At 46.5% G+C, this 219,571-nt stretch overlaps 2 protein-coding genes and 1 pseudogene across 4 annotated transcripts; 1 reads left to right on the top strand and 2 right to left on the bottom strand.

Moving 5' to 3' along the window:
- Window positions 1-12,065: 12,065 nt before the first annotated feature.
- HAPLN4 (hyaluronan and proteoglycan link protein 4) lies at window positions 12,066-142,846 on the bottom strand. Of its 2 annotated transcripts, none has more exons than XM_069217417.1 (5): window positions 142,721-142,846; window positions 109,490-109,610; window positions 100,849-101,211; window positions 53,344-53,646; window positions 12,066-13,413 (listed from the first exon to the last, which is right to left on the bottom strand). In XM_069217417.1, exons 1-5 carry the CDS (start codon window positions 142,724-142,726, stop codon window positions 13,064-13,066), a joined length of 1,143 nt encoding a protein of 380 aa, XP_069073518.1. In that variant the 5' UTR covers window positions 142,727-142,846; the 3' UTR covers window positions 12,066-13,063. The 2 variants fall into 2 exon arrangements, with proteins under 2 accessions (XP_069073518.1, XP_069073519.1); XM_069217418.1 differs by lacking the exon at window positions 142,721-142,846 and adding an exon at window positions 134,785-134,910 and having other exon boundaries at window positions 12,068-13,413.
- LOC138267980 (trichohyalin-like) lies at window positions 14,885-53,004 on the top strand (annotated as a pseudogene).
- A 12,278-nt stretch (window positions 142,847-155,124) lies between the features above and the next one.
- TM6SF2 (transmembrane 6 superfamily member 2) lies at window positions 155,125-216,566 on the bottom strand. Of its 2 annotated transcripts, none has more exons than XM_069217380.1 (10): window positions 216,086-216,566; window positions 178,575-178,678; window positions 176,717-176,814; window positions 175,046-175,149; window positions 168,528-168,610; window positions 164,258-164,382; window positions 163,858-163,959; window positions 161,073-161,165; window positions 158,650-158,769; window positions 155,125-155,480 (listed from the first exon to the last, which is right to left on the bottom strand). In XM_069217380.1, exons 1-10 carry the CDS (start codon window positions 216,181-216,183, stop codon window positions 155,274-155,276), a joined length of 1,134 nt encoding a protein of 377 aa, XP_069073481.1. In that variant the 5' UTR covers window positions 216,184-216,566; the 3' UTR covers window positions 155,125-155,273. The 2 variants fall into 2 exon arrangements, with proteins under 2 accessions (XP_069073481.1, XP_069073482.1); XM_069217381.1 differs by lacking the exon at window positions 216,086-216,566 and adding an exon at window positions 189,235-189,277 and having other exon boundaries at window positions 155,126-155,480.
- Window positions 216,567-219,571: the final 3,005 nt, after the last annotated feature.

The raw sequence follows: 219,571 nt of genomic DNA, 5'->3' as shown, positions 1-219,571 counted from the left end.
ATTTTCTAACCTTTTCTATGCCTTTTTCTGATTACTAGTGTATATATTTAATGTATTACTTACCTCCTGGTCACCTGTCTAGTATTTTGTGGTGATTTGTTCCAAAAATAAGTGCCTTTATTTTTTTACAACTGAGTGTTTTCTTTCATGTGTGTGAGTGGTGTGTGACTACATTGGTATTGCATGAGCTTTGCATGTCTCCTAGATCAGCCTCGGCTGCTCATCCACAGCTACCTCTAGAGAGCCTGGCTTCTAGACACCGCCTACACCTCACTAAGAGGGGATACCTGGACCTGGTATTATGTGTAAGTACCATTGGAAGCCACCACACACCAGGCCAGCTCCCTACACCCGACAACTCAAGTATCTTACAAATAGGGAGCTTAGTTTGTGTTCATTTTATTGGTAGAAAGGGCTTTCTATTAGTAAATTGTAGGGGTTAGCTACCTCTGTAACAGGGGTGTAGGCTAATGCTATCATGTTTTATTTTGGAGGCAAATCAGCTGTTTGTGGCATATTCCACACTAAGGGGCTCATTATGTGTTTTCCGGTCCGACCGCCGGACCGCCATACTCGCGGGGAGGACACCACCACCATGGCATCCTCGGGTGACGTAGCCCCCGCCATGGAAAGGCTGGCGTAAAGCTGGGTTGTAAGCAGCCAGGCGATGCGGAGTTCAGTACTGCCCTTGCTGAGTACAACTCAGGCCGCTGTCACCACATCGGTAACGATGTTCCTGGTGGGGACAGCGGTCTTTAGGCAGGTCCGCCCGTCAGGGTTGTAATGTGGCATTCGGACCGTCTGGAGTGCAGCAGTCTGACCATCACCACATTTGTGGTGGTCCTCAGAATGTCACACTCGTAATGAGACCCTTAGTGCAGATTGCTGAAATCTCCAAATCCTTTGATTGAAATGGTAGTAACAGCCTTGGATGGCTGTGTGGGTAAACATTTAAAATGGTTTGCATTGACGTCCATGATAATTTTTTTGTGTGTAGAAGTTATTTGGATTATGTTTAATGTGGCTTAATGGTTCGTAGTTAGGTGCTATTTTCTTTATTTGGTAGAAGGGCATATATAAAAGGGATATTTGAGTTGTGATAGTTACTATGTATGGTGTATATCTGAGAGAATGATTTGGAGCACATTTTGAAGGTCTCATCCATCATCCGGGTTTGACAGTGGCTTAGTTTTATAGTAAGTTATCTGCTGTGGAAATGTGTAGACTTTGTCTATCATTGTTTAGGTTGTCATATAACAAGGAGGGTTTCTCATTATGTGTGATTTTTTAAAATTTTAGGTATCTTTATATCTTGGTATTTTTAGGGGTAGGAGGTGTATCACTGGTTGCTTTTTCACTCCGTGCAATTGAACATTTTCCTGTGATGTGTTCTGGGACTTTAGGGAGTATATCTTTTAGGATTTTTGTTGTGGGTCCTGGGAGCTATTCTTTGCCTCTCTTATATCTTGCAATCACTCCCTTGCTTCTATTTCTATCACATCTGGGGGGAGGTTGTGTTCTCTTACATTAATTACAACATCACCTTTTGTTGTGGCCGCTCTCCCATAGCTTACATTAGAGTAATATTTAGTACATTTTGAATTCACACTTTCCAACAATTTACTTTGTTGGTTGTAGGTGTATCCCACATAATTTGTAATTGCGTTCCTTTCTGTAATGTTATGTAACTTGCTCTTTCTGTCATGATGTCTGAAAATACTGTAATTTTATAAAGAATTACAATTTTTAAACGATTATACATTTGTTATTTAAATATAAAATTATGCCGCTAGTTTTCTTACTTATACTTGTATGTTCTTCTTAGATGTTTCATTGTTTTTTGCGTATTTTTCGTTGAGGGTGTTATGTGGAGCAGTTGCTTTCTTTTTGTTGGAGTATAAAAAAGAGCATCAGTTTCATGTTCAATATTTATTTGTTGGCAGCTTGTAGAAGTTGAGGTTGTTAGGGTTTATGTTTTCAGTTTTAAGATTAGTTTTCGTTTTAGAATTTACATACACTTACCTTTTCAAATTTTTTTTTCTGGATTATGATCGGTGTAGCTTTTCAGTAACTGAATACTTTATCGATGTAGCATTTTCTTTCAGTAACTACATATAAAGAAATAGAAGCTTCAGAGTGTTTCATTATTGGTTATTTTACTATTGAAATTTTTATTGAAAGTATTTTTTGGTTTAAATATATTTTTACTTTGCAAGGTAGTTGTTGATATATAATGTATTTGCTTTCAGGTACTGGTCAGAGAATCTGGCAGAGTTTCCCCTTCTTGCAGCTTTTGTCATTTTTAGAGCTTTAAGTTCATACAATTGTTGTGCCTCTTATATTGTTGATTATAGTTTTTGTGTGGTTTTGCGCAGCGGTTCCAGTTGGGTTCCGGAAACCCCAAATATTCAAAAGACTTTCCTCGAGTGCAAGGAAATGCCTGGACACTTTCGTGATGCTGTAATTCCTTATATTCAGGAAAAGATTTCCCCTCCAACGCATTTAGCTACTTTCTAAAAGTGGCATTTTCAAACACACAACCTAAAAACCAGCTTCACTAAAAAATGAGTTTTTAAACTGTGAGTTCAGAGATCCCATACTCCATATTTCTATCTGCCCTCAAAGGGAATCTGCGCTTAAAAGTTATTTAAAGGGAGCCCACATGTTAACCTATGAGGGAGATAGGCCTTGCAACAGTGAAACCTGAATTTGGCAGTATTTCACTGTTAGGACACGTAAAACACACCAGTACATGTCCTACCTTTGAAATACACTGCACCCTGCCCATGGTGCTACCTAGGGCCTATCTTAGGGGTGCCTTACAGGGACCAAAAGGGAAGGTTTGGGCCTCGCAAGTGGGTGCACTTGCCAGGTCGAATTGGCAGTTTAAAACTTCACTCACAGACACTGCGGTGGCAGGTCTGAGCCATGTTTACAGGGCTACTCATGTGGGTGGCACAACCAGTGCTGCAGGCCCACCAGTAGCATTTGATTTACAGGCTCGGGCACGTCTGGCGCACTTAACTAGTAAATCAAATATGCCAATCATGGATAAACCAATCAACAGTACAATTTCTATAGGGAGCACTTGCACTTTAGCACAGATCAGCAGTAGTAAACTGCGCAGAGACAATAAACCAGCAAAAACAGATCTGAAAAAATAGGAGGAAGAAGGCAAAAAGTTTGGGGATAACCCTGCAAAAAGGGCCATTTCCAACAGACACCAATACTCCAACACCTGCATGACAATCAATACTATTGGGCTGGTGGGGTAGATGGGGTGAGGGAGTGAAAGAGAGGTTTTTTTTTTTTTTTTTTTTACTTGGTGGCTCTAGCCACTGTGTAGTTATGTTTGATTTACGCTTTGCATTGGAAAGGCATGGTTTTTTTTGCCTATAACATTTGACCCTATCGACAAATTTGCTCAAACCTGGCAATAAGTGAGTTCAGTCAGCTAAGTTTTGGCATGACAAGTTTTGTGCTGACGCGTGCGTGGGACAAATGATACACAAGTGACAAAAATTAATGATTTCCCATTGTTGCTCCCTTAGTAAATTTTGCTGTCACTCACAGCTAGAACCGCTGAACAGATTCACATCAACCTGGCATGAAGGTAGAACTTTACCCAGTAAGAGTGCTTTTTTGTTTGGTGTGAATCCATTCAATAGTGTTTGATATTTTAGCGTTTAAAAAAGGAGCTGAGTATGATCTGAAGGGGTTAACACTTTTGGTCATCAGTGCGCATAAACTAGGAGGATGGGAGGAAAGGTCATTTTGCAAATGTTCCACCTGGAAAAATCAGGTATAATTTTCCATATATTCAAAAGAAAATTGGTGTGGAAGACCCTGCAACTTATAATTTAACTGAGACAACTTCAAAGGGTTATTTCTGCTGCACCTGACCTGTACGCAGGGCTTATGTACAATACCACTGCAGGATAGCCAATGGTTGCAACTTTTCATTTTAATTGTTATTTCAAGCATGTACCTGCCATGTTTTCAGGTGGCATTGTGTGTCTCATTATATCTTGCACCTGTTGTTAAGTTAGTTTTCTGTATTTTATTATGGTTTTGCTATTGGTGAATGCAAGAATGAGCAGAATAGAGGGATAAATTGATCCGTAAGTGCAAGGATGAGTGATTAACTGCACGTATGACGAGTTAATGAGTGCCTCAAACCATCAGATACTGAAGAAAATCTTCCGTTTACAAGCCAGACCTATTGCCTTTGCCTATGCTTGGTATTTCTTCAATCCATTCAGTGCAATAGAGAGGGTCCATGAGTTTGATTTTAGAGGAACAAAGTGAATGAAATATATAGCTATACATTCACCAGTTATAGTTAACTGAAGTAACTATAAATTGCTCACTTGCCGTGCACAGTGATCTCATTAATGATGTAATTTCAGATGTCATTGCTGATGTTATCAATGATATCATAGAACATGTTGTGAGTAATATGTTAGGTCACAAGCAGTGCATGGCAAGTGCACAAGTTATAGTCACTTCAGTTAACTATAACTGGTGGATTGCAGGGTTTTGTGAGTTCAAAATGGTATTGTTAATTTGACATTTTCACTTAGCTATAATGCCACTTTAACCTTTGTTTTTTCAGTGAATTTCTAAGGTTGGTTTTAATAAAAGGTTAGGATTTAGTATTACCATGCCTAACTATAACATCACTTTAATCTTTGTTTTTGTTCAGTGACTTTCTAGTTTTTTTTTAACATGAAGTAAGATTTTATTACCATACCTATCTATGCTGGCCCCACAAAACGCCCAGCCTTGGGCCTATGGCCAGACCCCGCGTCCCACCCTCCATGGGCACCCCCTCCGCAGCAGGTGACCAATTCCTGCTCTGCACGGCCTTCAGCCATGTGCGGTGTGAAGTTGGGCACAGAGCCTGGCCACGGGCAGCCAACCCCCTATTGCTGGCCAGCACCCGTTGTTGTCCAACATTTTTGGTTCCACAGTAATCTTGTGGTACTCTGGGATAATTTCATGGTTCTCTCGTGAATTTTCACTGGAGTACTGAGCATCTGCAGGGACACGAAAAATGTGTGTTTTTTCACTTTGACCCCAGGGTGTCTCTAGGGGACCCCTCAACAAAGCCCAGGCTAACCTGCCCCTCATATGTTATTTCATTTAAAATTTCAGCACATGAGGAGCCCCAAGTCCAAAAATAGTGCCCACAACGTTTCTCTTTATATTGCAGCCAGCCAATCACAGCCCTCAGTCCCGCAGGACCAGCCTCGGTCCTGCGAATTAATATGCTTAATTTTCCATTTAGTACCTCGGTACCCCGCCACACTCCCATTCCCCACCCTGCAGTACTGTGTTGCTAAATTTTAAAGCTTAATTTCTCTCAAAGAGCTGAACAAATTTACGCCAAATCACAAAAAGACCACTTTCTGGGTCAGAACTGGCTTTCTGCAAAATTTGGTATAATTCCATGAAGCGGTTTTGGCAGTAGCATTGTCTACAGTTCTTACGGGAAACTGCACAAGAAAATTGCCTTTTGGGACTCCTGCTTTTCTCAGGCCCCACTTGACGGATCACTCCAAAACATTTCAGGAGGATGAACCATTTTTTTGAAAGTTTTATGAAGTTTTGTCAAACTGCACCAAAGTAATTAGCAAACTAAAAAATCAATTTCCTATGTTGACTAGGTCCTAACTATAGTTACACAGTTGTTACTGCCACTGAGAGAGTGAGATAGATATTTTTAAATTCTATTACCACCGTCAAGTGTGTGTAGGTGCCACGACTCCTTAACATGGCCTTACTGATTATCAGAGCATTTGGTTTTTAGACGTGCTTGATTTTCACATTTACATGGCATTTTTAGGTGGAGCGCGCAAGCGCTGTGACGTGTTGTAATCTATCTGTGGGCTTTTACCCACGCGCACTGCACACCCATCACTATCACTTGTTCGTGGGCTTGACCTTCAAAAATCCTTTGTTATAATTGGTAAATGCTTTACATTTGTCCCTCCGTGGGGTGGTTTTGTTACCGACTTGACCATCGACCCTGTTACATGGATAATTCCATGATTGCAATACCTTTGACTGCGAGCGAATTTCCTTTTCCTTTTGTGTCTCTCCTTCACGCTCATGGCGGCCGCGGCGCTTTGAATCAGCTCGCTTATGTCAACTAATGTTTTACTTTTTAATTTCAGTTTGTGTGGCATTGGCAAGAAAAGTCCGGGTAGGAGTTTACAACGCTAATAGCTCTAATTCGAGCAAACGCGAGACCCTTTACGTTGCAAATGCTTGTTTTAGATTCTGGGGGGCCGTGATTTTAAAGCTAAAAATTCAGTTCGCGCCCTTCTCTGCTGGTGATTTAATTCATCTCAGACGCGCCGTATTTCTTGAAACCCCTTCCTCTCTCTTGGGTCCTAGGAGCGCTCTGTGGTAATCCGGCGGCCGGAGGACTCGAGGCGCTCGGAGACACTTGTCACTCGAGGGGTCCCCGCTGAGGCAGGACAGGTCTGGGGGGGGTGTAATCCTCTCTAAGCCCGGAGCATCAGCCCTCGACACGGCCGACTCTGAAATGAGTTTTCATAGACGGGTTTTAAGAATTCATTGAAATGATTACAGGGTAATTTAGTTGCAACTTCAATTTTGCCAGAACTCGAATATAATACATTTAAATGTGGTTTGCCATGTGTTCTTTTAAATGCAAACAAGTGTGCTCTGTGGTGCTCGTTTAATTTTTAACCCTTTTTACTTTTTAACCCTTTTTATGGATATTTGAGGAAGTCTGTCATGTTCCCGCAGAAGTGATGTCACAGCCTCAGACCGTGTCCCTGCAGTGATGGCAGTCTCAGGCCAGCTTCATGTAGTGACGTTATTGTCTGTGATCATGTTCCTGCAGTGGTGTCACAGTCTCAGATCGGGTTCCTGCAGTGATTTCACAGTCTCAGATCGGGTTCCTGCAGTGATGTCAATCTCAGGCCAGCTTCATGTAGTGACGTTATTGTCTGAGATCATGTTCCTGCACAAGTGATGTCACTGCCTCAGACCATGTTCCTGCAGTGATGTCAATCTCACGCCAGCTTCATGTATTGACGTTATTGTCTGAGATCATGTTCCTGCACAAGTGATGTCACAGTCTCAGACCGTGTCCCTGCAGTGATGTCACAGTCTCAGGTCAGCTTCATGTAGAGACGTTATTGCCTGAGATCATGTTCCTGCAGTGATGTCACAGTCTGAGATCAGGTACCTGCAGTGATGTCACAGTCTGAGATCATATATCTGCAGTAATGTCACAGTCTGAGACCGTGTCCCTGCAGTGATGTCACAGTCTGAGATCATATTCCTGCAGTGATGTCACAGTCTGAGACCGTGTCCCTGCAGTGATGGCAGTCTCAGGTCAACTTCATGTAGTGACGTTATTGTCTGAGATCATGTTCCTGCACAAGTGATGTCACTGCCTCAGACCATGTTCCTGCAGTGATGTCAATCTCACGCCAGCTTCATGTATTGACGTTATTGTCTGAGATCATGTTCCTGCACAAGTGATGTCACTGCCTCAGACCATGTTCCTGCAGTGATGTCAATCTCACGCCAGCTTCATGTATTGACGTTATTGTCTGAGATCATGTTCCTGCACTGATGTCAGAGTCTCAGATCGGGTTCCTGCAGTGAGGTCACAGTCTGAGATCATATTCCTGCAGTGATGTCACAGTCTGAGACCGTGTCCCTGCAGTGATGGCAGTCTCAGGTCAACTTCATGTAGTGACGTTATTGTCTGAGATCATGTTCCTGCACTGATGTCACAGTCTCAGATCGGGTTCCTGCAGTGATGTCACAGTCTGAGATCATATTCCTGCAGTGATGTCACAGTCTGAGACCGCGTCCCTGCAGTGATGACAGTCTCAGGTCAACTTCATGTAGATACGTTATTTCCTGAGATCATGTTCCTGCAGTGATGTCAAAATCTCAGACCGGGTTCCTTCAGTGACCAGTCTGAGATCATATTCCTTCAGTTATGTCACAGTCTTGGACCGTGTCCCTGCAGTGATGTCACAGTGTCAGGTCAGATTCATGTAGAGACGTTATTGTCTGAGATCATGTTCTTGCAGTGATGTCACAGTCTCTGACCGTGTCCCTGCAGTGAGATCATATTCCTGCAGTGATGTCACAGTCTCAGACCGTGTCCCTGCAGTGATGCCACAGTCTGAGATCATATTCCTGCAGTGATGTCACAGTCTCAGACCGTGTCCCTGCAGTGATGTCACAGTCTGAGATCATATTCCTGCAGTGATGTCACAGTCTGAGACCGTGTCCATGCAGTGATGACAGTCTCTTGTAAGCTTCATGTAGTGACGTTATTGTCCGAGATAATATTACTGCAGTGATGTCACAGACTCAGACCGTGTCCCTGCAGTGATGTCACAGTCTGAGATAATATTCCTGCAGTGATGACAGTCTCAGGTAAGCTTCATGTAGTGACGTTATTGTCTGAGATAATATTCCTGCAGTGATGTCACAGTCTCAGACCGTGTCCCTGCAGAGATGTCATAGTCTGAGATCATATTCCTGCAGTGATGTCACAGTCTCAGACCGTGTCCATGCAGTGATGACAGTCTCAGGTAAGCTTCATGTAGTGACGTTATTGTCTGAGATCATGTTCCTGCAGTGATGTCACAGTCTCAGACCGTGTCCCTGCAGTGATATCACAGTCTCAGGTCAGCTTCATGTAGAGACGTTATTGTCTGAGATCATGTTCCTGTAGTGATGTCACAGTCTCAGACCGTGTCACTGCAGTGCTGTCACAGTCTGAGATCATGTTCCTGCAGTGATGTCACAGTCTGAGACCGTGTCCCTGCAGTGATGTCGCAGTCTGAGATCATATTCCTGTAGTGATGTCACAGTCTCAGACCGCGTCCCTGCAGTGATGACAGTCTCAGGTCAGCTTCATGTAGTGACGTTATTGTCTGAGATCATGTTCCTGGGATCCTGTTACAGTTTTAGGTCAGGGTCCTCTGATGATGTCACAGTCTGAGTTCATTTTACCGAAGTAATTTCACAATGTCCAATCAGGTTCATATAGTGATGTCACAGGCTGTCGGGTTCCTGAAGTGGCCTAGCAGCAGGTTTATGTGTTCATGTCACACTGTGAGAGTGAAATCATGCATTGACATTATGGTGCGAGAACAGGTTCATGCAGTGATGTTACTGTTTCAGAGAAGGTAGCTAGGATGATGTCACAGTCTGAGGTCAGGGTCTTGTCCTGATGTCACAGGCAGAGGTCAGGGTCTTGTAGTGATGTCACAGTCTGAGGTCATGGTCTTATACTGATGGCGTAGTATGGCCTCTTTTTCCCGGAGCAATGTCACATTCTGGAATCGGGTTCCTGTAGTGACGTCACTGTCTGAGAGTGGGTTCATATAGTGATGTCATAGTCAGGTGTGAATTTCCAGAACTGATGTCACAGTCAGGAATCTTGTTCATGTACCGATATCACAGCCCAAACCGTGGTCGTGTACTGACGTCACAGTCTGAGATCAGTTTCAGGCAGTGATGCATGTTTGAGATTAGATCCCGAGATATGTCATAGGCTGAGAGCAGATTCCTGGAGTGATGTCACACTGAGGAATCATGGATATTTATATTGATGTCACAGCCTGACAGCATGTTCCTAGATTGGCGTCACTCTTTGAGGTCAGGGTATTGCAGTGATGTCACAATCTGATATAATGTGCATCTAGTGATGTCATAGTCTGAGATCATTTTCCAAGAGTGATGTCAACTTTGGAACCAGGTTTGCATATTGATATCATAGTTTTAAATCGGGCTCATATACCTATATCACAGCTTGAGATCAGGTTTTTTAGTAAAACTACAGCCTGGTTTGCATGGTGTTGTCACATAAAGTGAGGATGTTCATGCACTGATGTCATAGTCTAACGTCCGTTACCAAGATGATGTCCCCGCCTGACCTCAAGGTCATGCAGTAATGTCATTGTATAGTGGTTATTGTTATATCTAACTTCACACTTCTGGGATGTGCGTAACTTTCTAAGTATATTGTAGGTGGGGACTCTTGGCAGTGGGTGACCCGGCTGCAGATGCGCTTGGTGTGTATTATTGAGCTTCTGAAAAAAAAGTGAGTACTTCTTTATTTGTATTGAATTTTACGAGGGTATTTTTATACAACAGGCACTTACAGGGAGGAATTGGGAGTGCTGTGCACTTTATTGGTACAAATGGCCAATACATTTATAGACTGATTCCTAAAGGAGAAGTTATTGCTGACCTAATTGCATTCTTGTTACTAAATGTGTTTGTCAACTGGAAATGGGCAGCATGGTATCCGCAGATGAATATGGAACAGGCATGAGGACATTTTCTATACCTTTCTGATTTGGTAATTTGAATGAGTAATTTATTGGCAAACATATTGTGATGCGCACACATGAGCTCCACCTACAAAAGATATTAGATGAATGGGGAAGCCAGTTTGTGAGATAGTATAGCATTCGCCTGTACAGCAGAAATGTTAGGATAGTCGTCTAAACTTGGAAAATAGAGAATCAGGCCAAATGCGGAGAGGAGATGGAGAGCACAGAAACGAGTTGTCACGTGCGACTTTTCAGATAAGTTTCAGAAAACTTTAAAGACTGCTTTATGTCCATTTCTGAGCCCTAAAATGCCTGAGTGGATGAAAGCAGTAGATGTTCATTTTTCAATGTATTTCAGAGATAACAGTAAATATGTAACTGCTGTGACTGTTTTTTCTTCAAAATGGCCTGATCTAGAGGTCACTGATAGGTGTAGCAGTGAAAGGTTTAGAAAAAACATTTTACAAGAGAGTACCCCAGCTATATTATTGAGATAATGGACTGTTTGTTGGGTACAACGGATAACATTTTTCATGAATGGGGTAAAGAGCATAAACTCACTTCTTTGTATCATCCCAACGGCAATGGACTGGTTGAGAGATTCAACTGTGCCATGAAGAGTACCATTCCGTTAGATGTGAAGGAAACATGAGTTGGATGGGTCATTTAGGAAGAAGTGTTTGCTTGATTAGAGTCACTACTAATGACACAATTGGCATTAGTCCATGCAGTGTGATAAGAGGAAGAGTTAAGTCTCTGAAAGAGATGCCGGGATGGATTAAGAGGTAAAGCGCTGAAGTTTGGTCTTCAGGTGAAGTATGATCGAGGATCACAGAAGCCCGCGCTTTGTGTAAGAAACAGTATGATAAAAGGGTAAGTGCAAGTCAGGTTACATGATAGTAGGAGAGTTTGTTGTGAAAGGTGTAATGTAGAAGTTGTAGTGGATTGGACGTTGTTGAACGCGGAAGGGAGTGCAGAGGTTGCAAGAGAAAAGTTGTTGAAATGGGTTTCAATAGAGGTTTGAAGTCTGTAGCTAGGTGAAGCGATATTCCTGGATAGAGATGGTGGAGGAAATGTTGGAGAGGCAAGTGCATGCAAGGAAGGAGATGAAGCTGCAGGCTAGAGATTTACGGTAGGAAACACTCCATTAGTCTAGTGGTACGTGCTGCACCGTATCTATGTTTGGTAGAGCCTTTACCACCAGGAGGCCTTTTGGGTGGGGGTGCCATGTGATGAGGAGCCTCCTACACCTCTCAGCTAAAGGTAAGTGTTGATGCTGCATTAATTAATGTCATCTGTGGGCTGAGGGACCCCTGGTATCTCAGGGGCATTAAATCTGGTTAACTTGAGACTGAACAAAGGAGATAATTGGACTTAGAACAAACCAATACACAGCTAGCTCAGTAACACAGGTCCCAGAAAAGAGTAGAATTATCTTCTTAAACTAAATGTTTAAACTCCCTAGAAAGGAGTGAAAAGTACCACCTCAAAAAATGAATCCTGCCTAGCAACTTGAGCTTGATGGCCCTCCCCGATTCTCCGACTCTTGTCGGAATGGGCAGAGAGGTATTATATGAGGGGTGTGGATACCCAAAGCATGGTTGCTGAAAGAAGAATTACAATAAAACACTCTTTTGGCCACTGGAGGAATTTGCATTTGTTGTCAAAAAGCAGATGTAAAATTTTACAGTAAAGAGACAGAAATAGGACAAAAACCTGAGTTGCGTACCCCCACTAGGTACCATGCTTTATTATCCGGGTACAGGGCAGAGACATCCTCTGATTGTCGTCTGACCCTCCATTGGCACTTTACAAGACATCCGCCACTGTCTTTGACGCCCAGACGAGAGTGAAACCTAAGGCGTGTTGTGATGGTAGATCATGCAGGGGGGGCCACGTAACTCTCCATGCTTTGTGCTTCCGCTGGTACAAAAAGTCCCTGCATCAAAGACTGGTACTGTCCGGGATCCAGGAATCCCATGAGTTTTCCACCAGGTGGGAAGGAGGTTGCGTAAGACCATGCATCTCATGCGCATTAGTATGTAATCGTCGTGCATCAGAAAAGAGTTTTCCCTTTCACCTGGCCCCAAAGGTGAACTCTGCATGCAGCATCGACCCCACAGTCCCAAGCAACAGGATCTGCCCAGCATCATAAATTTACACTGCATTACAGAAAAGCTTTGTACACTTATTGCTGTTAGACACCTACCCTGAGGACTGATCTGCTTAATGCTCAATGCTACTGTGCTGTTTCTCAACAAAGTAACCGGTGCTTAAAGTATAAAAACCAGCACATGGACTCTTAAAATGAAAGCATAGGACTCATCAATGACGAGGAAAGGTTCAGGGGCTGACATCAAATATTAGTGCTTTACACAGAAGGTATGATCTGAGCGGTAGAGAAACTGTACATAGGAATCGTCAGCTGGCGGGTGGTCCGCAGCGGGATTGCCAGTAGAAAGTGGCACTCTGCTTGGTATTTGGATGGCAGCGATGTTTGTGTATGCCGGTAGCGCTGGCTTACCCTGGGGCAACTTTGAGGCGTATCCCAATAGCTGAGAAGGATCCACTTAATTCTCCTCAGCCCTACTCCTCTTTCAAAGTCAATGTCTTGTTGGAAAATGTCTTCATTTCGTCATAGGGCACCCCGCCTCTATAAACGGGCTGGGCGTGAATGGCTGCGTTTGTAGCGCAGTTCACCGTTTCACTCAGACCTAGACATGCGTAGCCTTCCATCGCTGGATCCCTTCCTGCATCCGGGCCGGCGGGCTCTGTGCTGTGCCGTTGCGGTAGCAGTAGACACCGAAGAGTTTGTACTTCTTGTCTGGGAAGCCCAGGCTGCGTACCCCTGGTTCCCGCCCTCCGCAGCGGGCCCGGGGGTTCACGATTGGGTAGCGGATGCTGCCGTCCTCTAGCCAGCCCGCCTCGCAGCGGTCTAGCAGCTGGATCTTCCAAGCAGCGTACAGTTGCCCCACCTTGGCCAGCACGGCGCCCTGTGCCTCGCAAGCTTTGGCGGCTTCGGCGTAGCTCAGCTTCCTGTACGTCTTAAGGAAGTAAACTCTCCCTAGAAGAGAAAAGCAGGTACATAAGCTGTATTAGATCTAGCTGTCAATTTTAATTTCCCAAATGCATTGGTGTCCCGCCATTCTGTGAAGAAACAGTGCGGCATGTTTGCTGCTATGGGCAAAATTACATTTTGCCTCTCTTCGTCCATCCCGCCACAGGGCCCAGTAAGTAGCACGTAATACAATACAGGGTAACGCCACCTTTAAATAATTTTCTCAAACAAGAAAATAAACTGGGTTATAAATGCATGCGTGGCCAGAGGGCCCTGAAAATGTTGGATTCACCCACGGTGGCAAACGTTTGGCACAGTACACTTAAAGTACCTTTATAAAGCGGAGTGCACTGTACAGAAACAACTGTCTAGAATCGGGCAGAGTACTCCTTCAAATGTGTTTTGCAACAAGAGTGAAAGTGTGTTTCAGGGCATTCCTTGAACAGTTTTTTTTTCCAGTGTTGACAGAGAATTTGCAGTGGGAGCTTGAGAGTACCAAAATCTCTCTGATGTGATATTACTAGTGCTTAATTGGTGCTGGTGTTTGCCAGAGCTCAGCACTTATTTGTAATCACCAGGCAGATATTTATGAGAATACATTACATGGTGGCGCTATTTATATGTTTGACAGCAAAACGAATTAGTGGCGCATTTAACTATTTAATATATTTAACTTATTTAACTTATTTAACTTATTTAGTATATCTTTAATATATCTTCATTTATCCAGCTGTAGTGGACTCATGTGAAATACCACGAGCCCTACCACTTCATGTCCTACAAATTAAACTGGATGGCACCACATGGGGGCTAGTATCCTAGGAGAGAATGAATGCTTGAATGAGCCACTATTTGCTTTTTGAATGATGGAATGGTCTTAGTAACTGCAGTCTGTTCCTCCAGTGACACACCTCTAGTGCCAAGAAGCCAGTTGTTAATGTGACACCTTCGTTTCTCCCTCCAGCGCCCTGTGATCCGCCCTTCTTAGCCCCAGTTTCTCCTTCTCTCCCTCCATCCCTCTCTCGCAGAGGGCCAGCTGCCCTGGTCCTCTCCCCTCTGTTCGGAAACCAACCGTTCTTCCACTCACACGCCTCACGTAGAGGCCTCGTATGATCTGCAAGGCTCCTGAACCGCCTTCTGTTTGCCGTAGCGCTTTGAAGCCCCCATTGAGCGGAAAAGGCACACAGAAGAGGTGATGGAACACAGGCTGTTTGCACAAGCACCGAGATCCTGTCGCAGCGCCTGACATGCGGCATGCGGCGCAGGCGCTAGAGAAGGGGTGTGGGGGGAAAGGAGGGGGGAGCAAGCGGGAGGGGAATTGAGAAGAAGAGGGCACGTAAAGATGAGGGAGAAACAGAAAAGGGGAGGGAGAAAGACGGGAGCGTCAGAGGGTGAGACCGAGATGGGAGAAGAGGCAGAGGGGGGGGGGAAGAGGGGCGAGAGAGGGGCACATTGAGGGTGTGGTAGTGAAACTAAGATGGGAAGAGCAGGAGAGACAGAAGAGGTGGGACAAGCAGGGAGACCGAGGGAGGAAGAGCAGATGGAGAGAGGAGAGCCGGGGAGGAGAGAGAAACAGAAGCTGGTGGGAGAGAAGTTACATCGCAGGTAGACACGTGTTTCAGCCTCCCAGGCCGATGAATGGCAGATCCGGAGAGGAGATGCTGTCAGATGCCACAGGAACCTCCGAAGGTCATCAGGTGCGTACACTACGTCACCGACCACATACTGTGTACATCAATGGCATGGCGGCCTACTGGTTTAGAGTGACCCATCTGGGATTCACTATAATGACATCACTGCTTCAAGCTGCGCCCAATGAGACCTCTGATTAACGTGAAATAAAGAAGTTTCATTGGATAATAAGTACCTGTACATACACGCAGGACCACTGGAATTATGCGGCAGTGGAGGAGCAAGTTATGTGGTAGGATTGATTAAACTATGGGGCAACAAAACGCTCATCATGGCGTGGAATAGTTTTTCCTTCATTATTTTGTTTTCTCGACCCACGTTTACACTGTTTGAGCAAAAGTTTCACCTCATTAGTTCCAGATTAACACCCAAGCACAGCAATACGCCACTTAAAAGTGACCAGTCGATATTTTTGAAGGGCTTTCCAATGCGCAGCAACACACGTGTCTCTGTTTTAAGTAACTATTGATCTATTTGAGCTAGAAACACGTTTTTTTTTAAATCTTAGTTTATGCAGCAGATAATGGATTATGTGGCAAATGCGGTGAATCCATAACTATGCGGAGACGCTTCAGGATTGCATAACTCCAGTGGCCTTACATATATAAACCCCAATAATCCCACCACCTCATACATCCCACCACCCCATACACCCCACCACCCCACTCCTCCCACCACCCCATACATCCCACCACCACCCCATACATCCTGCCATCCCACCACCTCACTCATCCCAACCACCCCACTCTCCGCCTCTTTGGCGCAGACGCCTTTACTCCACTCCGCATATTAATGCTTTCGCACACAGATGTGTTGGCACACCTTCTTTGCTTTTCGTAGCGCTTCTCGCATTTTCCCCCACACGAGGCCTCTGGGAGTGTGAACACTGCATTACAAAATTAATTTTCACCTTGCTTCCCTCCTCGTCTGCGCAAACCTAACTCCCAAATCTTCTCGGGGTGCCTGCACTTACTTCGGCTGTATTGATCTGTAATCTACCATTGTATGATTAATCGCTCTTGCGCAGCTCTGCCGAGTTTCCCAGGCCCATGCGTGATGTGCTGCTTCAATCCAGGTTTTTTCTTTAAATTCTGGGAATTGTAGTCTTGTTTATTCCATTAAAAAACAGGTCTTCATGTTCCAGAATTCAAAGGAGAACCCCTGGCCTGCAGCAGCACATCACGCATGGATGTGGGAAACTTGTCCGCTTGGCTTGCGGTGCCTAGGAAGATGTGCACATGCTAGGGCCAGAGAGCCCTGCCTGACATACATCCCACTGCCAGCCCAATAAACAACAAAGGTTGAAAGGACGGTCCCTGTCCCAACACGTGTTGTCTTATTGCGATTTGATGTTTGGGCCTCTAAGCACTGCACCAATCATTTCTCCAGTATCAGCAGCATTTAACTTTGGCAAGTGGTAGTCCGTCATTAGGAATGACTCAGCCTTTGGCACCTGCCTCCTGAAGAAGACCCTAAACTGACACGTTTCAGTCCTGTTTTGGTCCTGAGCATCCACTACTGTGTCTCCTTTTTCATATTTGAGTGAGATAATGTTTAGATATTCCCTTTGTGAGGATTTGGGTGTAATATATGGTATAGCAGTGGGACTTATCATGGAATACACTCACAAAAACTGTCTTGGGTCCTCCAGTCAGGCTTATTTGAACAACCTTAAGCTCAACCCTGGGTAGTTATGGCTTTCGAGCTGCTGCACAAAGGAACTATGGGCCATATGTACGAACACATTTTCCCATTGACACAGAATGGGAAAAACCCTTTGCTACATCTGGCCCTTAGTGTAAAGCGTTAAACAGTACCAAACAATGGAATAAAAGTCATGCAACACCAAAGAACCAGAACACCAATTTATAAAACTAGATTATATTTGTATGACTTTTTAGCGACCTTGATGAGAAAAATCTACTGGAGGGATCCTGGGATCCAGATTTGAAAGTTATTATCACTTTTTAGTGTGAGCACGCAAGCGCTTCCGACCTGTTGTCAGCTTTCTGTTAGGCTTTGACCACGCCCATCACTTTCATTTGTTCGCAAGCTTGCCTTTTAAAATTCCCTTCCAATAATTTGTGAAAGGCAAGCATACATCATGCCTTTTCTGATGTTTAGCCCTCTTCAAGAGCACTGGCCAACTAATGTTAACATATGCAGCATCCATGTTTTACGCAGGCATTCTGAACTACTTATTTTTATTTTTTAGGTTGAGCTTCTCTCTTGTTTAGTATTTGCAACACTGCCTACTTTTTAAAACTGTTTTGTGGTGTCTGTAGATTGGTGATTGTTTAATGCTCTGGTCAGTCCTTTTACTTCAGATTCATGAACAGAGTCGTTAGCTACAGCGTGTTAAAGTGCATGTGTATCCCTACCCCCAAAAGCTTGCACAACGGGTTTACTGCTCTATGGTGTTGCTTTTTTTTGCAAGATATAGGTTTGTTTCCATGTAAAAATGTGGCTGAACATACTCAGAGTATGTTCAGCCAAATTTTTACATGGAAACAAACCCCTGAACATCTTTCAAAGGACAATTATTTTCATGTTCATCGTGGCCGAGTTGGAAAGCGTTCTGCAATTGAAGCTTTATTTTTGTTGTGGATCTTATGACTAGTTAAATGTCTGGCTCACAGGATCTTTTAGGCAGAAGGTACATGGAAATGCTTTAGTTATATGCTGGGCCACAGGAATTATGTCGTAGAGAGGATCAAATTATGCAACAGGGTTCACCAATTTATGTGGCAAGAAAAGTCCAGTTATGCATTTACAACGCCAATAGCTGTAACTCAAGCAAATGCAAGAGCTATTGTATTGCAAATTCTTGGTAATCCAACTGCTTACAAACATTGATCAAAAAAAAGTTTGGAAACTTTTCAAAAGTTACTGTGGCTACTTGCCTGGTTTGGGCAACTAAATCCAACAAGATGAAGGTCTGTGGGACTAATAGGGTAGATTTGGACAGTTTCCTGGCCACCAGAGCATTTTCCAGCACAGTTCCAAACTTTACAACACAACAGCTTTAGACTATAATGGAGTGGTCCTGATGCTGGGGATGCAGGATGAAATAATGCTCAAGGATGCTCCGGTTGCTGTGTGTCAATGGGGGTGCCTTAGTGGTGGTTCCTCAGTCCACGGGTGATGTGGGGCAACTTTGGCCATGGAGGTCCTCTTCAAGGCAGTAGAAGGATAGCTGCTGCTGGTCTACCGGTCTCCGGACACAGCGCTTGATTAAATAACCTTGGTGGAGGCTGGTGTCCCCCTTGAGTGACCAATCTGGACTCTAGAGACAATTCCAGGTCCAGCTGACTTGGGTGCAATTTTTGCCCATCAAGGATCGGTCTCTTTGGGAGCCCAGTGACTCATAGCTGCAGAACGTCTGGAATGGCTATCAAACTGCCGGTTTTAACTTCTTCAACTCTTTTGTCCCTGGAGCTGGTTCCAGGAGATCAGCCATCTGATCCTTGGAGTCAATGCTTTGGGCTGGGGCATGACATTTCCCCATGCTAGGAGCCTCTGACACAGTCCCAACTTCGCTAGCCCAAATTGCAACAAATGCAGTCCAGCAGAGAGTGCAGCCACTCTTTGTGCAGGTCCAAAGGCAGGCCTTCTTCAGTCTTTGCTCCAGTTCCCGGGTGATTTCAGGTTTACGGTGGCAGGGGTCCCATATCTATCCCATGAAAGTGCCCAGAGGGGGCCGTGGGGTCACTAGCCAGTGGGCTACCTAGCCCCCTTTCTCTGGATGATAGACTTCCAGCAAATTGTTGCATTTGGCAATCACAGGGTGCACTATTATAGCCACTATCAAGATGGCTGAACTTTCCCTCAACTGTGAAGAGTTTGGTAGCCCACCCTAGAGATGTGGCTACCTGGGGGCTACACAGCCACAGAAAAACTGGTTTGTGCACTGGTCTTCCCTTTCTGGCCCGACTACAACCTGTCTACCTGAACAAAGGGCGCCTCTTCGGAGTGTTATCACCATTTTCCCACCAAAGGCAGCTTCCCCTGTGTAGCTCGCCTTTTGGGCTAACACCCAGACTGGCTTTCTGCTAAAGGGAGGTAACATCCCACCTTTCTACGGGCTACTTTTGTTCCTAAGCCTGGGAGGCATTCATACTACTCCCCAGGTGGCCAAAAAGCTGTGTGTTGGACAGTGCCCACCTGAGGCCACTGGACCCACTAGGACACAGAGTGGCAACTTTCTTAAAGTTGCATTTCTTTAATAGTAACATTAAATTTGACCTGGGCATTAGGTTGTGTTTCATGCCACGATTAATTTGAAATCTTACAGTACTTAGTTAGGTAGTCCCACTCAGGAGTAAACCAAGCTGGGATGCCAGCCGGTAACCTGGTGTTAGCCAATGGGGCTTTTAACTTCTCCACAGCAGAACGACAATTTTGAAGTGTTGCTGCAAAGACAAATGAAAAAGATATGTCTTACCTAATAATATACAGCTCCCTGCCGTAGCGCTCTATAGGCCTTCCTTAGGAGAGACGTACATATAGTGTTGAGGAAAGGGTGGCTTTGCTATTTGTTCGAATGGCAAAGTCGAACTAGCTGTTTAAACACTGCCCTTCCTGTCTACATTGGCAGCTGGGAGCTATTTTGTACCTTGTCACACACAGGGTGGCACAAACTGTGCCACAGTCCTGAGTGGACACTCTGCTTTACATGCTTTGATTACCCTATGTACCATATACTAGGGGCTTATAAGCAGTGCTTACTTAGTAAATAAAAACGTGCTTGTTAGAAATGGGGTCCTTGGTTGACAGTCAGGTTACCCCCTGTTCAAGCAAAGACCCTCACTCTAGTCAGGGTAAAAGAGAATCACCCTCAGCTAACCCCTGCTTACCCCCTTGGTAGCTTGGCAGAGCAGTAGGCTTAACCTCAGAGTGCTAGGCGTAAAGTATTTGTACCAACACACACAGTAACTCAATGAAAACACTACAAAATGACAACACAGGTTTAGAAAAATAGGAAATATTTATCTAAACAAAACAAGACCAAAACGACAAAAATCCACCATACACAAGTCAAGTTATTAATTAAAAATCAAAAAGAGTCTTTAAGTAGTTTTAAAAACACACTAGCGCTGCTAGAGTGAAAATGTACCTGGTGTGCGTCAAAAATAACCCCGCACTGGCGGGTGTGCGTCGAAAATAACTCCGCACGGCGGTACTCGAGTCAAAAATCCAGCCGCACGATGAGTTGACGATCCAGCCGCGCAGGTTGCGATCTCCCAGCCTCCGTCAGCGATGCTGCGCGTCGTTTCTCCTGCTCCGTGCGTCGATTCTTCGGTCGCGTTTCCTGCGAGCGTCGTTTCTCAGCCGCGGAGCTGGCGGCGCGTCGTTTTTCAGCCGCCGATCGGATTCGCGTCGATCTTTTCCCCGCACGGCGCTCTGTGCGTGGATTTTCTTGTCTTTAGGCTGCCAGCTTCTCCTTTCAGGGTCCCAGGATTGGATGGGCACCACAGGGCAGAGTAGGAGTCTCTCCAGAGGCTCCAGGTGCTGGCAGAGAGAAGTCTTTGCTGTCCCTGAGACTTCAAACAACAGGAGGCAAGCTCTAGATCAAGCCCTTGGAGATTTCTTCTCAAGATGGAAGGCACACAAAGTCCAGTCTTTGCCCTCTTACTCTGGCAGAAGCAGCACTGCAGGAAAGCTCCACAAAGCACAGTCACAGGCAGGGCAGCACTTCCTCCTCAGCTAACAGCTCTTCTCCAGGCAGAGGTTCCTCTTGATTCCAGAAGTGTTTCTGAAGTCTGTAGATTTGGGTGCCCTTCTTATACCCATTTTAGTCTTTGAAGTCACCTTTCTTCAAAGGGGACTCACACCTACTTGTGAAATCCTGCCTTGCCCAGGCAAGGCCTCAGACACACACCAGGGGGTTGGAGCCGGCATTGTTAGAGGCAGGCACAGTCCTTTCAGATGAGAGTGACCACTCCACCCCTCCCTCCTAGCAGAGATGGCTAATCAGGAAATACAGGTTACACCCCAGCTCCCTTTGTGTCACTGTCTGGTGTGAGGTGAAAAACAACCCAACTGTCAAACTGACCCAGACAGGGAATCCACAAACAAGGCAGAGTCACAGAATGGTTTAAGCAAGAAAATGCTCACTTTCTAAAAGTGGCATTTTCAAACGCACAATCTTAAAATCAACTTTACTAAAAGATGTATTTTTAAATTGTGAGTTCAGGGACCCCAAACTCCACATGTCCATCTACTCTCTAGGGGAATCTACGCTTTAATCATATTTAAAGGTAGCCCCCATATTATCATATGAGAGAGACAGTCCTTGCAACAGTGAAAAACGAATTTAGCAGTATTTCACTGTCAGGACATATAAACCACATTACTATATGTCCTACCTTATCCATACACTGCACCCTGCCCTTGGGGCTACCTAGGGCCTACCTTAGGGGTGTCTTACATGTAAGAAAGGGAAGGTTTAGGCCTGGCAAGTGGGTACACTTGCCAAGTCGAATTTACAGTGTAAAAATACACACACAGACACTGCAGTGGCAGGTCTGAGACATGATTACAGAGCTACTTATGTGGGTGGCACAACCAGTGCTGCAGGCCCACTAGTAGCATTTGATTTACAGGCCCTGGGCACCTCTAGTGCACTTTACTAGGGGCTTAACAGTAAAACAAATATGCCAATCATGGAGAACCAATTACGTATACATTTTAAACAGGAGCACTTGCACTTTAGCACTGGTTAGCAGTGGTAAAGTGCCCAGAGTAACAAACACAATAAAATCAGAGTCCAGCACACATCAACAACCTGGGGAACAGAGGCAAAAAGTTAAGGGAGACCACGCCAAGGATGAAAAGTCTAACAGTGCTGAAACACGCTTGTGCTGCAATTAAATGTGCGACCATGGAACACTGAGACAGAGTAATCCAAAAGCCATCTCAGGCCTCTTCAATCCATTTACAGCCACTCCCTGCCCCTTCAGCGCACTCTTGCAGCTTTCTCCCTCTGTGACACACTCATTTTACTCATCCTCCATCTTTCCCATATGTGTCTTTTGCTTGCAGAAAAATAAGTGCTGGCCCTCAAAAATGAGTGCCAGTGCCCCGCACCGGAAACCACCGGCTCAAATTAAGCACTGCTTATAAGTCAGTATTTGTTAATTGGGATAGCCAATTCGACCTACACTTTAGGGTCAGGGTACAGGGTTAGCAAGCCTTAGTGCATGCTCAGAGTTGACAAACCAGCAGCTAGTAGTCTAAATAGGGACAGAAAATGGGGACCTGCAAAAAGCCTGTTTCCCTACACCCCTGAAGGGCTGCATTCTGTAGCTGATTTTAGAAGGTGAATAGAACTATTTTTACTGAGATAAATGAGCGTACAGGTCTTCAGTGATCATTGGCATTTATTTTGGTCCAAAACACATTCTTTGGTGCAGTAAAACTGCACGGGCTGTTTCACTGACGCTTCTCACAGAACAAAGTCTCCATTTGTTTTCTAGGTTGCTTCCTTTTAAAAACCTTCCACCCAGCCGCCATATTTTTATTTTTCAGGAAGACGGCATGCGTGAGGATCAAGGTTCCTAGTACATATGAATGACTGCCCAGTGGCTCCTCATGCCTAAGAAAGGGTCACCTATCGGTTCCTAATTTGTCTCTTGTAGTGGTAGTGGTTGTGCATCAGAATACTGTGGACAAAAATATCTACCTGTCAAAATATCATGCCAAAATACTGTCTACCAGAATATTGTGAAAGTAACTGTATTAGTATAGATTTACTGTTCTTTACTCCACATCTATGTACCTTACAGAAATATATAGAGAGCAAACAGCTGCAGTTTTGTTTGGTGGACTGCTGGGGTGGGACTACACCCCTCAGCAGCCTCTAACCCCACAGCCAGGAGGCCGTGCCGGAGAACGTGTGTTCTTAAGCGCCTGGAGGTTCCCACAGTATGGGAGCAAGCACTTGCCGCTCTTGTTTGGTGGACTGCTGCGGTGGGACTACACTCCAACATCTAGTAATGCCCACAGCCAGGACGAGGGGGCTGAGAACTCACGCTCTAAGTGCCTGGAGAGTCCCTGGGATGTGCCCAGGCCAAGAGTGGGCCTGTCTTTGTCCATCATCGCCCAGAGGAGGCTGGGCTGGGCCACCCCCCTTTCATCACGCACCAGGTACTGTTGGCTTTTTCTTCATAAACATTTTTGTAATTACTTGTTATTCTAAAATGGGGAAGTGTAAGCCCTTCGAGCCCCCCCTGAAGTTGCTCCTGGTACTCTGAGTGGGCTTCTGCCAAGGGCAGTTGGAGCCATTAAGAAAGAGATTGGGCTAACCAAATGTCCTTTGTCTCTCGCCCCCTCCTTTGTATCCCAGAGTGTTCCATGGGCCTCCCCGGTTGCTCAGGTCCTTGACACAAGAACTGTGGCCAACATCCCAGTTGCAGGGCTCGGCACTGAAGACGTAGCAGCTAGTACAGCTCCTGCTGTCCAGCCCGGGGAGGCACAACCCAGTGGCGCTATAACCGGGGTCAAGTGGGCAAGAGGAAGAGAGCCGGAGTAGAAACAAAATCAAGGAGGAAGCTCTTCAACTCTGTCCCCAGAAGGATAACAGGCTACTAGAGAAGGACCACTTTACAGACTTTATGAAAGACCTTTGCAATAAATTTATGGAATCCTTGTTGGGCAAGCTTGAACCAATTCACACGTGTTTGGTTGCAACTGAACTGGAAACTAAGCCAGTTGAATTCACTTTCTGTTGCTCAGCAGCCGGTTGTGGTGCCACCTGATAAGGGGTTAGGGCTTTTATTTCCTTGCCTATTCCACCAGATGCCATTGTTGCAGCACTGGTTTGAGCTCCAGCACATTAGTTAAAGGGTGGATTCCAACCAAAGTAGGCACGGGGAGTAGGTACAACATCACTGAGCGAGTCAAGGGGTACGCTAACAAAGCCTTGGAAACTATGGAACTCACCCCTCTTCAGCTTACCCCGCAATGTACCCCGTATGTAATAGTTCTGAAGGAGGTCCCGACCCATCTATGAAGGACTATTACCCCGCCACGAAGGATGAAACCCACTGGCCAAGGAACAATTCTGCGTGGCCCCTTAATTTTTCATCCGACATACTAATAGTCAGAATAACCCCCCTGGAGTGGCCCCGGCAAACAGGAAGCAAATGGCGACTGTGCAACCATTAACTTCAGATCACCAAACATGGTAAAAACACTCCTCAATGGCCTCTGTAACCAGATTCAGTCTCAGGATCCATCCAGGCATTGCTCCTAAGCTTTCCATCCTCCAACCTGTAGTTAGAGTAAGTGCTACCTGTCGTGTGACTAGTAGGCCAGTCTACACTTTGGAACTCCAAAACTCAATAGAAGTGATAGCCTCTCTGGAGGATTTGGACTGACTTTGCTCTAAAGTGGACCTGGAAGCTTGGAATTGCACCATTTTTGATGTACCATGGAAGGGGGGCCCTACGCGTCAGGGCAGGAGCCGCCCCCTGAGAGTGGCTTTGTGACAGACTCCACTGCTTCTAGGGGTGTACCAAGGGGGGCCTTGGCTGACCTACCTGGCCTCGGGATTCTATCATGGAAGATTGCTGGCATTTATCCTAAGCTGTTAAATTCGGACTGGCTTTCAATTATTAATAATACTGTCATTGTTTTCTTGCAAGAAACTTGGTCTACTGGGGATTTTTGTGTAATTGGTTTCCACACTTTCTGCAGAGCAGCCACCCCATCTCATGCAGGAAGAGCGAAGGAGGGGGTTTACCCATCCTGCGGTCTGTAACACTAGGTGCTCTCCCCATTAGAACAATCCAGTTTACATCTAACTTCTAGCTCTCCCCGCACGCCCTCGCCTCACTGGACTACATCCTCCTAGGCGACCTCAACTTCCATCTGGAACAAAACAACGACCCCAACACCGCCACCCTGCTCGACAACCTTGACAACCTCGGACTCAAACAACTGGTGAACACCGCCACCCACATCGCCGGACACACACTCGACCCTATCTTCTCCGCCAGCAAACACGTCTTCTTCAGCCACACCTCCGCTCTACACTGGACCGACCACAGCTGCGTCCACTTCACATTCCGACGCGAGACCCGTCACCTCCGCACTCAACCCATCCCTCGTCGACAGTGGAACAAGATCCCCGAAGAGCGACTCTTCTCAGCACTCACCACCAACCAACCCACCCTCACCACCGACCCCAACGACGCAGCCCTCAACCTCACAAACTGGATCTCCAACTGCGCAGACAACCTTGCTCCCCTCAAACGCACGCATCGACAGACCAACACCAAAAAACCTCTCTGGTTCTCTGACACCCTCAAAGAATCAAAGAAAACTTGTCGCGCCCTTGAGAAGGCCTGGCGCAAGGACCACACCGCTGACAACATGACCGCCCTCAAGAACGCTACCCGCAAACACCACCGCCTGATCCGCGCTGCTAAAAAGACCTTTTTCACCGACAGACTGGACAAAAACAGCCACAACAGCAAAGAACTCTTCAGCATCGTCAAGGAGTTCTCCAACCCCAACGCCAACGCCGTCACGCCCTCACAGGATTTGTGCGAATCCCTCGCCACTTTCTTCCATCGCAAGATCAGCGACCTCCACAACAGCTTTGGACACCAGACCCAACATAACACCACCGAACCCGCACCCCCGGCCATTAACCTCAACAACTGGACCCACATCAACACTGAAGAAACCAAATCCATCATGAACTCTATCCACTCCGGCGCCCCTTCGGACCCCTGCCCTCACTTCATCTTTAACAAAGCCGACGACATCATCGCCCCGCACCTCCAGACCGTCATCAACTCTTCTTTTTCTTCTGCTACCTTCCCCGAATGCTGGAAACATGCCGAAGTCAACGCCCTACTAAAGAAACCTACGGCTGACCCGAGCTACCTGAAAAACATCCGCCCCATCTCTCTTCTGCCTTTCCCAGCCAAGGTAATAGAGAAGACCGTCAACAAACAGCTGACCACCTTCCTGGAAAACAACAACCTGCTCGACCCTTCACAAACCGGATTCCGAACCAACCACAGCACGGAAACCGCTCTCATCTCAGTCACTGACGACATCAGAACCCTGATGGACAACGGTGAAACAGTCGCCCTCATTCTCCTCGACCTCTCGGCTGCCTTTGACACCGTCTGTCACCGCACCCTAATCACCCGCCTCCGCTCCACCGGGATCCAAGGCCAGGCCCTGGACTGGATCGCCTCCTTCCTCTCAAACCGTTCCCAAAGAGTTTACCTCCCTCCGTTTCGCTCAGAACCCACCGAGATCATCTGCGGCGTACCTCAAGGCTCATCGCTCAGCCCGATACTCTTCAATGTCTACATGAGCCCCCTCGCCAACATCGTTCGCAAGCACAACATCATCATCACCTCCTACGCCGACGACACCCAACTTATACTCTCCCTCACCAAGGACCCCTCCAGCGCCAAGACCAAGCTACAAGAGGGTATGAAGGACGTCGCAGATTGGATGAGGCTCAGCCGCCTAAAGCTGAACTCTGAAAAAACGGAAGTCCTCATCCTCGGCAACACCCGATCCGCCTGGGACGACTCCTGGTGGCCCTCGGCACCGCACCGTCCCCCACAGACCACGCCCGCAACCTCGGCTTCATCTTGGACCCTCTTCTCACCATGACCAAGCAAGTCAACGCCGTGTCCTCCGCCTGCTTCCTCACCCTCCGCATGCTCCGCAAGATCTTCCGCTGGATCCCCGCCGACACTAGAAAAACCGTGACCCACGCCCTCATCACGAGCCGCCTGGACTACGGCAACACCATCTACGCCGGGACCACAGCCAAACTCCAAAATCGCCTGCAACGCATTCAAAACGCATCGGCACGCCTCATCCTCGACGTACCCCGCAACAGCCACATCTCCGCACACCTGAGACACCTGCATTGGCTCCCAGTCAGCAAAAGGATCACCATTCGACTTCTCACCCACGCACACAAAGCCCTCCACAACAAGGGACCGGAATACCTCAACCGACGCCTCAGCTTCTACGTCCCCACCCGCCTCCTCCGTTCCTCTGGTCTCGCACTCGCTGCCGTCCCTCGCATCCGCCGCTCCACGGCGGGTGGGAGATCTTTCTCCTTCCTGGCGGCCAAGACCTGGAACTCCCTCCCCACCAGCTTCAGGACCACCCAGGACCACTCCGCTTTCCGGAGACTCCTAAAAACCTGGCTATTCGAGCAGCAGTAACCCCCCCTTTCCCCTAGCGCCTTGAGACCCGCACGGGTGAGTAGCGCGCTTTATAAATGTTAATGATTTGATTTGATTTGCAGATTCCCTGCTCGTTCAATGTTGTTTTAGTACATTTTTACAACATTGTTGACACTCTGGTTACGGCCGTAAGTGATGGCTGTCTGATGAGTTTTCAAGGCAGCCTTGGGAAGGAGGCACTTACAGTTTGGGCAGGAGATTTTAACTTGAGGTTGTGTGAAGTCAGTGAATCATGTGTCTGTGGAATCAAAGAGTTGGGGGGGCAGGTGATTTATACTTCCAACGAGACCCTTTTGGGGAGGCTGTGAAAAGGGCCTTGAAACCTAATAACTTGGCTTTTGCCAAGGAATTTAGGGTTGATGAGGCACACTTCCTCTCTACCTATAATGGGCCTAGCACTGGCAGTGAGATTGACTGGAACTAACCGCATTGTTGCTGGAACACAATGTTACTGCGTATTGTATACACAACGATAACCCGCTTGTCCTGGTCCTTGATTTACCTCTTCCGGGGGATTAGGGGCAGAAGGCGATTTTGCCACTAACACACTTGGCAACAAGGGTATTAGGATTAGATGGAACAGCAGACATGAGGAGGCTTTTATGTGTAAGCTCATTAGAGATACCAGTCAAACAATCTCACTATTGACTTCTTCTGAGGAATCCCCGGAGAACATATTAGCGGCCATTGGTACCTTAAGTTCTTCATTGGCCAAGGGGCTGACTCTGAATGAACCCTTTAAAAAGCCCCCACCGCTAGGCTGATTCAACCAAGCTTGTACATCTGCCCACAAAGAGCTAAAATCATCCTTGTCTGAAACTCCGTGCTCCAAGAGGATATTTTGTGTGCAAGCAGGTTCTATAAAGACACCCTCAAGGCCAGGAAAGTCTAGCTTAAAAAGGCAGCATGGGAGATCTCAGCGACGGCAGCTAAGTTGAGAGGTAGCGCCACTTTTTAGAGGGGTGTTAATCCACCCTTTCTGTCCAGATATGGGAATCTCTTGTTGGTCACTGTCCTACCCATTGAAGCTTGGGTAGATCATTTTACAAATATTTTTAACCAAGACAACAGGGTCTCCAACATATTAAATAGTGAAGTATTCCGCTGCACCTCCGAGAGGTACTCCAATTTCAGTGAGACCATGGAAGTTAGGGTTGATACCAGCTATCAATCAAAGCCCCTCCGGTGAGGCCTTCAGACCTGATGGAGTGCCTCTGGATCTTTATAAAGACAACACTGTTTTTGGGCTGTAATTTAACTAATGTTTTCAAGGCTGCTATAAGAAGGAAACTTCTCCTGTCTTGGATGGAGGCGGTTGTTCTCCTTTTTGAAAAAGGAGACAGACATTTTCTGTCTTGCTATTGCTCAATCTCCCTACTGGATAGTTCTTTTAAAATATTGGGGGGCAGAGTTCTGGCAGTGAAGCTTGAGGCTTGGCCGGAGGAAAACCAGGCTCTGGCGAGAGTGCAGGTTGGGTTTCGTCCTGGGGTTGGCACTGTTGCTTAAACTTTCAGCTGATAATAGGCAAGTATGTCATGGCCAGGAGGTTATCCTTTCACTTTGCATTCATGGACCTCTCCTGTGCTTTGGGATATTATGGAAAGGATTAGAATAAACCAATCAAGGCCTGATCAATCCCTAAGGATGCACTGGGATACCATAGCTGGAATTAGATATGAAGCAGATGGTGAAAATTCCCCTATAATCAAATCCTCACTGGGGGTTCAGCAAGGATGTGTGATGACCCTTTACTGTTCCTTATTCATATTAATGGCCTAGAACATTACCTGGGTAAACAGGGACATATCTCCTCAAAATGAACTCTTGTGTTTTATTAGTTTTACTCTACGCAGATGACGCAGTTTAAATATCAAGGACCACAGACTCCTTCTAGATACTTTTTATAGTTTTATGGGGAGGGTGGACCTTAAAAGTAACCTCAGTAGGTCATTCTGAGGACTATAGGCTAAAAAAGTTCAAAAACGGGTCATTTCCAATTGGGAGGGATAGATATCCTCAAAGTTGAAACTTAGCAATGCCAAATTTTAAATTTGCTTGCCGACTTGGGCAAAAGCCTGTACAAGAGTGGGTTAATTTCTACAAAAGCAAGTGTATGTTATTGGCAGTTTATGGAGCTGGTGTGGGGGGGGGGGGGGTTAAGGGTGTTGGACAACTACTACAGATGTTTAGCGTTCCCCAAATCTTCACCATCCTTTGTGTTACTCTCAGGTTGGGCTGGTCCCAGTGCTGGATAGACTTATGCTGGAGCCCCTCTCTGGCTTAGAATTTGGAGAAACCCAGAAGCACAGTTCTCGAGGGACTTGTTGGCAGATTGTCTCTCCCTGGATAATTGCATGGCAATTCCCTGGATTAATTATGTTAAAAAATGGTTTTGTAGATTTAGGTCTTGTGGAGCTCTTCCATAATCCAGAAATTGCAGTGATGAGTTGAAGAATGCAGGTCAAAGGGCTGATTATGGCAAGGTAGACTCCATCAGGCGGATCTTGACTAAATGTGCTTTGTCACCAACTATAATTTAATCAAACTGTCCCCGGGCTGTAAATTTAATCTGATATCAGTTTTTAATGTGAATTCTAGGTTTTACCTCACATGGTTTCGTTTTAGTATGTTGCACTTTCTAGAGGCATTCCCCAGGAAGGCAGATGGTAGCTCAACAGTGCCACAATGTCCGTGTGATAACGTCTCTTCCCAATGCAGAGTCACACTTTATTATTTATTGTCATTTGAATTCTTATCCACGTAAACATTAAATGGTTCCAATTCTGTGTTTAGCATTGGGTTACATGACGAGGGTTCAGCCTTTTTGCAAGAGCTGAGTAGTCTAGAATTGTGTGTTGCTGTGCCGAATGTTATAGACTGTGCTATTGTGGAAACTGGCTAAAGAATCAATTTTATATTTCCCAGGCCTGACCTCATCCTGTGATACTCAATGATGAACAGGCCTGAAAAACATATGCAAAAGGTTGTATGACCTTTACTAAACTAACCCAGACAGGTAGCTTGTAACAAGGCTTGCTTAAAAGAGACACCTCACGCGCATTGCTTTATTCACCCAACAACAGACAGACATCTGGATGTCCACATAGGTCTGAGGGGAATTGTTTTCCTCTCTACAACGCAATAAAACAATATTTTGCAGCAATGTGCTTATGATCTGATAAAATCTTTGTGGGGAATCACCTTTTCATTTACCATAGGTCTGAGGGGTGTTTGTGAAGAAACTGGTTTGGTGACGCCTTGGAAAGTCCCAACCGTCTGAGTAATGTGAAGGTCATGCTTATGGTCATCTTGTATGACGCTGCCATCATGAAATGTTGTTCTGCTGTGATTGGATAAATGCACAATATATGTGTAACACCATGCATCTCCTGATCAACATCACACCATGTACTTGATGAAGAAATGACCTTTCTGTTGTTCTGATTGGATGGTGTAGTTTCACACCTTTGTGGTAAGTCGGACTCTTGAACTTGGCTCTGCAAGTCATAGTCTCCATGTCACATTAAAATACATTTTTCTTTTATCTTTCCTGATGAGTTCCTGCCTCTGATTTTTTGAAGTTTCTACACTATGAGGATTAGAAATAGATATGGGACCCTGTAAATTTTCACATGCTTTGATCATCAGGCCCTTTTTTTTTTTTTATAGAGATGCATATTTGATGAGACCTGTTTGCAATTATGGCATTCACAATGTTAGCAAATGTGTTAGATTTATGTCTGTGTAATGACGTTCTTATCATGTGCTCTTATGGTTTCTTAAGCCAAAAAAAGATTTGCGGACTAACTATATTTCATCAATGTGCATAAAGGTGAAAGTAAGAGCAGTAAATATATACTTATCTCTTTATACGTTCCATCATGATATTCTGCTGCTCTTGTTATAGCCACAGTATTTTGTCAGGTCTATAGTTCACTGTTGGTATTCTAGCATTGAAGCTCCTTTGACCTATTTAGACTGGGTAGTCAGTGGCTGCTAGAATATATGAACGGTCACCCAGGCCCATATTTACCAATGTTCGGCACAAAGCAACGCAGCAAGACAATTTTCTGTTGTGTGTCAAATGGCGCGAGCAGGAATGCATCCCTCTCTCTGCGTTGGCGCAGTAAGTGCTGCATAGCAGCAACGCAGATACCCTTGCCTCCTGGTGCAAGGGTGCCTGCTACCCAGGCAGGATTGTTTTTCTGCAAGAAGGGACACTTCCCTTCACAAAAGCAATCCTCAGGGGCATGTTTCTCTTTCTATGTGTGCTGCAGAATGCAGCATGCATGGGGAGTGGAAATAAACATATTTCTCCATGTTACAGCTCTGTTGGGTTGGTGTAGCGTTTTGGCGCGTTCCCGGGTTTACTACCCTTAGAATATCTGGAAATGTGCCAAGATCCACAGGTGGATGGATGCATGGGATTATACATACTCCACCATGGAAACTCCAATGCAGAGTAACGTAACGCAGCGATTTGCACTGCCTTGCATTACTCTGGATTTACTAAGCCGCACAAGCTTTGCATGGTTTAGTAAATATCACATAACCGCTATGTTGCCTTAAGTCGGTTTGTGTGCCACAGTGGCAATGCAAGGGCTTAGTAAATCTAGGCCTCAGTGTCTCCTAAAATAAAATAACTCCACCCAATGACTCTTACCCTAGCAACATGGACTCCTAACTTAGAGAAGTCTTAGTGGAATCAAATATATCAGAAATGCTGGCTACTGGCTGCCTAACATAACAAGCAGTGCCAAAGCCAATAGGTCTGGCTTTGGCCCCCACCTTTATCACAATTCTTGTACAGCAAACTCTAACCTCCAATGGCTGAAGTGGGATGGCACATTGCCCTTTCATACATTCTGGAGTGGGTGGAAGACAAAAGTGAACAACTGAACCACCAACTAATGGGTGAGGTCTGGCTGAAAACCCTATAGGTAAAATTAAAAGGTCTTGACTAACACCGACTTAATCGATCGGTCTGTCTCTGCTAAGAGAAAAGGAACGAAAAGATCAAATAAAAGAAAAGACAAAAAGGAAGAGCAAGAAAGAACAGGAAAGAAAAGAAGTAGAAGAAACACAAGAACAGAGCTTGGAAAGAAAGTAAAGAAGAAAAGGAGGAAAAAAAGACAGACAAAGAAGGCAAGAAAGAAAACAAGAAGGAATCAAGAAGGAAAGCAAAACAAAATTAATGAAAAAACTAAGAGAGAAGGAAAGTAAAAACAAAAAGAAGGAAGTAAGAAGGAATAAGGGAAAGAAGGCAAGAACAAATGAAAAGGAAAGCAAAAACAAAATAAAGATGGAAAAAAGAAAGGAAAAGGAGAAAAAATGCAATAAAAAGGAACACAAAATGGAAAGAAGGACGGAAAAACAAAGTAGAGAAAGAAAGACAAAGGAAGAAAGAAGGCAAAGAGTAAAGGAAAGACTGACAGAAGAAAATAAAGCAAGAAGGAAAGATTAAAGAAAAAGTGGAAGGAAATAAAACTGAAAACATGAAAAGAAAGAACTGAAAGGTGGACGGAAAGAATAGGAGGCCGAAGAAAAGAAGGATGGAAAAATGGAAACAAATGAGGAAAGAAAAAAGTGAATGAGAGGAGAGAAAGAAGGAAGTCAAGATAGAAAGGCAGGAAGGAAGGAAAGAAGACAAAAAAGAAGGGATACAGAAAAGGAAAGAAGGCAAGTAAGAATGATCAAAAAAGATGGAAGGAAGAAATGAAGGAAGGAAAAAGCAAGACTGGAACAATAAAAGAAAAGATGGAATGAAGGAAAGAAGGCAAGAAAGAAATGCGCAAATGAAGAAAGGAAGTGAAATAAAAGAAGAAAAAGGAAAGGGTATATGTAAGGATAGAAGGAATGAAAGCAGAAAAAGAAGAACAAAGGCGAAGTAGAAAGGCAAGAACAGGGAAAGATGGCAAGAAAGAAGAAATTAATGAAGGAAAAATGAAGAAAAAGAAAAGGAGAGGAAAGAATGCAAGAAAAGGAAAAAATGAAAGAAAATAGAAAGGGAAGAGAGCAAAAACAAAAGAAGACAGGAAAGAAAAGAATGAAGAAAAGGGAAAAGTAGAATAATGCAAGAAAAAAGGAAAGAAAGGAGGGAAAGCAAGAAGAAAAATAATTAAATAAAGGAAAGAACAAAGGAAGGAAAATAGAGCCAAAGAAGGGAAGAACCAAAGAAAGAAGTAAAAAAGGTAAGAAAGCAGGACAAAGAACAAAAGGAAATGAAAAAAGGAAATGAGGCACAAAGTAGAAGGGCAATCAAAAACAAAAGGAAAAAGAAGGCAAGGAAGGCAAGAAAGAAAGACAAAAAGGAAAGATGGAGAGAAGAAAGGAAACAAGAAAGTAAGAACAAAGGAAGGAAAGAAAGGACAAAAGAAAAGACAAGAAAAGTAGACAACTGAAACAAGAAAGGAAAGATTGTAGATGAAAGAAAGAACGAACGCAATGGAATGAAAGAGGGAAGGAACAAAGGAAAGAGAATGAAGAAAGGACTTCCATGAAGAAAATGAAAAAACTGAAGGGGAAAAAGGAGAAGGAAAGCAAGAAGGAAAGAAGGACGAAAAGAAACAAGGAAGGAAAGAAGGCGAGAATGTAGAAGAACAAGAGGTGTAAAAAAAGGACAAGAAAACAAAAAAAGACAGAAGAAAGAAGAATGAAAGGAAAAAAAGAAGAGAAAGGAAAAAATACAAAGTAAAAATGAATGAAAAGGGGAAGAAGTAAGGAAGGAAAGAAAGAAGGACAAAGTAGAGAGGTGAGAAGAAAGGAAAGAAAGAAAAAGAAAGTAAACACAGGAAATGGAAAAAAGGCAAGAAAGAAAAGAAAAAAGAATGAATGAAAGTGAAGAACAAATAAGAGTAAAGCAGAAAAGACAGAAGGAAAGCAGGAACGAAAAAAAGGAGGAAGCAAAGAAGGCAAGGAAGCAGTAAAGCAAGAATGAAAGAAATGAGGAAGGAAAGAGAACCAAGATGGGGAAAATGAATTAAGCAAGAAACAGGTAGAGAATGAAAGCAAAAAGAAGGAAAGAAGACAGGAAAAATGCAAGAAAGAGAAAAAGAAAAGGCAAGAAGATGAACAGATGGGAATGATGGCAAGAGGAAAAGGAAGACAGAATGAAAAAGAAAGGAAAGAAAATGGAGGAAAGAAAGCAAAAAGAAGGTAAGAAAATAAAAAGAGAAGAAAGCAAGAAAAAAGAAGGGAGGAAAGAAATAAATAATCTGAAAATGGAAAAGGTAGAAGAATGCAAAAACAAAAAGGAAAGAACAAAGGCAGGAAAGCAAGAAGAAACAAAAGAAAAGGGAACAAAGAAAAAAGAAGGGGGATAAGAAGGCAACAGAAAGAAAACAAGACAAGAAAGCAGGGAAGAAAAAAGGCAGGAGAGCAAAAACAAAAGAAACAGGAAAGAATAAAAGAAAGAGGGAAGGAAGGTGAGAACCAAAAAAAAATGAAACAATGAAAAAAGACAAAGCAGAAAAAAGGAACATAATGAATGAGGAAGGAGGTAGAAAGAAGGAAATATGAACAAAAAGGGGTGGAAAGAAGACGAAAGGAGGAAAAAAGCGGGAAAGAATGAAAAGGAAAGGAATGCAGGAAAGGAGGAATGACAAAAAGAAAAGATGGAGAGAAGGAAGGAAATAGCAGTAAATGAAGTAAGGGAGAAGTGGTGAGGAAGGAAAGAAAAAAGTTGAAAAGAGGGAAAGGGAAGAATGAAGAAAAGTATGGAAAGAAAAACGGAAAAGAACTAAAGGGAAGAAAGACAAAACAAAAGAAAGAAGGAAAGCAAGAATGAAAGAAAGGAAGGAAAATGAAGAAAAACTGAGCAAGACCAAAAGAGATGGAAAGAGGGAATAAAGGAAAGAAATCAAGAAAGAAGAAAAAGACGAAAGAAAAGAAAAATGGAGAGCAAGAAAACAGGAAAGTTGAAAGAAAAAAGGAAAGCATGTAAGAAGAATGAGAAGCGAATGAAAGGAAAAAATAGGAAGTAAAAAGGAGAAAAGAATGAAAAAGGGAAAGAAGGTAGCAAAGAAAGTAGAAAGAAGGACAGAATGAAAAGGCCATAAGGAAAGTAAGAAATCAAGAAAGAAAGTTAGGGAAGAAAGGGACAAGAAAAGAAAGACAGAAAATGGAAAGAAAGGCAAGATGCAAGATGAAAGAAGAAAGAAGAAAAGTTAAAAAATGAATTGGCAAAGTGAAAGAGGATGGAAAATGAAATGAGGAAAGACAAGAGAAGTAAAAGAGGAAGAAAAAGGAAAGAGGAAGGAAAAAGGAGGACAAAGAAGGAAAGCAAGAACAAGAGGTGGAAAGAAAGAGGAATGAAAATGTAAGGAGAGAAAAAATTTACAAAAATAGACAGAACAAAGGAAGAAAAGAAAAAAAGAAAAGCAAGATCGAAGGGAAAAAGAACAAAAGATGGATGAAAAAAGGAGAGAAAAGTAAAGAGAATAAAGAAAAAAGAACTAAAGAAGGGAAGTAAGAATGACAGAAAGAAGGAAATAAGCAAGAAATAGAATTAAAGGAAGAGTATGAAAAGAAAGAAAAGAAAGAAAAGAAAAAACAAAAGAAGGAAAATAGGAAAGAATGTAAGAAGGCAAGAATGAAAAGACAATGGAGGAAGAAAAGAAAGGAAAAAAAGAACCAAAGAAAGGAAAAAAGTAAGGAACTAAAAAAGGAAGAGGTAAAGAAAGTAGAAAGAAGGAGAGCAAGATTGAAAAAAACAGGAAAGAAAAGGCAAGAATTAAAGGACAGAAAGAATACTGACAATGTACAGAGATAGAAAGAAAGAGGGAAGGAAAGGAAAGAAGTAAAGAAAATGGGAAGAAAGAAGGTAAGAAATGAATGAATTAACGAAGAAAACAAAAGCAGGAAAGACAGAAGGAAAGCAAGAACAAAAAAGGATGAAGGAAAGATGGCAAGTAAGCAGGAAAGAAAGAAGGAAATATGGAACAAAAAGAAAGGAAGGAAAGGAAAAAAAGGAAAAGCAAGATAGGAAAGAACAAAGTAGGAAAGAAGGCAGAAAAAAACAAAGAAGAAGAGAAAGATAGCAAAGAGGGAAAGATGGCAAGAAGAAACTAAAGAAAGGAAAAAGAAGGAAAGAAAGGAAGGAAAATAAAAGGGAGGAAAAAGAAAAAGAACAAATGATGAAAAGATAAAAAGTTAAAGAACGCAAGAAAAAATAAAGGAAGGCTAATACGAAAGAAGAACGAAGGAAGGGAAGAAAAAAAGAAAGAAGCAAAACAATTGAAGAAAAAGGGAAAGCCAGAGGAAAAAAGTAGAAAGAAGTAAAACAAGAACAAAAGAAAGATAAGAGGAATGGATAAATGAAAAGGAAGGAAAGAAGGGAAGAACCAAAGAAGGAAAGAAAGAAGGAAAGAAAAAATAGTGAGGAAGGAAAAAAGGAAAGAATGAAAAAATACAAGAAAGCAGGGGAATAATAACAGAAGGAAAGAAATAATGAAAAAGAAAGGAGGATAGAAAGAAGGAAATAAAACCAAAAGGTGTTAAGCGGGAACGAAAGGCAGAAAGGAAGGAAAGACAAAGGAAAAAAGATGGAAAGCAAGAACAAAGGAAGGAAAGAAGGACAAAAGAAAAGGCAAGAAAGAAGATAAATAATGAAGTAGGGAAGGAAACAATGCGAGGCAGCAAAGAAAGATGGTGAGAAGGAGGGAAGGGATGAAGGATAGAAAGAAGAAAAGAAGCGCAGAAAGAAAGGAAAAAGAACTAAGGAACTGAAGCAACTATGAATACAACAGAAAGAAAAGAAAAATAAGTAGAAAGAAGGAAAACAAAAACAAACAGAAAATAGGAAAGAAGGAAGGAAAACATGAATGAAAGGAGAAAGAAACGCCCAGAAAGAAGAGAAGAATAAACAGCAAGGATGGAAACCAGAATGAAAGAAATAATTAAAAAAGGCAAGAAAGCAGGAAAAAAGAAAAAAGGAGGACAAAGAAGAAAAGCAAGAAGAGGTGGAAAGAGGGATGGAAAATGAAAGGAAAGACGGAAAAAAGGCAGGAAAGAGAATGACAAAGAAAGACTGAGAGGAAAGGAAAAAAGAAAAAAGAACAAAGGAATGGAAGAAAGGAAAGACGGATAAAAGAAAAGGCAAAAAAGAAAGAAGGAAAGAATCAAACTAAAGGAAGAAGGTGATAAAGGAAAGAAAGTAGACCATAGGAAAGAAAGAACAAAAAAGATGGAAAGAAAAAAGGAAAGAATGAAAAATGGAAAGAAAAAAGAAATAAAGACTGAGGAAAGGCAAGCAGTGAAAAGAATGAAGGAAAGCGAGAATGAAAGAACAACGGAAGGAAACAATGAAAGAAAGGAAGAAAAAGGATGAAAGGAACAAAAGAAAGTAGAAAAACAAAGCAAGATCAAAAGAGGTGGAAAAAGGAAAGGAAGGAAGGCAGGAAAGATGGGAAAAAAATCAAGAAGGTAAGACAACAGGAAAGAATGTAAGAAGAAAGCAAGAATGAAAAGAGTGGAAGAGGAAGAAAAAGGGAAAAAATAAAGAAGAAAAGAGAAGGAAAATGGTAAGTAAAAAAGATAAGAGGGAAAGAAGGAAGAAAAGAAAGAATGGAAGGACAGAAAGAAAGGTAGAAGGAAAAGAAGAAAACAGGAAGGACAAGAAAAGAGACAAAAAGGAAAGAAAGCAGGAAAGCAAGAAACCCAAGAATAGGAGAGAATGAAAGAAAAGAAAATAATAAATTGAAAAGAAGGAAAAGGGAAAAAGAAAAGGCAAGAAAGCAGGAAAGAAGGCGAGAAAGGAAAGAAAGATGGGAGGGAAAAGGACAAAGAAGGAAAATAAAGGTGGAAAGACAAAAAAGAAAATAGGCACGAAAGAGAATGCAAGAACAAAAAAAGAAGGCAAGAAGAAAGAAAAAACAGAGGAAAGACAAGAAATGAAGAAAAAAGAAAGAAAGGAAAGAATGAACAAAAGAAAGAAGAAATGAATCAATGAAAAATGAAGGAAGTAGAAGGGACGTAAATTGAAAGAATTAAGGAAAGTGAGAAGCAGGAAATAAAGGAAAGAAAGCAAGAAAAAATGAAAGGAAGGAAAGTATGAAAGAAGGACAAAGTAGAACGAAGGAAAGCAAGAACAAAATATGTGAATGGAAGAAAGGAAATAAAGCAATTAGAAGGTAAAAGGAAAAAAGGAATAAACTGAGAGGAAGTAAGAATGCACAAAAGGAAAGAAAAGGGAATGCAAGGACAAATTGAAGATGGAAGGAAGAAGGAAGGAAAGGTAAGTATGAAGGAAGACAAGAAAGAATGAATGAAATGTAAGGAGAAAAGGTGTCAAGAAACGAAAGCAAGAAGACACGAAAAGAAATAAACAAGAAAAGAAAAAGAACAAAAGAAGGCAAGAAAGGATAGAAAGGCGGTAGGAAAAAGAGCAAGGGGCAGGAAAGAAAGAAGAAACAAAAGAAAAAAGTGCCAGATAGGAAAGAAAGAACAAAAGAGTAAGGTAAGGAAAAAAGGAACAGGTAGAACAGGTAGAAAGAAGGAAAGCAAGAATAAAAGAGGTGAAAGAGTGAAAGAAATAGAGAAAAAAGGTGAAGAAAGCAAGAAGGAAAAATGGAAACAATGAAAGCAAGAAAGAAGGCAGGAAAGAAAGAATACATGAAAGAAAGGAAATAGAGCACAAAAAGAAAGCAAGAAGGAAAGAAAGTTGGGGAGAAAAGATGGAAGAAGGAAAGAAAGTAAGAACATATACAAAGGAAAGAAGGAAGAAAAGATTGAAGACAGAAGGATGGAAGAAAAGCAAACAAGAGAAAGCTAGATGGAAAGAAAAGCAAAACTGAAAGAATAAGGTAGCAAAGAAAGAATGAAAGAGGGAATGAATGAAAGGAAGCAAGAAGGAAACAAAGGGCAACAGAAAAGGAGAAAGGAAAGAAATAGCAAACTAAGGTAGGAAAGAAGATAAAGAGGAAAAAGGGCAAAGCAGGGAAGCAAGAACAAAAGAAAGTAGAAAAAGAAGACAAGAGAGAAGGAAAAATAAAAAAAGGAAAGATGGACAGCATTAAGGCAGGAAAAAAGAATGACATAAGAAAAAAGGTGGATTAAAAAAGGAAAGAAAATAGGATCGAAGGAAAAGAAAGGCGAGAGACTGAAGAACTAGAGGAAAGCAAGAAAAAAAGGAAAGGAAGCAAGAAAGAAGGCACAGCAAGAATGAAAGAAAAGGAAGAGAGAAAGAAGGCAGGAAACAGGAAAGAAAATAGAGTGAATGCAAGAACAAAAGAAAGATGAAACGAAGGAAATAAAAGCGAAAGGGAAAGAACAATTGAATCAAGAAAGAAGAAATTGATAAAGCAAGAAGAGGGAAGGAAACAAAATAAATAATAAGGTAGTAAAGAAGGCAAGAAAGAAGTCAAAGCAAAAAAGGAATGAAGAAAGGTAGAAAAGTAGAAAGGAAACAGGAAAAAAATGAGGAAGAAGGGAACATGGAAAGGAGGCAAAAAAGCATGAAAGAAAGCAAAAAGAGATGAAAGCAAGAAAGTATAAAAGCAAGATGGAAAGAAGGAAAAAAGTAGAGGTCGACAGGAGGAAAGAATGCAAGAAAGGAGGCAAGAAAGCAAGAAAAAGAAAGGCAAAAATAGAGACAGAAGGGAGGAAGGAAAAAGCAAGGAAAAGGCAAAAAAGAAAAAAGGAGGAAAGAATGCGGAGAAAAATAAAGGAAGAAAGGAATGAAAGTAAAAGGAAAGCAAGAAGAAAAGAGGTATGCAAGGTATGGAAAAGTCAAAGTCAAAGGGAACGAAAGAAAAACAACCTAGGACGGGAAAAAAGGCAAGAAAAAGTAGAAAGCAAAAATAAAAGATGGCAGGAAAGAAGGAAGGAATCAATGAAAGAAGGGAAGAAAGAATCAAAAGGAAAGAAAATAGTAAGTGAGGAAAAGGAAAAAGGGATGGAAGGCAAAACAAGGAAGAAGGCAAAAAAGCAGGAGAGAGAGCAAAAGAAAAAAGGAAAGAATAAAGGTGGTAGGAAACAAAGAAGGAAAGCAAGGATAAAAAAGATGACAGGGAAGGAAAAAGAAAAGTAAAGAATGAAAGAGGAAGGACAGGAAGTAGAAAGAAAGACAGCAATAACAAAAGTTGGAAAGGAAGAAAAGAAAGAAGACAAGAGGTAAAGGAAAGAAAGAAGAAAAGGCAGGAAAGTAAGAATGAAAGGTGGGAAGAAGAAAGGTAAGAGGGAGGGAAGGAAAAAGAAAAGAAAGAAGGAAGGAAAGGCAAGACAGCAAAGGCAAGAAAGAATACAAATAAAGGAAGGAAGGAAAGTAGACAGAAGGAAAGAAAGAAAAAGAATGAAGTAATGAAATACAGAAGCAAGGAAAACAAGAAATGAGGGAAGAAAAAAGGAAAAAGGAAGTAAAGAGTAAAAAGGAAAGAAAGATTGAAAGAAGGCAAGAAAACAAAAAAGTGAAGAATGAGGGAGAATGAAAGCAAGGAAGAAAAGCAATAATGAAAGATGGAAGGAAAGGGAATGAAAAAGAATGAAAGCAAGGAAAGAGACAAAGAAGAGGTGGAAAAGGGGAAAAAGAAAGAAGGAATGAAAACTAGAAAGGAAGGAAGGGAAAGGAAAAGATAAGAGGAAGTAAAAAAGGAAGGAAGGAAGGAAAGAAAGCTGGAAAGAGGCAATGAAAGAAGGAAAGTAATAAAAGAAAGAATAAAGGACAAAGTAGAAAGGTGGAAGGAAATTAAGAAAGTAAAGAAGTAAAAAAAGAAAGGGAAGGCCTAAAAGGGAAAGAGAACAAAAAGGCAAGAAAGGAAAGAGAAAAGAAAGGAAATTAAAAAGTGAAAGAGGAAGAAAGGATGGAAAAAGACTAGAAGAAATGAAAGAAAGAGAAAGGAAAGAAAAGAAAGAAGGAACAAATGAAGATTGGAGAAGGAACAAACGTAACAAGGAAACAAAAGAAAGATTGAAGACAAGCAAGGAAAGGGAGGAAACAAAACCAAGATCAAAAGAAACAACTGAAGAAAGGAAAGGACAGCTGAAAAAGAAGGTAGTAAAAAAAAAAATCAAGGGAAGAGAATAAATACAAGAAGAAAGGAAAAAGGAACAAATAAAGGGAGAAATGAAAAATGAGGAAAAAATGGTGAAAGAAAGTGGGAAAGCAAGAACAAAGGAAGGAAAGGGAAGACAAGAAAGGAAAAGAAGGCACGAAAAACGGAATAAAGGAAAGATCGGCAGTATTAAGGAAGGAAAAAAGAAGGAATGAAAGAAAAACAAAGAAAAAGAAGGAAGGAAAAAAGCTAGATGGAGAGAAAAGAAAGAGGGAACTGGGCTGAAGGAAAATATGAAAGAAAGATAGGAAGCAAGAAAGAAAGTAGGAATATGGAAAAAGAAAAGGGGGAAGGAAAGAAGGCAATTAAGTGGGGAAGAAAGTATTAAGAGGGGAACCAAGAACGAAAGAAATATGGAAGGAAAGAGGGAAAGAACGAATAAGAAGGAAAGAAATGCAAGATGGAAGGAAAGAATGCAATAAAGTGGGGAAGAAAGTAAAAATGAAGGAAATTAAAAAGAAGGACGGAAAGGGCAAAAGAAAAGTAGAAAGGAAAGAATGAATGAAGGAAATGAAGAGAAGAGGAAAAAGCAAAGCAGAAAAGAAAGGAATAAGGAAGTAGAGAAAGAAAGACAAAGGCAAGAAAGAAGGAAGGATTACAAGAAAGGAAAGAATGGCAAAATTAAGGAAGGTAAGCAAAAATGGACAGAAGAAAGAAGACAGAAGGAAAGAAAGGACCAAAGAAAGATCAAAGGAAAGAAGAAAGAAAAAGAGGCTGGAAGAAAAATAGGGAGAAAAGAAAGAATAAAAGCCAGAAGGAAAATAGGGAAGAAAAGGGAAAAGCAGGAAAGAAGGTAGAAGTTTAATGGAGGGAAAGAAGAAAAAAGAAAGAAAGGTTGGATGTAATAAGGTAGTAAAGAAACTATTCATGAAAGAAAAAGGAAAGAGAAAGAAAGCAAGAAAGACATGAAGATAGGAACAAAAGAAAAGAAGGCAGAAAATAAATTGAAAAAAGATGGAAAACAAACGAAAGGACAGAAGGGAAAGAAAGCAAGATGGAAAGAAATGAAGTAAAGAAAACCAAGATGGGAAGAAAGAAGGAAATAATTAACAAAATAGAAGGAAAAAAAGAAAAGAAGTAGAGAAAATAAAAGAAAGCAGGAAAGAATGCAAGCAAAAAGAGGGAAAGAAGGAAGAAAAAGGGAAAGGTAGAAAGCAAAAATAAGGAAGAAAAAAGCAAGAAAGGGCAAAGGAAGGAAAGAAGGAAAAAGGCAATGAAGAAAAGCAAGAGCAAAAAGATGAGCGGAAAGAAAAAAACTAAAGCAAGAAGGAAAGAAAAAATGAAAGAAATGAGAAGATGGAAAAAATAAAGAGAAACAGAAGGAAAGAATGCAAGCAAAAAGGAACAAATGAAACAAGAAGGACAGAAGTACAGAAAGGAAAGAAAAAATATGAAGGAAGAAGATGGAAGGAAAGAAAGGAAGAACAGATGAAAGGAAAAGGAAAGAATGGCAAAGAGGAAATGGTGAAAGAAAAAGGGAAAGAGAACTAAAGAAAGATGTAAGGAATCAGTGAAATAAGGGAAGAGAGGATGTAAGAAAAATATCAAGGAAGGAAAGAAAAGATGAAAGGAAAGAAATAATGAAAGAAGGCAAAAAAGCAAGAAAGAAAGCATAAAGGTAGGAGGGAAAGCAAAAAGGGAAGAAAGAACAAAAAGATATTAGGAAACAGGGAAAGAAAGAATGAATGAAAGGAAGGATGAATGAAGGACAGAAAAAAGAAAGAAGGAAAGCAGTACCAAGAAAAGAAAGGAAGCAGAAAAGAATGAAAGGCAATAAGGAAGGGAAAAAAAACAAGAAAGAATGACAGATGGAAAGAAATGTCAGAGAGAGAAAGAAAGAAGAAAGTAAAGATGGAAAAGAAAAAGCAGGAAAGAAGTGAAGAATGAATTAAAGGAAAGAAGAAAGAATGACTAGAAAAGACAGTTCAAAGAAAAAAAGAACAATGAAGTAAAGAAAGAAGGCAGAAAAAGGTGAGGAAGGAAAAAGTAGGTAGAAGGAAAGAAAAGAAAGGAAAGTACATAGGAAAAAAGAACTTAAGTAAGAAAGGAAAAAAGGAAAATGAGGAAGTAGGAAGGAAAAAGCAAAGAAGGCAAGAAAGCAGACAAATGGAAAGCAAGAATGAAGGGAAGATGGAAGAAAACAAAGAAATAAAGGAAATAAAGATGAAGTAGAAAATGGAAAGCAAGAACAAAAGAGGGAGAAAGAAAGAACGAGTGAAAATAAGCAAAGAAGAAACAACAAAAGAAAGAAAGAAATAAAGAAAGAAAGCAAAGACAGAAAATAGGAAAAAAAGCAAGAATGAAAGATGGCAAGAAGGCAGGAAAGGTGAAATAACAGAACAAATAAAGTGTAAAGAACATTTATAGTAAGAGGACATAGCAAAGGAAAAGGACAAAAGAACAAAAGAAAGGAGAAGAAAGAAAAATAGAAAGAGGTCAAAAAGGGCTGGAAAGAAAGAAGGAAAAAAGAATGCAAGGTGGGAAAGAATAGAAAGACAAAACAAGAACGAAAGAAAGAGAAGGAAACGGAGGAAAAAAGGTAAAGAAAGTAAAGAAAAAAGGAGAGAAAGTAGAGGTCGAAAAACATATTGGAAAGAAGGAAAAAAGAAAGCAGGAAATAGCAAGAATGCAAGAAAGTAGGGAGGAAAAAAGAATTAAAGACAGTAAAGAGTGAAAAAGGAAAAAAGAAAGGCAAAGAGAAGAAAATAAACAAGAAATAAGTAAGGAAAGAATAAAGGAAGGAAAGAAGGGGTGAACCAAGGAGGGAAGGAAAGAAATAAGAAAATAAATGAAAAAGGGGAAAGGAGGAAAACAAGACAAGAGAATGAAAAAATTAAAGAAATAAGAAAGACAGAAGACAGACAGAAGGAAAAAGAAGAAAACAACATAGAAAAATTGAAAGGCAAGAAGAATGAAAGAAAAATGGAAGCAAAGAAGGAAGGGAGGCAGGCAAGAACAAAATAAAGAAAAGGGAACTAAAGAAAGATGTATTAAAAGAAGGGAGGTATCAATGAAAGAAGAAAAGAATTTAAAAAAGAAAGACTGAAAGAAAATAGAAGTAAGGAAAACGGAAAGAAAGCAAGAAGCATGAATGAAAGAAAAAAGGTAAGAAAAACAGCAAGAGGAAGGAAGGCAGGAATAAAAGAAAGAAAGAAGGAAATAATGCACGAATAAAAGAAAAAGGAATGAAAGCAAGAAGGAAGGAAAGAATGAAAGGGAGGAAAGAGAACAAATGGTACAAAGAACAAAAGAGGTGGAAGAAAAGGGGAAAGGGAGGAAAGGAAATAAAGGAGGAAAAGTAAAAAGAAATAATGAAAGGAAAAAGAAGAAAAGAAAGGCAGGCAAGAAAGAAAGAACGACAGGGAAAGAAAAGAAAATTAAGACAAACAGTAAAGAATGAAAGAAAATAGAAAAAGTAAAGCAGGAATGAAAGACAGAAGAAGAAGGGAAAGGAAGGCTATGAATAAACAGGAAAGAAAAAGCAAAAACAAAATAATTAAAGGAAAGAAAAACAAGAAAGGAAAGATGAAAGAACAAAAAAGGAAGTAAAGATGGAGGGCAAAATTGAGAAAAATTAAGCTTGAAGTAAGGAAAGAAGGAAAGGAAAGAAAGAAAAATAATGAACGTGGAAAGAAAGCAAGAATTAGAGATAGTAAGAAATAAATAAGTACAGAAAGAAGGAAAGCAAGAACAAAAGAGGCAGAAGGAAAGAAAGGAGAAGAAAAAGCAAAGAACGAAGGAAAGGAAGGCAAGTAAGCAGGAAAGCAAGAATGAGAAGAAAAATAAGGAAAGCAAGAATGAAAGAAAGGAAAAAGGCAAGAAGGAATGGAAGCATATAGAAAAGAGAAGAAAGAAAGGAGGAAAAAAGAATGAAAGAAAGAAAATAAACAAGGCTAGAACGAAGGAAATCAAGAAAGAGGAAAGGAAGAAAGCAAGAAGGAAAGTAAGACTGAAGATAGGATAGAAAAAGAAAGAAGCAAAGAAAAAGTAGGAAAGAAGAGGATGTAAAGAAACAAGGCAAGAAAGAAGGCACGAAAGCAGGTAACTAAGAAGAAAAAGAACAAGAGAAGAAAGAATGAAAGAAACAAATGAAAAGAAACAAATGAAAAATGAAGTAAGAAAAGTGAAAAAATGTGATAAAGGAAAATAAGGAAGGAAAGAAAGAAAGGAGGAAATGAAAGAATGAACAAGGAAAATGAGGAAGGAAAGCAGAAAGAATGAAAGATGGAAGGGAACAAAGAAAAATATAGGAAGGAAAGAGATGGAAAGAAAGAAAGAAGAAAACAAAGAACAAAGGAAAGAAGGAAAACAAAAAGGAAAAGACAGAAGGAAAGAAGGCAACAACAAAAGATCTAACAAAGAATGAAGAAAGAAACAAAAGAAAGACTGAAGACAGAAGAAAGTAAAGAAGGAAAGATTAAGGTATTAAATAAAGTATCAATGAAAGGGAATTAAGGAATATAAGAAGAAATGACAGAAAGACCGAAAGACGGCACGAAAGAAGGAAAAGCGAAAGGAAAAAACAAAGAAGAAAGAACAATGGATAGATAGGAGAGCAAGAATAAAAGAAAAAAAGGAAAAATGAAGAATGAATTAAAGAGACGGGAAGAGGAAAAGAATAAAGCAAAGAAAAAATGAAAGAGGAAAGAAAATAATGAAAGAACAAAGGAAAAGACGAAAAGCAAGAATCTAAGAAGAAAGAAAAGCAAGAAGGAAGAAAAGAAAAATGGCAAAAGAAGGAAGGAAATAAAGAAAGCAGGAAAGACAGAAAGAAGGCAGGAAATCAAGAATAAAAGACGGAAAGAAATGAAAGAAGGAAAAACAAATGAAGAAAAAAAGAAGGCAGGAAAGCAAGAAAGAAGGAAAAGAAAAAATAACCTATAGTCAGTCTATCTGAAATTGAAAAAAAGGCCATTTGAGACAAAGGTATTTTCAATCCTTTATTCTTCCATCTTCTCTTCACAAATGTTCAACAAAGTTGTCAGCCCAGCCAACGTGTCTCACCTCCAACATGGGACTTCATCAGTTCACAGTTTATTATTTTTCCTTTGTAGCACTGATTTAAAAACCATATTGACTATCTTCAGGCATCATTCCTATATTCCAATTTGAACATTCATTTCTCCTCTAAAGTCTGGGTTTATTTACATTTTTTAAGCCTTCACATGAATAGAATGTGCTAGGATGCCAGAACCACTGAGTAAACTCCATAAGCATGAAGTAATAAAGGACTGAAAATACACTGAGGACCAGGGGCGCAGACGCTGAGGGCCTGGGACGCAGACGCTGGGGGCCTGGGGTGCAGACAGTCCTGAAGCAATGAGTGCAGAACCTGGTAGAGGAGCGAGAACAATGCTGATGGGATCAGAGCTGATACTGAGGGGATGAGTGCAGAGATTGAGGGCATGGGTGCATGACCGAGGGGATGAGTGCAGAGCCTGGGCGAGGAGTACTGACAACACTGAGGGGGGTGAGCACAAACCTCAGAGGATAAAGTATCTTCCTTTGCTCTACCTACTTCCATGTAGCAGTGGTTGACACGCATTAGCACCAGACTAGACAACACTCTTGGGTGATGCCTTCTCTCCTGTTGAAAACACACAGAACACCACTTCACTAGTTTCTAACATGCAAAAAATTTGGATGGTAGACCTTTGCAGTGCAGTCCTCTCTCTTATATATATATATATATATATATATATATATATATATATATATATATATATAAAATCCTCTTCCTGTGGCATTAAGCTGGGTTTCTAGACTTTGTTGAGAAGATATTCATGGCCTAGGTACAATTCCACCTGTAGTGCACATGCTGATAAATTAAAAACTATTAAAATGTTGCTTATGGGCCTAGGGGTCTTTCTTTAACAACCCAAGCACTACAGGTGAACTCATTCCTCCCCCCTCCATTTTGTAGAGTAAATAGTTGGCTTTGATGGACCGAAGCTGCTTGAAGGTCATTGTATGCATCCAATACCAATCCAAGATGGCGCTGGCTTACTGTGGACACTGTCCTAGTCGGGGGTTTTCTGTTACAAACCATTGTAAGCTGGATCCCTACACATGAAGGCTCAAGTATAACTATCTATGGCTGGTCATGATTACATCCCAAGTAAACATGGTCTGTCCATGGATCTACACATATACACATTGTTGTCCTCTTCTTTCTGATTAAAATGGTGGCATTACCCAATTGTCTTGTAGCACGCGGCAGCTTCCAAATCATTTATTTGTGGGTTTCTTTTTTGCTTTTGTGATAAAAAGGAAACAGTCGGAGTGTGTAATGTTATTCCTCTACGTGGTGGTGTTGTTTGCTTCTCCATCGCCAAGAAGCACTGCCTATACTATGATAAATACAATTAAGTTAACAGGAATGCCTTGAGCACCAAAGGGTACGGTCTCATCTGTAATTAAAGGACAGATATGGCTGCCAGTTCTCTCTGGCCCCATCCATCTCTTGTCCAGGCGTGAGCTGACCTTCCACCCCTGACCTGTGGCTATTGAAAGGTAAGTATTGGATGGAGTCCATGGAGGATAAAGAATGAGCCAGGAGGCTTTGTGTTTGCCATCTGACGTCCCAGGAGCCCTGACCTTTTCACAAAGACTTATTGATCCATTGATTCCTGAGAAATGAGCAGCAGAGTTGGGAAAAAGTGCCTCTGAGGCAGCAAGATTAGTATGGATCAAGTTTTAACCCTTTTCATGCCTGCCGAGTAGCAGGGAATCTGGAGGAAACTGAGCAGTGAAGCCGGCAACTCGTTTTGAGTAGCTTAGAGAACCTGATATAGGCCGTCCTCAAGTTCAAGTGGAGTCATACACCACCCCCTTTGGTAAGACGAGGAGCTGACTATTACTGGTGCACCAGGTCCTATGGACCCAATACAAGTAGGTGCAATCAAGTTTGTTAGTCCAAATGATGACAACCAAAACTACAACTCCCAGAATCCACTGGTTTGCTACAAGAAAGCCCGGAACTGGCAGCCTGGTGCCCTGTGACAAGGAGTTACCTGTTCATGCTTTCCTAGTTTGCAGGGGTTTCCCAAAGCACAGAGGCATTGAGTTGTAAGGGATGCCTCTTGGGTGTCCACCTATCGCAGCCCCTTCTGGCACGAAGCTTTACGCTGTCTTGAGGAACTTTAAATCATTGTGGGTACAATTGATTTAGTGGTGGAGGAGTAGTGTAAGGGGCTAGGGCTTGTAGAGTATCTGTTGCTGAGGGCAGTTAGATAGGGTTGTGGCATAGGGAAAACCTAGTGCTGGTTCAGTCATATCCCAATAGTTCATTTTAGTCCTTCGACAAGGGGATCTTGCATGTCGGAGTACTGGGCTGCCTGGTTGGGATTCAAAGTATTTTCCCCACCCGGCACTTCAAGTCATGAAAACTGAGGTGTCGGGTCTTTACTACAACCTCATGCCTGTTTGTTCTACCACCCAATGCTTCCAGTCTCTTTATCTCATGAAAACCTAGGCTGCCACTTCCTGTCTCTCTATCTCATGAATACAGAGGCTGCCTGGTCTTGATTCCATCTCATGCCTCCTTCACCCACCTCCCTACACTTCCTGTCTCTTTATCTCATGAATACAGAGGCTGCTTGGTCTTTAATCCACCTCTTGCCTCTTTCATCCACCACCCCATGCTTCCAGTCATTTTATCTCATGAATACCGAGGCTGCCTGGTCTTCATTCCATCTCATATCTCTTTCTTCTACCTCCCTACACTTCCTGTCTCTTTATCTCATGAATACTGAGGTTGCCTGGTCTTGTTTCCACCTCATGTCTCTTGCCCCTCCCTACACTTCATGTCTCTTTATCTCATGATTACTGAGGCTGCCTTGTCTTCATTCCATCTCATAGCTTTTTCTTCCACCCCCTACACTTCCTGTCTCTCTCATGAATACCAATGTTGCCTGGTCTTGATTCCACCTCATGCCTCGTTTCCGGGCCACCTACACTTCCTGTTTCTTTATCTCACTCCTGCGCGTTGTTTTCCATCCTGCGCTCTCCCTTTGTCGCTTTCTGGTCAGATACCCTGTTCTTTCCGTGGGTTCCGGCCCAAACCATGTCACAGGACTGGGCATGTGCTGTGAGCATGAGTGCTGGGGGCAGACGCTGACAGCACGCTGTCCAGGCGGTAAGGGCCTGCGGTTTGAAGCACAGCGAGAGGAAGCGCTTAGAATCACACGGCGAGTGAAGGGCGTCGCCGGTGCTAAGCCTAGCCGAGCAGACGCCTCCTTCACCCCGCAGCCGAGGTGGGGAAAGGTTTGACAAGATATTTGCGCCTAATGTGCTCATTAGAGCCCAGCTCACGGACGGGCCTAGGAGGGCGGGGTGGTGGGCAGGAGGTGGGGTGTTGGTGGGCAGGAGGTGGGGGTGTTGGTGGGCAGGAGGTGGGGGTGTTGGTGGGCAGGAGGTGGGGGTGTTGGTGGGCAGGAGGTGCTCGCCCATTTAATAGGTTTCGTGAGGGATGCCTCACCGCGAGGTGCGCGGCTCTGCGGCCAGCCAGCGTGAAATCACATCTGGGAAGACATTGTTCACATCGAAGCATGATGTGTCTGACAAGTGATGCTACCAAGGCCCCTCCCCGGGGTCAGGGCCCGTGACCGACTCTCTCTCATCTGAACATGGCCAACTGGCCACCGGGATCCGGTGCAACTCGAGCCCTGAGGCCGATGGGCCCCGGACCAACCCCAGCCCTCTGTGGCCCACTGGGACCCGGACCAACCCAACCCTCAGGGGCCACTGGGACCCGGACCAACCCAGCCCTCAGGGGCCACTGGGACCCGGACCAACTCAGCCCTCAGGGGCCACTGGGACCCGGACCAACCCCAGGCTCTGGGGCCATTGGCACCCCACCAACCCCAGCCCTCAGGGGCCACTGGGACCCGGACCAACACCAGCCTCTGGGACCCCACCAACCCAACCCTCAGGGTCCACTGGGACCCGGACCAACCCCAGGCTGTGGGGCCATTGGCACCCCACCAACCCCAGCCCTCAGGGGCCATTGGCACCCCACCAACCCAACCCTCAGGGGCCGCAGGGACCCGGACCAACCCCAGCCTCTGGGGCCACTGGGACCCCACCAACCCAGCCCTCAGGGGCCACTGGGACCCGGACCAACCCCAGGCTCTGGGGCCATTGGCACCCCACCAACCCAGCCCTCAGGGGCCATTGGCACCCCACCAACCCAGCCCTCAGGGGCCATTGGCACCCCACCAACCCAGCCCTCAGGGGCCACTGGGACCCGGACCAACCCAACCCTCAGGGGCCATTGGCACCCCACCAACCCAGCCCTCAGGGGCCACTGGGACCCGGACCAACCCAACCCTCAGGGGCCATTGGCACCCCACCAACCCAGCCCTCAGGGGCCACTGGGACCCGGACCAACCCCAGGCTGTGGGGCCACTGGGACGTGGACCAATTGTAACCTCTGTGGCTACTGGGATCCAGTTTAACTCAAGCCTTAGGGGTCAATAGGATCTGGTCCAATTCAAGCCACTGGGGTCAACGGGATCTGGTCCGACTCTACCGTCTGGGGCCACTGGAGCCCAGACCAACTTGAGCCCTGGGGCCCGGACCAACTTGAGCCCGGGGCCTGGACCAACTCTAGCCAATGGGCCCTGGACCAACTTGATCCCTGGGGCTACTAGGATCCAGACCAACCCCAACGTTTAGGGCCACTGGAATGCAGACCAACTCCAGCCTCTGTGGCTGCTGGGATCCCTTCTAACTCGAGCCTCTGGGGTCATTGGGACCTGGTCCAACTCTAGCCTCTGTGGCTGCTGGGATCCCTTCCAACTCAAGCCTCTGGGGTCATTGGGACCTGGTCCAACTCTAGCCTCTGTGGCTGCTGGGATCCCTTCTAACTCAAGCCTCTGGGGTCATTGAGACCTGGTCCAACTCTAGCCTCTGTGGCTGCTGGGATCCCTTCTAACTCAAGCCTCTGGGGTCATTGAGACCTGGTCCAACTCCAGCCTCTGTGGCTGCTGGGATTCCTTCCAACTCAAGCCTCTGGGGTCATTGGGACCTGGTCCAACTCTAGGCTCTGTGGCTGCTGGGATCCCTTCTAACTCAAGCCTCTGGGGTCATTGGGACCTGGTCCAACTCTAGCCTCTTGGGCTACTGGGTTCCAGGTCTAAGTCGAGCCTCTTGGGTCTATGGGATCCGGCTCACCTGTAGCCTCTAGGGCTACTAGAACACCGCCAAGTTGGTCCACTTGGTTACAGACCGGATCTAGCCTCTGTGACGACCGAGATAAGGATATAGTCAGGCCTCGGAGATCAGGATTGACTCCAGCCTGTGGAGCCAGTGGAAACCAGACCAACTCCAGCCTCTCGGCGCTGAATCAACTCCAGCCTCTTGGCGCTGAATCAACTCCAGCCTCGGGACCACTGAGGTTTGGACCAATCTTGGGCTCTGAGGCCACTGCACCAACTCCAGTCATTGGTAACCTGGATCTTCTAGTTACAATCATGGCCATCTATGACCTCTGAGACCCTGAATCCTGGAGCCACTGAGGCCCTACCTAACACCTGCTCCTGAGAGCTCCTACTCCAGCCTCCTGGCTTTGAGATTGTTACTGAAATGTGGACAACCCAGGTGCTTAGGATTCTCATGAAAAATATACAAGTGATCATCCGCGCACCACAGGCTCCTCCTGATTCTTCCCCGAGACACGGATAGTGCCCAGTAAGAAGCTGTGGTACAGGGCTAACCCCGATGTCAGGGGACACAGCCTATGCAACAGCGCCTCCTTCTCTGGAGTGCATACTCAGCCAGTCATCCTCACAGATGTCAATTTACCCAAGTCCCAGCTGGGATCTAGGTGACGTCACAAGGCCTTGGCCACCCTAGATGGCACCACAGAGCTGTACATTTGCCCCACAATTAGGCTCTGACAATTATCTGATTTGCTGCCAAGGAGCCCAGGAAAGGCAAGGACTACAAACTGCACAAAACAAATAGTGTAAGTATGAGGTCTGGCCTCAGCAAATGTGTATATATATTTTTTAATTGATTTGTTTAAAAGGCTATGCAATATAAATGAGCAGTTGGAACGTAAACAAGAAAAAAAAACGGAAATAAAATAAAAAGAAATGAAGAGATTGGCCAACCATTCCTGGAATTGAAGTGCTCTGTTTTTAAGGTGGATGTGCACCTGGAATGAGAAAATGCCCTCGCTCACTGTGCAAGAGAACCAATGGCCGGAGGGGGCTGACCCGTTGCCCCATGATGTAAAGTGACCACTGTACAATGTATATGACAATTAACAGACCAATGGATGAAGATAACTGACACAAATCCCATCTATGTATATCTATGTGTATGAATTGTTAGGAAGAGAGGTTTCTGTAATGGGTGCGTAATGTTTTTTCTTTTAAGCTGCAAACATTTGCAAAACTCCTGATTTTCACACTTGGCGAGGATTTAGAAGTTTCCTGGTCTGTCTTCTGCCAGGGAAATCTTTCACCACTGGGCGAGATAGTTTTCATTTTAATAGACAAAGTAAGAAAAACCTTTCTCTGCAACTTTAACTTTTCTATGCAGCATGGTACTACAAAGTAGACTACTGTCTTGTTCCTGTGAAGTACATCTATTTCAAAATCATATTGTTAGAGTAAAATAGGAATATAAGCAGCAATAATTGTATTCAAAGCCTTGGTTTGCGGCAAAACCTTCAACTTGAAAAATTTCTCATCCTCACTAAGTTGGGAAAATCTCCTAACATTTCATAAAGGTTGCAAGAAGTAATTTGCTGCTTCGCATATCACTAGTATGTCGTTGGGAAATGAAGGCCGCGTGCAGTGGAGGAGGAGCTAAAGTTTGACGCAGGCTAGAGAATGGACAGATTGACCCAGCTTCCAGAACCTTCTCTACTGACAAACTTTGTCCATGTGAAAGTCTCCCCACACCGCCCCCTGGTGGCGCCTCCCTTGCTGGGCATCCACAGCGAGACTTACCGTTGAGGTTGGAGGTGAAGCAGAAGGCGTCGTAGAGCTCGTCGTCCTTATGGCGGTAGCCATAATTCCGCACACCGACGGCGGAGTCCTTCTTGCCACATTGTTCGCGCGGGTTAGAGATGGGGTACTGTACGGAGCCATCATCCAACCACCCGGCATTGCACCAGTCCAGCCCTTCCACCCAGGCTTCGTGGAGCTGGTCGTAGGAGGCCAAGATGCCATCCTGCTCCAAGCAGGCCTTCTGAGCTTCGTGGAAGTTGAGCTTGTAGCGGCCAAGACGTGGATGGTAGGGGAACACCACACCTGTGCGGAAAAGAGGCAAAAAGGCAATAATTCTACAATTACCAAAGAAATGAGTAGGGTTTTTAAAAAACATCAACGTCTTCAGTGTCACTTCAAAGCAACACATCTGATTATTTTACTCTACAGCAGCTAGCTGCCAAGTGTGCCTGCAATTATTGTATTGTGAAGCATGCTCAATACCAGATATTAACTGATGCACAATCACCAATATTATCCTCCGACCAATATCCAATATTAACTTGTACGCAATTCCAGATTCTAACCAATGCACAATTTCAGATATTAACTGATGCACAATACCAGATATTAACTAATGCAGAATACTAGATGTTAATTGCTGACCAATGTCCGATAGTAACCGATGAGCAATTCCAGATAGCAACAAATGCACAATACCCTATATTAACTGATGCACAATAACAGATATTAACTGATGCACAATAACAAATTAACTAATGCACAATAACAGATATTAACTGGTTAACATCAGATATTGGTTGGCAATGCACAATTCCAGATACTAATCAATGCACAATACCAGATATTAACTGATGCACAATACCAGATATTAACCGATGTGCAATTCCAGATACTAACCAATGCACAATACCAGATATTAACTGATGCACAATACCAGATATTAACCGATGTGCAATTCCAGATACTAACCAATGCACAATACCAGATATTAACTGATGCACAATACCAGATATTAACCGATGCGCAATTCCAGATATTAACCGATGTGCAATTCCAGATATTAACCGATGTGCAATTCCAGATACTAACCAATGCACAATACCAGATATTAACTGATGCACAATACATACCAGATACTAACTGATGCATAATACCAGATATTAACCGCCAACCAATATCCAATGTTAACCGATGCGCAATTCCGGATACTAACCAGTGTACAATAGCAGACATTAACTGATGTACAATGCCAGATAGTAACTGATGCACAATAATAAATTAACTAATGCACAATAACAAATTAACTGATTCACAATAACAGATATTAACGGCCGACCAATATCCAATATTAACTGATGCGCAATTCCAGATACTACCTTATGCATAATACCAGACATTAACTAATGCCAATACCAGATATTACCCACCAACCAATATTAACTAATGCACAATTCCAGATACTACCTAATACCAGATATGAACTGCTGACCAATGTCCGATAGTAACCGATGAGCAATTCCAGATACTGACCAATGCACAATACCAGATATTAACTGATGCACAATAACAGATATTAACTGATGCACTATACATACCAGATACTAACTAATGCACAATATCAGATATTAACTGCCGACCAATATCGGATGTTAACCAATGCACAATTCCGTATACTAACCAATGTACAATACCAGATATTAACTGATGCACAATACCAGATAGTAACTGATGCACAATAACAAATTAACTGATGCACAATAACAGATATTAACCGCCGACCAGTATCCAATATTAACTGATGCGCAATTCCGGACACTACCTAATGCATAATACCAGATATTAACTGATGCACAATACTAGGTATTACCCGCCTACCAATATTAACTCATGCGCAATTCCAGATACTACCTAATGCCAGATATTAACTGATGCACAATACTAGATATTACCCACTGAATAATAACCAATATTAACTCATGCACAATTCCAGATACTACCTAATGCATAATACTAGATAATAACTGATGCACAACAACAGATATTAACCGCCTACCAATATTAACCGATGCGCAATTCCAGATAACAAATGCACAATACCCGATATTAACTGATGCACAATACCCGATATTAACTGATGCACAATACCAGATAATAACTGATGCACAATAACAGATATTAACCGCCAACCAATATCTGATACTAACCAATGTCCAATTCCAGATTCTAATCAATGCACAATACCAGATATTAACTGATGCACAATAACAGATATTATCAGCTGACCAATATTAACCAATGCGTAATTCCAGATACTAACCAATGCACAATACCAGATTTTAACTGATGCACAATAACAGATATTAACTGATGCTCAATGCATACCGGATACTAACCGATGCACAATTCCAGATACTAACCAATGTACAATACCAGATATTAACTGATGCACAATACCAGATAGTAACTGATGTACAATAACAGATATTAACCGCTGACCAATATCAACCGATGTGCAATTTATGATACTACCTATTGCACAATACCAGATATTACTCGCCGACTAATAACTAATATTAACTCATGCGCAATTCCAGATACTACCTAATGCATAATACTAGATAATAACTGGTGCACAATAACAGATATTAACAGCCAACCAATATTAACCAATGAGCAATTCCAGGTAACAAATGCACAATAACAGACATAAAGTGATGTACAATAACAGATATTAACCACTGACCAATATCCAATATTAACCGATATGCAATTCCAGATAATAACAAATGCACAATACCAGATATTAACTGATGCACAATAACAGATAATAACCGCCGACCAAAATCGGATATTAAGCGATGCGTAATTCTGGATACTATCAATGGACAATATCAGATATTAACCAATAGTTCAACATTTTGAAGCTGCCTCCAAGGAAGATCCAAATCTGCCTCAGCCATTCTTGGACACAAGATGCACTGATTGGGTGACGTCAGACTGAAGCCGCTAGAGTAAAAAACCTACGTCTGACCCCAGGAGATGACCCGGAAGATGATGCAAACTGTATGAGTATAGTGTAGATGCATGTCAAGAGAGAGCGCGTATAAGGGCAGTGTTATGTCAATACATTAATTTGTAAATATGTGAACTTTATGGGAATTATTTGAATGCTGTGAATATGTAAAAAGTATGAAAACATTTTTCATGTGGTAATATTCTTGATTTTATCCGCAGCCATAATCCCTACTTAATGGATTTACATTAAACTTCATGAGCAATAAAATACTTTTAAAACATTTGAAATCAATGGTGAGGCACTAAAAACAGACTGAAGGGAAGGTAAGACAGAAGGAATTCATCTTGAAGACCATCCAGAACTTTACACGACAAGGAGGTGGATGTTCCGGAAGCAAGGAGCGGCACCCGAGAGTTCCCAGCCTCCCAAAGGATGGTGTAAAATGACTGGGTGATGTAGACAAGAGGTATAGGAGGCTGGCTCAGTATATGGTGTACACCTATAGGTGAGGCACCCTGTACTGAGTCGAGGACACCTTTAGTGATAGTGTGGGAGATTCTAGATAACCAGAGCTCTCAAAAGGGTAGCTACGGAGAGCAGCTAAGGCTTATCTATGAGGGTGTAAAGCGGTTGCAAATACCACACAGGTCAATCAATGATGTACACAAAGGAAAGAATCACACCAGTGTTAGAAAATATGTCACATTTATTGGAACACATACTCTAGAACTAACTTTAGTATATCTCCTAACCGGTGATATGAACATACAAAAATATACTTAGCAACAGGTAAGTAAAGGCATACGATAACATGGGCCCCTATGGGGAGGGCAAACCATATACTAAAAAAAAGTAATGTGAAAATCACTCTCAACCCACACTAGCACCTAAGTATCCTTAGGACTGGGGAAGTTCTAAAACCCCAAAGGTAAGTAGGTAGGATTCCCAAGTCACCAGTGTGCAGAGTTGTAATCCCCTGTCAGTGTCTATAGGATAACATGGGGATGTCGTGGTGGGGGATTTCGCATTTTAGGACATTTCCCATTGGACCCAGAGAAAACCCATTGGGACGAGGGAGGTTGGATTGTGCCTCCACCTGTGGATATACAGAACAGTGGAGTACCTACACCAGGGAGCCCAGGTGCATAGGGTGAAGTTGTTTTGGAACCTCCTGCTAAAGTCAGTGGGGACCTGACTTGTCCAGCTGCTGTCGTGACCCGTGGATCAGGTCAGTGGAACCCAGGCATGGATTCTTTAAGAAGAGGACCTAAGGAAAGAGGGGGGCGGAGTCCAGACCACCCAGAGGTGCGCAGACGGTGCAGGAGGCAATGCCCACCTTTCTTGGAGATGCTTTCCTGTTGGATGGTGGACAAAGAAGTGCAGCTGTGGAGTCCTGGTGATGCATGAAGATCCCAGGAGTCATCCATGAGCTGTTCCATGCTGTTCGTCTAATTGCAGAGGGGTCAGTGATCAGCGGGACCATCAACAAGCCTTGGAAAATTCAGGGAAGTTTTGCACTGAATTTGCAGGATTTGTGGCGGCCAGCAAGGTCCAGGGCACCCAACCTTCGCAGGTACATCAGGGCCAGCCCTCAGCATGCAGAAGACCCAGTAGGAATCGATGGGGCCCCCAAGATGACCCGCTAGCAGCAGACACAAGGAGTCACAGGAAGGCCTCAACAGCACAACTGGCCTTGGCAACAACAAACAGACACAGTGCACAAGTGTTCCCTCCAAGCAGCTCCAGTGGGGGACCACAGACTTCCATACAAACCACCACCTGTGTTGTACAGCCCATGGAGTCCGTGGGACAGCAGGATCCACAAGCCAGTATTTGTCATTGAGGTGCCTGTGGATGCAAAGAAGTTATTCCTTCACTCCAAGGGAGATTCCTTCCTGCTTTCCTAAGTGCAGGCAGACTCCCTGTGACTTTGGAAGATGCACGGCCACAGGGTTGCAGAAGCCTTTGCAGAACTTGGAAACAAAGTTGCAGTAGGAGCCCTCCTACTGGTTACAGTCTTGCTGTTGGTTCCAGCGAAGAACAGCAGCGGTTCCGGTGTCCAGATTGCAGAAGTGTTTTGCAGATGGTTCCTGAAGTCTTGCAGATGAATCGAACGTCCCACCCTCAGGGGAGCCCTTTAGTACCCCAGGAAGGCTGATGGACTGCATGCAGTGACCGACCTAATATAGGGGGTTAGGGATGTCATGAAGCTGTACTGACCAGTCAGATGCTCCCAGGGGCATCTGCGCATCTTCTTTCCAAGATGGCTGAATCAAGTGGCCACCTGTCAGAGCTCTGTGCACCTCCCTGGGGAAGCAGCTGGACAGGGAGGTGGTCACTCCGCTGTCCTCTGTGAGGTTTCACATCAGAACAGGAACCAGGGGTTCCTGCACTGGTACGAACTGGTTTATGCATGGAGGGCACCAAGTATGCCCTCCAAAGCAGTCTGGTGGTGCTCAGAGGCACCCCCAACCCAGCTCAGTGACACCGATTTCTAAAGAAGAGGTGGTCAAACCTCTATCTTACAGGAAAATCTTTGTTCTGCCTTTCCCTGCCCGAGTTAGGCTCAGCAGCAGGAGGAGGAGGACAGAGCAGTGTCTCTAGGTCAGCAGCAGCATGGGCTGGCATGCAGACCCTGCAAGGCTGTACAGGCAGACTTTGGGGGATCCCCTAGGGAACCCCCAGAGTACATGGTATCCTGTAATAGCAATGGAATCTGTGTAGCTGCATGATTCCAATATGTTTAATAACAAACATGACTATGTTAAGTGAAGTCATTAGGTAGTTGGACAACTTGTGTTGACCAGTGTCCACTACATGCCTTATGATGGCTTCTCCGCACTTATAAAGCCCAGGAACTGGAGTCAGGGGGTTGTAGTACCACCTCTGTTCATGCAGGGGTGCCCTCACACTGAGAACCATGCACCCTGCCCATGGGCTGAAGGGCCTACCTCAGGGGTGACTTGTAGGGTCAGAGTGCATTCACCATGATATAAGGGAATCCTTATAACTGGAGTGAAAGGTGCATGCACCAATTCACACAGGCTGCAATGGCAGGCCTGTAGTCACAGTTTGCATTGGCCCCCATGGGTGGCACAATACATGCTGGAGCCCAAGGGGGACCCCTGGTGTATCAATGCACTGGGTACCTGAGTACCATATACTAGGGACTTACATGGGTGCACCAGTATGCCAATTGTGGGGTATTAAAGTTATTTTACAACTAAATTTAGGAGAGATAATACTGACATTGGGGACCTGGTTAGCAGGATCCCAGTGTACTACAGTCTAAACATACTGACACAAGGCAAAAAGTGAGGGCAACTATGTTAGAAAGATGCTACTTTCCTACAGGAGATAGAACACTTTAGGTCTTTTGTGACTAAAGAAAGGTTTAAGACAAGGCCTAGAGCCTCTCAGAAGTTTGTGAACTAACCTGCTCCCCTGGATTTGCCTCCGTAGGCCTCTCTGGCCTTCATGTGTGCTGAGAATAAGGACATGCATCTACAAATCTAAGTGGATTTTGGGGACCTGCAGAAAGTTGCAGACCCTCTTGCACATGTCCAGGCTGCAAGGACCCCACCCCCTCTAAAACAAGCTGTGCCCAAAGCACTGGTAAATGAGGTCCTGTTACTGGGCCGGGCATCTGTTGCTGGCATTTCCTCAATTTCTGTTTTCTTCAGCTGGTCAATAATTGGTCAAAGGCGGCACAAAACTTCTAGTGATCTTCAGCCCCAAATCATTGCAGTCACCAACAGCATGGTTCAGTGTCTATGGCATGTACCAAGTGGACCTATTCTACCTGACCATGGCCTAAAGTTTTGCGTGGAGTGCAGCAACACTAGGTACAAAAGCTTTGCTAAAAGTCACGCAGCCATCACTTTCTTTGGGCTAAAACTCATGGACCACAGTCCTCAGGGGGTTTGGAAAAGAGACAAGTTGAAGACACTACACTCAAGGCCCCTGGCTACCTCAAGGAGTTCTTCACACATCGCCAGCTGACCTCAACTGGTGGCAACCACCGACCTCAGTACAACCTTGTCTGTCAAGTGCAAATGGCTTTTCGCTCCAGCTCAATAAAGGCTTCCACCGATTCTCATTGGGTGCAGAAACCCCAAACCCACCTCTTCTCATCCGCATGCTGCACAGGTCTAATCCAGTAACGAGATCTGAGCTGAACCCCGCTCATCATTAAGATGATGAGATGCAGCTTTTCCACAGCCCCATCTCATTAAAGACCTCCAAAGCAGCCGCAAAGCCGAGTGAGCTCCTACACAGCCCCCCTTCCATTAAAACTCAATAAAATAAATTAGCACATTCATTTAAAAGCTGGGTGGGGCTGCTAATCTGAGCCCTCAGAATGCACCCCTCAAAGCTGATAAAACCCCTTTACAGCTCGACCAACAGAATCTAACTTATTAGAGGGACCATGAAAGAGGGTGTGGCAGGAGTTCGTGTACTAATAGCATTATTGATCATGAAGTCAATCAATAACTCTATCATCCCTTATCCTTCTTTTGTACCTCCAACAGGAACTTAGGCTGAAGCGTTGGAGGAGTGCCAGTAACCAGCGTTATTAACTGGCTCCAGTGTCAGCAAGGCAACAAAAATCTGCATCCAGAATGAGTGGATAGCACCGCGCAATAGAACCCGAACACATGGTTGTGTAGTGCTCAGGGAGACCCACGCCGCTGGACCTGGAATTTACACTAACAGGCCCACTACTCTGGCTCAGGTAGTGCAGGCTGTTCTGGTGCTAAATTAGTGGAGTAACAAAGGCCTCCGCAGCCTCCACAATGCAGGGGGCTCCCAGGAGGTCCAGGGGACCATCTCAGCACAGCACCTGGCCCGAGTGAGTCCGGGTGGGGCCCCTCCTGGTTCTTTATAGGGATGCCCCCTCCATTTTCGTTATGCCACTGTGTTAAAGGTGTACATTTTTAATCCTTGGCTTCCAGAGATACACAAGGAGCCTAATTTACGGACAAATGCATAAAGTGGGGTTGCTCCAGGGGACGTAGCCCTGTCTGTGGCTGGATGTACTCTGTGAGTATCTCTGATACATTGGAAAAAAAAATGCAAAAATATTTTTTTGGTCTCAAAACACATTGCCATAGTAGTCCCTGGAACTAAAGCGGAGTGCTTTGTATAAGAATGCGATTCTGTGAAAGAACAGTGCTGTCAATCACAGTGAAGTTAACCAATGGCTGAAGTGGGCTGACCCATTGCCCCACGCTATAGTGGGCAGAAGAAAAATGTGAATGACACAACAACAGACCAATGGCTAAAGAGAGCTCGATGAAAGTGTATATATATATATATATATATATATATATATATATATATATATATATATATATTTTTTTTTTTAAACTAACATCAAAAGTTCTTGAGTAACTGTAGGAGGCTGGCCTGGCTTGTAGTGGGTACCAGAGGTACTTACACCTTGTGCCAGGTCCAGTTATCCCTTATTAGTGTAGAAGAGGTGTTTCGAGCAGCTTAGGCTGATAGAAGGTAGCTATGGCAAAGCAGCTTAGGCTGAACTAGGAAACATGTAAAGCTCCTACTATACCACTGGTGTCATATGCACAATATCATAAGGAAACACAACACACAGAAGTACTAAAAATAAAAGGTACTTTATTTTTATGACAATATGCCAAAAGTATCTCAGTGAGTACCCTCAGTATGAGGATAAGATATATACACAAGATATATGTACACAAACCAAAATTATGCAGGTAATAGCAAGAAAAGTAATGCAAGCAGTTTAAAGTTACAATAGATTGCAATAGGAGCACATAGGTATAGAGGCAACACAAACCATATACTCCAAAAGTGGAATACGAACCACGAATGGACCCCAAACCTATGTGAGCTTGTAGAGGGTCGCTGGGACTGTATGAAAACAGTGAGGGTTAGAAAAATAGCCCACCCCAAGACCCTGTAAGTTAGGTGTAAAGTGCACCTACAACCCCCAGAGAACACAGAAGTCGTGATAGGGGGATTCTGCAAGGAAAACAACAACAGTGGATTTCCGGACCTGAGTACCTGTAAGACAAGGGGACCAAGTCCAAGAGTCGCGACAGTGTTGAGAGTGGGCAGGAGCCCAGGAAATGCCAGCTGAGGGTGCAAGGAAGCTGCCATTGGATGGAAGAAGCTTGGTGTTTTGCAAGAACAAAGAGGACTAGGAACTTCCCCTTTGGAGGATGGATGTCCCACGTCATGAAGAAGCTTGCAGAGGTGTTCCCATGCATAAAGACCGCAAACAAGCCTTGCTAGCTCCAAGGGTCGCAGTTAGGGTTTTTGGATGCTGCTGTGGCCCAGGAGGGACCAGGATGTCACCACTTGGATGAGGAGACAGAGGGTGCGCCCAGCAAGTCAGGGAGCCCTCACAGAAGCAGGCAGCACCCGCAGAAGTACTTGAACAGGCACTTAGAAGAAAAGTGAACCGGAGTCCACCCGAAGTCACAAAAGGGAGTCCCACGACGCCGGAGGACAACTCAGAAGGTTGTGCACTGCAGGTTAGAGTGCCGGGGACCCAGGCTTGGCTGTGCACAAAGGAAATCCTGGAAGAGTGCACAGGAGCCGGAGCAGCTGCAAATCATGCGGTACCCAGCAATGCAGTCTAGCGTGGGGAGGCAAGGACTTACCTCCACCAAACGTGGACTGAAGAGTCACTGGACTGTGGGAGTCACTTGGACAGAGTTGCTGAGTTCCAGGGACCACGCTCGTCGTGCTTAGAGGGGACCCAGAGGACCGGTGATGCAGTCTTTTGTTGCCTGCGGTTTCAGGGGGAAGATTCCGTCGACCCACAGGAGATTTCTTCAGAGCTCCTGGTGCAAGAAGGAGGCAGGCTACCCCCCAGAGCATGCACCACCCGGAAACAGTCGAGAAAGCCGGCAGGATGAAGCGATACAAGGTTGCTAGTAGTCGTCTGGCTACTTTGTTGCGGTTTTGCAGGCGTCCTGAGCAGTCAGCGGTCGATCCTTTGGCAGAAGGTGAAGAGGGAGATGCAGAGGAACTCTGGTGAGCTCTTGCATTCGTTATCTAAGGAATTCCCCAAAGCAGAGACCCTAAATAGCCAGAAAAGGAGGTTTGGCTACTTAGGAGAGAGGATAGGCTAGCAACACCTGAAGGAGCCTATCAGAAGGAGTCTCTGACGTCACCTGCTGGCCCTGGCCACTCAGAGCAGTCCAGTGTGCCAGCAGCACCTCTGTTTCCAAGATGGCAGAGGTCTGGAGCACACTGGAGGAGCTCTGGGCACCTCCCAGGGGAGGTGCAGGTCAGGGGAGTGGTCACTCCCCTTTCCTTTGTCCAGTTTCGCGCCAGAGCAGGGTTGAGGGATCCCTGAACCGGTGTAGACTGGCTTATGCAGAGATGGGCACCATGTGTGCCCATCAAAGCATTTCCAGAGGCTGGGGGAGGCTACTCCTCCCCAGCCCTAACACCTTATTCCAAAGGGAGAGGGTGTAACACCCTCTCTCTGAGGAAGTCCTTTGTTCTGCCTTCCTGGGCCAAGCCTGGCTGGACCCCAGGAGGGCAGAAACCTGTCTGAGGGGTTGGCAGCAGCTGCAGTGAAACCCTGGGAAAGGCAGTTTGGCAGTACCCAGGTCTGTGCTAGAGACCCGGGGAATCATGGGATTGTCTCCCCAATACCAGGATGGCATTGGTGGGGCAATTCCATGATCTTAGACATGTTACCTGGCCATATTCGGAGTTACCATTGTGAAGCTATACATAGGTAGTGACCTATGTATAGTGCACGCGTGTAATGGTATCCCCTCACTCACAAAGTCCGGGGAATTGGCTCTGAACAATGTGGGGGCACCTTGGCTAGTGCCAGGGTGCCCGCACACTAAGTAACTTAGCACCCAACCTTTACCAGGTAAAGGTTAGACATATAGGGGACTTATAAGTTACTTAAGTGCAGTGTAAAATGGCTGTGAAATAACGTGGACATTATTTCACTCAGGCTGCAGTGGCAGGCCTGTGTAAGAATTGTCAGAGCTCCCTATGGGTGGCAAAAGAAATGCTGCAGCCCATAGGGATCTCCTGGAACCCCAATACCCTGGGTACCTCAGTACCATATACTAGGGAATTATAAGAGTGTTCCAGTATGCCAATGTAAATTGGTAAAATTGGTCACTAGCCTGATAGTGACAATTTGGAAAGAAGTGAGAGAGCATAACCACTGAGGTTCTGATTAGCAGAGCCTCAGTGAGACAGTTAGTCATAACACAGGTAACACATACAGGGCACACTTATGAGCACTGGGGCCCTGGTTGGCAGGGTCCCAGTGACACATACAACTAAAACAACATATATACAGTGAAATATGGGGGTAACATGCCAGGCAAGATGGTACTTTCCTACACTACCAATGTCCGATAGTAACCGATGAGCAATTCCAGATAGCAACAAATGCACAATACCCTATATTAACTGATGCACAATAACAGATATTAACTGATGCACAATAACAAATTAACTAATGCACAATAACAGATATTAACTGGTTAACATCAGATATTGGTTGGCAATGCACAATTCCAGATACTAATCAATGCACAATACCAGATATTAACTGATGCACAATAACAGATATTAACCGATGTGCAATTCCAGATACTAACCAATGCACAATACCAGATATTAACTGATGCACAATACATACCAGATACTAACTGATGCACAATACCAGATATTAACCGCCAACCAATATCCGATGTTAACCGATGCGCAATTCCTGATACTAACCAGTGTACAATACCAGACATTAACTGATGTACAATGCCAGATAGTAAATGATGCACAATAACAAATTAACTGATGCACAATAACAAATTAACTGATGCACAATAACAAATTAACTGATGCACAATAACAAATATTAACGGCCGACCAATATCCAATATTAACTGATGCGCAATTCCAGATACTACCTAATGCATAATACCAGATATTAACTAATGCCAATACCAGATATTACCCACCAACCAATATTAACTAATGCGCAATTCCAGATACTACCTAATGCCAGATATTAACTAATGCACAATACCAGATATGAACCGCTGACCAATGTCCGATAGTAACCGATGAGCAATTCCAGATACCAACAAATGCACAATACTCTACATTAACTGATGCACAATAACAGATATTAACCGATGCACAATAACAGATATTAACTGCCAACCAATATCGGATATTAACTAATGCACAATTCCAGATACTAATCAATGCACAATACCAGATATTAACTGCTCCCCAATATTAAACGATGTGCAATTCCAGATACAGACCAATGCACAATACCGGATATTAACTGATGCACAATAACAGATATTAACTGATGCACTATACATACCAGATACTAACCAATGTACAATACCAGATATTAACTGCCGACCAATATCGGATGTTAACCAATGCACAATTCCGTATACTAACCAATGTACAATACCAGATATTAACTGATGCACAATACCAGATAGTAACTGATGCACAATACCAGATAGTAACTGATGCACAATAACAAATTAACTGATGCACAATAACAGATATTAACCGCCGACCAGTATCCAATATTAACTGATGCGCAATTCCGGATACTACCTAATGCATAATACCAGATATTAACTGATGCACAATACTTGGTATTACCCGCCAACCAATATTAACTCATGCGCAATTCCAGATACTACCGAATGCCAGATATTAACTGATGCACAATACTAGATATTACCCACTGAATAATAACCAATATTAACTCATGCACAATTCCAGATACTACCTAATGCATAATACTAGATAATAACTGATGCACAACAACAGATATTAACTGCCGACCAATATCCAATATTAACCGATGCGCAATTCCAGATAACAAATGCACAATACCAGATATTAACTGATGCACAATAACAGATATTATCAGCTCACCAATATTAACCAATGCGTAATTCCAGATAGTAACCAATGCACAATACCAGATTTTAACTGATGCACAATAACAGATATTAACTGATGCTCAATGCATACTGGATACTAACCGATGCACGATTCCAGATACTAACCAATGTACAATACCAGATATTAACTGATGCACAATACCAGATAGTAACTAATTTACAATAACCGATATTAACCGCTGACCAATATCAACCGATGTGCAATTTATGATACTACCTAATGGACAATACCAGATATTACTCGCTGACTAATAACTAATATTAACTCATGCGCAATTCCAGATTCTACCTAATGCATAATACTAGATAATAACTGGTGCACAATAACAGATATTAACCGCCAACCAATATTAACCGATGAGCAATTCCAGGTAACAAATGCACAATAACAGACATAAAGTGATGTACAATATCCAATATTAACCGATGTGCAATTCCAGATAATAACAAATGCACAATACCAGATATTAACTGATGCACAATAACAGATAATAACCGCCGACCAAAATCGGATATTAAGCGATGCGTAATTCTGGATACTATCAATGGACAATATCAGATATTAACCAATAGTTCAACATTTTGAAGCAGCCTCCAAGGAAGATCCAAATCTGCCTCAGCCATTCTTGGACACAAGATGCACTGATTGGGTGACGTCAGATTGAAGCCGCTAGAGTAAAAAACCTACCTCTGACCCCAGGAGATGACCCGGAAGATGATGCAAACTGTATGAGTATAGTGTAGATGCATGTCAAGAGAGAGCGCGTATAAGGGCAGTGTTATGTCAATACATTAATTTGTAAATATGTGAACTTTATGGGAATTATTTGAATGCTGTGAATATGTAAAAAGTATGAAAAAAAAATTCATGTGGTAATATTCGGGATTTTATCCGCAGCCATAATCCCTACTTAATGGATTTACATTAAACTTCATGAGCAATAAAATACTTTTAAAACATTTGAAATCAATGGTGAGGCACTAAAAACAGACTGAAGGGAAGGTAAGACAGAAGGAATTCATCTTGAAGACCATCCAGAACTTTACACGACAAGGAGGTGGATGTTCCGGAAGCAAGGAGCGGCACCCGAGAGTTCCCAGCCTCCCAAAGGATGGTGTAAAATTACTGGGTGATGTAGACAAGAGGTATAGAAGGCTGGCTCAGTATATGGTGTACACCTATAGGTGAGGCACCCTGTACTGAGTCGAGGACACCTTTAGTGATAGTGTGGGAGATTCTAGATAACCAGAGCTCTCAAAAGGGTAGCTACGGAGAGCAGCTAAGGCTTATCTATGAGGGTGTAAAGCGGTTGCAAATACCACACAGGTCAATCAGTGATGTACACAAAGGAAAGAATCACACCAGTGTTAGAAAATATGTTACATTTATTGGAACACATACTCTAGAACTAACTTTAGTATATCTCCTAACCGGTGATATGAACATACAAAAATATACTTAGCAACAGGTAAGTAAAGGCATTCGATAACATGGGCCCCTATGGGGAGGGCAAACCATATACTAAAAAAAAGTAATGTGAAAATCACTCTCAACCCACACTAGCACCTAAGTATCCTTAGGACTGGGGAAGTTCTAAAACCCCAAAGGTAAGTAGGTAGGATTCCCAAGTCACCAGTGTGCAGAGTTGTAATCCCCTGTCAGTGTCTATAGGATAACATGGGGATGTCGTGGTTGGGGATTTCGTATTTTAGGACATTTCCCATCGGACCTAGAGAAAACCCATTGGGACGAGGGAGGTTGGATTGTGCCTCCACCTGTGGATATACAGAACAGTGGAGTACCTACACCAGGGAGCCCAGGTGCATAGGGTGAAGTTGTTTTGGAACCTCCTGCTAAAGTCAGTGGGGACCGGACTTGTCCAGCTGCTGTCGTGACCCATGGATCAGGTCAGTGGAACCCAGGCATGGATTCTTTAAGAAGAGGACCTAAGGAAAGAGGGGGCGGAGTCCAGACCACCCAGAGGTGTGCAGACGGTGCAGGAGGCAATGCCCCCCTTTCTTGGAGATGCTTTCCTGTTGGATGGTGGACAAAGAAGTGCAGCTGTGGAGTCCTGGTGATGCATGAAGATCCCAGGAGTCATCCATGAGCTGTTCCATGCTGTTCGTCTAATTGCAGAGGGGTCAGTGATCAGCGGGACCATCAACAAGCCTTGGAAAATTCAGGGAAGTTTTGCACTGAATTTGCAGGATTTGTGGCGGCCAGCAAGGTCCAGGGCACCCAACCTTCGCAGGTACATCAGGGCCAGCCCTCAGCATGCAGAAGACCCAGTAGGAATCGATGGGGCCCCCCAAGATGACCCGCTAGCAGCAGACACAAGGAGTCACAGGAAGGCCTCAACAGCACAACTGGCCTTGGCAACAACAAACAGACACAGTGCACAAGTGTTCCCTCCAAGCAGCTCCAGTGGGGGACCACAGACTTCCATACAAACCACCACCTGTGTTGTACAGCCCATGGAGTCCGTGGGACAGCAGGATCCACAAGCCAGTAGTTGTCATTGAGCTGTCTGTGGATGCAAAGAAGTTATTCCTTCACTCCAAGGGAGATTCCTTCCTGCTTTCCTAAGTGCAGGCAGACTCCCTGTGACTTTGGAAGATGCACGGCCACAGGGTTGCAGAAGCCTTTGCAGAACTTGGAAACAAAGTTGCAGTAGGAGCCCTCCTACTGGTTACAGTCTTGCTCTTGGTTCCAGCGAAGAACAGCAGCGGTTCCAGTGTCCAGATTGCAGAAGTGTCTTGCAGCTGGTTCCTGAAGTCTTGCAGATGAATCGAAGGTCCCACCCTCAGGGGAGCCCTTTAGTACCCCAGGAAGGCTGATGGACTGCATGCAGTGACCGACCTAATATAGGGGGTTAGGGATGTCATGCAGCTGTACTGACCAGTCAGATGCTCCCAGGGGCATCTGCGCATCTTCTTTCCAAGATGGCAGAATCAAGTGACCACCTGTCAGAGCTCTGTGCACCTCCCTGGGGAAGCAGCTGGACAGGGAGGTGGTCACTCCGCTGTCCTCTGTGTGGTTTCACATCAGAACAGGAACCAGGGGTTCCTGCACTGGTACGAACTGGTTTATGCATGGAGGGCACCAAGTATGCCCTCCAAAGCAGTCTGGTGGTGCTCAGAGGCACCCCCAACCCAGCTCAGTGACACCGATTTCTAAAGAAGAGGTGGTGAAACCTCTATCTTACAGGAAAATCTTTGTTCTGCCTTTCCCTGCCCGAGTTAGGCTCAGCAGCAGGAGGAGGAGGACAGAGCAGTGTCTCTAGGTCAGCAGCAGCACGGGCTGGCATGCAGACCCTGCAAGGCTGTACAGGCAGACTTTGGGGGATCCCCTAGGGAACCCCCAGAGTACATGGTATCATGTAATAGCAATGGAATCTGTGTAGCTGCATGATTCCAATATGTTTAATAACAAACATGACTATGTTAAGTGAAGTCATTAGGTAGTTGGACAACTTGTGTTGACCAGTGTCCACTACATGCCTTATGATGGCTTCTCCGCACTTATAAGGCCCAGGAACTGGAGTCAGGGGTTTGTAGGACCACCTCTGTTCATGCAGGGTTGCCCTCACACTTAGAACCATGCACCCTGCCCATGGGCTGAAGGGCCTACCTCAGGGGTGACTTGTAGGGTCAGAGTGCATTCACCATGATATAAGGGAATCCTTATAACTGGAGCGAAAGGTGCATGCACCAATTCACACAGGCTGCAATGGCAGGCCTGTAGTCACAGTTTGCATTGGCCCCCATGGGTGGCACAATACATGCTGGAGCCCAAGGGGGACCCCTGGTGTATCAATGCACTGGGTACCTGAGTACCATATACTAGGGACTTACATGGGTGCACCAGTATGCCAATTGTGGGGTATTAAAGTTATTTTACAACTAAATTTAGGAGAGATAACACTGACATTGGTTACCTGGTTAGCAGGATCCCAGTGTACTACAGTCTAAACATACTGACACAAGGCAAAAAGTGAGGGCAACTATGTTAGAAAGATGCTACTTTCCTACAGGAGATAGAACACTTTAGGTCTTTTGTGACTAAAGAAAGGTTTAAGACAAGGCCCAGAGCCTCTCAGAAGTTTGTGAACTAATCTGCTCCCCTGGATTGGGCTCTGTAGGCCTCTCTGGCCTTCATGTGTGCTGAGAATAAGGAAATGCATCTACAAATCTGAGTGGATTTTGGGGACCTGCAGAAAGTTGCAGACCCTCTTGCACATGTCCAGGCAGCAAGGACCCCACCCCCTCTAAAACAAGCTGTGCCCAAAGCACTGGTAAATGAGGTCCTGTTACTGGGCCGGGCAGCTGCTGCTGGCATTTCCTCAATTTCCGTTTTCTTCAGCTGGTCAATAATTGGTCAAAGAAGGCACCCAACTTCTAGTGATCTTCAGCCCCAAATCATTGCAGTCACCAACAGCATGTTTCAGTGTCTATGGCATGTACCAAGTGAACCTATTCTACCTGACCATGGCCTAAAGTTTTGCGTGGAGTGTAGCAATGTAGGAGGCTGGACTGGCTTGTAGTGAGTACCAAGGGGTACTTGCACCTTGCACCAGGCCCAGTTATCCCTTATTAGTGTATAGGGTGTCTAGCAGCTTAGGCTGATAGATAATGGTAGCTTAGCAGAGCAGCTTAGGCTGAACTAGGAGACGTGTGAAGCTACTACAGTACCACTTAGTGTCATATGCACAATATCATAAGAAAACACAATACACAGTTATACTAAAAATAAAGGTACTTTATTTTTATGACAATATGCCAAAGTATCTTAGAGTGTACCCTCAGTGAGAGGATAGGAAATATACACAAGATATATATACACAATAGCAAAAATATGCAGTATAGTCTTAGAAAACAGTGCAAACAATGTATAGTTACAATAGGATGCAATGGGGAAACATAGGGATAGCGGCAACACAAACCATATACTCCAAAAGTGGAATGCGAACCACGAATGGACCCCGAACCTATGTGACCTTGTAGAGGGTCGCTGGGACTATTAGAAAATAGTGAGAGTTAGAAAAATAACCCTCCCCAAGACCCTGAAAAGTGAGTGCAAAGTGCACTAAAGTTCCCCTAAGGACAAAATAGTCGTGTTAGAGGAATAATGCAGGAAAGACACAAACCAGCAATGCAACAACTGTGGATTTCCAATCTAGGGTACCTGTGGAACAAGGGGACCAAGTCCAAAAGTCACAAGCAAGTCGGAGATGGGCAGATGCCCAGGAAATGCCAGCTGCGGGTGCAAAGAAGCTTCGACTGGACAGAAGAAGCGGAGGTTTCTGCAGGAACAAAAAGGGCTAGAGACTTCCCCTTTGGTGGACGGATCCCTCTCGCCTTGGAGAGTCGTGCAGAAGTGTTTTCCCGCCGAAAGGACGCCAACAAGCCTTGCTAGGCGTAAATCGTGCGTTTGGCGTTTTTGGACGCTGCTGGTGCCCAGGAGGGACCAGGAGGTCGCAAATTGGACCTGAAGAGAGAAGGGACGTCGAGCAAGATAAAGAGCCCTCACTGAAGCAGGTAGCACCCGGAGAAGTGCCAGAAACAGGCACTACGAGGATGCGTGAAACGGTGCTCGCCGAAGTTGCACAAAGGAGTCCCACGTCACCGGAGACCAACTTAGAAAGTCGTGCAATGCAGGTTAGAGTGCCGTGGACCCAGGCTTGGCTGTGCACAAAGGATTTCCGCCGGAAGTGCACAGGGGCCGGAGTAGCTGCAAAGTCGCGGTTCCCAGCAATGCAGCCCAGCGAGGTGAGGCAAGGACTTACCTCCACCAAACTTGGACTGAAGAGTCACTGGACTGTGGGGGTTACTTGGACAGAGTCGCTGGATTCGAGGGACCTCGCTCGTCGTGCTGAGAGGAGACCCAAGGGACCGGTAATGCAGCTTTTTGGTGCCTGCGGTTGCAGGGGGAAGATTCCGTCGACCCATGGGAGATTTCTTCGGAGCTTCTGGTGCAGAGAGGAGGCAGGCTACCCCCACAGCATGCACAAGCAGGAAAACAGTCGAGAAGGCGGCAGGATCAGCGTTACAGAGTTGCAGTAGTCGTCTTTGCTACTATGTTGCAGGTTTGCAGGCTTCCAGCGCGGTCAGCGGTCGTTTCCTTATCAGAAGGTGAAGAGGGAGATGCAGAGGAACTCGGCTGAGCTCATGCATTCGTTATCTAAAGTTTCCCCAGAGACAGAGACCCTAAATAGCCAGAAAAGAGGGTTTGGCTACCTAGGAGAGAGGATAGGCTACTAACACCTGAAGGAGCCTATCAGCAGGAGTCTCTGACGTCACCTGGTGGCACTGGCCACTCAGAGCAGTCCAGTGTGCCAGCAGCACCTCTGTTTCCAAGATGGCAGAGGTCTGGAGCACACTGGAGGAGCTCTGGACACCTCCCAGGGGAGGTGCAGGTCAGGGGAGTGGTCACTCCCCTTTCCTTTGTCCAGTTTCGCGCCAGAGCAGGGGCTAAGGGGTCCCTGAACCGGTCTAGACTGGCTTATGCAGAATTGGGCACCTCTGTGCCCAACAAAGCATTTCCAGAGGCTGGGGGAGGCTACTCCTCCCCTGCCTTCACACCATGTTCCAAAGGGAGAGGGTGTCACACCCTCTCTCAGAGGAAGTTCTTTGTTCTGCCATCCTGGGCCAGGCCTGGCTGGACCCCAGGAGGGCAGCTGCCTGTCTGAGGGGTTGGTAGCAGCAGCAGCTGCAGTGAAACCCCAGGAAGGGCAGTTTCGCAGTACCAGGGTCTGTGCTACAGACCACTGGGGTCATGGGATTGTGCCAACTATGCCAGGATGGCATAGAGGGGGCAATTCCATGATCATAGACATGTTACATGGCCATATTCGGAGTTACCATTGTGAAGCTACATATAGGTAGTGACCTATATGTAGTGCACGCGTGTAATGGTGTCCCCGCACTCACAAAGTTCAGGGAATTGGCTCTGAACAATGTGGGGGCACTTTGGCTAGTGCCAGGGTGCCCTCACACTAAGTAACTTTGCACCCAACCTTTACCAGGTAAAGGTTAGACATATAGGTGACTTATAAGTTACTTAAGTGCAGTGTAAAATGGCTGTGAAATAACGTGGACGTTATTTCACTCAGGCTGCAGTGGCAGGCCTGTGTAAGAATTGTCAGAGCTCCCTATGGGTGGCAAAAGAAATGCTGCAGCCCATAGGGATCTCCTGGAACCCCAATACCCTGGGTACCTCAGTACCATATACTAGGGAATTATAAGGGTGTTCCAGTAAGCCAATGTAAATTGGTAAAAATGGTCACTAGCCTGTCAGTGACAATTTGGAAAGAAATGAGAGAGCATAACCACTGAGGTTCTGATTAGCAGAGCCTCAGTGAGACAGTTAGTCACTACACAGGTATCACATTCAGGCACACTTATGAGCACTGGGGCCCTGGGTTACCAGGGTCCCAGTGACACATACAACTAAAACAACATATATACAGTGAAAATGGGGGTAACATGCCAGGCAAGATGGTACTTTCCTACAAGCAACACTAGGTACAAAAGCTTTGCTAAAAGTCACGCAGCCATCACTTTCTTTGGGCTAAAACTCATGGACCACAGTCCTCAGGGGGTTTGGAAAAGAGACAAGTTGAAGACACTACACTCAAAGCCCCTGGCTACCTCAAGGAGTTCTTCACACATCGCCAGCTGACCTCAACTGGTGGCAACCACCGACCTCAGTACAACCTTGTCTGTCAAGTACAAACGGCTTTTCGCTCCAGCTCAATAAAGACTTCCACCGATTCTTATTGGGTGCAGAAACCCCAAACCCACCTCTTCTCATCCGCATGCTGCACAGGTCTAATCCAGTAACGAGATCTGAGCTGAACCCCGCTCATCATTAAGATGATGAGATGCAGCTTTTCCGCAGCCCCATCTCATTAAAGACCTCCAAAGCAGCCGCAAAGCCGAGTGAGCTCCTACACAGCCCCCCCTCCATTAAAACTCAATAAAATAAATTAGCACATTCATTTAAAAGCTGGGTGGGGCTGCTAATCTGAGCCCTCAGAATGCACCCCTCAAAGCTGATAAAACCCCTTTACAGCTCGACCAACAGAATCTAACTTATTAGAGGGACCATGAAAGAGGGTGTGGCAGGAGTTCGTGTACTAATAGCATTATTGATCATGAAGTCAATCAATAACTCTATCATCCCTTATCCTTCTTGTGTACCTCCAACAGGAACTTAGGCTGAAGCGTCGGAGGAGTGCCAGTAACCAGCGTTATTAACTGGCTCCAGTGTCAGCAAGGCAACAAAAATCTGCATTCAGAATGAGTGGATAGCTCGACGCAATAGAACCCGAACACATGGTTGTGTAGTGCTCAGGGAGACCCACGCCGCTGGACCTGGAATTTACACTAACAGGCCCACTACTCTGGCTCAGGTAGTGCAGGCTGTTCTGGTGCTAAATTAGTGGAGTAACAAAGGCCTCCGCAGCCTTCACAATGCAGGGGGCTCCCAGGAGGTCCAGGGGACCATCTCAGCACAGCACCTGGCCCGAGTGAGTCCAGATGGGGCCCCTCCTGGTTCTTTATAGGGATGCCCCCTCCATTTTCATTATGCCACTGTGTTAAAGGTGTACATTTTTAATCCTTGGCTTCCAGAGATACACAAGGAGCCTAATTTACGGACAAATGCATAAAGTGGGGTTGCTCCAGGGGATGTAGCCCTGTCTGTGGCTGGATGTACTCTGTGAGTATCTCTGATACATTGGAAAAAAAGAAATGCAAAAATATTTTTTTGGTCTCAAAACACATTGCCATAGTAGTCCCTGGAACTAAAGCGGAGTGCTTTGTATAAGAATGCGATTCTGTGAAAGAACAGTGCTGTCAATCACAGTGAAGTTAACCAATGGCTGAAGTGGGCTGACCCATTGCCCCACGCTATAGTGGGCAGAAGAAAAATGTGAATGACACAACAACAGACCAATGGCTAAAGAGAGCTCGATGAAAGTATATATATATATATATTTTTTTAAACTAACATCAAAAGTTCTTGAGTAACTGTAGGAGGCTGGCCTGGCTTGTAGTGGGTACCAGAGGTACTTACACCTTGTGCCAGGTCCAGTTATCCCTTATTAGTGTAGAAGAGGTGTTTCTAGCAGCTTAGGCTGATAGAAGGTAGCTATGGCAAAGCAGCTTAGGCTGAACTAGGAAACATGTAAAGCTCCTACTATACCACTGGTGTCATATGCACAATATCATAAGGAAACACAATACACAGAAGTACTAAAAATAAAAGGTACTTTATTTTTATGACAATATGCCAAAAGTATCTCAGTGAGTACTCTCAGTATGAGGATAAGATATATGTACACAAACCAAAATTATGCAGGTAATAGCAAGAAAAGTAATGCAAGCAGTTTAAAGTTACAATAGATTGCAATAGGAGCACATAGGTATAGAGGCAACACAAACCATATACTCCAAAAGTGGAATACGAACCATGAATGGACCCCAAACCTATGTGAGCTTGTAGAGGGTCGCTGGGACTGTAAGAAAACAGTGAGGGTTAGAAAAATAGCCCACCCCAAGACCCTGTAAGTTAGGTGTAAAGTGCACCTACAACCCCCAGAGAACACAGAAGTCGTGATAGGGGGATTCTGCAAGGAAAACAACAACAGTGGATTTCCGGACCTGAGTACCTGTAAGACAAGGGGACCAAGTCCAAGAGTCGCGACAGTGTTGAGAGTGGGCAGGAGCCCAGGAAATGCCAACTGAGGGTGCAAGGAAGCTGCCATTGGATGGAAGAAGCTTGGTGTTTTGCAAGAACGAAGAGGACTAGGAACTTCCCCTTTGGAGGATGGATGTCCCACGTCATGAAGAAGCTTGCAGAGGTGTTCCCACTCATAAAGACCGCAAACAAGCCTTGCTAGCTGCAAGGGTCGCAGTTAGGGTTTTTGGATGCTGCTGTGGCCCATGAGGGACCAGGATGTCGTCACTTGGATGAGGAGACAGAGGGGGTGCCCAGCAAGTCAGGGAGCCTTCACAGAAGCAGGCAGCACCCGCAGAAGTACTTGAACAGGCACTTAGAAGAAAAGTGAACCGGAGTCCACCCGAAGTCACAAAAGGGAGTCCCACGACGCCGGAGGACAACTCAGAAGGTTGTGCACTGCAGGTTAGAGTGCCGGGGACCCAGGCTTGGCTGTGCACGAAGGAAATCCTGGAAGAGTGCACAGGAGCCGGAGCAGCTGCAAATCACGCGGTACCCAGCAATGCAGTCTAGCGTGGGGAGGCAAGGACTTACCTCCACCAAACTTGGACTGAAGAGTCACTGGTCTGTGGGAGTCACTTGGACAGAGTTGCTGAGTTCCAGGGACCACGCTCGTCGTGCTGAGAGGGGACCCAGAGGACCGGTGATGCAGTCTTTTGTTGCCTGCGGTTGCAGGGGGAAGATTCCGTCGACCCACAGGAGATTTCTTCAGAGCTCCTGGTGCAAGAAGGAGGCAGGCTACCCCCCAGAGCATGCACCACCCGGAAACAGTCGAGAAAGCCGGCAGGATGAAGCGATACAAGGTTGCTAGTAGTCGTCTGGCTACTTTGTTGCGGTTTTGCAGGCGTCCTGAGCAGTCAGCGGTCGATCCTTTGGCAGAAGGTGAAGAGGGAGATGCAGAGGAACTCTGGTGAGCTCTTGCATTCGTTATCTAAGGAATTCCCCAAAGCAGAGACCCTAAATAGCCAGAAAAGGAGGTTTGGCTACTTAGGAGAGAGGATAGGCTAGCAACACCTGAAGGAGCCTATCAGAAGGAGTCTCTGACGTCACCTGTTGGCCCTGGCCACTCAGAGCAGTCCAGTGTGCCAGCAGCACCTCTGTTTCCAAGATGGCAGAGGTCTGGAGCACACTGGAGGAGCTCTGGGCACCTCCCAGGGGAGGTGCAGGTCAGGGGAGTGGTCACTCCCCTGTCCTTTGTCCAGTTTCGCGCCAGAGCAGGGTTGAGGGATCCCTGAACCGGTGTAGACTGGCTTATGCAGAGATGGGCACCATGTGTGCCCATCAAAGCATTTCCAGAGGCTGGGGGAGGCTACTCCTCCCCAGCCCTAACACCTTATTCCAAAGGGAGAGGGTGTAACACCCTCTCTCTGAGGAAGTCCTTTGTTCTGCCTTCCTGGGCCAAGCCTGGCTGGACCCCAGGAGGGCAGAAACCTGTCTGAGGGGTTGGCAGCAGCTGCAGTGAAACCCCGGGAAAGGCAGTTTGGCAGTACCCAGGTCTGTGCTAGAGACCCGGGGAATCATGGGATTGTCTCCCCAATACCAGGATGGCATTGGTGGGGCAATTCCATGATCTTAGACATGTTACCTGGCCATATTCGGAGTTACCATTGTGAAGCTATACATAGGTAGTGACCTATGTATAGTGCACGCGTGTAATGGTATCCCCTCACTCACAAAGTCCGGGGAATTGGCTCTGAACAATGTGGGGGCACCTTGGCTAGTGCCAGGGTGCCCGCACACTAAGTAACTTAGCACCCAACCTTTACCAGGTAAAGGTTAGACATATAGGGGACTTATAAGTTACTTAAGTGCAGTGTAAAATGACTGTGAAATAACGTGGACATTATTTCACTCAGGCTGCAGTGGCAGGCCTGTGTAAGAATTGTCAGAGCTCCCTATGGGTGGCAAAAAAAAATGCTGCAGCCCATAGGGATCTCCTGGAACCCCAATACCCTGGGTACCTCAGTACCATATACTAGGGAATTATAAGAGTGTTCCAGTATGCCAATGTAAATTGGTAAAATTGGTCACTAGCCTGATAGTGACAATTTGGAAAGAAGTGAGAGAGCATAACCACTGAGGTTCTGATTAGCAGAGCCTTAGTGAGACAGTTAGTCATAACACAGGTAACACATACAGGGCACACTTATGAGCACTGGGGCCCTGGCTGGCCGGGTCCCAGTGACACATACAACTAAAACAACATATATACAGTGAAATATGGGGGTAACAGGCCAGGCAAGATGGTACTTTCCTACACTGACCAATGTCCGATAGTAACCGATGAGCAATTCCAGATAGCAACAAATGCACAATACCCTATATTAACTGATGCACAATAACAGATATTAACTGATGCACAATAACAAATTAACTAATGCACAATAACAGATATTAACTGGTTAACATCAGATATTGGTTGGCAATGCACAATTCCAGATACTAATCAATGCACAATACCAGATATTAACTGATGCACAATAACAGATATTAACCGATGTGTAATTCCAGATACTAACCAATGCACAATACCAGATATTAACTGATGCACAATACATACCAGATACTAACTGATGCACAATACCAGATATTAACCGCCAACCAATATCCGATGTTAACCGATGCGCAATTCCTGATACTAACCAGTGTACAATACCAGACATTAACTGATGTACAATGCCAGATAGTAAATGATGCACAATAATAAATTAACTGATGCACAATAACAAATTAACTGATGCACAATAACAAATTAACTGATGCACAATAACAAATATTAACGGCCGACCAATATCCAATATTAACTGATGCGCAATTCCAGATACTACCTAATGCATAATACCAGATATTAACTAATGCCAATACCAGATATTACCCACCAACCAATATTAACTAATGCGCAATTCCAGATACTACCTAATGCCAGATATTAACTAATGCACAATACCAGATATGAACTGCTGACCAATGTCCGATAGTAACCGATGAGCAATTCCAGATACCAACAAATGCACAATACCCTACATTAACTGATGCACAATAACAGATATTAACCGATGCACAATAACAGATATTAACTGCCAACCAATATCTGATATTAACTAATGCACAATTCCAGATATTAACTGATGCACAATACCAGATATTAACTGCTCACCAATATTAAACGATGTGCAATTCCAGATACAGACCAATGCACAATACCGGATATTAACTGATGCACAATAACAGATATTAACTGATGCACTATACATACCAGATACTAACCAATGTACAATACCAGATATTAACTGCCGACCAATATCGGATGTTAACCAATGCACAATTCCGTATACTAACCAATGTACAATACCAGATATTAACTGATGCACAATACCAGATGGTAACTGATGCACAATAACAAATTAACTGATGCACAATAACAGATATTAACCGCCGACCAGTATCCAATATTAACTGATGTGCAGTTCCGGATACTACCTAATGCATAATACCAGATATTAACTGATGCACAATACTAGGTATTACCCGCCAACCAATATTAACTCATGCGCAATTCCAGATACTACCTAATGCCAGATATTAACTGATGCACAATACTAGATATTACCCATCGAATAATAACCAATATTAACTCATGCACAATTCCAGATACTACCTAATGCATAATACTAGATAATAACTGATGCACAACAACAGATATTAACCGCCGACCAATATCCAATATTAACCGATGCGCAATTCCAGATAACAAATGCACAATACCCGATATTAACTGATGCACAATAACAGATTTTAACCGCCAACCAATATCTGATATTAACCAATGTGCAATTCCAGATTCTAATCAATGCACAATACCAGATATTAACTGATGCACAATAACAGATATTATCAGCTGACCAATATTAACCAATGCGTAATTCCAGATACTAACCAATGCACAATACCAGATTTTAACTGATGCACAATAACAGATATTAACTGATGCTCAATGCATACTGGATACTAACCGATGCACGATTCCAGATACTAACCAATGTACAATACCAGATATTAACTGATGCACAATACCAGATAGTAACTGATGTACAATAACAGATATTAACCGCTGACCAATATCAACCGATGTGCAATTTATGATACTACCTAATGCACAATACCAGATATTACTCGCTGACTAATAACTAATATTAACTCATGCGCAATTCCAGATACTACCTAATGCATAATACTAGATAATAACTGGTGCACAATAACAGATATTAACCGCCAACCAATATTAACCGATGAGCAATTCCAGGTAACAAATGCACAATAACAGACATAAAGTGATGTACAATAACAGATATTAACCACTGACCAATATCCAATATTAACCGATGTGCAATTCCAGATAATAACAAATGCACAATACCAGATATTAACTGATGCAAAATAACAGATAATAACCGCCGACCAAAATCGGATATTAAGCGATGCGTAATTCTGGATACTATCAATGGACAATATCCAATATTAACCAATAGTTCAACATTTTGAAGCAGCCTCCAAGGAAGATCCAAATCTGCCTCAGCCATTCTTGGACACAAGATGCACTGATTGGGTGACGTCAGACTGAAGCCGCTAGAGTAAAAAACCTACCTCTGACCCCAGGAGATGACCCGGAAGATGATGCAAACTGTATGAGTATAGTGTAGATGCATGTCAAGAGAGAGCGCGTATAAGGGCAGTGTTATGTCAGTACATTAATTTGTAAATATGTGAACTTTATGGGAATTATTTGAATGCTGTGAATATGTAAAAAGTATGAAAAAAAAATTCATGTGGTAATATTCTGGATTTTATCCGCAGCCATAATCCCTACTTAATGGATTTACATTAAACTTCATGAGCAATAAAATACTTTTAAAACATTTGAAATCAATGGTGAGGCACTAAAAACAGACTGAAGGGAAGGTAAGACAGAAGGAATTCATCTTGAAGACCATCCAGAACTTTACACGACAAGGAGGTGGATGTTCCGGAAGCAAGGAGCGGCACCCGAGAGTTCCCAGCCTCCCAAAGGATGGTGTAAAATTACTGGGTGATGTAGACAAGAGGTATAGGAGGTTGGCTCAGTATATGGTGTACACCTATAGGTGAGGCACCCTGTACTGAGTCGAGGACACCTTTAGTGATAGTGTGGGAGATTCTAGATAACCAGAGCTCTCAAAAGGGTAGCTACGGAGAGCAGCTAAGGCTTATCTATGAGGGTGTAAAGCGGTTGCAAATACCACACAGGTCAATCAATGATGTACACAAAGGAAAGAATCACACCAGTGTTAGAAAATATGTCACATTTATTGGAACACATACTCTAGAACTAACTTTAGTATATCTCCTAACCGGTGATATGAACATACAAAAATATACTTAGCAACAGGTAAGTAAAGGCATACGATAACATGGGCCCCTATGGGGAGGGCAAACCATATACTAAAAAAAACTAATGTGAAAATCACTCTCAACCCACACTAGCACCTAAGTATCCTTAGGACTGGGGAAGTTCTAAAACCCCAGAGGTAAGTAGGTAGGATTCCCAAGTCACCAGTGTGCAGAGTTGTAATCCCCTGTCAGTGTCTATAGGATAACATGGGGATGTCGTGGTTGGGGATTTCGCATTTTAGGACATTTCCCATTGGACCCAGAGAAAACCCATTGGGACGAGGGAGGTTGGATTGTGCCTCCACCTGTGGATATCCAGAACAGTGGAGTACCTACACCAGGGAGCCCAGGTGCATAGGGTGAAGTTGTTTTGGAACCTCCTGCTAAAGTCAATGGGGACCTGCCTTGTCCAGCTGCTGTCGTGACCCGTGGATCAGGTCAGTGGAACCCAGGCATGGATTCTTGAAGAAGAGGACCTAAGGAAAGAGGGGGCGGAGTCCAGACCACCCAGAGGTGCGCAGACGGTGCAGGAGGCAATGCCCACCTTTCTTGGAGATGCTTTCCTGTTGGATGGTGGACAAAGAAGTGCAGCTGTGGAGTCCTGGTGATGCAGGAAGATCCCAGGAGTCATCCATGAGCTGTTCCATGCTGTTCGTCTAATTGCAGAGGGGTCAGTGATCAGCGGGACCATCAACAAGCCTTGGAAAATTCAGGGAAGTTTTGCACTGAATTTGCAGGATTTGTGGCGGCCAGCAAGGTCCAGGGCACCCAACCTTCGCAGGTACATCAGGGCCAGCCCTCAGCATGCAGAAGACCCAGTAGGAATCGATGGGGCCCCCAAGATGACCCGCTAGCAGCAGACACAAGGAGTCACAGGAAGGCCTCAACAGCACAGCAAAGAGGGATGCCCACGTCGCAGGAGTTGCAGAGAGGACATCGTTCTTGGAGCTGGGGATTGCTGAAGGCTGTGGATTCGTGGAGCTAGGAGATCTTCAGATTGAAGAGCCAACAAGCCTTGGCAACAACAAACAGACACAGTGCACAAGTGTTCCCTCCAAGCAGCTCCAGTGGGGGACCACAGACTTCCATACAAACCACCACCTGTGTTGTACAGCCCATGGAGTCCGTGGGATAGCAGGATCCACAAGCCGGTAGTTGTCATTGAGGTGCCTGTGGATGCAAAGAAGTTACTCCTTCACTCCAAGGGAGATTCCTTCCTGATTTCCTAAGTGCACGCAGACTCCCTGTGACTTTGGAAGATGCACGGCCACAGGGTTGCAGACGCCTTTGCAGAACTTGGAAACAAAGTTGCAGTAGGAGCCCTCCTACTGGTTACAGTCTTGCTCTTGGTTCCAGCGAAGAACAGCAGCGGTTCCGCTCTCCAGATTGCAGAAGTGTCTTGCAGATGAATCGAAGGTCCCACCCTCAGGGGAGCCCTTTAGTACCCCAGGAAGGCTGATGGACTGCATGCAGTGACCGACCTAATATAGGGGGTTAGGGATGTCATGCAGCTGTACTGACCAGTCAGATGCTCCCAGGGGCATCTGCGCATCTTCTTTCCAAGCTGGCAGAATCAGGTGGCCCCCTGGAGGAGCTCTGGGCACCTCCCTGGGGAAGCAGCTGGACAGGGAGGTGGTCACTCCGCTGTCCTTTGTGTGGTTTCACATCAGAACAGGAACCAGGGGTTCCTGCACTGGTACGAACTGGTTTATGCATGGAGGGCACCAAGTATGCCCTCCAAAGCAGTCTGGTGGTGCTCAGAGGCACCCCCAACCCAGCTCAGTGACACCGATTTCTAAAGAAGAGGTGGTGAAACCTCTATCTTACAGGAAAATCTTTGTTCTGCCTTTCCCTGCCCGAGTTAGGCTCAGCAGCAGGAGGAGGAGGACAGAGCAGTGTCTCTAGGTCAGCAGCAGCACGGGCTGCCATGCAGACCCTGCAAGGCTGTACAGGCAGACTTTGGAGGATCCCCTAGGGAACCCCCAGAGTACATGGTATTATGTAATAGCAATGGAATCTGTGTAGCTGCATGATTCCAATATGTTTAATAACAAACATGACTATGTTAAGTGAAGTCATTAGGTAGTTGGACAACTTGTGTTGACCAGTGTCCACTACATGCCTTATGATGGCTTCTCCGCACTTATAAAGCCCAGGAACTGGAGTCCGGGGTTTGTAGGCCACCTCTGTTCATGCAGGGGTGCCCTCACACTTAGAACCATGCACCCTGCCCATGGGCTGAAGGGCCTACCTCAGGGGTGACTTCTAGGGTCAGAGTGCATTCACCATGATATAAGGGAATCCTTATAACTGGAGTGAAAGGTGCATGCACCAATTCACACAGGCTGCAATGGCAGGCCTGTAGTCACAGTTTGCATTGGCCCCCATGGGTGGCACAATACATGCTGGAGCCCAAGGGGGACCCCTGGTGTATCAATGCACTGGGTACCTGAGTACCATATACTAGGGACTTACATGGGTGCACCAGTATGCCAATTGTGGGGTATTAAAGTTATTTTACAACTAAATTTAGGAGAGATAATACTGACATTGGTGACCTGGTTAGCAGGATCCCAGTGTACTACAGTCTAAACATACTGACACAAGGCAAAAAGTGAGGGCAACTATGTTAGAAAGATGCTACTTTCCTACAGGAGATAGAACACTTTAGGTCTTTTGTGACTAAAGAAAGGTTTAAGACAAGGCCCAGAGCCTCTCAGAAGTTTGTGAACTAATCTGCTCCCCTGGATTGGGCTCTGTAGGCCTCTCTGGCCTTCATGTGTGCTGAGAATAAGGACATGCATCTACAAATCTGAGTGGATTTTGGGGACCTGCAGAAAGTTGCAGACCCTCTTGCACATGTCCAGGCAGCAAGGACCCCACCCCCTCTAAAACAAGCTGTGCCCAAAGCACTGGTAAATGAGGTCCTGTTACTGGGCCGGGCAGCTGCTGCTGGCATTTCCTCAATTTCCGTTTTCTTCAGCTGGTCAATAATTGGTCAAAGAAGGCACCCAACTTCTAGTGATCTTCAGCCCCAAATCATTGCAGTCACCAACAGCATGTTTCAGTGTCTATGGCATGTACCAAGTGGACCTATTCTACCTGACCGTGGCCTAAAGTTTTGCGTGGAGTGTAGCAACACTAGGTACAAAAGCTTTGCTAAAAGTCACGCAGCCATCACTTTCTTTGGGCTATAACTCATGGACCACAGTCCTCAGGGGGTTTGGAAAAGAGACAAGTTGAAGACACTACACTCAAAGCCCCTGGCTACCTCAAGGAGTTCTTCACACATCGCCAGCTGACCTCAACTGGTGGCAACCACCGACCTCAGTACAACCTTGTCTGTCAAGTGCAAACGGCTTTTCGCTCCAGCTCAATAAAGGTTTCCACCGATTCTCATTGGGTGCAGAAACCCCAAACCCACCTCTTCTCATCCGCATGCTGCATAGGTCTAATCCAGTAACGAGAACTGAGCTGAACCCCGCTCATCATTAAGATGATGAGATGCAGCTTTTCCGCAGCCCCATCTCATTAAAGACCTCCAAAGCAGCCACAAAGCCGAGTGAGCTCCTACACAGCCCCCCCTCCATTAAAACTCAATAAAATAAATTAGCACATTCATTTAAAAGCTGGGTGGGGCTGCTAATCTGAGCCCTCAGAATGCACCCCTCAAAGCTGATAAAACCCCTTTACAGCTCGACCAACAGAATCTAACTTATTAGAGGGACCATGAAAGAGGGTGTGGCAGGAGTTCGTGTACTAATAGCATTATTGATCATGAAGTCAATCAATAACTCTATCATCCCTTATCCTTCTTTTGTACCTCCAACAGGAACTTAGGCTGAAGCGTCGGAGGAGTGCCAGTAACCAGCGTTATTAACTGGCTCCAGTGTCAGCAAGGCAACAAAAATCTGCATTCAGAATGAGTGGATAGCTCCGCACAATAGAATCCGAACACATGGTTGTGTAGTGCTCAGGGAGACCCACGCCGCTGGACCTGGAATTTACACTAACAGGCCCACTACTCTGGCTCAGGTAGTGCAGGCTGTTCTGGTGCTAAATTAGTGGAGTAACAAAGGCCTCCGCAGCCTCCACAATGCAGGGGGCTCCCAGGAGGTCCAGGGGACCATCTCAGCACAGCACCTGGCCTGAGTGAGTCCAGATGGGGCCCCTCCTGGTTCTTTATAGGGATGCCCTCTCCATTTTCGTTATGCCACTGTGTTAAACGTGTACATTTTTAATCCTTGGCTTCCAGAGATACACAAGGAGCCTAATTTACGGACAAATGCATAAAGTGGGGTTGCTCCAGGGGACGTAGCCCTGTCTGTGGCTGGATGTACGCTGTGAGTATCTCGGATACATTGGAAAAAAAAATGCAAAAATATTTTTTGGTCTCAAAACACATTGCCATAGTAGTCCCTGGAACTAAAGCGGAGTGCTTTGTATAAGAATGCGATTCTGTGAAAGAACAGTGCTGTCAATCACAGTGAAGTTAACCAATGGCTGAAGTGGGCTGACCCATTGCCCCACGCTATAGTGGGCAGAAGAAAAATGTGAATGACACAACAACAGACCAATGGCTAAAGAGAGCTCGATGAAAGTGTATGTATGTATATATATATATATATTTTTTTATTTTTTATTTTTTAAACTAACATCAAAAGTTCTTGTGTAACTGTAGGAGGCTGGCCTGGCTTGTAGTGGGTACCAGAGGTACTTACACCTTGTGCCAGGTCCAGTTATCCCTTATTAGTGTACAGGAGGTGTCTAGCAGCTTAGGCTGATAGAAGAGGTAGCTAGCAGAGCAGCTTGGGTGATAGAAGGTAGCTATGGCAAAGCAGCTTAGGCTGAACTAGGAAACATGTAAAGCTCCTACTATACCACTGGTGTCATATGCACAATATCATAAGGAAACACAATACACAGAAGTACTAAAAATAAAAGGTACTTTATTTTTATGACAATATGCCAAAAGTATCTCAGTGAGTACCCTCAGTATGAGGATAAGATATATATACAAGATATATGTACACAAACCAAAATTATGCAGTCAATAGCAAGAAAAGTAATGCAAGAAGTTTAAAGTTACAATAGATTCCAATAGGAGCACATAGGTATAGGGGCAACACAAACCATATACTCCAAAAGTGGAATACGAACCACGAATGGACCCCAAACCTATGTGAGCTTGTAGAGGGTCGCTGGGACTGTAAGAAAACAGTGAGGGTTAGAAAAATAGCCCACCCCAAGACCCTGTAAGTTAGGTGTAAAGTGCACCTACAACCCCCAGAGAACAAAGAAGTCGTGATAGGGGGATTCTGCAAGGAAAACAACAACAGTGGATTTCCGGACCTGAGTACCTGTGAGACAAGGAGACCAAGTCCAAGAGTCGCGACAGTGTTGAGAGTGGGCAGGAGCCCAGGAAATGCCAGCTGAGGGTGCAAGGAAGCTGCCATTGGATGGAAGAAGCTTGTTTTTTTGCAAGAACGAAGAGGACTAGGAACTTCCCCTTTGGAGGATGGATGTCCCACGTCATGAAGAAGCTTGCAGAGGTGTTCCCACGCATAAAGACCGCAAACAAGCCTTGCTAGCTGCAAGGGTCGCGGTTAGGGTTTTTGGATGCTGCTGTGGCCAAGGAGGGACCAGGATGTCGCCACTTGGATGAGGAGACAGAGGGGGCGCCCAGCAAGTCAGGGAGCCCTCACAGAAGCAGGCAGCACCCGCAGAAGTACTTGAACAGGCACTTAGAAGAAAAGTGAACCGGAGTCCACCCGAAGTCACAAAAGGGAGTCCCACGACGCCGGAGGACAACTCAGAAGGTTGTGCACTGCAGGTTAGAGTGCCGGGGACCCAGGCTTGGCTGTGCACGAAGGAAATCCTGGAAGAGTGCACAGGAGCCGGAGCAGCTGCAAATCATGCGGTACCCAGCAATGCAGTCTAGCGTGGGGAGGCAAGGACTTACCTCCACCAAACTTGGACTGAAGAGTCACTGGACTGTGGGAGTCACTTGGACAGAGTTGCTGAGTTCCAGGGACCACGCTCGTCGTGCTGAGAGGGGACCCAGAGGACCGGTGATGCAGTCTTTTGTTGCCTGCGGTTGCAGGGGGAAGATTCCGTCGACCCACAGGAGATTTCTTCAGAGCTCCTGGTGCAAGAAGGAGGCAGGCTACACCCCAGAGCATGCACCACCCGGAAACAGTCGAGAAAGCCGGCAGGATGAAGCGATACAAGGTTGCTAGTAGTCGTCTGGCTACTTTGTTGCGGTTTTGCAGGCGTCCTGAGCAGTCAGCGGTCGATCCTTTGGCAGAAGGTGAAGAGGGAGATGCAGAGGAACTCTGGTGAGCTCTTGCATTCGTTATCTAAGGAATTCCCCAAAGCAGAGACCCTAAATAGCCAGAAAAGGAGGTTTGGCTACTTAGGAGAGAGGATAGGCTAGCAACACCTGAAGGAGCCTATCAGAAGGAGTCTCTGACGTCACCTGCTGGCCCTGGCCACTCAGAGCAGTCCAGTGTGCCACAGACACCTCTGTTTCCAAGATGGCAGAGGTCTGGGACACACTGGAGGAGCTCTGGGCACCTCCCCTGGGAGGTGCAGGTCAGGGTGTGGTCACTCCCCTTTCCTTTGTCCAGTTTCGCGCCAGAGCAGGGCTGGGGGATCCCTAAACCGGTGTAGACTGGCTTATGCAGAGATGGGCACCATCTGTGCCCATCAAAGCATTTCCAGAGGCTGGGGGAGGCTACTCTTCCCCAGCCTTCACACCTATTTCCAAAGGGAGAGGGTTTTACACCCTCTCTCAGAGGAAATCCTTTGTTCTGCCTTCCTGGGCCAGGGCTGCCTGGACCCCTGGAGGGCAGAAACCTGTCTGAGGGGTTGGCAGCAGCAGCTGCAGTGGAGACCCCTGAAAGGCAGTTTGGCAGTACCCGGGTTCTGTGCTAGAGACCTGGGGGATCATGGAATTGTCCACCCAATGCCAGAATGGCATTGGGGAGACAATTCCATGATCTTAGACATGTTACATGGCCATGTTCGGAGTTACCATTGTGACGCTGTACATAGGTAGGGACCTATGTACAGTGCACGCGTGTAATGGTGTCACCGCACTCACAAAGTCCGGGAAATTTGCCCTGAACGATGTGGTGGCACCTCTGCTAGTGCCAGGGTGCCCACACACTAAGTAACTTAGCACCCAACCTTTACCAGGTAAAGGTTAGACATATAGGTGACTTATAAGTTACTTAAGTGCAGTGGTAAATGGCTGTGAAATAACGTGGACGTTATTTCACTCAGGCTGCACTGGCAGGCCTGTGTAAGAATTGTCAGAGCTCCCTATGGGTGGCAAAAGAAATGCTGCAGCTCATAGGGATCTCCTGGAACCCCAATACCCTGGGTACCTCAGTACCATATACAAGGGAATTATATGGGTGTTACAGTATGCCAATGTGAATTGGTAATTTTAGTCACTAGCCTATTAGTGACAAATTTGGAAAGCAGAGAGAGCATAACCACCGAGGTTCTGGTTAGCAGAGCCTCAGTGAGACAGTTCGGCATCACACAGGGAACACATATAGGCCACAAACGTATGAGCACTGGGGTCCTGGGTTAGCAGGATCCCAGTGACACATAACAAACATACTAACAACATAGGGTTTTCACTATGAGCACTGGGCCCTGGCTGGCAGGATCCCAGTGAGACAGTGAAAACACCCTGACATATACTCACAAACAGGCCAAAAGTGGGGGTAACAACGCTAGAAAGAGGCTACTTTCTCACAGTAACCCCGACTTAAAAAGGGAGCAGCAGTAAAAGGGGCCTGGAGGCTTATAGACTAGGGCAGAGGAAAAGGAGGCTACGACCCGGAAACAGAAGATGAGTCGCGCCACAGCCGCAGGGGAGTACAGCCCTGTCCAGGGCTTCTAGCAGCATGTGCACGTCTGTGGCTATCGTACGTAAAACCCACTAGTCCATTTTTTATACCAAATTGACTGCACTCCCAGAATGGAATGAACCATTACATTTTATGAATGGGTGAAACCATTCAAATACAGCACACTGGGCCCATTGTGCAAAGCGCCGTGACAATCTTGGTAAATCAGGCGCATTATTCCACATCGCACACTGCAGGAAAACGCACATCAGGTAAGATTTGTTAACACAACAGAAACATGAATTTAGGGAGTTTTCAGAATCAATGGGGCCCCCGGGACGTTTGTGGTCACGAAGTAGCCATTTCCCGGTCGTAGATCCCGGGGCTGGGAGCTTCGCCCGCGTGTGATGTGTATTTGGGCCGAGAGCAAGGCTGCTGGCGCGGCAATAAAACCGGTAAATGGCGCCATAAAACACACAATAGGCAGACAAACAAAAACAGAGGCGTAAAAGGGGACGGGCCGCGGCTTCCCAGCCCCGTCCTGCCCCCCGCGGCTCGTAAAAGGTTACGAGGCCTCGTATTTCTCCTGATGGAAGAGATTGGCAGAGGGAGTTCTTCATATGCCGTCTTTTATACCCTCCTGCTGCCAGGCGGGCGTGCGCACCCCACCAAACCACACAGGGGAAGTTGTCCATCTGTTAACAACATTGTTTATTTGGCAAGACTTTCCCAACTGCAAAATCCGTTTATCTTTCAGCCAGCGAACACCTACTCTCTTAGCTGTCCAGCAGGAGGCTGGCAGGAGAGGTGGGCACCGCAGCAGTGCCTTGAATGGCACCACAGGCTGTAAGCCACAAGCCAACCCCCGTCAGACAGTGGCAAACTCGAAAGCTGGCAACATGGTGTCTGCCTCCCTTTAACAGACTGTTGGTCGATGCCACCCCGCCAACGCAATATATTAATCCTGGGGTGGAACAGCACATCATGCATGGACCTGGGAACCTTGGCAGCCATGAGGCCCTATTACATAAGTTGCACCAGGGTCACAGGAGACATGTGTGCCCTCTCTCTGCACCCCCTGGGCACCTTGGTATTACAGACGGGACCACAAACGCTTCTAACGGGGTGCAACCTCATTTGCATGGGTCTCCACGCTGAAGAGATAAACCCTTTGCCTCTGTGCCCGTGCCATATTTTTGACCACCAGGAGGCGCACTGACTGTGCGCCACAAACAGGTGGTGCACAGTAGATGCACCCCCCCCCCGACAACATCCCTTGAAATGGGAGCAATGGGGTATCTAGAATCTTCCCCAGTGCTTAATTTGTGCTTGTTGTTTCCGGTGCTGAGCACCGGCACTTATTTGTGAGGGCCTGGGCTTGTTCTTCTGCCTCAAGCATTTGCTGCGAGCAAAAGACACATATGGGAAAAACGGAAGAGGAGAAAAACGAAAGTGTATCACAATGGTAGAAAGCAGAAAGCTGCAAGAGTGAGTTTAAAGGGCCGGGAGTGGCTTTAAATGGATTGAAGAGGCCCGAGATGGCTTTGGGATTACGCTGCTTCAGTATTCTGTGTTCGCCCATTTAATTGCAGCAGCCACGTGTTTAAGAGGAGGGTTTTGAGCACCGGCACCTTTTTATTTACAAATTAAGCACTGATCTACCCCCCCAATGCCCCAGCAGCCAGGTTCAGTCAATAAGTCCACCTGTGTGCAGGGGGATCTCTGTTGCCCCTTCAAAAGCAGGCTGCATTGCCGCTTGCACTGTGAAAGGCAGACTGAGTGCTTCGAGGGGACCCAAGATCGTGGCTGCCCTGAGAGCAGCCCATCAGCACTCGCTCTTCTTGCTAGCACCTGGCACCTCTAGTGAATGTGTTGAACGGAGTCCTGCTTTCCAGTGCCCCGTAGACTCAGGCAGCTTTAGCTGTACCGCATAAAAAAAGTAAAATTGAAAAAAAGATGTAATGATGCAAGTCATGCATCATTTTGTAGGTGCATGCGCATAATGTCTGCAAGAATGTGTATCCAGGCATGAGTGCTTGATAAGTTATGCTAGTCCTTTTTGTTTTCTTTTGTCATATTTGCCCACCCAAAATGGATGTGTAAATAAGTAATAAAAAAAAAATAGGGTGAAAGTGCTTTTTCTTAAGTAATTAGAAAATAAAAAACTGGGGGCAACAAAGGAGCAGTTGGGGGCAGGAGAAGCAACGGGGAGTGGACAGAGGAGGGAAAGCAGCAGATGAGGAAGAAGCATGCAAGTGAGTGAGAGCAACGCAGAGCATGGGGCTGAGGGCAAGAAGCACACAGACAAAAGAGAGCAGCACAGAGTATTTCAGGAAGCAGAGGTATGGGTGAAAACAATATGGAGCATGGGAGACACAGACGTAAATGAGGGAGACAACTGGAAAACACATGCACGCTCATGGACTACTTCAGCAAAAAGAAAAGCAAAAAGAAAAAGTAGGTCCCTAAAAGTGAGCAGGGAAAAGACAAGTACAGAGGCTATGCTCCAGAGGAGGGACAAACACATGGTTGACAGGACAAGCCTACCAATGAGAAGTAAGCAAATAAGAGTGACAGTAAAACCACCCAATGGTAAACAATGAGGGGGCTGCAAGTTCCTATATGTTCTTGGTAAGCCCACAAAATTCATTTCTCACCCAAACAGCTTGTACTCTTTGGTAGGCTTGGCCTATAAAGAATAAAGCAAGCGCCTCATTAAGAGAAACCCTTCTAGTAGAGATAGGCTGCTATTACCAAAGGATGGGCGAGACTGGACCAAAGGCAGTCATATGTCAGGTGGCATCTGACTGACTCCACTATACATACCATTGAACTTTCAGAAACCCGGGGAATTCTTCTCTCTGCCCCCGTCACCCTGAAATTTCACTGCTTGCCGCATGAGACTTCAGAAAAGGACACGTGGCACCACTGCTGCCCCCTGTTAATCAGAATATCTCCCACCGGCCTCAACCAATCTTTCAGCCATTGACCAGCATCACATTATGAAAAACCCATTTTTCCAGGCCTGCTTGATCTTGGGCTAACCGTTGTCGTTGGGATCAATAAATGTCCTTGAGCCTGGATTATTAGCATTGAGTCAGAGCTGGCAGTTATGATGGGAATCCGATAACCGCAGATCACACTGGGCATTTGTTCCAGACGCTGCATACTCTGCGCGCTGCCTCGGTGCAAGAGATGCGGCGCCCCCTACAGCTCAGCTGTCTGATATTATATATATATATATATATATATATATATATATATATATATATATATATAGTGAGCCACAATTGCAGGTTTACAAGCACAATGAATAGGCAATTAATTGTGCGAAGCGAAAATATGAATCTGGAATAAAATAATAGACGTTTAAAGCTATTTGAGACAAAATGAAACAGAAAGGGCATCTGTTTGGGAGCCATCTTGGGAGAAGTCTCTGGTGCACTGTGGGTAACTAGTGACATCAGTTCTGCTAAAGTGCCGTGGCCCACTGAAAATATCATCATTTGCGCCTGTAGGTGGCAGCAGCAGCAACATAAAGGAAACCACCATGAGAGTATTGGTGGATGTACGGAACCATGGTGGTAACCTTTACTGCACACAACATCCTATTTGTTAGGTTGTTGGCACCTGCTGCGGGGTCTGCTTTGTTTAAAAAACAGGACAATAAGTGCTTTAAAAAGGCACTATTGCCAGTTTTGTAATGAAAATTATTTGGGGGATTTGGGGGATAAATCCCCACAGCTTCCAAACCACACTTCCCTGTATTTGGTGCTCTGTGTATTCCACTATCCCTCCAGGGTATGTCATTACAGCTTTAGATTTGCATGAATAAGTACTAATTAGATTCCTTGCTAACCTCACAGGAAGTGATATCATATGACACGTGATCCAATAACGTCACAGAAAGTGACCACTGGACATAACCTTGCAATCCATTCAACTTTTGTCATTTTTGTCTCATCCTAAGTGCGGTCAAGAGATAAGATGGGCCTAGATGGACATACTTATCCAGTGGCTTCATAGCACAATATGTATGTAAAAAAAAAAGCAGGGTTAAAAAAACTATTTCCGAACTGACTGAATTGTGTGATCCTACGCAAATCACTTTACCTCAATGTGCCTCATTTTAATTAAGCATGAAACCTGACACCGTCTTAAAGACATGCAGGTCAGGACCACTGTTTGTCTCGCTCTCAAAAAAAAATTATAAGCAAATCAACCAGTGCCTTTTCAGCTGACAAGATAAACAAAAAGTTTAACCCCTTGAAGCCCACCCAGCAGTTTTGTTTTAAAAAATGCCTATACCTCAAAGATTACTGAACAGTTTTACACCAAAACAATAAAAACGTGCTTTCTGAGCAAAGTTCTACATTCAGGCTAAGCTTGATGAAAATCCAATCTGTGATTTTGGCTGTAGGTGTGAACAATATTTCCTATGGGAATTGAAATGGGAAAACATTTTTTTTTTTTTTTTTTTTTTTAACTCCACCCATAACTTTTTGTCCCCCACACACAGACCGCATGGTATTTGACTATGCTAACTGAGTGCCAGAGTTGGTGCAGACCCGCATGGGGGTGGGGCAAAGTTACGAATGGAAAGTGCCCCTGTTCCATAACTGCACAGTGGTGACTGTGTTCTTATGCCACCCTCAGTGGTTGCATGACAGATCCGACCCCAGCTCTGCCCAGAAGGCAGGAGCCTGGCACTGCCCAGCACACGCCTGACCTTTTCAGGTACCCCAGCATGCGTGAACCCCGACGACTGCCCCTTCTCCAGCTCAGTGGGCAGCGCAGTCCTTGCCATTATTAGGAATAAAGAACTCCGAGGGCACGAAAAAGACACATTGATAGCGGCTGACTTTTGGAACAAAACATCGTGTTCTGATGCAAATGTATGCAAAGCAGTGGATAATAAGCTGTCTGACTTTCATTAGCAGCCACTGAGCTCTGTGCTTGTCTCTGTAGAGAAGAGTTCTCTCTGCCCTTTTTAAAGAAATCATTAAAAGAGGTAAAAGCAGACAAGCAAAACTGGTATTTAGACATTTCCTCTGAATCCCACATTTGTGCCCCGTTCGCTCTGGTTGAACTCGGTGCATTCATTTCTGAACTCCTGGGTCTTGGTGCTTTGTTTGCAGATGCAACAGAACAAGGATATCAGAGTATTTCACATTCCGGCAACTTCCCATGGTAGAAATAAATTGGTACTTTTACCAGGTGAGGAGAAGAGAAACTGAAGCCTCCTTTTCACTAAACCATTCTCTAAGACTGGCCACCAGGTGTCAAGGATGCCCCCCTGTAGCCACCCACTCCTTCAGTACCCTTAGCCACTGCCATACCCTGGTTGGCCACCAGGTGTCACTGATGCACTGGTGTCCACTGGCAGCTTTGATAATCATACCCGTCGTACCCTAATACACCAGTATCCGTCCATTGATTCCACCCCCTTAGGTGTTGCCATAACCTGGATGGCCACCGCATGTCACTGATACCCCGTATCCATCCGCTCTTTCAGTCCCTTTAGTCGTCGCCAAACCCTGGCTAGCACCGGTGTTCACTGGCAGCTTTCATAACCTTAACTTGTGGAACCGTAAGTGACCACTGATTTCACAGAAGCACCAGTATCCATCCACTGTCTCCATACCCTTAGCTGTTGCCAAATCGTGGCTGGCCACCAGGTGTCACTAATGCACCGGTGTCCACAGCTCCTTCCATAACTCTGTGTACTCCAACCAGTCACCAGGTGACGGCAATGCACCAGTGCCCACCGGCTCCTTCAATAACTCTGTGTACTCTAACCGGCCACCAGGTGTCACTGATGCACCAGTGTCCCCAGCTCCTTCCATATCTCTGTGTACTCCAACCGGCCACCAGGTGTCACTGATGCATCAGTGCCCACCAGCTCCTTCCATAACTCTGTGTACTCCAGCCGGTCACCAGGTGTCACTGATGCACCAGTGTCCACCGGCTCCTTCGATATCTCGGTGTACTCCAACCGGCCACCAGGTGACGGCAATGCACCAGTGTCCACCGGCTCCTTCCATAACTCTGTACTCCAACCGGTCACCAGGTGTCACTGATGCACCAGTGTCCACCGGCTCCTTCCATATCTCTGTGTACTCCAGCCGGTCACCAGGTGACAGCAATGCACCAGTGCCCACCAGCGCCTTCCATAGCTCTGTGTACTCCAACCGGTCACCAGGTGTCACTGATGCACCAGTGTCCACCAGCTCCTTCCATATCTCGGTGTACTCCAACCGGCCACCAGGTGTCACTGATGCACCAGTGTCCACCGGCTCCTTCCATAACTCTGTGTGCTCCAACCGGCCACCAGGTTACGGCAATGCACCAGTGTCCACCGGCTCCTTCCATAACTCTGTGTACTCCAGCCGGTCACGGCAATGCACCAGTGCCCACCGGCGCCTTCCATAGCTCTGTGTACTCCAACCGGTCACCAGGTGTCACTGATGCACCAGTGTCCACCAGCTCCTTCCATATCTCGGTGTACTCCAACCGGCCACCAGGTGTCACTGATGCACCAGTGTCCACCGGCTCCTTCCATAACTCTGTGTACTCCAACCGGTCACCAGATGACGGCAATGCACCAGTGTCCACCGGCGCCTTCCATAACTCTGTGTACTCCAACCGAACACCAGGTGTCACTGATGCATCAGTGCCCACCAGCTCCTTCCATATCTCTGTGTACTCCAACCGGCCACCAGGTTACGGCAATGCACCAGTGTCCACCGGCACCTTCCATAACTCTGTGTACTCCAACCGGTCACCAGATGACGGCAATGCACCAGTGTCCACCGGCGCCTTCCATAACTCTGTGTACTCCAACCGAACACCATGTGTCACTGATGCATCAGTGCCCACCAGCTCCTTCCATATCTCTGTGTACTCCAACCGGCCACCAGGTTACGGCAATGCACCAGTGTCCACCGGCGCCTTCCATAACTCTGTGTACTCCAACCGGCCACCAGGTGTCACTGATGCATCAGTGCCCACCAGCTCCTTCCATAACTCTGTGTACTCCAACCAGCCACCAGGTGTCACTGATGCATCAGTGTCCACCAGCTCCTTCCATATCTCTGTGTACTCCAGCCGGTCACCAGGTTACGGCAATGCACCAGTGCCCACCGGCGCCTTCCATAACTCTGTGTACTCCAACCGGCCACCAGGTGTCACTGATGCACCAGTGTCCACCGGCTCCTTCCATAACTCTGTGTACTGCAACAGAAGTTGGACAATGTCAGGGGAAGGTGCCTGTTGAGCACTGCAACACGGCAGACCAGGTCTTCCCAAGAAGCGCACAAGAGCACAGACTCAGGCTGCTAGACTATGGGGCTCATTTAGAGTTCGGTGAATGAGACCGCGGCCAGAAATTGGCCAAGCTCTTGCCCCACCAAACGGATGGCTTCTACACCACGGTTACATGGGGAACCACTGGATTCCAGATTACAGTCACAGTCTGCCACAGGGCCACCAGGCCACACTACTGACAGTCCCACCCTATTTATGGCCGCCTGGTGCCTCTAGCAAGACCATGCTGGACTTATGCAAAGAAAAATATTGTGCCCTCATGCAGAGGAAAACGCTGTACGTGTTGAATCTATGGATTGTTGGGGGGTTTTCCTCAAACAAGTTCCTGCTTTGACAGAAATAAGAAAAGATTACCAAGTGGGACACAAAAGTGTGACATCGCTCAGCTCTGCCTAGAGGGCCCCAGCCACAGCATTAGCTGCACTTCCAGGACACACCTGCCACCAGCCAGGGATCTCTAAATAGTCAAGTTAGTTTATTAGTTTACTTAATAAAAACCATAACAATATATAGCTGTACAATAATAAGATCCATACAAAAAAAATGAGCAGCCATGTTTAAATATCACATTAAAATTACTATTAAAAAAAAAAAAAAAATGATATGCTCTCTGCACTCCCTGCCCCTGTGTGTGCAAAGCGAACCTCTCAGGCTACAAGGTGTGGATGGAAAAGAGCAAAGAAAGGGAAGAGGTGGTTTAAAAAGCCAGAGACAACGAGCCGGGCCAAATCCATGTGTTTTAGGGGGAGCAAAGAAGATTACAGGGCACGGTTGGCGTGATGGGTTAACAGGACTATTGCCTTACGAAACTGGACCCGCAAGTCGTCGTAGTAATGCCCTGTTCCGAATACATGGCCCTCATCAGTCGGAGAGCCCCTTAACCGCACGGCTGATACGATCCAGGTTTTCTGTGTGCAGTAATCTATTCTCAGCTTTTGAGTACTCAGGACGTAAGGAGGCGCAGAAATTTGCGGTCGTAGCTGGGTCCTTAGTTCCTCGACGAATTTCCAGCACCTCGATAAGGCCCTTGAACCTGACTGAGTGAAACATCGCGATGATGCTTCAAGACAAGTGCAAACAGAAGAGTGGCTTCAGCACAGACACCCTCTAGAATAGTCTAGCTTGGGACAGCAACACAGAAGGTGCAGCCATGATTCCCACCTGTAACTGCATGGCCTACAGGCGTCTCCCTCGGCCTGATGGGTCAATGCCAGATTGAATACAGCCACTGGTAAGCCTAATATTGGCATTAAAAGATCTCGCTCCACGTCTGTCCATTAATGGCTTCTGATAAATATGGTTGTGGCTTTCCAACCAGGAGCAAGTTATTCAAGGGGAGTAGGATGGCAGAGTTCTTTAGGGAGGATATATCCTGGTAATTCGAAATGAGTTTCAGTTGCCTGTTGATTACCTTTTTCCAGGCCATATAGGAAACATCACCTAACTTCAACGTTGACTCTTCAGTTTGGAAGAACGTGATGGCTTTTTGCAGGTGCCGGTACAAGGCATTGCCCGGGTCTCAAATACACCTTTCCGGCAGGCTTTCAAAGCGTTGGCAGGCGCTATTGAGGACCCGGATATAGTATTTCAGTACATCCGACCTCACAGGCTAAGTTTGTTTCAGAAACCCAAGTTCTAATCTGAGTCTAGCCCTGCAGATGTAGCAGGGCTGTTAAACATCTCCTTATAGCCTGTGCACTGTATTTGATCTAGGCAGGAGGCGCAGGCCCCAGGAAAGGTCTGATGACCATATTGCATGCAGCGAGGAGAGTCGCCTTCATAACCCTAAGTATGTGGGCTGCAGAGGCACTTTTTAATTTTGTTTTCGGTTGCTTGATACTGTGTATAATTGCTGCGCGTTTCTTTTACAGGGAGTTTATGTGGGCAATAGGTTTAGAGGTCTCTGCAAACCCGACACCCAAGTAGTTAAACTTGCTGGCAGTTTTGATGATCTTGCTGCCAATGTGCCATTTGAGGTGTTTCTTATTTGTAGAGTGGCCAAAAAAAATCAAGACCTTGGTCTTCTTCTGATTAACATGAGATGGGATTTCCCCTTGTATAGGTGGATCTCTAAATATGGCAGGTAGAGATGAAGTTTTCCACTCATCTGACAAGCTGGCAGGTTGTCCGTCTAAGTCATAATGGCCATTTATGCCTCAGTATCCGCCATAATAAGATAGGAAATCATATTTAAATCCATCCATAGGCTCCCAGTAGGGAGAGAGAGAGAGGGGAGAGAGAGAGGAGAGAAGAGAGAGAGAGAAGAGAGAGAGAAGAGAGAGAACACACTGAGAATATCAGCAGCAGTTCTCACAAATGCAATCAGGGTATTGCAACCCTGCCAAGTGTCCTTGGTCCATACCTTATGTAGTACTCTAGTCCAGGTTTTTCCTTTAAATTCTGTGACTTTTAGTCTTCTTTATTCCATTATAAAATAGTAATACAAGTGCCAGGATTCAAAGGAAAAAAAAAACCTGGACTGGAGAAGCAGGTCATGCATGGACCTGGGAAACTTGGAAGCTGTTCTTGTAGCTGATAGTAGTTTCAGGTACTCACAAGTCGGTGTTCGCCCATCAGTGTCCGTGCAGCCAGGGCCTGCGTTCCTTGGCACGTGTGTCTCTTGGTCACTTTCTTTCATCAGCAATGCAGCTTTGGTGGTATTTAAATGGTGTTTATAACCGCTCATGTAAAGTACTGCTCCAGAGCAGGCTCATCCAATGACTGACTCCCAGAGGAGCCTAAGAATTACAAGGGGGAGGGGGCATACAACGGGCATATCCGCAACACTGCTCCCGGCCATTCAAAAATGTATGTATTGTGGCAACTTAGAAAAACGGTCTGCTCATTTTACATCAGCTAGAGACCTTCGATTCACTACCGCTAATCTGGATCTGCAAAGAGGGTTTAAATGGCTCAAACGTCGGCCCCGATTTATAAAATAGCAGTGTTGTGCCACTTCTAAAATACTGGGATTCGCCGTATTTACAGGAATACGGTGCACCCCTGCGCTTCCCCCTGCGCCAGCACTGAATTAAGCTGCCTGCACCAACACAGGCATCCTTGCACCATAGTACAAGGGTGTCTGCACTGAGGGGATAGATTGTTTATGTGCAGGTAGGGACACCTTCCTGCACAAACATTCTATAATGGCGATTTGGCACTTCTATGTGTGCTGCAGAATGCAGCACACATAGAAGTACCAAAGCGCCATTACTGAATGATTGTTTATATGCAGGAAGGGACACCGCCATGCACATAAATAATCATTCATGGCGTTTTGCTTCTTCTATGTGTGCTGCAGAATGCTGCACACATAGCATGACAAAATGAGGAGGAATGCTTCTATTCCTCCTCGTTTTTTGCTTTTTCTAACGCCACCCCTGGGGTGGCGTTAGCTTTTGGCGCTGCCTCAGGTTTACGATTTCTCATAAATCTGAGGTAGCGTCAAAAGCAATGGGTGTTGTGGTGGAACTCCCACTGCAAGACCCATTGCACGCCCCTCCGACGCAGAAAACTTCAGAGGGGCCCATATTTACACGGAGGTGTGACTCCACGAAAAGTGGGGTTACACCTCTTTGTGAATATGTGGCATTGGTTAGCACCACCGGGGTGCCGCGGAAAGTGACGCTCTGGTGGCGCGAGGGGCTCTTTAATCTGCCCCTTAGAGGAAGAGCCTTGGGGGTTTAAAGACCCAAACTCTGGAACAAACTCAGATCCCCTCTCAGGGCAAAACACAACCACAGCATTTTAGAAAACACCTGGTAAACAACTGTTGAGGTAAGGGGTTCACTAAGCACAGTCAAGAATGTAGTAGCTGACATGTACTGGGAGGGACCCTTTGAATCAAGTTAGGTTAGCGTCCGTACATTAGCAACTACTAACTAGACTCTTCTATTCGGCATCTGTGATGCTCCAGCATGCAGAAGTGACCGCAAGGCGACAATAAGTACCACTTAAACTCCGTAAATTAATAAAGAAATAACGCATCAAGCCAGTGACTTCAATCAATGTGTCCATCCACCCAAATCACTGATCCATACGTTACTTTGATAATTGCACGCTCTACATTCAACGGTCAGCTTACCCTCACAAGCTCCTGCATTCCCCAGACCACTGAACCATACCTTTGAAGTATAGCCACGGTTGTCTTACCTTCCAGGTCCAGTTTGACCATCCCCGTGTCGTCTTCCAGTTCATTGGTGACCTCACATTCATATCTCCCATAATCCTGCAGGGTAACGTTCTTGACAATGAGGGAGGCGTCGCCAGGCCCGTCTTCCTGCAACGCGCAGCGACCCTTGTAGATACCAAATGCTTTTTGCTCACCCCCCAGTGCCACAAACACGTCGCTGAAGGTCATGGGGTCAGTGATCTTGGTCCACTTGATGCGGATCTCATCTGGGTCGTGGAGGGACGTGTCATAGTGGTACCGGCATGGCAGGATGATGGTGCCACCACGGTGGGTCACGACCTTTCCTGGAGCAGTCTGGACCACAACATCACCTGTCTGGTCCGCTGTGAGAAAGGCAACACAAGAGGGGGAGCTCATGAGTGGTCACAGAGGGGGCACATAGGGGGGTACACATATGTGGGTCTGTGCTACGCGGTTGTGTCTCAGTATGAGGTCATGCAGATTTGTGAAATGGCACCAAAGTTATTAGGAAAACAAAAACATGCATTTCCTATGGAAACTTCAACCTTCAGGGAGAGGAAGAAAGATTCAAATTTGGGCATAGGAGACCTTTCACATCACCCTATTCCTATGCCCTGCAGCCAAAAGATCCAAGTGACACCTGGCTGAAGGGAATTGTTTTCACTGCAGGTACCGAAGGATGCCAGTTCTGGATGACAGAAGGAGCATAATATATGCCACCATCTGAGCTATAGATTTACCCTTCATCACTGCCAAAATGTTGCATTGGTGAAGTGGGCAAATGGTCAGAAACAGGACAAGCTAGGGCTCCAAAGAGGTGGGCGTACAGCTCTGCAACGGACCAAGGGCTTTTTTCTTGTAGCTAATGGCACCTTTCCCCAAAAAAACTTTGCAAGTTTTGCACTTTCTGTAACTGGCAACATTTAGAAAACTGAGCAAAGCGTTAAGCTTCCCAGCTGTGCACAGCCAATGCACTGCTCGTGACCTCACACATATGGACAAAAATATCACAAATAGTTTTATGTATAACGTCAACGATTACAGTGTTGCTGTGCCCAGTCCCTCTACCCCCAAGGCCGGCATGGTAAAGTCTTTAACTCTCCCCCGCATAGTAACAGCTTTGGTTATGCCCTGCACCCAGTCCCTTCAACCCAGAGCTCAAGGGGGATGCAGACCGCACTCTGGGCAAATGCCATGGCCGAGCCTTGCACCCAGTTCCTCTAACCCAGAGGTCTACTGTGATGCGGAGTGCACTCTTAGTAAAGGCCGTGGCCATGCCCGTCACCCAGTCCCTCCCACCTAGAGGTCAACCATACTGTGCTCTTGGTGAAGGCCGTGGCCACGCCCTGCACCCAGTCCCTTCAACCCAGAGCTCAAGGGGGATGCAGACCGCACTCTGGGCAAAGGCCATGGCCGAGCCTTGCACCCAGTCCCTCTAACCCAGAGGTCTACTGTGATGCGGAGTGCACTCTTAGTAAAGGCCGTGGCCATGCCCGTCACCCAGTCCCTCCCACCTAGAGGTCAAACATATTGTGCTCTTGGTGAAGCACGTGGCCATTCCCTGCAACCCATTCCCCTCACAGCAGAGCTCAAAGGCGATGCGGAGACAGCTCTTGTTGAAGGTCATGCACCCAATCCCTTCTACCTAGAGGTCACAGGTGATGCGCTTGTGGTAAAGGGCGTGGCCATTCCGTGCATCCAGTTCCTACACACAGGATCTCAAAGGCGATGCTGGGAGTGCTCTTGGTGAAGGTCATGGCCATGCCTAGCACCAGGCTCTTTGTACTGTATTGTAATAGTATTTATATAGCGCTTACTACCCCGGACGAGGCGTCGAAGCGCTTTTCGATGAGTAGCACGCTACTCTGGAACCCAACAAGAATTAGTGATGGATTAGTATCGTTAAATAATGATTACAGTTTTAGTATTATTATGAGTTAATTTGAGCCGCGGATATGGGAGTTTGTTAGTTAGATTGACTGGAGTAATGGCGGGGTGGAGGACGAAAGAAATCCAGAAGTGTTAATTGGGGAGTATATCCCTTGTTTACTCATTCCAAAGGCTTGGGATGAGTAGAAGGGGATGGAGGAGGGAAGAGTCTGTTGAAGGGTTAAGGAGATCATAGTAGCAGGGTGAGATAAATGCAGGAGAATTTAGTAGGGTTGTGTGGGAGGTCACGGTAGTAGGGTGAGGTTTGGTGAGTTAGATGTGGAGGTGGAGGGAAGAGCTTAGGCAGAGATATCTAGGAGATGAAAGTAGTAGAAAGGATTTGGGATGAGTCAGAGTGAGAATGGAGGATAGTTTGATAGAGACAGGACATATGATGATGGGTAGATAAGTGTGATAAGATGAGAGCAGGGATTCATAGATATCTAGTATAACAACCCACCCAGGAGCCATGCAATGATCCACGAACATGCCAAGCACAGAAACAACATATATATATATATATATATATATATATATATAAACATACACATACACCTATACACACACACACACACACGCACACATGAATACACACACACACGTACATACAATACATAATTAGAAGCCACAAACACTGGGCATGGCCTTCAGCACTGAAAACAAGGCTGAACTTTCACTTTCAGCAAACAGATGGTAGACAGTCATTCACAGTTTCAGTGGTGTTGTGTCATATGATGGTATCGAGAACCCCATTTGTGATTTTAACTTGCATTTTGATGCTAGACAATATATCCTGCTGCAGCAACACCAGTGCTTAATTTGAGCCAGTGGTTTCCGGTGCAGGGCACTGGCACTTATTTTTGAGGGCTTGCACTTATGTTTCTGCATCAGGTATTTACTGCACGCAAAAGTCACATATGGAAAAGACCGAGGAAGAAAAGACCGAAAAGCGTCACAAAGGAGAAAGCAGAAAGCTGCCAGAGTGAGCTGAAGGGGCAGGGAGTGGCAGTAAATGTATTAAAGAGGCCTGAGATGGTTTCAGTATTACGCTGCCTCAGTAATCAGTGCTCGCACATTTAATTGCAGCAGCTGCGTGTTTCAGGGGAGAGCTTTGGGCACCGGCACCTTTTTATTTACAAATTTAGCACTGAGGAACACTTTGCTTTCAGTCATTTGTTGCTAACAGAAAGTTGCAATATCAGTCTTTACATACAGATAAATGAATTTATAAACAAAACAATGCGGTATTTCCATTGTTATCCAGCGAACGGGAAAAGTTATTTTTGTGGCTAGCACCAGGGTCCCGTTTTTATATAGATGTTTATTTTAAGGTGATTTTCTTCGCCGCGCGCTTGCTCTCCCTTGTCCAACCTTCAAAACATTCCCCTGCATGAATCACAAGGATATGGGCGCATTTTTAATAGTGTTCCTGAAACAGGGATAACATTATTAGCTTTGAATGTTCCTACTCTCCCCCTTGCCTCAAAAGACTCCCCCCAACCTCTGTATCTCAAGACACCCCCTCTTCCTGGCTGTTCCTCATGTTGCCCTCCCCAGCTATTCACCTCTCCATGCTCGAGGAAACCCCCCCCCCCCCAAGGCAGGCTGGAACAAGATGCCGGTGAATGCACCCATCCATCAATCATGTCAGACTCCTGCCTGCTTCCAACCTACGTCATCCCCGGCCCAGCATCTGCCACCGCCACAGGAGGGCGCTGTCCGAGCCTTGCCTTAGCCGCGTCAGCACAGGCAGGAGATGGAAGAAGGGAAACCCCAGCCTCACGCACCTCTCGAGGGCAGAGCTCGGAAACACCCATGGCCTGATTACCAGCGCCTTGGGGGATGCGGTATTTAACGCACACAATACAATCAGATATCCCTAGGTGCGATAAATTCCACCGGGCACAGGAATTGCCTGTGATAACATGCCGATGCTGGGGCTTACCATACAAAACTCAGTCCCCCTAATTTTGAGAGGGTTTCTTACTCCCTCACCCACCCTCACCCCGAAGATGTCAGCAGACTGACCTGTCAAAATGTATCCAAACGCAGACTTTATGCCAGTAATGTCATGGGGTGATAAACTGCGCAACTTGTAATTCCCACTCAAACAGGAGTTTCTTCTGAATCGGGATTTTTTTCTAGAACACAAGTAATCGGGCCCGTAGAGGGTATGTTTCTCAAACTTCTGCAAAACTAGGCCCTCCTCAGCCAACCCCACCTGCCTCTGCATCTGCTCAGCATCCTTAGACGCAACCTCTTTAGAAGTTCAGCCAGGGGCGGCTGTTCCCCCACCCCCCTCGCCAGCAACAGAAGCTGCAAAACCTCTCTCAATGGAAGGATAATTATTATCCTTTCGCTGTGAAAGGGGCGGGGCATTGGGGGTGACGAGCAGTGAGTGGAGTCCACTGTGCACTCCCCTCAGAGCGCATGTGTGTTTGGCCGGCCGTCTCGGGTTGGCCAAAACACACATGCGCAGTGTGCTCTATCGAGCCCGGCACTGTGTTGGCGTGCTGGAGAGAGCAGGCCCAGGATCCCAGTCTGCCTGGGAGCGCGTAGCTGGGCGTATTTTTTGCATATTTTTGGTATTGTGTACATATATCTTGTGTATATTTGCTATCCTCATACTGAGGGTACTCACTGAGATACTTTTGGCATATTGTCATAAAAATAAAGTACCTTTATTTTCAGTATATCTGTGTATTGTGTTTTCTTATGATATTGTGCATATGACACTAGTGGTACTGTAGGAGCTTCACTCGTCTCCTAGTTCAGCCTAAGCTGCTCTGCTAAGCTACCATTATCTATCAGCCTAAGCTGCTAGACACCCTATACACTAATAAGGGATACCTGGGCCTGGTGCAAGGTGTAAGTACCCCTTGGTACTCACTACAAGCCAGTCCAGCCTCCTACATTGGCAACTGAGTTCAGCCATGTTAATTTTACACACAGCTTTTTATATCTGGGGTTACTCCTTTCTAAGCACTGAGTAGGATCGGTACCGGTTAATAAAGATGCACAGGGAGATAAATTGGCCATGGCGGGATCAAAATGTTTGGTCAAGTGAGGAAGCAACGTATGTGTCTGTACCACAGCAGCCAATATTTGCATTAAACCCAACGTTAGCAGATTATTCTACATCACCAGAAACGCCACGGTTCAGTCCAGTATTTCCTACTACAACCCACAGACACATTAAACGTATGTTCAATTTGGATAATTTAAAGTGCACTAGAACTACAAATCCCAGAATACACTGATTTGTTCAATGAAAGAGACTGGATTATGTTGCCCACGGTTGACCCTGCGCTCTGAGCCTCTTCTGTATTGGTTAAGAGGATCCGGACAGGCACAGTAACATTGGCTCAAGGTGTGTCTCCGAGTGATGTGCCAACTGGGTGCAGCATCAGAATGTTTCAAATGCTCCATGCGCTACCCTACAACCCCTTGTGGGCACCCCTGGAGTCTGAGGAAACAAGACTTGAAACTAGGCCTGAGAGTAACGTAAACCGCACCAGAGTAATCAGAGTATTTTCAGTAATTCTCTGTTACTCTTTGACGGAGGAACTACCAATAATAACGCGATCATGCTCGACTTGCATAACCAAGAGTAATTTGGAGGGGAAATCAATCCTTCCCGGAGGGCACATTTAGTGAGCACAAGCGGCTGCTTGCGCAGCTGTTCATGATCGGTTGCATTTTCTTAGCTCAAAATGCATCCTCGCATCTATTTTTGCCCGAAGAAAATAGAGCTGAATGCAGAAGTACTCTTCTTGCATAATTATGCAGAATCTTGCAGACGTTTCAGGTAATTCTGCATGATTACGCTACACAGAATTACAAGAGTTACCCCCCCACCTTTACTTAAAACCCAGAGGCTCTGTGCACCCCCACCCCATATGAACTATGCACAATTGTGTTTGGATGACCTGTCTTTTCCTTCAGCGAGACAGGGATGTAGTGATCAGTAGTGATCGAGACGGCCGGCCAAACACACATGCGCTCTGAGGGGAGTGCACAGTGCACTCCCCTCACTGCTCGTCACAGTCCGTGGCCCCGCCCCTTTTAGTACAAAACGATAATAAACATTGTTTATCGTTTTGTATTAAAGGCTTTGCAGCTGCTGCTGCTGGCGGGGGCGACGCTCCTCCGCCCTAGCGAAGGAGCTGCCCCTGGCAGCCACCTGCCTTGTATTTTGCCAGCCTGGCCTGTATTTTTATGCCCTTGCCAGATGCTTCTCATCTATTCTGTGTTGTACCAGATGCCCCCTGCATCCTGGGTGAAACTGCCATTTGGGGATGAAGGGACAGAATGGGAATTGGACTCTGCCTCTGAGCATGAGTGGGCAGAGACGGTGTCATTGTGCATCGATCAAGCGGTTATCGTGTACTCCATTGTGTTAATTTAGCAGAATGGCAGACATAAAAGGAACGATATCTAATAAAAACATGAATGTATGAGACTCAGTGAGAGGTAATTCAGTAATAAATGATAATTTAGTGCCTCCGCAGATAGTCGCCGGGGTCATTTATTTTGGAGTTCAGACAGTAAAGAATGTGCTGATTGAATTATGACTCTGCGCCGGTTTCCTTAATGGAGGGAGATTAATGTTATTGTTGTTTATAAAATATTTTTACAACTTGCGTCGGCTTTGGAGTCGGTTGTGTTTGCTAGGATGAGTTCTTGCTCGAGAGCTTTCAGTTGGAAGCTAGGATGGAACAGTCAGGTTGTTTGGAGATCTTTGACTGGCGGGAGTGGGCGGGTTCACAATGGGGGCGGCGGCCTGGTTCGACCAATCCGGTGGAATAAGGAAGACTGCATGGTTCTGAAGACTGGAGAACACAGATAACCTAGGTCTGGGTTCTTCAAGGAAATGTTTGATCATACATGCCAACATCTCAAAACTGGAAAGCGGGAGACGTTGAAAAAAATGCATTTTCCCCATTGATTTACCTTGAAGCAGAGGTAATTTTAGGCTGGAGGCAGCTAAGAAAAAGCTATTTTGGGCTTAAAAAAATTCAGTCTCTCACCTGAATCAGGTCTGTTAGCATGTATGGTTCGATGCTCATGGTTTAGAGAAGGGTGGTAGTGTGGCTTTAAAAGTCTCGCCCAAAGAATTGCACAAGAGTTTGGAGCCGAAGAGAAAGAGACTGTTGCCTTAGATAAAGGATGACAAGTTGATGAGGTCTGTGAACTGGCTGTTCGAGCAGTAGCAGCATCTCCCCCCCTTGTCCCCCCCCCCCCGCCTCAGCGCCTTGAGACCCTCATGGGGGAGTAGTGAGCTTTACAAATTCCTGATTGATTGATTGATTGTGATTGACCTCAATAAAGATTTTGCTGGGATCAAGTCTACAGACCAGTAAAGGGAATTAGAAAGAGGCTGCTTAAGGGTCACATGCTCCTGGCTGCTGAATTCTGTTCAGTCATCTTAACCTGTGGCTGCTACAGGGTCATAGGATCCTGGGTGCTGGATTTTACATGGACACCTCCTCATTTGGTTGCTTGAGGTCACAAGATCCTGGGTGCTAAATTCCATACAGTCATCTGAACCTGTGTTCTCTACAGGGTCTAAGGATTCTGGATGGTGAATTCTGTACATTCATCTGATCCTGTGGTCAAATGATCCTGAGTAATAGATTCTATACAGTGATTTGATCCTGAGGTTGCTTTAGGTCACATGATCCTGTGGGTCGACTTCTGTATAGTCATCCAAACCTGGGGTTGCCACACGACAAATGATTCTGGATGGTGAATTCTGTACAACCATCTGATCCTGTGGCTGCCACAGGACAAAAGGATTCTAGATGGTGAATTCTATACAGTATTCTGATTCTCTGGCTGTCACAGGACAAAGGATTCTGGATGGTGAATTCTATACAGTCATCTGATCCTGTGGCTGCCACAGGACAAAGGATTCTGGATGGTAAATTCTATACCATCATCCGATTATGTGGTTGCTACAGGGTCAGGAGACCCTCGGTGCTGGATTATGTACAGTTATCTAATCCTGTGGCTGCCACAGGGTAAAAGGATTCTGGATGGTGAATTCTATACAGTCATCTGATCCTGTGGCTTCCACAAGACAAAGGATTCTGGATGGTAAATTCTATACAATCATCCGATTATGTGGTTGCTACAGGGTCAGGAGATCCTGGGTGCTGGATTCTGTACAGTCACCTGATCCTGTGGCTGCCACAGGGTAAAAGGATTCTGGATGGTGAATTCTATACAGTCATCTGATTCTGTGTTTGCTACAGGGTCAGAAGATGCTGGATGTCCTACATTTGCCTGACTCTTTGTGTGTTACGGGATCTCTGGATTATGGGGTTGTTGAGACTGATAGAGCTCTATGAGGTCTGTAGGGTCACTTTGTGCCTGTGTTACCAGATTTGTTCCCAACTTTGAGACCGGTATAGAATTCCCCTAATATTGAGCATGCTGTAGAGTCACTGAATGGTGGGACCCTAAAGGGTGGACTATAGAATGATGTAGAAATGTGTACGGTGGATTCAGCCATCACCATCAAGGGAGAAGATGAACCTGAGGCCAGAAAATGGAGTCCCACTGTCGGACAGTACCAATGCAGAGACAGCCCTGCTCTCTGAGACAGACTCTCTCCGAGACAATGAAATTATGTTGAGGACCCGAGACAGGAGTCATTAGACTGCAGCAGGAATGCTGTGGGTGCCAGGCCTTACCAAATGTACTCACCCAGGACGTGCACAATCTTCCGCCTTCCTTTCTCGCTGACACCTGGGCTTCCTGACGCCAAGGCAAGGAGCATGGCCAAGGTGCAAGACAGCACCTGAAGAAGGCCCTTACATACAGGCATCTGGAGAGAAACAGAAAGACAAGATGTGATGTCCACCATCATTCAATGCGGAAGAAACACCACAACAACAGACAGTGAGGTGCAAACCATCAGCCCACCGGGAGTCAGTTTTGTTAGAGGAGTCTATCTGATGAAAAGGCTAGAATGGCCATGCCTCTGGTTGAGAGCAGGACTATTATGAACTGTTTTGTAGCAGTTGTTCCTACATTTACTCCAGTTCATAGGGTACATGTAAACGTCAGCGGTTACTGTTATCCAACAGTAATTCTTCTAGTGACCTTGGCAGGATGAAAGACTGAATCAGTCCTGCCTTAATATGAATCTGTCGCCTCCGGGTTAAACACAGATTTCACCACTAAGCATGCGGCTGATAGACTTGTCTTACCAGACCATACAATACCATAGACAAGGGCAGCTGCAGAATCTAATGCAATACACCTTTCCATACTCTCTATGTACCCACATACCCCATGTGCCCTGCTTCCAGAGACCCTGTTTCCACTGCTCTCTGATGGACTTGCAGCCAATCTTCTGAAGCTGCTTAAGCCATAGCACACTCCTGACTTATGTATCAGGGCCACTGCAATTACAAAACATACATTGGAGAAGCCAATAGGCCTGGGTTTAACATGCTAGCGAATGCTGCGTTGACACATTAGAGCGAGACACACTAGAGGGAGCCACCGGGAATGCTCAGAGAGGGCTATGGTTGTAAATTAGTCCCTGGTGTGCTTTAATGCAAGAACTAAAGAGGAGGTGGAATGATCAGTGCTTAATTTGAGCCAGTGGTTGTCGGGACTCTGCACCAGCACTTAATTGTCAATGCTGGCACTTATGAGAGTCCACCACATGGTGGTGCTATGTGTCTAACATTTGGACAGCACAGACACACAACAATAGAAGTTTTAATCATTCAATATACATGACATATTACTACTACCTGCCTCCTTGGGTGGCTTGGAATAGTCTGAACTGTTACACTTGTAGGAGTGACACGGTTAGTGTTAGTGCTGGCATTAGCATTACTGACAGGGGCAAAGGGAGGGGTGCAGCTGCAGTGGTCTCCTAAGAAAGGCCCTGGCACTTTATTTTGACACAAATAAAGCACTGGGAAGGATACACCGAAACAGCCAATAGCAATAGGTGAGAGATGAATACTCTGCTGGGCTGAGTCAAGACGTTATTGAAAATCTACCAAGCCGATGGCTAAACAGAGCAGACCCAAGTAGAGCCAATGGATAAAAACGACGTACTCAAAGCGCACTCTGCATATACTGTAAGCAATAGTTCAGCTTCACAGATGTGTATTCCAAAGCCAGACTTAAAAAGAGGTGATGGATAAGGGTACAGAGATGCATAAATAGAGACTATGACTAATAAAAAAAGAGAGCCCGCAGGCTGCAGCCACAAAAAACACAGGGTAGGAGCTACACCCTGGTGGTACCACCTTGTGTACGCCTGCTACCAGCCCGGGACAAGCCCAGGAGGCAGGCCCTCAAGAAGGCAGCAAAGCCGGGTAAGTGGGTAGTCGCCGGCAGTGGAGAGCTTGCCCTGTGCTTCTAGTTAGTATTTTTAGATACATCCAAGAACTTCATCTTTTAAAGGATATTAGTTTCGCTGAACCTTTGACAAAGTTTTTAGGGATGTAATGTTACTTAAGAGAGCATTGTCCATTTTTTAAATTGGATTCTCTGTTTTTACTGTATGCTTTTAAGTGTATGAAGTTGGTTTCATCTAATTCACTTTCCACCCACCAATAAACAAATACCAGTTTTGGTCTAAGATAAGGATCTTGTGTTTTACGCTCAGTAACTAGCCCACCTCTTTCCCTGTGTCCCACACATAGTTAGCTTATGCTCCATTTTGTTTACATGTAACATACTGTGGAAGTGTGATTTCAAGAACACACTTTGCTAACAAATCAAGAGATGAAGGGTTTGTCTCACTCTACAAGACATCTCTCTTCTCGTTGGATGCAAGCTTAAATCAATTAATGTTATATCTTGAGACATCTGTGCTTGTGTGTTTCTTCTTTTGTGGTTTTTGTCACTTTTTCATGGGTGGCTCCTCTATAGAGGCGGAGGAGCGTCATCCCCATCACCAGCAGAAGCTGCAACTCTTTCAAAGGGGTGGGGCATAGGGGATGACAGCCTCGGAGGGGAGTGCACAGAGCAGTCCCCTCAGATCGCATGTGTGTTTGGCTGGTGATCTCGGGCCGGCCAAACACACATGTGCAGTAGGCTCCCTGTGTTGCCGGGCTGGAGCGAGGCTCCCAGTCTGCCTGGGAGAACCCTGGCTGGGTGCTCCCAACCAATGCTGACACTGCTCTGAGGAGCGTCAGGATTGGCCGCAGGGCAGGCTGGGAGGGTGTGCCTGCAGTGCCAACGACGAGGGTCTGAGGAGTGGCAGCAATGGAGGAGATACGTTTTTTCTTTATTATTATTTTTTTATTATTAAATGTCCCGCTACACCCCCCCTCTACCCCACTCGCCACATCCGCCCACCCTTTTTATTAGGAGCAAGCCAGCACTGCACTTTTCCCCTTTTGTCAAGCAACTGTAAAATCCGGATGCTGCAATGCTAGAAGTGTGAGCGGTGCTTCCAATTTCATATCGGATATTTGTTACTGCCACGGTTAGATACACCACCCACTTGCCACTTTATGGATGACACACATGTTAAATTACATATTTTCTCAGATGCCACCTTCAGTTAGGTGTGCCACAAAATCAGTCGTCAAGGCAATCGCTGGGAAAAACAGATTAGTTTTCTCACCTTTCAATCGTCATATCTCACTCCTCTGCTGTTTTTTTAACACACACCTAACCTTGTAGCAACCACCTGTGCATATACACTTCGGTATATAACTGCAAGCAGCTCCAGTTCTCTTTTTTGCCATTCACAAAAACATTTGCGAGTATGGAAAGTAGTAATACAGGAGTACTCTTTGAGTACTCTTCCTATTAGTAAAAGTGCAAAGAGGGAACAGTCCTTTCTAGTTGTACACATTGTACATAAATATTCACATTTTATTCTCATTTTAGATTTTTGGGGCTAATTAACAAAGCCACGTAAGCAGGGGCACCGCTTGGCTAGTTATACCGGGGGGGGGGAAATTTAGAGGGACGAGCTTCAGATTTTCCGACAATCACAATGGCACACCGTGTTAATCCGGGGGGGCGTGGCCAAAATGGCTGCCGGAGCGGACGCTTAAGCGAAGAGCTCCGCTCACGGCCCACCAATATTGCATGATCGTGTGCCTGGCCGCATCCAAAAACAGGAACTGAAGCGTGTGTGAGCCCAACAGCCGGCCGTGAACGTACCGAAGGTTTGCTGGGTTTGAGGAGGCGGCGCCTGGTGGAGATCAGCTGAGGCATCGGCGTGGACCTGGTCTGAGGCCGCGGGCCTCAACCGTGGGCACCGCGTAAAGAACAGTCGTCGTGGGATCTGCCCGGCCCCTGCCGGAGCTCCTACGGTGCTGCGCTACCGTGAGGCCCGCGAGTACGGGCTGCGGCGCCGGGGGCCGCCCCCAGGAAGGTGAGCAGCGCGTTCGGCGCTCCGGCCCGGCCGCGCGCTGGGTGGGTGGGTGGGCCGGGGGTGCGCTTGTGTCACCCCGGCGGGCGCGCGCGTGAGCCGGCTCCTGGGTTGTCCCCCACTGGATCGGGGGGATTGTGCTGGTGCCCGTGTCCGGGACGGGCCGTGGCCCCCCCCTGGCGCCCGGCTTGGGCGGGATCCGAAGCGCGCTGGGCCTGCCATGCGGGGCCGGGGAAGGTGTCCACCCCCCACCACAAAGCGAAGATTATACTGAATAACTGGAGCCATAAGTAAGCAGTGCCATATAAAAACCCTACCATAATAAAAACAACAGCAAAGGCGGGTGAGACCTGGACGGGCCGTGGCCCCCTGGCGCCCAGCTCAAGGAAATTCAAAGCGCACCGGGCCTGGCGTGCTGGGCAAAGGAAGGTGGCTGGCTCCCCACGGCACAGTGAAGATCGTACTGGATAAATGGAGCCATAAGAAAAGCAACGCCATATTAAAACCCAGTACAAAGGCAGACCTACCACAACGAGAAACAACAGTAAAGGCGGGAGTGGAAAACAAATAAGGAGAAAAAAAAAAAAAAAGGACTGAACAGACACAAGTAGTCTAAATCAAAGTGCAATATAACACAGGATCTCCTGACAATTCACCCATCTATCTGGGAAAGCGACTGCTAACACCAGCAGTAAAACATCCAAAGGGGGAAAGCAGGGCTTAAAAAGGGACGAAGCTGCAGCACCCCGGGAAAAGCAAGGAAACGGGCAACAAGTTACAAGTTGTTCTGGGAGTGGAGTGGCCTGCATACGACACGTTGGGCAGGGCTAAGAACTGTATAACTTATAACATCAGAGGGCACATGACTGGCTGCAACATCGGGTGAACAAACTCTCTGGAGCACCTCTTTTGGCCCACAACCACACAGTTCACCCACCAGCACCACCCGTGCGGTTCATACCGACCCATCTGACAGCACCGTGCAGCATCCCTGCAGGGTGTGGACCCCCGCAATTGCCCGGCCTGGGCCCCCTGTAAAGCGGGCGGGGCTGCCCCTTAGAGGAAGCATGGTAAAACCAAAGCATCCCAAATTGGGGACCCTAGGGGACAGGGAACCCCACCCCCCCTCATCAGCTGGTCACTCGGACACGCAATCAGCAACACTCCTTCAACTAAATGAAACACTGCGCGCGTATTTCCTCCAGTTCGATAAAATCATGCAGGCAATAATGGACACTAAATCTTCATTGGAAGGGAAAATTGATGCCGCGGCACTGGAAGTCATACTCCTTCGTGCTGACCATCGCAAACTAACAGAAAGGGTGCACGACACAGAAACTGCATTAAAAACCGCCCAACCAGAAGTGGCTGACATGAGAACCAAAATCCAACGAATGGAAGAGGATATAGCTCAACTACAACGCAGGGCCGAAGACGCTGAGGGTCGATCAAGACGTAATAACATCAGATTCCTTGGCATCCCAGAACGTATTGAGACCCCAAAAGCAGAGGAATTCATAGAAAGTTGGCTGAAAAATATACTGAAGGAGCAGGACTCTGCCATAGCTCCAGTGATAGAGAGAGCTCATAGAATCCCGGGCAGACCCCCGCGGCCCAGGGCGCCACCTCGCCCGCTGATAGCGCACTTCCTAAATCACAGAGACTTGATCCTCCAACACTTCAGAACCTTTAATCATATCACCTTGGAAAACAGTAAGGTAACGGCATATCCAGACTATACGATGGAAGTACAGCGCAAGAGAACCGCATTTGATCAAACAATTACTGCGTGAACACAACATCACCTACTCACTTATGTTCCCAGCACGTCTGCGCATAGTCATTGATGAAAAAAACTCTGTTTCCCTCACCTGAAGATGCATGGACATGGATACATGCGAAAGGATTGGCAGACCCAGCCAAGGAAGACACAACGAACGAAGAATGGACTACCCCCAGCTCCAGAAAGAAAAAAAAAGCTAAAGCAACATCCCGCCCTACAAAGTCACAAATGGTGGCAGACCAAGCACAAATCCTAAAGGAAACCAGCTCATTCACCCGTTCACTGTTTGACACCAGGAGTGAAACGGATACCAACGACACTACCTCGCATGGTGGGGACTATAGCCCGTCCCCCTCCCCGTTGCTGGTTGGACCGGACCTCACCCCGCGATCGGCAGATGAACTCTAGGTACTAGTGATGGACACCCAAGGTGCCTCCCCCGGGCGTCGCGGCAGTCGAAATGGGACCTCCCCCCATCTTCAGTGATTACATGCCAAGGGCTGCGGCGACTATTGGAGGAGAGGTAGCGGACAGTTGCATCGGAACACCAATTATCTTTTAGATTATAAAACCGGCACGCACAGGATCACACAGGCAGCAGATCATCCTGAAGGTGGGCCAACCAAGAGCCCGACCTCAACCAATCCACGTCCCCCACTACCTGAACGGTACCCGAATGGAACTGATCTTTCTGGACGCTAGCTTAGGCACCAGTTGCGCCACATTGTTTAAAACCGGACTTCGTCTGGAATATCCTTTGTCGTTGTTGTTTTTTTATCTTTACTTATCTTCCTCTCTCCCACTCTGGGCCTATTTTCTCCTTCTCTGTGACCGGGTTGCGCATAGGCGGGTGTCCGGGGGATGGGGGGGGGGGCGGCTGGGCTGGGTGCACGGGGGCGTGGCGGCGGGGGGTTGATGTGCATAGAAATGGGGTCTCGGGGACAGCTCATATAGTTCCCTACAATACTCCTCAACGCAATGAAGAAGGAACCCGTATATAATATATTAACCTGGAATGTGAAGGGCATGGCCAGAATAAATAAACAAAGTAGGATACACACTTATTTAAAACGCCACCATATCCATATAGCAATCCTCCAGGAAACAAACATCATATCAAGGACATTGCGCGGCTAAAAAAAGTGCTGGGCGGGATCGATACACTGCTCCGGTGACTCGACTTTCGCCAGGGGTGTGCTGATTTGGATAGCCCCCGGGGTCCCTTACACAGTGCAACGCAGCATAAAAGACAAGGATGGCAGGTTCATACAATTAAAGGGACTGCTAGATGGGGAGGAGCTTATGATCAACGGGCTGTATGTCCGGAACATCAGACAGGGTGAATTTCTACAAAAAACGATATCGCAACTAACAAACGACTTAACTACACCCTGTGTATGGGGCAGGGACATGAACTGCGTCCAGCAAATAGATATTGATAGATCACATCCCCCACTGGTGGCCGCCCCAATAGCGAAAAATTCACAGACACTACATCAATGGATAAAAGAGTGTCGCCTGATTGACATATGGAGGCACTTGCACCCGCATGACAGAGTATACTCCTACTACTCCCCAGTGCACCTTCTACATACCCAAATTGACCTCATCCTTACATCACAGGACCTAACACATAGGATAATGAGCGCAGATTATACCGCTAGGGTAATATCAGATCATTGCCCACTCTTAACGCAAATCAGATGGGGCAGACACCGCTCCTGTATCCCAACCTGGCGCCTGCAAACTCAACTACTACATGACCCCCCTTTCAGAAAAGAACTAGCTACGCACATCTCTTCATACTTCACCCAGAATGATGGGACAGCAAGCTCTAGAGCTATCGAGTGGGACGCGCATAAGACAGTTATAAGGGGGATATGTATATCAACGACAGTAGGCGTACGTCAAACACTGATGCGCGAACTCCGTGAGCTAGAACAAGAAATCCACTCCTCCGAGAGCGAATTCGCAAAAGGCACGACAACACAAGCTAAGCTCTCGAGTATACACTCTAAATGGAACGAAACAGACAACCGACTCATACACTTCGAATATCGACACCACATGGCCCGCACACACGCGGAAGGGGATAGATCCACCAAATTACTAGCATGGCTTATAAACAATGAACGTCGGAATTCCCCTATAGGTGCCATTCGCCTAGACACAGGATTAATAGTTAACACACAGGCAGAGATAAACAGTGCCTTTAAAGAATACTATAGCTCACTATATAGGGCGTGACCCCCACCCACTGTAACACAACTAGACGAGTTCTTCAACGGCATCGCTCTGAATCGCCTAACGGCCACGCAGATGACGGACTTAGACAGGCAGATCGATATCACTGAAGTGCAACAGGCACTGCAACAATTAACACATGGCAAGGCGCCTGGTAGCGATGGTATATCCATTGAATATTACAGCACATTTCCATCCCAAACTCTAGCCCCATACCTAGCAATGTTAAGGGAAGCCCTAAAACGAGGCCAGCTCCCTGACACTTGCCGTGAGGTGCTGATAGCGGTACTACCTAAAGCAGGCCGCGATCCATTAGATGTACGCTCATATAGGCCATTATCATTGCTAAACACAGATTGCAAATTACTTGGCAAAATCCTAGCCAATCGCCTGCTCCCATATATATATGATTTGATCCACCAAGATCAATCGGGCTTTATCCCTGGTCGCAATACTTTCAGCAACATTAGAAATCTACTGCGCCTGATGGGAAACTCCCCCGATGGCGATTGGCACTGGGTAGCAGTGTCACTAGACATTGAAAAAGCGTTTGACACACTGGGGTGGCCCTTCCTAACTGAAACACTCTGTTGCATGGGCTTTGGGCAGACCTTCATTGACTGGGTGAAAGTGTTATACTCCAATCCAACGGCCAGGGTTAAGACAGGGGACACGATCTCCGAAGCACTTAACATAGAAAGAGGTACCAGACAGGGATGCCCATTATCCCCGCTCGCGCTGGCCATTGAACCATTGGCCGCCCGCCTCCGTACAATGGCCCCTGCTTGGGGCGTCCTTGACGGACGAGTACATAGGATAGTGTCCTTATATGCAGATGATGCGTTGATCTTTCTCCGAGACTACACGGAATCTCTGCCCGGCTTATTGAACCTACTACAACAATTTGGATCGGTGACTGGGTTGATGGTAAACTGGGCAAAATCATGCATATTTCCTATGCGCCCGATCCCAGAGGTCCACAGGACGTTATCAAGCCCGGGTGACCTGAAGTGGTGCCATACCACATTTAGGTACCTAGGTATAAACATTTATCACGACAGTCGGGACCTAAGAGAGGGCAACCTTGGCCAAGTAATTAGATCCATAAGGGGCTCCCTGCCCTTTTGGTGCTCGCTCCCATTGTCACCTATGGGCAGAGTGGCCATAGCAAAGATGATACTATTACCACGCCTTCTTTATTTCTTCATGGCGCTGCCGTTAATAATACCTACTTCCTTCTTTAAACCCTTGAACAGCTTATTGATTGACCTAATATGGGGCAATGGCCGAAGACGCGTTGCGTTATCCAAAGTGTACCAACCACTCGCTATGGGGGGGGACTAGGGGCCCCTAGATTCGAATTATACTATGCAGCCGCCCAATCGCAATGGATATCCACTTGGATCGGGAATCCCACCAACGCAGAAACGCTGATGGTCTCATTGGATCTCGGCGGCACCGAGGTATTGCATTATCTCATGAATCGCGAAGGCCCTAAACATGCATGCAACATCCTGCTGGCTACTGCGCACTGGGTTTGGGGACGATTTGCACTTCTAGGCGATAAAAATCCACAGTACTCCCCCAGGATTCCGCTGCTGGCTCACCCGAAACTTGCGAAAATTGCAACAAAGGTTGGCCTGAGCACATGGGAAAGTAGGGGCGTACACACAATAGGTGACATATACAATGACTGGCAACTTCAAACATATGAAGCACTAGCTGACAAATATACCCTAGGACAAGGAGGCTTCATAGCCTACGGAGCAGCGCGACAAGCGGTACGAGCATTGTGGAAAAGCGGCAACGCAGAACAAAATACTTCCCCCATGCTTCACGAACTGCTAGGGAACATAACCACACCAACAAACATATCGAACATTTATCAAATCCTCTATACCCAGACCGAACACAAACAGGAACAAGCAAAAAACAGATGGGACTGTGTACTTTCTGAACCCTTAACACTACACACATGGGAACAAGCTATGAAAATGATTTACGAAGTATCCCGCAACCCCCGCTTCCGGTTTACGCAGTTCAATTACGTACATCTAACATACCTATCGCCGCACCGCATAACGCGCATGTTCCCCCGGTCCCCGCAGTCGTGCTCCAGATGTGGAACAGTAGAAGCCACTTTCTTTCATATGACATGGAACTGCCCCCAGTCCGAAATACATGGACTGAAATAATAACTTTACTAGCTGAGTGAACAGACACCACACTAACCCCCAACCCCGAACTATGCTTACTGGGTATAGGCCCCTGTCCCAAAAAACTTAAACAACATTTTGATGTATCGCTCTAGCACTAGTGACGTACAGGCGCCTCATAGCCATGCAGTGGAAAGCGCCAAGTGCCCCCAGCGTGGCCCAGTGGCGGGCAGAGCTGTTACGGTGGGCTAAAGCAGAAGCGCAGACACTACAGAACCTATTGGACAAAGGTATTCTGGTCAAGGGCTTGGGTTCTTTGCTAGGGGGCCGGAACATTTAACCACATGGTACACTCGGGTGGGCCTGGATACCGTTGATGCCTCTCACTTGCTCCGGGGCAGCCGCGCTACTCCCCTCTCTTCATACTGGGACTGGCCCTCGGTCCTCCTCTTGTGTTACACCTGGGCTGTGGGGGTGCTGGCACGGCCGCAGCTGGAGGGCGGGCTTGTCGGCGCTGGGGGGGTGGGCAGTGCTCTTCCCTGCGCTTCGCTCCCAGCCTCTGCTCCTCCTTTCCCCCCTCCCTTGCGGTGCTCGCTCGGCACGCTCCGGTTCTTTCTTTTATGTCTTTCCTCTGTATCTTTAAGTTTCTCTATTATTGTTTTATATGGTGAGCCAAATATGCATTTTAAATGTACATTGTTCTCATGCCCCCTCTCTTGCCCTCGGGAGTGCAGATTTCCGCACCCTTGGGTGCCTAGGGGGAATGGAGCTCCCAAACGAGAATTGAAGATGCAGTAAAGCAAGACAATTTTATTGTATATGTACACTGGAACAAATTGTAATCACCTGTACTTCACTCCAATGTTGTCTGCTGGCTTATATATAATAAAAACACATTAAAAAAAAAAAAAAATACTGTGTTAATCCTCGTATGAGGGAGGCTTGAGGGCCGGTGGAAAGGGAAAGGCGTGCGGATTGAGAGGGGGGCTTAAGACACAGGCGTTTGTAAGATAACCAGAGTTTAAGACCTTCATAACAGGAGGGAGGGGGGAGAGAGAACGAGAAAAAGAGAAAAAGAGTAAAAAAATAAATAAATAAAAAAAAAGAAGAAGATTGTCGGATTTCACCTGGAATTTAAAAAACAAAAAACACACAAACACCTTATCATACCCGACTGAAAGCCTCTATACCCAACTTTCTATTAAAAAACACATTTATTAGGGGGGCGTAACGCCCCTGTCCCAAAAAACTTAAACAACATTTCGATGTATCGCTCTAGCACTAGTGACGTACAGGCGCCTCATAGCCATGCAGTGGAAAGCGCCAAGTGCCCCCAGCGTGGCCCAGTGGCGGGCAGAGCTGTTACGGTGGGCTAAAGCAGAAGCGCAGACACTACAGAACCTATTGGACAAAGGTATTCTGGTCAAGGGCTTGGGTTCTTTGCTAGGGGGCCGGAACATTTAACCACATGGTACACTCGGGTGGGCCTGGATACCGTTGATGCCTCTCACTTGCTCCGGGGCAGCCGCGCTACTCCCCTCTCTTCATACTGGGACTGGCCCTCGGTCCTCCTCTCGTGTTACACCTGGGCTGTGGGGGTGCTGGCACGGCCGCAGCTGGAGGGCGGGCTTGTCGGCGCTGGGGGGGTGGGCAGTGCTCTTCCCTGCGCTTCGCTCCCAGCCTCTGCTCCTCCTTTCCCCCCTCCCTTGCGGTGCTCGCTCGGCACGCTCCGGTTCTTTCTTTTATGTCTTTCCTCTGTATCTTTAAGTTTCTCTATTATTGTTTTATATGGTGAGCCAAATATGCATTTTAAATGTACATTGTTCTTATGCCCCCTCTCTTGCCCTCGGGAGTGCAGATTTCCGCACCCTTGGGTGCCTAGGGGGAATGGAGCTCCCAAACGAGAATTGAAGATGCAGTAAAGCAAGACAATTTTATTGTATATGTACACTGGAACAAATTGTAATCACCTGTACTTCACTCCAATGTTGTCTGCTGGCTTATATATAATAAAAACACATTTAAAAAAAAAAAAAATACTGTGTTAATCCTCGTATGAGGGAGGCTTGAGGGCCGGTGGAAAGGGAAAGGCGTGCGGATTGAGAGGGGGGCTTAAGACACAGGCGTTTGTAAGATAACCAGAGTTTAAGACCTTCATAACAGGAGGGAGGGGGGAGAGAGAACGAGAAAAAGAGAAAAAGAGTAAAAAAATAAATAAATAAAAAAAAAGAAGAAGATTGTCGGATTTCACCTGGAATTTAAAAAACAAAAAACACACAAACACCTTATCATACCCGACTGAAAGCCTCTATACCCAACTTTCTATTAAAAAACACATTTATTAGGGGGGCGTAACACCCCAAGCACCCCCCTGAAGCTACGCTCTGCACGTAACAGAAGGAAAAGAGGCGTACAGGACTACTAGTCCACCTAACCCAAAATGCCTGCCTGAAACAGCACCTTGTGTTTTAAAATAGGACGTTCTTAATGAAAAAGTATACTTTTTTATTTCGCAATATGTCTGTAACTTATGAACTGATTAACCCTTTGAAATGCAGACTTCTGTTTGTCCTGTGGTGTAGAAGGCTTAGGCTTCCTGCCCTCGTAGGTCAACAAAAGGCGCCTGCTTATGTTCACATCACCACCTTCCAATATCCACTTGTACCTTTTCAATTGCAAAGAACTTAACAAAACTGCTTAGACTTTAGAATATTTCTTTAGCGCATCCCATACCAGGAAACAATAGTTTCCAGGGATCAACACAACGTATCGCAGTAATAAGTGATTCCGATTCAAAGGTGGTAAGCGAATCTGAATTGAAAGTGGTAACAGATTCCATATTGAAGGTGGTGATTCCATATCGAAGGTACTAAGTGATTCCATATCGAAGTGATTCCGAATCAAAGGTGGTAAGCGAGTCTTCATCGAAAGTGGTAAGAGATTCCATATCAAAGGTGGTAATTGATTCCATATTGAAGCGATAAGTGATTCTGAATCAAAGATGGTAAGCGAGTCCTCATCAAAAGAGGTATGAGATTCCATATCGAAGCAATAAATGATTCCGAATCAAAGATGGTAAGCGAGTCTTCATCGAAAGTGGTAAGAGATTCCATATTGAAGGTGGTGATTCCGTATCGAAGGTGCTAAATGATTCCATATCTAAGTGATTCCGAATCAAAGGTGGTAAGCGAGTCTGAATTGAAAGTGGTAAGAGATTACATATTGAAGGTGGTGATTCCATATCAAAGCGATAAGTGATTCTGAATCAAAGATGGTAAGCGAGTCCTCATCAAAAGTGGTATGAGATTCCATATCGAAGGTGGTAAGTGATTCCATATCGAAGCAATAAATGATTCCGAATCAAAGATGGTAAGCGAGTCCTCATCGAAAGTGGTAAGAGATTACATATTGAAGGTGGTGATTCCATATCGAAGTGATTCCGAATCAAAGGTGGTAAGCGAGTCTTCATCGAAAGTGGTAAGAGATTCCATATCAAAGGTGGTAATTGATTTCATATCTAAGCGATAAGTGATTCTGAATCAAAGATGGTAAGCGAGTCCTCATCAAAAGTGGTATGAGATTCCATATCGAAGGTGGTAAGTGATTGATTCGGAATCATTTATTGCTTCGATATGGAAAGATGGTAAGCGAGTCTGAATTGAAAGTAGTAAGAGATTCTGGTGAAGGTGGTGATTCTATATCAAAGGTGCTAAATGATTCCATATCTAAGTGATTCCGAATCAAAGGTGGTAAGCGAGTCTGAATTGAAAGTAATACGAGATTCTGGTGAAGGTGGTGATTCGGTATCGAAGGTGCTAAATGATTCCATGTCGAAGTGATTCTGAATCAAAGGTGGTAAGCAAGTCTGAATTTAAAGTAGTACGAGATTCTGGTGAAGGTGGTGATTCTGTATCGAAGGTGCTAAATGATTCCATGTCTAAGTGATTCTGAATCAAAGATAGTAAGCGAGTCCTCATCGAAAGTGGTAAGAGATTCCATATTGAAGGTGCTAAGTGATTCCAGATCAAAGTGATTCTGAATCAAAGGTGGTAAGCAAGTCTGAATTGAAAGTGGTAGGAGATTCCATATTGAAGGTGGTAAGTGATTTCATATCAAAGCGAGAAGTGATTCCCAATCAAAGATGGTAAGCAAGTCTTCTTCGAAAGTGGTAAGAGATTCCAAATCGAAGGTGGTAAATGATTCCGTATTAGAGTGATAAGTGATTCTGAATCAAAGGTGGTAAGCAAGACTTCATAGAAAGTGGCAAGAGATTCCATATCAAAGGTGATAAGTGATTCCGTATCGAAGGTGGTAAGCGAGTCTGAATTGAAGGTGGTAAGTGATTCCAAGTCTTGGCCCGGAAACAGCAGTTCTGATATAAAGGAGGTGTTTTATTTTTCCTTTCCAAAGCATTTGAAAAGATTGGTCCGCTGAAAGGCACCTGGCGACACTGCTGGGGAGCCAAGTAATTGTCTCTTACTGCTAGCAAGTACCACTTAACTGAGACTTGAATTGAATTCCATGAGTCACCATTGGAAGCACACTTTAAAATACAGAGACATATTTACCTGCCTTTTAAAGAGATGCAACTCAAACTATCAACACTAAATGGACATTTTTACAGTCACCTAAGCTGTACCTTTCTATGGACCAAATTCAATATACAGAGCTTTTATTCAAATACATGTTTTAAGTGGATATTCGACCCCTGTGATGGACTACATTGTGCGATACGCAGATGCATGCATGTTTTTTCAGAACAGTCTTGTAATAAAACTCCAAGAGGCCTGCACTTATTCTCCAGTGGGAGGGATGCTGTGATCTGGTGACTCCTAAAGTTTCTGAAACATATTTCAAATGTATTTAGCTTCTCCAGATCAGACGTGTGGGTCAGATCAAAAGTCTGTGGATACCCTGAATTTGATGCTGAAACTATTTGCGCTTGTGTCAGAGGCAATCAGAGTACGCCATGTTGGAAAGTGGCAGCCCTGACAGACATATAGCACAGTGAACTGCAAAGCGGTGGCCTCAAATGGGATCATGAAGAGGTGTCACAAGCACCACCAGAAAGCTGTACATCGACTACTCAATCTTTGAAGAACGTTGGAGACAAAGCTTTGCCCAGCACTGGCTTCTCAACCCAAGCTTTTCAGGATAGGCACAATAAATATGTATGAGATTAATTTACATACAATGAACTTTGGCGACAGGCGTTTGCATAGCTTTTTGGTCAATCTGAAAACCTGACTTCAACCTATTTCTTCGGTGGGCCACCAACACCAAGCCTGCAGTTGACAACCATCAGCGAAGGCAGAAAAGGATAATATTTGTTCAGTAACACACTGTTGTGGTGCAACAAATACTCTCAGATGCACAACATTACTGACTAACCCAATCCTTCAAAAAGCATCTTATAATGTTGAACTACCTTTTAAAGTCTTTGGATACAAATTCAATTTTTCACTGAGCATTGAATTATGTGACTCTGCTTTACCCTGTCAATCTTCACTCCAAAAATATCCGGCAGTTCAAGTGCATCCACAAGTCTTTTTAATGCTGATTCTAGACATTTGGGGAAATATTTAATAAACTTTCTTCCCTGCCTAAAGATTCTTGTACTTGCTTAAAGGAATAAAAAATTGCCCTTATTTATGTATGGTTTCAACCTAGTTTATGGAAGTACTAAAACTGAGTTTTCAGGTTCATGGTGATTTTAAAACTGCATCAAGCCTGGACAAATCATTTAAGCAGAGACCAGCTTTACTTGCTTAGGAATGTCTTGTGTCTGGGTCAAAATTTATTAACATTTATCAGTATTTCAACAACACAGGAACATGTACACTCTACAAAGACGCATAGAGGGGTGTGTAAGACACAAGTCAGTCCATCACACAATATGTGGATATTGGGTCCACAGGCTACACTCCTAGCATCGTATATCACACAATGTGTGGATACTGGGTGACAGGTTACTCTCCCAGCATCCTATATCACACAATGTGTGGATACTGGGTGACAGGTTACTCTCCCAGTATCCTATATCACACAATGTGTGGATACTGGGTCACAGGTTACTCTCCCAGCATCCTATATCACACAATTTATGGATACTGGGGCCACAGGTTACACTCCTAGAATCCTATATCACACAATGTATTAATACTAGGGCCACAGGTTACACTCCTAGCATCCTATTTCACACAATTTGTGAATGCTTGGGCCACAGGCTGAACTTCTAGCATTCTATACCATGCAATGTATGGATACTGGGGCACAGCCTATGCTGCTAGCATCCTACATCACGCAATGCATGGATACCTGGGCCACAGGCTACACACCTAGCATCCTATATCACACAATGTATGGATACTGGGTCACAGGCTAAACTCATAGCATCCTATATCACACAACGTATTAATACTAGGGCCATAGGTTACACTCCAATTATCCTAATCACGCAATGTGATACTGGGGCACAGGCTATGCTGCTAGCATCCTATATCACACAATGTATGGATATTGGGTCACAGGCTACACTCCTGGCAGTCTATATCACACAATGTATGGATAAAGGGTGACAGGTTACACTCCTAGCATCCTATATTACACAATGTATGGATACTGGGTGACAGGTTACACTCCTAGCATCCTATATTACACAATGTATGGATACTGGGCCACAGGTTACACTCCTAGCATCCTATATCACACAATGTATGGATACTGGGGCCACAGGTTACACTCCTAGAATCCTATATCACACAATGTATGGATACTGGGGCCACAGGTTACACTCCTAGAATCCTATATCACACAATGTATGGATACTGGGTGACAGGCTACACTCCTAGCATCCTACATAACACAATGTATGGATACTGGGGCACAGGCTATGCTGCTAGCATCCTACATCACGCAATGCATGGATACCTGGGCCATAGGCTACATTCCTGGCAGTCTATATCACACAATCCATGGATACGGGCCATAGGCTGATCTTCAATCATCCTATATCACTCAAAGTCTATGGCTACTGGGACACAAGCTGTACTTCCAGCATCCTCTATGACTCAATGTATGGATCCTGGGGCCACAATCTACACTTCTAGCATTCTTTATCACGCAATGTATGGATATTGGGCCACAGGCTACACTCCCAGCATCCTATATCACACAATGTATGGATACTGGAGCCCCGAGCTGTACTCCCAGCGTCCTATATAACAACGCGTGGACACTGGGGCACAGTTTCTCTTCGGGGGGCCCATGGCACGCGCGGTGGGTGTGCGGGAGGTTCATAGGTCACCCTCCTGCCCCCACTGACGCGCTCAGGGCTGAATGAGGACCGCGTGTAATGGGTGATTACCCACCTCAGGAGACGGACCCTGCAAGGAGACGGACCCTGCAAGGAGCCGGGCGCGCCTCATGCTAATGTCCGGCTGATGAGCGCCCTTCTGCCGCCGTCTCCGGAGGAGGGGTAACTGGGGTAATGAGGGGAGCACGGGCGCACCTGCCGCCCCTCCAAGCCCCGGGAGGGACCGGAGCCGACTGGGAAAGAGGGGGTGCAGGCAATGCTGGGGCGCTTCGCGCCTGGGAGGGCGGAGGGGATGGGTCCGGGTCAGGCTCCATGAACATGGGGCACAATCCGGGCCAGTCGGGGTGATTCCTCCAACAGGCCGGTGGGGCTGGGCCGGAGTCAGGCGCATTTCAGGCAGATGCCTGTGAAACCCGAGTGAGGCTGAGGGAGAGCGCCATGCATGTGATTCTGAGGCTGATGAAAGGCGGAGGGGCTGGGGCAGAGTCAGTGCCAAGCCACGCATGCGGTGTAGCTCCGGTGCGCGGGTTTGTGGCTAAAGTAAAGCCCAGCTCCTCTGCTTTATTTGTATACATCTAGGAGCAGCATTTCGACAAGGGGCTGTTTACATAGTACCATGGCCACAGTGCTTAATTTGTAAAGAAAAAAAAAATAAGTGTCAGGGCCTGGTCAGGAGGCCACTACAGCCTGCCACCCATTGCCTCGTCAATGCTGCTATTGCCAGTATCACCACAACCACTGGCCATCACACCCCTACACGTGTGACAATTCAAACCGTTCCATGACCCCAAAGCACAGGAATGGCCTTCAGGCAGGTATTTTTAATTTTAATGTATGTTACATTGTTGTACACTGTGTTACTGTACTCATCTCAAAAACCGATCTAACAGCGCCACCATGTGTTGGACTGCCATAAGTGCCGGTGTGGAGTTAAGAGTTGATGCCAGCACCAGCTCAAATTAAGAAATGCAAGGGTGTAGATGTGATTGTAGGTGCCACATTTCAAGAGGGAACTGAAGACTTCCTTCTTCACAAGTCAAAAAACAACCACGGATACCTATGACTGCACAGGAAAGCGGAGAGGGACTAAATATTATGCAAGGAGGCGCTATATGAAAAACAAAAATTTGACATGATTCAGAAAAAACAATACCACATATACACAGAGCACCTGCCCAGTTTTGAGACATGACACATCACTGAGCCTGTCGCAGACCCATCAACTTTACAGAGGCACCAGGGTGCCTCCCTCCCACAAGAGGCGCTCCACCTCTGCTTAAAAATGATTAGTGCTGTGGGAAATCTCCAATTAAAACTAAGACAACCTGTGCTTGAAATGGAAACTTAGAAGTACAAGTACCAGATACCAGAGTACCTGCTTGTTTCAGAGAAGTGGCAGTACACCCGGATTACAGGTATTGCACCTCGGCTGAGAAGTGCAGGTACTCACACTCTCAAAACAAAGAGGTGCAGGTACTCACACTCTCAAAGCAAAGAGGTGCAGGTACTCACACTCTCAAAGCAAAGAGGTGCAGGTACTCACACTCTCAAAACAAAGAGGTGCAGGTACTCACACTCTCAAAGCAAAGAGGTGCAGGTACTCACACACTCAAAACACAGAGGTGCAGGTACTCAGTACCTGACAGTCCTGACCCATTATAAGCACTGGGGGTAGCCAGCCTTGGTGAGATATGAATCTCAGACACCCAGGAGCCTACATCACACTAGTCACATGGGCAGAGCTTTGTCTCTGGAGAGGGGTCACCAAGCACCAGATATTGTGTCTTTATTCATGAAGACAAATCTTACATCACAAGAATCACACAGGCCAGCGATGGGGAGAAACAGTGGGTTTACTACTATAGCATTGGACTCACATAGACGCCCGCTGGAGTAAAGCAAGGGAGCAGGAGTAAAGTAAGGGTGCAGTCTCAGCCGCTTAGATTTACACCTGCTGCCTTACAACATATCCACAAAGACGCCTGCTGGAGTAAAGCAAGGGTGCAGTCTCAGCATCTTAGATTTACACCTGCTGTCTTACAACATATCCACAAAGACTCCCACTGGAGTAAAGCAAGGGTGCAATCTCAGCATCTTAGATTTACACCAGCCGCCTTACAACATATCCACAAAGACGCCTGCTGGAGTAAAGCAAGGGTGCAGTCTCAGCATCTTAGATTTACACCTGCTGTCTTACAACATATCCACAAAGACGCCCACTGGAGTAAAGCAAGGGTGCAATCTCAGCATCTTAGATTTACACCTGCTGTCTTACAACATATCCACAAAGACGCCCGCTGGAGTAAAGCAAGGGTGATACAGTAACATCTTAGATTTACACCTGCCGCCTTACAACATATCCACAAAGATGCCTGCTGGAGTAAAGCAAGGGTGATACAGTAACAGCTGCGATTTATACTCTGCCTTACAACATATCCACAAAAACGCCTACTGGAGTAGAGCAGGGGTGCAGTCTCAGCATCTTAGATTTACAACTGCCGTCTTACAACATATCCACAAAAACGCCCACTGGAGTAAAGCCAGTGTGCAGTCTCAGTATCTTAAATTTACACCTGCTGTCTTACAACATATCCACAAAGACATGTTCAAAGAATCTTCAATCTATACACAGCAAATATATAGTATTAAAAAATATTGGCTGTTTTAGGTGAGGGTTGAAAGAAACACGTTGGAACTTGGCCAATATCCCAAGGTGTCTCTCCCAAGCCTAAGCCGTTCCCTGCTGTACCATAAGCATCATTCTAGTAGATCCTTATCATGCTGACTGACTGACTCCTCCACGTTATGGCCTAGCCCTTGGGTGAGAAAAGAACATGCAGAATAGAAAACACATTGCATAACATGTTTTGTACGAAAAAATACTTGCACCTTTAACGTGGCGGTGAAGCTAAGGCTAAGCTGAATACAAAACGGAGTCTGTAACTGGTGACCACCAATGTGACGATGGACGGCTAAGCCAGGTGCAAAGTGGTGCAACACGAAGTCAGTGGTCAAAACACAACTTTCACTACACCGTCTTACAACATATCCACAAAGACGTCCACTGGAGTAAAGTAAGGCTACAGTCTCAGCATCTTAGATTTACACCTGCCGCCTTACAACATATCCACAAAGACGTCCACTGGAGTAAAGTAAGGCTACAGTCTCAGCATCTTAGATTTACACCTGCCGCCTTACAACATATCCACAAAGACGTCCACTGGAGTAAAGTAAGGCTACAGTCTCAGCATCTTAGATTTACACTTGCCGCCTTACAACATATCCACAAAGACGCCTGCTGGAGTAAAGCAAGGGTGATACAGTAACATCTTAGATTTACACCTGCCGCCTTACAACATATCCACAAAGACGCCCGCTGGAGGAAAGCGAGGGTGCAGTCTCAGCATCTTAGATTTACACCTGCCGCCTTACAACATATCCACAAAGACGTCCACTGGAGTAAAGCAAGGCTACAGTCTCAGCATCTTAGATTTACACCTGCCACCTTACAACATATCCACAAAGACGCCTGCTGGAGTAAAGCAAGGGTGATACAGTAACATCTTAGATTTACACCTGCCGTCTTACAGCATACCCACAAAGATACAGTAACATCTTAGATTTAACATTTTAAATTTACACCGGTTGCCCTACACCAGATTTACAACCCCGCAGGAGTAAAGTGAGGGACGTTTGTTAGGCGTCTTACTTTGACACTGGGTTTCACTTGCTGTATTGACAAAGGTTCATGCGAAGCAGATTAAAGGAGGCGTGTGTGTATGCTGGATTTACACCAGCCACTTTACACCATACCGAAAAAGATTTTCATTGGCGTGAGTAAGGCGGTGCCAGGGAGCTCCTCGGATTTACACCCTCAATTACAATTCATGCCAGTTGTTTCATGACACTGCAGGGATGTAAACACGAGCTCTTAGCTACACTAACAATACATTGTTCAAGCGTTGCCCTGACCCTCTCTGCAGACGCACGATGCAGGAACATTGTCTTTGTTGTGAAACTCTGAATTCCGCTTTCACACGAAGTACAGGTGACCCTGTATCGATTGATGAAACTCTGATAGTGCTACAAGGCCATGCCAATGGCTGAGTGTGCGCTCTGTAAATGACTAACATAAATTAACATCAGTGGCAGAGCTAGGAGGGAGGCGGGGGGAGAGAGAGCTCCGAGGCACCCCAATCCTGCATCAGCAGTTTTCTACCCTAGCTATGGCAGGGGTCCCCCAACGGGCAGCTCGGGAGCTCCTGGGAACTCACCAGTGCCCTAGAAGTAGCTCCCTAAAATAAACCCACCACAGTTTCTTAGGAACAGGGCAAGACACTTCTTTGAGTGTGTCACCCCAAAATGAAAAGTGCATATGTGATGGAAACCCATGCATTGATATTCTCAGGTTTGGAAACAAAATTATTGAAATACCAAAACATATTTAAACTGTTCTTTCAATGATTGTTCATACCACAATGTGGAGATTTATAACTTTTAGTATTTCCTTTCTGCCAGTGGGCACTTACTGCCCTGACTCGTGTCATGTTAAGGCATTTTAATATGAAAAATCTTTTCCAGACATTGCTGTTCGTGGTCCCAGCTTCTAGTTCGGGGTAAGTGGTGTTCTACTGTAATATCAAATTTAAAATATCCTCCAGCCTAAATATTGCGTCCAGACACCACTTTTAGAGATCTTTTTACAGATGATGCAATCTTTCACTATGTGGTCTTTCGGCTGACACACCTCACAGGTATCGGGGGGTTCCGACAATGATTTTTTTCTGCCACATGAAGACCACTTCTCAAAGAGAGAAGGCACTTAGGGCCATGTGTACGAACACATTTTCCCATAGACACAGAACGGGCAAAACTGCTTGCTACATCTGGCCCTTAGTGTACAAGTTCTCTCAGAAATCTGGATTTTTGATGTTACTCCACAGAAAAGCTCGGAAAGCATTAGGTGCAGCTTAAAAAGCTATAAATAATTCTGAAAATAATAAAAAAATAAAATAAAAAAAAAAAACAGGTTTCAATCCTCCCACCTGCTCACCTGAACTTGAAAAACAGAAGCGCCTCTCTGAAGCAAGCTACTAAGAGGCGCTATGGGAAGAAAAGCCTCAGAGATTCCTAAGGGGACAGGACACTTTTTGTCTCTTTACAATGAAAGCCTATCAGGCTGCATTTTCTTTTTATATTTCACCTTTCTGCGCAAAAAATGTTACAATGCAGGTTTGAAATTGGTATTCAGAATCATTGAATTCTACCAGAAAAAGAAATGGAGCCTCTGGTAGTCTGCCATAGGATGATTTCACCATGAACTCAGATCGGCATTAAGAACTAATGGAATTTTAAAATGTATTATACATGTAAAGAAGTGTTCTGTGGGCCATGCACACAGCGCAGAATTATTCTAGTGTTAATGGCTATCAATGAAGATCTTACGATGCAGAAATGGGGTTTTATTTAGGTTCTTAACTCCACATGAGTTTATCTTGAAGATGTGTATTGTCATGGTACATAGATGTGGAGTTTAGGTTTGTAAATCTATATACTACTTAGTGGCGGACCTAGTTTCTATAGAAAAAGCGTTTTTTGACCGGCCTGTATCTTTGGTGCCACTTGACGAATCTTCACGAAATATTCCCCATAAATTTGACAGTCAAGTCAGCTACTGTCTGGAAAGTTTCAGGGCGATCGGTCAAGCAGGGACAGATAAAAAAAGTGGAGGTGGGGGGCAAAAAAGGTGTGTTTACAATGTTAAATCCCATAGGAATTTTGAACAGGTCTACAGCCTGAACCACTGGACGGAATTACACCAAATTTGGCAGAAAGATAGCTCTTGGTCCAGAAAGCACCCTTTTTCTTATTTGGTGTAAATCTGTTAAGTAGTTTTTGAAATATTTATTTTTTAAAAACTCATTTTTATATATATATATATATATATATATATATATATATATGGACCCGAATGCTCTACGTACCCTCCCGATCTTGTGCTGAGATTTGATTGGCCGTCAGCACTTCAAGAAGGAAGTGTTGACAGTCGTGTTAGAACTCAACTTCAGCCGAATCAAAGAAGAAAGATAAAAAAAAAAAAAAAAGGGGCCAGGGTAGGGACACCCTGTCCCCTCAGCTCTGGTGCTGGGGTCCCAGAGCAAAAAAGCATTTTTAATAAAAAAAGTTCACTGAAAATCGCGGCAGATTCACAAATCTTGGTAAAGATTCAAATTTAAAAAAATAAAAAAGTGCGGGCTTCTGCGCATGTTTCACCGGAGTCCCTGGGCATTCATATTTTCAATGAGGGGGGGTGCCTGGCCCCCTCCCAGTCCAGGGGACTGCCATCTCCCTGCGGCTAATTTTAAAAGATATAGAGGGTCCGTTGCAGACCCCCAGGACCACCACCACCTCCCCGAGGCTATTTAACATTGGAGGAGGGCTGCGCCACCCCACGCGAGGAGCCACTGATGGACCTGGGGACCGCCAGCCCCCAGGTCCAACTCCTGCTATGTCCGGGAGTGCCCACCCCCGGGACATAGCTGTTTGCTGACTTGGTGAGAGCTTTGACAGCTGCCACCAAGTCAGAGCAAACACTCCGCTGCAGGTAAGAGCAAGCTGCCAAACGCCTCTCGTTTGCTCAGAGCGGAGGTTTCCTCTGATTCCTGCCTGCGAGATGGAGGCAGGGGAACAGAGGAAACTGCTCCCACACACCACGTGCCACCGCCATAAACAAAAAAATTAATTAAAAAAAAGTGAATCATTAGGTCAGGCCCTGGGGGAACTGGTTGGGAGAGGGGGGCATGCAGACCTGCTGCCAATTACCGCTGCACTTAGCCAAAGTGCGCAGTGAGGGGCTCAGTGGTTATAGGGGATGGCTGCAAGGCCGAAGGCCATGCACAGTGGTGGTTGGAGTAATGCATAGTAATGAAAATTACTTCATGTTAAAAAAAAATAAAAAAGGTAGAAAAAAAGCAAAGGTTACAGGGATGTTATAGCTAGGAAATAGAATTTTAAAAGAAATCACAGAAAATCGATCACAAAAAACAAAGGTATGGGGGCGTTATAGTTAGGCTCAAATTTTAAACGTACAAAACCATAGAAATTCATCTGTTTGAGTTCTTTCAACTAACTATAACTTGTGCCATTAGGTAACTAACTCACACCCTCTCCATGCACCGCTTATTGTCCCACAAATTACAGCACTCATGACATCTTTCCAAAATCATTGATAAAATCACTGGAAAAGGCGCCGTAAATTTATTGATTAGATAACTGTGCCTGGCGGGGACGCGAGTTATAGTTACCTTAGGTCCAGAGTTATAGTTACTTTAAATAAGTAACTATAACAGCTGAATTTCTATGGTTTTGTACGTTTAAAATGTGAGCCTAACATCCTGTGATTCTTGGCCGATCACATAATCTCCCTGTGTCTACAATTCCGTGCCTTAAGACTCTCACGGGTGAATTGCCCCTCTTCACAAATCCTGGATTATTATCCCTGAAACTGTCTACATGAGATCATGGCGATACTCTTTCATCGCAGGCACCGAAATTCAAGAAAGAACTGGCTGCCTGCCCAAGCCTGGCTACTAAAAGGCAAAGTAAGATGACCGCCTTACAGCAATACCAACAGGGAGCAGCAGGGGGCACCAGGGTGCACTTGGGAACTGCAACCATGCCCCTCTATCCAGGCATAGGGTGGTGCACAGCTGGCCAAATGACAATGATAAACCTGACATCGTTCCGGAACCTGCCTCTTCAAGGCACAAGACGTACCACCTTGTGCACTCACTGCCAAACAGCATTCGCCCCACCACCCGATCCCCTAAACTTTGCCCATTGATGATAAAGGCTGTTAGGATTGTGTTTGCTCTAAACACAAGCGCCAAGCAAACCTTCACAACAAAGCTCGGCACCTGAGCACGCTGCACGACAGCGCAGGCAAGAGAGGAAATACCCTACGGTTGAGTTTGTGAGGGGCGGGGCTTCCTGCGGTTCAAACACATTTTATATTCTTGGAAATCACTTTGCAGTTCAGGCGAGCCGACAACCCCAGATCATTTCGCACATCTCCAAGAGAGAAATCAAATATTGCCATATAAAGTCATTTAAAAAATACAAATGATACCAAGGCACTTTTACCTGGCTAAATGCGAGGCGCTGTGTGTTGAGACCCACCCTGAATCAGAAATGATCTAGTGCGGTGGTTCCCAACCTGTGGTCTGGGGACCCCTGGTGGTCCGCAAAGCCTCCTCAGGGGGTCCGCATCTGCTTAAAAAATTAAATATTAACAGAAAAAAGGTGTATATAAATACAGTGGCTAAATATACAACTGAAAATTGTAAAATGTACTGTAAATGTCAAGGAATTTAAAACTGGATGCTAAAAATTACATTAAGGGGCATATTTATACTCTGTTTGCACTGAATTGCGTTTTTTTTTACGCTAATTCAGCACAAACTTAAATACATATTTATATTTTGACGCTAGACAAGTCTAATATCAAATATTGGAGTTAGTCATTTTTTGCTAGCGGAAAACTATCTTGCGTCAATGACATGCAACGTAGGCACTCCTGGGCAAAAAATTACTCTAAGGCCCTAATGCCTTATTTATCCTCCCCTTCAGTAATGGTGCACAGGAGGGAGGTGGGCCTAAATATTGGCGATAAGCTTGCTTAGTGCCACTATTTAACGCCTGGGTCAGGGCAGGCGTTTGGGGACCTGTGGGCCTATTTCTATGGTGGAACACCATGTAATAAATCCACAGGTGCCCTCCCTAGGCCCCAGGGACCCCCCCATCCTCACCAGAGGCACTTTTACCTGGCTAAATGCGAGGCGCTGTGTGTTGAGACCCACCCTGAATCAGAAATGATCTAGTGCGGTGGTTCCCAACCTGTGGTCTGGGGACCCCTGGTGGTCCGCAAAGCCTCCTCAGGGGGTCCGCATCTGCTTAAAAAATTAAATATTAACAGAAAAAAGGTGTATATAAATACAGTGGCTAAATATACAACTGAAAATTGTAAAATGTACTGTAAATGTCAAGGAATTTAAAACTGGATGCTAAAAATTACATTAAGGGGCATATTTATACTCTGTTTGCACTGAATTGCGTTTTTTTTTACGCTAATTCAGCACAAACTTAAATACATATTTATATTTTGACGCTAGACAAGTCTAATATCAAATATTGGAGTTAGTCATTTTTTGCTAGCGGAAAACTATCTTGCGTCAATGAGATGCAACGTAGGCACTCCTGGGCAAAAAATTACTCTAAGGCCCTAATGCCTTATTTATCCTCCCCTTCAGTAATGGTGCACAGGAGGGAGGTGGGCCTAAATATTGGCGATAAGCTTGCTTAGCGCCACTATTTAACGCCTGGGTCAGGGCAGGCGTTTGGGGACCTGTGGGCCTATTTCTATGGTGGAACACCATGTAATAAATCCACAGGTGCCCTCCCTAGGCCCCAGGGACCCCCCCATCCTCACCAGAGGGACAGTGGAGGACGGGGGACCCCATCCCAGGTAAGTAGAGGTAAGTATTTTGCTTTAATTTTTAAAGTACCATTGGGGGGCCTAAAATGGGCCCCTATACATGGCACTGGGTGCAATGGCCGTGCCCAGGGGACCCATGTCCCCTGTGCTAACCATTGGGGTGGTGGGCATAACTCCTGTCTTTTATAAGACAGGAGTCATGTGGGATGGTAGGTTTTGCGTTGGGGACCACTGATTTAGCCCTCTGAGGCGACAATTAGGGGTTTGCAGCGCTTTTTACAAACAAGAAAGAAAACAAACAAACATATGACAGCTGTTTGAACTAAATGAAAATGTGTGTTTTTTTTTTTTTTTTTGCAGAACTGCTACCATTGAAGATAAAAACGAATGCAAATAAAGCGCACCCCACCGGAGCGCAGCACACATCACACTGAGGAGCCACAAGGTGGGGACAATCCTGGCTCTGGTTGTTTGACATCTGTGAGGGACAGACGCCAGCCTGCTGGGCGACAAACCCAGAAATGTGAATTTATCAGGGGTACATTACTGCATGAGCAACACCTGACTTTAGAGTGGAGCACTGCTGCCATCTTCAGATCTTATGTAATATTGCACCGAGCTTGGCTCTTAAAGCGCAGTGCTTGTCACATTCCAATACAAGCCTCGGCCGTAACCTATTTTTGGATTTCATATTTTCCTTGTTATGGTGCTTGACGTAAAGAGACATCTTAACGATATTACTGTAGAAGACATGAATGCCTCCTTCGGAGATGGCCTCTGAGGCCATGCACAATCGGTGCAGAAACTTCCCAGTTCACCAGTGCCTCACTGTGGACTATATTCACAAACAGGCCCTTTCACGTTTTTTGGGATTATAAAAAAACGTGTTGATTGCAGCTGCACAAACAACACAGTAGGACACACTGTATATTTAGTGTCAAATGTACTCTTCAAGCAGGAGATGACCTCCCCCCGAAACCTCCTCTTTACGGGCACCGATTGTCCAGTAACGATCTCCTCGACAGTCCCATATTAGGGGCTACATGTACCAAAGTTTGTTTTTGCGACTCGCATATTGCGAGTCACAAACCTTATGTTGCAGAGTGTCAATTACACTATTTGCGATTCGCAAGGGGGGGTCGCAAATGCCCACCTCATAATTATTCATGAGTTAGGTCGCAATTTGCGACCCCTTTGGGAATGGCGGCCCTCACATGGCTGGTGGCCTGCTGGAGACAGCAGACCACCATGTCTGCGACTGCTTTTAAATAAAGCAGTTTTTTTGTTTGTTTTTTTTTAATGCAGCCTGTTTTCCTTAAAGGAAAACGAGATGCATTTCAAAACCAAAAAATTAAACGTTTTCATTTCATTTCTTCAGAGCAGGCCATGGTCTGTAGGACCACTGCCTGCTCTGAAAAAATGTTTTTACTGACATTCACAAAAGGTGAAGGGGTCTCATGGGGACCCTTTCCCATTTGCAAACGGGTTAGCACCAGTGTGAAACTGGTGCTCACTGAGAATGTTTTGCGATTGCATTCACGGTCACAAAACAATCATACATGGGACTGCGGGTCGCAATCCCTTTTTGCGATTCAGAAAATAGTTTACCGAATTGCAAAAATGGGTTGGAACATGTCAAAGTGCATTTTGCACATCGCAACCGGCCCGATTCGCTGTTTGCGATGTGCAAACTGCTTCATACATGTAGCCCTAAGTTCCTAATCCTGCCAGACTGAGCCAGGCCGCCAGTCATTTTGTTAAAAGTGGAAGGCGGATGGAAACAGAGCTTCAAACCACCAGAAGAATAACTATATCAAATAACAAGCATCGCCGGGTACACATTTTTTTGATGGTGCAAATTTTTTATTTTTTTAAATGGAAACGTTACACAGTCTTGCAGGGACTATAGAAATAGGGGCCAGGTGTACAAAGCAGAGGAAGCAACACGGAGGGCAGGTGGAAGGAGCACAGGGGATACATCAGAGGAAGCAACACAGAGGGCACGGCGGAAGGAACACCAGGGGTGAGTCCGAGGATGTGTCAGAGGAAGCAACACGGAGGGCAGGCGGAAGGAACACGGGGGATACATCAGAGGAAGCAACACAGAGGACAGGAGGAAGGGACACGGGGATGCATCAGAGGAAGCAACACGGAAGACAGGAGGAAGGAACACGGGGGATGTGTCAAAGGAAGCAACACAGAGGACAGGAGGAAGGGACACGGGGGATGCGTCAGAGGAAGCAACACGGAAGACAGGAGGAAGGAACACGGGGGGATGCATCAGAGGACGCAACACAGAGGACAGGAGGAAGGGACACAGGGGATGCGTCAGAGGAAGCAACACGGAAGACAGGAGGAAGGAACACGGGGGATGCATCAGAGGACGCAACACAGAGGACAGGAGGAAGGGACACGGGGATGCATCAGAGGAAGCAACACGGAAGACAGGAGGAAGGAACACGGGGGGATGCATCAGAGGACGCAACACAGAGGACAGGAGGAAGGAACACAGGGGATGCGTCAGAGGAAGCAACACGGAAGACAGGAGGAAGGAACACAGGGATGTGTCGGAGGAAGCAACACAGAGGACAGGAGGAAGGGACACAGGGGATGCGTCAGAGGAAGCAACACGGAGGGCAGGCGGAAGGAACACGGGGGATGCATCAGAGGACGCAACACAGAGGACAGGAGGAAGGGACACAGGGGATGCGTCAGAGGAAGCAACACGGAAGACAGGAGGAAGGGACACAGGGATGTGTCGGAGGAAGCAACACGAGGACATGGGTGGGGGAAGCAACATTAATGGCATGGAGAGGGAAGCAAACAGACAGCAAAGCGGAGGGGTGGAAGGGAAAGAACAAGAGAGAGTGCAATGTGGAGGTAAAGAGCACAGGAGAGCAGCTCCAAGGATAAAGTTGAATAAAAGTCAATGCATACATAAGAGCAGCTAAAGGGCCATGATGGAGAATGGCATTTTCATAATGTTATGAAAGTAAATGTGCCGGGAGAAGAGGGGAACAAAGCCAGGGTGGGCACACATGCCTTCTCCTGGACTGATTTTAAGAAAAGGAAAATACAGTTCCTGAAAAGCAGACCCTGGAAGGGTACAAAGGAGCCAGTCAAAGATGGAAAGAAAGATGTGCCCTGCCGGAAGTACAAAGACTAGATGGTTGGGCTAAAACAAAATCAAAACCAGTTAGAAAGCAACAAAATAAGAGAAACCAAAAAGCCAATGATTTTTCCTGAGCAATGTCCCTAAAAAAAATGGATAAAAAGCCAGAGGTTTCATAGGTAGTTCAAAGGTGAGATGAATCTTCCAGGGTACAGAGACCCTACAGTTGGACAGCACAGCCATCTCTCGAACTACACCCCTCTTACAGGCTCACCTCTCTTGGCCTTTCACAAGTGAGTCCTGTATAGGAAGGGCTTGTCCCCACCTCCGTTGACCTTTCACAGGTGAGCTGGCTATGACGTGCCTTCTCCAGTCCATCTGGCCTCTCAGAGGTAAGCCCTGCAGAGGAAGGACTCTGCCCCAGCTCTGTTGGCCTTTCACAGGTGAGCTGGGTGTGACATAACTTCTCCAGTCTGTCTGGCCTTTCAGAGGTAAGTCCTACAGAAGAAGGACTCTGCCCCAGCTCTCTTGGCCTTTCACAGGTGAGCTGGGTGTGACGTAACTTCTCCAGTCCATCTGGCCTTTCAGAGGTAAGCCCTGCTGAAGAAGGACTCTGCCCCAGCTCTCTTGACCTTTCACAGGTGTGCTGGGTGTGACGTAACTTCTCCAGTCCATCTGGCCTTTCAGAGGTAAGTCCTACAGAAGAAGGACTCTGCCCCAGCTCTCTTGACCTTTCACAGGTGTGACGTAACTTCTCCAGTCCGTCTGGCCTCTCAGAGGTAAGCCCTGCAGAGGAAGGACACTGCCCCAGCTCTCTTGACCTTTCACAGGTGTGCTGGGTGTGACGTAACTTCTCCAGTCCGTCTGGCCTCTCAGAGGTAAGCCCTGCAGAGGAAGGACTCTGCCTTGACCTTTCGCGGGTGGGCTGCCATGATGTGACTCAGTACTGTGGCCAGTGTGTCATGGGCCCTTGTGCAAGAAAGGAAATAAGCCCATTGGGTGCCATATGAATTATAAAATACAGCAATAATCAGGGTTCAGTGCCCCCTCGGGCTTCTGGGCCCCCATGCCCCTGCACCTGCTGCACCAGTGAAAGTTACTCCCCTGATGTGACTGATCCCGTCCCAGCCCTATTGGCCTTTCAGAGGTAAGTCCTACATGGGAAGGACTCTGCCCCATCTCTCTTGGCCTTTCACAGGTGAGCTGTACATGACTGATTCCTACCCAAGACTGACCTCTGAAGAGCTAGAAGAGCGCCAAAGAATCAGTCATGTCGTGTCCAGCTTATTTGTGAAAGGCCAGGAGAGCCGGGGCAGAGTCCTTCCCATGTAGGACTTACCTCTGAAAGCGAAGGAGGGCTGGAGGGTAATCATTCAGGTCACGCTGAGCCAAGAAAGGCCAGAGGGGCTGGGGAAGAACGTGTAACATGAAAGACCACTGGCGGCCCTCCGTATTTTGAACAGGTGCAGCACCGAGGCTCAGATCGCACAGCGCCTGGTGTGCGCGCATTGAAGCCCTCTTCGAGGGGTTTATCTCCCGTTCGACGATAGCTAGACGGGGCCTGGGATGCTTCACATAGCAGTGACCTACTAGGTAACAGCTTCTTCTCAGTACCTGGAGAACCAAAGAATCAACATAAACTCCTTTCATTTCTAAATGGCCCCAAACTTTCATTTTGCTCCAGTTTCTCAACTAAAAAAGCAGGGTTCAGCTTTAAATCATCACTGTATTGATTGGAGTCCACAATTCTACATAGGCCCTCCTCTTCAGGACTCATCCACTGGGCCTCTAAGTGAGTATTCCCAATCTGTGAGACATACACATCACTTCAGAATAGTTCTGCCCAGGAGGTAACAAAAAGGATTTTTTTTTCAACAAATTCCTTAGGTAGGGGTCCAAGATTCCCCCTTATCAGATTATGCACAGAATTACAGAAACACACCACTTACCCAAAACGCACTATATTTAAGAATTGTAAGACAACAACATTATAGAAAGGTGTTTCACATGGTGAGATCGGCGCATGGGCAACCTATATTACACCTGTAGGAGACCGAGGTCTATTATGTTAAAGTCAGCCAAAAGGGGGCAGGTCATCAGCTCCATATTTTGTTCTTTAAGGGTCAAATGGCAACAGGCTCAAAGTATTTCACTGTCGACGTTTCGATCCACACGCGCTTTGTAACCGGGTCTTCCTCAGGTTAGCAAGGAACGGATACACTTGGAGAAGCACTCACTGTTGAGTGGAGGGGCTAACAAAGGGCCCCTGCCCTGGTAGGTATGTAAAACACAAACCATCGGCTGCACCGGTGTCAGGGCCAATAGACCTCAAGGATACACTGGCCTCAAGCTTGCACTGGGAGAAGCTGGCAGTGCATGGGATCCATTCCACATGGATGTCCACAATAAAATAAACTCCATAAAGAGCCCAGCAATCGGGGCATTGGTGCATGTCTAACGCAGAAAGCGAAAAAGTGACAGTCCCTGTGAGAAAAGCAGCTGAGAAAGGGAACATGAGCAGGGGACGGCTCGGTGTGTGGGGAGAAGTGTGTGAGAAGGGCAAAAGAGTGGAGTCTGCGAGAGAAAGTAGCTTTCAAACGATGGAATGGAATGTGCACGTGTTTGTCAGAGGAAATTGTCACGGAGAGTTGTGTATGTGACTGAAATATGATGGTAGGAGAAGGGTGTGGGACAGAAAAGGGGGTCTTTGAGAGGAAGGTGGGAGCAGAGGCTGCTGGCGTGGAATATCACCCTAGTGAGAATGTTATTCACTCACTCATCCATCTATGGCTCCCTGTCCCTGTGAGCCAAGCACCTGCTCCAGAGATGTGCCTAGAACCAGAGCTCAGTCACCCCCTGACTCTGCATGTGTGTGAGCAATGAAAGCGCGCACGACGCATATGATGCAGCACAAGCTCTCACAGCAGGCTCCAAACTGAAAAGCAAGTTGGGTTGGGGCGAGTAAGTAGTCGCTCATCAAACTCACTCCAGCAAGGGAAAACCTTACCCTCGTCTGGTTCACTCCTGAAAGGCAGGCAGGGTTGGGAGGGAGTAAGTCGTACATCAGCCTCACTCCTGCATGGGGAAGGCTTTAGCCTCGGCTGGTTCACCCCTGAAAGGCAGGCCGGGTTGGCACAGGGTCAGTCGCACGTCAGGCGCCCCCCAGGCGTCCCCCCCCCCCCCCCCCCCCCCTCCTCTGGACGGATCTCCGGTGGGGTGCATTCACTGCACCGGCAGTGCGCTGCAGGGACCTCGGGCTGCCGCCCCCCCCCCCCCTCCCCCGCTCCTGGTGCAGTGCTGCTGCAGTGCAGTGAGCGGCCCCGTCACCAGGGCCCCGACCCCCAAAGAGCACGAGACATTCCACACCCTGCCGACCTTTCACCCACCACCCCTTCAGCACCCTCCCAGCGACCAGAGAGAGTGACCCCCCCCCGGGAGGCGGCAGGTGGGCACTGCCAGGGGTGGGCACTCACCGCCATCTGCTCCAAGCCCTCCGGCCGTGTGTCCTCTCTCCTCCTCTCTCCTCTCCTCTCCTCTGTTCCTTCTGCTTCTTTTCTCGGACTTTCTGCTGCTGCTGCTGTCCGGAGTGCTGACGCAGGGGCTCTGGGACGGAGGCGAAGTGGAGTCAGCAAACTGTGCCACTCTGGAGGGGGGGGATAGAGAGAGGAGAGGGAGAGAGAGCGAGCGAGGGGGAGAGAGAGGAAGAGAGGGGGAGAGAGAAAGAAAGAGGGGGGAGAGAGGAAGAGAGCGAGGGAGAGAGAAAGAGAAAGCGAGGGGGAGAGAGAGAGAGAGCAGAGAGAGCGTGAGGGAGAGAGAAAGAGGGGGAGAGAGGAGAGAGAGCGAGGGAGAGGGAGAGAGCGAGGGGGAGAAAGAGCGAGGGAGAAGGAGAGAAAGAGAAAGAGAGAAAGAGAGAGGCAGGATGGAGCGAGAGAGAAGGGAGAGAGAAAAAAAAGTAGAGATCGGAAGGAACCAAGATAAAGCGAGAGGGGTATGAAAGGTGAGTGAGAAGGAAAAAAGCAAAAGCAAGAGATGAAGAAGAGAGGGAGGGGAAGATAGACGGGAGGGAGTGAGAAAGAAGAAGATAAAGCTGACAGATAAAGAGAAATGAAGGTGAGCTGAGAAACAAGAGAAAGAGCGAGCATAAGAGGGAGTTTGAGAGAAAAATATACATGAAATAGAAACAAGTGAGAAGACAGAGAAAAGGAGCGAGCAAGGGGGTGAAGGGAGAAGTAAAACAGGACAAGTGACAGAAAGGAAGGTAGCAAAGATAAAAAGAGAAGAGAGGAGAAGAGAGGGTAAGCACATGTATATTCCCTGAATAAACTTTATTAAATGTGTTTCTTCTGTTCATAGGACAAAGTGTTTAAAAGTAACATTATAATATCTCTTTAAAAAATGGTTATGATTACTAAACAAAACACTTAAATCCGCCATTAGTGTTTAGATGAACAAGCCATAACTCACCCATCATAACTCACCCAAACATGGCCGACCTGCCCATCACCAGTCAAGAGAACCACCTGACCGCCTGGAACACCCTCATTAGTGAGGAAATAGCCACCAGCACGAAGGCCGTCCACTCTGTGGCCTCAAAGGCCCCCTATCCCCACCACATCCATAACCTCAGCGCATCACCAGTCGCCAGAACACTCACCCGCGACCGGAATATCTCCATCACTGCACCACCTTCCCAGAAGCATGGAAGCACGCAGCAGTCACTCTTCAAGAAACCATCAGCGGACCCCAGCTGCCAAACGTCTGTCCTATCTCCCTACTTCCCTATCCCGCTAAAGTGACCAAAAAGGCCATCACCAAATAACTCTTAAGCCACCTTGAGCCCCGCCAACTACTGGACAGCAGAGCACAGAAACGGCACCTATCTCAGCCACCCATGACATCAGGAGCATCCTACAACCAGAAGAAACAGTGGCCCGCATCCTGCTTGACCTCTGCATCTTTCAACATGGTCTCACACCACACACGCATCAGAAGACTCCACGAGACTGGCATCCATACACCAGCAAACAACTGGATCTGCTCCTTCCTCAAGCGACAATCTAAAAGAGTCAAAATGCTTTCTTTCACACTGAATGCCAAGAACGTAATATGCAGAGACCCCCAGGGATCATCTCTCAGCCTGACCCTGTTCAACATCTACATGGCTCCACTTGCCAACATCGGAGCTCAAAGCAACACCACCATCTTTCATGCAGAGCACGCTCAACTCATCCTCTCCCCAACCAACAAGACACCACCACCCGGACTAACTTCACCAACTACATCACCTTGGTAGCAGCTGGATGGGCACCAACTGCCTGAAACTCAACTCAGACAAATCATAAGTAGTGTTCTTTGGAAACAGGACCTCCCATGAGGGCCATCTGGTGGCTGGCAGAACTAGGACCCACACCAGCGCCCACCGACCACATAAGAAATCCGAGGCTCATCCTGGATAACAAGCTCAAATGACGACACAAGTCAGTGCAGTGAACTCTACCCCACAGCTGCCACAGAACACCAGACGAACCGTCACATAAGCACTCATCATAACCAAACCGGACTATAGCAACTCACTGTTTGCAGGTATCTCCAACCTTCCTTGAGGCACCCACATCTCACTCTACCTCAGAGAGCTCCACTGGCCCCCCCCATTCACAAATACAGAAAGTTCAAACTCCTCATGCACACATACAAAGCCTTTCACAACACTGGACCCGCATACCACAACAGACCCATACACTTTCACAAATCACCCAGAAAGCAATGCTCAGCCTCACTCTCACGCACCCCCCACATCCACAACAGCAAAACCGGAGGTCGCTCTTTCACCTACCTCTCATCCAAACCATGGAGCAATCTTCTGCAAAACATTAGATTCTCCTCCTCGATTCTCGATTTCCGTAAGAAGCTGAAAACCTGGTTCTTCAAATAACTCTGCGAGGACGTCGCACCCATACACCTGCTCAGCGGTTGGACACTCTCATGGGTGATTACAGAACTCTATAAAACAACTTAACATAACCCATCATAACTCACAGATCAGAACTTTAAACAGAATTACTAGGACGGCGCAGTAGCTTCCCGGCTTCTGTACACCAATTAATAACCTCTATTCAGACAGACATTAACTGCAGCTGGAAGGCTGCAGTTCCACTTTCAACATACAGATGTCCTTGCAAGGAGCATTTGTTGAAACAAGTCTGTATTTTCATCAACATCAAATAGACGTGGAAAAGCAGAGCCATTTCACACTTTCGTTGAGGTCATGAGTGATGTGAATGGTTCTCGGATATATAAGGTTACCTGTGATGTGTGCATCCTCAACCCCTCTCGTTGACTCTCCATTTATCCGTGTGCATGCCCGACCCCTCCCAACCAGCCTCCGTTATCAATGTGCTTGCCTCAGCCCCTCCTGCCCACCCTTCATTGTCCACCTTACCCCCAGTCTCTCGTCTGTCCTCTCCCTACCACGGACGTCCTTCCCTTCCTCTATTCCTTTTGACTGAGTAACGCACAGTTAAAAAAATATATATATATATATATATATATATTTTTTTTTAAGTGTAGCATTTATAATAAAAATAAGATAAAAGTGTAGCATTTATAAAAAAAAAAAATATTGTATTTGTCAATTCTTTTTAAAAAAAAGTTTATTTGCATATAATATTTGCACTTATCTTTTTGATCTCCCCAAGTGTGAAATCTTTTTTCCCCAGGAGATCTGGCTTTTCACCCCCTTGAACATGTGTATAACATGGGATTAATAGCCTGATAAAACCAAATTTCAGAGCTCAAACCTTTCTACAAAGTGAGCTCAGCTCTTCAGCGCTTTAACTGCTTCCTAAAAGCAAGCAGTGTGGTGGACTAAAGAAGCTGGATCTCTCCCTCAAATGTTCTGTTTGAATTTAGTCAAAATACAATGTTATATATTATTTGTAAAGTGCAAACTGCTACCCAATAAAAGGCACCCTGGTATCTGGTGCCAAAGAACACCAGAAACAACCTCACATCAGAGATTACTTACAATTAGTCCCTGAGAGATCCATTAGGTACTCGCCCACAGGCGTGAAGCAGCCTAGAGAACCCCACCTGCACGTACAACTGGTGTGAGATCTGTTCAGGGACCTACCTTCTCAGCAGCTCCCATACACTTAAATTGAAACAGGTGGTGACTGCACGTGTGTCTATCATTTACAGGATTCGGTGGGCTAATGGACTGTACCTCACTAAGGGACTCATTACGACTTCGGAGGTCCTTTTCTAGGACCGCCGAAGCCGCTGCAGGCAAAGGACCGCCAGTCCTGGAGGTCTTTTGCCCACCATATTAGGAGTATTCCACTGGGCCAGAGGGCAAAAACAGCATTTTCGCCCACTTGCCCAGTGGAACACTCACCACAACATTGACACCGGCTCATAATTGGGCTGGTGGCAATGTTGTGGTGCGCCGAGTACGACAGCACCCATCGTGCATTTTACTCCCTGTAATTCGGACAGTGAAATGCGCAATGGGGCTGTGAATGGGGGACCCCTGCACCGCCCATGCCAAGTGCATGGGCAGTGCAGGGGCCCTCAGGGGCTCCCCAGGCTCCCATTCCACCAGCCTTTCCATGGCGGTGTTTACCGCCATGGAAAGGCTGGTGGATGTGGACTCGTAATCCCCAGCCTGACGGTGTCGGAGGTTTGCCACGATCATAATGAGGTGGTCAGACCGCCCTGTCTGCGGAGGTCCGACCGCCATCGCGAGAGTGGCGGTCTTGAGACTGCCACGCTCGTAATGAGGGCCTAAGTTGTTGGTCATTTCTTCATGTTTACATCACTACATTTTTGTTTTTCTTCACTTAATGATCTGGTATAGTTCAAAATGATTAAAATCACACAGTTTTTTGAAGAAAGAAAGAAAGACAGCTACTAACCACGCGCAATCATTTAAATGAGCTCAATACTCCAGGTACATTTGTCTCTATGAATATTTCTAAAGCTCCCAGTTTTCGGTTTTCACTGATTTTTACAGAAAAGAAAAAAAATGTTTTTCTGCCTCTATTTATTTTTGAAAACAGAAAATAAAAAAATGTGTTTTTCTATAAATCACCATGCTGTCATTCAAGACTTTCAGGTCAATGTTTGTGCAGATTTTCAGAAAGGAGAGTTAAAAAAATATATATATGAAATGTTCTTAACTAATTTTATAAGTGCAGTTGTTTGTACTATAATGCTGATATTTTCCCTTGAGTGTATCGTTATATTATGTTTTATAAGTGCAGTTGTTTGTACTATAATGCTGATATTTTCCCTTGAGTGTATCGTTATATTATGTTTTATAAGTGCAGTTGTTTGTACTATAATGCTGACATTTTCCCCTTGAGTGTATTGTTATATTATGTTTTATAAGTGCAGTTGTTTGTACTATAATGCTGATATTTTCCCTTGAGTGTATTGTTATATTATGTTTTATAAGTGCAGTTGTTTGTACTATAATGCTGATATTTTCCTTTGAGTGTATCGTTATATTATGTTTTATAAGTGCAGTTGTTTGTACTATAATGCTGACATTTTCCCCTTGAGTGTATCGTTATATTATGTTTTATAAGTGCAGTTGTTTGTACTATAATGCTGATATTTTCCCCTTGAGTGTATTGTTATATTATGTTTTATAAGTGCAGTTGTTTGCACTATAATGCTGACATTTTCCCCTTGAGTGTATTGTTATATTATGTTTTATAAGTGCAGTTGTTTGTACTATAATGCTGATATTTTCCCCTTGAGTGTATTGTTATATTATGTTTTATAAGTGCAGTTGTTTGTACTATAATGCTGATATTTTCCCTTGAGTGTATCGTTATATTATGTTTTATAAGTGCAGTTGTTTGTACTATAATGCTGATATTTTCCCTTGAGTGTATCGTTATATTATGTTTTATAAGTGCAGTTGTTTGTACTATAATGCTGACATTTTCCCCTTGAGTGTATTGTTATATTATGTTTTATAAGTGCAGTTGTTTGTACTATAATGCTGATATTTTCCCTTGAGTGTATTGTTATATTATGTTTTATAAGTGCAGTTGTTTGTACTATAATGCTGACATTTTCCCCTTGAGTGTATTGTTATATTATGTTTTATAAGTGCAGTTGTTTGTACTATAATGCTGACATTTTCCCCTTGAGTGTATTGTTATATTATGTTTTATAAGTGCAGTTGTTTGTACTATAATGCTGATATTTTCCCCTTGAGTGTATTGTTATATTATGTTTTATAAGTGCAGTTGTTTGCACTATAATGCTGATATTTTCCCTTGAGTGTATCGTTATATTATGTTTTATAAGTGCAGTTGTTTGTACTATAATGCTGACATTTTCCCCTTGAGTGTATTGTTATATTATGTTTTATAAGTGCAGTTGTTTGGACTAGAATGCTGATATTTTCCCTTGAGTGTATTGTTATATTATATTTTATAAGTACACTTGTTTGGACTAGAATGCTGATATTTTCTCTTCAGTGTATTGTTATATTATATTTAATAAGTGCAGTTGTTTGCACTATAATGCTATTTTCCCTCGAGTGTATTGTTAAATTATACGTGCACTTGTTTGTACTATAATGCTGATATTTTCCCTTGATGGTATTGTTATATTATATAAGTTCATTTGTTTGTACTATAATGCTGATATATTCCCTCGAGTGTATTGTTATATTATTATATTTTATAAGTGCAGTTGTTTGCACTACAATGCTTATGTTTTCCCTTGAGTGTATTGTAATATTATATAAGTGCAGTTGTTCGTATAATAATGCGGATATTTTCCTTTGAGTGTATCGTTATATTATATTTTACAAGTGCAGTTGTTCGTACAATAATGCTGATATTTTCTCTTGAGTGTATCGTTATGTTATATTTCACAAGTGCAGTTGTTTGCATACATACTGATAATATGAAAAACATAAAAAATGGATAAATACTGACATAAATGTTCAATAGATATCTTAAAGCCGGGAGTCCTAATTATATCACAGTAGGAGAAGAGAACTCTTGTAAAATTATCAGAGGACATTTTGCTGATCTTGCAGTGACCTTTGCCACAGTTTACGGTTTTGGCATGGAGTGGATAGGGAATAAACTGTTGACAAAGCAGGCCTTGGTCGGTTTGTGGTCACGCAGCAGACATGAATCACCCAGCACTGACTACAAAAGACAGGTTACCACAGGCTGTTATTGCACAAAGTCCAGAGGGTCACTATGGCTGCGCGTTGTGACTAATATTTAGATGACTTCACTTACTACCTGTTGGCTGTACTTTGTCCTCTGGTCAGGATGCTGGTAGAGTTTCAGACAAGCTGATCTAATAGGAAACATGGGCTAGTTTTCAGACTGGGCGATTGCTCTTAGAGGCTGGGGGTGGCTCAGCAGGAGGGCTACTGGTATTCCAAAGGAAAGACCTCGGATGAAATGTTGCATCTCTAGGCCAATCCACCTCTAGCCTTAACTATCACAAGATTTGCCAATTTCGTTTCTTTCCTAGCAAGTTTTTGCAATATGTGATATTTGAGAACAGAGGTGGTGTTCTGAAACCCATGTTGTAAATTGTATTTAATTCTGGAAATCATACCTGGGATATTATGACCTTATGTGAATTACTGTGCTCAGTTCTGGAAACCACATCTGAGGTATGCTGTCCAGTTCTAGAAACCAGATCAGCAGAGGTTCATCCAAGTGTTGCAGATTTCCTTTGGTGCTTATTGTGTGGTGCGTCCAGTGGGGGAGACCTGCTTCGGTACTTACTGTGTGGTACATTGGCTGCTGAAGACCACCTTTGGTCCTTATTGTGTAGTGCAACCAGTGCTAGAGACCTTACGTGCTTGTGTGGTGCACAGGATACATATTTCTAGGTTCTTAGTTGACCATATGGTGGCCATCGTTGGCCATATTGGGTGTGTTGTGTCAAGTTCTGGAGGCCACCTGTGGTGTGTTACTCTGAGTTGTGGAGGCTACTTCTGCAGAGGTGTGTTCAGTTCAGGAGCTACATTCTTGTGCACAGGTCTGAAGACAGCAGCTGCAGCAATAATACTCATCTATACCTAGATGCTGGAGTGAGCTTGGTGTAAGTTAGCGGTTATGATCAAGTTAAATTTGGGTTCTCCAAATGGGATGTTGCCTTACATAGCAAGCTTGGACATGGTTATAGTTTTTAAAGTTGCTTCCAACACTCTGAGCAGAGCAGCACATCAACCCCCTTAGTACAGCCAGCAGACTATAGGCAATCACAGGTAAGTGTGTTCACCAACCACTAACCTCTAAGCAGAGACTATGGGAAGTCCTCTTGCCCTAAAGTGGTTAGTGTGAAAACTAGGAGTATTCCCTTCTCCCACCTAAGAGAGCACCTACCAAAATTAAATATATCTAAAAGTATATGTTTTACTTTTGCATATTACCACCTCCTCTGAGCAGGTAGTAATTGGGAGTGTGGGAGCAGGGTGGTGGTGGTGAGAAGTTGTGCAGGAGGGTGTCAGTGGGTAGCGGGGTGTGGCCTGGCATAAAAGCCTCCCCGATCACTGGCCTCGTGCATTTCAATTGTGCCTCACTCCTTGCTCATCAGTGTCTCATACACTTGAATGGAGTCTCACATCTGGGCTGCCTGTGTCTCATACACATCAATGGAGTCTCACACCTGGGCTGCCTGTGTCTCATACACCTAAACAGAGTCTCACCCGTTGCCCATCAGTGTCTCATACACATCAATGGTGTCTCACACCTGGGCTGCCTGTGTCTCATACACCTAAACAGAGTCTCACCCGTTGCCCATCACTGCCTCATACACTTGAATGGAGTCTCACACCTGCGCTGCCTGTGTCTCATACACCTAAACAGAGTCTCACCCGTTGCCCATCAGTGTCTTGTACACTTGAATGGAGTCTCAATTCTTGTCAATCACTGGCCTCATACACTTCAATGGTGTATCAATAATTGCCCTTCATTGTCTCATACACTTCAATGGAGTCTCACCCGTTGCCCATCAGCGTCTCATACACTTCAATGGAGTCTCACCCGTTGGCCATCAGTGTCTCATACACTTCAATGGAGTCTCACCCGTTGGCCATCAGTGTCTCATACAATTCAATGGAGTCTCACCCGTTGGCCATCAGTGTCTCATACAATTCAATGGTGTATCAATAATTGCCCTTCATTGTCTCATACACTTCAATGGAGTCTCACCCGTTGGCCATCAGTGTCTCATACAATTCAATGGAGTCTCACCCATTGCCCATCAGCGTCTCATACACTTCAATGGAGTCTCACCCGTTGGCCATCAGTGTCTCATACAAGTCAATGGTGTTTCAATCCATGCCCATCAGTGTCTCATACTCTTCAATAGTGTCTTGATCCTTACTCTTTAGTCTCTCATACATTTCAATGGAGTCTCACACTTTGCTACCAGTCCCTCATACACTTCAATGGAGTCTCACTCCTTGTCAATCAGGGTCTCATACATTTCAATACGGTTTCTCTCATTTCCCTTCACAGGCACACCAATCAGATGAGTGTGGAAATCTATGCGTGGCAGGTTAGAATCCAGCTCGTTGACTCGCCCATTTTTCTTTATTATATCTCTCTCCCCACCCTCCCCAGCCGCCCCCTTCCCCCCCCCCCCCCCGCCACCAGAAAGCGCTCACGCAAAGCGAGGAGTAATTATAGCGCCCTGAAGAGAGCCTTCAGCAAGTTCGGGAACTCTTGCAGGCAAGAGGCCCGACTGTTTTTACCTTTCTCTCGTCTGGTGGAACTCATGACCCTTAGCCAAACATCACCCAGACAGAGAAATCTAGCCAGCAGCCCAGTCAAAGCAACATGCTTTTTGTTATAGCTCCTTCTACCTCTTTCCTGTGGTTTCACTGCGCTTACAAGGAGTAGAATTTACCATCACAGGACTCACTGAGCTGGAAGGGTGTATGTTCACCATGCATTGAGTAAACAGGGCGGTGGCACAACATTTCACGCAGTCTTGATACAGAAATAAACAATTATGAGAACATTTTAGGCCCTTCTTTTCCCAGCCTTGGCACTGTGGTGCTGCGTCACATGGGCACAACACTGAGCATGCGACGTGCTGAACCCCCCAAGTGCACCTGAGTGAGTTACACAACCAGGCCATTCATCCATCTCACGTAGATGAAGTGAGGGGTCAGAGGTGCCCGGGAGTGAAAGGAGGCTCTGAAAAGGGCCGTTTAGTCAGAGTTGTTGATGCTGAAACCAGGGGCATCATATGGGCCTTTTGTTTGGGGTGCCCCTGTGCTTTTGCCGACTGAAAGCTGGAGCCTCGGCACAGTCTGCACTCGATGTGCTCACCCTGTACATGGCTGGGCTTTGAGGGTGTATAATGCATGCGTAGCACGTCAAGCACCGGCCCAGGGTCACACAGAGCGTCAGCCTCACTGTCCAAGCCAAGCAGTTAAAGCAATACTTATGAAAAATACTACAGATTGTTGCCTTCTTGTGTCAAGCTTCTGCAGCTAACTTTCTTGGTAGAAGTGTATCCAACTGGTGCTACAGTAGAAGGCCTGGTTTTACGTCCAGTAGTGAGCCAACAATTGTTTGCCAGGAAACACCGGCTCCAGTCAATAGCTTCACGTTACTGCGCCCCCTACCGCAGTGACTAAAAAGTGCCCTTCAAGACACAAGGCTATCCGGTATCTTGAGCTACAGAGAAGAGAAAAAGCATTGGCAGAGCAAAAAAAAGTCTGGCTTGCGTTTTGAGTCCTGGCAAAGACATAAAAAGACTGCTGCAATAGAAAATAAAACAAAAATTACTTTCATATACAATGCATCTGTGAGACAAATAATTTAATGTGAGACAGCTGAGTGTATTCTTGAGGTGTAAAGCAGTCCCTACTGCATTGCATGGTAAGCTAGTCCTCCATGTACAGGGGAACACCACACCAAGTGGCCACAGCTTACAGTGAAAGAGAAATACTCCTCCGGAAGGAGTCGAAACCCACAATGGGTTTATTGTCAAGATAAAGTAACAATATGCCTTAGCTACGCTGTTGAGCCAGACCAAAAAAAATAATGAAAATCCTCAATGCCCTTTTAATCCTATGAGTATTTCTCTTTCTAGCATTTCATTCCATCATTTTGTACTGCTCCTGTCCCATTACAGGAGAGGACCAAGGAAACCAAATCATTTTCATCACCATCCTAAAGAAGCTGTTCAGAAAAAAGTGCCAGTCCATCGCCCTTCTACGCAGGGATAGTAGCACGTTTCGTGTGGATCAGTAGTGTGAACTTAGCTGCTTCTTCAGGGTTGGGCAAAGGCCACTAAATGGCTGGCCCCAATATGAAATTTAATTTTTCTCCTTATTTTATCGAAAATACAAATATCTCCCATGTGGTGGGGGTGCTGAGCACCATGTAAGGCCTAGAGCTTCTTTCCATTCGATGATGCTATGCACCTGCTTTCTGGGTCTCTAGTTTCCCACAAGTTGCTTTTCTGCAGCCGGTCCTGGTGATGCTCTCCTTGCCTTGGCATAGGTCCTCTACCTCTGCGCCTGTGCCGCAGTCAGTGGGTTGCTGGTTCAGAATGATGTTTCTTCTTGCATGGATTTAAGGTTGCGGACACCGTAGGCAGAAGGTCTCACCGAGGAATTGCTAGTTTTTAGTACCAAGCCACAGTTGTTTGTCTACAGCCCAATTCCTAATCCATGGACGGTTTAGGTCCATTACAGGTTTTCTTGATTGGTGAGCTACTAGCCTGGGTGTTCCTGTCGATGGCCTTTTCCCAATCTAGCCTGACCAATTTTAACTTTGTCTCAACTCCTCCCAGACATTGCACGTTCCTGCATGGCTCTGGGCTGTGACTTGGTGTGTTTCAACTTTACCTCTTTCGGATTGCTTGCTTTGATCTTTGTCAACACTTGTCTTACCCAGATGTTTTCTGTTCTTCTGTTTTTCTGCTGCCTGAACAGCCCTTGTCTGCAATTCCTCAGAGATTTTTTTTGTGTCACCATTTTTTTTTCTCTGAGAAACTGGAGTTTCCTCCAGGCTGCTTCTTGGGTTCCTCTACTTCTGGGGCTAAAGCCACTCTGCATCATCTTTAGGGGACTGAAACGTAAAGCAGGTGATCGGTAGGTGCGCGGTCCCGAGGGTTGTGGGGCACAATCCGGATAGCTGGCAGAAGGACTGAGGTAAAGCAGTGGGTGTTCAGTTATTCCCTGGAGTGCTGTAGAGAAGAGAAGATTTGGCAATGCATTAGGATAAGCCCTTCCAAAGTCTTGACGCATCACCCAAGAAGGTCGGCTTCAAAATGTGTTCCTTTGGGTTCTTCTGCATCTCAAGACTAGTGGGCCGGTGCTTTGTCAAGCCAGGGAGTCAGTGATCAAGAACGATGATGTGATCCAGCTTCTGGTTGGCGGTGTACTGGACAACTCTCAAAAAGTCTAGGGTGGCGTCCAACATGCCAGCAGGGAAGGCATTGGAACCATTAATGTTGGATGGGACGAGGGCCTGGACAGTCGCGCCAAAGCCGGTGGGCAGTCCTTAGATTCAGATTCTCCACAAGAGGTTGAGTTGGAACCAGACCATCTGAGCTTTCTTCTTCTCCAGGGCTTTGAAGAGCACATCAGAGTCTATTGAGAAGACAAGGACCAGACGTACGAGTTAAGGGAGGGAGACGGCTTGGAAATTCCGGTTAGATTTAGGTTTCAAAGACTGTTTTGAGTCGGGGTTGAAGCTATGCACCGGTGATATAATGGAAAGGAACAGGAGCAACAAACAGCAGTGGAAGAGACTTCCAAGGAAAGAAAAAACAAAATGCTGGAGGGGGAGGAAAATAAAAAAAAATAAAAAAAAAATCTTCAGTTTTTTACTTTTCTTTTTTAATTTAGATTTTTTTTTTTTTTGTACAAAAACAACCTTTCTAAACATACAATTAGCAAGCCAAGACCTGCTGACACCAGTTCAAGTCTGCGGTGCTCTTGAGTTGCATGAAATGGCCTCTTTTGGGGTTTTTTTCCTCTCTTCGGCACCACTGATTCTCTCAGTTTTATTTTTGTTTTTTGTCACTGTCCTGCACCCCTGGTGCAGTGCTGACGAAGAACCCTGGATTGCGGAGACAGCGGTAGGCCAGGAGATGTGGGCCGAGTGCATACAGGACATTGGCGACGAGGAACAGCCACCAGTTCTCAGCAGGGACGCGGTAAGTGTAGGGGGTGCGTCGATGTAAAGAACCGCCAACATGCGAAAACTGGGCCTAAAAATACAGAATTAGAGGCAAATTAACACAGCATGTACTTAAGAATCCCTCGTGTAAGCAGAACAAGGTATACGGAACAGCTGTAAATTTAGCTACGAGTTTGTAACGAAAAGCGACTCGGTTTACTCTGCGTAAGATTACATTAAGTTTAATATATGTTAGTGGTACAGAGTTGCATTCATTAAAGAGGCCATGTGCAACGGAGGAGGAACTAGGGTAGGGGTCTTGTTAACATCTAGTTCAGGAGACATGCTACAGCTGCAACAAGGGCACTGGATTATAAAGACCGTGCAAGAAAGATCAGACCTGGATACTACCTGGGCCCTACAGGGGCCACGTTACAAAGCTGTATATGAGCATGTGACACTACTCCTGTAGTACTACTTTACAGACTCATAGATGTCTTTGTCAATTGGTCCCATATAGAGAAGAATGACAAATGGTTTTTATGTGTGTGAAAAGACGGATCATTAAAAAAATAAGCCACCAAAACAAACATTAGTTTAGGGATAGCTTAAAGGTTAGGAGGCCATGGGATTTATGAGCCCATAGTAATCCTGTGGGAGTATTACTTACCAAACTCATAAATGACTTTGTGAACTGGGCACGCCACTGTTAATTGGCCAAACAGAACTGAATAACTAGTGGGGACTGATGTTCTGACAGACTCTCTCCATATAAAGAATCTTTATGAGAAAATATCATGAACTGTGTATATTAATGCTCCCCAATAACACAAAACAATGTGTTGGCAAAGGAGACTAATGTTCAGCACAGAAATGTAAGAATTGTTTGCAGACCTTCAACTATGTTGTACAGTTAGCGGCAATATTCACTTACTATGTATTTACATATCTATTTATAGATCTAGTTCTACTGTACTAGAGAAAAATTAAATAAAAAATAAAATAAAATTACATTTCTTTTTTTAATGTGCTCTCTCGTAAGTTTTACTCTCTCTTCATCACCCTGTGTCTCATCAATCTATCCTCCATCCTCCCTCTGACGCATCCCAAAACCATTTTACTACTTTGATCTCTAAAATATCCCTGCCTTAGCTCTTCCCTCCTCTGCCGCATCTAGCTCACCCCACACCTCAGTTTACTACTATGATCTCCCAAACAACCCTACTAAATTCTCCCTCATGTATCTCACCTTTGACTCATCCAAAACCCCTCCTGCTACTATGATCTCCCTAACCCTTTCCACAGACTTTTCCCTCCTTCATGCCCCCTTTACTCACCCAAAGCCTCATCCTATTAGTATAAACCCCCAATTCACACTTCTGGATTCTTCCCTCCTCCACCCCTCCATTACTCTAGTCAATCCATCTAACAAACTTGCATATCCTCCACTCAAATGAACTCCTACTAATACACTACTCCTGTCTGACCACTACAAACAAGAAACGGGATCAAACACACGACTGTTGGACTTATCATGGTCCTGGTACAAACCTTGATTCATTACCAAGGTGTACCGTCAAATATATATTGATATATCCACACATGTGATAAGCAACTTCTACACCGAATATTACAAGACGACCATATTGTGACACAGATCAAATAACTTACAGTCTTTAATGAGCCTTGAAAAAGTCATTTTCACGACGAAACACGTGTCGGCTGTATATACATGGATTGGTACAACGTTTGTTGTTTTCATTTAATACCCAAGAAGAATAAAGGACTTACATTTGGAATGCTTGGATGTGCCGTGGTTCTTTCAACTTAATTCATTCATTGTGGACCTTCGGGATCACAATCTACACACCTTGTGGCTGGGTGTGGAGCCACTCTGGCACTCCGTATACTATATATGTCTAACTGTCAATAATATGTACTTTTTTGGATTTTAATACCAGCAAAGAAGAAACAAAAATTTGGAAGTGCGCACCATCTTAGCACACAGCCACTGGCTATCTCTATGTAATACACTACTCCTATTTCACGCTACTAATCCAACACTAATTCCTCTGGGGTTCCGGAGTACCGTGCTACTCGCCGATAAGCGATCCAGCGCCTCGTCAGGGGTAGTAAGCGTTATATAAATACACTTACAATACAATGTTTCCATTTATGGCACCTACAGTTAGTACATTTGTATTTACATTTGCTCTAAAATGGAACAGCCTGTCCAAGAAAATGTATTAAGTTGATGAATCATCACAGCGCCATTTTAGATTTCATCTCATTAAGTTGCAGGCTTGACAGATTCAAAACATTCACACAGAAAGCAGAGAAAAGAACAGGTTACAGTAATAATTCTGATCGTGTCACATGGAATGTGTTGTCTCCTGAAGAAGGCTAAGATGTCAGCAGTCAATCAGGGGTGAAACATGTAGAATGAATTACATAGTGACATTAGAGTTAGCTACACTTCATGACAGAATATCTCAATTGTGAATGTACAAATATATTGTGTGAACTTTAGCAACTATTTCAACTCTTTACTCAACCAACACTGTGCACTGTGACATTTCTTTTTCTGTTCAAATTGTGGTTCCATTTCTTTTGTTATGTTATTAATATTAAGAAGTTTTTTTTTAAAGTTTTTTTTAAAGTTTTTTTTTTATAAGGACATTGACTATTTTCATGGCAAACGTATAACCCAGCTGGAACCTCCACAATCTTAACTCAAAGAACATTTTGAATTTCACAGGGGAGCACTGGAAATGTTGGATTTTATGGTCACCATACAAAGCATGTGTGCTCTTGGGCTAAATGTGTTGATGAGATGTGGGGAAACAGAGCAGAATCGGGGTCATGATGCGGCGAGATTATTTCCAAGGATTGTAAAGGGAACATAGATAAAAGGCACGATAACAGGCGAGTAAAAGAAGTGATGTAGCCACATTTAGGTCAATTAAATACAAAGCAAATTACTGATTAGCACAAGTTATTAGTGTTATCGGCACTAAAAGAAAAGGATTCTGGCAATCTAATGCTGCCCATTTATTCAAGCATTCATCCACCAACCATCACTCCTTCAGACGCTTTAGATTACCGAAAGATGATAGTGTGCAAATACGCAACAGCCATAGTTTTTGGATATCTGTGACGTCACATTTCCCATTAAAAAATGTGCTCTGCCTACCACACAAATCTGGTGCCTGCATGCCACAGGAGACGTCAACGGCCCACGCTCAGCGGTCTCCGCTTACCTGCGCGATAGCCCCAGCGAGGACCAGCGTCCAGTCGAGCATCCAGGTGCAGCCGGGCTGGACCAGTCCGTACAGACAGAGGCAGAAGACGGGGAGTGCATAGAACATGTAGACCAGCATCTGTGGGGAAGCACACAGAGGGGCTCACAGCATCAGAGCAGAGTGGGTAACCCTAGGAGCCTGGCACTGTGCCCTCGAGCTCCTGGGAACATGTCTGTCCTCAAGAGTTCTGTGCACTTTCAGATAGATCTATGGCTCTTTTAGAGGGAATTGTGCAATTTTTACATACAGTTTGGACTGTTGCAGAAAGAACTCTGCACACTTTTAGTTACATGTCGTTACCAGAAGGGTGGACACCACTGCAGATACATTTCAATAAATACAAAAGCCTCGGGCTGCAAGAAAACTCTTTCCAAGTAGTTTACAGCAACTTAAATGCCAACTCTGATGACCATGAATCGTCAGGTATACTCATCTGCCCAACTGCACGCACAGCAGCTGCCTCACTTCAATGGAGGCAGACGCCAGCTGAACAGCCACGACAGTGAGAATGCTGATGTCCAAGCAGAGAGTGTAGGGATAGGGATAGCCCACCCCTTTGTACAACGTCAATCACCTCTGCTGGTGCTGGAGATGGGTGAGGCATCACATTAACAGGGAGAGTCGAGCAGAGCCAAGGATCTGGCTTGGCTCCAAGAGCCCGTGCGAGAACCGAGCCCTGTATAGTCGCAATGTAAATCATGCAACTGACATGTAAAAATATCAAAAAATCTCTTCATCATTCAAAAGCGTATGTGTTTACCATGCAGGACTGTTGTACCCTAGTACAGTGGTTCCCAACCTTTTGACTTCTGTGGACAGCCCATTTTATCAATACTGGAGCGCGGGGACCCCCACTCATTCATTATTGGAACCCAGGGACCCCCACTCAGTCATTACTCATAGCTGGGACCTAACATTATTACATTTTTTAAGCATTTGCGGACCCCCAGGGGTCCCCGGCCCACAGGTTGGGAACCACTGCCTTAGTAGATCAGATCAGGTCACTGGATTTAGAGGTAAGTAGTAAAAGTGATCATTTATAAACATGAACTTAGAAACATTCGTGCCCCCACCCCAAAGGACAATGCCACTGGGGATCTAAGAGGCAAGGCGGTTGTCATCTGCAGCCTACATGTGGCCTAGATTCCTATTATACATCGAGCAACATTTGCATTCATTAACTCACACAAGCGGCTTTTGTACATTCAAACACGCGAGTTCAGCTTGCGCAATCGGCTCGCATGTGTGATGATGAAGGAAAAGGAGCCTTAGTGAAATAAAATACTTGCCGGGATCACACAATTTAAGATCAAACAGTTTAATTAAGCGGAGCAGCCGGGATTGATTCTACATTTTCCGGTTTTACAGTATGAAATTCGAGCACTAGAAGACTATTTTGGCTCTCCTTTTTAACAGCAACACTTTATGCTTTATTTTGAATTCTAAGAGTGCACGTTTAGAATGTATTAGCAGACAGAGGCCACATGAATCCTCGGCTCGTTCCCGACTCGTTGCCCCGGGCGGACCTCGAGCTGAGCCAGGCCTCCGGCTCGCGCCTTCAGTGGCTCGCCCAACTCTGGGTGGTACTGTCAAAGTGTACCTCCAGGAGTCAGCACAGCTTTTATTGCCATTTGTCAGGAATGACGACATGTGGCCCAACTGTCTCCTTGGCTACGTTTTCCAGGACAGCCCCCCGTTAAATCAAAATATACCCATAAAAAAATATTGACTTGATTTTTTCTCAAGCAAGGCGACTCTTGTAGATTTTCTTCATTTTGTTTTTTTAACTTGGTGCATTTTATGAACTTTCTAAAGATTTTCCAACATCATGGCAGAGATCACGGGAGGGAAGTCCTGCAACTTTACCCCCCATAACTGGGTGACTCTTCCTATCTTTTTCACGTTTTTTCATAACATTACAATTTGTATGCTTTCTGTCCCAGCTAGGAAGGAGAAAAAGCGATAAAATTAGATTTCAAGATATTATCATTTCAAATTTAAAAAAAAGATGTTCTGCTGAATTGCAAAAAGTAAATGTACAGTGACCATCAACATTGTTGCAAAAAGCTGTAAAACTGCTTACCATTAAGAACAAAATCAGTGTAACTCGATTCCAACGTGATGGTACCTACTTCGACCCCTGGGGTACTACCACCCAATTAAAAACAAAAAGTAGGTGCAGAGAACTTAGTAACCAAGCAAAGCCGCCAAGACGCAAGACCTTCTCACTCCCTAGCCCCTCTGAGGGGCTGGCGTAACCCTGGCCCTGACCTAGGTACCGCAGCCCGGTCCCACCGCCCTGGAAGCCCACGCGTGGACCAGCTTTGGTGAGGTTGCTACTGGGACAATACCAGGCTGTCGGTCGGTACCGGTGCACTTACCTGCATTTTGGGATACGCGACAGGATCCTTCAGGTAGGGCTCGTACTGGTAAATGTAGTCAAAGCAGCAGTCGGAGGGACAGTCCAAGACCACCTGCGGAGGCAGAGACGAGGGGTCATTCTGGGAGTGGACGGATGGATGAACACATGATCTAACAAATGGATTATTTCCGATGAGAGACACAGAGCAAAGCACTGGGACGTGAGCTGCCGCGGTTTTGTGGCGCCTTCCACAACTGAGGGTCTCACAGGGTGTAACCGGTTACCAGGGGACACCATGTTCTAGGCTTGGGTTCTCCTGTTATAACCTATGTGGTGCTTTCATAAAGAATTTGAATTGACGTAAACCCAGACTACAACTCCCAAAATGCATACATATTTAGGTCTGGCTTGGCCGCTGTCTGCATGACCTTTTGTTAGCCATCCTTTAAGACGTAGGTCGGCTGAGCGGTTAGGTTTATCATTCTGTTCTCTAGTAAGTGCATCCAGTGGACTGCCTAAAGGACTATATCACATCCAAAAAGTACACTCAACTACCGCACTGTCTCTCTCACCCATTCTTAATGGGCTACGTGCATTCAATACAGAAAACCATAAGTTTTTCCTACTTTTCCCCTAGCATTGGCACAACCAATAGGTTGTGCTTTAACATGCGTGTATGCATTGAACGTCTGCAAACACGATTTGTGACTGAGTCTGCACGCATTAGCACAATAAATTCAGACCTGCTGGCTTGGCCAATGCTTGTTTAATATGAAACTTCATGGTTAGAACATGGTGTTTGCGATGGCAGGACATTAACTGGTACATCCAAAAGGTCTCCTTGGTGGAGGTGGCAATGTTTGAGGAGTGTTTTATAAAGAGTAAAGTTGTGGAATTGAGGACCCGTTGGACTGGAGCGGTTGCATTGTGTTGAGACCTCTCTAGGGGGGAGTAAAGTATAACACAGGGGCGTACCTGCAGCGGACAGGGCTGTATTGGGGCTCCTGCAGCGTCACATTAAGATTCGAATGCGGTTTAGGGGCACAGTGTCTTAGGGGCTCCTTCACAGTGAGGGCTGCAGTGTTGTAATCGTCTTTGCAAAGGAAGGGGTGCAGTGTTGTAAGGAAGCGGGCTTCTTCACTCTAGGGGTGCAGTGTTATACTGGGGCTCGTGGTCAGGGTGCAGTGTTGTAAGGAAGCAGGCTTCTTCACTGTAGGGGTGCAGTGTTATACTGGGGCTCGTGGTCAGGGCTGTAGGGGTGCAGTGTTTTACTGGGGCTCGTGGTCAGGGCTCTAGGGGTGCAGTGTTATACTGGGGCTCGTGGTCAGGGGTGCAGTGTTATACTGGGGCTCGTGGTCAGGGGTGCAGTGTTGTAATCAACTTTGCAATGGAAGGGGTGTAGTGTTGTAAGGAAGCGGGCTTCTTCACTGTAGGGGGTGCAGTGTTTTACTGGGGCTCGTGGTCAGGGCTGCAGTGTTGTAAGGAAGCGGCCTTCTTCACTGTAGGGGGTGCAGTGTTTTACTGGGGCTCGTGGTCAGGGGTGCAGTGTTGTAAGGAAGCGGTCTTATTCACCGTAGGGGGTGCAGTGTTATACTGGGGCTCGTGGTCAGGGGGCTTCTTCACTGTAGGGGGTGCAGTGTTATACTGGGGCTCGTGGTCAGGGGTGCAGTGTTATACTGGGGCTCGTGGTCAGGGGGCTTCTTCACTGTAGGAGTGCAGTGTTTTACTGGGGCTCGTGGTCAGGGGTGCAGGGTTACACTGGGTCTCGTGGTCAGGGGTGCAGTGTTGTAAGGAAGCGGGCTTCTTCACTGTAGGGGTGCAGTGTTACACTGGGACTCGTGGTCAGGGGTGCAGTGTTGTAAGGAAGCGGTCTTATTCACCGTAGGGGGTGCAGTGTTATACTGGGGCTCGTGGTCAGGGGGCTTCTTCACTGTAGGGGGTGCAGTGTTATACTGGGGCTCGTGGTCAGGGGTGCAGCGTTATACTGGGGCTCGTGGTCAGGGGTGCAGTGTTACACTGGGGCTCGTGGTCAGGGGTGCAGTGCTGTAAGGTAGCGGGCTTCTTCACTGTAGCGGTGCAGTGTTACACTGGGACTCGTGGTCAGGGGTGCAGTGTTGTAAGGAAGCGGGCTTCTTCACTGTAGGGGTGCAGTGTTATACTGGGGCTCGTGGTCAGGGGTGCAGTGTTGTAAGGAAGCGGGATTCTTCACTGTAGGGGTGCAGTGTTACACTGGGACTCGTGGTCAGGGGTGCAGTGTTGTAAGGAAGCGGGCTTCTTCACCGTGGGGGGTGCAGTGTTATACTGGGGCTCGTGGTCAGGGGTGCAGTGTTGTAAGGAAGCGGGCTTCTGCACCGTGGGGGGTGCAGTGTTACACTGGGACTCGTGGTCAGGGGTGCAGTGTTGTAAGGAAGCGGGCTTCTTCACTGTGGGGGGTGCAGTGTTACACTGGGGCTCCTGGTCAGGGGTGCAGTGTTGTAAGGAAGCGGGCTTCTTCACCGTGGGGGGTGCAGTGTTACACTGGGGCTCGTGGTCAGGGGTGCAGTGTTGTAAGGAAGCGGGCTTCTGCACTGTGGGGGTGCAGTGTTATACTGGGGCTCGTGGTCCTGGGGCTTCTTACTGTAGGGGGTGCAGTGTTTTACTGGGGCTCGTGGTCAGGGGCGCAGCATTGGGGTAAGGTTCCTTAAGTATGGGGAAGTCAGGAGCTTTGTTGAGTGAGACCATGCTCAGAGGGGGTATTCCATTGTGTTGGGAGTGGGGGGTGTTCTTGGAGGGTGAGTCGGCGAGTGTTGTAGGAAGGTACTCACCAGTCCTCTGAAAAGTGTGAATCCCACAGCGATCACCAGGTACAACATCAGTGCCAAATCCAGAGGGCGCTGTAGGAGGCCACACCTCTGCTCCTCCAGCGCCTGGGGAAACAACCAGCAATTACAGAACTTTGCAATAAGAGGGGAAAACATCGTACCCATGATCCACCCTCAAGCAACCATGAAACATTACTGCTCACATCAAACTATGGGCCAGATGTATCAAAGGGTTTTACCCATTCTGTGTCTAAGGGGAAATGTGTTCGTACCTATGGCCCCAAGTGACCTGCACCCTCCTAAAAGGTAAGGTACTGTGCATCCTTCTAAGCAAAGAGGTACATGGGGACACACACATTTATAATAAATACTGTATAATGTGAAGATACATAAGGTTGCTTACCTTTTCAGGAGAGATGTAGACAGTGGTCCTCGGCTCCCTAAAGATCCTCATGCCGGCCCAGATCGGAAGCAGAACATACGGAACATTCAGCAGGAACGACGGACGGAGCTCAGTGCCGAATTTACCTTCAATGTGAAGAAAAAAAAACAAAGGGATGAAATAAGAACAAACACCTGAGAGGTACCTCGGCTATTCCCCTTCCTCTCATCCGATCATAAGGTGTGTGTTTACAGTGTTTGCAACATTACACGCGGATGCTCCACAGAGAAGCACACAAGGGCCGTCATTAGACCCCCAGTCACTGATGCTCATTCTATCAACCTCGCTAGGATGAAAGGATGAGACGGCCGAGCCAGAGTTAGAATCTTGTGCCTTCATTGTGTTCAGAGTTCTCGGCAGCAGGCTTGGAAATCGAATGAACTAACCACTGTAAAGTGTGTCTCTGTGTATTTGTGTCTGTGTACTGTGCATACATACCAGTGTGTGTGCGTGCGCATGGTATGAGCATGTGTGTATGCATGCGTGTGTACAAGGTGCCTGTAAGTCCGAACATCATTGAATGCGTCTGTGTGTACCTGTGAGAATGTGTGTATACAAAGTGTGTGACACGTACTTGGGTTTGTTTGTGTGCCTCATACATTCATGTAGGCCTGGGGAAAAGACCGTGCAACAAAACTCAGGACCGCTGAGAGAGAACCAGGCAGCACCAACGTGCTTACCTTGCATGTAATACTTAATGTAGACACATGGTAGCGTTGTTAGACCGCGTATACCACCACGTGAGCTGAAACTGGAGCTGCTTAATGGAGTCAATTACATAATGTACACATCCGCGATATGCAGTGTGTCTGTGGCATGGATCTCTTCAGCTTGGCAACAGACAGGACAGGAAAAGCTGTCTGCAGCCAGGGGGTAAAAATAAACGGATGAATCATGTCCTTAATGCAACAGATAAGATATAGAAATACGATAAAAGGTTTGAAATTTAAAACACTTACTTATGTTTTAATATTACTTTGTGTTTTATTTATTAAATAAGAGCACATTATTTCACTGGCAATTTTAAAAACTCATAATTTCTAGAGTTGAGCTTAATGAAGAAAGCCATAATAAAATGACCTGAGAAACAATTGCTTTTTTGGGGCGCTCTATAGGAATGGTCAATATTATTAATATATTTGAAGCAATATAGAATGTCATGTCCGCCCCAATAATATTATCTTGAGATCCCTTAGCCTCAACTCACATATACGCCCTTGCAGAGAAAAAGAGAAGTGGGCTCCCACGCCTCCCCTCCTCCTCTAGCGAGTCCTGCTCGGTTACAGAGAGTTTTAGGAGTCAGACAACCCTGGCAGAGAATCCCTTATCTGCGGGTTCTGATAAGTAGAATATTAGTCTGTTCAGAGCCCTGTTGAAGGCCATGAGTGCTTCGGGCTTCTAGTGGTGTTAAAAGCCTGGAGCTCCAATATTTCAATGTTTTCTCGTTAACAGCAACAGCTGTGAACAAAGGGCTCACAGAGTCCGAGGGGATTTTAAGGCCTTCAGGCTCCGTGGGGCCTTTGTTTTATTTATTAGAACATTCTACCCCGATAGGACAGACTGGTTTAATAGCTTTATAGCCCTCCATAGCTGGGCTATACTGGCCCTTAAAGGGCCGCTCCCTTGTTGAAGGCCCTCGCCTTAGGCTTGGGCCCTTAACGCTGGAGCGGGCCTTTAATGGCCGGTATAGCCCGCTGGGGCAGGCTGTAAAGCTCTAGTGGAGCTCTGCCCCTGAACCCCGAATAAATCTGCACTCACAGTGAATGGTACTTCACAACGGAGCTACAGAATCTAACGCGGCTTTCTCCTCTTTCTTCCAAGACGGATCTCTACATTGTCACCTCCCCTTGCAGTCGTGGTCACAATGTGTGCAACGGAGAGCTGGAACGTTTCCCCCTCTCTGTCTTCTCATCTGAAGGGTGTCAGAAAAACATGAAGATCAAACTGAAAATATAGCCCCTGAGCGCACGTGTTCGCATCACCACACTGAGTTAGTCGACTTTACAAGGCCATGTGCCTACTCATGGCCTTGTAAAGTCCATGTGTACATGCAATCACGCCTGTCCTGCATGAACCAGGCATTATCACCGTATGAAATCCCTGCCACCCGTGACAACAGTGGTTTACCCACATAGACATCCGACATCACAATGAAACGCAGCATCGTTGGATGCCCCACATGTCCAGTTAAGGACACGGAGTCCCATTATGGTAACAGGGCTCGCCCCAGATCCATATGGTCAAGTTGGAATCTAAGCTAATGTTTTCTAGTTTGCCAGTTTCTAATTTAGATGCAGAATGTATTATTCTGCAGGTAGTTGATGTGTGTACAGCTCTCTTTCAAAAGCAAAAATGAATACTCTCTGTTCAAAAATGTAAAAGGTACAAATCGTTTCAAATACCACAGGAGTTATTTTTTTTCAAACTCCGTGTAAGGCCGTGTGTTTGGATTAAGTAAATACGCCATATTCTTCTCATATGTGCGTTCATTTGACCACCTTTGTTTTAACTTGCAAAGTAATTTCAGAACAAGTGCCACACTCCAGTTCAGGCAGCACAAGAAATGAACTGATCAATGAGGAACCGCACAGAATGGGGAATCCAAGGTTACATTTTATCAGTGCCCAGAGCTGTGAAGTTCAAGCCAGATTTTCAACTGATTTTTCAATGATTACTTGAAAAAAACAAACAGTTTCAGTGGAAGTTGAGAAATGCACGTTGGACAGAGCCATCAAAAAGTAAGCACAGCCTGATCTCTGACCTAGTCCCTGAAATTTTACGGACCATCATACCCACTCCTATTGCCAAATATTCTTAAATAATAAAAAAAAAAGGTAGACTTGGTCTCTTTCTTCATGATGCAGCTATTGCAGCCATACTACTAAGCGACACCAAATATTGGCCCTCATTATAACACTGGCGGTCGGTGACCGCCAGGGCTATAGTGGCGATAGTACCACCAGCAGGCTGGCAGTACTCGTCACCTCATTTTGACAGCGGCGGTACTGCTGGAACCGGCAGTATACCGCCATGGCGGTCCCAGCGGTCGTAATCCGCCAGGCCAGCTTGTCCATGGCGGTAGACACTGCCATAGAAAGGCTGGTGGTTAGGGGACTCTGGGGGCCCCTGCACTGCCCATGCACTTGGCATAGGCAGTGCAGGGGCCCCCCAAGCATAGCCTCATTGTGCATTTCACTGCCCGAATTTCGGGCAGTGAAATGCACGATGGGTGCCACTGCACCCACTGCACATCAGCATTGGCGCCGGCTCTATTACGAGCCGGCAGCAATGTTGATGTGACTTTTCCGCTGGGCCAGCGGACGGTAACATTGTTACCGTCCGCTGGCTCAGCGGAAAAGTCGAAATAGGGAGCCAGACATACCACCAGCACTGGCAGTATTCCGGCACCCGCAGCCTCGCCGGTCTTCTGGGAAGACCGCCGAGGTTGTAATGAGGGCCATTGTCTTTTTTCTTTCCTCAGCAATTTTTTTTTCCTCCAATTACAATGTACAACCAGAACCGCCGCCCCTCAAGAAGGTTCTGCGCAACGCCCCACAAAACCTTCTAAATCTGGTGTTCGATTGTGTTTCTGCACATACATGATTAAAAAAAGGTCACCTTGTATTACCGCAGGTTCTCATTTCTTTTTGAAATGGGCCAGTTTCCTGGCTCGTTTGTGCCCCCCCACATTCAAATACTACTTCGAGTCGAGCCAGAGCCCGCCACTTCACTCGAACAAGTGAGAACGCCAACCTGTATGCATCCACGCATCTGCAAGCGCACAGGGGGTAATATGTCATTTATTACCAGTGTTGAGCCTGGGGAAGGTAGGGCTACCAACTCATGACATAACATGGTGATAAATAGCCTATCATGCTGCAGAGCTGCACACACGGTTCATGCCAGGCTGTTCTTGCATGTGTAAGTGGTTATAAACACAGGGACTCGAGCAGAACCACAGTACAACCTCCTTGCACAGGCACACGGTGTGAACAGAGGGGGCACCTTCAAAGCGGTAAGGAGAGGGGGGTTCGACCTCAGCACTTCAGCAATAGATGCCTGAACCTCCCTTTGTTACACTTGCTCCACAGGGCAGGTTTTCTTGGGCCACCTGTACAGTTTAGATATACAGGCGGCTGCGATGAATAGGGATGCACGATTAATGAACAGGTACCTTAGACTAGCAGCTCGATCAGGACAGATGTGAGATGTTCGTGTTCCTCCTCCTTACCTATGACGTTCCCCGGCAGCAGCACCAGCAGGCTCATCATGAGAGACCCCAGCCAGTACAGGCCCAGGCTTCGGTAACTCCTCCTGCAGGTCAAGGACGGGACGAAAACACAAACAGTGATCAGGACAAACAGCACAAACTCTGCATTCAACTCTCAGGCCTAGATGGGGTGATCAGCCGGTGCTCATGACAGTGCTGCATAGAGACTCCAGACATCTGTGCACATGGCCAGGTTGGGGGCGGGTGAGCCCAGTGCCTCTGGTTTGTTGTCTTCTGGGACACAGGGTAGTGGGGTTTACCATTATATCGGGGTTATGGATGAGGGCAGCAGAGTTGCATCGCCTCTAGATTATTTTCTCAGGTATCACAGAGCGGTCATGTGCTATACTGTCATCAGGGCCTGGGGTTATGCGGTCATCAGGGCCTGGGGATATGCGGTCATCAGGGCCTGGGGATATGCGGTCATCAGGGCCTGGGGATATGCGGTCATCAGGGCCTGGGGATATGCGGTCATCAGGGCCTGGGGATATGCGGTCATCAGGGCCTGGGGATATGCGGTCATCACAGTCTGGTACTCTGCTCTCATTACCATCAGGTATCACAGAGCAGTCAGGTGTTATGCGGTCATCACAGTCTGGTACTATGCAATCATCACAGTCTGGCACTATGCCGTCATCACGGTCTGGCACTATGCCGTCATCACGGTCTGGCACTATGCCGTCATCACGGTCTGGCACTATGCCGTCATCACGGTCTGGCACTATGCCGTCATCACGGTCTGGCACTATGCCGTCATCACGGTCTGGCACTATGCCGTCATCACCGTCAGGTATCACAGAGCAGTCAGGTGTTATGCAGTCATCCCGGTCGCGTACTATGCAGTCATCAGAGTCTGGTACTATGCAGTCATCAGAGTCTGGTACTATGCAGTCATCACCGTCAGGTATCACAGAGCAGTCAGGTGTTATGTGGTCATCCTGGTCGGGTACTATGTCGTCTTCCTGGTGGGGTACTATGCGGTCATCCCGGTCAGGTACTATGCGGTCATCCCGGTCGGGTACTATGCCCTCATCACGGTCAGGTATCACAGAGCAGTCAGGTGTTGTGCGGTCATCACAGTCTGGTACTATGCCCTCATCACGGTCTGGTACTATGCCCTCATCACGGTCAGGTATCACAGAGCAGTCAGGTGTTATGCAGTCATCACAGTCTGGTACTATGCGGTCATCCCGGTCGCGTACTATGCGGTCATCCCGGTCGCGTACTCTGCGGTCATCCCGGTCGCGTACTCTGCCCTCAAAACGGTCGCGTACTCTGCCCTCAAAACGGTCTGGTACTCTGCCCTCAAAACGGTCTGGTACTCTGCCCTCAAAACGGTCTGGTACTCATCATAGTCTGGTACTATGCTGTCATCACGGTCAGGTACCACAGAGCAGTCAGGTGTTTTCCTATCATCACAGGCTGGTACTATGCTCTCATCACAGTCTGGTATATGCTGTTGGTCTGGTACTATGCCCTCATCACGGTCAGGCATTATGCTCTCATCACCGTCTGGAATTAGGCTGACAGCAGGTCTGATATTATGCTGTCATCGCAGTCCAGCCTTATGCGGTCATCGCAGTCCAGCCTTATGCGGTCATCGCAGTCCAGCCTTATGCGGTCATCGCAGTCCAGCCTTATGCGGTCATCGCAGTCCAGCCTTATGCGGTCATCACCATCTGGTCCTATGCTGTCATCACGGTCTATGCGCTCATCACAGTCTGGTACTGTGCTCTCGCCACAGTCTGGTACTATGCCATCATCACAGTCTATGCTGTAATCACAGTCTGGGGTCATGCGGTCATCACAGTCTGGGGTCATGCGGTCATCACAGTCTGGGGTCATGCGGTCATCACAGTCTGGGGTCATGCGGTCATCACAGTCTGGTATCACAGAGCAGTCAGGTGTTATGCTATCATCACAGTCTGGTATTTTGCTCTCATCACAGTCTGGTATATGCTGTCAGTCTGGTGTTATGCTGTCATCGCGGTCCGGCGTTATGCTGTCATCGCGGTCTGGTCCTATGCTCTCATCACAGTCTATACTCTCATCATACTCTGGTACTGTGCTGTCATCATGGTCTGGTACTATGCTCTCATCACGGTCTGGTATCACAGAGCAGTCAGGTGTTATGCTATTATCACAGTCTGGTACTATGCAGTCATCCCGGTCGCGTACTCTGCCCTCAAGACGGTCGCGTACTCTGCCCTCAAGACGGTCGCGTACTCTGCCCTCAAGACGGTCGCGTACTCTGCCCTCAAAACGGTCGCGTACTCTGCCCTCAAAACGGTCGCGTACTCTGCCCTCAAAACGGTCGCGTACTCTGCCCTCAAAACGGTCGCGTACTCTGCCCTCAAAACGGTCTATGCTCTCATCACAGTGTGGTACTATGCTCTCATCACAGTCTATGCTATCATCATAGTCTGGTACTATGCTGTCATCACGGTCAGGTATCACAGAGCAGTCAGGTGTTTTCCTATCATCACAGGCTGGTACTATGCTCTCATCACAGTCTGGTATATGCTGTTGGTCTGGTACTATGCCCTCATCACGGTCAGGCATTATGCTCTCATCACCGTCTGGAATTAGGCTGACAGCAGGTCTGATATTATGCTGTCATCGCAGTCCAGCCTTATGCGGTCATCGCAGTCCAGCCTTATGCGGTCATCGCAGTCCAGCCTTATGCGGTCATCACGGTCTATGCGCTCATCACAGTCTGGTACTGTGCTCTCGCCACAGTCTGGTACTATGCTGTAATCACAGTCTGGGGTCATGCGGTCATCACAGTCTGGGGTCATGCGGTCATCACAGTCTGGGGTCATGCGGTCATCACAGTCTGGGGTCATGCGGTCATCACAGTCTGGGGTCATGCGGTCATCACAGTCTGGGGTCATGCGGTCATCACAGTCTGGGGTCATGCGGTCATCACAGTCTGGGGTCATGCGGTCATCACAGTCTGGGGTCATGCGGTCATCACAGTCTGGGGTCATGCGGTCATCACAGTCTGGTATCACAGAGCAGTCAGGTGTTATGCTATCATCACAGTCTGGTATTTTGCTCTCATCACAGTCTGGTATATGCTGTCAGTCTGGTGTTATGCTGTCATCGCGGTCCGGCGTTATGCTGTCATCGCGGTCTGGTCCTATGCTCTCATCACAGTCTATACTCTCATCATACTCTGGTACTGTGCTGTCATCATGGTCTGGTACTATGCTCTCATCACGGTCTGGTATCACAGAGCAGTCAGGTGTTATGCTATTATCACAGTCTGGTACTATGCAGTCATCCCGGTCGCGTACTATGCGGTCATCCCGGTCGCGTACTATGCGGTCATCCCGGTCGCGTACTATGCGGTCATCCCGGTCGCGTACTATGCGGTCAAGACGGTCGCGTACTCTGCCCTCAAGACGGTCGCGTACTCTGCCCTCAAGACGGTCGCGTACTCTGCCCTCAAGACGGTCGCGTACTCTGCCCTCAAAACGGTCGCGTACTCTGCCCTCAAAACGGTCGCGTACTCTGCCCTCAAAACGGTCGCGTACTCTGCCCTCAAAACGGTCGCGTACTCTGCCCTCAAAACGGTCGCGTACTCTGCCCTCAAAACGGTCTATGCTCTCATCACAGTGTGGTACTATGCTCTCATCACAGTCTATGCTATCATCATAGTCTGGTACTATGCTGTCATCACGGTCAGGTATCACAGAGCAGTCAGGTGTTTTCCTATCATCACAGGCTGGTACTATGCTCTCATCACAGTCTGGTATATGCTGTTGGTCTGGTACTATGCCCTCATCACGGTCAGGCATTATGCTCTCATCACCGTCTGGAATTAGGCTGACAGCAGGTCTGATATTATGCTGTCATCGCAGTCCAGCCTTATGCGGTCATCGCAGTCCAGCCTTATGCGGTCATCGCAGTCCAGCCTTATGCGGTCATCGCAGTCCAGCCTTATGCGGTCATCACGGTCTATGCGCTCATCACAGTCTGGTACTGTGCTCTCGCCACAGTCTGGTACTATGCTGTAATCACAGTCTGGGGTCATGCGGTCATCACAGTCTGGGGTCATGCGGTCATCACAGTCTGGGGTCATGCGGTCATCACAGTCTGGGGTCATGCGGTCATCACAGTCTGGGGTCATGCGGTCATCACAGTCTGGGGTCATGCGGTCATCACAGTCTGGGGTCATGCGGTCATCACAGTCTGGTATCACAGAGCAGTCAGGTGTTATGCTATCATCACAGTCTGGTATTTTGCTCTCATCACAGTCTGGTATATGCTGTCAGTCTGGTGTTATGCTGTCATCGCGGTCCGGCGTTATGCTGTCATCGCGGTCTGGTCCTATGCTCTCATCACAGTCTATACTCTCATCATACTCTGGTACTGTGCTGTCATCATGGTCTGGTACTATGCTCTCATCACGGTCTGGTATCACAGAGCAGTCAGGTGTTATGCTATTATCACAGTCTGGTACTATGCAGTCATCCCGGTCGCGTACTATGCGGTCATCCCGGTCGCGTACTATGCGGTCATCCCGGTCGCGTACTATGCGGTCATCCCGGTCGCGTACTCTGCCCTCAAGACGGTCGCGTACTCTGCCCTCAAGACGGTCGCGTACTCTGCCCTCAAGACGGTCGCGTACTCTGCCCTCAAGACGGTCGCGTACTCTGCCCTCAAAACGGTCGCGTACTCTGCCCTCAAAACGGTCGCGTACTCTGCCCTCAAAACGGTCGCGTACTCTGCCCTCAAAACGGTCTATGCTCTCATCACAGTGTGGTACTATGCTCTCATCACAGTCTATGCTATCATCATAGTCTGGTACTATGCTGTCATCACGGTCAGGTATCACAGAGCAGTCAGGTGTTTTCCTATCATCACAGGCTGGTATTATGCTCTCATCACAGTCTGGTATATGCTGTTGGTCTGGTACTATGCCCTCATCACGGTCAGGCATTATGCTCTCATCACCGTCTGGAATTAGGCTGTCAGCAGGTCTGGTATTATGCTGTCATGACAGTCAGGTATTATGCTGTCATGACAGTCAGGTATTATGCTGTCATCGCAGTCCGGCCTTATGCTGTCATCATTGTCTGGTCCTATGCTGTCATCACCGTCTGGTCCTATGCTGTCATCACCGTCTGGTCCTATGCTGTCATCACCGTCTATGTGCTCTCATCACAGTCTGGTACTGTGCTCTCACCACAGTCTGGTACTGTGCTCTCACCACAGTCTGGTACTGTGCCATCATCACAGTCTATGCTGTAATCACAGTCTGGGGTCATGCGGTCATCACAGTCTGGGGTCATGCGGTCATCACAGTCTGGGGTCATGCGGTCATCACAGTCTGGGGTCATGCGGTCATCACAGTCTGGGGTCATGCGGTCATCACAGTCTGGGGTCATGCGGTCATCACAGTCTGGTATCACAGAGCAGTCAGGTGTTATGCTATCATCACAGTCTGGTATATGCTGTTGGTCCGGCATTATGCTGTCAAGTCTGGTACTATGCTCTCATCACGGTCTATACTCTCATCATACTCTGGTACTGTGCTGTCATCATGGTCTGGTACTATGCTCTCATCACGGTCTGGTATCACAGAGCAGTCAGGTGTTATGCTCTCATCACAGTCTGGTATTTTGCTCTCATCACAGTCTGGTATTATGCTGTCATCACAGTCCGGCATTATGCTCTCATCACCGTCTGGTTGTATGATGTCATCACCGTCAAGTACTATGCTGTCATCACTGTCTGGAATTAGGTGGCCAGCACGGTCAGGTATTTTGTGGTCATGACAGTCAGGTAATATGCGGTTATGACGGTCAGGTATTATGCGGTTATGACGGTCAGGTATTATGCAGTCATGTATTATGCGGTCATGACAGTCAGGTATTATGCGGTCATCGCGGTCTGGTATTACGCGGTCATCGCGGTCGGTCTGGTATTATGCAGTCATGATGGTCTGGTATGCTGTGGCCATGGTGTATTATGCGGTCATCACAGTGTTTTATGCGGTCATCACGGTCTGGTAGGTGATAAGTACAAAACATGCCCCTCAGGGTTCTGGCTGAGAAGAGAACCATGTGGGCCAGTAGAGTTTTAATTTACAAAGATGCTTGAGGGGCACCCCTTTACCTACAGTGATGGCAGCGTGAGGGGCAGGTGGTGGGCAGTAGAGTTCCCCTAAATCTGGTCTTTTGTGTCTGTGACGGGCAGGTAGTAGGAAGTAGAGTTTTCCTAACTCTAGGATGGGCAGGTGGTGGGCAGTAGAGTACCCCTAACTCTTTTCTTGTGTTTCTGTGATGGGCAGGTAGGGGCAGTAAAGTCCAATCCCTTTGTGTTATAATGCAGTGCCGGGCAGGTGGACAGCAGCACATTTACAGTCGAGTCATGGGTGCCACAGGGACCATGTAGGGGCTTTAGAGTTCCCAGAGGTCTTGCTTCTAGGCACCGCTGTGGGACAAAGAGGGGCAGGAGGGTTTCCTTACCTCCCGATGATGGCGGACGCCATTGCCAGGTACAGTAGGTAGTGCACAGTGCCGTCCCAGAGGCAGACTACGATCCCGTATGATGTCCGGAGGTAGGGCTCCCCCTGCAGACACACAAGAGTATGACAGATGGAAAGTACTCCTGTGCTACCGCCCATACCCAAGAGTGCTATTACTGGCCCACCCCTCACTTACACCACAGTCTTCAATGCCTTACCTCCAGGCTGCCTGGGGAGCCTCACCCGCAGCATTAGAACACTGGAATGTTGGGCGCTCCATTGAAAACAGTGGCGTGCTCTGGGCATCTAAGGACTGGTTGAAGCCGCGAGCCGACATCCCAATGTTTTTGTTCACAGCGGTTGCAAATCAACAAAGCCCTCATGAAGCCTGAGGGGATTTCTGTCCCCTCAGGCTCTGCAAGGCCTTCGTTTTATTTATTAAAACATTCTGCCCTCTAGTGGCAGAATGTTTTAATTGCCTTCTAGCTAGGCTATCCGGCCAATAAAGGCCCATTCCCTTGTCAGGCTCCGGCTTTTAACGCTGGAGTGGGCCTTTAATAGACGGTATAGCCCACTACGACAGGCTATAAGTCTACATTAGTCCACCCTTCAACCATACACTCTTCCCAACGACTAATGCAGGAGCCAGCTCACAACCAACTGTACAAGGTGTGCAGAAGCCACCTCACAACTGATAGCACACGGTATGGCGGAGCCATCTCCCAACTGATTGTACAAGGAATGGAGGAACCATCTCCCGACTGATTGCACAAGGTATGAAGGAGCCAGCTCACAACTGATTGTGCAAGGTGTGAAGGAACACGCTCACAACTGATCACACAAGGAATGGCGCAGCAAGCTCACAACTGATCACACAAGGCATGCAGAAGCCTGCTCACCACTCAAACAAGACACGTAAGAGCTGTACTGTAACTGATCAGGCAAGACATTCTGTCTCTGGATTGCAACTGATCGAAACACAAGAAATACCTGGTGAAATGTGCATGGGGAGAACGTCAGAAACAAGGGTGTAGGCAGAAACAAATAAAGCTGCCCCCACTTTCACAATGTCCCAAACGGCACCGGGTGAGTGAACCCCGCAGTCACGGGGCAGGTTGCCCTTTAGGGAACTCTGAAATGTCTGTCCTCTATTCAGTCTTTTAAATCTCATTCTTTACTTCTCCCCTTCTTTTTGTCTTTTTTTCCCCCCCATCTTTCTTTTTTTCTTCTTTACATCTGACATCTCGAAATTCAGTATGCAAACACCTGCTTGGACCCGGTCTCCTTGGCACACCTGTCTAAGCTGTCGTTGGACCCTGTGACTTTCCGCCGGACATTACAACTTAACCACACACACTGACATCCGAAGACAGCTGTGAGAGGCTTCAAGGAGCGCTGGAGGGGGTGGGGCCGGGGACCATGCAGCAGGGAGGCTAGACGGGCCTGGGTGAGGTCAGTGACACCAAACGCTTGAGAACGTATGATGGTAGCAATGCTTTTTGTACAGACTATCAACTTTAGGAAACCCAGTGGTCAAATTGTCCCTCCCAGTAGTAAACCAATGGCCTGAAAGTGGCACTAGCACATGCAGCAGGCGCTCAACCCCCTGAGCTATCTCATCCCTTTCAGTAATGGCAGAATGTTGCGTTAAGAGTCAAGTACCAGAGCTCACCTCCCGCATGTAGAACTCCATGAACCCGCTGATGTACCCGTCCTGCTCCAACCAGATGATCAGGTCCACCACACCGGTGAAGGCGAAGACCGCAAAGCCTGGCGGGAGAAAGCGGGGTCACGAGAGGTCATACCATATGCACACTGGTCACTGTGGCCCGTCGCACCAGGCTGGCCACACTCCACTGACGTAAACTTCACATCCTCTGCTGGCCAACCCCAACAACTCTACTCAGTGCTCTACCGGCAGAGCACATCTCATGGCGTAGGGGCTGTGACGTCACTACAGCGACTGAGCACTGACGTCACTAAGGACTCCTTTCACACTAAATCTCACGTCAGCTCTTCACTATTAGAACAGAAAGATCACATCCCTCTGCAATCCCTACGGACGACTGAGGTAACACGTTTGCAGTTAATCGTTTTTGGAGCAGCATCAGCTAAAACCTTTAGATATATATATATATATATATATATAAGATACTTATTCATGGGAGGTGTCACCCATCCCTCTTCATCTATTGGTCTGTTGTTGCGTCAATTACCGTTCTATTCCACCCTCTGCAGCATTCAGCATAAGCCAAAGGGCCAGCCCACTTCAGCCATTGGCTAACTTCACTGTGAGTGACACATGACGCTCTTTCACAAGGAGCATGTCCACACACAAAGTACCAAAGCCCATTAAGTGCCCCACTTCACTGTGGCAATGTGTGCTTTTTCAGACTGAAAAATAGCTTTGTTTTTAGACACACACACACACACACACATATATTTACACACACATACATAAAGAGAGGTATGCAAAGGCTAATTAATTCTGTGTGGCTGTGTTCGAGAGAGTCATTCAATGGGCTGAATGTTATGATGTGTGCCCACAGAAACAAAGAAACAGAAAAGATGTCACAAGCACAGGAACATGTGTAATATGGCGCTACTTTACAGAGTTATATAAAGTCTCAAATGTCTTGAAATGTTGACATTAAGGTGCCAAATCAGTACTCGGAAGTAGCCATAGGGGAAATCAAAAAGCTGACGAAAACATGAAAATATGCAAATACAGCCTTAACTCGATGATGTCACTTCTAATGTCATCTGACGTTGTGAAGAGACCAAAGGTAGTGGGCAGAGTTAAACATTGTACTGAGGGCCATTGCTGAAGGTTGCAGGGTTTTTAAACCCAAACATAGTGTCCCTTTAATTCAACTCATTTCAATAAAAATATATTTATATAACTACAGAAGTAAGTTTGAGGCACAGAAGAACAAAATTAAAGCAGTTAAATTGCAGAGCTTTGGGGCAGTTTCACAAAGTGAAATGTCTGGTGGCAATTCGTCACATTTTTTAGAACAAGACCAGAGAGAAAGCGACAAAGGGAGAAAAGGAGAAATCTGGTTATTGGAGGAGAAAGCACAAGCTGTAAGGCCTGGTGGGACAGGCACGATGCTGCCGAGTCCTTCCAGGTACCAATGATCACTCGGTTGTGTCTGGTCGCATCAAGGTTGCCACGAGATGGGATAAAACCAGGTCTATCTCACAAAACACTTAACATGACAGATTGGCCCACCCCCACAGTGCCCCAATGAAAATATCTAGGTAGCTCTGAAACAACTGCGGATTGTACTCTTTACCAAATAGTGGTGTGTGTATCTCACAGACACACACACCGCACACTCAGATCTTGTGCAGTCCACTTACACCTCAAGGCAAGAACAGTTGTGAGTTTGAGTCATGCACACACACATTCACCACTCACTCACTCTAATCTTGGGTCCCGGAGTAGCGCTCTACTTGCCGCAAAGCACTTTGACGCCTTGTCACAGGTAGTAAGCGCTATATAAATACAACTTACAACTACCTACCGTAGTAGAGGGGGTCATGGGAGGCGGTTCCCTGTGACTGGACATATGCAGCTGCAAACAGGCCCAGGAGGACCGCTACCCCCGTCAGGGCGATGGCGCTGGGGCTGAAATAGAAAACAGACCAGTGAAAAAACATGTAATCAGCGGCCATATGTGACGCTACAGTGATTGGCTACTGAGCCAGTCGTTAACTTGAATGCGAGTGAGGGATGCGGTTATTCTTAGTCTTACCTTAATGATGGAATTCTGACTTGGTATCGCTCTATTCTCTGCACACGGATTGCCCAAAGTTTGACTTCTCCTCAGTCCTGCCAGCATTATATTGGCACCAATCATTACAGAATCTCTGTTTCCTGTAGGCCAACCTACCTCTGCTTGATCACAGTGAAGAGATTCAAACAGGAAAAAAAAAAAACCTGGCAGCTAGTTTTGGCAGTTATCTAGAGCAGTGGTACTTAACGTTTTGACTTCTGTGGACTCCCACTGAGTCACTATTGGAATCTGGGGACCCCACTGAGTCACTATTGGAATCTGGGGACCCCACTGAGTCACTATTGGAATCTGGGGACCCCACTGAGTCACTATTGGAATCTGGGGACCCCACTGAGTCACTATTGGAATCTGGGAACCCCACTGAGTCACTATTGAAATCTGGGGACCCCACTGAATCACTATTGAAATCTGGGAACCCCACTGAATCACTATTGAAATCTGGGAACCCCACTGAATCACTATTGGAATCTGGGGACCCCACTGAGTCACTATTGAAATCTGGGGACCCCACTGAATCACTATTGAAATCTGGGAACCCCACTGAGTCACTATTGGAATCTGGGGACCCCACTGAGTCACTATTGAAATCTGGGGACCCCACTGAGTCACTATTGAAATCTGGGGACCCCACTGAGTCACTACTGGAATCTGGGGACCCCCGGCATAAGCAATGTAATGGTTTGAACCACAAAACAATACACACAAATCTGTAAGCAAGCATTCTTCAAATATACAACTGCTGAAACATTATATGTAATTCACAAAAATACAATTATAATTTTAAATGGGAAGACTGGAGCTTTTCTAAATGTGATTGAGGCCACTGATCGTCCATACTGCGTTATGTTTGATGCACTGACATTGCTTCTACGAAACGCTCCAAAGACACTGACTTAAATTTGTAGCCTTCAATTTCAAACCCCTTCACATTTACAGATCGTTTTAGAACTTTCAATTTTGATTCTTTATTTATAAACACACACACATATATATAGGCACACATTCACAAGGCTACGCAAAAAAAAAAAAAAAAACGGGACAGGCCAGACATAAAAGTGAGTGTAAAGCCGTTAGTCCTCCTTTTATGTCTGACCCGTCCCGGGTTTTGCTCCTCAAAATCTGGTCACCCCACCACGAGGACCTTTCACCCGCCCCACGGGTCCAGTGACGGGGACCAATAGAAAGTGAAGGGCAGTAGAGCAGACCCATCAAGAGCTGGGCCACTCTCCTGGGGTCAGGAACAAAGCAGACTCATCACTTCCAGGATATACTGGAGGAAGGGCCCCAGCGGCTTCACCCACCTTTGAAGTTTTGGAATTTATAAGACACCACACCATTCACAGGCAGTGACTGAAGGCTCCAGTTGGAGCGTGCAGGCTGAGGACAACCGCAGAGCTCCCCCGTTGGAAGGGAGTGGCCACATGTTCATCTAATTGTCGCATGGCCCGCTTCAGTGGCAACAAAACCTGTCCTGCCTGCTCTACAGTGTGACTGCCCCGCAGTCGAGAAGGCGGCCACCCAATCTCCCTTACTCCCCTCAAATCAGAAGCAGACAAAACCTGCACAAGAGGAATCCATGTGAACAACCTGAGACCTCTGGGCATGGCGGAGGCTGAAGTGAAGAACTCATTGTAAGGCCGGAGACAGTCCCAATCATCAGCTCCCCACAACACGCACCGCTATGGAACCTTACTCCTAGGGGGTATTGTTGGAAACCCTACTCTCCTTCTGGGATTCCCCAAGATGCATGCTCTTGGTTGACACTGCAAACTCAGCCAACATGGCCAAGGATGAAGATACCAAGCAACCAAATCAGGGTAAAATAAATAGATATACAAAAGGTGCTCAGCCCCAGACCAGACCAGAAGATGAGACGCTCACCATGCCTGACTGTGTGACGCTCCCCCAGGTCATAAACCTCCCAAGAGATGCACTAGAATGGAGAAAAGGTGAAGTCCACTTCAAGGTGACGCTGCTCCGACAACATCTTCGGATGAGTCACACAGGCAGAAACTAGAGTATCAGGCATAGAAAACTCAACACAGCCTCACCCGGGAAGTCACAGACTTTCAAAATACCCTCAAAGATGTGGCCTGGAAAGTAGATGATGCTGAAAACTGAGCTAAAATAAATAATTTATGATTTGTAGGTTTCCCTGAAGGAGTCGAAGGCCCTAATGCAGGGACGTTTCTAGAAACCTGTCTGAGAGGCTCTCTGCCACAGGGGCAGTTTTCTTCCTGCTTTCTCACTGAGAGGGTCCATAGAGCTGTAAGTGCCGAACTCTCACTAGGAGCGTCCCCACAACTTGTCCTTGCTCGGTTCCTAAATTATCAAGTTCGGGACATGATATTACAGAAGGTGAGATGATTAGGTGAGGTCAGATATGCCCAATCCAAAATTATGGTATTCCCTGGTTACTCTACAGAAATACAGAAACTGAGGAAGACCTTTGACTCAGCCAAACAAAGACTGCAGGCACTGAATATACTATATATGTTGTTGTTCCCGGCAGAACTGAAAGTCATATTTGAGGGTAAGGCGCTCTTCTTCCAGACCCCAGGGTAGGCGTGGGCCTGGATAGAGGAACATCAACCCTCGCGCCTGGGCAGCGAAATGCAGGAAAGTCTGAAAAGAGCCTCACAAGAGAGTGAGACCTAAAACCCGGAGCATGGGGCGAAACCACAGCTCTGTAAACACACAACGGGTCAAGACCCACCCCCTACCACAGAGGTGACGAGTCCCAAGGTCCAGCCCCTCCACAAACACAGAAGGAGAACTGACCCCACGACTGCCTCAGGTGACCAAGCTAACCAAGACACGGAGAGACCCCATGTCAGATCTCTCTGATCAGGAATGCTAGACGGACTCCGAAGATATTCACCCGCTGCTGGAAACAATAGCCAACCTCTACGCAGATACACAGGTCCTTTCCAGACCTTGATGCACACGTGACAAGAGAACTGACCAAAAGATTGCACAAGTCCGGTGGAGATCCAGAGTCCGACGAATCAGCCCACTACACCCCCATTGAGTGCTCTATTAATCCTATTATTTTCTTTCCTACAGCATTCAGACAAATTAGTTAGCGACCCACTGGATAGACAGTTGAACGGGAGTGAGTTAGAACTGAGGAAGGGAGGACTACAGGCCTCTCTGGGTTAACCTGCAACACAGCTGCCATGTTGGCGGATAGGGGCAAGTGAGCAGGGGTGAGGGGGTAAGGAAGCAGTAGGGGTGAGCTGAGAGGTTGGGAAGGGGTGGTAAGTTGTTACTTCACACGGGATATATTCATGATACGTACAGCTACTGAAGGAGGAGTCACCTTGCAGTTTGGGCAATCACCATTAAGATGCCAAGATGATGGGGGCTACCACACCAGGAGACGGGAGACACTCCATCATGTCATGGAAGATTGAAAGGGGAATGCTAACCACATATATCAAGAGGCACAAACCTGAAGTGGTCCTACTACAAGAGACACATCTCAGAGGTTCACACTGCAACTCCCTAGATAGAGGGGGTCCAGATGACACCCATGCTACCCATGCAGGATTCACTACAGGGCCCCGTGGCAGGGCCATCCTGATCAGGAAAACACTCCCATTTCAAATAGAGAAAAAAAATGGATGGACCTTATTGGGACATATGTGGTGGTAAAGGGCATTTGGGGAGGGAGAGATGTAACCCTGATGAGTATGTCTCCGCCCCACCCCCCAAGACTACAAAGACGTACCCTATGAAAAGTGACAGACTCTACTGGAGACAAGCGCTTCGCTAAACATAGGGGGGGCAAGTTTAATGACATCATGAACCCAACTCTAGACAGCACTAGCTCAAATCAGGAGTCGCAGAAAGAGACTACACTGGCACCTATGATCCTCTCAGACCTCTGGTGCTGTCAGCATCCTAGTGAGCATGCATACTCCTACTTCTCAGGCTCACAGAAGGTTTTCTCAAGATTAGACTACATATATGCACCAGCTAGGGAAATAGAGGTAGGCAAAGTGGAATACTTGGCCCGGGGCCTGTCGGACCACTCGCAACTCTGGAAGACGTTTGGGACTCGATCTCGCAGATCCCAAATGGCCTGCAGGCTAAATGCTTGGGAGCTCAGAGATGAGGCAATGAGAAAAAAAAAATACTCTAACATCTGCCGTTACATTATAGGAGGCCTATGGTACTCAGGGACAGGGCACAAAACATCAAAGCACATATGAGAAAGAAGGAGGTGAAAGAGATTTAGGATCTAGAAAGGAGACTCCTAGTTATGGAGAGACAACCCGGGCCAGAGACTGATGCTAGCAATGCACAACATTGCCATACTCCATAGAGAATACCAGGCTTTGGCCCAGCGGGAGGCCAGACTCATGCTCCTGTCCATGCAACATCGCATGACGTGGGTGAAAAGGCTGAGCGACTTTAGCCTGGTTGGACAAGAGAGAAACTGAAGCACGGTAGTTAAATACTATACATGGGAAGGATGGCACCTCATACCACGGCTTGGAGAATTGCAAATGAATTTGCACAATACTATGCTGCCTTTTACAAACCCACCCACTAGCTAACTCCACACAAAGAGATTATCTGACTGAAGTGCCAGTCCTGACCTTGTCGGAGGAGGAGCGTCTGTCCCTGGAGGACGAGGTGGTCCTCGTGGAGTGATAACGGTCATAGGCACCCTGAAGACTGGGAAAACCCCAGGTCCAGATGGTCTACCGGTGGAGCTCTTTAAAAGAAATGCCAGACTCCTGGTCCCACATCTTCTTAAAATGTTCTCGGAGGCTGAGGAAGAGGGAACCCTCCTGCCAGATCTCAACAGCACGCCCATATTAGTGATCCATAAACCTGGGAGGCCCCCAGCGCACTTGAGATCCTACTGGCCGATTTCACTCAGACACTGAGACTAAGATACTGGCTACAATTCTTGCCAACCGCATCCCAACGGTGATTACCATCTCGATACAGAATGATCAACCCGGCTGTATGCTGTGGAGATCGACCAGGCTTAACCTAGAGATGGTAAGACACAGGAAAGACCCCATACATCTTTGTCCCTGGGTGCTGAGAAGGGATTCAATGCTGTTCACTGGCCCTTCCAGAGGCAAGCCCTGGTACGATTCGGGTCCGGACCCTTGTTCTTGGCCTGGATAGATGTGCTCTATAGAAACCCAGTGGCCTGGATACAGGTAAGTGGGGAGAGGTCCATCGAATTCCCAATTGAGAGGGGCAGGAGGCAGTGCTGTCCTCTGTCCGCGCCCCTCCTGTTCGCCCTTGTGCTGGAACCTTTAGTCTGCATAGTTCGGGCTCACCCAGACCTCACAGGCTTCAGGGCCAGAGAGGAGACGACCGGTGATAAATGGATCTCATTGTATGCAGATGATATCCTCTTGTACGTAACCAAACCGAGTACAACACTCCCAGGAATATTTCAAATATTCGAAGAATATAGGGTTTACGTGGGTTATCAAATTAACAGGGATAAGACAAGCTTATACCCAGCAGATGGCAACTTTGACATATTAGACTGCCCAGGCCAACTACGGATAGACCAGGGGGAGGCTTCTGATATCTGAGAATATATGTGACCCTAGACCAGGATGTTAGCCTAGACCACAATATTTGGAGGGTACTGACGGAATTCCATGTGGATGTGGAAAGATGGAAGTCCCTGCTTCTAACACGGTCGTGGAAAGCTGCCATGTATAATACAGTCACCCTACCAAACTCCTGTAGGTCCTTCAAAACACCTACCACACGATCCCAGATGACGGCTTTGTTAAAATAGAGAGGGGGGCTAGTAGGCTGCTGTGGAATGGGGGCCACCCTAGAGTGATGCTGAAGACATTGCAGCGAAATCAGTATAACGGGGGCACATCCCTTCCTAATATTAAGGCTTACTACTGGGCGGGAAGCGGATTGTGGTCAGTGATTGGAGTCACACACCAGGGGACCACCCAACATATGCGTTATAGAGGGCCCAATTTCAATTACTCCCTACCTGCACTACCTCTATGGGTGGAGAGGGTTGATGAAATTGCTGCCAGTGATCCAGATGACTGTTGAAGCATGGGTGGGAGGGGAGAGATTAACAAAATGGGATACAAAGATCACACGAGAAATGCCCCTAAGGGTGGGAACGCAATTGAAAGAAATAGGGAAACTGATGGCTTTGGACAATGGGATACCATTGGGATCTCTAATTTGGGTGACCTGATAGAGGAATGCACCTTGGTTCCCTTCAGTTCACTCCGGCAAGACCACCAATTATATAAAACACAATATTTTAAATACCTACAAATCCAACACCCATGGAAGGCTGAGAAGCTGGACATGCCCGACCTTCCAAAAAAAATGCACTGTTAGAGGGGGGACTCCTCCAGTGCGAGATAGGAGGTGAAGGGGTCTCATGGACCTACAAGACTATTCTTAACAACATTCCCGACACCCTAACGAAGTTGAGAGATAAACGGGAACAGGAAGTGGGGGAATTGGATGACACGGACTGGGAGGCAGCTCTGATGCACCCGAGAGGTTGCAATTAAATCTCGCTTAGGACTAATCCACAGAACGTATTATGATAGGGCCCGCCTGCATAGATTCGGCAGGGCGGACACTCCTCACTGTCTGAGGTGTGGAGGTGAAGATGGGTCATTCATATCCACACAATGGACATGCCCTACAATACACACATATTGGACCAACATCATGGAGGAACTTAAAATATTGAGCGAGACCCTGCCCCGGGATCCCAAATTCACTGTTAGGGATACCAATAGAGGTAGATGTGCCAAGAACCAAGCGCCTCTTTGGTAACTTGGGTCTCATTGTTGCAAAACGGGACATAGCCAAACACTGGGGCTCTCCGGAACCGTCCACTCTTAGTGAGTGGAAAACAGGAACGAACCTATATCTGGTGGCGGAAAAGGTTACCTTTGAGGCAAGAGGGTGCTCGAAGGGTGGGGTCCCTGGCTCAAATATTGCAGCATATATATGGATGGTAGCGTGGACTTGTCCTCCTTCACATCACCGCTGGGTGGTATGATGCATGACTTTGTGAACTGTTAAGCGTCTTCCAGAGTACTCAAGGTGAGTACGCCAACACTCTAGTGTATCATTGCCAATCTCAACGACTGTACAATAATTCCCATGTAGACTGGTTATTGGATGTGATGTTGCACATCATGTATTGTTTGCAGAAAAACTACATAAAAAATATTCCTAAAAAAATATATATGATTGGAAAACTCAACCAGTCGCAGACCCCCGGAGTTGGCGATGCGGACTCCGAGAGGCCCCCGAAACACAGGTTAAGAACCACTGATCGAACTACTGCAATTCTATATTTCTCGGTCTCTTTCCTATGTTGTATTTATTAACCACGACGAATCACCCTCAGGCGAGTCTTTCTGTCCCGTTACAGCCCTACAGGCCCTGGAACCAGAAATTTGCAGCAGCTGAATTTAACAGAGATTAAAAAGCCATGTTTTAGGAGATTTTTTTTTTTTTAAACAGCTTCAAATCAATGCATAAACGTAGAAGTAAAGGACGCAGATTCCAGTGCTAGGGGGGCAAATATAAAAATGAGCGTCCCCCATACCTGGTAGTGCGGATGCACCGAGAATGTAGCAGAAGTTTCCCACGAGATCGGAGACTATGGGTATGGCTACAATTTCCTCTGCCGGCAGTGAGGTCCACCTCCGTATAGGGACTCGTGTGCCAGACAGAGAAGTTTAAACAAGAGTGCTGGTTATAGGCAGCCAGTAAAGGACTTTAAGTGTAGGTTCTGAGAGATATCGAAGGGACAGGTTACAAATCGGGCACACCCCTGTGTTTTTTACCACCTGGAGCTTTGCCATAGTCCAGACGACTTACTGTAAGGGCCTGATAATTCATTTCCTTGATGGAAGGGGCAGTCACTGAAGTGCTTTCCTATGTGATTAAGCACTCTCAACTAATCCGGAATACTACAGCCCATCTCTCACTCAACATTACCAATCAATTATCCGCCTCACCTTTCCTTAAGTCCCTCCACTGGTTTCCCATTACCAGGAGGATTAGAAGGCTGCTCAACAGTTGGCTCTTTCCTACATGGCCACCAGACCCAAAACACAAAAGTTCAGCACATGCCGGAGTATGTAAACATGTATAATTTGATTATCCATATGTATTTAGATATGTCTTTTTCTTTGTACAAATGTATATACTATTTATGGTTTAAAAATATATGGATATTCTTATAGTTCTGCTTAACATATGTATATATTACTTATGGTTAAAATATAAACATATTTTATCCTTAACATGTATAGTCACTGCATAGTCTACGTTCAGGTTATTGATTATATGCGTATGGGTCTCTGTTCTATTTTATCACAATGTGTAAATATGATCATAACAATTGTATCTATATGTGCTTCACATCTGATATTGGGGAGAATATAAAATTTAAAGAAAAAAAAGGGAAAAAAAAAAAAAAAAAAAATCACCAAAAATATTAATAAAAGTAAAATTACAGACAGATGAAACAACTTTATTTGTCTGATACTCAGCCATAAAAGCATACACTAAATAGAAGCCGATTACAATCAAATATAAAACCCATAAAAATAAATAATGGTAAAACAAATAAAACCAGCTGTGAGAAATCATGCATTAGTATGAAATCATTAAAATCAAGAATTACTAAATTAGAGCCGCTGACACAAAACTAAAGCAGACTGCAGTTTACACATTGGCACTCCACGGTATGAATGATCAGTCTAAATGCTTTGGTTACACAGAACACATAGTGCTTGCAGGAAGAGACTTGCACAGCGGCCGGCTTCCTCGTCCTCTAGTTCTAGCAGTGAGCGATCGGCCCGAGCACAATATTGAAAGTTGCTGGTGCTCCTCCTTCTCTGGCGTGTCTTTTGTATCTTTCTTTGGTCCCTTGGCTCCTTTTGGGTGTGGCTCCTTGGTCTAGTACCTGTTGGTCTCAGTTTCCAGCTCGGCCTTTGGTTGGGGCCGGCAGTCCTGTGGTTCCTCACCCGTGGTTGGTGCCTCCTTTGTTGGGTTCTGGCTCAGGGGTTTCTTAGCCAGGGCCCTGTTCCTCCACCTGTTGGCAGGTTTTCTCCTCTCCCCTTGTGGGTTCTTCGGTTGTCTCAGCTTGGGGCCTTTTTGCATTTTTGTTTCTGGTTTGCCAGCACCTTTGCGTCTCTTGTTGTGTCTCTATGAGCTTTTTTTCTGTTGCAGGAGGGTTGGTCTCTGGCCCCGCCCTTGTTCTCCCTGCGGTTGTCTCTTTCTTGTCGAGAGGTCTGCTTCAGGGTTGGTGCCTGTTGCACCCGCTGGTCCTGTTGGTTAGGCCTTCTCTTGGTTGCTGTTGGTGCCACTGCTCATGCTTGCAAGCTGGTTTTGTCCCACTCTGGTGGGTTCCCTCGGGTGGTGCGCTTGACCTCCCGGGTGTTGGACTTTTTTGGGTCATTCGGGAGCTGTTAGTTTCCTCTTCCCTCTACTCTTCTTCTTCTGTTCATTGGAGCAGGGGGTGAGGTTGCTGTTTCCTGTCTTCAGGGCCGGCCTCCCCTCTTGTGCCGGTTGTCCATGGGGGTTTCTTGGGGGTGGAGGGCCCGGTCAGTCCCCTGGCCCTGGTGTCAGTGGTGCTTCTTGCCTCCGGTGGCATTGTTTCCCTGTTTTCTGCTTTGCTTCCAGGTCATGCTCTGGTTGGTGCTTGCTTGTTCCTGGTTCACTCCTGTGGTCGTGGTTTGGCATTCCCAAGGGGTTGCCTGTAGTGTGCCCATGGCTGCTTTCCTTTCCACTCTGGCTCTGTGGCAGATCTCTGTCTGGTCTTTGTACGGCGTGGGATACGATACTGTGGCCTTCCCTGGCTTCTCGCGGTGACTGTGCATTTTGGTCTGCTGCCTATTGGTTTCTGCTCCTTTGTGTCTCTGGCGGTGGCTGCTATCCCACTTTTCTCCTTTTCCAGGTTCCCTTCGTTGGCCCTCACTTTAGTTGGGCGTCTCGGGGTCCTGCGTGGCTGTGGGCTGGGGTGCCCTTCTTGTCTTTTTTTCTGGCTTTTGTTGGGGCGGCTTCTGGGATTTGGGTTGTCTGTTCCCCTTCTTGTGCCTTGCTGCGTTGCTGGCAGGGCTTTCTTTGCTCCCGTGGTCTGGCACTGTTGCTTACTTTCTGGTTTGCGCTCTGCCTCGGATTCGCCTGGGTTTTCGCAGTAGGGTCTGTTTGATTTCTCCCTCTCTACTTGTTTGGGGTACTGTGTTTGTTCATAGCCCTTCTTGTGGTTTTTTGTTGTATCTGTTCGGTTCTCAGAAGGCCGGCTTTTGCCTGCTTGGGTATTCTCCAATTAGTGATGAATGGGAAGAGGACAGGAGGGACCTGGGGGTAATGTTCTATTACTTACCGGTAATCTTCATTACTCCTGGGCCTGTTGTCCTCGTCCCATTCTTCTGTTGGGGCTTGGTAGTGAAGGCAGAATGCTCGGTAAGTACAGCTTATGTACTACCAAAGGGAGGGGGCGAAGAGGGAGTATCCCAGCATTCCACATGTTCTTTTTTCTGTTGTGGAGATAGTTATCTCCAATTAGTGATGAATCAGACGAGGACAACAGGACCAGGACTAATGAAGATTACTGATAAGTAGTAGATCATTAACTCGCAACAGTCACTTCCTTTTCCTCAACCCTCATTCGCTCTAATTGAGCATGCTCGAGCAATAGTGCACAGGGTTGCTTTCTACCAGGGGTTGAGCCAGATGTTATAACAGAAAAGGCATCGGTGGAACCAATTTATCCAAAGATTTTTTTCCACGGAGCCCAACCAAGGTATAGAAAGGCCCCTGTCATAGGCCAAGCAATCGGCCACTGTACTTCTCGTTAAAGATGCCTCTTCCGTGTGTAAAATAGACAACCACAGAAGGGGTGGGCAGGTGCGGATGTAATCACTCAAATATGTTAAACCTAATTCTTTATGGTTGATAATACTCTTCTCAAAAACCAGTTCTCCCTTTGTAGGGTTAGAGGGTCACCGATAGCCCAGATTCCTGCCCAGTACGTCACATTAGGTACGCACTGGGCGGAATAAATCTGCAACAGCGGTGCAGATTCCCTCCTTCCCCTTGGGGATGGTAAACTAAGGACAGAGCCTACTGTCCTAGAAAACTTGCCCCAATACTGTTTGATATGGAGGGACCATGTACCATCGGAGCTAAAAGTAACCCCCAAGTAGGGAAAGGTATGAGTGCTGGATAAAATGTTCGAACCAACCCTAACTGAAGACACCCTAGCTCATTTCACCCCACAGGACATAATAAAGGACTTAGAAAAACGAGGCACCAAATCAAGATTGGCTATAAATCCCACATAAGAATGAACTAAAATACGTAAGTCTTTAGGAGTGCGTGCTATTAAAACTGCATCGTCCGCATACAGTAAGGCAGGGAGGGGGGCACCACTTATCACTGGCACATCCGGTGTGCTCCTAGTAAGCGCCATGCTAAGATCATTCATATGCAAAACAAACAACAGCAGAGCCAGCACGCATCCTTGACGCACCCCGTGCTCAATATTAATAATATCAGACACTTCCCCTTTGTCACGGAACCTAACCTGTGCCTTTGTGCCAGTATGCAAACAGGCAACTAAATGTACCAGCGCCTGATCCATGCCAACTTAATAAGGACCTGCCAGGCCATCGACAGGTCCATAAAAGCTCAAAGGAGTGAGGATTGCTTCACCACAGTGTATTTCCCAATAATTAGGTGGAGATTTAGGCTGTGCTTTACCGTGCCTTCTTCCCGACGGAATCCACACCGACAGGCATTTAAAATGTGGTTACCATTGAACCATTCCAATATTCAGTTATATAGCACTCTACTGAAGATTTTAGTAGAGATATCAACCAGGGAAATCGGGCAGTAGCATTTTGGTTCCCAGCGATTCCCTTTTTAGGGTCGAGCCTGCGTTGCATGCGTATCGCAGCGAGACGCTTTAGTTATTAGAAAAGGGCTCGGAGCCCTGTCGACGTCACGTCAGTGTGTTTGATTGGTTCGTGGGCTTGCCTAGTAAAATCTGCTTGCTTTCATTAGTGGAAGGCATGCACAGGTCATGCCTTTTCCGGTGGTTAGCCCTCCTCGAGCGCAGCGACCAAGTACAGAAAACATGCGAGGCTCGCTGTTTTCTGTCGGATCGTGGACTACTTTTTCTCTCTTTTCTTAGCGCGATTTCGCTTGGCAGAAGTCTAGCGCTTTACACAGTTAATTTCACTTTTTCGGGTTATGTACATAAAAGCACTTTTGCTGATAGATGAAAAGTCGGGTTAGGAGTTTACAACGCGATCAGCTCTAACATGAGCAAACGCGAGACCCGTTGCATTGCAAATGCTTGTTTAAAAATTAGAACGATAGTCGAGGGTACCCACAAGTCATGGACTAATGAGGGAGACTGGCTACTGTATACATTTGTCAGAGGTGCCCAAAAAGTCATGTCACATTTAATTAAATCAATGGGCGCACCATCGCGTCCCTGCGCCTTACCCCCGCGCTCTCCTGAATAGCCACCATAACTTCCTGCAAGGAAACACGGGGCAAGGATTGGGAATGTCAGAGTATGAATAATCCACCCTCAAGGTCTACAGCAGCATAAATCCTCCCAAAGTGCAACACCCAGTCTGCCTCATTTATACGACAATCAATAGAAGTTCCACCCTGATCTATAGTGGACTAGCCTCTGGAGCTAAAAATCAGAATCGGGGTCTAGATTCTTTGCCAATGCGGCTACTTCCAACATCATTATGGACCATGTGTGCTTGCCTACCCACTAGAGGTTGAAGATTATTACCGGTGTCCTCCTCACCGTGGGCAGCCACTGACAAATCCTTGCTGCCCTTCTCATTCTGTGTAGACAAGGTAGGTGGTGGAGTCACTGCAGCCAGGCAAGAGGCCCCAATACTGGCACCCCCCACTAGATGCACTACAGACGTGTCACATTAGTCATTGGATGACCCTGTGCAGTGGGTGGAGCGGAGTTAAATGAGGCTGTGTTAGAAATGGGGTCTCTAGCTGGCAGTCGGTTTCCACCCTGTCCAAGTAGGGACCCTCACTCTTGTCAGGATAACGGAGATACCCGCTCAGATAACCCCTGCCCACCCCCTTGGTAGCTTGGCACAAGCAGTCAAGCTTATCTCAGAAGCAAAGTGTAAAGCATTTGCACATAACACACAGTAATAAATGAAAACACTACAAAAGGACACCACACCAGTTTTAGAAAAATAGCCAATATTTATCTACATAAGACGAGACCAAATTATAAAAATCCAACACACAGTGTTAAAGATATGAATTTTGCAAGATTTATTGAAAAATACAGTTCCTTGAAGTCGTTAGCTCCACCTGGGGCTATCACGATGTCATGATCAACAAAACCAACAGTTCAGGCCAGCCGCAGCGTTGCAGGCCAGCTACGGTGTCAAAAAGACCCGCTAGCAGTACCTTTGGAATTGTAGGGCGTCGTGATCCTTGCAGTGAGCTCCTGAGAGTGGCATCGCGATGTTGGTGGCAGAGTCTGTGCGGGAGTTGGCGGGCCCTTGAAATCACATGCTTTGCGGATCAAACTCTGGGCTGATGAAGTCAGGAGTGCTGGTGTGGATGGCGTTGTGGCTGCGGTGTGAAGCGGGACAATGCGACGTGCAGTGTCCACATGTCACAGTGCAGGCAGCAGCTCAGTGACGGCGTCCAGCAGCATCAGTGAGACTAGGGCTGCGATGTGAAGTGGGGCAGTGCGACGTGCTGTGTCACCAGATCATGGTGCAGGCAGCTACGTCATTGTTGCTGAAGTGCTGTCATTGGTGGGCCCAAGCAAGCAGTGCGGGACGGGACGGTGGTTTGTGACCCTCATGAGCGGTGTCCACAGGCCACAGTGCAGGCAGGGATGCCGTGTGATGACAATGGAGTCGATGGTGCTGGCGTCAGGGGACCGGGGTTACGATGCAGGTCGGGACGGTGCTTTGTGCTCCTCACGAGCAATGTCCACAGGCCACGGTGCAGGCAGCGGCGCCGGTGTCAGCAGGAACGGTGGCGTCGGGGATGCCCAGGCTGCGGTGTGAACAAGGCAATGCCAGAGTGTGGGGCCCACAGGTCCTGGTGCGAGCAGCAGCTCGAAGTCGTCCGATGACGGCGTCGGTGAGATCAGGGTCACGATTCGAAGCGGGCAGTGTGGCGGTGGCAGGTCACTGTGCAAGCCAGTGGTGTCACAGTGGTTTCTCCTCTTGAACAGCACAAAACACAGTTCCCAGTGCTGCAGGTCGAGGAACTGAAGTCTTTGGTGTCCCTGAGACTTCCAACAGGAGGCAAGCTCTACTCCAAGCCCTTGGAGAACTTGCTCAAGCAGGACACGCAGCAAAGTTCACCCTTTGCACTCCTTTCAGGCAGAAGGAGCAACTGCAGGCCAGTCCAGCAAAGCAACACAGCAAAGGGACAGTACTCCTCCTCCAGCTCGTCTCCTTGACAGAGGTGTCTCTTGGTTCCAGAAAGATTCTAAAAGTCTGAGGTTTTGGGTCTTCTTCTTAAGCCCCTTTCTGCCTTTGAAGTTGCCAAAGTTCAAAGCAAAGTCTCAAGTGTTTGCAAGATCCTTCCTTATCCAGGCCAGGCCCCAGAAACACACCATGGGGTTGGAGACTGTATTGTGTGAGGGCAGGCACAGTCCTTTCAGGTGCGACCACTACTCCCTCCACTCTAGCTCAGATGGCTCATCAGGATATGCAGGCTACAGCCCACCCCCTTTGTGTCACTGTCTAGAGAGGTGCAAAACAGCCCAACTATCAAACTGACCCAGACAGGGAATCCACAAACAGGCAGAGTCACAGAATGGTTTAAGCAAGAAAATGCCTACTTTCTAAAAGTGGCATTTTCAAACTCACAATAAAAAATAAAAACAGCTTCACTAAAAGATGTATTTTTAAATTGTGAGTTCAGAGACCCTAAACTCCATATTTCTATCTGCCCTCAAAGGGAATCTGCACTTTAAAGTTATTTAAAGGCAGCCCCCATGTTAAACTATAAGGGAGATAGTCCTTGCAACAGTGAAAATCGAATTTGGCAGTATTTCACTGTTAGGACATATAAATCACACCAGTACATATCCTACCTTTTACATACACTGCACCCTGCCCATGGGGCTACCTAGGGCATATCCTAGGGATGCCTTACATGTACCAAAAGGGAAGGTTTGGGCCTGGCAAGTGGGTGCACTTGCCAAGTCGGATTAGCAGTTCAAAACTGTACACACACACACACGCACACACACACACACACACAGACACTGCAGTGGTAGGTCTGAGTCATGTTTACACGGCTACTATTGTGGGAGGCACAACCAGTGCTGCAGGCCCACCAGTAGCATTTGATTTACAACCCTAGGCACCTCTAGTGCACTTTACTAGGGACTTACTAGTAAATCAAATATGCCAATCAGGAATAAACCAATGAACAATACAATTTACACAGAGAGCATATGCACTTTAACACTGATAAGCAGTGGTAAAGTGCCCAGAATCCTAACGCCAACAAAAAATAGTCAGAAAAATTCGGAGGAAGGAGGCAAAAAGATTGGGGAGGACCCTGCAAAAAGGGCCCGGTGCAACAGGTTGTTGTTAAGTTTTCAATAGACTCTAGCTGATTAAATATTGTTTTCAAATTACCTTCCAAGACAGCCGAAATCCTGCCACAATGTTCTCCTCAACATTAGCGTTTACTGTTGAGGGTGTACTCAAAGCCTTCTTGACCACCAAATGATTATGTTGAACCCTTCCCCCTCATATTCAAATACTTTGTTTTTCCGCTTTGTTGCGGGCTGAGCAGGGGGAGAGCGGCTATTACACCTCATGGACACTGAAGTAGCTCTGGAGGTTGTTGCTTTACTTGGTGATCCAAACAGGGTTGGGGACTCTTGTTAAAGTGCTGTGCCCCATCCACTCCCAGCGAAGCTCACTTCCCTAGAGTCATTCCTTTCATTAAGAACAATGCTGCTCCCCTGTCCAAGAGATAGCCTGTGCTGGGTTAGAGAGATTTCATTGGATACCCCCCCAATCGCCCGCTCCAGCATGGTGTCGATGCCAGTGGTTTTATGTGAGGCTTTTGGCAATGAAGCGAAACATCCAGTTAACTTATGTTTACCCATTTTAATTAGGGGTGTAGACAGGAAGGAGACTCATGAAATCTTCCGTAGTTTGATCGAACATCTCAGAGAGGTGACCGAGACCAGCCTTGCAGTCCGCAGAAAGGGCCCGCTCTTGGCCCGGTCGCGTCCCACTCCGCTGGTGAAAGAAGCCTTTTTTAGAGCCTTTTGCGGTTCAACGGAGGTGCGGGAAGCCCCTCCTCCGCACACCGGTCCTCAGGCTGCAAGCCGGCAGATGCAGGGTGGGATATGGGTTCCCCCACAAGAGTCCAGGTGTTCATATTACAGCAACACTTGAAAGCCTGAGTTTCTAAATATGTATCCATGCACATACGTGTGAAACTTTATATACTACTATTTTATCTCTATTATTTTCCATTTACATGTATACCTTTTTGTGTAAGTATATATCTATACATTAATCCAACTGTAGATAAAAGAAGAAAACTCAGCAACTCACTCCAATTCACTACTTTGTCTCATCCTATACCTTTCACTATATTCTACCTCCATTCTCTGACTCATCACAAACCTCATCCTACTACTAAGATCTCCCAAATAACACTTCCTAGTCTCATACCTCGTCTATCCCTCCTTTATCTTATTCAATCCAACTAACAGACTTGCATGTCCACCGCTCCAATTAACAATGTACGTTTCCTATACTAATCCACCTTGGGTTCAGAAGTAGAGTGCTACTCTCGGAAAAGCGCTTCAATGCCTCGTCAGGTTAGTGAGCGCTATAGAAATACAATTATTTTTAAACTCATGTGCATTGTCTACAGTTTACTGGATGCTGGGCGTTCTGTCATGGCCACCATGCAATGGAACTTCTATGCTCATCTGTAGGCCACAGAGCAGGGACTGCTTTTCTGTAAAGCTTTGAAAACCTGGCTTTCATCCAGTCCACTCGTCTCCTCTGCATAAGTTTGAGTTTCTGTTTCTCTGAATCTTAACTGCCAGAAAACATAAGGTTTCCTGGCACTGAAGATTCAGAGAAACAGAAAAGACTGGGAAAAAACCCAGTGAAATTCACACACACACACACACACAAAAAAAAAAAAAAAAAAAACGAAAAAAGCTGAAAACAGGAAAACTTGCATCTATATAATCATGTGCTTTACAAAACCTAAACATAACATTTCAGTTTGTGGAAGTGAGGGACAACTGTTTTTTTTGTCGTTGTTTTGGCGTTCTAGGTGTTCGTGAGCTTGTTTGAATAAGTCAGTCCTAGTGGTTTGCTCAAAGTCAGTTGGGGTGATTAATTGTTGCCCTGATGCAGGTGGAAAGTCAATTCAGGGGGGTGGGGTCGACAGACCGAAAGCCCTTTTTGTCAGGGTCACGGGTCAATCAGTATTTGGTATGTCGCTCTATGGAGCCAACAGAAAAGGTTGCAGTGTAAAGGTCTGGGTCATGTTGGGTGGGAGTACACACAAGCAGGCTGCTGCCCGGTGGTTGGTGGGCAGCAGTGCTGAACTATCAGTATACGGTGTGTATCACAGACGTCCCAACAACTGTTCCATCCAGATGGGCACTCGAATAATTCCCATGGCTTCTCCAAGAACCCAGGGCACTCTCCGTACACCAGGAAGTTACACAATCTTTGGGACCACGATATAGCTTGGCACAGAAATCACTCTCAATAAGCTTAAATGTTCAGTCTAAGCTATAGGTTTAACAATGCATAGATTTTTATTTGCGTATAGGAAGTGTAGTGTGGTGACCGGTGCTCACACCCAGTGAGCTGGCCCTCGAAGATTTGCAATGGCGGCCAAATAAGTCCATTAAGATTCCAGCTGGAGGCCAGTGAAGAGATGGAAGCAGTCAGTATAGGTTTTTTTTACACAGGTCCAGGCCCCAGGAGGTGCTAAAGGGTGGGTGCGAGGCCAGAAGCAGCAGGCTCAACCACCAGGCTTATCAATCAAGCAAGGAATTTGTAAAGCGCACTACTCACCTATGAGGGTCTCTAGGCACCGAGGTGGGGGAGGGTGGCTGCTACTGCTCGAACAGCCAGGTCTTGAGAAGTCTCCTGAAGGTAAGGAGGTCTTTGGTCCAACGCAGGTGGGTGGGAAGAGTGTTCCATGTCTTGGCGACGAGGTGCGATAATAATCTGCCGCCGGTTGTAGTTCTGCGGATGCGTGGGATGGTTGCAAGGTCGGCGGAGCGGAGTGTAGAAGGAGAGTCGTCTGTTGAGGTATTCTGGTCGGGTGTTGTGCAGTGCTTTGTGAGCGTGGGTGAGGAGTTTGAAGGGGATTCTCATGTTGATGGGGAGCCAGTGAAGGTATCTCAGATGGCCTGTGATGTGGCAGTGGCGGGGGATGTCCAGGATGAAGCGTGCGGAGGCACTCTAGATGTGTTCCAGCCTCTTCTGGAGTTTGGCCGTGGCTCCTGCGTAGAGGGCATTGTCATAGTCCAGTTTGATGCTTATGAGGGCTTGGGTGACTGTTCTTCTGGTTTCGGTGGGTATCCATTTGTAGATCTTTCGGAGCATACGGAGGGTGTTGAAGCAGGAGGAGGAGGAGGAGGAGATGGAGTTGACTTGCTGGGTCATGGATAATGAGGAGTCCAAGATGAATCCTAGTTTGCGTATGTGGGAGTCGGAGCAGATGCGAGAGTGGCAGGCCACCAGGAGTCATCCCATGCGGAGGGGGTGGAGCTGAAGATGAGAACTTCTGTTTTGTCAGAATTGAGTTTGAGGCAGCTGTTTTTAATCCATTTGGCGATGGCCTTCATTCCTTCGTGGAGGTTGGTCTTGGGGGAGTCCTTAGTGAGGATAGGATCAGTTAGGTGTCGTCGGCGTATGAGATGATGTTGAGATTGTGGGATCGGGCGAGGTTAGCGAGCGGGGCCATGTACATGTTGAAGAGGGCTGGGCTGAGGGACGAACCTTGGGGTACACCGCAGATGATTTTGGTGGCTTCGGAGCGGAATGGGGAGGCGGACTCTCTGGGTTCTGCCGATGAGAAAAGAGGTGACCCAGTCCAGGGCTCTGTCGCGGATTCCTGCATTGCTGTAGAGGTGTGGGTAGGGTGTGGTGGCAGACAGTGCCGAACGCAGCAGAGAGGTCCAGAAGGATGAGGGCCATGGTTTCGCCGTTGTCTAGTATGGTTCTGATGTTGTCAGGGGCAGCGATGAGGGACGTTTCGGTACTGTGGTTGCTTCGGAATCCAGATTGGGAAGGGTCCAGGGTGCCGTTCTCCTCGAGGAAGCAGGTTAGTTGTCCATTGACAGCCTTCTCGATTACTTTTGCCGGAAAGGGGAGCAGGGAGATAGGCCAGAAATTCTTGCGGTCCTTTGGGTCCGCCCTGGGTTTTTTGAGGAGGGCGTTTATCTCTGCGTCTTTCTAGCTCTCCAGGAAGGTGGTGAACTCGAAGGAGCTGTTGATGATCTTCCGTAGTTGGGGTGCGATGATGGAGCTTGCTTTATTGAGGATGTGGTAAGGGCAGGGGTCAGATGGAGAGCCGGACTGGATGGTGTTCATGATTTCAATGGTGGTGTTGTCGTTGATGGGGGTCCAGGAGAGCAGGAGGCTGGTCAGTGGTGAGTCTGTAGTGTTTGTGGTTGCCGGGGGGGGGGGTCTGAGTGCTGAAGCTGTCGCGGATATGTGAAATCTTGCGGTGGAAGTAGGAGGCTAGGGAGTCGCAGAAGTGTTGAGATGGTGGGATGTTGTTGGCGTGCAAGCTGGGGTTGGAGAGTTCCTTCATGATATTGAAGAGCTCCTTGTGGCTGTGTGCGTGGTTGTTGATTTGGTCTTTGGAGGCGGTTCTCTTGGCTGTTCGGATGAGTTGGTGGTGTCTGCGGATGGTGTTTTTGAAAGCAGTGTGGTTGTCCAGTGTCTGATCTTGGTGCCACTTCTTTTCGAGTCTTAGGGAGGTTTGCTTAGATTTGTGGAGGTCTACGGTAATCCAGAAGGCCTTTCTGTCGGTGCGTCTGTTGGAAGGATACTTGATCGGGGCGAGAGTGTTGGCACAAGTGTCGATCCATTGCCTGAAGTTGCGGGCAGCTGTGTCCGTGTCAGTGGTGTCGATGGGCTGGTTCCGGGAGAGGGTCGTCGGATGGACGGACAAGCGCTCAGAAGCCTGTCGTGGCGCGCAGCTAAAGTAACCCCTAGCGATGGTGCCCACGCCACTATGTCCTGGTTTCTCAGGGGGTAGAGGGGGGCCTGGCTCAAACCAGGTGCCTCTGGGACTTCGAGAGTATGGCCAGGCCAGGCCCAGCCTCACTCTGCATCTTCCTGGCACACGGACCCTATGTGGTCTCCAGCTCTTCCCAGTGGGCCCTCAGGGTTTCTTAACAATGGATGAAAAGAGCGCACAGCCTGGTGCGCTTACCCGAACATTTCAAGGAAGTCTTGTACAAAACTGATGCATATACAAAATTATTGGGGTCCAGCAGATGGCATTAATGCTTTTATTTTTAATGTGTATGGCTGTGCCACGGGCCCCTGCGTCGCACCACTACGGAGGTTTATATACAACTAACCCTGTTCTTATTCTATACAGTTTATTTACAGGAAAGGATTAATATTTTGTTTGATTTATTTTTCTTTAAAAAAATTTAGTCAGGAGAGCGGACCTGGGCGTTCATCTTCTAGAACGAAAACCTCAGAGACAGTAAAGAAGCTGGTTTAAGGGTGCCTAATGAACGAAGCAGACGGATGCATAACAAAGGCTGCAAAAAGATTATTTTTTCACGGCTTCTCTATCTGTACTGGGGAAGACAACAGGGTCTTTGGAAAGTTTGATGAACACCCCGATTGGTTTATTTATACATCTATTTTTTACCACAGTCCGGGTCTTTTCTGTGATTCACAAACAGACATTCTAGGATTCATATGACAATTTATTTGCAGGCTTGGCTGTGTCTTGGCTCGAAGAGCCGATCGGCAACCTGGCTCGGCTCTTCCCTCACATTTTCAGAACTGCACCCTCTACCTAGTGCAGAAACGTCCTGGAGTCTCTCCTGCACCTCTGACCCAAACCAGAGATGCTGATCAGTGGCGTAACAAAGGCCCCGCAGTGTGGGGGTGCTAGCTCCAGGAGGTCCCCCCCAACACAGTGCTCTGACATGAGAGCTTCTGAGTGAGATTGGAAGGGGGGGGGCACTATATACTTTTCAGGGGAGGGCTCAAGGTTCTTTACTTCACTGATGTGTGGAGTGTCGCAACTGGAGCTCCCGATGCTGCCATCCTGGACTTACCCACGGGGGTGTTCCTGAAAGAATCCCCTGCGTTCCACAGGCCCCGTGGGACACTCAATAAAGGTGTAGGAAAAAGGCGGAGTGGGAGAAGCGACCTGGCTTCTGAATACACATAACAAACTCACTGTGTCTCAGAGTACATTTATTTCAGCGCGCATATGACAGAGCGCTCGCGTGCCGTCTGCAGCGCCCCACGATGCTATACTAGGGACCCCCCGCTGTGCCTCCAATGTCCCGCCCCGGCCGTCACACAAGCGTAACTTGGTTCAGTGACGGCCCGTGGTATGGCCTGCCAGCCCGGCACACTGCACAGCTGATGCGCACCGGCAACTCAGCAGCCCCATGCTACTGCAACGCGACGGAGGACCGGCCCTGCCTGCCAGGAGCACATGAAGCAAGGAGTCTGCAGTCGGGAAGCCTGAAGGACAGACCCCTCACACCGTGCTGCCACCCCCTCACCCCTCACGCCAGTGGCCCTGGCTGCACACAGCAGTCTTTATGAACCCTGGAGGGCACAAAGACTGAACTGAAAAAAAAAGAAACATATATATAGTACATAAGAGCCACAACATCAGGTGCACACCAAGAGGCAGGCTGGCCATGAGATACCCCTACAAAGCAGCCTAGCCACCCCACCTGTGCATGCACAACACTCTCTGCACCAGTGCTGCATAACCCACACGGCCCATACGCACGTACGTGGACCCCAGAGAGCAACACAATCCGGGCACACGGACGTCAAACCATAATGGCCACCATAACAGCACTTGGACCGTTCCTGATAGAAGGTGCATCATCAGCTCAAGCATCAAAGTGGAAAGATTGGGTGGAGAGGGTCCTGCTCTTCGAGGCCACAAAAGTAGGAAATGCTCAGAAGCGGGCAATGATTCTCCACTAGGGTGGGAAAGACATTCATCGAATATCTATGATGGTCAATGAAGCCACACTGAAAACTCACCTCACACTGATCGCCACCCTTAATGCCCATTTTGAGCCCATGACGAACACGGTCTACGAGAGGTTCGTGTTCTGCCAAGCGTGGCAGCAATCAGAAGAGTCGATAGACACTTTCTACAGGAGGCAAAAAAAGTTGGCAAGCATGTGTCGATTCACTGACGAAACCGAAGAAATCAGAAGCCAAATCACACAAAGGTGTAAGTCAGCTAAAAACTGCAAGAAAGAATTCTGGAAGAATCAGGAAGGTCGCTAGCTGACATACTAACGATGGGAACGAACGAAAGAACTGTCCAAAGCTCGGCTGCCCCACATGGAAGCAGTGCTGCATGGACCAATAAAGGTGGAGCCAGTAAATACTGTCAACTCAACGTCCAGCAAGCCGACACCCAAGAAGAACAACGACCCCCCCCAGGACATGTGGCTACTGCGGACGGCCCACTCACTGGCCTACAGAGTGCCTGGCGAGAGGAATTAAGTGCGCCAGCTGTGGAAAGTTGAACCATTTCCTGAAGGTTTGCCGGTCGACAAAAACCCGCACTCCAAGACAGACTGTCAACACTGCTTTCGAAGCACAGTCACATCATAGCAACATGGACGATGATGACGAGATAGAACACTCCATTTTCGCCATTGGCACCACTCTCAACAACGCACACTAGCTGCCAAAGTGCAACATCCAGGTGGGAGAGCACAGCACCACAGCAGTGGTGGACACCGGTGCCTCCATAAACATAATGTCCACTGACACCTACTAAGAAATGGAACCACGACCTGCTTTGACCCCCACCTCAGTTAGGGTGTTTGCATATGGACAATCTAATCCACTGGCCCTGCGAGCAAGGTTCAAGACAACGCTCCAATATGGCCCACAAGCCATTGAACATCAGGTGTATGTGGCAGAGGATGGCCATGGGATGTTACAGGGATGCAGAGCAGCCGAATCGCTAGACATCGTGACATTCGCATTCGGAGTCCACGAATAGACGATAAATGAGATGCTACAATGTCTTCAATGGCATTGGCCGCCTAAAAGACAGATCAAACTACATAGTGACAAGACCGTCCAGCCGGTGGCCCTCCAACACTGCTGCATTGCGTTCCATCTAAGACTGCAGGTAGAGAAAGAGCTCAACAAATTGGAAGCCGCAGGCATCATAGAGAAGGTAGCAGGGCCCACACCATGGGTGTCGCCCATTGTAGTTGCCAAAAATCCCCAAAAGCCCAGCGAAGTATGCATCTGTGTCGACATGAGGCTACCCAACACCGCCATCAAGAGGGAACAGCACCTCACCCCCAACATAGACAACTTGATTGGGGAGCTGAGCTGAGCCGAGATCCGTGGTTCTCCGGTCAGGATACCACCAATTGGTACTAGTGAAAGAGGCACAGTACATCACCACATTCTCGACGCATGTGGGGTTGAGGAGTTACCGCAGGCTGAACTTTGGGATATTCAGCAACATGGAAGTCTTCCAGAACACGATTCACGAGCGCTTTGCCGATCTCACAGGTGTTATGAACATCAGTGACGACATACTTGTCCACGCCCGGACCGTGCCAGAACACCACTCCTGCCTGAAGCACATTCTCCAACAGATACTAGAATCAGGCCTCACGCTACACCGCAGCAAATGAGAGTTCCTAAAAGAGAGAATACAATTCTTCCGGTACGTCTTCTCTGCAGCCACGATTGCCCCCGATCCCACTGAAGTTCAAGAAATCAAGGATGCACCCCCTCCAAGAACAGTGACTGAAGCCCACAGCTTCCTGGGGATGGTCAACTACTGCGGGAGATTCATCAAGGACCTCACACTAGTAACTCAACCCCTACACAACCTCACCAAATCGGCTGTATCCTGGACATAGGGACCTGAGCATGAAGCTGGTTTTCAAGCCACCAAGGATACTCTGTCTGCAGATACCACCCTCAGATACTTTGACCCCCACAAGGACACCACCATAGCAGTCAATTCTGATCCAAAGGGACTAGGGGCGGTGTTGCTCCAGCACCAAAGCAAAGCAGAATGGACTCCTGTTGCATATGCTAGCAGGTCCCTCACCTCAACTGAGCAGCGGTACTCGCAGATCGAAAAAGGCAATAGCAATCCACTGGGGGTGCAAGCATTTTTACCTGTACGTGTATGGAAACCCCTTCATAGTTGCGACACATCGCAAACCCTTGATACCCCTCTTCTGGGGGACTGCATCAAAACCACCCCAGTGGATAGATACGTTGATGCTCCAACTGCGGGAGTACAAGTGTCAAATTAAATATCACCCTGGGTCTCACAACCCTGCAGATTACTTATCTAGGCATCCCGGGGCCACACAGGAAGAAGAAAAGGGAGCCAGCAATACAGAAGAGTACGTGAGATGAGTCACTGAGAGATCAAGGCCTCTCCCTATATCGACCGAGACCATTTGCCAGGCCACGTAAGACGATGAGCGCCTGCAAAAAGCTCTAAAGGCCGTGCAGACCAACCAGTGGCACCTCAAAGAAACAGTGGTCGCAGCTCGAACCCAACGCTAGGCATGTCATGGAGAGTCTGTATAACATCCAGGAAGAGCTAACGGCCGACCCAGTGGGGTGTTTGCTCCGGGGGCAACGTTTTGTCATCCTTTCGAGCCTCGCCAACCAAGTCATTGAACACGCCCATGCTGGACACCAAGGCATGGTGAAAACTAAGAGCCGTCTGAGAACAAAGGTGTGGTTCCCCTTAATGAATGAGAAAGTAGAATCACTCGTGAGGACCTGTGAGTGTTGCCAAGCAGCAGGGAATTCCAGCCCGCCTGCTCCCATAGAAACTGAAAAGGGCCCCCGACAGCCATGAGAGTCAAACAGCCTAGACTTCGGGAGCCTCCCGGAATGGCCACCACATTTGGTGCTTACCGACGACTACTCCAAGTTCTCAGAAGTGGAGATTCTACAGTCGTTGATGGCCCGAGAGGTGGCCGCCAAGATGGAAAAAAATAATAGCCACGCGTGGCCTCATGAAAGAGATGAAAATGGACCCCCTTTTCAGAGCCAGGAGGTTGCATCGTACCTGACGTCGATGGGGATTGTTCAGAAGAAGATAACCCCAATGGCTTCAAGCCAACGGCAAGGTTGAGCAATTAATGCAAACCCTTAATAAAGTCATACAGTTTCCAACGGCCCGTCAACAACCCCCAGAACTGGCCGTCTACTCATTTCTCTGAAACCATAGATTCACACCCCACGCCACGACCGGGAGTGCTCCAGGCCATCTGTTAATGAGGTGAGTGATTATCTTACCTGGACCCCTAATCCTGTTGATGATGACAAGACTTATGAGAAGTGAAAATTGGCCAAGGAGTGGGCAAGTTGGAAACGAAGAACCAAGACTTCACACATCAGGGTTGGTGATCTGGTCCTCATGAAGGATCGAACCCCGAGAAGCAAGTTACGCCTACCATTCGATCACCGTACCTGGCTAATAGTGAGATGCCGTGGTATGCTTGTCGTGGCTCAACAGGGCGAAGAGGAAATCACCAGAAACGGATCTGTCTTTAGGGCGATATCATACGGCAGATGCTTCTCCTGTGGCAGAGACCATGGAGGAAACGGTCCCTGAGAACTTGTCCGCCTCTATAGCAATTTCTCCAACTTTTCCCTCTCAGACCAACAGCTGTAGTCCAAGAGACACTAAAAACTCATTACCTAACCTTCTTTCAGGAGGGCCATCGACGATACCCCCTCCACCACCATCAGACCGTGCCACCTGCACAAGGTACTCTTAGAGACAAAATCCCAACCCTTCTTCCAGACTGGCAGACTACGCCCCTTGAGGTTCCGATGCTCTCCTGCTTACCCCCCCCTTGATCAGTCTCATCACGCTGGGACATCCTTATGTTCATTATTGTTATGCTTTTGTTTAAATTGAAGGAGAAATGTAGTGTCGCAGCCCAGTGACTCAACTGGAGCTCCAGACGCTATCATCCTGGACTTACCCAAGAGGGTGTTCCTGAAAGACTCCCCCCGAGTTCAACAGGGCCCGAGGGACACTCCAGGGTCACATGGGATAACCAATAAAGGCGCAGGAAAAATGCGCAGCAGGGAGTAGGAGGAGTGCCCGGCCTCCTGAATACACATAACAAACTCACTGTGTATCAGTGTACATTTATTTCAGAGCGCTTGCGTGCTGACTGCAGCGCCTCGCGGCACTACAATGCAGACAGAGAAACCCAGAGAAAGTAGAGGTGAAAAGGGAATGTGAGGCTGCCCCTTCAGATGTGGAGAAACAGCACAAGAGAGGGGCAGAGAGAGGGCACTGGAAGATAAGAAACAGATCAATGGCCCGAGGTTGAAGGAGTTATGCACAAGATGCTCTCAGCCGCAAGGTGTCCACAGCTGCTACAAGCCTTCCTCATCGTCAGGGACATCTTAAGAATTTGCGGTCCTGAGTCAAAGGTATTCTGGGGACTCTTTGGACAGGTGACTGACAATGCACAGGCACACTCGTCCAAATTCTTAATTTCTTTACATCTAATTTTCAGAAATTGTGAACTGTGTTTTCAATATTGTATCACAGCAGCAGCTCACTAATATTATTGCAAATAATCTCTGTGGCACTCTCCAATTTCTCACACGCGAGGTCCACTTTTGATCTAAAAAGAACGTTTTTTATGCATGAATCCTAAACACACCATGTCTCTGTAAAATGCCTTTAATAGACTCACACATCACCCACCTTAAAAAAAACTGAAATAAAAGGGGTACCTTTAAACAATCAGTTTAAGAATTATTCAATGTCATCAAGGCTAGACTCTGCAGAACAGAGCTGGCTCTACCAGGGCACCCCTGAAAGGCTGGGGCCCTGGGCCAGAGCCCACTTTGCCCATGTTTAAACGCCTCCGCTCATCCTCGCTGTGCAACCACGCAAGCGAGGCCTAAGGTGGTGTCAGGGTGTGGGCCTGCGAGCTGTGGCACAGAAGGACAGCAGCTCCACAGAGGCCCATCTCCTCAGGGGATCAGGAGCTCTCCAGCTGCACGAGGGCCTCCAAGGATACAGGGCTGCAGGAAGGATGTTGCACTCAGGGTGTATGAAGCTGTAAAGGGCCACTTGGGAACTATTGGGATTTGGACTATTTTGGCTGATTCGCAGTCACTGGCGCTCAAACCCAATGAACTGATGCCCGTGCACCTACATCAATGGAGGCAGCAGGAGAGAGGAAGCAAGCAAGTCTCACTGCACTTGAAACTTTGCAGCATCCTCTTTAGAACCTTTAGTTTACCAGGCACTAAACAAGGCCCACATTATACACCAGAGAGGACTTACAGAGGCTGCAAGGGCTTCCGGCCGCCCATGTCCACTTCATGGAATACCAACTCCTCAGACCCTCTGGGGATTCAAACTGCACCGCTCAGGCACATAACTTCGATTGAGAAGTTTGCATTCAGGTTTGACTCCAGTAGACTGCAGGCCCTTCTTTTGTTCGTGCTCTTACTCAATTCTAGTGCTATAGTTCTTCTGTATGCACATAAGGCTGGGAGTAGACAACACAGGGCTACTCTAGAATTGGGCAGACAGGGAACTCGACACCAAAGTGACAGTCCACATATCTAGAGACGGATGGGGCGTCATGGTCCCGATGGCAGTATCCCTACTGGTTCCACCATCGGAAACCCTTCACCCATGGCCTGACGGAGATGGAAGCATCAGTGTAGGAACCTGCGCCCTACTTAGAGCGAACGGTCTGATGTACTATATTCTGTTTAGGCAAACCAGCAAAACTCTCGCGGTTCCAAACAGATTTTTTTTTTTTATATTAAATAAAATAAATTACCGCCACACACAGAGAAAACTCACACGGCGTCATGGTCATTTATGGGGTTTTTTTTCCCCCCAAAAACAAAACACCCAGTTTGGGACATTATTTTTTGAGAAACAAAAGTTTGTTGAAAGGACACCTGAAACGTGGTGGCCGCTCACCAAACGTTCATGCCTTCAGAGGAGCTGCCTTGGTGGCGGCCCTTTTAAAGGCACAGAGCTCTCTACAGGACCGGCGGCGATCTCCTAATATGGCAGGTGGTAGCTCATCCAGGTTTAACCTCCACCACCGAAGTGGAGCACGGCCCGCCAAAGTCCAATAGGACCCATGGCTCTGACCAGACCTTGAGCTTCTATTGTGTGATCACTGTTTGCAACTCAATCCCAGTTTCAACTCTCTTACTACCTCCTGCCACGACCAGATGTCCTTAGAGAGTCACATGAGTAACTTGCCACTGTTACTAGAGTGAAGATGTACCCTAGGCCCTGGGACACTGCTGGTGAACAACAACGCCCACCATGCACACTCACAAACAATTGCCCCAAGACCTCGAACTTAAGGCCTCACATATGCAGTGAAAAAGCCCAGTTTGTGGCTGGGGACCATCAGATTCACAGTAAAGTCTGGGATGTCTTCTTGCCCCACGACAAGTGAGTTTGTTTGCTTTAATGCTCTCCTCCAATGGAAAAAATGAACTCCAAGTGCCAGAATGCAAGGGACACGTGATTGAACCACTGACCCCTCACATGAAGGATAGAAAAAAAAAAACGTGATGGACGTCATGCTTAAATGAATCTCACCACCGGCAGTCTCTCAGGGTAGTATCCCAATCCATCATTATTTTGCTCACCATGCCACCTCAGTTTGGACCCAGCCATGTGCAAATCAGTCTTGACTCTGTTCCTTGTGGGAACAGTCCAGACCAAGCTGCCAGGCCAGGGCCTCCCTGAACATAAACACAAGCAACCCAGAACTGGTTTCACACTGATTAGGGCTCAGTCAGGGTGGTTTCCTGAGGCCTCAGGAAATGACCAGGTTCTGACCCAAAGAACAGCACATTGTCACTCTCATAATAAAAAGCTAGGGCAATTCTCAGAGGAATGACAAAAGCATGAAATGCACCCACAAGATTTTCTGTACTCGCTTAAATTGAAGTAACAATTAATGACCATTACTCCAGCATTTGACCATGGCTGTGTGGCGCACCCCTGGCCCCTTCCTTTCCATGTCTGGCAAGGTTTTACTTTCCATACCTCTCTGGCCTGCAAGATGTAGAGAAAAACAAGTGCATTGATGCAGAACTTAGTCCCTCTTGCCATAGTCACTTAAAGTGACCTGGTTCACTACTCCTGATGCTGTTGTTAGAAGTCTCCATGTCATACTGGGGGGGAGGGGAGGGTAAGGTGGGCAAGGCCACCAAAGGCAACCGGCCCAAGGACCTACGCTGTCCACGCATGTATCACATACTGTGCAATGGCATGCGGAACCTACTAGCAGCGGCTCGCGGGAGGGTGCAATGGCATGCGGAACCTACTAGCAGCGGCTCGCGGGAGGGAAAAGGGCAGCGCAGAGCGTGGCAGGCGGGAGGAGGGTGGACGACAAAAAGTCAAATACATAATAATTAGTGAAAACAAAATAATAATAACTTATCTGTAGGAAAGTACCCTCTTTTTGCCATGGTTGCCCTCACTTTCTGCATGATGTCAGTAGTGTGTTTGGACTGTGTTCACTGGGATCCTGCTAACCAGGACCCCAGTGACTGTGCTCTCTCCCTCTACATTTGGTTGTTCCTTACTTAGTGCACCCCACAGTTGGCATACTGGTGCCCCCATGTAAGTCCCTAGGATATGGTACCTAGGTACCCAGGGCATTGGGGCACCAGGGGTTCCTTATGGGCTGCAGCATGTATTATGCCACCCATGGGAGCCCATGCAAAATGGGTCTGCAGGCCTGCCATTGCAACCTGGGTGAAAAGGTGCATGCACCCTTTCACTACAGGTCACTGTAAGTCACCCCTGTGGCAGGCCCTTCTAGCCCAGAGGGCAGGCTGCAAGTACCTGTGTGTGAGGGCACCCCTGCATGAGCAGAGGTGCACCTACAAACTCCAGCTCCATTTTCTGGGACTTCATAAGTGCGAGAAAGCCATTTTACCCGTCTACTGGACACAGGTCACTCTGTGTCCAGCTACATAATGGTAACTATGAACCTCGGCATGTTTGGTTTAAAACATGTTGGAATCATACCCAAATACTGTTGCCAGTAATGGTTGTATGATTCCCTGCACTCTGGGGGCTCCTTAGAGGACCCACAGCTTTGCTTCTTCCAGTTTGCAGGGTTTTCCCTGGAGGCCCGTGCTGCTGCCATCCTACAGACAGGTTTCTGCCCTCCTGCTGCCTGACCAGCTCAAGTCCAGGAAGGGAGAATAAAGTATTTCCTTTGTGAGTGGGAGGCAACACCGTCTCGCTTTGGAAATAGGTGTTACATGGCTTGGAAGGGGTAGCCTCCCCAAGCCACCGTGCTTTGAAGGGCACATTTGGTGCCCTCCTTGCATAAACCGGTTTGCACCAGTCCAGGGAACTCCGGTCCCTGGACTGGTGTGAAACTGGACAATGGAAAGGGGAGTGACCACTCACCTGTCCATCACCACCCCCGGGGTGGTGCCCAGAGCTCCTCCAGACGGCCACTTGAATCTGCCATCTTGCATCCAAGGTGGGCAAAGGCCTCTGGGAGCATATGAGTGGCCAGGTGACGTCACAACCATCTCCTGATAGGTGGTCAACCTGCTAGGTGACCAATCCCCCTTTTAGGGCTATTTAGGGTCTCCCTCTAGGGTGGGTCCTCAGAACTGACATGCAAGATTCCAGGAGAACTCCTCTGCATTGTTTACTTCAGCTTCTGGCCACAGAGATTGCAACTGGACCCTCCAGGAACCGATATTCTGCAACTCCAGCGACGACTCCGCTTTGCGGCATTGTTTCTCCCGCTCCTTCCAGCAATGCAACATTTCCCTGGCTGTGCATCCTCTGAAGGTGACAAGTCTTCAGCCTGCACAAGAAGCAAGACGGAATTTCATTTGGAGTGACTGAGTCATCACTGCAGGCACAGGTGTCCAGCCTGCCCTGCGTCCAATCCTAACGCTGCTTTTATGCTTCTGGCAGCATGAAAGCAGCGTTAGGATTGGATCGAACGCCCAGCCAGAGCACTGCGAAGGAGAGTGAGTCTCTGCCTGCTGTCTCCAATCCATCAACACAGTGCTGGGTTTGAGAGAGCCTAGTGTGCATGTGTGTTTGGCCAGCCCGAGACAGCTGGCCAAACATACATGCGTTCTGAGGGGAGTGCACTTCCCCCTCAGTCCCGGTCATCGCCCGTGGCTCTGCCCCTTTTACAAGAAAATGATAATAAACGTAGCAGTATTATCATTTTCTTGTAAATGTTTTGCTGCTGCTGGCGGGGCCGACACTCCTCTGCCGTAGCAGAGGAGCCTCCCCTTGGACCTATGGTGTCTATGCATGTATCACATGCTGTGCAATGGCGTGCACTACCTACGCTGTCAACGCATGTATCACACACTGTGCACTGCATGCAGCCAATGCATGTATTACATACTGTGTGATGGCACCCAGGACCTACGCTGTCCACGCATGTAATACATACTGTGCAACGGCTTGCAGGACCTACGTTGTCTGAACACATATCACACACTGTGCAATGGCATGCAGGACCTACGTTGTCGGAACACATATCACACACTGTGCAATGGCATGCAGGACCTACGTTGTCTGCACATGTATCACACACTGTGCAATGGCCTGGAAAACCTACTTTGTCAATGCATGTATCACACACTGTACAATGGCATGGACCTATGCTGTCCACGCATGTACCATATACTGTGCAATGGCATACAAGACCTACAGTGTCAACGCATGTATCACACACCATGCAATGCATGCAGCACCTATGTTGCCAACACATGTATCACACACTGTGCAGTGTCATGCAGGACCTATGCAGGTCACATATGTATTCCATGCTGTGCAATGGCATGCAAGACCTACCCTGTCAACACGTGTATCACATACTGTGCAATGGCATGCAGCACCTACGTGGTCCACGCATGTATTGCATACTGTACAATGGCCTGGAGGACCTACTCTGTCAACTCATGTGTCACATACTATGCAATAGCATGCAGGACCAACGTTGTCAAAGCATGTATCATATACTGTAAAATGGCATGCAGAACCTACACTGTGAACTCCTGTATCACACACAGTGCAATGGCATTCAGGACCTATGTTGTCAATGCATGTATCACATATTGTGCAATGGCATGCAGTCAATGCTTGTATTGCATATGGTGCAACAGCATGCAGGACCTACACGATCAACACATGTATCATACAATATGCAATGGCATGCACTACCTAATCTGTCCACTCATGTATCACATACTGCGCAATGGAATGCAGGAATTACACTGTCAATGCATGCATCACATACTGTGCAATGGCACTCAAGACCTACACTGTCATTGCATGTATCACATACTGTGCAAACGCATGCAGAACCTGTGGTGTCAACATGTACCACATACTCTGCAAAGGCATGCAGGTCCTACGCTGCCAAAGCGTGTAATACATACTGTGCAATGCCATGCAGGACCTACTCTGTCAACGCATGTATCACATTCTGTGCAACGGCATAGAGGACACTTGCGGTCAACACAAATAGCACAGTGTGCAGTGGCAGGTAGGACAAGGCTGTCATTGCATGTATCACACACTGTGCAATGGCATGCAGGCTCTGTGCTGCAAACACAGGTATAACATACTGTGCAATGGCATGCAGGATCTGTTCTGGCAATACATGTATCACTCTGTGCAATGGCATGCAGGATCTGTACTGTCAATGCATATAACACACATACTGAGCAATGGCATGCAGACCCTACGCTGTGATTGCATGTATCACACATTGTGCCATGCATACAAGACCTACGTTGTGAAAGCATGTTTCACACAACGTGCAGTGGCTATTAAGAACTAAGCAGCCAATTCATGTATCACATATGGTGCAATGGCATGCAGGATCGGTTCTGTCAATGCATGTACCACACTGTGCAATGGCAAGCAGGATCTGTGCTGCCAACGCATGTATCACATACTGTGCAATGGCAAACAAAAGCTAAGCTGTCAATGCATGCATCACAGCTGTGCAATGGCAAACAGGACCTACGCAGTCAATGCATGTATCACTCATGGTTCAATGGTATGCAGGACCTACGCAGTCAATGCATGTATCACACACTGTGCAATGGCATGCAGAACCTATGTTGCGATCGCATGCGTCACACACTGAGCAATGCATGCACAACCTATGCTGTCAACGTAGGTCTCACACACTGTGCAATGGCATGCAGAATCTGTGCTGTCAATGCATGTATCACACACTGTGCAATGGCATGGAAAACCTACACTGTCAAGGCATGGATCACAGACTGTGCAATGGCATGCAGAACCTTTGCTGTCAATGCATGTATCATACACTATAAAACGGCATGCAGGACCTACAATGTCAATGCATGCACCACATACTCTGCAATGGCAAGGAACCTACGCTGTCAATGCATGTATCATACACTGTGCAGTGGCAAATAGGAACTACGCAGTCAATGCATGTATCACATATGGTGCAATGGCATGCAGGACCTATGCTGTCAATGCATGTGTCACACACTGTGCCATGGCATGCAGGACCTACGCAGTCAATGCATGTGTCACACACTGTGCCATGGCACGCAGGACCTAGGCTGTCAATGCACGTGTCACACACTGTGCCATAGCATGCAGGACTACGCTGTCAATGCATGTGTGAGATACTTGCCATGGGATGCAGGACTACGCCGTAAATGCATGTGTCACGCTCTGTGCCATGGCATGCAGGACTACGCTATCAATGCTTGTGTCACACGCTGTGCCATGGCATGTAGGACCTCTGCTGTCAACCCATAGAACACATATTATCCAGTAGCATGCAGGATCTATGCTGTCAACGCCTCTATTGCACTCTGTGCAATGGCATGCAGGACCTACGCTGTCAATGCATATGTTACACTCTGTGCAATGACATGCAGGACTACGCCGTCAATGCATGTGTCACACTCTGTGCCATGGCATGCAGGACCTCTGCTGTCAACCCATATAACACATTATCCAGTAGCATGCAGGATCTGTGCTGTCAATGCATGTGTCACACACTGTGCCATGGCATGCAGGACCTATGCTGTCAATGCATGTGTCACACACTGTGCCATGGTATGCAGGACCTCTGCTGTCAACCCATATAACGCATATTATCCAGTAGCATGCAGGATCTGTGCTGTCAACACATGTATCAAATACTGTAAAAGGCATGCAGAACCTACACTGTGAACTCATGTATCACACACTGTGCAATGGCAAACAGAAGCCACACTGTCAATGCATGCATCACATGCTGTGCAATGACAAGCTCGACTTATGCTGTCAATGATCATATCACACACTTCCAGTGGCCAGGGCCTACACAGTCAATGCATGTATCACTTATGGTGCCATGGCATGCAGGATCTGTCCTGTCAACGCAGGTACCACATACCATGCAATAGCAACTAGGAACTACGCAGTGAATGCATGTATCACATATGGTGCAATAGCACGCAGGACCTACACTGTCAACGTATGAGTCACATACTGTGCAATGGCATGCAGTTCCGTGTGGTCAACGCATGCATCACATATTGTGAAATGGTATGCAGGATTTGTGCTGTCAATGCATGTATCACAATTTGTACAATGGCATGCAGGACTATGCGGTCAACATATGTATCACATACAGTACAATAGCATGCAGAAACTACGCTGTCAATGCCTCTATCACACTCTGTGCAATGGCATGCAGGACCTAAGTTGTCAATGCATGTGTCACACACTGTGCCATGGCACGCAGGACCTACGCTGTCAATGCATGTGTCACACACTGTGCCATGGCATGCAGGACCTCTGCTGTAAACACATTTAATCCAGTGGCATGCAGGTTTTGTGCTGTCAAGGTTTGTATCACAGTGCTCAGGGCCAAATACTGAATGACCACCCGAGTCAATGCCTCACGCTTCCACACACTGAGGATGCGGAATAAGATTTTCAAATGACTGCCAACCAGTACCCGAAAACCTATCATGCATGCCCTGGTGACAAGCGAGCTGGACCACGAGAACAGCCTTTATGCCAGAACCCACAAAAACCTAACAAGAAATATGCAAACTATTCAGCACGTCACACTCACCCTCCCGCGCTGCAATCACATCACACCACACCTTAAGGAGATCCACCGGCTCCCCAAACACAAACGAGCACATTTCAAGCTCCTCACCCATACTTTCAAGGCACTACATAACACTGGCCCAGCATACCTCAACAATCACATCCGCTTTCACAAACCTTCCGGATAACTCTGCTCGATTAAACAAATCCCACAAACATCAAAACTAGATCTGGCGGTCAAGCCTTTTCCTGCATGGACTACTAAATCGTGGCACAATCTCACTTCCTGAATTCAGGGCCAGACTGGCCATAGCGGGCTCAGGACGTTTCACCAGGAGGTTGTAAGGGTGGGGCCAGTTTTGCAGCAGTGGTGGCCGGTTTTATTAGTGAGGGAGGGTTTGCACAGGTGCTGCCATATTGGGCCCAAGCAACAAAAACAGCAGTGCTTCACTCTTGCACCTTGACCCCTTAACGCCTCCCCCCGCAGGGGCTGTCTGAAGGGTGCAAGGGCTGCTTTGTGTTCCCAGTCAGTCTCTGCCCGACTTCCACTAGAAGCTGTAGAGCTGGTTCTTCTAGTAGTCCCAATAGGCCCTAGATGTGCCTAGACTCACACCTGCTCAGCACCGGGATACCTTCCCGTGTGAAAGTGCGCTCTAAAAGTGTTTGTAACATAACATGCATGATCTACGCAGTCAAACCATGCAACACATACTATGCAACGGCAGACAGGGCCTGCGCTACCAAATCATTACAGAAGCCAGATTATTGTAGCAAGGCGCTATATAAACCTCGTAGTCAGGGTCATAGCTTCAAGGGGCATTACATCTCCCTAATAAATGTATTTTCTGATAAATAGTTGGGTACAGGAGCTTTTAGTTGGTGATGGGGAGGTGTCTGTGGGATTTCACCAGGAATTTTCACATGCACACAGACAAAAACACACACCGAGTTTTGAAAGTTCTGAAAAATGTTACCTATTTAACAAAATACTGTGTTTTCTCTCATTTAGCACTCCCACCAATCCGCATTCCTCTTCCTTGCCACTGCCCTTTAGGCTCCTCACATGCACCTGCTTTTTGTATAATCAGGGCCCCTGGAATTATGGGATTGTGCAGATGCGGCGATTTTCGCAGAATTATAGATTTGGAATGTTTGCCACATAACCCACCATCTGCTCCATAATCTGCAGATTTTAACAACAACAAAAAATGTTTGCTCCTAGCTACAACCCTTCGAAGGTTAGTAAAAACACAGCAGCACACCCTGTTGCACAGAGGAAGGCCCTTTGCAAAGTTTGACAGGTCACCTTTCTGTTGCTTGTTGCTATATTTGGGTGTGAAACTGTTACTAAGGAGGTGAAAACAATGCCCAGACAGTGTTAACAAGTTTAATAAAAATGCCAAAATAATTCAAGTAATACTATCACAAAATGTGCTGCATTACGCAACATAATTTGCCTTTCTTGCCGCATAATTTACTCAACCCTGCCGCATAATTGCAGTGGCCGAGCATATAATGTATTTTAACATTATATGCCAGCCTGTTTGTTTGAAAATCTGAAGGACAACCCGAGTCTGTGCATCAGTCTTTGGGACATGCTGTCATAGCTATAGAGCGAGCCCACCATCAGTCAGTGCGGGGCGGCTGCAGTCAACAGAATTTTGCATTCTGGGAACTGTAGTCTGGATTTTACCATTGGAAGCGTGTAACGCAAGTCAGAGAAGCGCTATAGTCTCCGTAGCCAGGACTGACTGAAGGGGCTACACGAGATGGAGACAGTTGGTAGCCGCGGCAACTGCTGTGCATCCTGCGCCGGCTCGAGGCGCTATACTTACTCGGAGAGCGACACCATGCTGTTGACCCCGTAGCAGATCGGGAAGGCAGTGAGGGAGAGGAGGAAGACCCCTGTTGGCAGCGGACCAGAGGGCGCCATCGCTGGTGCGCCTCGAAGCCTCCACCAAGCGGCTTGAATCTCAGACGGTGAAGAGCGCCTCCTCCGCTAGACTTTTGAACAGGATATTTCGACGAATACTATCCGCTCCAGGGACCTGGAGGGGCAGGTTCGCCCAGTTTTGTCTCAAGTAAATGGATAAATTCCTTTTTAGATGACGTAGTCCCGGGAAACTCTTTTAAAAGTTTAAAAGTTCCAGCCGGGGGTCGGTCCGTCCATTCTGCCCCCGCCTCGTACAAACCCGGCTCTGCCTGGCAATGCAAAGGTCGCCGAGGGCCATGTGTCGACACCCGGGCACCTGATAGCGGGCACCTGATAGCAGGCACTCACCTTTTAAAGGGACAGGCTGCGAGCCTCCGCAGGAGACACGGCAGCGGGCTCCAGCGCCCTGTTTATGATGCAGGCACACGATACTACAAGTACCAGAAGGCACTGCAAAAATACCCAGCTCTGGTGACCTCCTCACACTCGACATGGGCATCCGGTCTGTCCAGAGGACAGCACTAGTATTTCTCAGCACGGCAGTGACGGTTTATTAGAACAGCAGGGCTCCCAACTTCAGGTTAGAGCAGCTCATCCAGTGCAGGACTTGGCTTGCATTCTGGGACATGTAGTTCTATAAGTCTCGTGAAAACTTGGAGCTCGAGATGGACTGTTCAAATGAGCAACAGCGTCAGTACTGGTTGGCATTAGGTGGACTTCTGTCTAAAGTGGCATAGTTGTCAAAAACAATGGCTTGGAATTAGAGCTCTGCGAAATTTGTAGAATTATACTTTGACGTGAAATGCATCCTCACATCAATGTTGGTGCCATGATGCATTTACACAAAAGCACCGTGAACAACAGCCATTCGCCTTCTGCTAGTTGCCATGTGTGCATTGTGCATTTTTGCTGGAAATCGCACCATTGACTGTAAATTTTTACTGCAAATGGCGCTTTGTTACGCAAAGTTGTGTAACAGCATCATTTTTGTGTAACAAGATGAAAACAACGTGCCAGAAATGAGGCTGCCGTGATTTAATTTTCACCCTGGCCTAGCTGGAATACTCCCCCAAGTAATTTCCAGTTGTCAGAGAATTTCCAAGCATTCCTCCCATCACCTTTTGGGTGTCTGACTGCCAGTGGTCTGCCTCGAAGCCTGAGAACAGCCACCTTTCCATGTGTACAAAGTTTTGTCAATTCTCAAAAGTAATACATTTGCATCCATTCAATAAATACTTCTATGAGTGTAGAATTACTACTCTTTTGATAAAACTTTCATAATATATGTTCCCAATCGAACAATGAAGAAATTAAAACCTCTCAGTAAAATGAAAACAGGAACAACGAAGAGACATAGCAGACCCCAACAAGGTCCCCCAGACCCAACTGCCAAGAATGCATTTATTTGGAAGTGCCACACCCCAACCCCTCCTCCCATCCCCCCTGAAGATACATCCCTGGCACCGACACTGTGGTCAACAAGGTTGCTGGGCTGTCTGACATTTTAATGCATTCTGGGTGTTGTAGTCCACGTTTGCTTCCACTGGACTGATGCACCCTACAGGATTGATTCATAGGTTAAAATCCCGCAAAATGGAGATGTTGAGAAGCTGGTGCCCCTACAAGAGCTGTAGGGCTTGGTACATGCAGATCGCTTGGGTGCCTGTGAGGAGGGCGTGATTGTCCGAGAGTGAATGATGCTTCTGCGGGGCAGGGAGCTTGAAAAGTGTGTGTGTGCCCTGCAAGCTGCTGAGAGACGGATGAAAAAGAAGTACAAGTTACTTGCATTCAGTAACGAAATATCTGGTAGAGACATGTTCTAGTTGCAGATTCCTTACCTTAGAATTTCCCCCAAGCGTCAGACTGGATCTGGAGATTTTTCTTCAAGCAATACCCTTGCGCGACGGTAGGTGGCGTCGGTTGACTCCGCCGGCGTCGTATGCGTCGTGGTCGCCGTGATGATGTCGGGAGTAGTACATAGACGCCGCCCTCGCGCAGTGACGTCAGTTTCTTTTAACGACTTTCCACGCCAGATTGCAGAGCCGCTAAGAACACTGAGATTGGTGCGCCAGAGCTAAGGACCTGAAAGGGGGGAATCCCTGTCCCTAGAAATCAGTTCGCAAGCGGGGAGGATGGGTGGGCGTAAGGAATCTGCAACTACAATATGTCTCTACCAGGTATTCAGTACCAAAGGTAAGTAACTTGTACATCTGATAGAGACTTCTAGTTGCAGATTCCTTACCTTAGAATAGATACCCAAGCAATGCCATCCTCGGTGGTGGGCTGAGGACCAAGATCATACTAGAAAGTCCTGCAGGACTGAACGACCAAAGTAGCCGTCTCAACGGACCTTACTCTCCAGGCAGTACTGCTTAGCAAATGTGTGCAGGGATGTCCATGTAGCTGCCTCACAGATATCCAGGACAGGAACTCTGCGTGCTAACGCAGTGGATGTAGCAGTGGCTCTGGTAGAATGAGCCTGCAAGCCGTCAGAAGGTTGCTTTTTTGCCAAAGCGTAGCAGATTTTGATGCAAAGAAGCACCCATCAAGAGATGGTACGCTTCTGCACCGCCTTCCCTTTCTTCGCACCCACATAGCCAACGAAGAGCCGATCGTCCACCCGGAAGTCTTTAGTACGATTGAGATAGAACGGCAACGCTCTTTTTGGGTCCAGAAGGTGGAGTCTCTCCTCCTCGTGGGAAGGATGTGGGGGTGCGTAGAAGGTAGGCAAAGTGATGGACTGGCCTACATGAAATGGTGTAACCACCTTAGGAAGGAAGGAAGCCCTAGTGCGTAACACCACTTTGTCAGGGTGCACAGACAAGTATGGAGGCTTTGAAGAAAGGGCCTGAAGCTCACTCACCCTGCGAGCAGAGGTGATAGCGATGAGAAAGACAGTTTTGAATGTAAGGAGCCGTAAGGGACAATTATGTATTGGCTCAAAGGGGGTACACATCAAGTAAGTAAGTAAGTACAAGATTAAGATCCCACTGAGGCATGATGAAGGGAGTGGGAGGAAATAAGTGGGTGAGCCCCTTCAAGAACCTACTCACAAGAGGAGATATAAAGAGTGAGGGCTGGTCAGGAAGCCTAAGAAAGGCGGAAATGGCAGACAGATACCCCTTAAGGGTGCCCAAAGCAGAGCCCTGCTGGGATAAAGAAAGAACGAACAGAAGAACCTCTGAAAGAGGGGAAGAAAGGAGGTCAACAGATTTGTTGGTGCACCATGCCACAAATTTATTCCAACGACAGGTGAATACAGTTTTAGTCAATGGGTGCCTGGCTGCCAAGATAACATTGCAGACTTCGGGTGGAAGGGCAAATGCCGTCAACTGTTGCCGCTCAATCTCCACGCATGAAGGCGGAGGTTGGACAGGTTCGGGTGGAG

Source organism: Pleurodeles waltl, chromosome 12, assembly GCF_031143425.1.
Source record: "Pleurodeles waltl isolate 20211129_DDA chromosome 12, aPleWal1.hap1.20221129, whole genome shotgun sequence".
NCBI classification, from domain to species: Eukaryota; Metazoa; Chordata; class Amphibia; order Caudata; family Salamandridae; genus Pleurodeles; species Pleurodeles waltl.
The sequence above is the reverse complement of the archived record's forward strand: the minus strand, read 5'-3'. Positions and strand labels throughout refer to the sequence as shown.

Bases quoted from the DNA above. Each gene is read 5' to 3' on its own strand.
- TM6SF2 (XM_069217380.1), bottom strand. From the start codon at position 216,183: ATGGCGCCCTCTGGTCCGCTGCCAACAGGGGTCTTCCTCCTCTCCCTC. The intron at 163,960-164,257 runs GTAAGCAACCTT...TTGTTTCCCCAG, and splicing joins TCTACATCTCTCCTGAAAAG to GCGCTGGAGGAGCAGAGGTG. The intron at 161,166-163,857 runs GTGAGTACCTTC...CTGCCTCCGCAG, and splicing joins TCACACTTTTCAGAGGACTG to GTGGTCTTGGACTGTCCCTC.
- HAPLN4 (XM_069217417.1), bottom strand. The intron at 53,647-100,848 runs GTAAGACAACCG...TTTTCCGCACAG, and splicing joins GGTCAAACTGGACCTGGAAG to GTGTGGTGTTCCCCTACCAT. The intron at 13,414-53,343 runs GTAAGTCTCGCT...TTTCTCTTCTAG, and splicing joins CTTCACCTCCAACCTCAACG to GGAGAGTTTACTTCCTTAAG.